The sequence below is a fragment of the Anser anser genome (assembly GCF_964211835.1).
Source record: "Anser anser genome assembly, chromosome: 4".
Taxonomy (NCBI): domain Eukaryota; kingdom Metazoa; phylum Chordata; class Aves; order Anseriformes; family Anatidae; genus Anser; species Anser anser.
This window is the reverse complement of record NC_139724.1, coordinates 44,346,320-44,590,072: the sequence shown is the minus strand read 5'-3', so window position 1 is coordinate 44,590,072 and position 243,753 is coordinate 44,346,320. Positions and strand designations below refer to the sequence as shown.

The 243,753-nt window shown below is 41.3% G+C and overlaps 3 protein-coding genes across 3 annotated transcripts; 2 read left to right on the top strand and 1 right to left on the bottom strand.

Moving 5' to 3' along the window:
- Positions 1-10,356: 10,356 nt before the first annotated feature.
- FGF2 (fibroblast growth factor 2) lies at positions 10,357-43,138 on the top strand. Its single transcript, XM_083833792.1, has 3 exons — positions 10,357-10,739; positions 31,016-31,119; positions 37,982-43,138. Exons 1-3 carry the CDS (start codon positions 10,553-10,555, stop codon positions 38,165-38,167), a joined length of 477 nt encoding a protein of 158 aa, XP_083689918.1. The 5' UTR covers positions 10,357-10,552; the 3' UTR covers positions 38,168-43,138.
- NUDT6 (nudix hydrolase 6) lies at positions 38,266-52,334 on the bottom strand. Its single transcript, XM_083833788.1, has 5 exons — positions 52,072-52,334; positions 51,539-51,742; positions 46,381-46,436; positions 42,507-42,561; positions 38,266-39,049 (listed from the first exon to the last, which is right to left on the bottom strand). The coding sequence occupies exons 1-5, from the start codon at positions 52,328-52,330 to the stop codon at positions 38,661-38,663; spliced, it is 963 nt and encodes a 320-aa protein (XP_083689914.1). The 5' UTR covers positions 52,331-52,334; the 3' UTR covers positions 38,266-38,660.
- On the top strand, positions 52,328-243,520 carry AFG2A (AFG2 AAA ATPase homolog A). The gene is made up of 16 exons (XM_083833773.1): positions 52,328-52,461; positions 53,448-53,605; positions 57,301-57,359; positions 58,404-59,033; positions 61,351-61,480; positions 62,145-62,201; positions 63,075-63,198; positions 64,490-64,745; positions 76,960-77,114; positions 84,015-84,224; positions 95,216-95,269; positions 95,673-95,752; positions 108,879-109,005; positions 206,086-206,250; positions 242,260-242,342; positions 243,084-243,520. The coding sequence occupies exons 1-16, from the start codon at positions 52,381-52,383 to the stop codon at positions 243,193-243,195; spliced, it is 2,481 nt and encodes an 826-aa protein (XP_083689899.1). The 5' UTR covers positions 52,328-52,380; the 3' UTR covers positions 243,196-243,520.
- The last annotated feature ends 233 nt before the right edge of the window (positions 243,521-243,753 follow it).

Sequence of the window (243,753 nt, the reverse complement as noted above, 5' to 3'; positions counted from 1 at the left end):
CTTTCTCCTTTCTTTTATTCAAATCACTCCAGAGCAAATTTTCTTATGTCAGTAGAAATGAGAAGGGATGTTGGCTCTGAAATTTTAAAATGCAACTTAATACCAACACAGTTTGACTAACTGTGTTTGACTAATTGTAGTCTGTGAAACTGACTGCGACCACCCTCAAATTTATTTTCTGGACAAACAAAAGGTTTTCTGTCATTGCGTTTTAAAAAGTTTACCCCCAACAGCTGACAGGCACAAGCACACACTCTGGCAGACTGGAGTTCCTCCAGGGATCCATTTCATCTGCGCAGCTGAATATGGATTGTTGCTGTTTTGTATAAAACTCACCATATGAGAGATTACATCTTCCTTTCTGCAGGCCCACACAGATGGTGTGAGTGACTAACATCCCTCGATTTTGTACAGCCTACACACTGATGTCATAAGAAGAGACTAATACCTCGGAGGTGAGTGTCCTTATTTGTTGGCATTCCAACAACAACAGTATGAAATGCAACAATGGATGAGAAATTAATAAACAAAAAGCCCTACTTCATACTAGGAGAAACTGACATAAAGTATGTGTAACACAATTAAAGGAATCATCAATATTGACTTGGTCTTTCTAAAATAAGTGAATCAGCAGATGACAAAGCCTGTAAATTGATTCATAAACTGCTGTTATTTTAATGTAAAAACTCTGAGATTATCTTTTTGAGAAACTGCAGTTCAATTATGAATGGAAATAACAGTTAAAATCCATCATTCTTCTTGGCCAAGATGCCCAGTAAATTTTACAAAAAAAGACTCGAGTACTCATCTGTATGTATCCTTGCATGTATAATGTATGTATGCAAACATATGAACTAAAAATGCTAGATGACTACCTTGATTTCATTTAATTAATTAATATACTCACTTGAATTTAACTTGTTGGTCTTAACGAAAGGATTTTACCATTATTTGCTTACTGATTTTTGTTGTTGTTTTTACAAGGTACTTGTTGACTACAGTGAAATGACTCAAGGTGTGTGATTAGTCAGAATTAAAGCCCTTCATATTTATGGCAGTAAAGTTAGGCAAATGTGTTTTTGTTATTTTTTCCTTGCAGTGAAGCACTCCTGGATTACACACTAGCTTGTGGTTGGTTGCAGTTGCTGAGGAATTCTGTGCAATAGTATCTTAATTTCTTAAAAGAAGAAAGAGTTTTGTAATAAGAGATGTGTTTTAAAAAATATTTCAGTTTTGTTGCCTTTTTGTCAGACTGGAGTTCAGGCAAACTTGAAACTGAACAGTTAAAATTTCATCTAGTTCCACAAAATTTTAGAGGAAGCCTTTTGACTGATTTTTTTAATTAATATATATATATACACATATATATATATATATTAAACTGGTACAGATGCTTCAGAACAGCCTTGTCTAGAACTGAAGAGTTGGAAAACAGTTGAAAGGGAGATATCAGGCAGGCCAAACCAGCCTCCCTTTTCCTCTGAACCCCTCCTTCACATTCTGGGGACGGCAGGACCCAAAGTGATCTGATGGTGTGGAGTGGTGTCTGGTGCCCAGGGCTGGCTTGTGCTGGGGGAGAAGGGCTGAAGGTGGCCTGAGGAGCAGGGCTCCCAGCAGAGCTGGTTGGAAACTCCAGTGTTACCCAATGTATGTAGGCAGGTACACCAGCATGATGGTGATGTACAATCTGATGGGACTGGAGGCTTCCAACGTGCAAGGAGAGTGAAATGGGGAGTTGGGAGCTACTGGGAGGAGGAAAAGTGCTAGAGGAAAGGAAAGGGAAAAACTCTGTGGAAACAAGTAAGCTATAGAGTTGTGAGGATTGGTTGGAGAGAGAGAAATGGGCTTTGAACTTCAAGAACAGAGGCAGAAATTAAGAAGTGGGGAAAGGAAACCTAGCTGTGGAGCAGATGGCTGGGAGCCATGGTGAGATACAAGTGAAAAGTAATCCAGAGGACAGAGCTTGGCATGAGTTGCTGAGGAAAGATTTAGAAACAGGCTAGAAACCTGCGACTGAAATCAGAGGATGGGAAAGGAACAGGGTGGGGACAAAGGATGAGGAGATGAGACAGGCTGGGGGTGGAGGGTGGATCAAAGAAGAGAAAGGAAGACATGTCTGTGCCTATTTCAGTGTCCTTGTAGTTTTCATTCTTGGGTCCCGGGAGGATTACAGAGCCTTTCCATTCATCTGCTGTCGAAAGACTCTGAAATACACTGCTGACACGCGTATGCTGACCCCCGCTACTGTTGCTCACTACAGCGGGGGACAACCTTTTAATGTCATAGAGTAATCTGTGGCGAAGCCAGCGGGCCTAGCTTTCTCTGCATTATCAGCTGATAACTCACTGAGGGTGTCAGTAGAGAACTTGTGAGTTTAGGTTGAGGCAGATTACCAACATTAACAGACCAGGCTTCAGATAAAAGATTCAGAGTGGTAGTGGCACCTGTAATTCCTACTTTTCACCCCTGAGTCTTTGTTGCATGGAGTTTGCACCTTCAGTGTTCTTTTTAAGGTAAGGCTAGGTTTTCTTGCTTGTATTTACAGCATTACAGAGATCTGCAGCATTTTCCCAAATGCCATCCGAAGTAAGAAATGAATGGAATTCATGGCTGGCAGCTGAACAAGGCAGAGCTGGTAGCTGGCCACAGTAATGTTGGAGCAAACTTCCTGTTTAGCATTCACTGGTGGTTCTTCGAGCAGGTAATACAGCTTCTACAGAGGAAAAACAACATAAAACCAGTAAAGTAGGAGGAGGTCCTTCTCCTGCCACTTCCCAGATTATCTGCTGTGTCTGTAAGTAGCAGAATCTTTACAGGGTATTCAATTAGGCCCTTTGATTTGAAGAAGGACAATCCATTTGCACATCTATTTACTATCACTGGGATAAGAACTATGTAGCAAAGTTTAAACCTCTTTTTTCAGGCTGCTTTCAAAGATAGCCATATTTTCACAAGTTTTCCATCAAGTGTTTGATGGAAGATTGCATTCAGTAAAGCTCAATTCATTCTCTAACATTTCCCGAGGGAAAAATGAATGTAACGTAAATAGTGATTCTCATGTAATACCTATCACTTCTGAATACAAGAGGAGAGATCACTGAGCAATTTAACCTCCCAGATGCTTGGAAGTTAATTATTGTGGGTCAGGTTTGAGATAATAGCCTGGACAGTATTGGGAAAGTCATTTTTTTGGCAGATAACAAATTCTGTTTTGGCATGTGGACAGAAGATTACAGTTTTTTAAGCTGCCACGAAGAAATGCTGTGAGTGTCTCTCCAAGAAACAAACAAGATTTCACAAGAGCCAGTTGGCTTAAGTTGCTCGTACAGTACTTGTAACTTCAGATATTGTAAGAGGTGTAGGTTCATGTGCAGTAGAGGTATGCATACAGATGTATAGGAATGATTTTATAGCAAGGAGAAGGGAGAATTCCAGAAAGCTCTTCACCTAAGATTGCTATTGCATGGCTGGATGAATTGGGGTGTGGTGAAATGGTAATTCTTATGTCCACCCTAGCACTAATGCTTCCTCAAATTCGTTCAGAATAGGTCTCCCTTGCTAGAACTAAAAGCTAATGCAACACAAGAGACTGCATAATTTCTTTGCACTTCTAAGAGTATTTCCAGGGCCTGTCTCTCTTCCCACACGTACTAGTATGCTAGTATTCTGAACTGTATTTGCAATAGTTTTAATGTGTTGACAGTGCTGCTGGAGCTGTGTTTGTGTTCTGCATGTGATGCTTGGTCTGTGACCTGCTGCTACATGGCATTATGCTCTGGGGAGCCCTTCACAGGGGCCTAGGTTTGGGGATCCATGGAAACAGTCCTGAAACAAAGAGAAAACAAACTGGAAAGCTGTTGTGACATTCCTTCTGGAATACTATCAGCTAGTACAGATTGTTACCAAGAGAGAGATTTGGGGTTTTGTTTTCTTTATTCTTGCTATTTTCTACCTGCCAGCTAATAAGTTCTACAGTAATAATGCAGAGCAAGATTTCAGTTGAACAACTGGTAGAAACTAAATCCGTGATACAGTAAAATAACATTTATTATTTTGTAACATATCGCTGATCTCATCTCTCCTTGCCCTCAAATGTGAAATGATGAAAGCTGCATGATGTGGTAACTCCTGTTCCTTGGGAATAGTCTGTCTTTGCTGTATTCCTCCGTTAATTTAGTTTGATTTTCTCCTGTAACATACCAGTGAATGGAAAGAATATTTTCCCCACCTCCACCTATATTTTTATATCCTGTGGATAACTTGGCATTCTGCATAATTAGCCCAGATGGAATTTTTGAATCTTATGAACCTTACAAGACAGGAACCTCAGTTAAAAGGGGAAAAAGAATTTGCAGTAGATTTTCCACTATTTCCTGATCACTTGCTGGGCAGTATGACACTATGAGGTAGACATTGTTTTCTCAGAGTAGTCTATAGTTGGTGTGGAAATCTTTATAGTAAAAACCCTTACAGTGGTCCCAAGTATGATCCAATTGTTGCAACGGGCTCTAGGTGGTCCTGCTTGAGCAGCGTGGTTGGACCAGATGACCTCCAGAGGTCTTTTCCAACCTCAACTGTTCTGTGTTTATGTGAAGATCCACTTCTTAAATGTTTGTATGTTTTATTCAAATGTGTTTCTTAAATGCAGAAACAAGCAAAAGCCCAGACAGTGGCTGTATTTCTGTACTTGCCTTACAAGCACTGATTTTCCCCTGCTATAAAGAAAAAGATCTCCCTATAATGTCTTATGGCTCCAAGCATTTCAGTGCAGCAAGCAGCTTCTCTGCCCTGTAGCGATAGAACGAAGCTAAAACACGTCTGAGTCATAAGCAGAGATAAGTTTCTTTGGGACAACTCGCAGGACTACTAACTTAATGTAAAGGTCTTTAAACTGCCTTGACCCATAGCCCATGCTGGAGCACCACTGTCCTGGAGGTAGGACAGCGGGACCGGAGACCTTTCAGCCACTGACCTTCCAGTGGCATCGGGTTAGGAGTGATACGTAAATGATGATCTTATGGTTGTAATGCAGTCCTGCGAGAAAGAGGTGTTTTTATGATTGTTCCCATTCAGGAGTCTCTCACAGTAATAAATTTGGATTTCCTTGAAATCCAACATTAACTCAAATTCTTTGAGGCCATCATGTTTGATTTCAGGGTATTTTTTAAAACTGTATTTTCTTTCCTATGTAGTTTCAATCTTGACTTTATATTGACATTGTTTATTTTCTTAGTCCAGAGTAATTTTGCTGATTTGTATGTTCTTATGTTGATTGCTATATGTAATGTGGATACAGAGAAAGAGTAAGAATGCACGTGTTTATATGTACATTAGAATGGTGATTGTACTAATTCTGAACTCTAACCTCCATAATATTTCTACTTAGAACATTATTTCTTATTTCTCATAAGTTGAGGTCACTACTATATCTCTTACATCTGCAACAGCTGTCAGTGCTTCTAGACAGTCTAGTTCTTTTTCCAAGTGCAATCATTTTGGACCATAACAAACTTGATTTACTTCCAATTTAAGCCTCATCGGTTTGTTAGTCCTCTTATCTTCAGCCATCCTGGCCTGTCGTGTTTCCAACATCAACCATTTGTAAAGACAGCCCAAAACAAAGCTCTGGCCGTCTGTGGTCATATTTGGAGTAAGCCTATATTCAGAAATCATTACTTTAGAAAGACAAAGTGCCCACTGGTGCTTTATTCTTCTGAAGTACTCTTCTGAACTGGAACAGAGACAGTAAGAGGTTTGTAATAGAAAGGATGTATGAATTCTTTCTGTTGTTTGTATCAGAAAAGAAGATGAAAAGGGAAGATATAAGCCTCTGTTTATAAACAAATATTGATGGATAGTGCCATAAAATCTTCAGAAATGAAAATGAGATACTGAACATACATAGAAGAAAAAAGTGGCTGTGCATGAGGACTTTCTCAGGCAATTAATAATATGCATTAATACTTAAAATACAGTAACTTTTTGTCATAATCTGCACTTACAAAAGTAGGCGAGCAAAAAATGAGGCTGCTTGCTGCTGTAATTAGTGCATAGAAGAAAAATTCAGTCTGTTGTAAAGACACTTGTGGCTATATGCTTCCATCATACAAAGCAGATGAAGCATGCGGTTAAGTTCCTGAGAATGGGGATGTTGACCCAGAAAATAACTATCAGCTGTTGATGGTGAAAGAGTTAAGCACTCTGGGGAATAAGTTGCTACTGAATTCTTAAACACATGCTCAGACTTTGAAGGAAATAATTATATTTAAGAAGTATTTTTTTTCCCCATGTGTGTTACTTTAAGCATGAACAATTCACTAGAAGATGAAGGCAGTTACTGTATTTCTCCTATCCAGGTATCTGTCTGGACTGCCTGAACGAAGCCATTCTCTCACATTAAGGCTATCTTCCGCTTACAGGGAGCACTCCGGTGGATTTACTCAGGGGCCATCCACACCACACATTTTGTCTTTTTTTTTCTAAGCTAGGGGAGACATCGGGAGCAGAGAACTGTAGAGAAGAAGAAGTAGGGTGAGAGTGAGAGGGAGGGAGAGGGAAGGAACAAGAGAGCAAGTGAGGGAGCCTGAGTGCTCTTTCCCCTTTCTGATCTTAACACAACTTTTTTCTTCACACAACACCCAAACTACAAAATGCCGTTCTCTCACTTTGCAAGCTCCTCTTCCCTCAGGGCTATTTGGAGGAAAAAACAGCGTTACTTAATGCTAAGGAATAATGAAGAGAGACTGAATTAAAAGAACTGTGACCAGAGAAATCCAGCTATATCTCATCTGGATGTAAGATTTCTTATCACAGCATTCTTGAGATTCAGGAGAGGGTGTGTTGTGTAGCACTGACGTATATTGATGATTGGAGAGCATGAGGCTCATCCAAACTGAGGCACTGCACAAGCCCAGACAATGTGTAGGCTACCACCTGCTCCGAACAAGACCTGCTGCGGTGTTACTGGGGGTCTGGCAGCTCCTCCAGTCCTATAAACCTAGCGTAACACTGAAGTCGAGGTTGCTTACAGCAGATTTGGCCATGAGTGGCAAGCTCTGGAGGGCTGTTGCCTTTGACAAACGAATGCCTGAGTGGGAGGCATTCAGCTTTGGTAGTGCCAGCAAAGTGAGAGGGAGTTTTTCCACTGCTGGCTGAGTGCTAGACAACACAGGAAAATTTCAAAGGAGACACAGCTTATCTTGCTCCTGTTGGCTAATCGTTACTTGGATGTGTACCAAAGAGAGGGATTGTGAAGCCAAGAAACCCAGAGAGCCGGGAACTGCTGTGATGGACTGACAGCCTGGGGCTGGTGCTCCTTTTCTAATACCTGGAAGCATTTCCTGCCTGCTGTGTTGACACAAACCACCTGATGTTATGTCTTAGTGGGGGGAACATAGATGAGCGGAGGTGTTCATCTGTGCCTTTGCTTTCCAGGAGTTTTAACTCTCTTTTCAAAAATCAGGGTGGGCTTATTTTTAATTATTTTAATTCCACGGTAAATCAGGTCTTCTGCAGGTTAATTTACCGTGCCTTTCAAACACCATCTTGTGTGGGTTTCTGTGGGGACACAGTCCTAGCAGGCTGAAGGACATGTGGCTGAAGCAACTTCCATGAAAGGGGATTGAAATTTCTTAGGGCTGTGGTATGACAGGATCTGCTGGAAAGTCTGGGAAAGTTGTAGACGTGAGTCTTGCACTTTGGATTAAAAATTAAAAACTAGAGCAATAAAACTGATGGAGTTTGTTACCCCCCATTTGAAATACCTCAAAAATTACTCTTCTTTTTTTTTCTGTAACTAGGCTAACAATACAATTTAGTTGTTCTTTCTTTTTTTTCTTTTTAGGTGTTCTGAGTATGATGCTATTGAGGGTCTCAAGAAAATGTAAGCATTGTGTACTGAATAAAGGCAATGTTTGGACATACACATGGCCCTTGGTTATCTACCATCAGAATGGGCTGTCTGTCCCATTTATGAAGTGCCTTGTGTTCCGTATGAGCCAAAACCATGAGGGCAGCACCGGATAAAACAGGTTTGTCTCTCTAAGGGGTAAGCTATTAAAAAATCTAGCTGCATATGAAACAATGCAAGGCAAACACAAAAAGGTAGGTAATTTAGATAAATGGAACGGGTTACAGAATAGGTTTTTAAGATTTATTTTGGAATGTAGAAGGAAGGTAGGGTTCAAGGCATTCTAACATGGAATATATTTTAAGCAGGCCAGGAGAATGAGAATGAATGGGGTTGAAAACAGGGATAATTAATGGCTTGGGTGGAGGGGAAGTAGCTCTATGGGTGTAATTCTGCACAAGATCTGAGTTGAGGAAGGGTGGTGGTGGGGGTAATGTGATCGAGGCCACAAGAAAGGAAAATGCTACTGCCAAAATTGTTTTAGTCAATGTTAAGAGAAATGTTAATGACCATATCGCAAGGTTGGAGTGCAGAAGAAATAAGTATGGAGAAAATAAAAATTGGTATGTTCTCCATTAGAAAGTGCGAAATGAAAAAATATATAAAAGAGAGACAGATCTTGAGGTGAGTGGAAATACCTGAGAGAATATGATCTTCCGTTTAGCTTGTCTTTTATTTTGAGACCCTACAGATAGAAGGTCCAGTGACAAGCTTCCAAAGAGCTCTTAAGCTCTGTAATTTTACTGGTAGCCACTTACAGCTGCACAAATTGTTAAAAGGATAATTTGGTAAGTAATTTGAGCTGATTAAAGAAAATCCATCCTGCCACCACTGGGTTGGGCCCCACCACGGGGACCAGGGCTCGGAAGAATCTGAAAAATATCAGGGCCCTGTCTTGTGAGATGTGCATTTGGGCTTCCAGCCAGCCAAGGCAGCGCTGCTCCAGGGTACAGGGATGTCCCTCTTGCCAAACGAAGGAGTGCTGGCCGATGAGGTGCTGAAATGTGATTTCCCAGGGCAGTGCTCAGAGCTGCGTGAGGGTTATGAAAGGCCTGCTCTGTGTGTAGGTGGAGGCTGAGTGTCAGGAATGGCTAAGTGAATCTAGGAATGTTCAGTCTTTAGAAAAGTGGTTTTGTTGGGTTGGGTTTTTGTTTGGTTGGCTGGTTGTTTGAACTTATTACAGGTTTAAGAATAATGTTTCTTCCCCCTTTCCCTTCACCTGTGTGAACAACTCTCCCTTCTGAGAAAGAGACAAGGACTTGGGAAGAATTTATAGAGCAAGGACACAAAATGTCCTGATTACAGCTTCTCTTGTAAAAGAAGAGCAGGAGGAAACCAGGAGCATCTCTGCAATTGGTTTGACCATCTAAAACTCTCAGGTACAGTGATAACATTTGGATTTCAGGGAGAAATGGCAGAAAGCGTCAGAAGCAGACAGGCAGCAAGAAGCAAGACCTGGAGAACACAAGGAGAGGGGGGATGCCTATGAGCAACGGGGCTGAAATCCCCACGCGTGGACAGAATGAGGGCAGGCGCGTGATGCTTGGCTGTGCCCGCGGTGCTGCGAGGGGCGGCTGGCTGACACAGGGGTGAACCTGCGCCAGCCCCAGGCTGGGACGCGCCGTGCTCTGCACGCTCCATCCATCATGATTAAGCCTCTGGAGTGAGGGTGTGGGAAGCAGCGTAATTGTCACCAATTCTGGTAAAGAATTACGATTTACGGCTTGCGAAGGGTCAGAGTTGGGACAGGAAGCTGACCAGCAACGAAATTACTTTAAATACGTGCTAGCAAAAAAACAACATTACAAATGGCGTGTGCAGGACGGAGGGTGTTGCTTTTGTGTTTGTTTCCCAGTGCAGGTTGCGGTATGTTGGTTCTGTGAAATGAACAGGCTGGTGTAGCTGTCTGGGTTGGCGTTGTCCAGGGCTGCCTGTGCTGCCGTAGAGGTGGGAGAGCGTGCCAAGGTGCAAGCAGGACTGCCCTGCTGCTGGACAGGAGACCGAGGGTGCAAAGCAGGGTCTCGAAACAAAGCTCTGCATCCTCCCAGGTGTGTGCCGTGGTGGTGCCAGCCTCAGGCACAAAACACACACTCGAGGGGTTCGTGCTTTACAGACTAAGTGCTCAGTTGGTGTAGAAACACTGGTCCGGCAGCTGGCGGGCCCGTGCCAGGGTTTTGTCGTGCTGCCCTTTTCGATCCGCTTTCTGCCGGTGAAGGGGCACGGAACCAGCTTCGCCCCGGTAAGTGCCCCCGAGCGGGGCGGCAGCTCCCAGGTGGCTTCCGCGGCTCGGCCCGTGTCCTGTCACGCTGCCATCGAAGCCACCGAGGCCACTGCCTCTCCCAGCGGCCCACCAACCCCTCCCCCGTGCCGGGGGCCCTCAGCGGCCCGGCCCCGGCCCCAGGCCGCCCGCCGCCCCTCCCCGGCCCCGCGACACCCCTCCCCGGGGCGGGGCGGCCGGGGCCGGGCCCGGGGCCGGGGCCGAGGCCGGGGGAAGCCCGGGCCCTCCTCCCTGCCTCCCTGGGCGTCCCGGCCGGCCGGCAGCGGCGTTGCGCAGCTCTCGGGGCGGGCGGCGAGGCGAGGCTGGACGGCCGCGGCAGGGGACGAGGCCGCCCGGGCCGGCGGGGAGCCGCCGGGGCCCGGCGCATGGCGGCGGGGGCGGCCGGGAGCATCACCACGCTGCCGGCGCTGCCCGACGACGGCGGCGGCGGCGCCTTCCCCCCCGGGCACTTCAAGGACCCCAAGCGGCTGTACTGCAAGAACGGCGGCTTCTTCCTCCGCATCAACCCCGACGGCAGGGTGGACGGCGTCCGGGAGAAGAGCGACCCGCACAGTGAGTGCCCGTGCCCGAGCCGCCCCGACCGGGGGGCTGCTGGGGAGCCGGCAGCCGGGAGCCTCCGTGCTTTTGGAGGCTGTGAAGTGGGCACGGGGGTCCCGCCTCCCCCGCCCTGCCGCGGGGAGCGTGCTGGGTGCCTCGGGGTGGGGCGGAGGTGCGGTTCTTCCTGCAGGACCACTCTCGCCGCGCTCCGAGGAGCAGCGGTGTAAGCGTCGCTTCGCACTCGGAGCACCCTTCGGGCTTAAAACACTGCGTGTCGTGACTTTGTTCTTCGCGCCTCCTTCGTAAGGACGCGCAAAACGCAGCTAACCCCCGCGGATTCCGGCAGAAGCACCTCGTCCCCTGGCACCTGGTGTTTGGGGAGGAGGCTCCGAGCAGGGAAGGCAGGCTGCCCGCGGGCTGAGCGGGCGCTGCGGCCGCGGGGCCGTGCCCGGAGCTCGCCTCTGCTTCTGCGCTGCCCGCGGCCCGCTCCCTGGCAGGTGGTCTCGCAGGGAGCACGGGGCAGGTGGCTGTTAGGGAGATGCCTTTTGCAGGCCACAGGGTATCTTGAAAACATTCAGCACGGACTTTTTTTGCTGATGTAACATCAAGTTTTTGAAATGCACGTTGGCTTCAAAGCAGGTGCAAGGGGTTGCTGCTTAGTTGTCTGATTGATTGTCTTAGTGCAGTTCCTGCTTTCAGACAATTTGTTATTTTACAGGGTAGGCACCGTGACCACGCAGTGGCCTGCCCGTGGGCTTTTGGCTTAAAGAGCAGGTGAAATGTCTTACTGTGACTCTTGGTCTGTTTCCAACCTGTTCTCTGAGCAATAGATGCACAGGTGGGGCTAAACTCCAAGAGACGAGGAGGAGAATGATGTGTGGAGGTGGATAAAAAGGCAGCAGAAGTTTCTGAGACTCTTCATATTCCTTTCCAGTTAGAACATTGCGCATCTGAAAAAAAAAGGAAAAAAAAAAGCTTTTTGTACAATTCCAAAGAAGTATTGCAACAGACTGTTCCCGAATAACAGTATTGCTAGGTTGGGCTTCAGTCAGAGGCTATTTTACTTTGTGACTCTTTGGTAAAATTGTTTTACGTAAGATGGGATGGATGAAGATATATATGGAACAGTACATCTAGAGGAAGTTACAATCCCTTGTTAGTCTGACTAATATTCTTAGGAAAAGCTAGGAAACTTTCAGATTTCATCCAGCGTGTTTTGCATTTCTGTCTCTCTCAGGTAGTGGTTTAAAGGGAAGTGTTACTTGATGTTGCATGAACAGTAACAAAATATATCTATTTCCAAAAAAAAAAAAATGCTGTAAACTATTGCACATGGAATTTCCCAATGTTGGTGCCTAAAGCAAGGCATTAATGTACCACATACCAGCCAGTGGTCTGGTCTTCACACGTACCGGTCAGCTACTGCGCAGGATGAAGTCTGTGCCGGAAAGCACACAGTAATATATTCAGCTTGATTTACCTTTTTGTATTTGGGAAATGTGGAAATTCTTAGAGGAAAGAAGTGTGTTTGGTTCATAAAACAGGTCTTCTTACCACAAGAAGTAGCTATGAGAATTTGCTGGAAATTTGACACAAAGCAAGCCGATGACATGGGTACATGCGAGACTGAAGCTAGGTCTCCAGATGCTGTCAGTGCTCCCAGGTGCTTACCTTGTACAGTGCTCTGCTTTTTGTGGTGAAAAAGGCCAGTAGCCCTGCGTGCTGTTCTGTGCTGCCCTGGCTGGGCCAAGCTGCCCTGAATGTTGTTGTCGTTCTTTTTCATCATAAGGCTTGACCGTGATCATCATCCCCCGCCCCCCCCCCCTTTTATTTTTATTGTTCTGCCTGAACAATTCTAGTTTTTTGTTCCTGAGTCTTTCTAATGTGTGTTTTCTTTTCCCATTTAGCCTTATCGATACTAGAGTTTTGAACTGCCTTCTCATGCTGCTTTCCTAGTAGGGAATTATGTTTGAAAATCTTTCTGGTATTGATAATACCTTACTGATTCCATCCTATGCCTTTCCCTTTTAAGTTTCTCTGATTTCCTCTATTTTTTTCCCTGTCATTTCTTTCTGACTCCCATTTTGTATCTCTACCTTTTTCTTCTGTGTTTCTTCACTGTTATCTGCTGATTTGTATTTTTTCCTCTTTCATTGGATGCCTGTCTCTCTTTTTGAAACCCCTTTCTCTTCCTACCCTTTTTCCTGTTTAGTGAATGGTGGCAACAGGTAAAGGAAATCCTGAGTAATTAACAATTGATGTGGCCTCTGCCCTGCTCTGCAGAAAGTCAGCTACTGGGCGCTCTTCAGGTACTCCTTAGTTTTTCACTCTCTGGTCATCTGCAGAAAATGCCTTGTTAAAAAGAACGATTTGTAAGCACGGTACAGCTGGCCACTTCTCCCACCTGGTGGGGCTTGCTTCCAACAGTTGCCTATGTGCACAGGAATGCCACCACACGTGAGCTGCTCCTCTCCTTTTTTCCCTGGCATCAGGCTTTGCAGGGACACTTGCTCGGGGACAGTCCCGCTCCCTCCTCCTTTCCTTGCTATCAGAAAACAGCTTTTTTTTTTTTTTTTTTTCCTGGAAGAAGTCAGTTCTCAGAAGCAGAGAAATTAGTGCTTGGCACGTCAGTGAGGCGTGTTGCTACGACATTACGTTGGTCACATCTCTAGCATCTTGGTTTTAAGTACGTCATTCAATACAAATCTGTACAGTGTTGAACTCTGATCTGGTGAACGCTGCTCTGTGGAAGTCCCTCTGAAATCTTGTGGTATTCCTGGCGGGTCACGTTGGCATGACAGATGGCAAAGAGAAGACGTAAATCTAAGACAATGTGAAAAGACTTTAAAAAAATTAGCAAAGAAAATATACACCTCAAATCATGAAGGCTTTATAGGTTTAAATAAAAGGTTTTATAAGATGATTTTGAAAAAAAAGAAATGTATTGGGTGCCGAGAATTTGGTTTAGAAAACTAGTTAAAGGACAGTTAGGAGAGATTCTTGTGGTAACTGCTATTACAAAGTAATTATACAAAATAGCATTTGATTAGCACGTCCTCATTTTTACTTTTAAAGGGAACCCTTGTTTTAGAAGGTGAATGACTCTACGTTTCAGACCCAAGTCTAATACTGTAAACAAATTTCCATTATCCATGTCCTTTTTTGCCTCCCCCGTTCTGCCGCAAACACTAAGGACAGCTTGTTCGAAGTATATAGTCTGTTTTATGTCTTGGCATCAAGAGTTTTGACTGTTTTACACTCACCCCATTCACTTGGGTTTATTCATGATTGCGTCGTCAGTGAAACGGAGGAATGGAAGTTTATGCCCTGTGTGCTGGAGGAGAGGAGTCATATGATTCACGCAGCGAAAGAGCAGGACAATACATCTGCGATGGTCGATATTGCCACATCAGATGCGTGCTGCACAGTGACATCAGTGAAGTGCCCCTTTGGACACACCCGAGGGATTTCTGTTGAGTTTTTTTCCCCCAAAGAGGTATGTTTCAGACAAACAGAAAACAGAAGGCACTTCCTTAGGGTTTTGTTGTGTAAAGCAAAACAAAGAAACATGTCTTGTTGTTGATCAACAACTTTTGGTTTATATTGTGGAAGAAGTACAAAGAAGCAGTCGTCTTGGAGAGGCTTTCAGAAACTCTCCGGAGGTGTTTGCCTTGAAGAGACTGCAGTGCTGGTGACGGGGGAAAGCAAGGGGAATGGGAAAGGAGCGCTTAGCCATACATTTTATGAAATGTCTCATAGCACAGCTGGTTTCCCTTCAGTTTCCCTCGCTGAGGAATGGTCGGCATTTGTATATTTCCATAATTTCTCAAGCTGCTCTATTTCATGACAAGTATAAAACAAGGCATCCAAGGAATCCTGAGCCATTTTCGTCCACTTGTTAATGAGATGACAAGGCTCCAGTCAGTCACTCACAAGGGATTCAGCAGCGTGAGCTTTATCGACCCTGCAAATGTCCGAAATACCTTCTTTCTGCTCAGTACCTAATTACCTTTCCAAAAATATGTCAAGAAAATGTAAAATAGGGTAATATTGGTCCAGGAAAATTTCTTCTGAAGAAAGTTCTTTTCGTAAGTAGTTGTTAATGTTATGAGTTATTTGCATCATAACATTTAAATGGTTAAGCCCTAAAGGTTTGTAAAATAATATATTGAAGTATATGCTTTTAGAGCATAGCAGCTTAGTGAGGAAGATACAAAACTTACTGGAAAATCATGCAAATGGAAGAAAACGAGCTAAGTGGTTTAGTGTAATGGTTCAGTACCCAATGCTGAGTTTTATATAGCTGCTTAAGTTATTTAGGACTCAGAAGATCTCTCCTGTTTTGGTGTCCATGGATGTGGCCAGAACTATTAACAGGGCATCCTGTTCCAAATCCTATCGGTAGGTGAGAGTTGACTTTTTTTTTTTTTTAAATCTGGCCCTAAATCTAAACATCTGAATATATTGCTTCTACCCAAGTCTCTCTGAAAGCAGACTTATTTTGCATTACCTTTGATCTATTGCACAGACCTTAGCTGTTGTGCCAAACACTAATGCTTTGCGACATATTCAAGACAGAAATTCTTCCCAGCTCTCGGATGTAGTTGGCTCTAGGGAATGAGGTAGCACAGAGCCTGCATGCAGGAAAGTTGGGAGTATGTTTCCTGTGTGTCTTTGGCTTACTTTATTTGTCATTGAAATACTGGCATAATGTTTTCTCCACGGCGCTGCAAGGTAAAATAATTAAATGAGGGACAGACTGCCTACGTTGGCTTGGCACACCGAGGCAAGCATGCTGCCAAGGGATGGGATGGATGTTCCCTCATCTGTCATCACGTCTGCTAATCCTCTTACTCAAAATTGGGCAACTTTTACCTACCCCAGAGGTGTGTGGTTGAGTAGCGGGTGCGCTCTGAAGATGGAGTGTGGCAAATGAGAGATGCCCCCAGGCAGGCAGGGAGTTGTCCTGTCTCCTACCTGTTTTGTGCCTGGGTTGGATAACGCTGGTTGGAGCATGGAAGGTTCCCAGGGCACGGCTGTCCACGGGTACACTAGAGGGCAGGATTTAGCCCTTAAAAGTTCTTACGGGCTTTACAGATTGGGAGTGCTTAAGGTACTTAAATACTCATGTTAACAGAAAAAACAGTCCAACTCATGCGTAGCCATTACGCAGCTATAATGAATGGCAAATGCAGATAATATGTAGGATTCTGACAGAATACACTCAAATTATGGAGGTACTCACAGAAATGCAAGTTTTTGCAAAAGCTATCTTTATGGTCCCCTTCTGTGGATATATTAAGGCTTTTGGTAAAAACTCTGCAGCTACACAAGTATAATATTTGGTGAAGACACAGTGAAGACTTTCGGATGTTTGTCAACTTGATAAAATAGAGCTACATACTCTTGAATTGCTCATCAAGCAAATGAGATCAAGCAGCTGCTAATGTTGTTTGTTTTTTTGGCTAATAGATGCTCAGAATTTTGCAGCTGGTCCTAAAATGTTTATCTTGTGGTGGAGGTATGTTGAAAAACATTTTACAGAAGGTCAAGTATTTTAGTAGTGATTTTTATATGTGATTTCTTTTGATTTACTAGATCAAGAGCAAAAATTGCAGTTATCAAGTTAAAAGCTGTTTGTTTTTTTCTCTTTTTTTTTTCCTAATGCAAGTTTGGCGTATATTACCAAGGATTTTTTAAAAGGTGTTCAAGTTCGTCTTCCGTAATAAAAGCAAGAGGAGTGCCAAGTGCGCAGGCAGTTGAGTGGGCAAGAAGAGATTTAGCATTGGTTTTGGGCAGCTGAATTAACAGTCACAGGAAAAGCCTGGAAAAATGCCCTAGTTTCTTGTTCAGTTTCGACAGAATACGTACACCTATTGTATTTTCTGAAAGGCAGGGACCTGCACCACCCCTGTTTTGGGGGGACAGAATTCTATTTAATTATTCTTCAATTAATTAATCTTTCAATCTGAATTTTAAATCGTCATCTTTTCACTGACATCTTGTTTTGTAAGCTACTCCCAGCTCCCTTAGTTTGCCATCATATGTGGCAAGCAGTTTATAAAAGTAATTATCCAGCGGTTTCAGCACATTTAAGGCTGTTAACGTGCTGAAGTGAAACTTGTAATGAGACAGTTTCTTTGAAAGTTTTTTTTTCCCTGAGCTCAGTATTTTTTCCCTTTTTCTTTGTTTTTATTCCCCAGAAAAATATTTTCTGGTATTTCCTCATTCGTTCAAGCAGTTAGAACTAAATCAGTGAATCTATCCGTAACTTGTGATTTGTGAAATTTGTATTCTGATCATTGCTTTTTTCTTTTAACACTCTTGGGAGCATTCTTCTCCGATCACTGGCTGTGTGTTTCAAAATACTTGGGAAGTGATCAGCTGTACTACTGATGTATAACCCTAGAAATGGGGGAGCTTTTTGACTGTTTGTAGCATCGTGTTTGGCATAATTACCTACTAAAACCAGAATGAGCTATATAACCGTAGTGTAATTGGGGAAAAAAAAAATGAATCCTGAGGATGCTCAAATTATTGTTCCTGAAAAAGCAGATAGTTGCATGAAATCTCTGATTTGGATATTTATACTAAGTGATATTTGAAATATTTATGGCACAACTTTTGAAGCCCAGAAGCTTGTAATGGGATTGCATTTCAAGTCTGATTGGGAGTAAATAACCTTTACTCTTATTACTATCCATTTAAGACGGTGCATTTCAAAATAAAGTAGCTGTCATTATTTATCTTTTTCAGTATCTTGTTTTGTGACAATATGTGGGTAAACTGGAGTTCCTGCCTGCCTCTTCTGCTGCCTCCTGACTTTTCAATAAAAATATCTAAAGGGTGACTGTCCGGAGTGCTGATGCCATTTCAGGATTATTATCTTATGTATTTGTTTTGTTTATGCAGGGTAGGGTCAGATTCTGACTACAGGCTGATATGCTCGTCCGAGTGTATAAATGAGATGATGTCTACAAAGCTGGGTGGAGGTCATTTTACACAAACTACCATGGTACACTTCTGGTTGAGTGATCCTGTATGAAATTATCACTCATGTTTGACTTTTAGAGCTCAAAACCACATTTCTTGAGTCATTCAAAGGGGAAAGATATTAAGGATTGAAGGAGAAGGCAAATTAGGAACTAGACTCTGTAGTCATTTGCAATAACAATATGATGTCGGGTGATGTTCCTGTGTTATGGAGCTTGTAGCTTACCTTTTGTGATGAGACGTGAGCAGGTTTCATAAAACGGTAGTCATCTGGATTCCAGCTGTAATGTGAAAGTCACAAAATCCTGATACTCCTGGCTATAAAATCCTGCATGGTGGTGTGTTTTGTAAAAGCAAGGAGAGCTATCAGCTGCGATACAGCTTGAAATACCTGTAGTCTGTTTCTCAGATCTTTCCTTTCTGCTCTCCAGCTGACCAGTGTGGTGCCCATGATGCTCGGTGCCCCCATGGAAAAGTTTTTGCACCAGTGTGTTTTATTAATACAAGTCCTCTTGCCATCCTGTGTGTGGTGTAGCCCTGGGGTTATTTTTCCTGATAAAGGGTGTCCTTAACACTCTAAATGTACTGGCAAAATAGGTGAGGCTCTGGAAGCAGGCGGCACAGCATCTTGGCCGCTGTGTGGTATGCCTTGTTGGGGGAAATGTCGGTAGCACCTCTTGAGACTGGCACCATTTTTTTTTGGCAGACTCTATCTTTTCTTGGTGATTCTGGATACTGGGGAGTAAGTACTCAAGTCTCCTGGGTATTTCAAATTTCTGCTTTTTGCTTTTATTTTAATCTTTTTTTTCCTTCCTCAGTGTTGTATTTGAACGTCACCTGTTACTCTGTCAGTGCTGACTGACCAGGAGGTCCTCTGGCTAGATACTTTGGCTGACCTAAGGAGTCTCTGCTGCTAAAAGGGGTGGTCTCTTCCCTTTCCCCCTGCCCAGCTTCAGCTGTGCTATAGTTGGCACCACTTCTAGCACCGAGTTTACCAGCAGGCCAGAGGTTGCACCTCTGTTATGTTTCAGGTTAGAATAGTCATTTTAGGACTGTTTTACAGTGAGTGTTTGCATGGGCCCACAGCTCTGGGAAGAGCAGGACTGACTGATATTTCTGGATGTAGATTTCGCACCTGTAGAGTAGTTTTGTGCAATGCTTCCCTAGGACAGTCCTGTTGATATCTATGGGTATCAACACCTAAGAGGGATACCTAAGAGAGAGGGATACAAAAACGAAAGCATACTTTAGTGTGAAGAAGCAGGCAGCAAGGGTCATATAGAAGATGTATGGGGAGAGGCTGTCATCTGTGCTGGCAGGTCTCTTAGGGTAGCCTGCTGCACAGACGTGTCAGGCAGAGCAGTTTCTGGGAAATAGCATGTGGATTCAGTCCATAGGCATTCACTAACTTGAGTGGAGCAATTGGGATGAACAGCTAAACATGCATCTGGCCTTGCCTCTCAATATGTATATGTGAAGGATTCACTTCATGGTTTTACAAGTGGTTACAGGATCCGTATGGACGTTTTACTGACAGAAATGTAGTTTATTTGGGAAAATTGAGGGGAAGAAAAGGCCCACAATGTTCATGTCCTTAGAAGATTAATAAAAGCTGAAGTGGTCTACAGCGCTGTCCCGTGTTTGCAGTTTTAACTTATCACCAAGAAGAAAATGTAGTTGTTTGGAGGGAGAGACATCAGGCCTGCCTGGTGGCTTGGTGTGGCACAAGGTGAGACGGTGCTGTTGGTGGTGCCTGTAGCCATAGGATACATTGGGGACATGCTTTTTGCAGTTAAGTCAGGAGCAGTGTGGAGATTTAAACCAGCAAACAGGGTGAAACCCACACAGTAGTGGTAGTGGGCTGGCTGAAGCAGCAGTGAGCGGAGCAGGCCTGTTCTTACAGGCTGCAGATTGTGAAGTCTCTCTTCTCCCGTCAGGACAGTGCTTGTGTCCCCTCCAGTATGATATGAAGGTGTTCAGAATAAGCAGTGCACACTGGGTTTTTATTTGGAAGAAGTGGAGGACAGGGAAGTGACTTTGTCATGAGTCTTTCTGTGAAGACTCTGGTTCGCTGTTATTTTGGGTTGGCAGTGATTGACAGCTGCTGTCCTTTGTTGGCCTCATGGTGTGCAGCCTGAGGGTGCGTTATTTAAATGCCAGCATAGGGTGGGTACACAGCCTGATGGACGGGGATAAAATAGATGGAGGATGAAGTAAGGCTCTGGGCTCAGCGTTGTCTTTGCATTGTCCCTGCAGCAAACTAGGTGAACAGGCACCAGTGAAATGCCGCGTGCATGTGTGTGGATTTTGATTGCTTTTACTTGACTTCTCACAAATATTTATTGAAGGGTCAGCAGTTGATTCTGGTAAGCCATCTTTTCATCGGTACTGGAGACTGGGGAAGTGCAAAAACCAACATGGTAACTGTCTCTTACCCTTTTGGCTGGATTCAGAGCAAATAGCTCCAAAGGGCAACTTTTCAGCTCCTTATCTATCAGCTTGTTGTTTATTCCTCCTCCCTTCAGCTGTGCTGTGTCCCTGGCACCCTGAATGCATGATGCAGTTCCTCTTTTACCACTGTTTCAGACTCTCCTGAAATCCAGCTGATGATTCTTCTTGGCATTTTTGAAATCCAGCTTTTCCTTTCCATCTGTAACACTTGAAGCTTGTTATATCTATGAGGTACTATCTCATACTGCTGCATATGAGGTATCTGTCTCATACTGCTGCTGTGACAGCCTTTCCCTTTCATCTCATCTGAATCAGTTGTCCACTGCTCTGACATCCCTAAAATACTGTGTGCTGCTGAATACTTACTGTGTGAGCATATGAGCACTGAAAAATACCTTTTAAAAGTGCTGTTTTACCTTCTCTGTCTTCCGAGTGATGTTCTTTGCCTCACCTCATTTTGTCACTGCTTTTATGTGTGTTTGTTTTGCTGCAAGTGAAAGACAGTTCATAGCTGTCATGACTTTAGTGAACACATGATAGGCATAAAGAGCTTAAATTCTACAAGTTCCATATGCATCTGCTGACATTACTCAGTGATGTTACGTGGGCTAGACTGTTACAGCAGCTTTGCTTTAAAGCTGAACGACTGAAAGTGGTTATTTTACCATTTACTTTTGTGAATGCTAAATTCACAGTTTAAAGTTTAAAGAAAGCAGTTTAAAGAAACGTGAAGAATTACCTTGTTCTTGTTAAAAACAGGTCCTTCAGAAAAAGTCCTAAAAAACGTGTGTACGTGCATTCATGGGTTTGATAATGAAACCCTAAAACATTGTTCTCCATCAAGTATTTGGGGTAAAGCCATTGGTACTTAGAGGTCGGGTTTTATTACCAGTACCCAGTAATGGTTCTTTGGTAAAGCTGGCAATTTTTTCTGCTTGGTTTTGACCTCCTGACTTGAAGTGATGCACTCAGTTCATCTGCAGTGACAAGGAGACTGCAAACAGTGGCAGCTAAGTATTTAGAATACCTTTATAAGATGGTGCATTTGCAGTGCTGGCACTTGAAATCCTTATGTAATGCCAAGCGATCGCTGTTTACTTGACTCAGCAGCACAAAATACTCGAATTGTGTTTTGTAAGCAGCACATGGGAACTCCAGAAGTGTCACATTATTCTGAAATTATTCTTCTGCAGGATGACTTTACCATCTGTTACCTGAAGTTTGTAGGGAGCGTTTGAGGATGCTGCGCGTTTGGTAATCGGTGTTTCCTGAGGAGGATTCCCAGTGTGATAGGTTAGGTAGAGTCAGATATTTGTGGGAATTGGAGGTGGGGTGTGAATGAAAATAGATGGAGAACCTGAACAAGGAAATAATTTTCATTGTGCTCAGTATTTGTAATGCTTTGATTAAAGCTCCTAAGGCCTGTGAATGCCCGCTTTGTGTGGTAGGCTGGTTTAAGGGCTTGATACCCAGTTCCACAAGTTGTTATTCCGTTTAAAGCCTTGGATTTACTCTTAAGTGTAACCGGAACTTTTCAGAGTGCTCATAGTTCAGGAGTGTATATTTTTGTTGTGGATGTTTACATTTTAAAGACCTTAGGTCTGTCTGCAAGTGGTTTTATGCCTCTGGCTCGCAAAAAGGAAAAAGATACACTTGGGATGCTGTCATGCGAAAGCGAAGAAATGTGCCTTTGTACGGGAGCGTGACTCACTGTTTCTCGGTGTGACACTTCGTTTGCTCGAGTTTTTTTGGTGGCTGTTCTGCGGTTTTTGTTTTTGAAAAGACCGCCTCTTCTGCCGAGGCTCGCTTGCTGTTTACGCGTGTTTCTCCTGTCTGCCCTGCACACGTGTTTGGGGGTTTAGGCGGCGTCTGCTTCAGCAGCTCTGCCCGTGGCGGGGTTCTTTTACAACCACCCTATGAAAGCGAGCAGAGAATTGCTTTCACGTTTGCAGTCTCCGGACTGGGGATGCCTTGTATGCAAAGCTTGTCGGCCAGCGGAAGGCATTAATATGCCTGTGAGAAAGGCACGTCAGAAAGGGTTGTAGGCTACGTATGGGAGAAATGCAGCCAAAGATGTTTCTAATTCCTAGAAATAAGGTTCAGTGGGCATCACCGGCACGTGGGCTGAGGTTTGGATCTGACCCACAGGGCAGTTTTGCCTGGCTCTGGAAATGCCAAAGTGGGGGGTATTAATCTGTGTGTGTGTGTGTGTGTGTGTGTGTGTACACGTGTGTCTTTGAACCTGCCCTTGGGTTTGGGAGGGTTTAGGATGCTAGGTGTGGAGCAAGCATGCCCGACTGCTCCTCGCTTGAGCACCTGGCTGGGGATAGAAGCTGCGCCAAGCACGAAGGAATCGGCAGCTTCTGCCACCAAGTACGCGGGAGGGCGTTGCATTTAGCAACACATCGTCCACTGCTATTTTGCTCCTTGTTTTCTGAACTTCTTCGCATTTCTGATATTTATTCCCTCCAAAGGTGAACCGCTGCCACAGCAGCGAGGCAGCAGAATCGTCGCTGCTCTGTTCCTTTCTGAGCCGCAGGAGGACAACCGGCGTGGGGCTGGCGCAACAGCTTCACCACGGCGGTGTCGTTCGGGGGCCTCATGGAAGGGTTTTCCTTACAGGGCCTCTGCAAATATGTTGGAGATGGGCCCTGAGCCTTTGGCTTGGATTTAGCTTTTCCGTAGCAGCAGAGGCTGCAGTAATACTAGTCATTGATCCAGGGACGTGCAGCCTGGGGCTTTTTGGGGGGTACAGAAACTCTCCCTTCTTGTAAACCGAGAGCGAGGTGTTTGGCTCATGACCTTTGCAGTTCAAACAAAGCAGCTGTATACTAGTGAAAACAGGGTTGTGGCAGTGTTGGATTCCTCCTCTTTTTCCAGGGTCCCTGAGCTGCTCTGTTACTTGCTGCATCTGGGTACTGTGTGTTTGCTCTCGAGATGTACACTATGTGCACATAAGCTCTTGGAGCATTAGCTGGCCATTGTTTTGGGGCCCAGCTTCCCCTTGGTGAAGCGTTGTCCTTCCGTTGTCCTTCCTCCCAGGGAGCTAGTAGTGATGTAGTCATGAAAAGAGCTTCCCTCTCCTCCTGTGTTGAGAAGGCAGCTCAAGTGAGAGAGAGGCAGAATAAGGAGAGCTGTATGTGTGCAATAACCCTGATGTTCGTGTCTGGGACAGGCAGAGGGCGATGTCTGGGGTCCTCCAGGGAAGGGTGGCCATGCTGGAAGCGGACATCCCAGTTGCCTGGTCCAGCCCTGGGAGCAGCATTTTGGGGTGGGGAGAAAACTCTGCAGAGCATGAAACTACCTTCTGCGTGTGTGTGTGCGGGGGGCACCATGAATTTGTCTTGCAGCAGGACGAGGTGTGACTGCAGGAAATGTCAGTGAGCCCTCATGAGCTCGGGTTTAGCTTGTGTGTTTGGCTGTAGTGGAAACGTGGTGGCAGGGCTTTCACCGTGAAGTGACAGAGGAGGTGGGGGTAGATAAGGTTCTGTCGGACCTGCATTTGGTGCGGTTCTGTGAGGCCACGGGTATGCCTGCACTCAAGTCTGCAGTGATCTCTGCTAGGTTGATTTGTAGTGCAGGAGTAGCTTAGGCTTTAATCACACCTTCATTTGCTGTGCAAGCGTAACCGAAGCCAGGAGCTCCTGGCATACTTTTATTTTAGGGTTGCCCTGGTGTAGTAGGCAGATTTCCCATTTCCTTGTGAAGCAGTAGGAAAAAGGAGATGTTACGAATCCCTGTGGCTAACACATCGCAAATCCCACTTCCTTGAGGTGCAGGGCTTTGCCTCGAGCTGCAGTACTGCACCCTCAGGTACTGCATGCCTACCTGCCCCTTCTCGTTGCTGTTTGCTCTTTACATCTCTCTTTTTTTTTCCTAACATTTTTCTGTTCCTTTCTTTCCCTGCTGTGACCCTTGCTTTCCCTCTTCCTTTGTGATATACTGTGGCATCTTAGCCAGTGCAGCTGCTCTGAGCAAAACAACAGCACACGCCGTGGCGCCCAGTGCGTGCCCCAGGCAAGGAGCTCGGGATGCAGGAGGCTGGCGGCACTGCTCCGCCGCAGCTGCCAGCACACGTCTGACTGGGAGTGCGTGAGAAAGGTGGTACTGGCTCAGCAGCGAGTGACTTCCAGAATGGGCAGCTCCCTCCCTCCTTCTGAACTATTAGGTTGCTAGATTTTGCCAAGACCTTCTAAACAAACAGATTTTCAAGGAGTTTTTTGGATGACCCCTTCATGATGCAGAGTAATGAGACCATTTGGGATCATTTAAGTCAGTGCAGTATTATTTGGTCTGGGCCATTACAGAACCTTTGTGGGGTTGGGAGAAGGAGAAGTCCCGTAAAAGGACTTTAAGAGCTTTCATCTTACACGTAACATTTCAGTTCTGGCACTCAGGACAATAAAAGACCTTTTGGAAAATGTACACAGCTGCTGCATTCTCCACATCTGCAAGCGTCTTTTCTGTCTGCGTTGTGCTACTTTGCCATACAGCTCGTTACTGGACTACACAGAACTGAATTGGAAATTCTTTCTGAGCTCTTTAAGCAAGTGTGGGGAAGATGCAGTTAGTGCAGAGATGTGATGGAAGCCCTGCCAACCACAGGGCTATTGAATACCACTTTTCAGCTTTCGTATTCTTAGAAAAGCTTCTCGTAATTGTGAAATAAATGCCCATTTACAACCCTTTCTCAGATATACTGGCCAGTTTAACCCGCAACTTGTCAATCTGCCCTGACCATGCATCCTTGGTCACATAGGTGCAATTATAATCTTTTGTCCATGGTCTGCTAATAACACAAACACGTGCAGGAGTCTCTGCTTGCTGGTTGCAGGGCAGTAACGTATCACTTGCTATGGGATCTGGGCCTGATCTTGGGGGGTGGGGGGGGGAAATTCTTGACCTTGCTGAAGATGCACATCAGGGAGTGGCCTTGAAGAGGTTTGGTCTCTTTGGATTGCCTTAGAATTAAAAAAAAAAAAAAAAAAAGGCCACTAACTCCTTCTGTCTTTCACATCTTTCAGATGCCAGTGAGAATCCCTTTGCCTGAGTGTCACTAGTTGAAGAGTGCACCTGAACATTTCCTGTGGTAATGGAAAGGAGGCTGGCCAAAACAAACAAACAAACAAAAGTTTATTTTTTTTCTTGTATAATCATTTGTGTATATATACATCAGTGTATACATATTGTCTTCTCACAACACGCAGAGGCTGTGTTAACAACGTCCCACCTCTGTCCTGTTTTAATACTAGTGGAATGCGCTCAAGCCGCATCCAGAGTGATGTGTTTTCCTTGTTAATGGCTGCTTACATAATCTGCTGTATAGAGATGGAGATAGCATGATGAGCAAGGAGTCATATAGCAAAATCAAAATCAGTACTGGCAGCTCTGAGGATGAGGTTACCCGTACAGCTCTAGAAGGCATCACTAAGCCCTTAGTGATGGCTCGGATGTGCATGTCAGACAGCTGGGTGCTGGGTTAGGGCTCCTTTTTCCCAGTCAGACCCGCTGGAAAAATGTCCTGTCAAAAATGAATGTGGTCAGAATTTTCATAGGACCTAGAATTCCTGTGTTTTGGCTCAGCTATTGTTCACGTACGTTTACAACCACTTTCCACAGCACCCTCCTACGTTCTCCATTTGTCTGTTGCATCGAGATGCGGAGGTTGCTGTGGATCCCTGTGGGAGAGCTCAGGCTCAGTTAGCTCTCAGCTCAGCTGCCAATAAAGTGCAGAATTGCTGTACTTTGGAAATGGGATGCACCACCCTGAGCAGCTGGAGAAGGGATTTGAATGCAGTCTGCCTGTGGAAAGCACTTTGCAGCTCCAGAGGATGACAGACTGAGATTTTTTGTTTTTTTGTATGGGAATCCTTTTGCAAAACTTGGGAGATACAAAAATAAAAATAGAGAAATAAATATGAAGACATAAATAGAGAAAATAAAAATAGAGAAATAAAAATTTCTGGACCCATAACTAAAAAAATATCTCCTTTGCATGTTTCCCTGTGATGAACACTTGAAGATCTTTTTAAGATCTTACAGGGGCTTGGCAGTGCTGCTGCTGTCTGGGTGAGGTAACTGCAGAAGGGTTGTGGCCAGTTTGTGGCAGCCTACCTCTGGGTTTACTTTGGCGCATGAGAATTGGAAAACGTGGCTCCAAGGAGAGCAGTGTGAAGGGATCTCCTGATTACCTGTAGGGTGAGCAAGGAGAGATTTGTTCATCGTGTACCTTCTTACAGTTCTTTTCCCTACAGTTGGAAAGTTTATCAACACTGTTTGCTTTGGGCCAGGTATTGCTGTAAGAAACAACTTTCTGGTTAAGGACATGTTTACTGCAGTCTGTCCCAAAGGTAATAAATATCTATCAATTACTTTAATTTTGTCTTTCTGTGGCTAGTTATCTTTCTGTCGTACAATGTCAAGGCTTTATTTATTTATTTGTGCTTTTATCAGTTTGGTTTATCAGAGAGCAGTACTGTGGCTTCTTCTGGGCTTGCCATCTTGTCTTGTGGAAGCATCTTCACTGCAATATTATGGACCGTGTTGTTATATCCACGCATGGCAGTTTGTTAGCCAGTTCATTTGTGTAGGTAAAAGTGTTGAGGTTATGCTAAACGCAGGAACAAGGAAACTGCTCAGAGGAGTTTTATTGAGGATACTTTTATAATCTTGGCTTCAAGTTTAACAAGGTTGTGGCAGAAGGTTTCAAATTCATCTGTTGTAGTGCAGTGCCTTAACTTCATCTTTCTTCCATTCATGTTTTCTAACCCAAAATTTTCTGTATCTTCCCAAAGATACCTCTTGGCATTCCTCGCAAACTAAAGGGCACGCTACGGATGTGAGTAGTCAGATACGTGATGCTGTGCAGGAGGGGGGCCCTCCCAAAGGACTGCAAAAAGAACTGGGAAAACATGCCTTTGGGGCCCCCACTTGGCAGTTCGCTGTTTCACAACACTCAGTGCTACTTCTTTGCATTGCAAATTCCTTAATTGATCTATTTTTTGTCAAGGGGGAAAGAAATCTCCCCTGCCGTGGCAGCTGGTAACTGCAGTTTTAAGGTGTAGGGTGATTGCTGTTGTGTCTCAGCGTTACCCACCATCGTTTCTAAAGGTCTTCATGCAGCTGGTTTCGAGGTTCAGGTATGCTGGAGACAAACGTTGTGACTGGGTCTAAAATGATGGCTCATGTCTGAACCATTGCTGCTGGTGACCTTAGGGCTGTAAGAGGTGCAGACCATCAGTGTCAAGCATTCTGTTGCACTAAGTTGCATTTAGCTGAGCCTAAAAGAGTTGCTTCTGGGGCTGATGGCATGGTCAAAATGTGTTTCATTAGCAAACGTGTATTATGTCTTGGCATCTCCAGATCAACGTAGCACTGCTGCATTAATAAATCCTTAAAATAACGCTGAAACCTGGAAGATTTAAGGTATTACTTTGGCTCAGCTTATTCATGTGTTTTTCAAGTTGGAAAGGGAAATCCAGAGAAACTGGTCTGGGTTTTGGGGCATTTAGTGAGTATTGCAGTGCATTTCTGACTCTATGGGATTTTAATATTTTTTTTTTAAGCGGAACACTTTCTGCTTCTCTGAGCTATGCAAATATTTTTACAGACCGTACAAACTTCTAAAATGTTTGTTTTTACAGAATGTGAACTTCTGGCCCAGTATGAAATTGTAGGAGTTACTGAGCTTTTTTTTTTTTCCTTTTGTCAAGAGAAAGTCACGAAGAGTAATATAGCCATGCTCCAGTAATTAATGCTGCTTTTCAGATATTTCACACAGCTGTTTCTTGTTAAGCCTGCGGTGAAAGCTGTGTGCTTGGGCACATCGCGGAAGTCCATTCCCCCAGTCACTGCCCAAAGCACTTCTCCACCTTCTGGTTCCCCGGCAGGCAGGGAGCTGCACTGACTGCTCTTGAAGCTGTTCACAAGTCTGATCTGGGCCTCGTGATACAGGGAGAGCTGTGTGTTGGATGTGGCGTTCTGGGGTGAAACGAAACATTTCAACCACCTTTTTATGACTGCGGTTTCGGTATTCCCTGGAAGTGTTATTAGTGAATTCTGAGTTTGTTTTGTTTTTTCTTGCAGAAAATGGCAGCAGGCACGTAGCTCATAAGAGACCATTTTATCTTCTTTATAGTGCAGCGTTTGTGTTAGTGTGGCTTCAGTTTTATATAAAAAAATAATGGGCTTACTAGAGACTCCTATGTCTGCCCGTACCTACGGAAAGATCAAATGGAATAATTACAAAGCTTGACAAAGGGGTTGCAGCAGATATCCAGAAGGTTTCATCTTCTGATATTCTTACAGTTGGGATTGCTCCAGTCCTGTCTTTCGCAAAAGCAGAAATAAAACAAGAAGTCTTTCGCTTGGGCCGCAAAAAGCATGTCCCCCCCCAGACCAGAAAGTCAAATAAGCAGCAACCTCCCTCTGACTCTCCAGGAGTTCTTCCAAAATTTACCATCATTTCAAATGTTTACTGCTAGCTTAAAAGGTGAGGCTTTATAATAATGCATCTTCACATAGGAGAACCAGTAACCCTCCCTGAAAGCAGGTAGGCGAATGAAGCTTGTATACCCATGCTGCCCATCAGAATTGCCCTGCTGAGCCACAAAAACAACCTTGCCATGCAGACCAGACCCGCGGGTGAAGCAGACCAGGGGCTGCAGGCTCTCGGCAGCGAGCCCGGGCTGATGCAAGGCTGTGGCTGAGTGCTTCCGAGTGAACGGAGCATAGCTGTCATTTCCTCCCTCTGGGCTTTTATCGTGGTCAGATCTCTGCATTGCATCTCCAAAGATAATTTTTTTCATATTATTAGTATTAATACTAATTCCCAAAATAATTTCTGGAATGAAAACAGAGGAACGAGTAAGTTCCAATCCCGTTGGCTTGGAAACGCCGCCAGCCTCCCTCCAGCTGAGTCACATCCTTCACTCTGACACCTGACGGGGACGCAGCCAGCACCCGCTTGCAACACCCTGGTGCTTCTTTCTTTAGCTGTGGCAGTTCTTTGGCAAAAGTGTCCTTTCTCTTTTCGTGCCCCGAGAAGGTGAGAAGCTGTTCCTCAACTATTCCTCGTTTCGGATGCCTGTGTTGCAATGAGCGTGCTTCCTGCTATGGGAGTACTGTTGCTCTTAAAAATCCCTGTTCAGTGCGTGTGGATGAAAGCACAGCATTGTGCAGAGAAATTGTATTTATCTGGGAGTGCCTCTAGCTGTTAGGAGGATTTGTGGCTCCAGTATGGTCTGGAAGTAGTGGCTGTCCAGAACAGAGGGAAAGCTAGGGAGTTTGGGAAATCCAGTTGTGCTCTGCTGTTTCTGAAATGTTTGTTTCGTAGGAGAAATCTGATTGAATCATGCTGCTTGTGCAAGCTATCTCGATGGACTGGAGCTGCGGGGAACAGGCTTAGCTTTCCTTTGAGGGCAGGGGGCAGGACCACATGTAAAGCTGCAAGCACTCAGAGTACCTGCTGCAGTTGCTGTATGCGCCTTTTCCCCTTTTCAAGAGATGTTTTAAGTAATCAAAGTAAGGTTTTTCAGGGGGAGATGTTCTAAAATGGTTGGAATAGAGCGGTACCTCCTGTGAGGTTTAGGACAATGTGCCCATGGCTTCCTTTCCCTCCGTTCTCTCCCCAGAAAAATGGAAGTTCCAGCACAGCCTTTCGACTGCTTTTGAGCCTCAAGTACCTGAGGCATGTAGAAGATGCTTGGTGTTTTTCTCTGGGGTACTCAGTGTAGTTTCTTGTATTGTTGTATTCTCAGGCCTGTGTAGCTAATGGTTGAAAAATCTGGACTTGGAGCTATGCAGTCACAGACGCGTGTGTCGAAGTGAGGCAGAAATGCAATGTACGTGTGACTTCTGGCTCGCGTTCAGCTCTGCCAGCCACTGACAGGCTTGGTGCGTCTGCTGGTCTGAGGGCAGTGATGTGAGCAGTCAGGGAAGAAGAAGGAGGGAAGAAAGCTTATCGTCACAGCTTGAAACAGGCCACAGGCAAAGGGGAAAGTGTGTGCGTGTCAGTCTAAACTACTGGATTTGCCTCATGACTAAAAAAATCGGTTCAAATTTTGTTCTGATTCATAGGCGCTAGCTAAAAGCTATGGGGGTATCATCCTACAGATTCTCAAGAAATGGCTGGTCAGAGTTTTTTTAAATAACTGATTTAAATGCGTCCACTTCTCACGTTCCTAATTTGTATAACACCAACTATTGTGTCTTTGCTGTCCTCATTTACACCTGCAGTTCTTTGTTTTCTTACCGTAACCACCCGTAGGATGTCATAGTGTAAACTAATTGACACTTTTCTGTCAGGTACTGCTGGAACATTTAGTGAGCTCCCGCGGGGGTGTGGTCCTGAGTGGCCCTAAGCCTTAACCATGGCACATACGGACTTGTGCCTGTAAGCACTGACGGTCCGGCCATACAGAATTCCTACAGCATCCATCCCATCTCTGATGCTGTTCTATAAACACTGAGAAATATCTCCTTAAGAAAAGTAACGTGAAAAGTTCCCGTCTATAAGCAGTTAATGGTGCCATAAGAGGTCCTTTAAGGAATTTTGCGGGGTTTTTCTTAATTGCTTTTATATCAAATGCATTATAAGAGAATAACTTACTGTTGCCAACTTGACAATAACTACTTACTTTGTAATAGGCTTTTCTTTTTTTTTTTTCTTTTTCTGAGAAAATGGGATCAGAAAGCTAGATATAGATAGTTTGCTAACCTTGCTGCAGGATTGCTTGCTACCTTGGGCTTGCTCTGGTTTTAAACTTGAAGTAATAGGTTTCACTGTCAAGTGCTGAAATATCACCGTGGACGTGAAAATTTACTTTGTCCTTTTTTTTTGTTCACAGTCAAACTGCAACTTCAAGCAGAAGAAAGAGGAGTGGTGTCAATCAAAGGTGTAAGTGCAAATCGCTTTCTGGCTATGAAGGAGGATGGCAGATTGCTGGCACTGGTAAGCAGCATTTCTGAATGTATCTCTGTATCCGCATGGTGAGGTCCTCCTCTCTGTGTTGAGTAACCTCTCCTGCAGCAGGACTTGCTGAGCTACTGCGTGTGTGTCATATCAGGAGGATTTAGCTCTGCAAAACTTGTCAATTAATTGAACTATGACCTAGGAAAAGATGGCTGTTTCTGCTGTCACCTACAAGCAGCAGAGCACGCTGCAGGATTTAACTGGAATGGCATTGAGAGAGAAGAATCATAGTGACCACCTGGGGAAGGAAATGAAATGATGAGAACAAAGAATAAAGTCTCTCCCTTTGCTTCCTCCGAAGTAATTTTTTTTATCTTCCACTTACTTTCACATAAAGTGATGATAAAGACTTTTGAAGTAAAGCCAATTTTTAAAAAACTTTGACTTTTGTTGTTTGGTAGTAATCTATATAAATTGTTTTCTCATCTTACTTTTTGTGGAGAATCAAGTTTTTTTGATCACATACCTCCAAACTAGAGAATTGGCAAGAAAATACATTTTTTGCAAAGTATAATTAAAACTAGTCCAATAAGACTAATTTCAGTTTAAACTCCATGCTTTTTTATTGCTATCACATTAATTTTTAACAGTGTTTTAAAGCCAGTGTTTAGCAGAATCTGAATGATAATAAGATCTCCTAGGGCTAGATTTTAAATCGTGCTTTAAGAGCTGCAGTTACAGTCATTTTGCTTACGAGACACAGACGCTGTAAATCTCTTGTCCATGTTCATAGCTTTGAATACAAACAAACTTTAAATGCTTGTGTCCAGTGAAATACCACTGTGGAGCGTCCCACTAGAATTTTAGTTTTAAATTAACCCCGATGCTTTTGTATCTGGAAGATGGCCACGTTTGGGTTCTGAGAGTCCCAGCTGACAACATGAGGAACGGGTGTTAATGATAAAGCCAATTACTAATTCCAGCTGAACTGCAGCTCTCCCTGCAAAGGGCTACAGAAATTACCTCTCAGCTCAGGCACTCCCTAAGTGAAATAAGTTCGAAGGCAAACAAAACATTTCAACAGCTTTATGTGCGCTGGAGCCTTGGTGTGCTGCTCAGCCATGTAGCGCACCGTCTCCTGCTCCTGGAAGCAGATTTTGTTTATGCCTGGGAATACAGTTAAATAACCTGTTTCAAGTTACAGTGTTATTTACTTGGACATTGTGTGACAGCTCAGTTGAAGAAAATGTGAGTACTGCTCCACAGAGCTATTCTTGAATTAAGGATAATTGGGAATTTCCTGTGGCACTGGTGTGCTGGCGTTCGGCTTCCTGTTCAAATCACCCTCCTTAGCCCAAGCAGCAGCGAATGGTCAAAATAGACATTTAGCATCATTTGCAAAATTACAAACAGTCACGCGTGTTTATATTTGGGATTTGCAGCCTCCCACTGCATAGTGGTTCTTGGTTGTGCTGTGTAGAACATGCTTCTGTTACAGCTATATGCAGTGGCTTTTCTGCACACCTTGTGTAAGGTCATGGAGAGTCATGTCGGAGGCTAAGAGAGCCTTTCACTTGGAATTACTCTCTTAAAGTCTCATAAAGTTACCACGTTCTGCTTCTCATTTGAACTTTTTTTTTCTTCATTTTATTTGTTTGCTTTTGGAAACAAATATGACTTGAGCCATATTTGCTGCAAACATTGCTTCCTGCAGCTCTTTGTTTTTGCTATTCGTAGATGAAAACTCTCTACTCTAAGAAGATTTTGTTCTTCATCCAGCCTGTGTTTCACATCTACTGAATACTTCTGCAATTTCATGATTATTCTCTGAAGTGCAGACAATGTTTTCCATGAGGAATTCTGTAATATGCCTTCCAACATTTTGTGGCCAATTGTGCCTCTACTGTTTTCTGCCTATAAACATGTTCATGGAACTGTTAATAATTGCCAGGATTTCTTTTTCAGTTTGTGGAGTGGTGTTTCAGTGAGAGCTTTGTAAGAGCGTATTCTGGAAATCTTTGTGGTGAGGTGATCTCATCAGTGCACATGAGTTTGTATCTGCTGAAATCTTTGGTTATTTCTTTTAAAACAGTATTGACCTTTCACTTCTAAACACCTATTTAGTTCTCCATTCCAGTAGTCGTTCAAGTACTATTCTGTGCTTTTCCATCTGTCATTTTCAGTAGTGTACTTTTAGATTAAGAGAACATTTGAGAGGTACATTTGTTTGTGGAATGAAGAATCCTAAACATTATGAAACCTTCACAAATTTCTGTGATGAAACTGCTGGTCATTTCCTCATTTGTATTTTTTTTTTTCTCATCTGGTAACATTTTTAATCATCAGAACATTAGCCTAAGCCGATGTTTCTTCCTTGTTCAATTTTGTGTTCACATACACTGACATGTTGCAGAGACCTTGCACAACGAACAGTGTGCCGATCTTCGAGGGTCTGTTATTTTGGGATGCTGTGATTAAGAATCTCTTTGGTATTGCGCAGTTGCACACTGACTTGAACATCAGATAAAACAGATAATCTCTTGTCCCAGATACATTTGGCACTTGGATAATAGCAAGCTCTCTTTATCTGTGTTTGCGTGTTGCTTTGTTGTGGAAGCCAGCTTTCCGCTACGTGAAACAAACTTTTTAATACCCAGCAATCAATTATAATTTGGGGTGGGCTTGCTGTTCTTCTGTAAACACTTTTTAATGTCTGTCTTGTTTCTTCTTTTTTATTACTTTCTGGTGTCAAGGATCAATTTGTCTAGTATCCTTGTTTTATAAACATACTGACATCTTCATAAATACTTGAAAAATTATTATTCGGGCTTGTTTTTCTTCTAGTTGGATGGCTTTGTAATTACTGCGTCACGATGTGTCTTCATGGTTTGTTCCTAGTTCGATTTTGCACAATGGTTTATTGCACAGGCAGCATATCACTTCTTGCATGGTGGGTCATGTTCTTGTCTCGAGAGTTGAATGAGACTTTTAATTAAGCTGGTTTGTGGTGTTTGCTAACAGATTCAGTTTTTTAATGAGATTTTTAATGGAAAAATTGCACCATTTCTCTTCTAATGTGGCTACTGTATCTCATTTTGACTTTGCAGTTTCATTAAATTATTCCAATTGAAATATTTTCACTTTCTGGAATCAAACATTTTCAATTATTTCATTTTATGAAGAAACTTATCAATTTCCCATGAAAGGAAGAATTGTCATCTTGACTGACTTCTGTATTTCACAAGTAGCTTGTTGCTTAATTATGCGACCTGTCCAGTCCATCCGTAGTGTTTATGTGGCTGAGCTGTGACCAGGCAGGCTTTGTCAGACTGAAGGGACTCGAAGGGAAGATTTTCTCTTTTGATGCTAGGGATTAAGAATGTGGCACAGGAATATTGTGACAGCAGTGTTCATTTCCTCATCTTTTTATAGTTTTAAAGGGTAAATTTGATCACAGCCTTTCTCTAATCCATCGGCTCTGGTAGTTCCAGGCTACCAGAACCTCCCTCTGGTTTCAGTTTTGAGAAGGAACAAGCGTGAGGAATTTTAATTCCTAATTAGCGTCCGAACCGTCACAACCAGTTAATGCCTACAGTGTTCGATATCGAGGCAGATGCAGTTTGTGCTGAAAACGAACCTGTGTGAAGGAGGGAGGGGGAATCCTGCCGCAGGAAGCGGCCTCCCCTTTGGGCTGCCACGATGTCAGCCGCGGCCGAGTCAGGGCGAGGAGCTCTGCTGCTGGTGAACACTCCTGCGCCCAGGGCTTTATTATTTGCTCGCTCGGCCTTCTTTTGGCTGGAGGCCTTGCTTGGCAGTAGACAAAATATTTACTGGCGGAAGGGGAGGCCCTGCAGTCCTCGCTGGGAGCGCTGCTGCGTGCGGCAGCCCCAGTATTTTCCGTTTGCCTACCCCTGTCATAAAGGGCCGTACAGTTCGGGTGTTTCATGATGAGCTGTGAAACCTTGCTCTGCTGGGCCGGCATGCATTAAAAATGTAAACATGGGTATCCAGCTGCTTGCTAGTGGCCGTGTTTAACAAAGGGGGTGGCTGGCATCCCGGTCCTGCTGGGCAGCGGGCCTCCTGCCTCCCTGTCACCTCTGGTGAGCGCTGAGGGACGCATGGCTCGTGAAGCACGGACCTTCATTTGTCACCTAAACGCTGGCTCTGGTGTCAAAACATTTACAGTGGCGACATACTACAGCAAGGCACTTGTGTCACGTGTGCTTTGTGGAAAAATTAGGACTTTAGTGGCCAGAGTGAACCACGTGGCACCTTGCAAACTATCTTTATGAACCCTAGAAAATATGTTTTTCTTTTTCATTTTCCTTTTTTCTTTTTCTTTCTCACCCTTTTTGGTTCTAACATCTATGAACTGCCTGAATGTGCATTTGGGAAGTTGAATCTATTTTACTTTTTAAACTTGAGAAATATGAAGAAGGTGAAATAAGCATGATGCATTTCTTTGAATTCTGGTTGTGTACTTTGAGGACTTAGTGCGCAGGGGGGGTGTGCAAATTTGCCTTTCGTCTGCACTTGAATCTGCAAAGTGCCTGCTTAAATTCACTGTGGTTTTCCTTGGTAGTGGCAGTTGAAGCTGGGCATGACAGGATATTTATAGGGATTCGGTCTCAGTGCTTCTGAGTATTTATAGGGATTCTGGTCTTGGTGCTTCCAGAAGCACCCCCAGGTTGATGAGGCAAAAACAAGGTGCTCCCCAGCCCTTCTCTTTTTGACTCAAGTTCCAGTTTGGGCAGTTGTACTGAGCTCTGCTCAAAGTTTTGGTTTGGTTTGGTTCTAAGTGCGTCTTTTTCTTACCCAGTTTGAGTCCTCCTAAGGCTGCTATAATCCATTTCAGACTTGGATCACTGTGGCTTGAGATGATTAATGCATCTGTTTTCACACTGGTAGAGCGAAAGGCATTAAAATATAATTTATCTTGAGAAAGATTATTTAAAATAGAAATCATATGAAAATTATTCGATTTCTGCTACTTTAAATGTTAAAATAGTGACTTACAGGCATGAGAAATTATATATATATATATTTTTCTTGCAAGTTCTTTTTCTTAGAGATCAAAATTCATATCTGAAAATGGTTGGAAGAGCTTTATTTCTTTATTGCCAGGACTTACATTTGAAGGCACGTGTTTGGAGACAGATCACTTTATTATGGACTGCATTTGAATGACTTAATTGCTCGTAGCAACAGAAACTTGGCATGCGTAAGGAGTTAACTCTTGCATGTTTTCATGCATTCTCTGTGAAGCCTAGTTCTTCCCAGCTCACTTTTTAGTTCTGGTTGGATACTTGATACATTCATGAATATAAACAGAAGATTGTAGCAAAAAGCAGCCTGTTCATTTTGGGAATTTCCTCACGTTTCCCGTTTTCTCTCCAGGCTTTTACATGCTCTCATTTTTGCAGCTAGCTTTCCTCCTCCTCCTCCAGCCCTCCCAGAATCGTTTTCAAGGCAAAGGAGTACGACTGACTTGATGGGCTGACAGATGGTTTATATGAAAAGAACGTCCTCCCTCGCTCCCCCAATAAGTTACTGCAGTGTTGGGCTTCAGCCATCTTTTTATTTGAGAAAATTTCTCTTGCTTAAAGTGTAGGTTCTGCAGGGAAATTTGGCACTGCTTTCACTGTTAGAGCAATGTTATCCATTGACGAGGTTTTTGCTGTTGTCAGTATGCTATGGGATAACTGCAGTTAAACACTGATTAAACTTCCCTGTTTTATCTTGACTGGGAACAGCCACAAATACTAGCCATAGCTAAACCATTAGGTTTTAAGTCCCCTGGGCTGTTATAACTATCCAAGAATATTTGTGAGTTAAGTTCTTGCAATAGATGGTACTTTTCTTAAATGATCTCACTGATACGAAGGGATCATTTGCCAATTAAGACTCTCTTCAGTATGTTCACTGTTAGGGAGCAGTGGTTTCTGCTGCATGCAGAGATGTGCAGGTATCTCACTGTATTTGTTAATAGGCTTGCTTTTTGAGTGGTTACGTGCAGTTGAGTGTATTCTATCAGATGGTGACCAACTGCAGAGTGGAAGAGAAGGCAAACGTAGCAATTCCCTGTAGCAGCCTCGCAGCCTACAACCAATTTCAGTTTTGGGGCCTTCTGAGCCAGGAATGGTTTCTACGTATTTAGTAAACCTCAGTGAATTACTTTTCCATCAACTTGTTCAAAAGTCACTTGAATCCTTGTAAGCTGGGGGAAACCGTAACATCCCGTAGTAAGGAGCCCGACTGCTCATTTTCTACCCCTTGAGAGAAGAACCACCTTCTTTTATTTTTAAGTGTGAAGGCATGCTAATTTAGCCCAGGTAGAGGAGTTTTTGAAGACCTACTTCCAGCAGTAGAATAATTCTGTAGATGTATTTCTAAACAGGAATGGAGTATGTTTGGTTTCTGTGTGGAATATATACCTGTTTGCCAGGTCTGATCTTTTCTTAAAATTGTTTTTAAAATGTGTTAATCAAGTAAAACTTGGAACAGATGCATGCAGGCTTGCTACTGTTTGTTTCTGAGTGCTGTTAACAAAAATGTGCTAAGCTTGGAATTCAGGATCTGTCAGTAAGTGCCAACGGATAGGGCTCTTCATTTAACTGACCAAATTTCAGACAGGAACAAAGAAGTACACAGTGGAAATAAACTAGAATCTGCTTTGTCTTTATTAAAGACGACGAATGAATCATAGTTTATAAACTCTTTTTGTAGGTGTTTTAAATAATATTGTAACAATAACTGTATCTCAATTTAAACATGAAACAATACAAATTTCTTAAAATCAGATGTGTTGTTAAGTTATTCTCTGGATAAGTTAGTCCCATGAATCAGACCACCTGATTTGTTGCTATGAAATACCAATAATCCTTTTCTTTTTCCCTTTTAGAAATGTGCGACAGAAGAATGTTTCTTTTTTGAGCGCTTGGAATCTAATAACTATAACACTTATCGATCACGGAAGTACTCGGATTGGTATGTGGCACTGAAAAGAACTGGACAGTACAAGCCTGGACCAAAAACCGGACCTGGACAGAAAGCTATCCTTTTTCTTCCAATGTCTGCTAAAAGCTGATTTCCATGGCAGATTCTGAACATACGCCACACTACATTTTGAGGTAGAGTTTCCTGCGCCTCTCCAAGCTAGCAAAAATAGAAGCAATTATTTGCTGATACTAGCTGCTTTTGCAGAAAGATTAAAACATGAATGTTTTATACTGTCTTTATACTGCTCTTTAAACCTATTGTGCCAGTGTGTGTGGAGGTAAAGTTACTTGGAAAATATATTTTCAGGATCAATAACATTTCTGTTTTCTGCTAGAGATCTATATAGAGCTATTTTATTTACCTTACATTCACTTTACAGAGTAAAGGGAAACTAATCTGATGCACGTGTGCAGAAATATTTACCTTTTAAAATAACTTATATCTTTATAGCTTGTTAGAGAATAAATATCGATTTTCATCCTAAAATCAAATGGTCCATGAATAATTTTAATATGGTCTAAATAACTCTTAAAATAAAAATTCTAAATTATTAATATAAGGAAATGTGAAATCTATTGCTATCATGTCATGTTTCTGTAGGACTCGGGCAGCTCCCTGTGGTATAGTTTGTAGAACCGGCCTGTGTAAACAGCTGGAAACTCTCTCATGGTTATATCAATCTTATCGAATCCTTCCCGGTATCCGTAAAGTAACAGCTTAGCTACGTTGCTGGTGATGGCAGTAGCGTGCTTTGTCCTGGCAAGCTCATCGAGGTCCATCCACTCACACCTCAGGCACTCCTGCTGGCAGAAGTTGATGTTGAAGGAGGAGGGCTCCAGGCGGCAGATGATGTACATGTCCGACTTGCCAAAGGCTCCGGGGTGCTGGTGTTGCTGTCTTATGCTTAAGATGGACTTGAACTCTGACTTGATGCCAGTCTCTTCAAAAACCTCTCGAACTGCTGTGTCTCCTGGGTGAAGAGAGCAATTCTTACAATGCACACAAGAATAGCTTAGCACTCTTTAAACCTTTTGATCGCAGAACGTTTCTAACTCAAAGCATCCTCTGTTTTGCTTCATAAGCTTTTCAAAGCATAAAGCCTGTTTGCTTCAACACAAGGATAAGCTAATTTTTTGTCCCTGAACAAAACTAATTGCTACGTGCCTTTCTTGTGTATACCCTACAAAATGATGAAAGAAAAGCTTTCCATAATATTGTACAGGGTATGGTTTTGAAACGGATGGTTGCTGGCTCTGCTGATCTCTTACCCCAGGGCAGCACTGCACCACCTTGTCAGTCCTCTCAGCCTAGCCCGCATCCCTCTCCTTGTATCTGTCCTCTTGCAGGCTCAGACCCTTTGCAGCTGAACACCCACCTGTGTGTGTCAGATCACTCCATCAGATCACGTACTGTCATTCCACATTGCCACAAGGTGGAACAACATGGGGAAAAATAGTGTTTGAAGAAGGTTGGCACCAAGTCCTTTTCAAAATGTATCTCGGTCTAGTGACATTTCAAATAGGCCATAACGCCTGTATAACATGTACCATGTTCCTGCAGAAAACATGGTGCGTGTGTGTACATCTTGTGTACGCCAGCCAAAGCGATGAAAACGTTAACATTTCTCATTACAAAACTAGGCTGTAACTTCAGAGCTTTTAACGGTCTGCATACTGCAATTAAGGCCCCAAATTACCCAGCTATCCAGTACTCTTCAAAAGAGAAGTTTTACTCTTGAATAATAAGTTGAAGAGCCCAAATAAGGTTTTTGATATTCCAGTTATTTCCCAAAATTCTGCTGTTTCACTGTAGTTGTCAAATCCTACTTGCCCGGTGTAGCTACTGGTAGGTAAAACTAACTAGGTCATTTTTTTAATCTAAGTAAACTCATAGTTGTGTCTTGTTTAAGTAATAACTGCATATACAGCTGTTTTGCAGTGTTACCTGCTTCAGTTTGGCTTTGGTAAGACATAAGTGTGTTGGCTAGCTTCAGAAAGCAAAATGCATTTGACAAGACCGCGTAGAGATTATCCTTCCTGTGCAAACCACCATCCTGACTGGTGACGAAAACAGACCTCTCAGGTGCAGTTTCAAATCCTGAAAATGATTTCAGCACATCCAGTAGCTGGCAATAAATATATAAACAAAACGATTTGTCTGACAGAGGCCAAACAACTGATCCTGCACATACTTCTGCACTAGATAAACTTCTATCTTGCAATGGAACAATCTCTATAAAGTTAACATCAAATACACAGAGGTCTTTGTAGGATTTGACACCCATTAATACATGGTGTCTGCAGATTTATGTTTGTGACTTCTGCAGTATTAACTAAAAGGCTACTGCATATGGGGGAAGATACGGATGTACTTGGGGACTGTGTTTTATGTTGCCCAGAGCGGCCCCTTCAGTCCTTTGGTGTAAAAGAGCAGTTACAAAGCAATCTCCCTGTGGCAGGTGGTTTTATTATTAGGCAAAGGACTGTTCTAAACGTAAAGGGTCAAAGAAGGTAGGGATTTCATTTAAGCTTTGAGCTTTTATTTTAGACAAAGTGCCTTTTGCTTTGAGCTTTTATTTAAATGTATATATTTGATTACTTAATGACAGTTAAACTAGAAGAAACACTAGGGCTTGAATTTCAGAAATAGGCAAATGCAAATATCTTCGCTCTTTGCTTAATCTGCATTATGAAGCAATTCAAATTACTTGTGCAAATCAGTTTGTGCTCATTAGAGTAGGCAGTCATATATTTTGTTGCTTTATATAACCACAGGATTTTTCAAGCATTGTAACTGTAATTTGAAATTTAGGCCCTTGAGTGAGTGCAAGTTTGTAAGATTTGATATAAGTGATGGAAAAAGGAAAATTTAGCTCTGTTATATTTTATGCTTCACTAACTTATCTCTTTTTGTAATTGTAAAATGTGATGCAGAGAATGATAACATTTATTATGATACTGTTAAATAGTGGCAGGAGGGGAGATGTAAGAGCTTTGTTGCTCCCAGGTCTTTCTTACTACTTACATCCAGGCTCCATCCATAATCTCACCTGTTTCTTGAGGGATGGCCACTGGTACACTCAGTGACAGTACTCCCCTGGTGAAGCTGTTGCCCATGCTAGTTATTCTCTTCCTGCAGTATAACAATTCCTGTGCTATCTCCTGGCCTAGATCCTTTCTTTCTCTCTCTCTCTCAAGGTGACACAGCTAGACAACAAGCGCAGTATTTGGGATTCTTTGAAGTAGCCATTCCACTACTTTGTGTGTGTTTGCTTTGTTGCGCAAATAATTATGATTTCTGCCACTGTGCTTTACAAAAAGATGTAGTCAAAATGTGACTCAGAAGTTACAGACACTACAACTCAACCCTATCACATTAGCCAGAAACTTCTTCCATGTGTTGAAGTAACGAACAATGTGTGGAGAGTTGGTGTATTCCAGCTAGAGGTTTACTGCTAAGACAGCATGGAGAGATTTCTAAGGTATGGACCAGATTCAGGAATTAGGGTCTCAATACCCAGTTGGCAGAGCTGCTGCATTGCTCTGGGAAATGTTTTTGAGCCATGGTTTATTTATTGGAAGAATATTTTCACATCTGAGTACTGATGTGGGGCTAAATTAATGTGAGCAAATGTAACTTTTGAAAACAAGACCAGCCAAGTAACTGCAGTGTAACTGGAGAATTAACCAGTCTTCGAATCTTAATTTTAAGGGGTGCGATCCAAGGAGAAAGCACAATTTTATTTTTTCATACACTTCTGCTCATTCACCTTTGAACATAACTGCAGCTGCTGTATTCAGCATCACCTGCGCTATGCTAGGTAGAAATGACGGCTTTCCTCAAATCAGCACTGTTTTTAATACAGAAGTGCCTTCTGCCTCTGGTTGGAAGGAGGTGTCCCCACGGGTCAGGACCTGTACTGATGCTGGTCCTGGGCCAAAGAGCTCTTGGTCTAAACAAACAAATGGACAAGGGTGGAACTAAGCAAGTGTATTTATTGCTGTTTTGCACATAAAAATTGAAAGTTGGAAATTTTTGCTCAGTATATCAATGAGCTCACTGCCCTGGATTGCAGTGTGAGCTGAGAGCTTGCTATTTCAGTTTTATTTTTGGTTATATACAGATTATCTTAATCCTCTGTGCTTCTGGCTCTTACTGCAACATACTCAACAAGCCTACAAAACAAAAGTTGGCCTCAAGCCCTCCTTTAAGAGAACTGATGGAAAAGCGTAAATGTTATAAAGCTGCTCTACCCTGAAGGTGATGTTACGCCGTTAACTTTAAGGTCATAGGATCACATCACTGCACCTGTCAGCCATTATTTCAAAGAAGGGAGTCCTCGTAGGAGTGATGTGGGTCACCGTGTTTCAGTGCTGTTAACATCTTTGTAATTCTGTTGATGTCTGACCTGTTATCCTCGGACTTACCAATGTCTTCACCTGGATTAGACAGACCTCCTGGAAATTTCCATGCGTTTACAGTCTGTATTGGAGGAAAAAATGTTAATGTAGTATGCAGCCTATTTTGTACTCTGTAATACGAAGGAGACGATTAACACACAAGTTCTTTGGTGAAGTTGCAGTATTATAGTTACCCTTACAAACGTCAGTAAGGCTTTAGGTAGGAACTACTTTGTTCTTGCTAATGTGATGATCAGAGACACCTACAGTCTGTATGAAATATTGGAACAAAACATCTACTGATTGAAAACAAACTGTCTAACAATCATTAGACAATGTTGCTGCTAGATAACTAGATAGAGTAGTTGAATATTTAAAAAAGCTGCTATAGACTATATAATCTTGTATTTAATCACTGATGTATCCCACTTCCATGGTTTTAGCTTTAAAAAAAAAAGTGTATATATTTAATCTTACAAACAGGTATTATGATTGTAGTACTGTTCTATACTGCACTGGCTTTAAGACGACTTTGTGTGTCTGTAATAACCATTTTGTATAACTTGTCATTTGTTTTTATGGAACAAAACCTGAAGCCTTGTGTGTGATTTGTGTATAGAAGCATTTATTGAATTGCAATAAAGTTTAGTCATTAAAACAATACGACTTGATGCTGTAATTAATATTCATCAAGAAGTCTCAGTTCCTACACCTCCTCACAGATTTGTAGATTTTACCTTTACATCTACATACTAGTTTTTTTATTCCTTTCAATATTAAACATGTTTGCAGGAAGAAGTTAACCTTCAACTAGAAACAAATGCAGAAAAAAAGTACACTCTATAAAAAAAAGTCACTTTTCTTGAACAAGCAGCAAAGAGGGGGAAGTTGTGAGCCTTCCAGTGCTTTGAAACCCCACTGATTACATTGGAAATGTTTTTTTCCTGGGCACTCTTAAAGAGCTTGGATAGGAGTTTAGAGTAATAAGTTAAAAATAGTGCAGATGGAAAATACATATATTTGCTGGCTTTCAGACTTGATTTCAGTTCCTGGAAATCTTGCTGTGTATGCAGTGGAATTGTCCTTTCAAGATAAAACCCAAATAACTCTTGAAGTTCAACTAGCTCGCATTATAAAGCTGCATGTAAACTTAAAACTTCTGAAGCTTGCAGAACATAATCTCTATTAAGAGTCACCATTTCAGGGAAATTGTTCAGTGGGGGGTAGGGAGGACAGGACCATCCTGCACTGAGATATTTGCCCACTGCACAAGAAATGTATGGGTATTCGTACACCTCGATTTTTATACTTAATTCTGTCCACTCAGTAAAAGAGCTGTAAGAAGGGGAGTCAGAAGCAACCACTTTTCTCCTTTCAAGTTGGTCACCAGCTGTGTTCTAGAAAGGTAAGCTGAAGTAAGCTGAGATGGTTCACCTGGAACACACCATCCCCGCTTTCAGACTGAACTGGAGGGGGGAGTCGTGCCACGTCTGGTCCTGCTACGTTTTGGGGCCAGAGGCAAAGGAAGCGATTTCTGATGAGTATGGACTTGGGCCTAGAACCTGAATAGGACATCGGATGTCTCACTGTAAAACTGCACGGAGATATTTGCTCTTAAATGGCTGTGGGTGAGCTTTAACAAAACCTCTGTGTTAGGAAGTTAAATCTGAACGTGCATGTTACCTCACGGGCTTAGGAAGCTGCTATTTCCTTCTAAATCTGCAGAATATGCAATTTCCGTTTTTATTCTTTGAGACCTCTTTATTTAAGGTATTCTCTGAACAGTAAGCATGCCGTTTTTTGGTTTTATCCACACAGAAATTATAGCGAAAAACAAATGCAGTATTTCTGAAGTCCATTGCGTGCTGTTCCGTTCAGAGAGACTCTCCAGAACTAGAACCATTTTTGGAGCTTGTATCTTGCAAGCTGCATTTATGCTTTAATCGGTAATTATTGAATGAAAGCTTGAAGGTCCTGCTAAATACAAGTCATTGAAATTTTACTTTACAGTAAGTAACAATGTAAAAGCGGTAGTTTATTGGGAACAAATGCTTCTCTTCCTCTGAACTCTTGCATTACAAATTGAGTGACTGGACATGCCTTTTCCTTGAAGTTCATTAACTGTGTTGTAGTTACCAAGGAACTGAAGCGTTGGTTAATTTGGTTTCTAAGAAAAATATTTTAGTAGTTATTTCAGGAAAGGCTGTAAAACCACCCAGTGAGATTCTGGTTTAGATACAACCATATGAAATGAAAACGATGCAACCCAGTATACTTCAATTAGCACATACCAGTGTTGATTGTTTCCATGTTGTAATAGCATTTAACCTCGTTGTACCAGAGACACTTAATTCGTTTGTGAATGTTCCTTCATTTACTCAAAGCACAGTGTAAAGCAAGTGTATTTTAATTAGACTAGCACGGACAACTGCAGATGAGCTAGTGAGCTTTGTGCACTTGCTGTGCTAAATTGGGCCAGCTTGATAGAGGCTGGAAGGCGTCAGCCGTGATGGCTTGCTCACCTCAAGCCACATCACACAACCCACCGCCACCACGCTAATACTCGCTGGTTTGGCATCCTCTGGAGCGAGGTCAAGCACTTCAGTTTGTGTAAAATTAATGATCTTTACACCTGCTTTACAAAGGTGGTTTCCAGGTCATGGCCAACCATGGTATTGCTTATTTAAAGCCACAGATATGCCTGGAATTTTAGAAACCAAACAAAACCAGAATCTCCCAAAATCTGCTTCAAGCCACAGGGGTTTTCCAGAGGTCTGCATGGGTCCAAACGCAAGACTAGGGACTCTTGGGTCGGTTACAGGAGAAAAAAGAAAACTTGAAGCAGAAAGGATATTGGGCGATGAAGCCAAGAAACGTACTGTGTTTCTTGGGCTCTGTTCTAACATACGTGGTGTGGAAGAAGGGGAGCAGAGCGGAGCTGTCTTTGTTGGCAGAATGAGCTTGGACATGTACAAAGGCCGTGATTTGATGCATCCTCATGGTATTCTGGGGAACTGCAAACCAAACTCTCATCATCTTCATCAATGAAATTATTTTGAGGAACTAGGTATTCTTTTGTATAGGTGTGCTAGTGCTTTAGAACACTTGAACTGTTTTGTTTTTTTTTTCCTCTAGGACAACGTGAGTATCATGTTAAGAACACTGTGTGACACGCATTCTACTCTTTCTTGCTGTTAAGGGATTACTGCTCAAAACCAACTTTTCTAGAAAAAAGGTTTTAGCATGCTTAAATTCTGCATAGGCTTTTGTGTCCCTTGCAACAGTAATCCGCAACATACAATTTACTCGTTAACCAGAATGACAGCATTCTGAATCACAGCTTTGTCACTGAGCACTTTCTTTTTCCTCTGAATGATCTCTTCTCCTCACTTTATATTTACTGTGGTTGTCTAGTTGATTGGAAGGGAGGAAACTTCATACAAGGGAACTGCTTTATTCTTGGGTCTGCTTCCAAATGAAAACTTGCGTTGAAGCTGCGCTTGCATGGCCCAGTTAACTGTCTGAAATCCACTTGAAAATTTGAAATAATTTTTGAGACATAAATTATTTAAAAATCTGTACATGGATGAAAAGATCTGTTCTGAACATGAAATCATATGCTGAAGTAATTTTTATAGTATGTTTGCTTTTAAAAGAACTAAGATCATCTCTTCTAAAATGATTTTCAAAGTCCATCATTTATTTATGTGGGGTTTTTTGAATCTGAAACGCAAATACAGCAATCTGTTGATGGATGTGTTACAAAAGACCACTTCAAAGAAGTAACTTTTAACTATCACAAATTTGGACTGGAATGAAAATAAAAAGACCTTCATTTTATACTGCAGAGCAGGCTTTTCTAAACGAACTTCTCTATCTTATAATCCTATAGCAAACTTACCTTATTTCTGTCTTGTACAACCAACACCTTTCCAGTGTTTTCATCTAAAACAGCACCTATTAAAAAGAGAAAACACTGAATAAGGTTAAAGTGCTAGATGATTATGTTCAATCCTAAAATGTGTTAATTTAACATGTTTTGATAAAGCATGACAAACCCCTAACGATATTCAGTTTAAAGTTGGCAAGATTTGCCTGGATGATTTGTGGAAGGCAGTTGGTCGGTGGAAAACTGATACACAATAAAATACAAAAAAAAAAAAAAAAAGACTAAATATCCTGTATAAAAATTCAAAGTTAGCAGTACCAAGATAAATACTGCCCACATTTAAGTTCCAGATTACTGCATATGTTAATATTATCAGCAGTAAAGAATGCTAGAATCAAGATGTCCCCAAATAATCTAGCAAAGCTGCTTTCTTCAGCAACGCTGTGCCTATAATCTTGCAAAACCAGAAAATTTTCCAGTGGTTTTGGCCAAATAGACACGATAGGCAAGAACTTTTCTCCAGTGGAATTCATCACAAACCCCCTGCCTACTGCAATGAAGACTTGGGTGTTTTCTGGTTAATAACAACTGTTATTACTTGACTCAGTGGGCTGTGTTGATAATGAAAACATTCAGATAGTTGACTACCTATGAATTCATCATGTACTGCCCATCCGACAACTGATGACAGAAAGTGCACAGTAAGCCTGTTAATTAAAAACCATTGCTCCCGAGTAGAAAAATGCTTTCACTTGATTTAAAAAACTCTACATACCAGCATGTATGACTGAGAAATTCAGCTTTTCACTTTGACCTCATGCTCAGCCCAAGAATTTCTCCTACCGAATATGATTTTCCCCCTTTTTAAAACCCAAGTGCTCATATGTCTAATCATCATGTCACTCTCATTAGTCATACTTGAAAAACGTCTTCCCTTTAAAACAGGCATTTTGTCAGATTTTACGGTTGTGCGCTGTGGCGAGCAGAATGAGCACGGTGGCAGCTTTCCACAACAGTCAGGCATGCGTTTCAAATTAGTAGGTAATGATAAAAAAATGCTTCTATCATTTTATAGCGAAAGGAAGAGCGTATGGATAGGTCTGATGATATACACATTTAAAATGCTATGGAGAAATACTTCCACAGAAGGGAATTATTAAGAAATGAGTGTCCAGCTCAAAAAATCCCGGTTTTTAAATAACAAATGGCAGGCTTATGTGTAGGAGGAATATTTAAAAGATGAAATACCAGTCTTCCTTCAAGATACGCCAGAGGACGTGCTTTAAGAGGGTAGTCACTTATCTGCCTCCCCATTTGTTACTTTTTAATTCCTCCTGTAAATATTTAGCAATGCCCAGGGTCAAGTACTGTACTGATTACAAGAGGGGAGAAAGGGAAGCAGGAGCAGCTTTGATGCATGTTGTGATTACAGGGATTATTTTATAGAAAAGCCATTTTTCAGCCTAATGGTTTGTTGAGAGCAAGGACTGCTGAAGTCAGAAAGCTGCCGTTTGAATCAAACAGAAAGAACCTTTTCTCTCCCTTGTTCCCTAGAAATTGATGCCCATGAATATAACTTTTGGCTGTGAAATTCCCTGAGATATCCAAGAACTCTGCTAGATGCTGCTTAAATTCAAAGCGAGGAGAAAAGCCACTAATGGGATTTGCTCTCTGCTCTCATCTTCCCAAGTCTAACTCAGGAGTCCCCAGCTGAAGCTTGCTGGGCCACACGTGTTTCCTATCAGTGATATCACACTTTGGCTGTGGAATCTGACCCGTGATTTTAAAAGCTTTCAGTCTTGCTACAAACATGGTACCTAGAGCTTTAAATCATCCAGCTCCGGGATGGCTTTCTGGAGAGGTCTGCACTTGTAGCCTAACCAAGTATTCACTATTACAACACTGCTTTGTTTTGACTGTTTGCTCTTTGGAAATAGGTAAGATTCATATTTTTTAAAAAATCCCTTAGACTACTCCAGACAGTAATGGTGGGGAAAAACATCTTCACTCTACCTTTTTATTTACGATCGGTGTGAAAAGATGTTCCTAAAGGAAGAGCACTTGGCAGGCAAGGGCACGTGACAGCTTGCATTATAAACATCACCAGGCAGGAATAACTATTGCTGTGTAAAACAGCTTCAGGCCTTCTTTTTAATCACTTGTGGCTCCTTGGACAGCCTTAACCCCCTAAGGCTATCTTCCCCCAGTCTGACATTTGTGCAGCTCTTGTTTTACCTACTTCCTTAAGCAACAGGGCTGGCCAAGGTCACTGATGGTCATGCACCTGTGTGGAGACCCTTCTCTCACCTCAACAACAAGGACTTCCTTTCAACAACTAGACTAAGGTAGGTAACAATGAAAGTCATATCCATGTTGTAAGGCTTTCACTGCACAGGAGGGAGAAGAGAATGACTTTTAACTTTTCTTCCTTTCATTTTACACTTCTTCCTCAACGTGCCACTGTTAAGGAGCGTATTTACAAATGTGTCACTCCCTGGATGGCAGTGAATTTGGGAAGCGCTTTTCAAAAACATCTTAATCATTTCACCCCATCGGCAGCTTTTCTGTACCTTTACACATTTGGAGAACTCTGCCACCTACAAACGGATGCAGTAACTCAGCTGGAAGACAGATCACACATTCCACTATTTCTAAACAATAATGGCCAAGCCCTATGAGTAACATTTGCTACTCTCTCTTGGCGACTCTGATCTCGTCTGGCAAAATAAGACCTGACCTTGCTTATTCACACCTTTGTCATCCCTTGGCTGGGTGACGACGGAAAGGCAGCAGCCCTGGAGCATTCACCACGCGTTCACCATGCGGGGAAACTCCAGACAGTACAAAAACAGCTGCTGGTCTACTTGGCAGCGCAGGCTGGCTACCTGTCGTCTGGCTTCCTGCAGACCTCTCTGCAAACCTCCCTCAAGGAGGAAACCTCCCTTTCTATTTGTAGCATGCTCAAGGAACTACATACTGTACTGTGACTGGCCACAGCTTAGAGGTGAAGACTCATTGGTAAACTTGCTCCTCTTGATTGCAGAAACTTTCTTAAACATGGAGATTTTTGCACAAGAAATAAAAACGCCTACAGTTTGGCACATGCACGCTTACAATGTGAAGTGTGAACATATTTAAATAATTCAATATTTCAATAAAATGAGTTACAAATAGAATGAAACACTTCCACTACCCAGGCTCTGTCTCCTGAGGTAGAAAGATAATGGAATAAATACATGCCAGATGGTATCCACGCTACCTGGTGTAGTCCTGCTACGTGTTCCATACCCACTGATAGTGCACGAAACCGGAAAATAAAAAGTATTGTAGTCATTATTTCACACAGAGAAATCTGTTTACATGACCAAATGCCTTTCTGAAGTCTTCACCTCTTGGTTAAAAAAATAAATAAATAATCCCAATAATTAATAAAAATGTACAGATTTGAAAAGCAGTAGCACAGTATATAAGCTATCTGTTGTGTAATACTTAAATCTGTGCAAAAAAAATATGAACTCCATATACCTCCATTTATTAAACTTTTCTCAAAGAGTTTTTTCCTGTTTGCACAGACTGTAATCAAAGTTTATCTCAAAAGTACAACAACAAATGGTGTTTTGAAAGTGCATTTTTTTTGGAAAGTGTTTTCAGTTATGATTTTTCTTACAGTACGCCCTTGCTGATAACCATCAGGGCCACAACACTTGTATTAGGATTTTCTTTTAGCACTTTCAGCTGCACACAACCTACTTCAGGAAAATCCCCTTTCAGTTATTCATACTTCCTCAAATATACAAGAAATATAAAGACTAATAGGGTGATTTTTTCTAGGGAAATGCATTACCTTACTCGAGTTTACTGCCACATATTTTAATGGTGAGATTTTCATACCTCAGGAAAACATGCTCTAACATGTCCATTGAAAAAAGCCAAGCCCGCCGTCAGCATCTATGCTGCCCTCTGCCGGTTTTGTACTGAACAATAGTTGTGTAATTGAAGGTATTTTTTGACAGCTTTCTTTCACCTGATCTGCTGCTGCAAAGAATAACCCAGCTCTTAGAGTCCCTTCGAGCTAGATTTTTCAAAGAACTGCTTACAGGACTTAAAACCACTCAGTGAAGAACTAGTGTCCCACACGGTCTGCGTAGCCAAGGCCAAACAAGCTAAGCTTGTAGAGGGCAAGATTTGCTGTGCCTCTGCTGCGCCTTTGCTGCACTCATGAATGCTATATAGCCAGGGTGGCAGGGCCCAAACCAACCTCCAGATTACAGGAAATTGCCAAGTGATGGGACTGGTAGCTGTGTATCTGTGCAAGACTGCTGAGAGAGACGGCAAAAACATGCAAATTTGGTGAGGCTGCATTCAAGCTGACTGTATTTTTGGCTCAGTATTCACTCCTTGTATTGTGCTGTATAAAAAATGGGAAATTGTCTTATCTTGTTCCTTGGGAGTTTCCTTAGTTTTTAGAGCTGCTCCTTTCCAACTCTGGTTGTGGGAGGTCTAGATGGGTAAGAGTATGGTGTCCAGATGTTCGTGAAGTCTACTTGTTACACAGCTAAGAGTTAGTTCAGAGCCTCTTTTGGACTGTTCCAATTTTTGCTAACAGTTGGGCTACCTCCTGAGCAATTCCTCTTGGTTCAAGTTTACCCTATTCACAGGCCTTAAACAAGCATAGTTTAGGCAGATGTATGTAGTAGATGCACCCAGTTATGGGCAGGGAACATTTGAACAGAGGTGAACTTTCTTCTAAAAAGTTTGTAGCTACTTTTTTAAACAGATGGAACCAAGGAATTCAACCTCTCTCACCTGCAAGGTGAAAGCCGAGATGCCTCAGAAGGATGAACGAAAAGCAGTACTCATGAGTCAAAGCTTCAGGGCCACGTTTCCTCACCCTGAGCTGTCCACAATTTGCTCAGACTGGTAGAATTTTGGAAACTGGAACAGTTTGAGAAACTTCCCTCTTCATTGGCCTGTCTACTATTTTCTCAAACTGCAATAGTTTCAGGGACTGGAATAGTTTGTGAAGCCTCTCTCTGGATCGGCCTGTTTCTAGATGGCTGCAGAAGCACGTTTATGACTGAAACACTTGGTGAAGCAACCCAACAGCAGGCAGCCACTTCCCTCATGCCTGCTGATGCTCGGTGCTCGCAGGGCACCCTGTGGGACTCACCTGCGACTCCCAGCTGGTGGGTGGCGTACCCGGGCAGCCTGCTGGGCCCCTCGCCCAGCCACCGCGTCAAGGTGGCCGAGCCTGACTCAGCGTGGTGGAAGGTGAAGCCTTGCGATGCGGCCACCGCTGCCAGCCTGCTCTGGAGGATGGGGACGTGCAGCCAGACGGCGACCCGGCCTTCCTCCTGCCACTGGGCGACCGAGGCTGAAAGACAGACGCGGGGCCACCAAGTCAGGCATGAGATTTGGGGGAACCAGCCCAGGGCGGCCGCCCCTGCCACGTGCTTTCTGGTTTCGAGCTCTATCGCTCACAAAATGGGTTCCCATGTGGCTGGCTGTATTTAGACCCAACGGGTGCAAGAAACGTGTTAGTATTGACGGCAGGCGAGGGAGCATGGCCAGCTCGACCCTTTATGTGGTGTTTACACACAGAAAGCCACCTCATTCCCCTCAGACCAGCCAAACAGCCCCGTGGCCGTGCCCTGAGCCCCGACCCCCCGGGGGCTCCGCTCTCCCCGGGTCCCCTCCACTTGCCCCGCAGCCAGCGCCCGAAGGCGGCCCGCTCCCGGCGGCGGGGTCGGGGCAGCTGGGCCAGCTCCACGCTCACCCCCCCGTACTTGTCGGGCCGCCCCCGCAGCCCTGCCCAGCCGCCCGCCGGCGACCCCCGGCCCCGAGCCCCCCGCAGCGCCCGCAGCAGCCCCGAGCCCGGCCCCGCCATGGCGCAGCGGGAAGCGGCCGCCCCGGGGGCGGTGCCGGCCTCTGCCTCCGGAAGGGCTGGGCGCCGGGCCGGCATGGCTGCTGCCTGTCGCCGCAGGAGCAAGGGGCGGCCGGCCCCGGGCGGCGATGGCGATGGCGGATCCCCGCGGGCAGGCGGCGCCCAGGGCGGGCCGCTGGTGCTCGGCGTCGCCGGGGCGGTGGAGGCAGGTAGGGGCGAGCCGGGGGCTGGCGCCCCGAGAAGCCGCCTGTGCCCGCCAGGCGGGAAGCCACGCCGGGGCGGGCCTGGGCAGGCTGGTTTTTATTTAAAAATTAACAAAATAAAAAGGAAAAGCGGAGGGAACGCGCCGAGCCGTCGCGTGGTGGTGTGGCCCCAGGGGCTGCGGGCAGGGCTCCTGCCTGGGGAGCGCGGTGGTGCGGGGCGTGCTGGGGTGCGGAGCGGTGATGTGTCTTCTCCGGGGGATTTCAGGGGACGACAAGGTGCCGAAGATGTTGCGGGCAGGCCTGGCGCAGCTGTCGCTGAGCAGCATGAAGTCGGCAGGTGCATGCATAGGCCGCCCCGTCCTGCTCAGCGCCGCGGAGGGGAGGCAGGAGGTGAGCCCCGAGCTGCTCGGCCGCGGTCCTTCCCAACAGGCAGCCCCGTATCCCCGCCGGTCAGCTCGGACCTCGATCCACCAAGCGTGTAGAAACACGACCAACGTGCTCTTCCACATCTCTTACGGTGTAGTGCCACGTTTCCTCGCAGTACTGGCAAAAACCCACGCTGCTTATCCTGGCAAGTAGGTTAGAAGTTGTCTGTGCAAAGGTATGTGTTACTTACACCAACACATACATCTTTATTGTGAAAAATGAGCCTAGACCTTCCTCGTTTTTCATCGGTTTGTACCATTTTCTAGCCTGTACAACGTATGCTTTTGTGTCATCTGCAGGATGGCTGTAAAGTTCACATGGAATTTTTGTGTGTCCTTTATAGGCAGAATACAATCGCTTCCCTTTAGAAAGCTATCTTCAGAAAAATAATTAGAAAAGTGCTTACTAGTATCTTATTTCTCCGTGGAACCACATTGCAGCCTAATCCTCGTCCTTCCTCAGCCCATGTTTTTGTTAACAAAACATCACTTACTTTAACTGGAGGACAGAAAACTGGGGGGAAATGTCTCTTAATTGACAGCTGTTTGCTTTGAAACCCTTCTTAGGTCTGCACTGCTTGGCCCACCACAGGCTTTCCAGGCGGCAAGGTTGGACTGAGTGAAACCACGCAGAAGAGCCTGAAAGTAAATCTGGGTGATGCTGTCACCGTGCAGCCTGTGACCGGGGCAGTTATCCAGGCAGAAGAGGTTGATGTGAAGTTGAGGTATGGAACTTGTCACGGCCCACTGATGTACCTACCGTGAGGTATCTGCTTTGCACTGCGGTCTTAAAAGACACCACTTTTCTCTCTTGCTTTGATGGAATTAGTATGCATACAAAGTCAAATATGCCTTAATCCTTCAATCATCTGTGCTGAAGTTTAAAAACTGGGGGCTGATACCTCCTCTGTGGGCTGAAGAGTGGCTCAGCTGCTGTACAAAATCTCAGCTGAGCGGTAGAGATATTGTGAGACTGTAATGCCACCAAGACCACTAGTCTCAAGAGGTTCTTCATTTTATGTTAAATTAACTAATAGTGATGTTAGCCTAGCACCTCCTGAAGTAGAGATCAGGCTTCTGGCAGGTGTGTATAACTGTGTGATCAAGGTAGATTCTTTATACTTGTAAGTCACTTGTAAAGGATGAGGATGATGCCAGGTTAGAAAGGACCAGAAGGAACCTGTGTTGTGGCTGTCGTCATTAGGAAGTGCGCTGCTAACTGCTATCTGAAAAGCTCGTGACGACAAGTCCTGTCACAGTTAAGACAATTTACTGGCTGACAGGTTGGGGAGAGCCCTCAAAATGTCACCACTGTATGTATGTGGTTTCTGTTTACTGGAATGTTTTTTCGGATTGGAAACTCTCACAAAAGTTTCTTGTTCTTTTTTTTTCTTTCCCTTGAAATTTATCAATGATAGGGAGCAGAAGGTGCAAATTAAAGCTGTCTTGAAATCACAAAGGCTCTGAAAAATCAGCGGTTTATTAATCTACTGAGTGACTTCTCATCTTTGTCATTCTCATAACATTCCACATATCAGCGTTTGGGTCAATGCAGAATTTGGTTATAGTTACTTCCTAACTAAAATTACTTTACAATTACTTTTGAAAGTTACTAACACCTCTAATTTCTATAAGTTAACTTCCCTTCCTTTTCAAACCTCCGTTGTTGAATGTGACTGTCCATTTTAAAGGGGAGATGCTGTCTTCCAGTAGGTTGATTCAGAAATGTTGGTGAGGCAGCCTTGTTTTCATTGGTAATATAACCAGCCTATCTTAAATTACGCTTTTACTGGTTAACGTGGCTGCAGATTGTATACTAACTCCCTGTAATCAGCATGCTTTACCTTCCATGCCTCCCTTCTCACCGGAAAATGAAAACAATGTTGTAATTACAGCTTTTTGTTATGGCTAATTTAGTCCTAGAGGAAGTTTGATTATTATTACTTAGTGGTTGAAAATACTTGGGTCATTTAAAAAGAAAAACAAAAAACTAAAATAATAGCTATGTTAAATGACATAATAATACTAATCTAGATATATGTTGCCATGTTAATATGCAAGGCAGCCCTTCTTTAAAGCTGTGACTTTTACATACATGAGCTGGCAGCGTGCCTTGGGGTGCATCTGGCTCAGCGCTGCCAGCGGGGCGAGGTAAGGGATTGTCCCGCTCTGCTCTGTGCAGCCTCACCTCGAGCACTGTGTGTGGTTTTGGGTACCACAATATAAGAAGGACATAAAACTATTTGAGAGTGCCCAAAGGAGGGCTACAAAGATGGTGAAGGGTCTGGAGGGGAAGATGTGTGAGGAGCGGCTGAGGTCCCTTGGTTTGTTCAGCCCCGAGCAGAGCAGGCTGAGGGGAGGCCTCATGGCGGCCTGCAGCTCCCTCACGAGGGGAGCGGAGGGGCAGGCGCTGAGCTCTGCTCTCTGGGGACAGTGACAGGACCCGAGGGAACGGCATGGAGCTGGGACAGGGGAGGGTCAGGCTGGGTGTTAGGAAAAGGTTCTGCACCCAGAGGGTGGTCGGGCACTGGGACAGGCTCTCCAGGGACGTGGGCACAGCACCGAGCCTGCCGGAGTTCAAGAAGCGTTTGGACAACGTTCTCAGACAGAGGGTCTGGTTTTGGGGACGTCTTGCGTGAAGCCAGGAGTTGGATTCAATGATTCTTGTGGGACCCTTCCAACTCAGGATGTTCTATGAATCTGTGATAAGCGAAGGATGAAATCAGAGGAATTGTATGTAACTTCTGAAATATTTATGGTTAGGGTAATTTTTTTGGAAAGTGTTCCAAAACCAGAGTTTTCCTCTCAGGCAGGATTTTGTGTCAAGAGTCAGGCTCCTAGAGCTATTATACGTAGTATACCACCAGGTTAAAAGTCATATGAATGGCTTTTATTTTTCCTTGGTATAATCAAGGAGAGAAAACATTGAAACAGGAAATTGTCTGTTTTAAGCCTGCTAATTTACCTGAAGCTATTGTAGTAGATTATAGTGAACTAATTGTCCTAAGTTAACAGTAAATCAACAAACTTCCTATCAGATAAGAACGTTAATTATTAAAAGAATAAATGGAAATACCCTTATTCCAGTGTTTCCTAATTTTCTAGACACTTTACAGGTGTAATTTATTCTCTGAAAATTACTATCTCTGGGGATTTGCTTGCATGCATAATTTAGCTCTATTTTCCAAGTCAATAATCAACCCCCAACCTCAGACCTTAACAATGTAATTGAGTGTGTGTTTATTTGCCAGGAATGGCTGTGATTTTACTGAGAGCTCTCCTGTAAATTAGCATAATATCCTGCTTTCCCTCAAATCATTAAAGTTGAGAAACTAATGTTTATTTCTAGGTTTAGAGCTCCCTCTTTTGATCATAAGTTTATTTGCAGCTGTTCTAAATGCCTTTGATGATGCTGTTCACCTCTCTGTGCAACACTTCATTACACATATCAAAGAGCTTACAGAGGCTGGAGACTCCCATGTGCAGAATGGGCCTTGTGAAACCTTCATTTTCTTGTGAAACAGAAGGGCTGATGTGTGAGGTGCTTACAAGTTGGCTGACTGGGATAAATGCTAATGAATTATAACGATGGTTTAATGGCTTTAATAAAAGGTAAAGCTTCCGATGAAACAGGATAAAGATTGTATGGACAAACTGTCATGAAAAAGTGATTGTACGACCACATGTGATGTTGCAGCGTATCTGAGGAGCAGGGAGAGTTAATGACATCTGTGCTCTTAGTGAGTCATGTATGTGATGTAAAATGTGTCAATATAAACACCAGTGAAAGCAATTCATATGAGACAGCTTTTACTTTTCATTTGCTTTGGATTAAGAGTACATGTGCTCAGCCATGTGTTAAATCCCAGCGATGAGACTGTGTTTCAGAAAATGCTGTATGCCTGGCCAGGGCTGGCTCGGGAAGGGGCTTAAGATCTCCTGAGTCACTTAGTCTTCATTAAATAGAAGACTAGAAAATGCATTGTGGAGAAAACTTGTGTAGTACTGACAGTGGATGTGCAGTGTTTAAAAGACATGCACAGTATTGCAAATGTTCAAGGTGCCAGTTTAATCAGTAGATGATATGTATGTGTGTTTGCGGGGGTGAAAGAGACCTTTCTGATCTGTAAACGTAGCAGTGGCCATTCTGTGTGCTGAGATAAGAAACGTATAGTCTGTATTAGTAAATATAACTAACTGTATTGATTATTACAGCATTTTGTATGGGGAAAAAATGAAACAAGTTAAATATGTGTGCTTCTTTTTTAGCTGTGTGACTATGATATGAGCCAAAGACTGTAAATAGTATCATGAAAAGTAGGTGGTATTTATCGTCAGGTGCCTCAGTGATATTGACTCTTGTTTTGTTTTTGCAGTAGTTATTATTTTTTTGTTGTTTTTTTTTTCCTTCCAATCACAGGGACAAAGATGCCTGTATTAAAGCTGAGGAAATGTCTGTCTGCCTGCTGAGAAACCTAGGTATAAATTTTTTTGCATTTTGTTTGACTGTTTAAATTTGTAGTGGAAAGTCAGGTTTTGTCTGCTCACACTTCTCTCTGGGATCTGTTGTCTTTTGGCCAAATCATTTTACTATGCTATAAATATCTAACTTGCCTTAATCCTGTTTGTTTATTCATTGTACCTATTGCTGTTTCCAGTTAGTTGTTTAGCTATTGTTGTTGGCCTTCTGGCTGATACTGTGGTGCACTCCAGAATTCACTTGTTTTGTGAAGAACAAGAGTACAATGTTATGCATTAAAAACAAGATAAAGCATCAGTATTAGCACGAAATCCCATACTCTGAATATTTTCTACATTGGTAGTAAATAACCAAAATTTCTCTTCGTTGTGTGGTAGATATGTGTAAGGAAAAAAAATAAAACTAGGTAAGTTTTATTTCACGGTATTGTTACTGAGAGGTGTAGTTTTTCTCCTCAGTGGTAATCTTCTGGTTCAGGAATTAATAACATTGTTGACAAGCTAAGAAACAGTAAACATGAACTGGATTCCAGATTCATGAGTTTGGCTGAAAATAATACATCTTGTGTACATTTTTGCTTTTGGCGTCTGTTTTTTTTTTTTTTGTGCCTGTAGGTTGCATTTAGTAGATCCCATTTCCAAATCTGTCTGTGTCAACACAAAGGCTAAAACCTTCCCCTTTTTAGGGCAAGACTCGGGCTAAACATGCAATATTGTGAACCTATGAGGCACACAGCAAATACAAAATTTTTACTTCTTGCAGCACTAATTCCCTAATCTCAGTTTATATGAAGGTCAAAAATACTCCAAGTAACGATGAGCTTAGTAGAGAGTTTATGTATGATGACAAATGTTTATCCAGTGCAGTCTGCTTGTGTATGGAAGGATCATTTAAATTACCTGAAATTACCTTTAAATTACCTGACCACCTTCTGTTAGGTTAATTTGTAGCACTCTTCAGGCTTACTTAGAAGAAAGCATTCTGATGTCTTAAAGTTCTTGCTGCCAAAATAGATTGAAATTTCTTTTTTTTCTTTATCCTAGATGGGAAAGTGGTTTTACCAGGAAACCTCCTGGCTTTCTCTTTCTATGGCAAACTTTGTAACATCGTGGTGATGAGAGTGAAAGGAACTGATGGCACAGAGCTGACCGCCCCGGCCACCTCCAGCGAAACGCAGGAGCCAGACCTGGAGAAATCTGACCTAGAGGCGAGCGCGCTAGATTTGTCCTTGCAGCTCAGCGGGCTGGACCTGGACGATAACCCCGAGGCTGCGTCCGTGAGCACACCGAGCAGGCGGATGGACCCAGCCTCACCAGTTCCCCCCAGCTCTGCCGTGGCATCCGGCGGGCATGGCCCTGCTGAGGGAGCCCTGACTGGCAGCCCGGGGGTTGGTGCAGACCTGCCCCATGGCTCACAGCCGGCTGGGACAGGAGGCAGGGAGGGACTCCTGCCGCCTGGCAAGGCGGGAGCAGCAAGCAGCACAGACAGTTTTTATTACATTTCTTCGAGAACTAGAATCCAGTTTGTTGAAACCAGGACCGGCGTAGCAGACGACGGTGACTGTGAATCCCGAGTTACCTATGATATGATAGGAGGTTTAAGCAGCCAGCTCAAAACTATTAGAGAAACAGTTGAACTGCCCATGAAGCAAGCCGAACTGTTCAAGAGTTACGGTATGATGCCTACGAGTTGGCTTCCTTCATTTGATCCTTTTTTTTTCTTTAACATGACTTCTTTTTTAACCAAGTTACTCTTCCAGAAATATGCCCTGGATTTTATGTAACACTAATTCAGTACACTCGCGTGTCCAAACAATGTCAAACTTTTTTATTGTTTAAACTGTATGGATGTAATGGAGACGTAATTATTAGCTTTGTGAAAAATAATTCAGTAGGAAAGAAATATGTATCTCCAGGAAAACTCAGGTATGCATAAGCAGAATTTATAGCAAACAGCAAAGAGTTTTGTACTTGGACGTTTGAAAGGTACATATGTTTCTTGTGGCTTCCTAAGACCTTTTTTTTTTTTTTTGGCAGAGTTAACTAATGACGTATTTTTAAAGTTGATAAAAATTAGGACAGATTAATTCTTCTGCTGTCTTTATCCCTGTCTGTTGTAGGGTTCCTGTAAAATATTAAGGAAGTATTCGAGTCTGTTAACCCAAACTGCTCGCTGAGTTTAGTATGGAATTACAGGGTTGAAAAATTAATATGAGTACTGCTGCCATATTTTAAATTATATCTAACATATATATATGAACTGAGAGGACTTTTGTGACAAAGATAAAACTGTACTGTGTATTTATTACAAAAGGATATGCACATAAAGCAGGCACGTCTGCTCACTGTACTTGTCTCGGTGTGCATTGCTGTGAGACAGGGCTCTTGCCTATAAATATTTCTTTCATATCGTGGCTTTGAGGCTTTTTATTTCTCTGCCTCCCCTCTTCCCACACACACCTGTTACAGAGGAGGTGAGTGCAGTGACCACGGAGGCGATGTCCATGAGTCACGAGTGGTTCTTTCAGTGTGCGTGGTGTGGGCATGGCCCGGGGGTGTCAGTGGGGTGGTGCGAGGAGATTTCAGCCCCGCGTCGTCCAGCTCCGTGCTCTGACCTCCAGCCTCCGCACCACCACGTGTTTCTGTGCTGGCAGAAGCCTTGCTTCAGCATCAGCATTCTTCACCCTTTGTCCTAAAGGGGCTTGATCAGATTCTCTGCTAATTACATGAGAGAAGATGATGCTTCCCTGCCAGCTAAGCTTTTGGTAGCCATCCAAGTGCCGTGAGCCCTTGCCTGCCCGCGGGTGAGGTAGCGAGGATGTCGCTGGAGGCAAGACCTTTGGTTCGGCAGCTCCATTTCTTGCCAGCACCAGAAACGCCACACGAGGGAGCAGCACATGCTGTAATGGACTGTTAGGAAGTAACCTGTCTGTACAGACACTTTATTGCTAGCCTCTATCCATTAGCAGATACTGTTGTCCTTTCAAGTAAAGCAGTTCTTAAGATTCAGGCTTCCTGTCCTCACCAGGTGACCTACCCCTGTCACCGCTGTCCTGTAACCTCTCCTGCAAGCATCATTCGATTGCAGCACCCAGCTGATGTTTCTTCTCTGGTCATGCTTCAGCACTGCCTTCCGTGGCAGGGTCAATGCTTTGTCCAAAGTGTGTCTCTTCTTTTTGCTTTTTAATTTTTCGCTTTCTGCTTTTGGCTTTGTGCCCTTTTAATTTGCCACTGCTGGTTTGAAATGCTTTTTCCAGCTGTTGGCCTGGGATCATAATCTTACTTTTCTGCAGTTATCTGTAGTTTCTGTCCAGTTGTAACAATATCCAGGAATGCCTGGTTCTTCCATTGTCCTTTAAGTTCTGTGCATGAATGTTTCTGTCTGTTTTGGCTCTCAACGTTTGCTTGTAAAGAGGCAAATTCATCCTTTTAATGAGCGGATGTGTATTTTTCAACTTTTTTCAAAGTATTTAAGGTGTAGCTAGGTACTTCAATCAAGCCTCACAGTATTTCTGAAACTTTTGGACTGTTGAAAAAAGTGGTTTTCTGTTGGAAATTTTTAATGATGACACTGTAACAGTCACAAGTAACTTTATTAAGTACATTCATGAATATTAGGTGGTTAGTTCAATAATTTTTCAGGAAAAAAAAAGCACAAAACGTGGGGAAAATGATCATATTAAAACTGAAAAAATAAAACAGTTTAAATTGTTGCACTTTAAACAAAATCATTTGGACTTCAGAAGTATAAAACCTAGATGTGTGTCCCATCTAAGTGCCACAAATGTTTTGTGCAGAGGGCTGTTCCCCCTGAAGGCATACCATTTAATCACAATGGTAAGAATAATGTTGGCTAGAGAAGTTAATTCTGAGTTCAAGTTCTAATCAGTAATAACTACGGGGCAGTGTAATGTGCAAATGGAGCTTGTTCAGTCAGGCATTTATCACAAGTAACTTTCTTCTCTGTTTGTGTGTATGTGCTTGTTCAAAGGAATCCCTCCTCCTAGAGGAGTGCTGTTGTATGGCCCTCCAGGTACCGGGAAGACGATGATTGCCAAAGCCATCGCAAATGAGGTTGGAGCTCATGTAACCGTTATTAACGGTCCTGAAATAATAAGCAAGTAAGTCCACCCAATTTATTTTCATTAATTCTACAAATATATTAGCCCTAAATCTGTACTGGCATCTACCCGTTGGCGATCCATCATCCTCTCTGTAGAACTGGCTCTGGGATATCTGTCCAAGAGTCAAAAACAAACGGGAAAAAGGGTTCTCTCAAGTAGAGGTTGTGTTTGTTTTTGCAATCAAAGAGTTTCATTGGATTTGGCTTAGAAATTTGGGTAAGGCATGGACTAAATTAAAAAGAGGGCTAAAACTGCATTCACAGTAATGTGTTAAGTTATTTTTGCAACCAGAGGAGTGACGTGTTAAAGAGTATTTGAAATTCAAAGGCGACAATGCACAGATTGATGACTCCAGCAAAGTATTTTTTTTGTTTCTTTAAAAATACAGATGCAGAATCAGAAGATACAAGATTTTTCCTTAATTTTTTTGCCACCTGGAAAATAGTTGTATCTTTGCCTGAGCCCAGTTGTACCTTAATTTTTGTCCTTGCGGAAATGAAGGTTCTTGTAGATTTGCATGTGCTTCATAAATGTGCTGGAGACTTTGAAAGGGTGTGCTGTGGCTTTTTGGAACAGACAAGAGCAGTAATTTTCCAAGTTGCCTGGAAAATACCAATTAAAAAAAAAAAAGTTTCTTATTAAAATGTTTTAATTATTGTAGGTTTTATGGAGAATCTGAATCAAGATTACGTCAGATATTTGCCGAAGCTTCTCTACGGTATGTTCTTTTCACTAATTGTATTCACGCTGACTTATTTGCGGTGCTGGTTCCAGCGTTCATGTTAACGTTGATGTTTTTTAAAAGAAAAACATTTGCAAGAATCTTTGAATTGTAATTTTTTCCTGCAGTGGTTTTTAAAAGGAAATAAATGTATTTATATAGTACTTAACTGAAAGGAAAGCAGTGAAATTCTAGTATGGCTGTTAAATGCTTTTGGACACTGCCCTGGTTCAGGGACTGTTACAGATGGTGCCGGATTGCTCGGTCTGTATCATTAGTGCATTGTACACTTATTTCGGCAGATGGAAGCACAAGCCAGAGTTTCACCCGGATCCAAATTTTTCTGTCTAGTTTTATTTTTGGAGAGCAGAGCAGTGCCGAGCTGAGACACGGTAGCTGGCTCTAAATGAGCTAGTGTTAGTCCTGGGTATAGCGTGCCTCTGACTTAGGGTGGCGTTCTGCCCAAAATTATTAGACCTGATCAAGGCAGACTTCAGACTTCCAGGTGGTGGTTGTTCACAATACATTAGTAGAATGCTATCACATCCTGCATTTGTGGAGATGGCAAACAAAATGCTGACTTTTTACTTATGAAAACAGTATTTTTAGTGTTGAGTCTTTGGGGGAGAGGCATAGAAACGCAGGCTGGTCAGCGTTAAGGTGTTGTCTAATTTCTTACTTACTGTAGTTATCTCTTAGAGTAGTGCCACGTTCAAGGCTGAAACTTTCAGTTGCCTAAGGGAGTGGAGTGCTTGTTAATTTTCATTGGGCCTGGGTGTTTTCCTTAAACTGCTTTGCATGTCTCGGTCTTGATGTTTTAAGTCCTTGTGAGCTACTGAAGTTTTTGTTTGTTTGTTTTGTTTTTCCCAGTCGCCCCTCCATTATATTTATAGATGAGTTGGATGCACTCTGTCCAAAGAGAGAAGGGGCTCAGAATGAAGTTGAAAAGAGAGTTGTTGCTTCCTTGCTGACATTAATGGATGGCATTGGCTCGGTAAGTAGACTTACTGAGACAATTAATGCATATGGGGACTAACTGAGCAAAATAATTTTGCTTCTATACTGCAGCCAATTTTAGATGCATCATCTAGGGAAAAGAAAATAGCCTTAGGTGAAACTTTATATAGTAATCTAATGGTTTTTGGATGCTATGCATAGGAAGGGAATGTTGCCTGATAACTGTGAAATTAAAAAAAAAGAAGTGAATTTTCCATTCACTGCCTTTCATTTGCCTTCTCCAACTTCTGTAGTTTTAGAGATAAAACTGAAATTTTAGTGATAGCCTACCATTGAACTAAGCCAGAGACTTTCATTGCTCTGAAATCAGAGAAGTCAAGACACTTCTGATGATAGGCAGTCTGCATTACTGAAGGAAACGATGATTTTACGATTGCCATAGTGAAATCTAGGATATAAACAAAAGCCTACTGAAGAAACAATAGATTTAATTGACATTTGTGCGTTATGAATTAAGGCCATAAAGTTTGCCAATCTCTCATTTATTATTTTCTGATTATTAGCACGAAAGATTAAAGAACTCTGTCCACAGTGTGAAAAAGTGGTCTCTGCTGTTTATTTAATCTGCAAACTTCTTGCTGTTTTCCTGCATACTTGTTTTTGCTGACCAGTCTGGGATTGTTCAGTCAGAAGATATTTTCGGATGGCCAAGACTGGTGGGCGTCCTCCGTGGAGAAGTACTTCATTCTCAAAACCGGAATGGCTCTGCAAGCCACCTACCTGATTTTGCCTCACTTTAACAGTGAAAAAGCAGAGCTTGAGAAATTGATTAGGATTTTTGACCTTGCTTTTCCTGCTGAGCCTACAGGAGGTTTTACAACCTGCTGTCTGTGATGGTTTTTATACCTTAAATGATGTGCTTCCCAGCCTTGCTTGTTCAAGGCCTGTTGATACCCTTCTGATCTTGTGCCAGCACTGCCTTTTTGCTCAAACACTTAATTTGTTTTTCTTCAGTGCTTACTCTCCTGATACAGGAAAGCAAGTTCTTGGGAATTAGAGTGGGATACACTGGGATGAGGGGATCTTGGGGTAAAGTATCTTTTGTGTTATTTGTATGTACGTAAAACCTAAGGTAGCGCTGCATTGCGGGCACAGGTTGGGTGGGATCACTTGTGGGGTGTATATTAGGAAATGTTTGCTTTGTTCCTTGAGACCTAGCATCAGGATTTAATGTGTGTAGTAGTTGTGAAAAGTAAGCAGGAAATATGCTTATAAGCTACATGACTATTAATTTAGTTTAATTATTTTGTGTTATTTGACGTGTTCAGGAGGGCAGCGAAGGGCAGCTTGTGGTACTTGGGGCCACCAATCGTCCCCATGCTCTGGATGCAGCGCTGCGCAGACCCGGCCGTTTTGATAAAGAAATAGAAATTGGGATTCCTAATGCCCAAGACCGTCTGGACATACTCCAAAAGCTTCTGAAGAAAGTTCCCCATTCGCTCACAGCTGCAGAGCTGATGCAACTGGCTGATAGCGCGCATGGCTACGTGGGTGCAGACTTAGCAGCCTTGTGCAAGGAAGCAGGTAAGGGGCTGTATATCTTATTCAGAATCTTACTTCATTGTTAGTCTTTTTCTTTTGTTTAAGAAAATAAAAATCCGCAGTCTAGTAATGGCTTTTAAAGGGATGAGACCTGATAATTTTTGTGTTGAAGGAAACATAGCCAAGCATAGAGCATGAAGAAAACCAGCTGCTCCTGGGCAGACCAAGAAAACACTTCTAAGTATTCATCAATTTTAAAAGTAAATGTTAATAAGACTAGGGATTCCCATGTGTCATCCCTAGCACACCAGATAGCTAGCTGTGTCTCAGTTTACCAAAGGTTTAGCGAGTTAACTGACTGACCCCTAAAAGTTTTTCTGCTTGTACTCCAGCCTCCCCCTTCTGTATGAAAATCCCAAGCGTCTCAGGCTGGACTGCTTGTCCTGCAGGTCCTGATCACCAGGATGCAGAAGCGATGAGCCTGCGTGGTTGCTTCTGTATTTTGTGTCATTTGTCTACAGACAAGGAACTTGTGAGCGGTGCCGTGGGACCCCGTGCACTGGGTGAGGTTGGGCAGCGGAGCTGGGGCGTGCAGCCCGAGCTGGGGGCTGGAAAGCCTCCCGTGGCCTCCGGTGCAGGCACAGCTCCGGAGAGTTGTCCACGCGTCACGCAGCAAGGGTTCGCTATGTTCCAGGCAACACTTAAACACGAGTTCACTTCTGTTTTCATTGGATGAAATACTAAAAGTGCGCTCTATCAATTCTTATATTTTGCTAGAATGCGTCGGCGCGGTTTAAGTGACCTTAAATCTGCCCATGAGCAGCTGCTTAAAGCAGTCTAGTCAAAATATGACTCTTCAGTTCTGCTTACGCATATTTGCTCCCTTGTAGTTGGCAAATATGTATTTGCTGTATGTGCTGGTTACTTTTATTTCCTTTGGCACCCAGACAGCTTCCTCTGGCAGTGGCACAATGCTCAGTTAATTCTTGCATCAGAATTAACTATTAAGCTGATGGAAGTTTTATTAGGGCTGATGGCACCTGGAACGGCAAGGCTTTTGCTTGCCAGTTTCCAGAATTTTTAAGGGATAGTTCTCAAATATGAATTTTTGGCCTTTTGTATGGATCAAGAGGAAAAAAATTGTATGGACTGAGAGCATTATTTTTATAGCATTCTTCTGCTGCTTAGGGTTGTGTTTTAAGCTCTGCTTTAAGATACCAAACATTCTTTTAAAAACAAATGTATACAAACAACAACAGAGCAGACCCCTTTTTGTTTTCCTACCTCTGTGTTTGGGAGTCTGTCAGTCCACCTGTGTCACAGTTCTGACATAGTAAACCCTTAGCTCATGTAATGTAAAATTTTGAGTGAAAATGTTGTGGCTTGAATTCCAAACACAATCCAGCCTAGGCGCTGCTCATGCATGCACACATTGATTTCATCTGGCTGCAAATAGGTGATATTTACCCACTTCATGAGGGCTTTTTAGACAATAAATTCTGAATGTTGTGTAAATTGAATGTTACGTGTTTTCTGAGCTGTGTGTAGATCCAAAAGCTCTGGCATCTAGTGGTGTCTGACTGCAGGACACGCTGTCATCTGGGAGCTTTGCATCCAAAGTCAGTGCTCGGAATGAGGTTCGTCGCCTTTTTATTAGTCTTCCTTGAAGCTGGAGTCTGTGCTGTTACATTTCCTTGTCATTTGCTAACTTGGAGTGACCTCTGCTGGGGAAAACACAGTCTAGCTGCTTTAATTCTTTGCAGCCGACGTATTTTTTCCTTTTCAAAAAACTGCATAAGCATGATTTGGAAGCATTACGCACACTGAATTTAAATTGCTTTGTGGTTAAGGAATGTTCTTAGTAGGGTTTTTTCTTCGCCATTTAAGCTCTCGAAATCTATTTTTTTTTATATTAAATTTTCAACACCTTGTAAAATATTACTACTTTCACTGGAGTTAAACGTAGAAAAGACTAGCTTTTATGAAGCAATATTTCTCCTTAGCAGCGCAGGGTTATTCCATATGGCAAGTTTTCCAGTGTTTTGTCTAGTCTTGTTTGTTGTTGTGAGCAATGGGCTTCTATTGCTTCACTAACTGTGCCGTGGGCCAAGATGGCTTGCTGTCCAGGAATGTTCTCTGATATTCATCCTAAGTTTTTCTTGTTTACTTTTATCCCATTATTTCTATTTGCATCCTTGTATAACGCGTCCAGCCCCCCTCCGCAGTGTTTACACCCTTACGATATCTGTGGGCTGTTGTCATGTCCCCTACCTCCTCATTCATTACTTCGCCAAACTATAAATATTTAGCTCGTTTAATCTTTCCTCATAAATAAGTCCTTCCTGCCTTCTGAGAACTTCTGTTGATTTTCTCTGAACTCCCTCCAGTTTGTCAATAACCTTTTGGTAATGTGGTGCTCAGAATTGAACGTAATATTCGTGTATATTAAAATATAAAACCTGATATAAACATATAGTTAGGACTGCTGATGCGTGCTTCTGAGTAACCAAGATGTTTGATATTCAGGCAGTATCTGAGTTGGGTACCTTCACAAGTTTTTCAAGTTAAATGTAACTTTCACTCATGATGTGCGTGTAAGTACAGGTAAAACATGGAAATTAATTTAGAAGCATGAATTCTGAGCTCAGAAATACCCGTTCAGTTTTTAGCACAAGATTATTGTGCTTGCCAGTTGTATTGCAGCATTGGTCGTTGGGAGACTCTGGAGTCCCAGTTACCCCATTTGCATCTTTAGTTAATTTCTTTGTGGCTGGAACGCCTGAAAGTTTACAAGCTAAATATGTTTATATTCTTAATACAAAGTTTAGATAATTTTTAAAGGACTCATCCTTCCTTATCTTTATACTTCAACTCTGTTTTTTTTATACGCAATATTATATATATTGTGTATATACTGCTTATATAAACCAAGGCTGTAGAAATTAATATGACATGGTAAATGGAGTAATTGTAGGGCTACGGCAGCCAAAACTTTCACTTTGGCGTCACTAGTTAGGTTTCCGAAGATACTTCGTTATAAAAGCTTTTGTTTGTCTTCTATACAATTCTGAAGAACATGGATTAATGAAAAGTAAATAGCTCTTGTAGCGTTAACCATATTCCAACTGTTTTCTTGGCAGGACTTGTTTTTTCTTCCATGCAAGGAGTGCTTAGCGATACTTCTGGGGTCAGACAGGCCAGTTGTCTGTTCTGTTCAGCAGCTCAGTGCATTTTCATGGAAGTGATTAAGGAGTTTAAGGAGCTTTTAAAGTTCAGCTTGCACTGAACGCTTCTCAGCTCCTGCGTGTATGGTGCATACGGAACTGCAGTGCTGTCTGTGCTGGAATGGGCAACGGGAGGAAAGGAGGTCAAGAAAACTGAGAATCAGTGCATTGTGCACTGGATTTTTCCAAACAGGTTACTGTGACCAGGCACCTGTGAAATACTGAAGTACAGATGGTCATAATCATCGGTTAAGCACTCACTGTTTTGATTATTTCAAGTGTTTGTGGATTTTTCTTTCAATACCTTCTTTGCTGCTACAGAAGATAGAGTTTTAGCATTTTATAAAATGAAATGACAAATTTACATGAATGTATGAAAAAATTATGAAGAATTATGAAGCTTATGGTATCGTTGCAAGAGCTGACAGCAGGGTGACCGGCATCAGCTCTGTCTGTATGTGTATCCCAGCCCGAGACGTTGCACAAGGTACATGTGTCTCTCTATCATATGTTAAGTAAGATACTGTTTGTTGGATTTACAAATAACTGAGCAGTTACGATCAGTCTGTCAAAGCTAAAAGCAAAAAAAATATTTCTGACATGGCAAGTGTCACTGGTTTTGATGAAAGACTTTTCAGAATTAACGTGCCTCATCTCTGTTCAAGGTTACATTATCTACAATGACTACCTTGGAGAAATTGTGATTTGTTGAGTTTCTCTACTGCCTGGCAATTTGCTTGTGGTTTCCACCATTAGCTGCACGTTGCTTCCTCCTGTAACCTTTCAGAAAGGTTAACAGCATAATATGGAAAACCTGCAAATCCCTTCTCAGGCGCTGGTCCATATCCTGTGGACATCAGCATGCGATGAGTTGACTCTTGAGGGCTTGAGTGCCCTCTGAGGGATTGACATGCACAGAATTCTTGCCAAGAAAAGGGCTTGCTTATGTGTGCAGCTGGGAGAGTCATGTTCTCAAGGCTGGAAGAGGTTTCCCGTGTCCTAAATTGGTTAGTAGGCTACCTTTTAGTGTGAACAGCTGCATTCTGAATTGTTTTATCTCAAGCAGAGGCAGTGTTCAGGAGATAGACTCTGCCCTATCCCTGCATGTAATGTCAGCATTTGTATGCCCGTGAGATCTCATTGCTTCTGCTTTAATTAATTGGCCACACAGCCTTTTATTAATTCCCTAAAAAAATTATAATGGTTTTAATTCAACAACAAAGATAAGCACTCCACTTTTTTTCAAAAACATATGAAATGTTAATTATGTAGCAGGGACATGAATGGTATAAACTGTACTGAATGTTAGAAGATGCTTAGCAACAAAGGTTTCCAAATATAGCAATTTATTATAAACTTATCCTTCTATGGCTGCCTGTAGCATTTCAAGAGAGTGAATATAAATATAGCTTGATTTCTTCAAGAAGTGGGTTCAGTCATATTGTTTACAGAGAGAGGAAGTATTTGCTTTGTAACTCTTAGAATTTATCTTGAACATCCTTGTTCGCTACACATAATTTCAGTGTGCTGATATAAAACACTTGGACTGTGATAAGATAGCATCATGAGGAGAGGAAGAACAAATGTCTTTGTTTAAATTGTGGTTGCTCTTGCAATAACATCAGTTTGGTTCCAGTAAGGATGCTGCATTGCGACCAGTGTAACTTTCAGACTTCTGTGAAAACAGCAGTCATCCTTCTGCTTTACCTCAAAGCTTTGGAAGTTGCCCGATTGCAATACAGGTAGAGGCATCACCTTGCTTCGCCTTCAGGTTTATAACACTTCACTGACATGAGCTGGCTGTTACCAAAATGTTACAGAAAGAAGAAATCGAGCTGCGTTTTTGACCAGTGTAAGTCAGCATTCCTGCTGAATTGGGGAAGCCATGCAGCTCACATGGACCTATGGCATAGTCTGCTGTCTTAAGGTCATGATGTTGAGTCCTCTTGTTTCGAGGTACTGCTGTCCTAGATATTCACTTGGCCCTTTTATTGCCCCTGCATTCTGATAAGTAATATGGCTAGGATGAAAAGCCATTATGCTCTTTAATCTGTACCTCTGAATATTGGTTATATATAGCTACTAGATCTTTAAAAATAGAAGTCATTCAGTAGGGTGCTGTATTTGTACTTTTGCTGGCTCTGAGACACTTTTTGCTGCATCGTTTATGAACCAAAAAAAATGTCTCCAACCCACCCTGAAGACCTGTTCTTACACCTTAGCCCTCTGGCATTACAAAGAAAAAGGAATTGAAGGGCTCCTAGGTTTTTTGTTCTTCACCGTAATCGATGGGGAGGCAAATTCCCCTGAAATCAAGGACCATCTTTGTTAATCAATGGTGTTTTTCTGCAGTTTAGGTAAACGGGCCATCTGCAGGAAGCATGAGCTGCTTGGGCTAATGCGATTGAAGTGCGTCTCTGCATGCCCGGAGGCCCAGCCGCTGGCTGCCCCCTCTGTCTGACAAACTTTGCATTCACTCCATGGCTTCTTGGCCTCGTAAGGCAAAGCTGAGCCCTTCATTCAGCTCAGCATGGTCTCAGTGAAGTGGCCTGGTGTGAGGGAAGCACGAAGCTGTATCCTTTCTTTAAGCCTTGAAGTTCGTGGTTCAGCTTGAGCCTTTCCCAAGACAATTTGGGTAAGAGTTCTGCCGGGGGTGTGCAATAAATGTAAATATTTTTCTTGGATTATATTCCTAAGCGTAGGAATTTGGACCCAAGATGCTGTTGAAAATGAAGACTTTGATAAAGGCACTGGATGGCCAAGGCAATGGGATTGTTTGTTTTGCAGGGCATATTTGGGGTTGTTTTGAAATTAACTGGTCACAGTTTCAGATTATGAAGGGAAAGCACTGCCTGACATGCTATAGTTTATTCCTTTATGGAAAGTGACTGAAAACAGCATGTCTACTTTGTTTTTTGGAAGCGTGGAAAAAGGTTGAGATTGAGCTGTTGCAAACTACCTACTACTGCATTCTCTGACTGAATCCTGATTCCCATGGGCCATTCAAAATGATGTGGGGAAGGGCCTCTTGCTCTTTGGTATAAAGAAACATGGTTTTCATGGTTTTTCTTTAGAAAACATGGTTTTCTAAACTCAAGGGGATATTAATAATACTTACATTTTTGATAAGCCATCTCTTTGCATTCTTAGGAACCGGAGAGATTTTTGCAGAAGTGGCAGAACACTGGACTTTAAAATGCGAAAAACCCAGGCTGGGAAAACTGGGAAAAACCCAGGAGTGATATAGATGTAACACTGCAATAGATATTTAGACTGAAACGTTTGAGTTTTCTCACACCATGTTCCATCCCACTGATTTGCAGCGTAACAAGACCAAGACAGTCAATCCCCATCTTCAGCACTCGCGAGCTTTAAGCCAGACATGGCCAGCAGGAGCGCGTGGAGCCCAGGTGGGGTGTGCCCACCTCATTCCTGCCCCTGGGGTTTCTCATTGCTCACATACAGCATTGTCTCTGTGAAGCAACTAGTATGCATCTTTTTTCCTTTCTACTTTTGTGTTGAGTCTGGTTTTATATGTAACAGTGATGGTAGTGGATTTGGTCTCAAATACTTTTTGACCCTGCCCGTACTAAAATCAGTGGGGGTTTGTTTTCATTGCAGTACATGGGGAGGGACCGAGCGGTTTGTCTCGCTCCATCTTCCTTGCACCTGGAAGGTGCCAACTGATCTGTTCGGAGTCGATGCTCATTGTCAGGTTGCAAAGGTGTGGGTTTTCTCAGTATCTGCGTCAAGAATGATGTTTCCCATAGCTGGTGCCAATTCAGGCAGAGAAAGAAGCATCCTGTGTTTCAAGCATGGCTATAGCTAGAGAATGTGTCTGTGTAAAAATGGTGCAGTAGCAGAAAAGGTCAAGGCTTTCTCACTCCCTCTCAGGCTCCCGATAAAATGGTTTCTAGGAATATATAATGGCAAACTTAGGGTTTGAGAGCAGTCTTAGTTCTTTTTGTAGTTAATAAAGTTCACAAAAGATTCTCTGGTAAAATGAACTCAAGTTGTAGGTCTCTGTTAGTCCTGCAGGAGTAAAACCAACGACCAGTAGGTATCTGTGTGTTGAATGGATGCTGCTCTTGGGATGCAGAACTTGAATATTTTTAAGGGCAGCTTTCACTGGTTTCCCCTCTCTAACTCCCAGCTGTATCCTGGCCTGAGAGTGATCCTAGTTACAACTGGACCAGCATTTATGTGCTCTCTGTGGCGTCTTGCTGTTCAGGTAGGCGGGCAGGCCTTGTTTTCCTTCTTGCACACGTGGGTCTCACCTTAGCTTAGGTGCGCTGCACGTGAGAGCGGGCTACAAACACGGGCAGTCTGGGATTCGTTACTTCCCTGCGCTGTCATTCCCTTAGGATAAATGATGTGTGCGTATCTGATCTGTGAATAAACTGTTTCCTGTATGAAAGGAGTTTTGAAAATATAGTTCCTCCTTCCTTCCTTTCCCTCCCCTGCTGCACCTCCCAGCGACTTGCAGGCAGCTCCACAGACATGTTCCAGCAAACGCCGGAGCTCCTCACAAAGGGCTATAAATCGCGTATGCAATCCCTACAGTAGATCAGTGCTCAGGTTAGCTGAGGGAATTTGCAATGTTATGGTTACAAGGGATTTAAGGGCATTATCTTTCCTGTGCAAACAGTATATGAAGTTCTTTGGGGATTTTACCATACAGCACTGGCAGCTGAAGACAAATTGCAGTATGTGATTACAAGAGAGCGAAAAAAAAAAAGCTCAGGGTTTCTGCTCTCTGAAAAATTTCTACATGGGCATGCATTTTTATGTAGAGAATAAAATCACAAGAAATAAGTTTTAAAAACATATTTATAGTAGCCTTATCTTCAGGTATTTTTTTGTTCCTCAATAAATTTATTGCTGTGTTTGAAACAAACAAAATAAAACAATCACCAAACAAAAGAAAACATTCCTAAATTATAGAAGTTTCTTAGGATGCAAATGGCAGAACACACCTCAGCTACCCATGGTGAGTGGTGGTTCCTGCAACAAGATACGTGTGGTTTTTTTCTTGTAATTGACCATCCGATATCATAGTAAAGGACTATAAACTCCATTTATTTATGAGGTTACATGTTCAAGAATACATGCGATTTGTCGTCAGTGATACATGAAGTTCTGTAAAAGATTTCCTAGCATAATTTGTCAAATAATAAAGGAGAAGAGATCCTTATCTTAAAATTATCAAGCACTGGAATAACTTTTGTATCCATTGCTTGTGAAGTCAGGTATACCCCTGTTAGGGTTTCTAAAGTTCAGATTCTAAGTTATATGAATCGTTCATTTCTATGCATAAAACTGTTAAATTTTGAAGTGCGGTGTCTAAAGGCCTAGAAGTAGAGGAAGATGCCCCATGCAGTGCCGTTAGGGAGCTGAAATCTCTCTTGTTTGCTGTTGAGCATTCCTCTTACAGCCAGGCAGGAGAGCACGGTGGTGGATCTGAAAGCTGTCACAGCAAGGAATGGTATGTGTCTCCAGGGCTTGGCCAGAGTAATTTGGGAGGGAAATGCTGGATTAGCAGGGAAAGAAGAAACATTTCCTCTTGTAAACAAGGTTGCATGAAAATTACCATTTTTGTGAAGCCGCTTACAAATGCTGGTGTTATGCCTCTGGTAGAGTAAGTCCAGGCAAGACGGGTTTGTGGAAGAAGTGGCTGATGGGCAGTGAAAGAAGCGTGATTAATGATTTTGTTTGGTTTGGTTGATTTCCTCGTGTGTTGTGTTATTTGGTTTAGAAACCTAAAGTATGAATGTTCATTGTCTTGGGTGGATGCTTTCTATTATTTACAGTAGGGTGTAATTATACACAGACTGACAAATGCAGCAGCGTGGTGGAGTCTATTTTTAGACCCAGGCATTTGCGATTATGATCTAATGTGCCAACACTTAGCCAAGCTATGAGCAGGAAAATCTTGCAGGGGAACAATGCTATCTACCTCACACTCAGCCCGGTACCAAAGGAGGACCAGCTGTACCAGGACAAGGCGTTCTGCTGGTCTTTTCCCCTTCTGTCCACTTAATTTCCTCTGTTCTAGACAGGCAGGATGAGTTAGTGAGGTAGGGCGCACAGTTGCCGGACTAGAACAGATTGTTTATTTTCCATTGCTGGTAATCATGCATGACTTATTATGCTTGTTTCTTTCCTTTTTTTTTTTTTTTTGTAAACTGGGATTTTCCATTTATACTCTGCTGAGCATCAGCGCTGCTCACGGTTGCAGATGCTGCTTTCCGAGTGGCGTTTCAGTGACAGAGGCTGCTGGCATTCAGCGATCCCTTCAGGTCAGCTGGGTCTCAAAAGGAGCAAGCGAAGCTGAACCGTGCCGTGCTCAGAGCCAGTTTGCAGCGGTGCACGTGCTCCGGACAGCACATCCCCATGCCAAAGGAGCCAGATGGCCAAGCCGAGCCGCTCCGTGTGTTGTGGGGCAGATCAACTTGTGTTCGCTCTGGTGGTTCACCTCCCTTGCCCGTGCGCTGCTTCTAGCGGCGTATTTTGCACCGTGCCCCGCATTACCTTACATTACACGTATCTTTCAGTGTCTCTAGACAAGGATGTGTTTTCTTTCCCCTCAGGCAAGCCACTGGCTGTATCCTTCTCCTGTTAATAAGACTTTCTTCCCCCTCTGGGTAGAGGTCAGTCTGAAGTGCAGGAAAGAATGATTATGATAACAGGAGGAAACAGGAAGAATCATGCTTTCTTTTCCAATCTGTTTTTTATTATTGTTTTAATGTAAAACATTGTTTCAATTAAATGCTGACCTGTGCAATGGCGTGTGCGTGCACATGCTGAAATTAATTCAGGCTTTGTTTGGAAAGCTGTGACCTCTTTATTCCTGTTCTGGATCAGGGCTGCTGCATTTCAAACCCGCTGCTGATGGCTGAAACTTCACTCGGGTGCTCCTGGCAGCACTGGCAGCACAATGCTCAAGAGTGATCTTCTCTTTGTGCCTTTTTACCTGTTTTTTTTTTCTCAATTTTTTGAAATAAACTTGTTCATGTTAGGAATTCCTCATGTAATGAGAAGAAGATAACCATGAGGCGATTAAAATTCATCAGACGGGCCTTGTGCTAAACTAGTACTTGATGGAACAGTTAGGTACAGAAATGAGGAACAGTGATCAGTTACTTGCTTTCTCTATGCCTTAACTTCATGCTATGCTATTTATTCTTTCATTTTTTCAGATGCGAGTGCCAAATGAATTGACTTCACCAAAACCAAACCGTAGGACTTGGCCCCCAGTACCTGCCTCCCCTCCATGGCATTGCTGCTCTGGCTCTAGAATAACCTGCCCGCTTTGTTATCTGCTTGGATGCAAATTTTAAATCTATGGAGATGAATCTGTGTCTTCTCACTTTTGTTGGCTTAAAATGAACTGTTTTGGAGGAAGGAAGAAGTGGGGGAGGAAGAACCATGAAAATTGTCTGGGTTGTTAAAATGAGTTGTATTTTATGCATGTCCTCTGGTGACCAGATTTTCATTTTCTACTTGGCCTCATGGAATGTTTTTATTTATATATCTTATTAGTTCTGGATGTTCTGCACAAGGGGAAACCTGAATTGCAAACTTTTTTTTTCATTATTGTATTAAGAGCCTGGGTATTGAATGCAGGTGCTCTGACTCTGTCATAATTGGCAGTTTATGGAGAGACACCAGCTGTACCGGTGCACAGGGGAGATATTATATCTCTTCACACGCTGTATATATTGTAGGAAATGCAGAATTCCTGTCATTGTCAGAAACTTTGTATGTCCCCATCTACCAGTGCCTCTGCAGAAAAAAGACAATAATCTGCTGCAAGTTAGAACCACGTCTATTTTCAGAAACAGCTTATCCCTTTTATTGTGCTTTCATGTAGCACTAATTGATGTTTGCTCTGGTTAAATAGAGAAAAGATTTAGCAAATGTTTGTCTTTTTATGGTCATGCAAGGCAAACTGGTGCCGTACTAACTGCCCCAGTTTTTTGTAACACACGTCAGGCTGTGTACTACATGTCTGCGTGTGTACATGTCTGCATGCCTGCATATAGGATTATACTCATCACACATTAATATATCACACATTTCACAGCTCCAAGTCATAGGGCTGGGTTGGAAATAGCAGCAATACAACTCCAAATTGTATTAGACCCTAAAAGGCGTAATTATACAGTGGGAAAAGCATGGTGCTTCTGGGCGTCTTGCACAGCGGGGGCTGTGGTTGCTTGGTCTGAATGCACGGGGCTTGCAGGTGGCACTGCTGGGGCTGCTGTGGGGTGAGTGGGGGCCACCTCTGCAGAGTGTGAAGGACTGGATTTTAGGGAGAAGCTAGGAATTGGCGTTAAGATTCATAAATGGTGTGTGTCAGTGGTTTGGCCAAATGAAAGAGAAGGTCAAAGCTATGCCTGCGTACATCTGGAAAGTGCACTGATGGCTGGAAAGGAAAGAAGAGCCATTCAGAATTGCAGAGGTGTAGAAAAGAGGGAGTGTTTGTTGCATATCAAGAAAAATAATGGTATTTGGCATCCTACCAGGTAGCAAAACAGGATCCCAATGAAAGTAACAGAAATCACATCAGTTGCATTATTTTTTTAAGAGCAGCAAATGGAGGGGAAAACAAAGTCCTAATAAATAGAGGAATGGACACGTTTACGGGTATCTTGCAAGTGTTAAATCAGTACTTGTCTCAAATACTCATTATCCTTCTTCCCAATTTGTCATTTAAAAACGTTTGGATCAGTGTATGGCCATGTGCAGGTTTTGTCCTGTTAGCTTCATCTCAGGAACACAGGGATAGGGCTGTTTTGTTCTGTCTTTTGGAACTGATTTAGTTTATATTCTGTCTGTGGTCATAAGATCCCCTTTTTCTTCCTCTCTCATCAGAAGTGTCTTGCATGTTCCTTGACCTAGTTAAGGCCCGGCGCTGGGACATGCTTTTGACTATCATTTCCTTTCCAACGCTGCTGTGTGTTGTGCACTTTGTGTTTGTGAGAAACAGGATGAAGTCTACATGTTTTTATGGGTTTTGTTTTTAATAGGTTTGTACGCGCTGCGGAGAGCTCTGGGGAAGCGAGCTAACCCCTCAGACAACGAGGTGGCTGGGTCAGTGATGATTGCTTTCAATGACTTCCTGCAAGGGATGAATGATGTCAGGCCCAGCGCCATGAGGGAGGTGGCAGTTGATGTGCCAAAAGTAAGTTATTTTTTGCAGTACACTAGCAACATTGTTAGAGTCACAGTTACGCATTGAAATGTCCTACCAAAAGAGAGTCGTTTTGTAGAGTGGAAGTCTCAAGTTGCCAATAAATGTTGTGCATCATCCTTTTGTTTACATATTTATTTAGTTTGAATTTTGAAAACCCGTTTACAAAAACTTGAGTTTTTAACGCTCTAGAAAGAGTTGGTAGTGCAGAAGCATATGTCCTGATCCATAGTTTTATGTGCTGAGGGGGCAAGCAGTAAAAAGCTTAGGATGTCTGCTCTGAGCAGATCCTGAATAGCTGTATGAGGTGGAGCCTTTTGCAAAGCAGACACAAATTTAAGTAGAAACCAAATGTTAGCATTTGTAATCAAAGTGTATTGAAACGATGCTATGAAGAGTGATTGCTCTGATTTGTGTAAAGCAGTTGAGTAATTTTATGTGCAGTTCCTACTGCTGTGACCTCAACGTCTTCAGTGAGATCACAAGGTTTTAACTGAGGGCAGAGCTGGATGCTGTGGGTAGGTGATCGCTGCCAAGCAGTTACCCATCAGGGACTGTCATTACATGAACATTCATTACATTCTGGCAGTGCCATCTTCAGTCATCATTGCCCCACTGACAACTCTTTCGGTTATGTTATAGTAATTCAGTAACAGACACAACATAAATAGAACTGGGGAGCTGATCTGGTTTAAGAAGACTCTGAACTGGTTTAAGAAGATTGAGCAAAAGAAAATGTTGTATTTGCTCTTACTGGCTCTTGACTCTGCAAGCAGCTGTGCTGGTGTTTCTCAGCAGCTCCCCAACCCCTTGAAGAAAACATTTCTGTCTTACTGCATGATGATGAGTCATCTGGGAATTGGGCTGCACAGCTACAGACCCTCACTCCCAAACTATAGGAATGGGAAATGAAATCTGTGAACAGGATGCTGCACGCAGCCAGCTCGGATGTCACACTTGGCTTGTTAAGAGTCCGTGCTGTGCAGCGAAGTGTTGGGTGGAAATGCCTGTGTCGGCCCCAGACAGCTTTTCCTGGAAATGGTGTAGTGCCATCAGCATCTGCAAGGGTTGGTTAGTTCTGCTGAGAACCAGAGCTACTAATCTCTTGTTGCTTAATTTGCTGCTGTCTCTCGAGCTCATGTCATTATCACTGTGCTGTGCCTTCTGGCCATATCAACCCATTTGGAGCAGGATGGAGTGCTGCTAAACAGGGCAATGATGACATACATAAGTCAGGTCTCAAGGAAATCTATTCTGAATCCAGGTCAACCTGCTATGACAGTTCGCCACTAAACTATCCTGCCAGTGGCTTCCTCAAATGTCATTTACTTTTATTTGTTAAACATCAGCTGAGTCACTGGAATACTACTGAGACTCATTGTTTTGTTGAAGGGAAGGTAACAACATAGTGCAGATTCCTTCTGTGCTTACAGGACAAGTGTTGTAGCAGAGAATGTAGTGCGGTTTCTGTTTCCTTGGATACATTTTTAAGAAGAGTAAGCAAAATTTTATGTTGCATGCTTCTAGTAATGATTCCTAGGTATGTCTTAATCTAATTTTGTAGACTCAGTTTTGCTTCACTAGTCAAGGTTACATGCCTAACTGCTCTGGCTGAAGCCACGTGTTTGACTGATTGCTCTGACACTTGTTAATTGGATATTGAAGTACTTGGTTTCAGTAGAAATCAAGCCTCTAACAGCTAACTGGATGCAGTTGCAGGGCCACTAATTAGTCACAGCATCGCATGTTGGTGGTGCTATGTCCTAGAACACTTCGCTGTTTTGTGTTGTTCACTTGAATGTCTGCAACACGCGCTGGGAAACCTCAGTATTGCTCACTTGCTGTGGAACTGTTGCTTATAGTCCTAATTTCCATAATAAATTCCTCTCTACTAATTTACCTCTCTTTCCACTTATCCACCCAACACTTTCCTAGCTGGCTGTTAACCTGCTGTACTGTGCTATGTTGCGTAGGTGCTCTGCAGTAATTTACACCCACAGGGCTCCCTTATGTAGCCAATCTGTTGTGTTCTTAGCAAACTTTTAAAAATATGATGGGGGGTTGAAGCAAAAGAAAGCATGAATGAGATAGGAGTCCAGCTTTCTTCAAGAAACATGTATGTATATGTATCTGTTTAATGGATCTGCTTGCATAGTATTTTGTGAAGTCATCCTGTATTGATTAACCTTCAGATTTTTTCTTTCCATAAGGATAGGTTTTTATTTGCCTGCGCTCCTTGTCCCAGAACTATCCAGCTAGACGGTTGTATGGGTGGATTTGTTAGAAAATCAGGGATTGCATTCCTTCATCTTTTGAAGTTTGACCTTAATGTTGTTTGTCATCTAAAAAATTTGATCTGAAAATATTTTCAGTCATGAAATAACTGATCAGCTATGGGATTTTTCCCAAATAGCAGACAGAAGTCTGATCTACGTTAATAATATCCTCTGTTTTTTTTTCCATTTGTTATATATACATGATTCACTTGTCAGCCCCCTTGGTGGCTTTTAGGCTATGCAGTTGGTGACAAGTAAATCCACTGATGCGCATGCTGAATTAAGCTGAGACTTCTATGATTTTTAAGTTTCTATTCTTGAGAAGCTGTTATTTTTTCCATTTTTAACTGATTTGAAGTAGCCATATGCAAACTGAATAAGAAGAGTGCAAAGTCACTTAAAGCTACAGGTAAAGGCATTTTGTACAAGTGCTCCATCCCATATTGTCTTGACACCTTTGCCATTTATGTTTTTTGAGGCTGGTGTCACCTGATACTGAATGAAAATAATTACTTGTTTTAATCATGAACTCCAAATTGTTTAGACAACGCAGAGCTTGTTCTCTGAAATCTGCAGAATTTTAAGTAGGCTGTAAAGAAAATGTAATTTTTGAATCAGTCTTCACTTCTTAGGTCCTAGAGTAGAGCGTTAACTGCTTGACTGTTTAGGAGGCTGCTGAGCTAAATCTCCCTCTTGCAGTCTTTTGTTTAAGACCTGGAAAAACCTCTGTTATACATATACTTGGGGTAGTAGCTAAAGAACAAGGATATGTGATAGAAGCGAGTGGTTTGGGTGGCCTTGTGCAAGTCACTTTACTTCTTGGTTTTGGAGGATATGTGCTAACCTTTACAGAACGCTCTGCTGTCTGCTTCTGAAAGGTGCTCTATGGCAAGCTAGTTAGGAATTTTTTGTTACTAACTCACACTTTAGGTGATTCACAACCTGTCGTGTTGCCCTTTGATTGTAAGACCAGTGTTGTTCACACGTTATATGGATAATGAAAGAACTGTCATTGACACATCTTGAGCTCTTTTTTTATTCCAAGGATATTCAAAGTTATGGATGGGGAAAGCAGCCACAAGTGAGTTTGGGGTGGCAGATAAAGCGCAGCTGTGTGCTGGAGGAAGAGGAGCTGCTGAGGTGGAGGTGTCACTGTGTGCTTCTCCCTGTGCTTTCCCTTTCAACATTCCCCTGTCCTTCTGCTTACGTCCAGACTGCCGTGCGCATTGCTGGTGACCAAGACACGTGCAAAACCCTTGTCTGCCCGGTTCCATGTGGGATCTCGTTTTCTGTTTTTACAGAACCTTTCTTGAACTTTGCTATGTGTTACAACCTTTTTAGAAGGCTGCTTTTTTGCAGCAGGGATTTAGGAGAAAGGGGATGCACATTATAAATCAGAAGTTAATATTTCATCGGTTTGGAGAGTTGCGCTGTAGTTGTTCCTCCCTCTCCTATGGGTCTTTCTGAAATTTTTGTAGAGTGCTATGGGTTTTGCTTGCCCGCTTCGTTCCCTTTACTGTAATTCAACACTCAGATTTGTGTCTTTGCAGCCAAAAGGTTCTGGATGAGACATCCTTTGCACGTCTGCTTTATTTCTTTACTGCTGCTGGTGAACAACCTCCAGGGAGTTGCTGTTCTGCATCATATTCTGAGCTCTGTTGACCTAGGGAGAGCTAAAGATTATGGCAGTAATGAAATCTTGGTGTCTTACAGACTGTAGCAGAGCACTGTCTCCGTGTGTGTAAGCTCAGCCCTAAGGCTAGTCTTTGCAACCATTTCCACAGTGACAGAATATCACACTTCATTGCTGTGCTGCGAGACCTTTCCTTTCAGTCGTGTGCAGGTGAAGATGCGTAGCTGGCCGTTCCAGCGTGTGCACCGTAATTTGGGTTAATTGCGGTCAGCAAGTTCCTCAGGATGGTATGCAAAAACAATCCACCTAGTTCTGTCGAGCATATACTGCCTTGTGTGAATCCAACTGAATTCTTCCTTCAGAGTGCATTGTTGGTGGGGGACTGTGGTGTTTTTCCCTACTTTTCTATATCCTTTTAAAATGAGGAGACGAGTACTTTGTTTAGGACTTGACCAGAATGTGAACGTAGTGTGTTATTAGCTATTTTTGCTTTTAATACCACTGCTTTTTTGAACTCTACCCTGCATTATAGAAATTCAAAGTAAGTTGACTGAATTTTTGCCTGGTGAACTATTTTCTTTTATAACTTGTACCTTGCAAGCTCACATTTAGTCGTCCTGTTTGTATGGCCACTTCTGTCACTCTTGTTGATGCTAAATGACATGTAGGGGGTCCTAAAAGTCATTTGAGTAGCACCTCAGAAGGCTTGTGTGATAGTCTGCATATTTGAAATGGGGTGAAAGCAACATGTAGGTGTTTTCTCCCTGGCTTTTTTGTGTGCAAAGTACCACTAATGGATTTTGCCACTGTTGCTGAAAGTTGTAGGAAATTCCTGGTGTCTTAATTCATTTTAAGAAGTTTTTCCTTTGTGTTTGCCAAAATCTCTATGTCTAGATAGAAAGACATTATGATAGGAATGACTATCTCTTATTTTCTATTTATTATCTCTTTTGCATTTATTACCTCTTATTGTGAAAATTTAGGCAGAAAGGGAGGGTTCTTTGCAACTTCAGGCACCTAACTGAGGTGCCTGAGTTAGACATCTCATCATGATGTTTGTTCCCACTGAAGGAAAGAGGGAGAAGCTGGGTGAGGGATGACCACGTATGGGACTTCTGAAAGGCAGCTGATAATCGGGCTGAGTTGCTCTGTGAAGCTCTGTCTCTCTCTCACTCTCAACTGTGTTGGAACCCCAAGGCACTGAGGTCAATTTTAGGTGATATGAATTTGTGCTTCTCTTTTCCTCTTCCCTTCCTCACTGTTGTGGAGTTTCTCACTTAACTGTTTTTGATGAATTCAGACAAATGCTTTTATTTCAAAACTAGAGACTTGTGTGCAGCCCGTTTTCATTCTATTCCTTTAATCTGATTTGCGCAGCTAGTCTTGCTGGTATTACGGAACAGCAACAGAAGGGTGTTGTGTTTGCGTTTTTTTCCCCACAATACTACTTTGACACAGCAATTCAAAAAGCAATATTGGCAGGTTGCAAAAGTTGGCTTTGGGAACTAGCCTGCCACTTTGATAATGCCCCCACTAAAAATCCTAAAATCCTGTCCGCCCTTCTGCTACTGGGTTACTCTGCTGTATCTGATTCAGTCTTCTCTTTGCTCTGACCTTACTGAATTTATTTCATTTCTATTTTAGTGTTGTCCCATTCCCCCCACCCCCCCCACCCCCCAATAAAGGAATTCAACCCTTGGCATAACCCTCTGCACTCAGATCGTTCTCAGTGGGCAGTGGCTATCAGCTCTACATATTTCTTACTTCCTCAGGCTTATAAGGTAATTATTTATTTAAGAACCAAAGAACCAGAAGCTGTTAGTCACTAAGAAGAAATACAAGGATTGTTTCTAGAGTTCCTGTAGCATGTTCCCAGTATGAGAGACAACATGTTCTGCTGGCAGCAGATCAGCAGCTCCTCACCTTCCAGCTAGCCTTTAATCTCAGAGTACTTCTGAGGGGTTGACCCTTATGTGTTGATTTTCTGTGTTTACTCTCCCTTATCTTTGTAATTTTCTTCTATGTCAAAGACTGACAATTGAAGAGAAGTTTTATTTGGTTTGCAGTTTGCTTGTACTTACACAAAAGTGCTTGCACCACTCACAAATGTTCTTTTTCTTCCTCTTCAGTAGTAGACTGAATTGCCTGGTTCAGGGACTTTCCAGTTTGAGTTTCCAGTTTGTTATGGTATTAGGCAAATAGCAATTGGGACGTGCCAGGAGTGATGGCAATTTTCAGAGTCAGGCGAGAGGTGATGCATTGTGTCTTGGTTATACTCTGCCAGCCTTGCAAGTTTAGCTGTCTTTCTGTAGTTGAAGGGTGACTTACATCTTACAAATTTTTGGAAGAGTGTTTTAAGACACCAGATCATTTGATTTAGGTCCATCTTGATATGTTTACTGTTTGAGGTGGACAGGAATAGATGGTGACAGAACAAAGAAAGGGCTGGGGTAAGTTCTTAGGCTTGTGTAGAGATAGAGAAGTGTAGCAGGTTTTAGATCCATCTGCTGTTTTGGATAGAATGCATTGGTGGTTTCCCAATGTGTCACTGATGAGCCTGTCTTGTGTCTTCAGCAGTGCAAATTTAAATGCAGTTGTGTTTGAATGTTATTTATTTCTGTAGATAGTTGTCTGTTTGGTGGCTTGTTTATTTTCAAGCTTCTAGTCAAATCTGTAGTCATATATAAGAGAGGTGATGTTGGCAAGTGGAAGAATTGCCAAAAGTTCAGCTTAGTGGGGTCACGCAGCTGGGACCAGGGCTTTACTCTGCAGCACTAGGTAAAACCTTCTGGGGTTCATTAAGTCTTTGAGGAAGACAACAAAGTAATTTAGAAATTACTGAGAGAGAGAAAACTGAGTCGTGACTCACTAACGATCACAGAAAGTGTTGTTGCCTATATGATCATGCTGTCATTTTATTATTTTTAATTTTTATTAATTTTGTTCCATTGTGTGAGTTCAACAAAATGGTCTGCTTTGCAGGTATCTTGGTCAGACATAGGAGGACTAGAAGATATCAAGCTGAAATTGAAGCAGGCAGTTGAATGGCCGCTCAAACATCCTGAAGCCTTCATCCGAATGGGGATTCAGCCTCCAAAAGGCGTACTGCTTTATGGACCTCCTGGATGCTCAAAAACAATGATAGCAAAAGCTTTGGCTCATGAAAGTGGCCTCAACTTCTTGGCAGTGAAGGTAGGCCATTTAATCTTATGGTTTCTTAACTCTGAGATAACAGTTGACAGTTTACCAATTTTCAGTGCTAGAATCCAGTGGCTCCTGGCATTTCTGATAATTACCTCTGCTAGAGAAAAATCCCTTGTAAATATCAAATGAGGTTTGTGTTTTCTTGTGAAGAGGACTACTTTCTTCCTGTACACTTGTTTTTTTATTTTTATTATTTTTTTTAATGAGAGGGGTAAGCCATACAGAGGCATTTAAATGCTTCTCTTATTCTGGTGAAAAATATTAATTATTAGCATTATTTTAAAAGCTTTTTTTTAATGGAAACAAATTCTTAAAACAATGGTAGCAAAATGCAACTTTGGATAGTGGATAGATATTCTTGCTACAATAATTGCTGGCATGGAAATAATACCATCTCAACTCTTACATTCCTTTTTATTCCTTAAGAATAGTTGCTTTCTTTGTCTTACTACTCGTGTTATATTATAGATTTTTCTTGCCCTATTAGTCTTTTTTCAGGGGAAATCATTCTATTCCATTATTTCTTAGAAAGTTTGCAAAATCAGTTATATCTGGAGTACTCTTGGATAAGTGGTATGTTCTCTCAGCATTAAGAAACACAGAGAAATTGCCTATGAAATTGATTGCTGCGGGTCATATGGAAAATACATGAATGGAAGTTATTAAATAATACTGTGGAGCTTCAGCGCATAGGAGGGAAAAAAGATAGTAGAGCGATTCCACATGGGGTAGTCTTGCAGCTGTGTCAGAATGTTAATGAAGTGCAAGAAAAAACATTTGTTTAAGTATTTTTCTTTTAAAAGTATCTCCTCCTCAACAGTGCGATCACGTACTCTTTTCTGTTGACCATCTCTTCCCTCACAAAGCTCTCTGTGTTGCTAGTTCCTGCGCGGCTTCCTCCTCTGCCTGTCCTTTCAGTTGCATTGTGAATGTAGCTCTGGAAGCAGAGGCGGTTGCGCTGACCCTGCAGCCAGCAGCCCTGCGCTGCCTCTGCCTCCTGGTGCTGCAGACAGGCCTCTGGGTCATGGTCACACCAACAAGAGCAGCCTTGGAAACCTCAGCCTTTAAGAAACGCTAGCTTTCCTGCCTCTTCCCTGAAGACAAAGTCGGTCTTTGTACTCCAGTTACTGGTAAACAAGGTAACCTTTTCCTCCTGCACCGCTTAAGGAAACATTCTTTCTTTGTTTTGCCCAAAGCACTGAGGGCTGAAAGGGGAGGAAATAAAAGTCTTGATCTGAAAAACAAAAACCAAAACCAAACAAAATAAACAACAACAAAAAAAAAAAACACCACCAAAAAAAACAGTTACAACTAAGTGTTGGCACTATGTTGGCACTATTCATCAGTCTAACTTAATCGCTGAAAATAGCTGATGCAGCTGTATCATCCATACATAAAAGATTGGGAAGGTGCACTGATATGAAATACTTTTATACAGCAATGCAGCGTTTCTTTAGGGTGCAAACCCCCATCCCTGATGAGCTGCATCAGAAAGGGCTGGCTCGGGGAAAGTGCCTTTTATTCCCTGTCGGCTTAAATCCCTAGGCCTGGAGCTGGTCGAATATTCAATGTACAGATGTTCTAAGAGGCACATCTCTGGAGTGTATCCAGCCTTGGATATGTTGACTCCAGGAAGGGAACACAGCCCACTTTCCCTAACTTCACGTTTGCTTCCTGGACAGAAAAGGGAACATTCATCATGTACTAAATGTGTTAAACATCATTGTCTGTAGCACTTCTTAAAGCACAACAGGCATGAATTCATTTCCACTGCATGTATTCCTGCAATAAATCCAAAATAGATGAATATGATTTTGAGAGAGAGAGAGAATTTTTCTTCCTAGCTAGCGGTTCTGTTAATTTTCCCTTTCTCTGCATTGTGTCTCAAATATCCATCTCTGGAACTGATATCAGGCTCTTTGAAATGGAAGCCTGTTTGTGATAATTTACTTTTCAGACCTGCATTTTCCTTCCAGTCGGTCCTGCCCTAAATAAGCAATCCTGATGAAAAGTGTCTGCCATACAGCCAGTAGGACATGTGTGCTCTCGCAGTATAGCTCAGGGGGCCCAGGTTCTTGGTCCGTGGCAGGGACACGATGTGGGCAGGAGGCTTTGCTCTGGCGATGGGTCTGAGTCCATGGCTGGATGCCACCTCTCTCCCCTGTGTCTGAAACCTGAGAGGGAACTGCTTACTTGGTTCAGTGATTTTTTTGGAAGGTGGCCCCACTATGCACACCACGTTTAAGCTATGTGGACACAGTAAGTCCGTCCCTTTCCAGAAGGGGTGACAGCGCTCACCTCGACTGGTTGTGCCACTGGGGTGCAGCTGGCATCCCCCTGGCTCCGGGAGGGCTTTGCGCTCCTTGTCCAGATGTGTCTGTGCAATGTCTCTCCAGCTTGGCCAGCTGCCCCTGTTAAATAAGGTACTTTGTCTGGCATGTCTGTAATCTCCTAAAACGTGATGTTTCCATATGTCTTAGGAGCAGATGGCTGTCACAATGCCATATGAGACGTGGTCAAACAGCGTGCGTCTGACTTCTCTCTAACCCAGTCTGGGAGATAGGCAAAGTCTAGATGTAATTTCTGGGCAGAGGAGACGAAGAAAATAATGTGATAACAGATGTTTGACGTTGCATCCTGTTCTCTCCTAAAATCTATTGTGAAGTTTGAATGGTTAGTATTACAATGAACGTGCCCTTTTGTAAACATGCTCTTTGATATCTGGCCAAAACCTTTTTATAGCTGTATTTTCATCAAGATCGGTGACCTTTCGCTTTTCCAGAGAAAAGCGGTTGTTTTGCTTGTTTGTTTTTACAAAGCAATCTTGCATATAATTCCTAAGGGGAATCATGTATTTTTATTCCTTTACTGGACTGTCGTTCTTTGTCTCCCTTACAGCATATCTGCTAAATTTATTGGGAGGGAGGTTTTCAACTGCTTTGCAGGAGATGGCTCATTCTGTTCCTTCCTATCACCCCTTTGTCTATATCTCTCATAGCACTGAGGCTTTTCCAGGGGTTTAGTGATCATCTTGATACTTTTTTCCCCAAAATCTGTTATCAAAAGACAGCTGAATTGTTCTCAACTTCTTGGGAGTTTGTGGTGTTTTGCAGTCATGGAGATAAGCAAATAGGAGACTGGATGAAGGAGTGAACTAAGATAATTTTTTCATTCTTTGGTGGTTGAACATCACTCTTAACTTATTGACAATTTCTGATCTGACTGAATTCTTATTCATATCAGCTGTCCATGCACTCTTGTCCTTCTTCATGCTCCTCTTGTGCAGGCCCAAAAGCTTGTAATTTTCCTCAGAGATGTAGTTTGTGTCTTTCACCAACGGGAAAATAAAATTGTACGCAGATATTAGACCAATAAATATTAATAGGATGGGGGATGTGATTTTCAACTTCTGCCAGGCTGATGACACCTCTTTGTTATATATAACTACATGTGACATTTTTGCTTTAGATGTGATCTAATTTTCTGAAATTGAATATTACTGCATTGCTTCTCTGATTTTTCTGCTTCATTTCACTGTTTACTTGGTGATTCTCTCTCTGTACTTTTTGACAGTTCCTGCACTTAGGGTCAGCTATAGCTGGCTGCTTTTTAGAGAAGTATGTTGATTAGATCTGGGATTTTAAGGTGACACTGTAAGAGTATTTTGGGGAGGAAACTTCCATATCTTGCTGTATTCCATAGATTGGGAAACAATGATGATAATTTTATCAGCATTTGTCTTGCATCTTTGTTTGTTTAGATTTTGCTATGGCTGACCTCTTGGATTTTTTTATTTTTAGGAAATCCTATATCATTATGTTGTGATAAGAATCTAATGAATATTACATTTCTTCATGGATTTTCTGTAAGCCTTCTGGGAGACAACTTGCAGAGAGACAATTTCTGATTATTTTTTTTTTCTCTCCGTTGTTATGATATTTATGTGATTAACTTTACTAACAACAATGCCATTGTACTTTTTTGTATTAACCTGAAGCTTGCTCTTATATTGTAAGGCTGATGAGGCACCGCTGCAGCACCTACCCAGATAAATTCCATCAGCCAGGTACAAGCTGTTCTTTGGCTGCCAGTCCCAAAAGGGCCATGGGGATTGGAAAATCCTTTTGCCCCTTTTGTTGCCCAAGATGCAGTGTACTAGAAGGGATATTTGTTGGTGATGGTATCCGGCATTACCTTGTACTTAGTCAGAGGGAGACTTTCTGCTAATATCAGGAGGCTTTTGCTCAGGGTTGTATCAACAAAGGATTTTGAGTTCTGCTTTCTGTCCAACAAGCAGATTACCCGAGTTTACAAAATAAATACCAAGAAAAATTATGCAACTTGTATATGTTTGTAATGGTTTTAGGAGCATCATTTTTCCTCTTGCTGCTCAGTGCTTCTTAATATTTTGCTCTTTCAAGACAAAACTAAAGCAAAAACTCATTTAGTGATACTGACAGAAAAACAGCTTAGACATACAGAAAATTAAGATTTCCAAAAGTTAAATCTCTTGGAATTCAGCTCTATAAGTGAGGCACAATAATTGTTGTAAACATGAAAGCAATATTTAAAAAAAACAACAACAAAACAAAACATGGTGGTAAGTAACATTTAAGGATGTTAACAGCAAGCAAGTGATATGTACTGTACTGCTCTAAAGTATTAGTTGTGTTTGTTAGGAGCTCCAACTGTGATAGACAAAAATAAAAAGGTTAGAAATTATTCCCAGCATTTTACTTTCCGTTACTTAAGAGTTTGGGCCGAAGGCATCTTTTCTTTTCTTCAATTAGCAGTAATTACAAAAATATACACTCTTCTCGGAGCTCTGACTTCACCTTGGCTTGATTTAACTTCCTGTATCACCCTGCAGATGCTTTTGTACCACTCCCCGTGCTTGACATGTGCTTAAGTTTAGTTTGTCATCTGGGTCAATTACGTCAAAATATTTTCCAATTGAAGTTTCCTCTGCTTCTCCCTTCAGCTCTTGGCTGGGGCAGTTAAAACAGATTAATGAGGCTTGGAAAGGCTGCCTGCTTTGCTTTGTGAAGAACTGTCACTGAATTTTGGGAAGATAGTTTAGCCTTCTGACAGGGATTTCTGCGAGCAGAAGCATGAAATAAGAAAGCTGGGTGGTTGTGACTGGCTGAGAGATGTGTATAAGATTAAAAAGGAAGAAGCGTTGTGGTTTTATGGGAAACTGGCAAACGTTCGATAACATTTGCAAATTTTATTTGCATATATTTATATTTGTGTAGTAACACATTTACAGCAACATGCTAGTTAATTAGCACACAATGAGACAACATATTTTGAAAATGCTCTAATATTTAACATTTTTCACAAGGGAGAGCGATTGGAGATACTTTATGAACACTGTTGATGCTCAGGCTATCTGCATGTTTTACTCAGCTGAAAATAAGGCGTTCCTCCATTCTTACCCTAAGCTTTCCAACAGTGAACGTGCAGACAGAAAATGATTTGGAAATAATCTCCCATCTCAGTTTCCTTCTCCCTTCTCAATTACCTTGCAAGATTAATGAATGTAGCTTCCCCCTCTTGAAGTTGCCTGGTTTGTCAGCAGTCGGGATGTGGCAAAATGGCAGTCATGGGATCGGGCGCTGCTGGAGCAGTGAAGTATGGCTCTGGGTATGTTTTGCAGCACGGACGGCTGATTTCCTGCCTTTTTTTCACTGTATTGCTGTTGATCCCACGTGGATGGTGCCCTCCTGGTAACAAGCCTGGTCCTAAACAGAGTAGTGGATGGCGGCCTTTGGGCCTGAGGGCTGGCGCTGTAGGAAAATGCGGTGCTGAATAGGAAGGGGCGCTGAAAATCTGTGTTGGACATGAGTGACTTGCAAAGGGGCCTTTGGGGTGGGTGGGATGGGGTGCTGTTGGGTCTGTTTCAACTCTGCCGCGACACAATTTCTCCTCTGACTTGATACCGCGGTGCCGGTGCCCACGCCGAGTCCTGACAAATCATCATGGCGGCTGTGCCCAACAGGGCCCTCTCCAAATGTGCCATGAATTTTATTCAGTGTTTCCTGTCAGTTCACTGCACACTACAAATCCTGGCTTTGCTGTTACATGAAGAAGCCCAGACAGGTTGTTGCTAAAGTTTGCTGGTCAAGACAGAAGGCAAACAAGTCGATAAAGGAAAGTGCCTTAGGAGTTTGATGGCGCTGCTGTTAGAAACTTAATTGCAAGGACCACAGTTCACAATTTTTTGCCAGCCTATTCCCAGAGATATTTTGAGCCCACAAGCACCTGTCTAATTTGAAGTTTTTAAAACACAGACAGGTGCCAACAAGTTTTTTTAAGGTCCTTTGGTATGCAGGGCAGAGGGAGAGGAAGTGATTAAAACGGTGAGTGCGCTGAGCCTGGGGTTTACAGGCTGCTGAGAGTCTGAGCGATGCAGTTTAAGTCATTAAACAGCATTAAAGAGAAGAAGGAGGCTTTATTCTTAGCAAGCAAATATACTGCATTTTATTACTAAATGTTTGTCTAAAATGCAGCTTAACCAAGATAACTAATTTCTGAATTCTTCCAAATGAGTTGCTGATGTGACAGTAGGTCATCTCACTTGCATCATCATGAAACTGGGGAGGGGGAAGCTGCAATGTTGCATCTAACTCCATGAAGGCTGTACTGCTGGTGGCTGGGATCACGCTTTGCTCATCTGAGCTGGCTGTCGGCGCTACTCTGGCAGGCTGAGAAATTAGCACATCAGAGTGATGTGGATCGCATCTGCAAGGTAGATGTCTGTCTGTCCAAATCAGTTAGTGTGAATGTCTAACTCAGATGCAGATGTCTGCATGTGGGCAAATAAACCTTGCCCTAGGTGTGCATTTTAAGCAGTTGAGAACTGCTTTGACATGAAGCTTTATTTTTTTTTGAGGTTCACTGTGCAGAGCTCTGTTTCTATATACTTAATTTGAAATTAAACATAAATTATTCAACTGATATTTTAATGTCTGTTTAATAATTTCTACAAGCATAACTACATAACTTACCTGATTGTCACAACAGGTTAAAAAAAAACAGAGAGGAAAGTCACTGATTAAGTTTCTTATCAGTTGAAAGGCATTACCCTAGTATTTTCAGGTGGAAAAAATCCCCAAGTGGCTTTAAGCACTGATTAGAAAAATTACTGATACTCTCTGATACTCTTTAACTTCAGGGATACCAGATGTTGCCCTTGCAGTTTAAAAATACTGAGAACTTCTGTCATAACAGTGTGTACATAAGCTTATCTCGTGTTGCAGCCTGTGTGCAGAGGTTTTATCTTTTGAGCAGTTAGTCTTTCAAGAGTGTATTCTGATCATATTTAAAATGTAAGGATGTTTTTCTTTTATATATATAAATATATATTTATATATTATAATATATAAAAAGGGTTACCAATTTATATATATAAAAAGGGTTACCAATATAAGAGAAAAATCAACACCCAGTCCAGAAGATAAACACGTGGGAGGTGTCATGACAGAAGGGGAATGCATCTTATAAAGGAGGATGGGATAGTCTTTCAACAGAGCATGCATGGAAACTACTCTCTCTATTTTGAGGCTGAATAAACAAAACTCAGCAGTATGCAGCGTGCCTGAATTGGCAGATTTTATACTATTTCTCTGGGTTGTAGCTCACAAATGGTATGCTTATATGCATGGCTAAGCTACAGCTACTTCTGCCAATTTCCTCCTCCAAATCTTTTGCTGGTTTTGGAGTCACTGTGCAAATGACCAGAAGGAACAGGTTTTATTTCTTCACATCCTTTCATACGGAGGATTCCTTCTTGCAGAAGAGAGCAGAGCTATGCATCATTAAACTGTACCATTTGTTAGTAGCACCTCTAGGTCAGTATATCAACAGCTGTAAACAGCTTTTAAAGGAATCATTATGGTCACCTCCAGGCCAAAAATGATGTTTCACCAACTGTCAATTTGCTGAATAAGTGCGGTTCATGTCATTTGATTTTTTTAAAGCAATAGAAAAGCATTGAAAAATAATAATAATAAAAAATCTCCTGGCATTTCTTGAATGGTCTCCAACTTCTAAACGAGTTTCCTGAAAAGAGAAGGTGAACTTTCAGAAAATTGGAAGCAGTGCTTAGCTGTCAGCCAGCAGCTTGGTGATGGCAACTGGGCTGCTTGGTGTACAGACTGATCTCTGGGAAGAGCGGCCAGCAATCTCAGCTAAAGGACAACCTGTTTTCACACAGGGTAAGGCAGACGTTCAGCTTGGCTTGGACCAGAGCTAACCCAGTTCAGTTCCTACATCCAGCTTCTTTGAACGTTTCTAGTTTTTGTGTTGTGGTTTTAAGTGTTTGCATTTGATGAAACGTATACCAATTCCTCTTCTTTGGTGTGCTCTTTCTTTCACTTTGGAGTCTTTTCCTTTTATTGCCGTGTATAATAGGAGTTCCAAGCTGCTTGTAATAAAAGACATGTTTCTGAACGACAGTTCTGGTATTGTTGGTGAGTGGTAAACTATGAGACCTTCTTCAAATCAACTTTGATGAAAATTCTCCATAGGGAGGCACAGGTCATTAATACATAGTGGTCTTTCACCCGGAGTTGCTGCTTAATGAAGAGAAAAATAGAGAAAAACTTCATGTTAAAGCTTACAGCAAAACCATGCATTCAAAATAATTCTCTTTGGAAACATTTTAAACAGTACGTATTGCTTTGATGTTGCCTTGATCATATTTTAATGCGTAATTAAAAATAAAACTCCATGCATCTGAAATTATATTGTACCTTAAAGCACAAAGGGAGTAGTTTTGGTTTTAAGTATTTTTTGCTCAGACAAAAGAAGAGAAAATGTCAGACTATTTGATGTTGTTTGTCATACTAGAGGAGTACACTGTTGGCTCTGATGTATATGATGTTGGCTTCCATGAGAATACTGATGTGGATGAAGACAGTTTGTGGGAATAAGGGCATGAGAGAGAAGCTCCAAGAAAAAGGTAGTAGGAGAAATCTGTAATCATGGGTAGAATCTGCAGAGGTTTGACAAAAAGCTAGACAGAAAGTGAAAGCTGCTGTCTTGTTACTTCGGCAGTTGCTGGGCCCACTCTATCACATTTCTCATCTGCAATGAACATGATGAATGGCAAGGGCCCAGGGCAGCTGGATGCTGTCTATTCGAGGCTACAAGCCTGTTCTGCACAAACGGCTGCTTGCTCCTCATCTTTGATGTTCACGGTGAATATAAGAAAAGGCCTTGCATTACTCTCTCACCTTCTTACCTTGTTTTTTTCCTTTTCTTCTTCTTTCCTGAGTTATGTATCTGAACAGTTCTGTTTCTATGCAGGCGTCCAGTAGACTTTGAAGTTGTTGAAAGCCTACTGGTGACATTTTAACTTTAGCTACTGCAGCAGTTGTTTTAAGGATGGATGTGGAAGGTAGCAGCACTTGTATCATTTCTGTTTCCTACTGGCAAGGCATACGGTACTCTTCTTCAGCCCTTACACAGTTGGCTTTACCTGTATGGTATGCTACAGCTGGCTGCTGCTGTATCTCACCTGGCCCTATGGTAACGGCCAACACTAAAAAATAAAATAAAATAAAAAATAATAATGTGGCCTAGCCAGTATGCTTTGCTGATACCACATAACTTATGCTTTTCTTATTACAGTATATATCTATTCCCAAACATTTGCAGAGGTGCCTTCCAGTGGTGCCAGTGTCAGGATAAAGTCAGTGCGCCAACTTACTGCAAGGTTGAAAATGAGAGTGGAGAGGGGAGGCTGCAAAAAAACCAGTGTGCTACATTTTCGGAGTAAAGAATCTGTGTTCTGCCCACCTGGGTACAAAGACCAGGTGGTCCTGCTGGAAGAGGGGTTGCGCCAGAAGCTCTGTCACTGCTGGTATATGTCTGCCACACATTCCTGGTTCCAGCATAACTGCTGTTTGACGCTGCCTTACTGCTCAGAGCAGAGCATTGCCCGAAGGTGCTCATAGCACTGAAGCACAGGAAGGTTGTGCAGTTTTCCAGCTGTGAAGGATGTTGTTTCTGCTGGTGAAATTATGAGGGCACCTGTTCCCTGGAAAACAGACCAAAGCCACTGGCTCGTTTTGTTCAGGGCAGTGGATAATCATCACTGGTCATGGCTGTAGGTCAATGTTGATGCAAACCAGGCTGAAGTCAATGAGTCATTACCAATCCCATGAGAATCTTAGCCTCATTAAGAAGCGTTATTTTAGCAGCCTGTCCTACGGGATACAGCAAAACAGAAAATGCTCTGAGAATTCTCCATTGTTTTGCTTTTTGTAATTGTAAGTACTTGCTCAAGACTTCAGCACTGACCCTGTGGTCTCCGGTCTTTTCCTGGTGGACAGGGCTGTGAGTATAAACAGGCACCGCAGCAGCTGGCACTAATAATTGTGCTTGGCAGAGAGGAGGAGGAATGCAAATCAGTGAAGACACTGAACAGCTTTCTCGCTGGGAATGGAGTGCCTCATAGATGGGTTTCAGGTGTGCAGCTATGGCAGCTGCTCCTCTCTGGACCTGCAGGCTGTCTGATTCAAAAAAGTGCTGTTAAACGTGGTTTTAAGTCACTGCTTCAGTGCTTGGCTAGGTAGGATGCATGTTGAGTGTACAAGTAAATGCTTTTCTGTAAATCATCTTTTTGGCTGACTTGCAGCCCCCTTGTTGCTGTTGCTGATCCAACAACTCCTGAGAACCCCCAAGTGTTTATTTTTTTGATTAATGCTGTTTCTCATTAAAGTACTAGGTAAGCATTATAGTAAGAGGATTAACCTACAGGCATAGTTACTTGCATGTGCTGTGCTATAAATGGAAGAAAACTTGGTATAGGTGGAAGGTAAGCTGAAAAATGCACAAGTAAGACTTTTGCAAGTGGCAAATTGTCAAAATTCCTTGTAAGTTTATCAGTAAGGTGACACTAGCAGATTTTGACAGTCATTTGGGATGTAAATATAATATGTATTTAAAACGTTTTTTTCTTTATTTTACAGGGACCTGAGCTGATGAATAAATATGTTGGTGAGTCTGAACGAGCAGTGAGAGAGGTGAGAAAGTGCAAGCTATACATGATGTTCACTTTTCTTGGCGTTCAAATTCTTCTGTGCTTATAAGGTTATCTTTAAATTTTGCAAAAAAATCTTTTGATTTAAGTTTTTTAAATGACCAAACAATAACCAGAAGGGATCTTTGTGCTGTTTAACTTAATGCTGCACTGGCCTAGTGATGCCCATCAAATTAGGGATCCTGTAGCAATTTTCACTATAAGCCTGTGTTATGCAGGATCAGGAATAGCTAATAAAAGATCTGTTTTTAAAACAAATGACCACAAAGCTTATGTCTGTTCTTTGTTGTTCTGTAGCTTTTGAGGTGTGCAGGGGGTGATAGCAGTATGTAAAAAAAAAAAAATTCAGCGCCTTAAAACTGAGTGCTTCATTGTTGTTTTTCTAGATCTTTAGGAAAGCCAGAGCGGTGTCTCCTTCAATTCTTTTCTTTGATGAAATAGATGCGTTGGCAGTTGAAAGGGGAAGGTAAGTAATCCTGCTACAAAAATCACAGACATTATTCTCTGATAATTTACTTGTACATTGTGCAATCACAAGTATATTGTCTTTCTAGAATTATTTTATTAAATAAATTCATTCCACATGCAGAAGAGTAACATTTGTGACTTAAGTATAAGCATATTTCACTTGGCATAAACAGGTAAGTTGGTGGAGTTCATCCTTTCTCATGTCATTAGCAGGAAGGATTCTACTGGTTCTCATGCCCTTTGGCTCTTTTTTGTGGTTTTAACTTGCGTTTCTTTCCAGTAACTAACTCCTTTCTTTTCCCAGGGTTGTTGCACTGTCCTAATATAGTGCCTCCATCAAGCAAAGCAAATGATCATATGCTATATAACTCTGGGATTTCCAAAGAGACTACTCGTATGCTTAAATTTAAACTTACATTGAAGCATTTTGCTAGACAGGGAAAAACTTCATGAAAAAAATTAGGAGCGCTTATGTCCTTTTATGTGTTACCTTAAAATGGGATTCTTGTGCAAGCAGCTAACAGTCTTCTTACAATATCCTGCTTTTTGTTGATTATGAGAGGTGTTAAGCTTTTGTCTGAGGCAGTATTATAGCAGGTTTTATTTGCTGCTGTGGCATTTAAGATTTGACAAGCTATGGAAGTAGTCTTTCTTGGGGGACACTTTTTTCATAAAATACTTTTTCTGGTGAACAACTACGTATTTTTTTCTGTTTTGTTTGATTTGCATGAAGAACTATGACATACATGCATGTAGAAAGTATTTATCTAGTTTAAAGGAGCATCAGTTTTCCATCATGTTTCTGGAAAAGAAGCTACCTTGGCATCCACACAGATCCGTTTGTATTGTGAAGGGGCCATTTGTATCTGCAAAAATGGGTTAAAGACATCAGTCATTCTGATGGTTCAGCAACTAGAATTGTTTACTTAAAAGGAGATGTCGTCTTGTGTAGCATAGAGCTGCCCTGTGAAACTACTAAGAAAATGAAAACATTCTCTGTCGAAACTGCAAAAGCTGATATAAGACGTCCCCATCAGCATCCTTCTCATATGCAGTGTATGCAACTGTGACATTGGTAAACTTCCTAGAAACGCTAGCCACCCTGTGGTATTCACTGAAACACCTGCCTGCTTTTCACAATAGAGAAGTTGCAAAAATGTGTGCTGGAATCAAGCCAATAGGAAAAAAAATTCCCTCTGCTGCAATGCTCATGTGTTTAGTTTTCAGAAACACTGCTTCATCAAGATAAAACCTTCTGGAAGAATTAAGACATAGTATGTTTTAATCAGCCTTTTCACCCCATGCCCTAAAGGCATTGAGCTTGTTTATTTGTTTTATTCTTTTAGGGGGTAAATAACCCAATTTTACCTTACCTGGAACTGTCTGTGGGGGGTAGTAGGCCTGGCACAGCTTGCTGAAGAATGTGGTATGACCTGCTGCAGTCATGTTGCACTGGAGACATCTGGTTTTGGAGCTTTAAAAAGAACAGGGTGGGACACACAAATATTTCATTGTCAAATCTGAACCAGATGGGAGGTAAAATATGTAGCAGAGTTCTCATAAAATTCATCTGAAATTAAATGGTGTAGGAAACCAGACAAGGCACTTATTAGAAATGGCCTTTTTTTACAGGCTGACTTTGCACAGTAGGAATTTGCAAATGCATTAGAGATGCTAACGATTTGTGGCCTCTGGAGATCCATTTCCTGTACTATTACTAACCATACTGAAGTTTTCAAGGAAACACCTGTTTATATTGTCTCCCTGTTCCCTCTGTTGGTTGAATTGGTTTTCTCCATCTTGGCAGTGAAAAACTGGGATACAACTTTGGAAAAGTATTACCTCTTAGTTTAAATCCTACTTAGGATTCTGTGGGCTGTGGGTCTTGTGCAGAAAATGCACTGCATCCCAGAACTTCCTGGGTAGGTACCCTCTCCTGATCCTCACAGGATGTGTCCAGAGATACAGAAAAGCATAAACTGTTAAGCTGTGGGAGTAGTTGTATGCACGGTTCAGATCTGATATACAGATGTGGAATAACATTGAGTAATTGCTTATACTCTTCAGAGCACTTTGCCAAATATTCATTAACCCATTATTACTTGTTTAGATTTGACTAAAGCTTGTGGGTTTAAAACATAAACGTTTTGCTCCCAACCCTCTATAGAGATCACTAAACAATTCCATCTCATCAGCAGATGCAAATTAATATCAGGTAGATCAAGAAAGCTGAGGAATCTTCTTGTTTGCACCATGATGTGCAATGTCTCTTTTGCATCATGTGGCAGAGTCTCTGTCACTGCACAAGCCATTGCAAACACTGTAGGTGCATTCAGATCTGCCACAGTGTCTTACTTGTTTTTCAGTCCCAAGCCATAATTCCTTAATTTTAATACAACATCTAACACTCTACCTAATATATCCAAGACCTCTCGGAAGATTTTTCACTCTGGTTTACGTAGAGGTATTAGAGGAAGCTTAAAGAGAATGGACCAACAGTGAGGAAAAAGGAAGACATTTACTGTAACTGATTCTAAAGAAGAAATGATAAACCTACTGATGAAAAAATGGGGAGAAAGTAGAGGTACGCAATGAATTTAGAGTAGGAAAAATGATTACATTAAGACAGGAAAAACCTCTGAAAATTAGGAAGAGTTCAGATGGTGAATTCTCTTTCACTGTGAATTGGTCCTATGGGAGAAGCTCAGCAACCTACCACTTGACATGCTTCAAACAAAACTGACGTTTCATGGGTTAACGTGCGGCGAGGAGCAGTCTTGTGCTGGGAGAGGTGAGCTACATGATGCACGAAATCTTTTCCACTGTCCTGTAAATTTTTCCTGTGGCTGTAACTAGTGATAGGTTCCATGAGCTGGTGACGACTTTTTTTTTCCTTACTTTTGCAAGCTGATGTTACAACTCTTTGGAGGAGAGACTGTGCTGAAGGGAGACTCGCAGGGCTGGTCCAGATACAGCAGCACACGGGGAGGAATGTTTGCCTCTCAGTAATCCCTTCCCCGCTCAGAGCTCGAGACTCTTAACAAATTGCACAGCTGCGAAGAATTATGGGTATTTGTTATTCCTTGCTATCCTGACCATGTAAAACCTAATTCTTCTGGCCATTAGAGGTTGCCAAGAGGGAAATGGCTTGGTAATTAGACTTGAAAGTGATGAATGAACATGGCTCTGTGTAAATGCAGCACAGACAGTCTGTTTGCTGAGCTTAAGAAATCTATGTGCTTTGGAAATGGGACATTGTTTATACAAGTAGGATTTTTAGGATTTTTGGGCAATGGACGTGTTTGTTCCTTTTCTTGTTTTTCAGAAGCAAAAAAAAAAAATTCCTCTTTAACTGCAAATCTTTGTAATGTAAGATGGGAAATGTAGGCAGATGTGATACTGCTAAATACAGTTTTCCAAGGTGGAAAATAAAGGACAAGGGACAAAGATCAGTACCTTGCATTTGATTAGTGAAGGCCAAAACAAGTTGGTAGATGAACAATACTAACCTTTTTTGGAGTGAAGGTAGAAATGACAAAGTCAGAGGGCTTTGGTACCAACCCACTGAAACTACAATATGGTGATGCTCTTCCAGGGATGTCTGTTATCATGTATGATGGGGTACAGTGGAGTGGGGGCATGGCTACATTCCGAAGCCACAAATTAAAATGCTCAAAATGTCTGAAAGAGGTACTGTTTTCACTTCAGGTGTTAAAATATTTGCCATCTGAATTTTTGAGGCACACAGGCTTCTAGGTGAAGCTATAAAGAATGGCAGCTTCTCTTCTGTAGTATGGCAACTGTACTTCTAACAGGGACTGTGATAAATTTTCGGATTTTAAACCGAGATGTTTGTCTTTCTGGAGTATTATAGCACATATTTACACTGTACGCTTGAACATACAGTCACACTTTTGTATCTATGCAAATTTTCTTGTGTAATTGGCAGCCTCCCTCATGGGAGAGGTGAAGTCTATGGGCTGGACTCTGCAGGGATACAGCAAAATGGTATTAGATAGGCTACAGGTTCTCAGCAGAAAACCGCTTGTGCATTTGATAAATCACCAGCAGAAGAGCTGAAGGAGGTATTGTCACCCTGACATTACGTATGCAAAGGCCAAAGGATATGAGCAAAGAGTAGATGGAAGAAATGCAGTTTTCCTGTGCCGTACTTGAGTTGTGATGGACCTGATGCTAGCAACTGGCTATGTCAGGCAGGGAGCTTGATCTTCTGACTTACGTTGGCACTGGTTGTCCCTGAATCAGGGACCACCAGCTGATTCCTGGCAATACCACCTTTGTTTGGATATGATGGAGAGTTGAGGCACTGGAAAATTTGTGATTGTGGTCTGAGTTCTATAAGGTACTTGGTATCCAAAAAAAAATATTGTCTGGGGAAAAAAGCTGTAAAAAAGCTACTTTAGGCCTTCACAAATGGTGAAGAAGTAAAGTTTTGAAATAACTGAATTGCACAGTAAAGCTTGTGATTTGTTTTGGAATAGCAGTTTTAACAGATACCATTACCCATATGTTATGTATATGTGATAAATATCTGCACCCCTTTATTGTTGAAGCAAACTCATGAAGATTCTTGTCCAGCAAAAAAAAATAATCCTTTATCACAATGTGTTTTAAATCCGTGTTTCTTTCTGTGTGTAATATATATATATATATTTGTAATTTTGCCAGCCTTTGTTGTAATTTTGACATTTGAAGCTTTGTGCCCAGTTAAGTCAGTAAGACTTGCATTGGCATCAGTGGAAGCAGGACTGGATCTACAAATCTTTTTCTTGCAATCATTCAGATGCATGGATAATATTTACAGGATTTAGAGGAACTAATCAAGTCCATTAAGTAGGTAAGCGTGTTCTGCAGTGCCCAGAAGGGCTGTGGCAAGGCTGACCTGCAGCAAGGTGCTTCAACCAAAGACATGAATTTGAGCCTTTTGTCTGGATTCCTGACAGAGGCTCAGTTGAAATAGATACCAGGACTAAAGGGATCAGAAGTGGCCATAAGCGGTGGCCACTTCGCTTCCTGGTGTGGTGTTGGCTGTGGCTATGTTCAGCTTGCCCATGCAATGGGCCCAGCAAGCAGGCTACAACTGCTGGCAGGGTTAGGACTATAATTATTGAATGCCTTTTTAAATGAAATCAAAGGAGAACATAATTGTCATTAAAACTTATAAATGAAACTTATTCCAGGTGAATGTAAGCCTCTCATATTTAAATACTGTTATAATGAAACGAAATCCAGTCTAGTTACTTACTTCTAGGTCTGTAACGCTTCCAATTTAAACTGTTCTAGCTTCCCTGGTAGACGTGATTGATTACAGTTTTCAACTTGATTAACTTCCAGGAATGCACAGAAGAGAAATGTTGAGGGAAACGGAAAGAAAGAAAATGGGAAATATACTGTGTATCAGGTGCATGTTTTTTTTTAAGGTGGCGACTGTTAAAAGAATAAGAGAGCTCTAGATGTCAGCATCGTCCTGTTTCAGCTGGATGGTGCCGGTGCCAGATGAAGGCAAGGCCCCGTGTCCATCTTTCATAGACGTGTGTCTGGTTGCAGGCAGATGGGAACGGGCCATGGATCGCCGTCTAGTACTTAAGGATTTGGTAATGTGCTTAAGGAAAGCCCTCTGGAAGACAGCCTGTCGCTTCCAAATCCATCGCAGACTGGCTCCTCTTCTCCTTTAATTGTGTTGCCTTTTTCTGGACCTACTTCACAAACTTCTGGAAGCTGCAGTAATAAGAAATTTGGGCAAAAGAGGCTGCTTGTATGAACATGGAGATTAATTAGGATGTAGCTAAAGCAGTCTGGCCACTTGTTATAAAGTCACCTCCTGACAGCTGAGCACTATTTCCAGTTTTCACAAAGCTCATGTTCTCTTTTCAGGAAGCTTGTGTAGACATTGCAGGTCAGTCAAGGAATAAGAATTCTTTTATATTTCAGTGCTTTTCTAAAGCTTTAACGACCAAATGACATGAAGCACACCATTTTGAGGCTGGAGGTAACCATAAAGTTAAATGTTCTACCCAGTTTCAGAATTTCAGTGACTTCCCCCATTATTCCTCTGAAGATGTCCTTTCTGTAGGGCTTGAATCTAGGTCTTGATGAAAAAGGGAAGATGCAGAACAATATAGTGGTTAAAATCTGATAGAGGTGCATGTAACATATGACTACATCTAATTGTAGGGTGCTGATGGAGGGAAGGGTTTAGAATTATCTTCTTCCAGGGTTTTTCTGATGATACAGGCAGGAAAATTCCCTGCTATGGGGAGTGGGTTTTTGTTTTAGCACTTAATAGTTGTTCTTTATTATTATTATTATTATTTTATGAATAGCCAGTATATTGGAGAAGACTGAGAGGGGACCTTTTCAACATATACAAATGTTTGAAGGGCGAGTGTCAAGAGGATGGGGCTAAACTCTTTTTAGTGGTGCCCAGCGACAGGACAAGAGGCAGTGGGCACAAACTGAAGCACAGGGATTTCTGGCTGAATATGAGGACCCTTTAATTTGCTGTAAGGGTGACAGAGTACTGGAATAGGTTGCACAGAGAGGTTGTGGAGTCTCCCCTCTCTGGAGATACTCAAAAACCCGCCTGGATGCCATCCTGTGAGACGTGAGCTAGGTGACCCTGCTTGGCAGGGAGGTTTGACCAGATGATCGCCAGAGGTCCCTTCCAACCTCAACCATTCTGTGATTCTGTGATTTAACTGATAATACTATGCACAGAATTTGCATGCTGTGTCTCTTTCCCAGATTTTTAATAACATCCAAGCCTCTAGCATCTGTAGCAGTCTGAATTAATAATATGCATGGGAGTTGTACTGTACATGTGCCAGATGTGAATTTGGCCCAGTGTTTTCATAATGATTACTCCTGCCTAAGTATGCTTGCTATGCCTTTTTGTTTTATGAAATACCTCATTTGCTGTGTGTGTATGTGTGTAGAAGAATCAATTAGTAATTCTGGAGGATGGTTTTGCAGCTTGTTGGACCTGGTGCTTAGAGACATGGTTTAGTGACATTGGTAGTAGGGTGATGGTTGGACAAGATGATCTTGAAGGTCTTTTCCAACCTTAATAATTCTATGATTCTATGATAGATAAGCAGAAATAAGTATATGATGTTAAAGGTGTTCTGATTTTCGGGGGGGGGGGGGGGGGGGAGGCAGAAAGCTGTTATATAGGAAAAATAGTGATATTGCACTGCTTATGTAAACATGCGTATCTCTGTAAACCCAGTATATTTAATAAGGTTTCAGTTTTGAAGCCCCAGTAGCATTCAGGGGAAACAAAGTTCACAGCTAAAATACACCCTGTCTGGACTGATAAGAATATTCCGACTGAATTACTATTTCAGCGAGGGATATTTGCGTGGAGGAGCCTGCTTTTTCTAATTGGCACGGCAGTGTCCGTTCAGCTGGACAGAATGCCCTACTGATAATTTTTGACTGAAATTTGCTATCAGGCAAGATGCTGCCATTATCGTTCTTTTTCTGGTATTGCTATTGGAGTAGATATTTTATTTTCTAATGCTGTGGAAAACCTTGAACTGCCAAAGCTGTATTTCACTGGGTTTTGTGAGGGAAGGAAATAAAACAGCGTGACAGTTAATTACGGCCGTGGCAGTTGGACTGAGAGGACCGCCTTGGCAGGTGCTCCTTGCTGACAGTTTACCCCTGCAAAGCCCTGACAGAAACGTCAGACTCAATAAAACCCTGCAGATGGTACGGGTGAGGCGAGGCTGGTGTGGCAGCATGATGGCAAGGGGCTTCGGTTCGTCAGGACCGTCTTGCCTCCCTCGTCTGTGGGGAGGCCGAGAGCCCTGCCAGAAAGCTCAGCTTCAACCCGTGCTCATTTTTTGATACCAGCCGTTCTGTCGTGTCAATGAGTTTTGCATTTGTTTTGATATGAAATTATTTCCAGAGATTCCAGGGAAGGAATTATTTGAGATGATATCATGTCCAAGAGTACTTTTAAAACCAGTAAATTTTGATTGTTATTGCAATTCTTTTGTTAGAGAGAAAAATAAGAAAGGCAGCTTTTATTTGTGTGTAAATCTTGCCTGAGAGGACGTTTTGGAAAAGAGGGTGGGCTGCACTCCCTTCTCACAAAGCCTGTGTTACAGATTTCAGCTGTGTGGAGATTAATCCCCCTGCAGTAATTTATCCTGGCTGCATCTCCTGAGGCCTGCCCCTTCGGCCCCTCAGGTCTGCCTGAGGTGGGGTCATCTGGGCAGCGCTGGGCTCCTCGGGATGGGGCCTCCCACACTTCCTTCTGGTTTCCCAGCTTCACAGTTGCTGTGAATTTAAAAGTGCTCAGAAGGTTGCGGTGTGAATAGTTCCTGCATTTTCACGCCTACAGTTTAACAACGTAACTGAACTAAGGTCCTGATTCTGTACCGAAGGTGTTCAGATGGGCTTCAGCGTCGCTGAAGTCAATAGCAGACGGAGAGTCGCTGGTTCTCCTTGACAGGATTTAATTGGAGGTCTGGATTTAAATATATTTTCCAATGAAAATAACATCTGCTGTTCTGAAAAAAACATTCATTGTCTTGGCTTTGGAAGTGTTCTAGGTTTTCAGCCGATGTAAATGTACATTTGCATCGGCTTGCAGTGCCATTTCATCATGAGGTGAAATAGTAAGCACTGCTTTCTTCTACTTCCAAATACGAAAATAATCTGTTAGATAAAGGGGAGAAAAGAAGAAAAGGGTGCTAAACAAGTAAAAATGTACAAAACAAGAAAGCTGTTTCAGTCAGCAAACTACCTGTAACAAGAAAGGTAGCACTGAGATCTGAGGATTGCATACATGTAGTTGTGTCTGGAAGCAGTTTCCTTGTGGATATGCTGATGAGCTGTAGGTACGTACTCCTTGATGCAGTGGTAGAATCAGGTCGCAGTTGCTTTTATATTCACGGGAAGAAGTATGAGTGGCTTAAGGTGTTCACGTGGGAGGGACAGTGCCTGTTGACGTCTGAATCCGGTGGTTAGATGGGCGTTGGATGAGGCCGGAGATGAGAAGAAAGGGCACTGTGGGTGGCCCTCACCTGCTCTATGCAATTTGGAGCTGGGATCCGGGTCTCTCAGTTCCAGCAGACAAGGCCAAAATTAATTCAGGTTAACGGTGACGCTTTGGTATGCTGTAGCAGGTGTGTTTTCTTCTGCCAGAATGCACACTGGAAGTGCCTTCAGCTAAAATAAAATACTGAGGAGAGGTTTCATTTTCCCTATTCCCCGTGAAGAGCCTGTCTTAATCCGTGGGCAGTCTTGGCTGGTGGGCTCGGCAGTTCGGGAAGTTTCTCTGCTGGTCGAGGGCAGCGCGTGCAGGAGCGCAGGCGTGCTCAGCCTGGGGCTCTTGGGGTACTTGCAGCATTAGCTGGAACCTCGTGTAGGGGAGGATATCTGGCTCTGGCTGATGCGGTAAACTAGTACAAATGAATACCTTTTTTTTTTTTTTGCCTTTAAAACTACTTCATCGAGGATTTAGGAGTTGGCAAAAAGATTAAAAGAGCACGTAGCCCACAGACTGATGGATTTTGTTACGTGATTACTTCAAATTCTCAGGCCTGCGTGAAGCAGCCAGGCTCCTCTTTCCTCACACGTTTTCATTTTGAAGTTCAAGGTATTTCTGGTCGGGGCACGGCTCTTGCATGCACACGCCCGTGCACACATGGCCCTGCGTGGATTATGTAAGGTTCCTGATGCCGACCGCCGGGATTTGTAGGCGGCGTGTTGACAGGAAATTAGTTTGTACCCATACGTGCCTTTTGCGAGCTATTTCCATGCGGTTGTGATGATGACATCGAGGCACGGAGGTCAGGTAGAGAGAAGGGGGGCAAAGACGCCGCTCGGCTGGAAGTTGGTTTTGGCAGCGCCTGCCTGGGACTGGAGGGTTAATCATCATTTGTGGCTCTGACTGCTGTTTGCGTCAAAAGTCCAGGCAGCCTTAATGAACATTGCCTGTGTTAATTCGAAACCCTTGCTGGGAAATCATGGGAAAATGGAAAAATGCATACTTGCGTGTCACCCTTCAGATTAACGGCTTAGGCAGCGCGAGAGCTCTCGGCGCGCGGTGCTGCGCTGCTCCAGCTCTGAGCGGCTGGTAAAGAGATCTGGCTCGGTAAACGCGTGCCTGCCCCTGATTTCATGGGGTATCCTCCTAAGCCAAAAGCTAATTTGCTCTAGACTCTGTGCTAAATATGGTGCATCGTATGACGGCTTAGTGAACTATGTAAATAAAATCACTAAAATTGAAAACTTCTGGTCACAGATCCAGACGTGTCTTCATTTGGTACTGCTGTTATTATTGGTATTTTTGGCTTGTGTGGTTTTAAAATCTTCTTACTCCTTTTAACAGCCCCTAGTAAAAGCCCCTAGTATTACCCTTGTAAAAGCCCCTAGTATTGTGCTGGTATCTCCCCTTAATTGTTTATTGGGTATTATGCCATCAATTATTGCTTAACTGCAATTTTCTGATTATACCCTAATTGTGTGAAAGCCTTTGCAATATACGTTCCCCTGTAACAGCAGGGGTTTTCTTTAGAGTAAATATTTTTTTTCCTTTTAGTCCGATACTTGTAAGAGAAACGTTTATATTGGGGAAAGATGTAATATCCGTTCTAGCCACCTCTCTTTATAAACAAGCATTTCTCCTTTGTTTCCTTTAAAAAAAAAAAAAAGTTTAGCATTCCCCCCCCCCAAGCCTTCTAGCTTCAGATCATCTCATGTAATTTTAATATTTTGGTCCCAGCCTTAATACTTTTTTTCCCTTTGCTTAGCTTTTTCTTGTGTGTGATCCACGGGGTATAAAGTTGAGTGAATGTGAAACTTGTGCAGGATGGGAGGCCTGAATCCCTCCTGAGACTAGCTTATGTTACAAAGTTGATTTTAATTTCCTTTAAGTTCAGTGTACTTCGAAAAGCATTTACTATCCTTGCACAACACCTGAAGTGTTTTATCACATGCAGCCCCCTGCAAGTCAATGGGGCTGTGACCCAGGGGTATGTTAGAAATGCTCTGATCCCGCTCGGGAGCTTCTAACCTGGCTGCAGCAAACCAGAAAGCTGACAACGAGCTAACCCAAGTCCCTTCTCTAATATTTCTTAGCAACCTAAATATTCTGTTAGCCAACATTTATTATAACCCCTCAAAGATATTTTCCAGGCTAGGTCTGATAGGTTAACTGTTTTGCTCTGGAAAATTACAGAACCAGTTGTAGAACGGGAAAGTTGGAGAGATTATTAGGAGAAAATCTATTGCTTCGCCTCCGAGGTGTTTGGGAAGCTGCAGCAGCTCTGTGGCTAAGTGGGTGCCTCCGGTGCCACATCCACTGGGAAAGCTCTGAACGCTTATTTCAGAATGAATGTTGCTTTTCAGAAATCAGGAGACTTATTTTGTTAAATTGTACTGGAAAATGTCCGTTTGAGGGTGGAAAAAGTGAAGTTGCCCAGCACGCAGAGAGAGAAGCGACGCCAGCAGCCCCTTCCCAAGGGCAAAGGGAGAAGCGTGGCCGTGGGCTTTTTCCCCCCCAAATGGCACAGGTGTGTGGAGGCAGCTGATGGCTGAGCAGTGCCAGGAGCCCTACCTGTGGCTGCCGACAGTGGGGGGCAAAAGCCAGGCTCACGGGGGTTTCACTTCCAGCCCCCGGGCGCCAGGAGGAGCTTTGGGGATGCTGGCCCACAGCCTGGCACCACAGCAGGCACACATCCTGCTCCTTCTGAGCATGGTCCTGGTGGTGGGTCAGCTTTTCTCAGCTTTTCTTGCTTTGTTTCTCTCATTTCCTCTTTTTTTTGTTTGTCCTTCCCTCCTCCACCACCTCTCTGACTAGGGGAGAACTGACACCTGTTTACATTATTCCTATAGCTAATGCAGGCTGTAATACACTTCTTCCATAAATACATAGTGAAACACACAGTTTCATCTGTATGTACCTAGAGCTTGGCGCTGAAAGGAACACCCATACATCGTTGGTGTAGTGCGTCTGTATCTGAGCATATACAGTTATCCGTGTGCAGTCCCAGTGTCTCCTAGGCACAGCACCTTTTCAAAAGTAAAACATGAGATGACGTGCAGTCACCTATTTTTATAATATTTCAGAAATAAAGCCTCTTTATGGAGAATGAGGAAGATGGGATAGTGTAAAGAACACAGCTGTTCATAAGATTTATTACTTATTGCAACATAGGTCCTTGGTCTCTTGGTGTGATTTATGCAACGTCTTCTGCATCCTTCATTATTCATGTGAATATACGTACGCACATGTGCATATATATGTGCACGCATACATGATAAATGTCTAGGAAGAAGGTGGTACATCACTTATTCTTTTTAAGATGTTAGAAGATTTAATGAAAGTGAGTTTATTTCTGTAATGTGTTTTGCTACATATATTTAAGTAATTCAAGCAATTTGCTGTGAACATTGACATTACCAGAGTTAATTCCAGACTAAAATAAATAAATAAAGCTTAAAATAGTTTATGTCTGGCCTGTTTAGGTTTTTCACATATTGGTGATTTCAAAACTGGAACTTTCTGTTTCTCAGGTTTTTTTTTCCTGGTATCTGGAAAATCAACTGACCTAAGGACTGACAATGCCATTATGAAGGAGTTGGTCAACACTCAATTTTTACTCGTTTGATGGGGAGAATACAAAAACGTAGACCAACTCTGCAAAATACATAACTACCTAATTTTTATACTTCATGGGTTGGTGTAAGCACTGACTTGGATGGTGCTGAAAACTAAAGTTTGTTTGACTAGTAAAAAAATCTGCATGGATTCAGTTGTTATAAAAATGTTTATTCCAGACATCCACATTGTGTTAAATCTTTACAGCCTATACAGCAGGGTAGAAAGTAGCAAACCTCAGTTGCTTTTGAAAGATGGCTTGTTATTGAGAAAGGACTAATTCTCTAATTTGCATTTTCTCACTTCATATGACTGATTATTTTGCCTTCAGCTGTTTAAGATGAAAATAAACATCAGAATTAAAATAAAGAGAAACTAAGTTTCTGTTGAAACACTTCTGAAAATTGAAAAGAAAAATGTATTCTTCCTTTTCTCCAAATTTCTGGGAAGGGCAAACTAATGCTAATACTAATTGTTTTTCAATCAGCTCTTCAGGTGCTGGAAATGTAGCAGACCGTGTCTTGGCTCAGTTGCTAACGGAAATGGATGGGATAGAGCAGCTGAAGGACGTGACAATTTTGGCAGCTACAAACAGACCGGACATGATAGACAAGGTACAAATAGATGCAGGGTGGTATATACTGTTCTCTTGAGAAGACCAGTTTCTGGAATAATTCAATTCTCTTTGTTTACTCTCCAAACTGTTGTCTAATAAATTAATGGTTAAGAGTAGATGTTGGGAAATGGTGACAAGGCAAAGGAAAGGTTCATGTCCCTGCCTTTTTTTCTCCCTCTTACAAAATTTTAACAGAAACAAAATCTTCTGTGAATATCCGTATTCTAAGTATCCGTTTCCTAGAAGAAATTATTCCTAAATCAAGCTCATTGAACTTGTGCAACAACATTTCTGTCAAACTGCTTTTGTGGGTTTTGCTTCTGTTGTGTTTGTTTATGCAAGGGTTTGCTGGACTGTCGGTTTCATTAGTTTCTTCCTTTCAAAAGATTAAGCATCTCCTTGGTGCCACTCGCCTGCTGCCAGCAGTAGGGTTTCCAACTGCAGACAGCGCAGTTTCTCCTTAGGTCTCACAGCAGCTCTGCTGGAGCGCAAGTTTGTAAAAACGAAAGGGTTGTAACACAGCAGAAGGCCTCCAAACACAAAATCAACCCAGCAGCCCTCTAGAAAATCCACTTTAAAACAGTCTGTCACTGCTGGGTCTTCTCACAGCTAAGTGCAGCAGACGGACCGGTCTGGAGTGATTTCCTTTGAGATATGTTTTGTAGCATTGTTAAGGTTCTTTATTTTACAGCTTTTCACCTTCACAACATTCATAATTTGATGACAAGCTAATGATTTTTTTTCCCAATCTTTAATAGTGTTTCTTTAAAGTTTTATACATATTTTCCATGTTCCATTTTAAGATATTTCTGGAATAGTGTTTTTTCCGCTGGTCTTGGAGCATTCAGGCATAAAATAGGTACAAATGCATGCTTTTAAGGTAAGGTTCATTTACACATGAAGTTTTGAGGAAAAATAAAATTGTATTTTGGCTCCTGAACACCGTCTCTTTCCTTTTGAACTGAAGGAAGCCACCCAGCTGTCAGCGTCCTGATAAACGTTCACTTTTGTTAGAATTTTCTATGTATATGTCAACTGTATTTCCATCACTGATGCAAACTCAGATCTCTTAAAGACGTGGCTGAAAGTTTTTATTTTCATCTGATGGTAAAAACTTGACTTCTGTGCATCTGAATGTGGTGGCGTTGATGAAGAGAGCTGTTGCTTCTGAAAAGACCTGTTGATACATCCAGTTTTCTAGGAATACTTTGTTTTAACTAAAAGCCAGGAGATGGGGAGGGATAGCATATCACAGAATAGGTGGCCCAGTCAGGGGAGAGATGGGCTTACACAGGGATGAGCTAGGTCCTGCAGTGTCACTGAATCAAGGCACCAGTGATACTTGCAGCCAGAAAGGATGAACAGATAACATGTTGTGGAAACCGCTCTGTCAACTCCACCTTCTTTCCTTTCTTGAGTTTATCATCAACATCTGAAAGCTCTGTGGGTAACAAGCTATAGTAGCCACCACAGGGAAGATTTTTAGGCATTGTGGAGGCTGAGAGGAAGAATATTATACATATGTGTCCCTGCAGAGTGTTAAGGAACTCCCATGGTACAGGGCTGGAAGAAAGGAAACGTAGAACAAACAGCACGCTTGTGTTCGTATGGCAGTGTTAGGCTGGTAGATTCTAACCCCAATAAAGCTGTTAGTCCTGACCCTAAATGTAAAGAAAAAGTCCATGCTGCGTGAGACAGTGCCCCTCAGAGTAGCAAGTTGTGTGATTATAGAAATTGTATTAGCGAAAAACCATAAACGGGTATTTAAGATATTTTTTATACTATTTTTGCTAAGATATAAAGGAAAAAAAGTTCTGATAACTTTGCAGAAAGAGTTCACTTACAGAATAACAGAGCAAAATTTCACCAATCCGGAGAAGGGGTTTACACTGATGTTTAAAGGGAGCGGAGAATTACATTTGTGTTGGTATAATGCTCATCATGCTTCATCCAGGCCACACAGGCTACACCAGTGCAATAGTTGCACATTTTCTTCCCCAGAAAAAAAAAAAAGACCGACACCAGAAAGCATTTGTATTATGAACTTCACTTAATGGGCAGTCTTTCAGTTTGGGTTTATAGTGATGCCCTTGAATGTGTAAAATTTTATTAAATCAATTAAATTTTGTATTGAATAGTAGTTCAACAATGTAGTACAATAAATAAATGTCCTCTTTGCATAGATGTATTGTGACTGTACGGTAATTTTTAATGTATGAACTTTACATGTTGTATAAAGGCACAAGGCAATCCATAGTCTTTACTTCCAGGTACTGAGAATATGTTGGGTATAGTTTTTTGTGACTATGTTTTAGATTTTTGAAACCAAGAAATGTTTGAGGAGTGCATGCTTTGTAAGTTTTAAATACTTACAAAATTGGTAATAATTGATTCAATCTTCATTTATGTCTGCTTCTTAATTGATAAATATGTGATGATTGATCTTATGCACTTTTGAGAAAAGCACATGGGAATATCACATGTAAGGGTATTCCCCTGAGCCTAGTGCAGGCATCGTCATCTCTGCAAACACTACATTGTGTTGCTTTTGCATGGTGAGTAGTTTTGAGTCAGCCTTTATAGAGTTGTGTTTAATTTTAAACTTGTTTTGACTTGTTACAAATGTCTGTTAATAAGAAAATTTCTCTAAGATGTCATGATTTAATTGAAATATTATTTCAACCTCAAGTTGTGTCCTGTGTTTGTAGCACTTAGCTACTTTGCATCCCATTCATGCGATGCTGAAAATACTTGGGGATAGTTTTCTTTATTTTTGTAAGAAAACAAAACCAGCACATACTGTTTTCATCCCGTGTATGATGCAGGAAGAGCAGTTTCTACCAGAAGAGAGAGATTCTGGAACAAGATGTTCTGAACACTCTTTGAAAGTGATACAGAAACAAAACACTCTGAGTCAGTAATAATAGTAAAACTTCCCTTCTATTCTTGATTTATTTATTTATTTTACTCTAGACGTAGAATTGATGAGCAATAGTAGGAAAAATATTTTTATTTTTGGTGACTTCTACGTTCAAGAGTGATTTTTCATGCCTAAAAAAAATTTGCAATAGTTTTATGGAGCTGCTTGTTATTCAGAGCTTTTCTCTATTCAGATATCAGTTGGCCTAACAAGAGATTTCACTTATGGCTACAAACATCACATAAAATATTTTGAGCACCATGTATATTTAGATTAGCTTGAATTAAACGTCTTATGCAGACATACATGGATGAACTTTCTGGTGTAGTCCAAGAGATTTCCATGGAAGAAAACCTACGCCAGTTCAACAGGATTTTGTGGCCTTTTTTTCTCTTGTAATGGTACCTCTGTTTTGCAAGACTTTTAATATCAGGCTTAATTCTTGGGTGAGAAGGGTGAATTGCTATCGTTATCTGCCCATGCAGATATCTTTCTCCTCTTCAGCAGAATTTCGATCTCCCTTAGCCAGGGTATGTAATGAAGGGAGGGAGGCTGTCAGATCCTCGGGGACCTTGGTGAATGTTTCAGCAGAGGAAGCAAGATGCGTGCTGCTGCAGCATCAGATAGTTTTACCTCCTGCTGGGTCAAATTTGAATGTCAAACACATTAGCTGAGATGTAAAACACGAGGCGCTGAGTGAAGTGATGGCCTGTGGTATAGGATGACATCCTGGTGCTCCTGACAGCTTCACTTCTCCTCGTCATGGGGTGCAGAAAAGATGTATCCTCAAATATTCTATTTGCATAAGAATGACAGGATGTGATAGGACAAACGAAGATTAACGAGATGCTGTGCTGTCAGTGTTGCCCATTGTCTCTAGATTGATGATGGTCTGGATTTCATCGGTGTTCGTGGGCTCAAATCAGAAACTGTAGTGGTACAGTGAATACCGAAGAACTGGATCTTTAAAAATGCTGGTTTAGTGCAGGGGAACTTGGCTTCTCATCTTTAAGTATCCTGCGTGCTAGTATAAGAGCATGTGCTCTGTGGTTTGTGCCAGCACAGAGGATTTTTGCTGCCTCCTTTTGCACTTTTATTTTGCTTTCAAAAACTTTGTACTCCCCAGCCTTCCTCCTTACTTTCTTTCTCTACCTTCAGCCCCAAGGCTTCGGTCCATGCTGTTCTGCAGAGAAGCACTAGAGAAGCCCTGTTGGCTTCAATGTATTAGTCACTGGGGTTGAATTCAGCTTATTTAGTTTAAGAATTGTGTGGATACTGAGTTGTCTGTTCTGCTTATGTGAACAGAATAAAAGTGCAGCCTGTATTCTTCCTAGCAACTGCCAAGTATGGGGAAAGAGAATAAAAGTCTCTTCCCCTGTGGTTCATTTGGGTTTTGGATGAGTTCTTTTGGTCAGAAAAGTCAAACAGAGGTTCAACAAGTTGATCTGACCCTTAAAATGTTGATTACTGTGTAGCTTTGGGACAACCTTAACTTAAAGTGGCTTGTTTTGATGAAAATAAAAAAAATGCGTGATAGAGCCATTTGGCAGAATCAGTAAAGAAATTATAATTTCTTGCCTGCAGCAAAAGTAAATAATCTTTCCTCTTTAAAAACATCAAAGTTCTGTCTTTCTGAAGGCTTATGGAAGAAATTCAAATATTTAGGTTTGCCGTTTTACAAGTTAAAAGAAATAGGAAAGAATCTTGCATATTTATTCCTTATTGTCTGGCAATGTGTGTGTGCTGTTATAAAGCAGGTGACACTGCAAGTATGCTTAGCAGTCAGATGCAGTGGCACTAACTCAGCTCACTGCCGTGTTCTGTATTCTTATATTGACATGTTTACCTACCTGTGATACCCGTTTTGGTCAGATATGTTTTACGAAAGGGCCTTCCTATGTTACAGCCTGACTTGGTAGGATTTCAGTCTTCCCAGATACGGTGTGGGACTGTGGAGTTAGGAGCCGCGTTACCCACCAGCTGTGTGCTGTGTTCCTCTCTGTAACCCCCTGCCCGGAAGATTGGTCCAAGATCATAGCTCCAGGTTGGAAGGGGCCCTGGGGGTCTTCTGGTCCAACCTCCTGCTTGGGCAGGGCCAACTTCAGTGTTGCTCAGGGCTCGTCCAGGAGACCTCTGAGTTTCTCCAAGGATGGCGATTTCACAGCCTCTCTGGGCACCTGCTCCATGTTTGACCATCCTCACCATGAAGAGTTTCTTTCTTTTCCTTCTATCTAGCAGTGTAGCTTGCTGCAACCTGTGCCTCTCGCCCTGGTGTGTACCTCTGAGAAGAGGCTGGTGCTACCAGCTCTACAAACCATCCTACCTCTCCCTGCTGCTTTAGGTACTTCAACATGGGTAGAATTGTACGTAGAATTGTGAAGGAGAACTGCTAAATGGCTTTAGGACTCTAGAGAGGGAAATTTAAGTATTTCTGCCTGTTCATTGTGCTCTGCATTGGGTTTGGTTTGAGGAGAAGCAGTCAGGTGAGCTGAGTCCTACCTGGGGAGCTGGAATATGCCTCTGGCTGCCACTTCTCAGTATTGCCTCTATGCCAATTTCATCCAGGTTTGGAAGACCAGTGGCACAAGAGTTGGGTGCCTTTTAGAAGGAGACAGCGTTGGGATACTTAAGGGTTGGCAAAATATTTCATGATAGTTGGATAAACTAGTACCAAGTAAACACCAGTTAGTTAGAGTGAAATCTTGTTATTTATTTGATTTGGTACTGCTAGGTTACTAGAGTTGAAGTCCATTCTGGGGACCACTGGGGATAACTAACAAGTAATTTTTTAAACTACATGCCTTGCCTGTTATCATGTTACTGAAATCAGTCTTCATTTGTATATGGGCTTTGTAGTCATCACTAGAATAGGACAGGTGGGAATGTATTTCAGAATAGCAATCAAAGCATGTAAATGCAATCACCATGCCTCTCCATACTGCTGAAGCATTATTTTTTTTCTTTTTTTAAATATATATATATATATATTTATTTTTTTTTACTTTAAACACTGAAATGCCTCTCTGCTCGTCAAAGGGCACTCCTCATATTATTCTAAAGCCCTGGGATTAAAAATAGAGGAGAGAGATTTTGTGTCTTGTGACTTTTTAGTCAGCCAGCACCTAGAGTGCTTACATCATTTTGCCCAGGTGCAAGCATGGTTCTTTGAAATAACAGAAGATGTGGGATTTCTTTTGAAGACAAGATTGTTCTGGAGCATATAATAAATTTTCAGAAAATGAAGCTTTAGGGAAAAATGATATCGAACTACATGCCATTGAAAAAAGGATCTGATATTCTGAAATCGTTTCACAATCTTGGCACCATCACATTTTCCTTCAATTGGTTTTCTCTGGTATGTGTTTGGGTTTTACCCTTAATGCTGTTAAACTTGCAATTCTGACCAGGGCCAAGAGGTGCTCTGGAAAGTAGCTGTTTCTCAGAGTCTAATCTTGCCACTATTAATATAAGTTGTTTACATTTTAGGGTGATTAAGAGCTTTATAAGTTTGTTTAAAAGAAGAAAGGCAAAAGAGTAAGTGAAATGATTTTAAAATTGTCACAAATTCTTTTCACCTGCCAAACTGAAAAGTCTAAATAGACACAGATGATGGGCACTGCTGTTTACTGGCCAAGACCTCTAAGTTGATGATTTGAGGCTGGATTGCAGAGCGAACCGAGAATCCCTAAAGAGCTTTACCACCCTGTTTGAATGCTGAGGCAGTTTCTGTGTTCGTGGGCATATTTATGAAGTTTCTCTTTAAGTCAAGAACTGGGTTTTAAGATTCACCTGAAGCTCTCTCCTCCCCACCCCCTTCGCTGATGAAAACTTTGTTTTCTCACCAGTACAGCAAATAAAATATTTCCAGGTGTGCAAAACTGATTTTTGTTTCCAGCATCGATTGTCAGAGTGTGGAGCACTGAGTAGTAAATCAGCCTTAAGGCTGCTCTGGTTTTAAAAAACAAAATCTTAGTGGTGACAGCTGAAGAGCACAGTGACTTTTTCACTCAAGATTTATTACTTGCCTGAAAAGAAGGGTTGGAGGGAAAACTTGCTGGGCTGCATATTTTCTCCTTTAACAGATATAGTATAGGGCCAGGATAAATTGGCTTTATTTTGTCTGTGAAAACATACAACCAAACAGTGTATGTAAAAATATAATAGTTTTACTTCAAATAGAACAGAAAAGTAAATATGCCTGCTCTTATTCTTTATAACGGAAAGCATTCCTTACATTGACAAAGTCGTGTATTTTAGCATCACTAATAACTTCCGTAAACTTCTCTGCAACACGTGCCAGAAAACTGATTTGAAGGTATCAAGGCGTATTTATTTCATTTGGAAAAGTAAAAAAAAAATAAAAAATAAATAAATAAAGGGAAGGTAAGGGCCATGGGCCAAAGTTTGTTCTTATTCGTACCTCCCAGCCTCACAAAGTCCAGATGAGGAGCACAACAGGTCAGAAAGCGTCCAAATTATTAACAAAGCAGGAAATTTGAAAGGTTCTCAGGCTGGTATGTGTGTGAATACCATCCTCAGTTCAATGAGTCTGTAACGGTGATACCAGATTGTTATGTGGTTTTGTGTTTCTTTCAATTGTATCTTGAAAATGATGCTAAGAGAACATGAGAACATATGTTTTGGGGTTAACATGAATCATACCTCTAAAAACGAAGTGGATTTGAGCAGTACCTATAAATGAGGTATAAAATCCTAAACATTGCGTTAGGTCATCTGTATTCTTCATGTGCGTTTAGTGCGAAACAAAGCACCTTTATCTAGAGAAGCAATACCAATTTTATGGTGAAGTTTCATGTACCTGTACAGTGAGTTTTAACCCCTGAAAGTTGTGCAACTGCTTTTAAAGGCACAGGTTTTAGCTTCCTATGTGAATTACTTGAGAACAGCCCACGGGATGCTAACTTCTTCCTGCTAAATCCTTCCAATGTGCTCGTGTCAAGTGTTGGGGTCGCATGGAGGAGGGTGCAGCTGGGGTGCTGGGCTTGGCTCGGTTCCTGAGGAAGCATCCTCAGGAGCTGTCGAGGCCTCGGTGACGTGTGGCTGGGGATCAGTGCTCCATGGCAGATGAGCAAAGCGCAGCGAGGCGTATTTCACAGTCAGTGTGTTGGACGGCATTAGTCTCTTTATATTTAATAAGCTTCATTAGGGTAGCGATAACAGTTAAGGAAGAGATGTTCCAAGAGGACTTGCTTTTTAAATATTTGTGGAATGACTCTGGAAAGGATGTTAGTGTGGTCCTTTGAGCTACAGAGCTAGAGCAATGGCCGCAATTAGCGTACTTGGGCTGTGGCCACAGACCCATTTAGGGCTTGGTTTGCACTTGGTCTTCTGCCCAGCCTTCCTCTTTGTGGATGAAGCGTGCAGTATGCATGTAGTTTTTTGTGTATGCTATATTAAAATCGCATTACAGAGCATGTTGTGCTTGTTGAGCACTTGTGAATTCAGAACTGCCATAGGTGAGGTTGCGTGTACAACCTCCGTTCACTCTTCGTTGTGCATGTGCATCATCATGCCATCTTTAATTACCTTAATTAAAGTGTTATTCATTGTGCATGATTAATTAAATTGCATTAATTTAGAAAATTATTTTTACAAGTCATTATGATGGCCTCTGCTTTAATTGCCCTACTACTTAAATTTCCTTACTTTTAAGAGCTTTGATTTACACTGTTTCAAATCAGGTGAACAATTACTAGTTTCTGGAGTGAGCATCCAGAGCCCCTGGTGTAGTATCCTGTTGGTATCTTCATGGTTATCAGCAGTACAGGACCCTCTAGGTCTGCAATAGAAAACTTGTTTGCTTGAAATAATTGGTAAATCGACAACAGTATTCAACTCCTTTGCTGGTCTTTGTGGTGCCTACTAGGCAAGAATGGGACTTTCACCTACTATCCAAGATGTTTTCTGAGAATATAGGAATAGGTAGATAAATGACTTTTTCAGTAGTAATGTTTCTTCTAATGTTCCATAGCCGTAACTCTTTCCTCATATTCTTTCCTTGTGTCATCTCCATATTCAGTTTGCCTTCTCTCTCTTTATCCAGTATCTTCTTGGTTTGTTTTTCCTTTATCTCCTGACCTCTTCACCTTCAGCAAACTATCATCTATCCTCAGTATGATTCTTGCTCCTAGTTTTTTTACTCCATTGATGTCAACTTTTTCGCCTGTTCTTGCGTGCGTTTTGTTTTTCACAGTCTTTCTCCCAAAATGTGTAGTTCTTCTCAGTCATCTGAATAATCTCCCCAGGCTTCTATCTCATCTTTATCTGTCTGCCCTGCCAGGATTCTCCAATTCTGTTTCCTTCTGGGTTCCCATATTTAGTCCTTTCTTAATGAGCCTCGGTTTTGCCCCAGTGTTCAAACTCTTGGTTTCAGTGTTTTCATTCCTCATATCTATCTCTTGTTCCTTTCAGTGTCAGCTCTGGTATCCTCTTTCTCCTCCTCCTGCTTGACTAGATTCAGGCAACTCGAATGAGAGGAGAGGTCATTTTCCTGCTGTAATTTTGGGAGCCTGGATGCAACATGGCCTGCAGACTCCTTGAGTCTTGGTAGTTTCAGTCTTTCAGTGGTCAAAACTTGGAAAATGTATCTGCTAAATGTCAAGAAACCTCACAAAGCTTTTTCAAACTAAGATGTTTCAAATCCTTCTAACGTGGTCAGTTCTCAAGTCCTCCCTCCAAAGGTTAGGGTGAAGTCATTTTATTAAGTTTTTAAAATTATAAACAAAGCGACATATTTTTCCTGGTCTCCTTCTCATGCAACAGCTGAAATGTTTTGACTGGAACATTACAAAACAAATCAGTTGAAGGCAGTCAGCCAGTTTGGAAAGGACAAGAAGGTCAAAGCTCATAATAGCATAAACTACTAAATGTGTGACCTTATAGAAGTCACCCATCATTTTACATAATATTAAGTGCTGATACTTCTCTCTCCCCTAATAGAGTGAAAGATGTTTTAGTAAAAATGGAAGCCATGGTGAAGCAAAAGGCTTAGCATTGTCCGTACCCCTGGTTTTGTATTCATGTCCCTTGAGTACAGCTTGGGACTATGCTGGGAGAAAGGAGCAGGAGGTGGCTGGTGTACAGTTTCACTGTTTGCTTGTACACGTTAAGGTGGTGACCTCTTATGTTTTAGTTTTAGGCTTAGAAAATCTCTGAACCTCAGAGCTTTATAATGAGCAAGTTGGAACATGATCAAACTTTCTACATTAGCAAGGGACTCCGAAGAGCTGTTGAATGTAGGGATTAGTTGATATGCACTTGCTTCTCGGTAAGGATATTGGTAAGCTTTTGGTTAAGGTTCTTTATGGATATTGAATGTTATCATTAGCCCATTCAGTTGATGAGTAGTATCTTTTTTGTGAAATTTCTACGGGGAGAAAGAAAAATAGGACTTCATAGGCAGTTTCCACTAGCTGTTTTTTTTTTCATGTTGAAAGAGCTCCAACTTTACATTTTATTTGCTCCAGCAGTGATAAAAGCTGATGTCTTGCACATCTAACATGTACTGCTTAGGCACAAGTAGAAATACCATTCGTGTGCAGTAAGTATAACAACAAAAGAGAATGGGTTTGTATAAGAAAAACGTGTTCTTTCTATAAGATCTTAGTTATTAAAAAAAGACTTAACATCAAACTAAATGAATGCAGTACTGTAATAATATAGTATTAAAGAAAAAAGGAACAATCTGAGTCATTGATTCATAGTATATCATTTTCATAAGGTATGTGGAAGGTTTGTTATGCATATGTGCAGGAGCATAAAGCTAGGGCTCTGTTCTCATCCAAATGAGACATTAACATCTCTTGTGATCAGTGCAAGCTTGGTGGATGACTTTGTAGGTCACCAGAGTACCTCAGGGTTGCATATGCCAATGTAGTTTAATAACAAAAGCTTATTTGAAGCTCCATATATTTGATGTATTTACAACTGTAGAAACTGTCTCAGAATCACAAGTGTTTCCTAAATTTCTGAAATAGCTTAGAAAATCATGTAAACTACAAGGTCTTTGAAGCTGCTTGAGACAGAAGTGTCTAAAAGTCAAATGAGTATTTTGATTCAGTGGTGCCAAGCAACGGTTGATATGAGTCCACTCTTCAGTTCTGAAAATCTGAAGTGAATGCTCCTTTTGGGGCTTGAGTCTGTTACACGTTCTTACTTAGCTGAAGAATTTAATTAAACAGGGTGTAGTTACTTCTTTTGTTGTAATTGCAAGTGCACACCATCCATGGTGAATTAAGCTTTGTGTTACAGAGAAGCATGTTTATGCCAGGCATACAAAAAAGAGTTTAAAACAGCTCTTGCTACTTCAGATAGGATGCATAGTTCATTTTCCCATTAATATCTTCATTCTAAATTATTATTCCAACATAACAATTATATTATAAAAAGATATTTTGGGGAAGAGAAAAATCTGTTATGAAATTAATTGTATGCATTAAATTCACACTGCTATCTACTGGTATCTTTTCCCTGTAAACTCATATCAACACCTGTAACTTTGTAAAACAAGTCTTTTTCATTCCTATGCCCCTCCAGTTCTTTTTTTCCCCACATCTGCTTTGTTTTTTCCTGCACAGGGAGTTTTGCTTTGGAAACTGTGTTTGGAAACTGGGTTGGCAAGATGATAGAAAAGGATGACAGAACTTGTACCAATGCCACCAGAGGGTTTTTTTTAGGTGAAGACAAAGAGACAGAGAACTAATGAAGTATGATGATAAATAGAGGTAAATAAACCTGTTGAAACATTGGGCTGTTTCTTCAGAGGGTTGCAGCCATTGCTGGCTTAGACATTATGGCATGTGTATACGAATATGCTTCTGTGTCGCTTGCCAGAATACCTTCCAGAACCCTGCTAAGAGAGGGGAAGGCAAAGTAAGTACCTATCACTTCACAGATGGAAGAGATAAAGTGAAACATCACTGCAGTGCTCTTGTTGATGTTTCATTGACAAGTCAAAAAAAAAAACCACAAAAAAAAAACCTGACAAAAACCAAAACCACCACCAATAAACAACAACAAAACAGCTCTGTGGGTATTTTAGAGCGTGTTTCCAAACAGAGCTGATGATAATTTTTCTTATTTACTCACAGAAGACACAGGATTTATGCTTTTCATTCCAAACTATGCCTCTGTTTCCCAGTTCTATATTTCTCTGTGCTCTGTTTCTAGCAAAGCAGCTGGCTCTCAAAGTAGCTGATATACAAATCTGAAACTTTACCTTTCACTTGTGCACACCCTTCCACCTTGCTATGAAGTTATGTAATCCTTTCATTAAAATAAGTCAACTTCTGAAAAACTGGAATAGGTGAGCAAGGTGGCTCTATGCAAAATGAGAGGAAAGCCAACTGTTCCTTATACCAAAGCTTTTTTATGTCTTCGGTCATCCTTGCTGCCATTTCCTGAACCTTTTCCAGATTTGCTATATCCTTTTTGAGAGAAATGCATACATTTGAGTGACTGCATACATTATCCAAGGATTGGGTGAAACATGGATTTGTATGGGTGCGTAGTGGTGCTTTCTGTTTTCGTTCTTTACTCTGTTATTAGCAGTATGCAATTTTGAACACTTGATTTGCTTGTTTGACTGCAGCCAAGCATCAGGCTGAAGTTTTCATGACTGTTTGTTAAAACTAGGAAGTCTGTCTCTTAAGCGGTAATGGTTCGTCTGAGAGCCTGTCCTTTTACACGTGAACGGAAGACTGAATTTCTCATCTTCATCACTTCACATTTACTTTTACTGAATATTGTTCGGCTGCGAAGTCTCCTGAGGTTGTTGGAGGGTTCTTCACCCTCAGTCTTCCTCCTTGTTACTTTGAATAACTGTTTCATCAAAAGTCATGGCTCCTGTATTATATCATTTCTTTGGTATTAACCTTGATAAATGAGATGTAAATTTTATACAGGAAAAATAGATGAGACAAAAGGATCTGTATTGTGTCTCTATAGAGAGGTAACATAGGAAAGGCCTCTACCCTGCCAGTGCATGCTGTTGTCTGAAGACAGTTCCTGAGAAGCACAGCTGGACTTGCTGAAAACAGAGTGAGAGAGAAAGCATCGCACAGTATAATGAACTTAGAGAATTTGAATTCCTTCACACTGTTGTACAAGGATTCCGAAAAGGAAGGGAAGAAAAACAATAAGCATGGCAATGTGTTTTCTTTTTACTCTGTCTTATTGTCAGAAATGACCACGTGAGGTGCATGTTCTGGTGTTTATATCTCTGGAGTTAAGTCTTTTGACTGAAAAAAAAAATCATGGATTGGCTTCCAGCAGGCTGAGAAATCTATTGTTTTCTACAAAGCATGCTTTTCTGTTAGAGCAATTGCACACTAGTCAGCATTTATTCAAAATAAGCATGCTATTTCAAGTAGAAGAAAAACAAAACAAGAAAAAAAGATATGTTTTCTTAAAGGGGAAAAATATTCTTGAAGGAGGCTGTCTTCATACCACAGTCTACCTTGTTGTTGTGTGGAGAACATGAGCGTGCCCATCTTTTCGTGAAGGTGGAAGTAGTGAAACAGCCAGCCAGTGGGGGCAACTAGCTGGTGTGGGAAAAAGGTATTTGTAAGAAAAACCATGTCTCTATGGTGGGCTCCAGTGCATGCAGAAAAATGCTGAATGCCAGCCCAGTCTGGGGGGAAAAAGCACACCTGACAATGGCACAGCAGATGGAGGCTAGCACAGAATTGGGTCTTGTAGACGGAGAGAGTATATTTAAGATTGTAAATAGCTTAACTCTGCTCCAGAAGTTGTTTTTCTTAGCCGTGAATATTTTCTGCAGAAGTCACTGAGCGAGAAGAGGCAGCGTTAGCCAGTTTGCGAGGCAAGTCTTATTCCATTACTTAACAGGGAGGCACGTGAGATATGTAAGCAAGAACACACGCCAGGGTGTGTGTGTTCATCAGTCAACATATGAGGTGTGTGTAATTGGCAAACGCACACCTTGGAACATGTTACTGCACTTATAAAATGGCCATTTATTTTAGTTTTATTAAGGAATGCAAGTACTCTGTGCTAGCTTACAAAATTCTCTCTTTTAAATTGGAGCACATTCTTTCATACATTAAACATTGAAGCGTGTTAAAGTCTTTAAATACTTGGTTTAGTGTTTAAGTACTATTTTGATCTGATATCTGAGCTTCTGTATTGTCTTCATGCACTAATGATGCCGTTAGAGTGGGTGTGAGGAAATGTAACGGGCTTCGTCCTAAATTTCCCCACTGGTTCCTCTTTGTGCGTCTCTGAACTTCCTTGCCTACGGTTAGAAGCAATATAGTCCCCGGGAGAGCTAGAGTGCAGATCACATTCTTCACCCAGAAACATTGTCTTCACAGGATTTTACTCTTAATGGCTTGGTTTCGTGCAGCAGAATTCAAGACGAACAGTTGATTTCTTAACTGAAACGTCTGTCTTGGCTAGTTTCAGCAGCGCTGGCGTATGCTAAATAATGCACTTGTTTGTTGTTTAGAAAATAACTAGTATATTGGGTTTTTTTGGTCATGCTTGTGCGTGCATTTTACTATCAGAATGCAGACTCGCACATGAACAGGGAGGTATTTTATGTTATTGCTTCAACTGCCTGCTCTCCTAGAAGCATTGTCGAGGGCAGGAACAAGGGGTAGGTGTGAAGAGGAAATCGGCTGTGCTCCTTGCTACAATTACGGCTAGCAGCAGCTGTAGAAGAATGACACCTTCTTATTGAAGATCTCTGTATCCTTTGTGCATCCTAGATAAGAGTGATCACAATCGTGATGAAAGCAAGGCAAAATAACTGTAACTGCTGTAGAGACTGTAACTGAGACATTAGGTGCTGTTCTGTGACTGCTTCTCAAGAATATTGCTGGTTAACATTCACAAAAAACAAAATCCTTCCCTTTTCTATGACTGTGCAGTCCCACTATGTCTGAGGAGATTTCAGAGTCATGACTGAAGGGGAATCCTCTTGCTTTCAAGTATGCTCTTTTTTGGGTTACTATTATGCATAGTGGACAGAGAATGAAAAGCAAAGAACCCTCCCTGCCCAACATCGAAGCCTTGTTTGCACGTTTGGTACTAGATCATTTGCAGGTTTTACAGAGAACAGGAATCTGTTTCATCATTGTTTTGAACATGAAAACAGAATATGTTTCACACAAGATGTCATTTCACAAATAAAGTAATTGTTTAAGCAGACACATTCCCATAAAACGCTGTGTGTTTTTATGTGATCTACCAGCAATGCTGTGACAACACAAGTAATTTAAGTTCTTAGAAAAGACAAAATTTGAATTGGACCATTAATGTTTTGAGACACTGAATACATTTTAAATGAAATTATTTTAATTAGTACTGTTCTAAGAGAATAAGAGTTGTGGTTTCATTCAGAATCACCAGCATTTGTGTACCCGGCGTGCCACCTGAAGTTCTGGGCTTGTAGAAAAATCTAAACTCCTTATGCAAATATCAGCCTGTTTTTTTTTTTTTTTTTTTGTGGTGAGATTTCCATGAGTTTACTTTTTATTCAGATGGATCTTATAGAAATACTGTTACAGACTATCTCAACCTGGAACTTTGGTAAACTTGTTGGAACTCCTTCAGTCCACACTCAAACCTTTGTAACTGTTTTCTTTTCCTATAAGTCAAAGATCGCATTTTTTTTTTTTTTACAATGCAGGAATCATTTATGCATATGTTTTACTTTAAAGCTAAGCAGATATTTAAATGTTTGCAGAACTGGAATTTTGGGAACTAGAAAAAGGTGACTAGGGTTAGTATCAGATCAGGCAAAAATATACCATGGATACAGACTGGGTTGAAACAGCCATTGTTTTTGGCAATTTTGAACCCCTTTGGTTTTAACGCTGTCTACTTGGATACATATGCTCACTTGATTTTTCTACTTCCTGACACTTATAGAAGCTAAAGTTGTGTAGCCAAGACAGCCATTCCTACATGGAACAGGAGAATAAATATTTTACTACTTCAGTTTCATCCTTGAGCACTAGTAATATGAACATAATAGTGTGTTATACTGTTAAAAATAGTTTTGGTTAGAAAAATCCTTTGAAGTCCTGTCCTCATCCATGGTATGGTCACTTCCAAATGGGCTGGTGGGTTTGATTGTATTCTCATCTTGTATTGTCTCAGACTGTATTCTCATCATTTCAGGATCAGCAACCTGTTCAGCTCTTCAAGAAGTATAAGCTGTTTTGAAGGAACGAAAACAGCAAAATGAGAGAGTCCTGAAAGTGAATTTGTATTTTGTGTGTGAGATTGTTTTGTTTTGTTTTTTCATTTGAATGCAATGAAACTAGGACTTTATATAATATCAAATATTTTTGTGGCCAAATAGATTGTTGTGATTTTCACCCTTGCAGAGGAGTATGAAGGTAGTCTATTACTATTTTATGTTTTCATTATTTTTTTAATAGTTGCTACAGTTAGGTTTTTCTTTAAGAAGCAGCTCTTGTACCTGATTCTCTGTTTCATGGTCATGATGGACTTGTTAGATGCTTTTGTTTCTGTAGTCATTGTATTCGTGCACACGGTTATTAAGGTTTTGTTTGTTGTTTGTCTGAAAATTAACAAAAGCATAACAGATATCAGGACAGTTGGTCTACTTTGTCTTTAAACATAAATACCTTCTACCTCTAATTCTCCATTTTTTTTGTAACCAAGATCTGGAAGGAGAAAACATTGAACATTTTGAAAGCTTTGTGCACATTTTCAAATGACGTCTCAGGTTCACAAAACATGGGATCAGCAGATGGCAGTCAAACCAAAGTTCAATCTGTTAGCTTGCATGAAGATTTCAAAATACTGTGCACGTAAAAGACAGTAGAGAAAGGCAGACTGTGTGACTGAGTTGTGGCAGAAGAGATGTTCTTACGCATTGGTAAACACATATAGGTTTGTCAGACCTTAGTAAAAGAGGAGCCTTGATTTCTGCCCATCTGGGATTTGCATGTGGTTTTATTTCACGTCTTTGTACTTAGGAAGCTCTTGATTATTTTTTTCACTGCAGCTGTGGCTGTTTTGCAAAGAACAAACTGGTGATTGGGTTGCCTTACTTGTATTCTAGAAGTCTGTCTATTTAAGAATATTTTGTTATTCCACATGTGTGGGGAAAGAGCTTTACTTTTATGCCTGGAGTGTCTGCCTCAGAATGGGGTAATATGTTTTTTATTAATTAGTTGGTTTTTTTTATATAAAAAATATGTTTCTCTAACCCAGTGCTTAATGCTTATAGAAAATATATTTTTATTCATTTTTAACTTTTTAATCATGCTGTTTTGTAGGATACTAGTTAAGTGGCTGAAGAATGTTCACTATTATATGTTATTTTTATTTGCATCCTTTTGTAAATAGTTGTGACACTTTTATAGTACTATAATTTTACTGTATTTTCATGCTTTTTTCCCCCACTTCAACCCTTGCTTTTTCTCATTTAGAAAATTAGTCGTCGTCTTGGATTGCAAATTCTGGCCTCTGTGTTCTCCTATTAGGATGGGAAGGAAGAAAAAAAAAACAAGCCAGTGAAACAAAAAACCTTGTGGGAAAACTACTCAAAGGTTTTATCATGAGTCAGTATTTTCAGTTCACACTTCACATCTCCCTTTCCCCTAAAGGGGTTAACACTACTTATTAATTGAAGAGCACAGTTTATATACTAAGCATTATTTAACATACACTGGTGGTATTACTGTACTTCCTGTTTTGTATTCACAATAATAGGTTTCTGAAGAGTTGCCTTTGTATAAATACCTCGCTGACATTTTAGGCAAGTATATTCATGTCTTGGAGTAAGCACGAAAGAGTAATGTGTTGGAACACTGCTAAAGAAGGAAATCTCTTTGTGTTTCATAAATGATACCCCTAAAGCCTTTTAAGAATATATGTTTTTAAATGACAGTTTGCATTTGTTTTGTTTCTTTACTTTTTATTATTCTGGCTTGGATTGGCTTTAATAAGCCATCAGGGGAAAGTCGTAGCTTCGGCAAGGAGACTTCTCTGTGTGGTGCTTTGCCACTGAATCTGAAGTATTGTCATACGGAAAAACAAATCTGCAGAATGCAGCTGTGTTAAAAGGAATTGAAAGGTCAGGATGAACTTGTGCTTGTTGCAAGTACTAATTTCCTTGTAAATCTATTCTTCCTGTTCAAAATCACTTGCAAAAAATAGGGAGGCGGGGGGGTGGACACAAGGAGTAAGGGTTTTCACCAAACTTTTTGTCCCGGTTTTGTCTGTAGCAGTCATGGAACTGCAGAGTTCTTACGATGGCCAAGGCTGATAAAAGGCAACGGAGATCAAGTCAGAACTAATTAAGATTGTATTATCAAAGGCCCATTTCTGATGCATACTGACAGTTTGGTTATTCTTGAAATTTATTTTGTCTCTAAAGAAGAGAAAGATTATAAATAGAGGCAATGGAGACTTTTTTTTTAATTGACTTTGAAATTATTGAAATTAGTTAGAAATATTTAACCTTTGTTTAAGGGGCTGAAATTCTTTTGATAATAGTTTTCATTTGATACTTCTTCAGAACAACAAACTTTGCGTCTTCGCTGAAGTGTCTTAAAGAGTAATTTTGGAAATGACTCTTTGTGTAGGCCCCTAGCTGTTCCTTGCACGTGCTGTTTGCACCATCCGCACTCCTATGCTCCTCAGCGCTGCACAGCTGCTGTGGTCCGGAGGGAAAGGCAGCGAGGGAGATGCCTCTCCTTCCTTCTAGCAGTCCTCCCGCACTGTTAGAGAAGTGTGGTGCAGCTTTTGTGCCCTAGTTGGCTAGGAAGATGAAGTTCTTACGGATTTTTATGGGCCTGTTTTGGTTTTTGAAAGTAAAACTCAAAAGTGTGGGCCCTCTGGGCACGATCCCTGCGTTTTCTCCTTGAAGAAAGGCAAGATGTATGCAAGGCTGCTGGGAAACCATGCTCATAATGGCCACTTGCACTTGTCTTGAAAAGGACTTGCATCTCTATCTCCTAGCACTAACTTCCAAGCAGTACTGGTGTTAAGATGGAAAGGTTACACCTTGCCTCATTTTAAGTCACTGGTGATTATTGCAAGTGCTGCTTGCTGTGGTAGCAAGTGGTTACCCTCCATTCCCCTCTCTGCCTGCTCTCCATCAGGCTCTTATTGAGGAGCACTGCAGGATTTTCGCCAGCATGCCCTGGCTGCCCGTTATTCCTCATACATTTGTGTATGAGCAGCAAGAATCCTGTCTAAGCAGATATCCTGTCTAAACAGATACTTGAATGGTAAGTCCCTGTTGTATAGTGATGGCAAAGGGGGAAAAGAACGAATAGGAGAAAACATTTATTTATTTATTTTCTCAGTAGGAAGATGGTGTTGCCGTTATGGCTACGTTTTGAAGTACTGCACTTCTCTCTGCAGTAAACGTGCTTTATACAATGAGACAACAGGTGGTATCCAAATGCTTGTTGGTGACAGGAGAAAGCAAAGAAAGAAGTGTGGGAAATAAAAGAGAAAGTAAGTTGTGTAAGAGTTAATAGCACAATAATACTGCTGTTGTCTGACATGACACTGTTTAGGCTGGGCCATATCACTGGTTCTTCTTTCTTTACCCTTTCATTAGTTTTTACCGTATGATATAGGCAAAAGACTGTTCTCCAGAACACATGAAGTGGTTGCTCTTTTTCCAAAATACGTGGAAAACGTAAACCAATTTTCAGGAAGATGGATTTTTCTCCTTCAAATTGAGGTTGCTAACTGCAGCTTTACATATTCGTCAGTTAAAATCTCTGATGAAAATACTGTGAAGAACCGTCTCTTGTCTTTGTGCTCTCAGTCGCACTTCAGTTTTCATCTGGTCTGTAAATGACACCCTAAAGATACAGTGTGTTTAATCTTGAAATCATCTTCATCCTGTTTTATGGTCTGAGAGGAAAAACAATGTGGGGAATTTCCTTTTAAGATACCCTTGTTTCCTTCTTTCTCTTTAATCTCTGTACAAGATATGCTTCCTAGAGAAATGTCAGCTGGCAAAAGACTAGCAGTAGCAATGTTGTATGTGAAAAGAAATTCAAACTAATGTTGCTCTTTCGTGCAAGTTAATGCAAATTACACAACTTGAATTAATGGAAATTTAAGTGACTTAGAAATAAAGCTCTGCAGTGCACTGATTTCCATCCATCAGTCCAAAATCAGGCTTGGATCTTGTTTGCTGTCGAGGTTTGCACAGCTGTAAGCATGCTGGAGCAGTCGGATGGGTCTGGTGCCGCTGGTGTGGCTGCAGCTGAGGTTGTCCGTGAGCTCTGTTTCCATTGCTAAGCTGGCAGAGGAGGAGATTTTCTGCTGATGTAGCTGTATCTTTTCCCTGAGTGATGCAAGCCAAGCCCCAAAAACAAACAAGATAAAATTTGTAAAGGTAAAATAGGCAAGAAAGAAATCCAAAAGCCTCAGTTCTCTTTCTTTGACTGCTGTGGTACCAAAACCTGTAGATACTGCTAGGAAATAATGTCACGTGTTAATCACTAAATGAAATATTCTGTGCTTGTGCTTTGTTTCTGTAAGTTTTCACGACAGTGTTGTAGCTGATTCTGAGAATTCAAAAGGAAAAAAAAAAAAAAGGAATAATTTGTCAAGATTAAATCAAGTCTGTGAAAAACTCCAGGCTCTTCATCTTTGGAGCATTGGTGATGGTCCAAACAGGAGAATTGCTTTCCCTGGGAGGATTCACCTAGATTTGGCTGTGGAAAATGTATTGGCTCAGCAAATTTAATGAGCTTATCAGAAAATTCTCCAAACATCTTCTCTGTATTTTGGGTAGTCTGGACAACATACTGCTTTCTGTGTGCTAACTGCAGAGTCTCGTTTTCCATGATGTCTTTCGTCTGCAAAGCACAGAGCTAGACTTTGGGTTTGGGGAGAGGAAAGAGGCGAGATTACAGCAGCACCCCCACTGTCCTTGGCGGTAAAGGAAAGGGCAAAGTATCTGGGGAAAAAAATAAATAATAATAAAAAAAAAGCAACTTGCATATTAATCTCTTGAGTGAATGTTAATTCCCTGCGTTTTATGGCCGCTGTGGAACAGTATCTCAGACAGAAGGCAGGCAGGGAGCGCTCACCCTATTTGTAAATGACATGATTGAGATGTTGCTTGTGGTCATATTAGATACTTGTGGAGAAGCAGGGGTCTAATTGTAACTGCACTAGAGCTCTTAAATATCATCCATTTAGTCACCCAGCCTTTCAGAGAGATCTGTGTTTGGTTGTGATGCTGGTAACCACTGGACCACATTCCTCCTTAGGGGCCAGAGGAAGAAGCCAAGTCTTGAAAGAAATCATTTCTCCGTTGCCTTGCAAACAGCAGTGCAATCCGCAGGCTGTGCGGCTGTGGTGGGGCTTTCGGGTGGCTGGTCCGTGTACGGAGCAACATCCTCCTGCTACCACAAATTGTTCTCCTCATCCAGATGGAAAGTGTCTGGTCTGTGGATTGGCTCCTTCCCCCAGTGTGTACAGGAAGGCTGCTGCGAGCCCGGGTCACAGACCAGGACCCTACTGGGTCGGGCACCATGCAAAATGCAGAAGAAAAACCCTGTCCCTGCCCACCGTAAGAGGCAGTGACCCCGTGTTCCTGTTCTGTCAGCGGTGTGCCACGTGACAGGCTTTCTGCTTTTCCTCGCAGAGGAGTCTTCTTTTAAGCTTTAAAAAACACATAGAATCTGATAAAAGCCAATTTAAGGTTGTAAAGGCAGATGCTGGGAGTTTACCAGAACCGCATGGGCAGCTGCAGCCTTATTTTGTTCTCCTGTGTGTGTATGTTAAGAGGGTCCCGTCTGCGATTTCATGAGCACAGTGTATTTGTTTGAGGGATTACTTATGGATGGCCCAATGCCAGTGAAAATATCTGCTCTGAGTGTAGCAACAATCAAAAAACAAACAAAGTGCCGAGATATACGCCGAGTAGTATAGAGATGATATAAAAATAGGTCAGCTCTGTGCTCGCACATGGAGCGATGTGGTCAGCGCTGATGCGATGTTGTGGAGGAGGTTCAGAGATCAGCAATCTCAATCGTGTGGGGAGTACAGCAACTTTCCGATAAGGGAACGGGTCTTTTATTGTTATGATTGTAATCTTGGCTGAATGTGGAGAAAACAGCATCAGAGAGCTATCACAGCAGTCACTGCCATAGAGCATCACCGAGGTGAGCATCTTAGCCAGATTACAAAATGGATTTTCTATTTATCCAGATAACAAAACTGTCCAGATTTTCAGAAGAAATATTATATAAATGTGTTTTGTCACATCTACATTTTAAAATGAATGCAAGTCCTTGTAGCAGAGATATTCATCTGCTTCCTGCAGCTTGCAGGGTCCTCACAAAGAGAAAACCAAAAGCTTTGGTACACAAACAACAGCAGAGGTGGTCAGCTGTGCTGTGGAAGCTGTTCCATGGCATGGCACATCCGTCTGTGTGTGCTGTGGTAAACGTGTGGTAACTTACCCGTCTTGATGTGAGTCATGGACTGCCTCAAGTTTTGCTTGCATCTGCCTTGCCACATATGAAACGTAAAAGCAATGCAACCTCTTATCATCACATAAGCCATGGCAGTTCCAGGTCTGTAAGTACATCCTCAGGTTGAAGGATGAAAGTACACAGGTAAAGTTTAACTGATGACGACCTCTCTTTCGAAGATATGTGTGAAGTAAGATCTTAAAATAAGATGGGTACCACTGCTGTGAAAAAATGACTGCTGACTTTCTGTTTAGAACGGTTTCTTACTTTATATGATACTCTGTGAGACAATATGTTGTTCTGAGCTTTTCTTTTATTATTTATTTTATTATGTTGGTTGCAGAAGTATTGCCAAATCCTTCATGGTGAGCTGTGGCAAAAAGTGCATATAATTAACCAAGATGCTAAATAATATAAACTATTTCACTTTTGTTTGGTAGGAATCCCACGTGTGCATGCCTATTAGTTGTGTTCAAGCAAACATATCTACTCACCAGAGTAGATATCCTATTATTGCATTTTTAACCTTTTCTAACTTTTTTTCTGTGTCCAACTCATACAGTGAAAGGAAACAATTTTTGTTGATAAGTTACTTCTCTAACCCCCCCCCAAACAACCAAACCAAAACAGCAACAACAAAAAATAATAAAAAACAGACCTTGAGGTAAACGACTTTCTCCTGTTTTGTTTCCTCCTCCTTCCTCTGCCTCCTCCTTCCATTTGCTTTGAAATATTGAATATTTTTCCAAGAACCTTCTCCCCTTTGCCGTGTTAGTGGCTTTCGGATCCCTTTCCTGCAATACCCCACCTGTGATTAATGGGCAAAACTAAAAACTGCTTCTATACAGTGTGAATAGGCAAGCTGAAAAGCAGCGCAGAACTGTTTCCCTCTTCACCCCGTGTGCAGCAGGTGAATGTTAACACACGTTTGTTTTAGCTTCAAATACCTCCATACAGTATAGGCACGTACAACTTACGTTTATACAAGCCCAGATCTATCTGATGGCTTCTGAAGATATGGGAAATGGTGCAATAAGGAGCTGTACTCCAGACTTGTGAGATTACAGGCAGGATGTTTTAACGTCTGTGTGACTTGGACAGGTTCATACACAGTAGAGGATCAGTATCTTTTGTAAATAAAATAATGAAATAAATGATGAGCAGTTAGTGAATTGAAATTGTCCAACCCAGACAGCTTTATAATGGACAGTCATATGGCACATCATACAGTATCTTCAAATATTTTTTTTTAAGAATTAAAGGAAAATATTTTCTCCCAAGCAACATTTTTAATAAAGTGGATTGACTTTTCAAGAAAGCTCAGTTACACGTATAGAAAACCTGGTAATTTGCTGAGTTACCTCCTGGTTTTGCTGGCATGAATCTGCTGTGGCTGCATTACTCAAATTCTGTGGATGTAAGGAGGTTTTTCTAAATGTGTCAATAGAGTATTTAAACTGCACCACACAAAACAAATCATGTAGTGCCATTTTCTTGTGTCTATGCCATATTTTTGGAAACAACTTTGTTGAAGGAAGCTTTATTAGTCGTCTTTATGGCTGTTTCTGGTTTATAGTAAGGTGTACTCCTCCCAGTGCTTGGAAGAAGGGATGATATTTAACTAAGATGTAATAAGAACTAAATCCAAAATCTCTTTTCTGCTTATCAGGGTGCTTTGCAACCTTGCCAGCTTAGGAAGAAAAACAGAAATGCAGGTTCCTCAGTGAAATGCTCAGGTTCCCCAGTGAAGTCACCCACATTTGGCTGTGGTGGTTTGCAAACTGATGGTCCTTCAGCTTAAATCATTGGCCCAGTATTGAACATCGCAATTTCTGAAATTCTGGCCCCTGAAAAGGGGAGGGATGGTATGCATGTGCAGCAGGGAGGCAGAGTGAGGATTTTGCCTTTTTTTTTTTATTTTTTTTGCGTTTCAGCAATGGCTGTCTGGAATAGGAGACAAAGTTCTTGAGAAGGGGACGGGGCGACGAGATGGTGTGAGACAAAGGTGACACATCCCTTCCTCTTTAAGTCTACCTATGTGGTTCTGGAAAACTCATTTGCAAGTGGCAGTAGACGCCAAATGTAGATAGTGATTAAGTTCTAATTACCCACATTTGAATAATGCAATTCCTCATATTTTAGTAGGTACCTGTGATTTTTTTACTTGAGTTCTAAGACTATCTGCTTGCCCTTTATCTCAGCTGTTTCCTTTTAGCACGTCAAGGAAGAGGAAGAAAAGAGACTGCAAATGTGTAGGGACAGTCTTGTGCCTGTGGAGCAGATTACCTCCGGGATATACAGCTGAAATGTTTGAAACGCCTTTGAGTTTGGCAGCTTTCCGTTTGCTTTCCCTTTTCCTTCCTTTTTTTAGTCCTCCAGTAATAGCTCCCTTGTTCCAAAGAACAAAACCAGCACTTAGTGGTCATTGAGAAAGATTCATTAAAAACAGGAATGGAGTAATTGTAAACAGGCACCCCCTCCTATCTTCCCCCCTTCCATTCTAGCCCAGGGCACAGCAGTCTTATGTTGTCTGGCTCCAGACAATTTTTTGGGAGAAAAAAGGAACAATAGCCTTTGGAGGTTAAAATAACCTTTCCTTATTCAGCTCTTACAGTACTTTCTTAGAAAACTGAGAAAATAACCCCAATTTTAATTTTCTAGAACACACACTTCATCAGTTGATAAATATTCTTTTGTAGCAAAATCATAGTATGACTCTTACAGCAAAAAGAAGTAGTAATCGCTAAAATTTTATTACAAAAGGTAAGAAAGGTTAGAAACAGCAATGGGAAAGCTAATTGTGATGGTTTTCTTATAGACTGGGGTAATGGGTGGCTCATAAAGCTATGATTCACTTGTAGCTTGTCATTTTTACGAGAAATATTCAATAAGTATTGCAGGTTTGCTAACCTTTGTGCTTACCAAGAATTATTGGCAGTGGTGCACGCCGTGAGGAGCAGCAGGAATCCGCTGGGTGGCTGACATTCGTGGAAAATACTTGGTTGCCATTTCTGTGTTGCAGAGCTACGGAAGGGGCTGAAGACCTGCTTGGGGTTTCCCTCTCCCTCCGGATGCGGCCGAGGAGATGCTGCGGGCGGCGGGGTGCCTCCTGCCTTCCCGCTGGTCTGCAGCAGTGCCCAGGGCTCCAACTGGGGCTGCTCCAGCACCGGAGTTTTGGGTGCAACCATCGCCTCGTGCCTGGGCTGAAGGCGCAGCCCTCTTTCTGTTATTGCCTGTCATTTGTTACAGAGGGTCTGCTTTCTTGTGGTCTTATCGCCTTGTTTTGTCAGAAGCTAAACCCAGCTTATGGCTCAGCTCTGCCTGGCTCTTAAATGCTTCTCCCTCCTGTAAATGCACAAGGCTACGAGGGATAAACACATGCAGAAGTGTTTTAACACTTGCAACTGCCCTGCTGTAAGATAGAACTTATTACTGGCAGCAGTTGGCGTGCACTGAATAACAGGTAGATATTTTTTATTTTAAAAATTACAGCATTTGCCAGAGACAAATGGGTTGGCAGCACTTCTTGTGTAAGCTGTTTTGGTGTCTGTACCAGTCTGAGAAGCGCTCTTCAGGTGGAGAACCAGATGATTTCAAAGCAGAGCGAGGAAGGTGTCTGACCTGCCACGGTCAGACTGATCTGAGAGAGCTAGAGCAGGGAGCGCTGCAGCTGCAACAACAGCAGCCTTGCTGTTCGCATGGCGTTGTGGAGAAACAGGTTTTTAGTTAGTCTGAGGGTTGCATTAATCAAACTGCGTGACTGGTGCCTGAATTAACTTGTTCTGAATTACCCTGGGTATCTTTGCATGACCCAGTATTTTGCCACAGGGGTGTAAGCGGAGTTGCTGTGCGAGGACTGTGCTGAAAGATTCAGGTGCAAAAGCTGCTAAGTCCCAGTTACAGCAGTGTTGGTGCTGTCACAACTGGTAGGGTAACCACTTACAACTAGTACCTTTAGAAGCAACCTAAATTTGTCTGATTTATGTACTCTTCTAGCCAAGTGACTGGGAAGAAATTAAATAGTTAGCATGCTGATGAAACTTCTCTGTTAGCTAGGATCCATTCCATTTATTTAGCAGCTTCTGAGTGTCTTTTTTATTCCTTTTTTTTTTTTTCCTTTTTGCTGATGCAGAAGAAGCCAGAGCAGGAGCACGTGGGGAGGGAGGACAGCACGTATAGGGTCTGTGCATATAACAAATGCAAGGAGACAGGTTTTGTGTGCATGCTGCCAGATTGATAGGATGTGGCATGGCTTCTTTCACCTCCAGCCTAACCTCGTGGCAGAAGACAATATAAGTGGTCCCGTAAGTGATGGGTGTGTAATGGGAAGTCGTGCGTGGCTGGTGAGTCAAAGCTCCACACCTGTTCTGTGTTACAACAGCTTCCTTTGCGCATGGCGGAGCGGCGCAGGGGAAGCCGCGTGCCCTACTTTCTCGCAGCATTGCCGGAGGCATGATGTCTCTGAGTCGGTAAAAGCTCCCCAGTTAAGCAGTGGCGCTGAAGAAATCAGCTTGCAGCTTTACAGCTTACACTTCGCGTGCTTGAGAAATGGCTTCATAACTGCTATTTCTTACAGCATGGCTTTTTTTTTTTACCACGTTTTATCATACAATCCTATCTGAAGCGCCTCGTCTTTTTGCAAAAATTGCTGTCAATTGAAAAATATACTAAGGGTGTTTTTTTAACAATTAATTTAAGTTGGATAACCAGGTCCTGAGCTCTTTCTTCTTTTTGTGGAATCGGAACAGTTTTCTGTTCTGTCAGCAGAGCTTTGACATAACTCTTCGGCTTGTCCTTGTGAGCTTCCTTATAACCATGTGAATGTCTGCAAAGACCATTATTATAAAGGCTTCTGAAATCATATTGCAATGAAGGATAATAATTACTTTTTGCACAGCTTTTTTGTTTTCTTTTGCCTTCTTTCAACTTCACTAAGCAAGCAAAAAGTTCTCAGGAGAAAGGTTTTTGTTTGTCTGTTTTTAATAATGGGGGTTAACTTAGTGCTGTTAGGTAACTGGACTCCTGTGCTTCAGGGAATGGATGTCTTAATTGATGAATTATCATAGTGTACACCAGTCCTAGACTTGGCTTTCAGTGATGTTGTCCCGTTTTGCCCACGTTTAGTTCTGGAGTTGACCTGATTCGTCTGTGCCTGGGCGGTGTTTTCAATCAGACTGAAACAGCATCAGAACTTGGAGGCATCCTCACACTCATACACAGCCATGTTTTTCAGCGTTATTATTATTATTATTATTAATATTAATTTATTAATCTCAATCTTTCATTGGTTCATTCCTTGTTAAGCAAGTGGTTCCACTACATCTTCTGAGAGCAGCATCAGAGCACTGCAGGTACTTGTTAGGGAGGATGGAATTTCTCTCCGAATGTGTACAAATCACATGAAAAGTGAGCAGGAATAGTGTATTATCATCGTCTTACTAACATTAGTTTGGGTGAGTGTTGTGCACCATAAAGCTGTTATGTCATAAAGCTAATCGGTCATAAATCCATATGTGGCCAGGGCATGATACACTTTTCCTTGTGAAGACTTGGAGAGTGGTACTCAGGAGGTTTCTTTTATAATAGTGCAAATGTTAAGCTTTTTTTGGTACAAATATCTTAAAGCTTAGGTTACAGTAGTATTATGTATCTGCATAGCTCACACTCATCTCTCTCTGCCTTCAGCTAGATCTACTTTTTGTTTTCTGTTGTGCGTGGTAGAAGAGACTTATGGTAGGAGTGACCAGGCTGGGATTCAGTGATTAGGACTATCTTGGGGCTGCAGGTACCATTTATACAGATGAACCCAGCTATTTCTGTCTGGTTCAATACAAAGCTGCTAACTGCTGAGCAGCTCTGCTTTTTAGTGCTGTGATACCATTTATAGTGCTTGTAGTTACAGACTGTCAAAATATAAAGGCTTTGGGGCCTTGGTTCTTCGTCAGAATTGTCTTGAACATAGCACAAATGAGATGTTGCAGAGATCATCTGATTTGTGGATGTGAGGACCTACTGAAAGTTAAGGCACATGGCATATGGAGTACGAGCATATATGGAAACACGATCACTGGGCCCAGAAAATCCAAAGCAGAAACTTCTACAACCTGACATCTGCTTGAAGTATAAGATTTTTGAGAAAGTTAACCTTAAATTTTTAGAGTCTATCAGAATTTCTGAATGTGTTATTAAGAGAGGAAAATGTGTTTTAAAAAAATAGTCATTGCACATTATTGCTAAGACTTTGTGATAGTCCCATAACATAAAGCGCATGGTCTTCTTTTCATAGAAATTGCTTTCAGTAAAAATTCCTTTCAAATATGAAGACGTATATGGCATATTTTGGCTTTCTGTATTTAGGACCCATGTTTTCAGTTTTGACTTCCACTGTTGACATCTAGCTAAATAGCTTCTGTAACATGTAAATACATAGAGTCCAGTAAAAGGGCTGAGGGGAGGTCATAGGCTCACATAGAGAAGATAATACGAGATTTTAAGGGGAAAAATAAAAATAAAAAGCACAAAGGCAATGTAAATTATACTGACACAGTTACTTTTGAAGTGGTAAGTGCTGTAGTATTACCAAAGTTGCTCTTCCTTGCCTTTGTTCTGTCATTACCTAAGAAAAGATTGTTGTTTGATAAACAACGAGCAGCATTGGATGCCAGATGAAAGCATAGCCAGGAGATTAGATTACATTATCAAGGGAGAGAGGAAGGAAGATGCATTGAGAACGGGTCTGTTACAAGTCACCAGGTAATTATCAAGCTCCGTAATTATAAAGGGGTAGCCTCTCCTTTCTAATGTCTGTTTTAAATGTTAGTAGTGATTAAAAGCAGATCATCTGGGGGGAGAGGAGTGGGGAAGAAGGAGAGTGCTTTGGTTTTCCTCCAGGTTGGAGTTGAAACAAAGAAAAGCTGCAAAAGTGCAAAAAGTCCTCTAATGGTGTGCATATACGTGCATGTTTGGAGAGCAAAGACGAAGGGGGTTGTGAGAGCTCTACATTATACTTTGTCTTGCCACTTGTGGCAGAGCCATAGATGTTGATAAAAATATTAACTCCTGGGTTCTCAGACCTAAACTTCTGAAGCACAGTCTATCCAGCATGTATCTTCTGCACTGTGAAGGGCTGAGCTCTGCTTCGTGTTTTCTTGGGCACTACCTGGAGATAACAGCAAGGAAACTCTTCAGTCATCAGTCATTTGTGGGTTTGTACCATAACACTGGGTTGTGCCCTTCTGTATGAGAATTTGCAGAGCCAGGAGGATTTGGAAGAGAGGCTGCTGAAGTGAAAAGCTGTCTGCTTGATGCAATTGCAAGCTAAAGTTCCTGGGGCGTGAGAGGTGATAAGCCACGAGTTCTTCTTAGCTTCCCCTCTTGCACAATTGGCCTAGAACTTGGAGCATGATGTCTGAGTTCTGGGTTACTGGCTCCCTTTGCCTGCCAGTCACAGGAGCAGAAGTTGCTGACAGCACGGTGAAATGTCTTTATAGGTTTTCAACTTAAAAAGTAAGGAGTAGCCAGTATTTTATGAAAGAAATTTCAAGGCAACCTGCTGAGCTCTGAGGCTGTTGGGCTGTGTAAATATTCACTCAGAGGGATCTGTATCGTTATTTTTTATGTAGGATGTTCAGAATTTAGGTGATTTTTTTTTTAAGGAGTTACTTGCTGTATGGAAATTCCAAGTTGATTATTGTATATTGCCTGTATAAAAAAAATTAAGAAGAAAAATCAAGAAAATAGTAACTTCCTTGTCAGTGGTAATTCTTTCCAATAGCATCTCTTTCGACTGGAGTTTCTTGCATTTTCTGTTGTGGTTACTCAGCTTTAATTATCCATGCCCTTTCGGTATGCACCTGACTTCTCATGTAATGTTACCCACAGGAAGGAAATCACTCCTGTGATTGTGCGGGTTGTTCTGCAGTTTAAAAGGTGAGACTGTAGTATTGCAATTCTACCAGGTATATAAAACTGCTAATATTAAAAGAACAGGGTGGCTCTTCCCTCTTTAAAATCTCTGTGTGTGTAACTTGAATGGAAGTAATTTTTCAGGCTCATTAGCTGGTCTGTTACCATGTTTGCTCTGAGGAATACTATAAAATGAAAAAGGTTTCCAGCCCTGTAAAACTGTCTAGAATCCCACAAGTAATGCTCTGGAAATGCCTGCATCACAACCACTCTTCTGAATGCACTGTGTCATCTTAGATTTTGGATCACAATTTAATTTTTTTAAGTGCTAAGTTTTTATTCGTTATACCTTAAATATGAACGTTTTCAACTACTTTTTTTTTTTGTGAATTATAAACATGAAGTATAAAGTCTAATGGTGAACACTCAGATGTTGACAACTAAATAGTTGCTTACTTGTTCCAATTTTGCTTAGAAGCATTAAGCTAATGTACTTTGGATTGAAAATCTGTAGGCAATAATTTGCATTTTTTTAAGGGAGCATTTCTGTTGTAAAGATTAAGTGGATGACCAAATTCCCAAATTTGTATCCATTTCTATTGCTGGCCAAAAATGAAGAAGAATATATCCACTCCTTTCCAAATCTCAGATTCTCACTGGTGATCTGTGATGATTATGGGAGAGAAAACAACTTCAAAATTATGTCCAATTCTCCTCCAAAAATTTTGTTTTTTATCATGACAGTTTAGGGAACTCCCTCTTAAATCTTCAGTATTTGTAACGCATGCTGTGAAGATTGCCAGGTTGATGGGAATGCAGTGGCTTTCAGATGGATGGCTAGAATTCTTTCTTTTCATTTGTGTTCACTAACCTTTTCAGTAATTTTTGCCTGTTCGTCCCCAGTGGTGAGTCTGTGGTCTCTGTGGTAGCAATCTGTCCAGAGACGGGAGGCACACTTGGTGTACAAGGCTTGTCACTCTGAAAAGGCTCGCCAACACTTTTCCATGGGTCCTAGAGATCCAACAAAAGGCAAGGCTGTGGCTAGAAGCTTATTTTAATAGGAACAACGTAAAGGTGCTGTAGCTGGAAAAAAAAAAATGTAGCTTTCAGAAAGGGGGAGGCCTTCTGATTTGGGCTCAGATCTGTCATGCCTTAAATCCAAGGCTATTTCCTCAGTTACGCTCAATTGCGAAAGAGAGCGGGCACCTATGGAAACGTAAGAGAAATATTGGTGAAGTTGCATTAGATGGTTCTTCCATTCCCAGCAAACAGTGTTGTTAAAAAAGGGCAATGGGGGTACTATTTTGATGAGATTCTAAACCACGACTGGAATAGCTTGGCTTACAACACTAAATTTTGCTTTGGCGAGGGTCTGCGAAAGGTACTGAAACTGTAGTGCCAGTACTATTGTGAGACTAAAACACCTTTGCTGTGAGATTTCACATGCTCTTTTTCTGGTGGCACGTGAATGAAGAGCCCTGTCGTGAATGAAGAGCCCTGTCGTAGCTGGAATAACAGGGAGCAAATTGGCTTGCCTAGTGCCACTGACTTCAAGTAGGGTGCGAATTGCTGCGAACTCACCAGCACTGCTATTTGTTTGCGTGGTCTGCTGTTTTTAGCCTGTTACTAAGAAAGAGCTTTGAAATACTCCAATTTAAAGTCCTGTGTGAGACAAAATCCTCTTTGAATTACTTAACAAATTACAATACAGGATGTTTTTTGACATTTACTATCTATCCCATACTGTGGACTTGTCCGTGGGAAGCAGCCTGCCTTGATTAAGTAGTACTTAGGTCCCAGCCTTACTGAAAGGCTTCTCCTCCTCCCCAAACTCTTTTCCTTTCTCTTCCTTTTTTTAAAGTAGGTTTTGTGGAAGTTCAGTATTCCTATGGTATTTCAGAGCAAACTGTGCAGTTCTTAGAGGGGAAAAAAAAGCGGGGGATAGAGGGATGGAGGTAGAGAAAAGCTCCACATGACAAACCATTGTCTCTGGGAATTAAACACGCCCACCAGCTATTTTTCCATCGGAAACGATTGAATTAGTCCTCAGCATCCTGATCAGAGAGAGAGATTGTAAAAGTGGGACGCTTGCAGTGAATAGACTGGTTTTTGTCAATAGCTTTGAAACTGCCTGACAGAGCTCACATGCTTTTGTGTGGTAATTTGTTTATCATTACTTCCTTCCTATGAAAACAGAATCAAAGGAGTGACAAACAAAATACACATTTGAATGAGATTTAGCAGTGTGAAGACTGAATTGTCTCGTAAGAATAATTTGATGGTTTGTGTTTGTTCCCTCCTGCAGTGGGGACCTGGAGGGAAATAGCTGCTAGGGTGTGCTCTTGGAAAAGCAGCAGGATGTCCCTTCTCTACAGGGGACACAATCACTACTGAAACAGGAGAGAGAGAGAGAAGCAGGTTGCCTTGAAATTGTTCCTGAAATACTTGCACATGACGCAGAAAAAAAGGTGTTTGGCAGCACAGATCAGCTGCTGCCCATGACTACTGCAGTATGGTACTGTACGCAATAAAAGTATGGATTGGCATCACAAGCCATGAAGTTATCAGGGTGCATGACTTTCCTACCAAGAGCTTGAAGTTGCTGCGGAGATAAAATAAATGAATCATGAGTGGGTTCTCCTGTGCCAAAGCAAGCGTCGTGGTTTGCACCGTGAGGGTGGTTTAACTGAATTCACTTTACTTGACGTTAATTGCAGTGGGTTAGGAGTGATGAGGTCGGTCGTGGTGTATCAGGGGAAGGGCAGTAATTGCACTGAGATTCAGCGACTCCATTGCTTTTTGTTGTTTCTGCTTTCGTCGGGTGGTTTGACCTAGACCGACCTGCTTGAGTCTTGCTGCCAGTGAGAAGCATTTCTGGGGCCTACACAGGAACGTGCCATTGATCTCATTGTCCCTTTTGGGGGAAAAGAAATCTTTATACCAAACTTAATTTAAATTTTGAAAAAGGAAAACAAACCAACAGAGAAAAAAAATAAACCTTATCTTATCTCTCTGCCTTCCTCCCTCAACTCTGCCAGCGAGTCTTAAAATGAACTTGAGGAGACTGCTTCCTACAACATACAATTTTAGGTGTCAAACAAATGGGAAAGTTTGCCTTTATAATCCCCTGTATTTAGATTATCATTCTGGCATAAGGCTACTTGTTTAATTTTATCTATTTTTTTGGCCTAGCTGAACTGCCTTTGCCAGGAATAGAAGTTAAACACAAAAATGCTGATTGTTAACTGGAATATGTCTCTGTGGGCAGTGTTAAGTTTAGGATTCAAGTCTAGGACCTGAGTGTTTATTAATGGAAGCATAAATTTTAACTGGGATCAGAATTAGGATGTGAAATGTGAATTTAGGTGGATAGTGATATCTTCAGGCGGAAGCTTTGGTCTCCCTCTTCTTTATCCCTATGTTTACGTGAGGAATCCCTCAGCTCATTGATGACGGGTAGTATGAATGAATTCATCCCTGCTGGTGAGCTGGAGCCAGCACATTTAACCAAGCAGCTACGAGGTGATGGCTACAGCTTCAGATTGCTCTTGACTGTAGGCAAGAATAAGCTAGTGACCCTCAACATTCAGCGTTCCCTATCCCATCTCTGAGTTGCCTTGTCTTTGGAGGGATAGCTGTGTTCATGTATTATTTTTTAACATTCACAAGAGAAGCCATCATTTCAGCAAGTTCATCTTTACAAAATAACTTTTTTACAAGCAAGTGCAGTACAGACTTCATTAAAAAGGCTGATAAGCCCTATTTTTTGTAAGTATTTATTACCCATTCATTTCAATTCAGATAGCATGTATTGATCTTTATTTTTTCCTATGTAGGCTTGATGTAGTCAATAAAAAGCAAATAGTGAAGCCATAAACCAAAGAAAAAATCATTGTCCTGGAATGTAGGTGGTTTTTCACTGCATATTGATGGAGAGGGAGAGGAAGGGCCGTGGCTACCCCATGCACGCGTTCTGTGCGTGGCGTCAGAGGGAGGTGTTTGCCTGGTGGTGCTGAGACCATCGCAGCCTCACAGCTCAGCACCAGCACTGTGAAGGGAGCCTGGCAAGTGCGATGCGTTTTCCGTAGCGAGTCGTGGGTGATTTGCAGTTGGCAATGAGCTGATACGAAACGATAATGCAAGAGTGGCTGTGGTAATTGTTGTGTTGTCTGTGTCTCAGGAAGAGGTGTGGCTGCCTCTTGCCTGCAGTAAAATTGATGACATGGTCTGATAGACAAGTGCTACATAAAGACTGAGAGGAATTTATAGGCACCTGAAGGCAGTACATGCCGATGATGAAAGGCGTTCTCAATGTTAAACACTAATTCATAGTGAAGTGAAATCCTCACAAGGGCTCTGAGTCTGCTGTACAGCTTGCCAGGATGAAAGCCCACCTAAATGGCAGCAGGTTGTAATTCAAACATGATTTGGTGCCATACTGAAGTTCACAAGAAAAAAAAAGTGGAAGTATTAATTAGACCTTAGCTGCAAACGTTACTGCAGCTCTTTCATAAGCATCTCCTTCTGGCTGGCACTGTACTTTCTACTCTTTGTTTATTTTGCTATGTGTCTTGCTTTTTTTCCTTTTGGTTTTCATAAAGATATGTATTCAATACACTAATATGAGGAAATAGTTCTGAGCTAGCATAAAAGATATATATGAACTAATTAGAACTGGTTAGAATTTTACAATTACCTCTTTTGTAGGTAACTAAACGTCTTGTTCTGTGGAATAATGCATGTTTTCTCACTCTTCTCCTCTGCCTCCAAAGCCTGATTTCTTTATGTAGTTCATTAGATTTCTGTGAAATGGGAGTCAAGTGAAACACTCAAAAGATTCAGCAGTGTTTCAGAGCCATTTCATTTCTTAAAATGTTGATCATGATGTAAGGACTACTATAAACTACTACAAGTTTTTGTTGTTGTTGTATTTTGTTGTTGTTTTTTAGGAAAATACCATTTTCCAGTGATCAGCCAACAACCTGTTATAATCCCAAACACAGAATAAATGACTAGGGCAATTTATGGGAGCAGATTAATTACTGATAGGTAATCGCATTCTTATTAGCATCATGGTCTAGCTCTGTAAGAAAGGCAAGGCTTGCAGAGAAATACATTAAAGAAATGGAAGAGCTTTCAGGCATGTGTTCTCTTGACCTAGAGAGTGGTATGTATGCCAGGAACCTTATCTTTTTTTTCCTGTGTCAGCTGATTCATAAGAGACAGTACTTTTCCTGTATCCTGTTGAAGGGAGAGTTACAAAGTGCATTTTGGATGGTTGCATCAATCCTAGCATTAAGTAGTGAAGATTGATGTCTGTATTGCATCGTCCTTTCAGAAACGTCAGATCAGGCTTTCAGTTCACTGGTGAAAGGACACATTCTTGAATTTCTCAGACAGTAGCTGCTGAATTTGCACCCTAATTCTGAGACTGAACTCTCACAAAATTATAAATGTAAGGGCATTGTGTAATTGCCTTTGTGCTCACTTTTTTCCTCATGTGTTCAAAATCTATTTGCTTTCCTGCTTATGGTCTGTATCAGTAGATTTGCTTGCAAAGCAAAAAGCAGTGGAGTGCTATTTCAGAAACATCAAAATTGCAGACAGTTAGGGTGATGATACAGAGTTCACATGTTTGTTGTGCTTTTTTGTTGTTGTTTTTTTTTTTTAATTTCAAAATGCATTTATTTCAGAGTCTTTCTTTACACTTCATCTTCCTTAAGTCAGAAAGACGTTTTGACAAAGTCATGCCCTGTGAAAGGGCACCAAGTTGTACTTTGATGCCTGAAGTTCTCTGAGACCCTTCTCAAATATGCCAAACAAGTTCTCCATTACCAAGGTCAAAATCAACTAGATTTCTGCATCTCCGGAATACTTTTTTTTTTTCTTCCCTGAGCCATGTTGTTGTTCTCTGGTTGGTATCTCCTGTACGCTCTTTCAGTTCAATCACTTCAGTTAATCTTTACCAAACTGTGTTTTGTGTGTTTTTTGTTGTTTTTTTTTTCCCTCCAGATCTTTCTCAGTTGTTTCCCTCTGAACCACATCTTGCCCTTTTCCACCACTAATGATGCTTTTCCTTCTGACTTGCTCCTTTTGTGAACACTGGTCTATTCAACAGCTGAAATTCTCTGTTGCTCTCAGCTTGACCTTTCTTCATTCTCTTGACTTCATGGTTTCAAACTTTAGTCTGCTTTTCCTCCCTCTCTTTTTGTACTCCTCCTCTTGTCTTTTCCTTGGCACTGTATTTCTCCATCTTAGTGTGTCCCTCCCTTCCTGTTCACATTAGCTACCTCTCATTTTGTCACATCTGATAAAATCAAACATCTTTGAGGAAGCTTGCAATCATAATGTATTTTCTTTTTTCTTTTTTTGCTTTTTATATGTCTTCCCTGATTCTGCTCCTGTTTCAGCAATCATTTGCTATCTGAGGTTTTACAAATTAATGTTTTGTGATGAGGGAGGTACTGAGTCAAAATAGTTATCCTAAAAAAGTGAAAATAAATGATAAATTTAAAAAAGGCATTTTGAAAATAATTCATGGCAACAGAATCAACTTCCACACCAGCGTCCTTTCCTCCTAGAGCTAAATCTGGCAATTCCACAAGCAACTACAACTAATGAAGCTTCTGATGGATTTATTTGTATCTTGGTTGGCCGACCTTTTCCTCTGAATTTCTGGAAGGCTGCAACTGAACTTATGGTGTATTAAACAGCATGGGAAACCCATGCAGGAAAAAAGCATTATGCCCTGCCAGTGGGGGGGAAAAAAACTTTAACTGGAGTTAGGGCCAGTCTAGACACTAGGTAGTTGACGTGATAGAGCAACTGGCTTTGGATCCTGTTCAGGTATATCCAGTTTGAGAGAGGACTCTTGATCACCTCTTTGCTGCTAGTATCAGAAAAGCCTTTGCCTCAGGAAGTCTCAGACAGGTGGTGAAAGGTGGGAGGGTGCTCCACAGCCTACCTTGCCATGATGCTGGTGGTTTCACTCTCTTCTGTCCACTCGTCTTCAATCATAGCACAAGCAGGAACGTTGTGGCTTTGCTCCTGTAATGGATATGTGTAACGTAGGCGAGCAGTAGGGACAATATGTGTGCTTAGTTATCGTTGGATGTGGTGCGATGACATAAACCTAATGGCCTGATGAAACCAGACCAAAACACGTCAGTGGGCTCAGGACAAGTGTCGCTGTAAAACACATCTCAGGAAGCTAAAGACTCGTATGTTGGGTTTTTGTTTGTTTTTAAAGTGGTTTGTTCCAAATTTCAAGGCTTTGGATATTTTCTAAGTTGTGTTTTCTCTGATTCCTTTTACCCACTCCCCAAATTTTCTTCAGTTGTATTTTTTTTTTTTTTTTGCTCTGTTATCCTTCTCCCCCTGCACTTCCTTCCCAGATTTCCCTTTCCTGGTGTTTCTTGTTTTCAACTGGCAGTTGCTGTGTTATATCATCAAATCTTTCTTCTTTTCTTTTCTGAAATGTTTTTCTACCTTTGTTTCTTATCCTTTTATTTCTGTTCTTTGTGACTTCCTTACTTCTGCCTCTTAAAGCAGTCATTGTGCTTTAAATGCGCATTATCACTGTCTCCTGACTGTTCGGATCCTTTTCTGAAGTGGGTAATGGGTTCCTGTGATAACAAAAGCAGTGATGCCATCCTGTTCTCCTTACCCCTCGCTGCAACACCTAGTGAATTAAAGTTAGAGGGAGAAATGGAAAGGAACTTGTGGTGGCACAAGTGGGCAGCAGTCTTACTTCGCTTTCCATAGAAGCTCAGTTGCCCATTTTGGCACGGAACGTGCACGTATCCAGAGAGGTAACTCATGACATCAGTTAAAATACACTGTGGGTTCCCTGCAAGTTGGCAGTGGACTTGCAGCATTATTTTTGGCTAGCTGTTTTTTTATCCACTCTCATAACCTTCCTGGTTGAGCTGCTTGCCAAAGGCTTTCTGTATCCAGTCACTCCTTTCCAGTCAGCCTCAGCCCTGAGGGAAAAATTCGCTGTTTAATTCCCCAAGTGCTCATGGACAATGCACATTACAGCAATAGGTAGAAAACTGTTGTACTTGCTCTGCAGTGTTGATGCAACTAGTGTATTTATCAAGGGGAGAAATAGAGCTATCCCTGTGGAGAAAGCAAGCACAGTGACTTGAACTGGATGGGGAAGGTCATAAGAAAAAGTATGTATTAGGAAAAGAGCATTATTAAGTCGATTCCCTCCTGGCCTGTAGGATATATATACCTGAAGAATAAAATGACAATTTTAATTTTATATTACCACTTTTAAATGACAGCTAAAGCTTTGCATGAAAGATAAATCGCAGAATGGAAATAACTTTGTTTTTATGATGCCTTGTAAAAATTCCATTTACTATTTACTGTATTCCATTTACTATTTACGGTATTGCTATATTACTTCTTATTTACTGCAACTGTAGCATTTGCAGAATTTCCCATACTTGAGATATTAAGCTCATTAAGAACCTTGTAGGAATATACTGGAGACGTCTCTCATGGTAGAGATGGTGACTTAATTTGTTGGGTCAACTGCTGAAATACATTCTTGTGTTGATTTGGACGTTTGATCCTGTTTACAGATGTATCTGAAGGTATATGTTTTTCAGAATGTGATTTTTTTTCTCTTCATAGCAGTATAACTCATATAGATATTTAACTGTATTTCATTTATTTGTGCTTTTGAATCTCATTATTTTTGCCAACAGAGGGAACCTTAGGAAACAATTATGGATATGATCATAACATAATGATATTAAAGTAAGCATCGATTTTTTTTAATCTAATCTTCTCAGTAAGTGATGTAAATGGAAAGAGCATTTTTACTTTGTAAATACTTTTTTTTTTAACTTCTGTGCTGACAAATTAGACTATTAAATACAACAATATTTTTCTTTATAGCCCCGTATTTTCTGATCAAATGGACAGCATTTGCTACAGTTCATTAGAAAAGGAAGATTGGATCTCAGCTGTCTGCTACTGTTGCTTGTGGCTACCAGAAATAAATAAGTTAAAACTCAGGCTGAATGGTTGAAGAAAACAGGAGATTAGCCATAGCACACTACTCGTTCTTTGGTGTCAGCCTAAAGTTCCTGGTAAGGAACACCAACGTAGAGTCTTTGTGTAGATCTACTATGAGAGCTAGATAAATAAGGCTGCTTTGAAATTACACGCATTTTTAAACTGTGAGAGTGCTTCCCATGAAAATAGCTAATTTTTCTCCTTTACTTTGTACCCATTGCACCAAATAAAGCTTCCCCTCTATTAACTATTACTTTTTGCAGTTGCTAAAGGAGACACTTTTATGTGTCTCATTTCTTGTAGCTATTGGCAGGGGGCAACAGGGACTAAACATGTTTTGAGTCTAATTGCAAATGATTGGTTTTTCATTTTTCCTTACATGTCATTGTTTAAATTCTGCTCCTTTGACATGTTTTGTCCTAAAGCACTGCCTGTTTACAATTCCATACTTCTATTAGCTTAAGACCCAGCTAAGCAAATCCTGTTCTGCGTTAGTAAATGTCTTACTTCTTGACAGATGTTGCAGGAGAAATCTGATGGATCTGACAATCTACGGTGTTACAGCTGCAGTGATGAGAAGGAATCTCTATCTTGTCAGATCATGGTGGAATCAGACCTCTCTTTTAGTGGAAGGAAACAGTAGCTGTTTCCCACTTTAAGTAACAGATACGTTTTAATTTTTCTAGTTTAGTCAATAAAAAGCAAGTCTCTCCCACAATCTGAGTTTGGAAAATAAGTTGTAATTAAAAAAAATTATCTTGAGTGTTAGGGTACATAAGCATGTAGAGATAAACATTAGTATTTCTGAGGCTCAGGAGGCTAACTTCTAGACTTTGTTTTATCCACCCAGATGTTTTGGATTTACTGGGTCTACACTGAAAACTGTGGGCGAATTTGGCCCAGAAACTACATGACCTAATCATAAAAAGTTGTTATCTTATGAGAAAGAAAATTTTCACGATAGATGTAATAGTCCCTGAGCTGTCCAACGGTTCCCAAACTAGCAGTCAGGAGAACTGCTGCACTTAGCTTTTCTTTTCACTTCAAGTTAACAGGAAAGGAACAAATGAGCAGCAGAGATAAAGACTTTATCCTCCAAGGAAGCTCTTTGATGCAGTTATCCTGTGGTGGCTGTCCCAGTGCAACTCCTCACAGGGACACTTGCAGGTCAGGAGGAAGATTCCCTTCTCTTCTGTTTTTGCTGTGTACAAAGTACGAGCAGAACAGGGTAAGGAGCATTAATCCTGGAATACAAGTGTCCCAGCAGGATTAGTGAAGCCATTAATGTCTCTGTAGACAAGCTGGAGAAGAGGGGGGAGAGTTAAAGCAGTCTGTATTCTCTGTCCTTTATCCTTAACGTTCTTGTAAAAGTTCAAAACACTCATTATCATGCCCGAGGCAAAGTTCAGAGTTGAGGGATACTTTTTTGTGGTCGTTTTTCCATCCAAGCCATCGTCCCTCCCCTGTGGGGATCAGGAGGAGGTTCACGTGTATCCGGAGAGGCAAGGAGCTGTCTGCTGAAACGTGCACTTTGCTATAAAGTGATGTAAAAAGCTGTTCGCTGCTTCAAACACACCAGTGTGGGAGGGGGGCAGGCTGCGTTGAGCCAGGGGGAAAGGCTCTGGGGCCTCCCTCTGATACATATCCCACCCAAAATCTGCAGCAGGCTGTCCACCTGCTACGATGGCAGACTTTGGTGCTAGGGAGAGGTTGCTGTGAGGTGAAGTAACACGAATACATGCCATCTTCCTACCGGAGCTTGGGAATATTTAGCATGTACAGTCATTCTCAGCTTTCTTTCTTTCATTTCTCTCATAGTGAGGACGTGTTCTTAAGGACAGAAATCACAGTGGCCTGAATAAGAAGGGAGCTGCTGACAGCTTTACTATTCTTTTTAATTGCTGTTATTCTCTGCTAGCTGTAGGACAGGACTGCTCCAGAATGCTGCTTTTCCAAAAGTGTGTCTGCAGGCTGAAGTATTCTGAAAATCACACCCCAAGAGTTTAAAAGGGGCTGTATTTTCTTGGTAAATATTTCTTGCTACTTTTATTTCAAAAGTTACGCTAATGCAGAAGCTTCCATTTGCATTTTTGAGCATACACTACCCCGAAATAGCACCGAGCCTGCTTTATAGTTGACATTTGGATTTGTGCGCCGCTCCTGGTTCGGCAGGAATATTAGATCCCCAGCAGTAACTGCTCGAATTCTGAAATATTCTTCCAACCACATGTACAGGCAAAACAATATTCTTGCTTTATAAAGAAATGGCAAAATAAATCATGATTGCCAATCACGGGAGCATTCGTAAAACTTGCGTGACAAATTCAGTTATACTGAGGGCATGAATTTTTTCAAGGTTTTCATGTTTTAAGAAAGAAATCTTCTGAAGCTGATTACATTTGTAATGTATACCATGTGTGGAACATTGTCCTTTATTCTTAATTATACTCTGCAGGTTGCTGATTACATGTACCTTTTGAGTATATCCTTTGGCATCCACAGGCATAAACAAAGCTGCAGAGACTGCGTTTTCCTCTGCCAGCAACGTGACGTGTTTGTGAATTAACCAAGTAGCCTTGGGTTCTGCGTGGATTTCCCCATCACTGGAAAAGGAACGTAGTCCTTTAATAATAGTGAAGATTAAGAACTGAATTAAAGAGAAAACGTGGGTTCATATAAAAGCCTGTTAACAAATAAGGAAAATTACTGGTCTTTTCAGTTGGAGGTTTTGAAGGGACAGTTTTAATAGCTTATGAGCTGTTTGCTTTCTTTTGGCAGTTGGGAGTAATTGTTTTCTTATGATTATAATCTCTAAGGATTACAGTGCTCTTGGTTTTTGGTAACTGAGAAACCAATGAGCTAAAAAAGAAAGCAGCTCCAGAAGGGGCAACGTGTGATTTAGGAAAGATCACATGAAGATCGTATGGTTTAGAAAAGATCAAGCCACGGGGAGGAGAAACCACTGCTTTTTCTAGAGCGGTGTCGAAAGATTTGCAGCAGGAGGGATGTTCTGCAGCCTTACCCTGTTGCTGAGGGAGCCTCTTTGGCCAGCCAAGTTAGGTGTATCGCTGCACGATGCCTCAGGCACAGCTCCCAGATGCATTCTAGAAATGGTCAGATGTTGGTTAGTGGATCGTACTTCTGGCTCCCTCCTGTCTACTGTGCTTATCCTTTGCCACTTGGTGTTTCTGCACATCCTGAAGGGAATTCTGTCTCGCAGCTGGGGCACGGCGCTTACCCCTCCTGGCAGCTGGGGGTATGTGCGCCTTTCCCCCTCCCTCTTCCCCACATCTCCCTGCTTGAGAGAAGGACCACTCAGAGCTAGCTGCTCTTGCCAGGTTGTACCTGGCAACAGAGGAGAAAACTATTTGAGGCTGTGTGTAGGAAGGGAAAGGGACCCTCTAGAGACTTTGGTTTGTGTTTAATAGGCACGGCTGGCAGGAGGGAGCCCGAGGTGTGTGGGCAAGAGGCTGCCCCATGGAGCAGGCAGGGGAAGCCAGGAGGCTCCTGGGGTGTCTGGGACCAGTTAGGCATGCCCGTGGATTTTTCTCCTTTCTGTTTGGAGGTGGTGCAGGTCTCCTTTGTAGTTGCAGAGGAAGTTGCTGGCTGGAGATAAGGTTGCTGAAGATCCGGACCAGATCAGACTGCGTGTCTGGCACTCGGCTCTAACTGCACAAGGAAGTCTTTCAGCATCAGAGTGAAATGAAACGCAGGTCAGAGACTATGGGGTCAGAAGACAAAAATTGCAAAGCTAGCTTGAAATTCCAGGTCAGGAGTTTTTCCTCCTTTCATTAAACAGAGCAAAAGACATTTGTGATTATCAGTGATGCTGATAATGCAGTAGTATCTAGAGACCAGGATCCTTTTGTACTCAGCCTTGCACTGACCGCCTGGGCCATGAAGAATGCTCTTGGAACTCTCAGCAGTGCGTGAAAACATCTCTACTTTTATCATGTTTTTGTGCAAGTAACCTGTGACTTAATCTTCCGAAAAAAAAAATAGCACTGAAAACCTTCATATCCAAATTCTTTGACACTTTGTTTAAATTATTCTAATATACATAATAAAAAACTTGATCATGTGCAGGGTAAACAAAAACATGTGTGTTCCAGAGGCCACTGTCTCATAACCACATCCATCCTGGAAAGGAGACGGGGGATAATTCCTTTGTGACCATTCTGTCTCCTTCCCTGCTTCGATCTTGCAATTTGTCTCCCTGTCGATGGCTTTTCTTCTTTTTTGCCTCATCCTCCTGTCCCCTCCTTGCTCCTGGAGCTGCCCACATGTGGGGCTGTGAGCATTTGCCCTTATTGGAGATTCAGTCTTTTTGGTCTTTTAACCATCCTTCCTCCCCCAAAGTGGATTTGAGTTTGTCTCTGCAACACACCAGATTTTGTTTGCTGTTTGACTGGTTTGATTTGCTGTCTTCAAAGATCTGAATGATTAACTTTCCAAATCATTTAGCAGACATATCCTCCTTATTTTTTTTAATTTTTTAAGTAGTTTTAAACCATAAATAATAGTAGTATCATGTATTTGCAATAAAGATACAGCGTATTAATATCTTGATGCCTTCTTCCCCGTCCCCCATTGCCTCTTGTTGGGTACAACAGTGTATTTTCTTCAACGTTGTGACCCGAGTGCTTTCCTCCCATCTGATTTAAACCTGTGGGACTGTTTCCTTTCTCAGGTAGTGGAGGCTTTCTGCACATTGTGCAGCCACACATGTTGGTTTGTCGTTTTGAATTTACCCTTTGTTACCTGTCTGTGTCTGTCTGTGAAGTAACACACTTGATGAGACAGCAATTCGGTGGCAGCTTGCCACATATTCTTAGTTTTTCTTGGAACATTTAGTTTAGGAAGTGGACTAATTAGCGCGTAAACATTGTTTAGCAGAAGAACTCCAATTAGCACTGTTTGGCCTGGCTTCAGTGATAAACAAAGTTAGATGCACGTCAGTGTTTGTCCTAACAGTTTATAAAGACTATTTTGTGGTCCTAGGGGACAGCACACACCAGATACGTTAAATAGTCATTGCTGTCAAGGCCATGAGAAAAAGCTTACTGTGTCAAGCTTAATAGGCTGTGCATGATACATTAGCGGGCTCGTTTGGAAGCCTTCCATCAATCTTAATTACTCTGAAATACCAGCTACATCTTTCCAAACTGTGTCTTTTTCTTACTATTGTTTCTCTGCTACCATGTGAAAAACATGACAAATGTACTCTGCAATTACTGTAAAATAATGGAATTTAGGTTTTCAGTGTGTATTTTACTATCATCATTGTATTTTGCTCATTTTGTTAGGTCCTAAAACAAGCTAGATTCTTACCAGCACAAGTATAGGCAAGCTTCTTGCTACAAGAAAATCACTGTCCTCATTTTGGCCTGACAAAATTAATACCAATTAAAAGGTGGGATAAGGTCGGACTACCCTTATGTAGTAAGTACCCTTAAATTGTGAGCAGCCAAATGTAGTATCGTAGGCACGCTTTTTAAGGGAGAGGTGTTTGTTCAGCTACGGGGAACTTAACTATAAGAAACTGGAAATTAAAAAGGTGATTGAATTGTGAAATAACCATTCCTCCTTTCCTGCTCCAAGTTTTTTAGCCGCACTTTTTGTTGTCCTGCCAATTCCAGTTCTGTAGCCTGTAACGGAGCACAGCAATTCAAGAGGATGGGTACATTTTTGCTCCATTCCTTTGTGTTGTGACTTCTAATAAATGTCAGGCAAACTGCAGCTGTGGTTGAGATTCGTAGTGGTATCTCTGGATTTTTTTCAGTATTTGATAACCAAAGTAAATCTAAAATATTTTGTGTGTACTGAAACTACTTAAGCTAATTGAATTAATCCTAACGCTGCCTGGAAGAAGGAAGCAGGGAAGAAGCTCTTAAAGCTTTGCTGGATCAGCTGTATTTGTATTTCAGAAGTTGCTACAACTAAGGGAACCAAACAAAACAGGTCTGTTCTTAACTGTACACTGGTTTGGAAAAGGTAATTTGCATTACCTTCCTCCTTTAGACAACGAGGCCAATCCAAAACTTAGAGACGCTCAGGATGTTTATTCTTCACGTTCAAACTCTAGATTGCATGTATGTTGCTTGTCTTTAGACAGTGTAAGAGGTAGAGCTGTCTCTTTACTCAGCCCCCTGTGGTTAACAGAGAGTGAAACTGTGCCAGCAGCAGGGAGGAGGGAAGGCAATCTAATGATTAACTATTTATTGCACTTGATTGTCACCCGGGCTCCGATGTGCTGGTTTCCTTGTGTCTGAAATCAGGTCTCTGCGGCTGATGTTCTTGCTACTCCAGCTGCAGAAGGATAATATGTTCCTCAAATGAAGCTTTTTACAAGTATTTTATAGCAGTTGGAGAAAACCCTTCCTCCAGAAATAAACACAGGAATTTACTGCTGAAACCACACTGTTGCTGAAGAGGATGGGGCATAATTGGTGCCTCCTGGGACAGGATTTAAGTTACTTGCTATGTTTAACGAAACACATTCATGTTTTCTAACACTTATTTTTTCTTTTTTGAACACTTTACCGCAGTTTAATATATTCTAAGTCACTGAGTCGCTGTCTGCTCATTCTCTTCTATTCTTTCATTGTCTCCCTCTTTCCCTTTCTCCTCCTCTCGCTGCTCCCCTCGCAAGCTCCTAATAGTTAACGTGTGGTAACTGGCCAGATCCCAGTTAACAGAGGCTTATGTCTGATGCTTTACTCAAACACTTGAGGAATTAGCAAGTGGATGATGCTCAGGTCATATGGAAAGTATTGCTCCTCAGATGTTTTTTGTCTCCTAAAAGCAGATAAAATAAATTAGATGATGATTTCATTAACTGGAAATAATAGCCTCTTCCTACCCGCCATTATGTGAGAATACTTCAGGGGAAAAGCCATGTAAGATGTAAATGCTTTATTTGGCTGACAGTAATGAGAGAATCCATGAGTTTAGCAACAGCACATCTAAAACCAAGTCTTTCAATATATGCCATGTTAATAGATGCACAAAAATTAATTCAATTTTAGATGTCCAGATTTCCTAACTATTCACTTTTGCAAATTTAGCTCTCGTATGCAGAGAATTAATAAACGTTCTCTCATTCATTTCCAGTTTGGTCAGAATTTTTTGTTTCATTTTTTTGCTTGTTTTTTTTTGAATTAAAAGGGAACGCCCTTGGGAAATACCCCAAAGACTAGGTTCACAAAGAACTGTGATAATAAAATTCCCATATGAGATGGGAACTGATTGATGGCAAGGTAAGTTCATAAACACTGGTCCCAGAGTACTGACTGCTTGACTTTTTTAAAGGTCTGCTTGCTTTTCCCTGTGTCCTTGGAAACTTTGCTGGGGTTCCAACACCAAATCCATGCCTGGTTTCACTCCAGCATGTGCCAACGTACGGTGTTGTGTACTTGTGGAAGTTTTAGAGAGATTGCAGGTGTTCTTTATGAGGGACAAGCTCTTGCAGCCTTAATTGTCAGGCAGCTGCTGTGTGACTATGTTCATGGAACCTTCCTTTACAAAAATAAATCTAAGTAGCAGAAAAGACACAAACAACGAGTGGAAGGCATGTGAGTGGATGTAAGGAGGGCACCTACAGATGTACATGGTACTCTCCATCAGAATATTTGTGGGGATTGCAGTTTCTGTGATGGCTAAAGTCCATTAACAGGTGAAACTGTGAGCAGCTGTGGTAGGGTAGGTAAAATGCATCTGCTCAAAACCATATGGGAAACTAAAAGCAACCTAAGAATTAGATCTGAGTTTCTTTAAGTCCAGTTACCGATTTTGCTTGGTTACTCTTTCATGCCTTTTTCCCCCTCATTGATTTTTTTTTGTTGTTTTTAAAGTGAGCTATAGAACAGGGCTCTAGTGAATTGAGCAGCAACTCATTTCCTTTGCGATCGCCAGGAAATACACTGAGCAATTAAGGATGGCTGGATGGGAAAAGGTCTTTCATTTCACTGAGATACAAAGGTTCCCAGGCCTTCCTGGCTTTTCAGCAGCCTACCAGGTGGTCCGACTTGGAGCTCAGTTCCCTGTCTTCCTACGTCCAGCGTAGCAGCAAACTTGAGGAAACGGGAATGAAGGCCTGAAGGATTTTTTAAAAATGTTTCATCACTTAACAGTTCTTTCGCAATTCTCAGTTTCTGTTTCCTGTCTGCTTCTGTATTATCTAGATCAAGAACAGAGAAAAGCACTGCCACCAACAGCACATAGCTGATGCACGGAGTATTCCGTATTAAGAAGAAATATCTCAGCAATCCTTGCACTCTCAATGCATGTAAGGATTAGTAAGTACAATGGAAGTTTTAAAGGAGGCAAAGGGAAGGTGACTACCCATCGAATCCATGTGTATTGCACAGAGATGCTTAACAGCTGTTTTTCTTTCAAATGTTGACCTAAAAATGTAGCATGTCCCCAGCAATGCAAGCTCCATTTGGCAGCAAGCTGCAGCTTGTTGCAATGCAGCATGCCCACTAGTGCAAAATGAGACTATTAGTATTTCATGTGGAAACATGACTTTTGGCTTGAAACTGATAAGAGATCTACGAGATAAAAACAACTAAAAACTCCAACAAGTCCTAACAAAATACTTTTTAAATAATGCAGACTGAATAAATATTGTTCTTTATTGAAAACCTGTTCACTATTAGCGGCTATCTTTTGCCATTTACTTCTATAATATCTGAATAGCAATGCCAATAGTATTTATTAGGAGAAAAACAAAAGTTTTTTATTCCCAAAAGAATTAGGATCTCTTTATTCATTGCTGATTTATCAGTCCTGAAAGAAAGTGAATATAGACATATTCATATCTGCAGACATTCATATCTAAAACGTAATTTGACTTGAACTTCTGGTTCCTTTCCTCCAGTGTGGAGAACTCACTATCTCTTTTAAAAGAGACCTCAAGGTCATAACAGCTGGTAAATGTATTGAACTGTTTTATTCATTTCTTGATAGTGCTATGGATTTATTTATTGTTCCTTTGTGTGTGTGCACGCGTGGGTGGATTATCTCAGTTTTGTCTCTCCTTTCCTTCTTGTTTCCCTTCCTTATTTTACTGTTCACGCTGTGGCAGTGCCTTCACCGTGGTTTTGAACTCTGATGTTCATAGCCAAATAATGCTATTCTAAATTTTAAATATTTTCTGAACAGTAACATAGCTTGTGTCCTTTACCTCCATGGCTTTAAGTGCCCTGTGATCTATCTGTGAGAGCGATCACAGGATTAAGGCAAGCAAGAAGTGCTCGGCTGGGCTTTGCCCCTTCCTGGCTCTGTAAGTTTTGTTAGTCTACGCATCTCCTGCCTCCAAAGGGAGAAAGCTGACTTGAGTGTCTCAACAAAGTGATGTGGGAATTAATTAATCGCATATACACATTGTTACAGGAATGCAAAGAATGTTTTGGCAAGATTGTCAGATGGTATAAATTGGTACAGCTCAGCTGAATGGAGCAGCAGCTCAAACATACATGGCAAATATTTTGGTATATGTTGTTACAGTTCTTCTTTTGCTTTGAACTGTTGGATATGTCATCATTGACTGGCATTTTCATGCTTGAGATATGTAATTGTTTGAAAGAAATATATCTGAATTCTTTTAGCTCTGTAAAATGCACAGGAACAATTTCTAGAGTATCTCACTGTCACAGTACGTACCAAGTTTCACAGTTTGCCTCCACTTGTATTGGCATCTAAGAGGATTTTCTTTCTAAAGGGAGGAGTACAGTACGTTACCTGTAATTGTAGAAGTCTTGTATTCATTTGAAAAGATCCCAGCTCCTCATAAAGAATGCTGTCTTGTTATCTATGGGGACAATCTTTTGTCAGCCTTCACAAATGACAGCAGGAAATTTCGAATGCGGTTCCCAGGAAGCCTCCGCAGCCTGGAACATCAGAATGCTGTGCTGTGGGAGCTCTGCTGCAGTCTGCTAGAGTTTTTGGCCTAGAAAAATGTTTATGTATGTTAATTTGCAGCATTGGTTTGCAGAATATAATCTGGTATACTATAATATTACTCTTCAGTTGGAGCAAAGAGCAGGAAAATAGGAAAGATATGTGATCCCGTATAGTTATTGCGGAGGCTTGATAGCATAGGCACAGATAAAGCTGTACTCCCAGAGTTGTGTTAATGTCATTGGAACACCTGATTTTTGTATAATCTCATATTTTAGAGAGCAAAAGAGACAGAGGGCTCTATGTACATGTGCACATAATAAATGTCAGTCTGGTTTATTCTTTTAGAATTAATGTATGTGGAATGAGAGCTTCTGTGAAAAACATTAGCCTGGGTGAATATTCTTGCCAGTACAGCATTTGCATGATTGATGAATGATGTCTTGGTCATGGAAGCCCTTGAGGAACAGAATACAAATAGCCTTTTTTTTTTTTTAATACTTTTTCAGAGATTTTACAGGTAAATTGTTGAATTAAGTGGAATTTTAAAAATGTTGTCTTTTGACCACAGTGGTAAAGGGTGCTACATTTCCTTCTCATGAGTTCCTGTTTGGGACAGACAAAGCAGATGTTTGGCTTGGAAGCAGGCTTTATTTGGCATAGTGGCAGGAAGTACTGAGAGATTTGCTATTGACATTTAATCCCTGATGTTTCTGTAGACTGTAAGACTTTTTTTTTTCTTTTTCTCTTTTTTTTTTTGCTTGCTTGAATCTATGTAAAATGAACTGAAGTCATAATACGTATTTGGCAAGAGAGCTGGAAATACTGTGTTCTGTTTCTTATACTCTTGACAGTCTTACTCATAAATCCCAGTCCCCTGATTCCTCTGATCAGACTCAGATTTTTTTTTTTATGCAGGTGTTTAAAACGTGAAATTAGATGTTTCCCCCCAAAGCTGTACGTCTGATCTCCATCAGCACAGCAATTGAACTAAAGGGCCTGTCCTCCCAGTCATTCTGGCTTAAGGAATTTTCCTTCTGCATCTGGTCCAAAATAAATAAATAAACAAAAGCAGCTGAGACGATAACTGGTCCGAGAAGGCAATCAAGCTGAACTGCTTGGGCACACTGAAATGAATTACTGTTCTAATAAACTCCTGTGGCTTGTCTGTAAAACCTCCATGAGGGGAGTTTTCATGCACAAAGTTAGTTTGCAGAGATTTCTGCTGCAAAAATCTTAAGTGTAAAAAAAAACTTGACCTGTTTCCCTACATTTGCATCTTCAGCTAATAGTCTATCAAGGTACTATGGGTCTTGTTAATGTGGATTTAAAATTAATTATTATGGTTTTAAAGCAATGCAGTATTGCAGAATACTTGGTAACTTGTTTCTTTCCTATGTGAGCGTTACTGTCCCTTCTGGGTGATAATCGTGATCTATTACCTAGATAATACAGGAGTCTGATACCCTGGGCCATGCTGAAAAGGGCTCTTCTGTGCAACAAAGTAATGTCATCATAAACATTTTATATGCAGTAGATTTGAATCCTACTGAAGTAAAGTTATGGGGGGGGAGCAGAGTGACAAAAGAATTCAGCTCATGAACTTCATTTTGCATTGACACCTGAAGTACCTCGTTTTTAGTGGACTGGATTCAGATAGTTTCAATGCTGTATAGTGCTTTGAAAAAAAAAATGCTTTGCAGGCAGGAGGGAGCCAAACTGAACCTCGCTTTTTGCTTCGTTGCTTTTGTTGACTGTGTTGGGAGGAGGTGCAAAGGGAATGTGAAGTTTAGGAAAGGAAGAGAAAATGGTAGGGCTGTACCTCACCTACGTGATAACTGCACACGCTGCTTGGGCCTTGAGCTGAACACCTAAGGGTGATAGGTACAGTGCTACTGCATTAAGTGCAGGACTGCCACTTCCAAGGACGCTGCTTACTGCAGGAGAACCCAGCTGCTTCGGGGGCGGAACAGGGCTGTAGGACTGCTGCAGCTTGAACTTTGTCTCGCGTGGGATATGTAAAAGCTTTTTATGTTGTACAACGAGTGCTCTGGAACCAGAATATACCTCCTGCTATTAGGCAGTCAATAGGAATTTAAAATGCTTTTTGTTCTTAGGGGTAGTTTTTATAAAATCTAAACAACCAGTGGTTTCCCGTTTAATTTGAAGCTAGCTTAATTTACGAGCCTTTCCTTTCAAGATGGTCCTGGATTTACCACCTGAGCCACAACTTCCTTAATGTCATGCCAGAATAGTTTTAAGGGTAGCATATATTCAAATCATGTGGAAAGTGTGTCCAAGAGAATGCGTGTGATAGCTCGCAGGTTGTGGTGTGCGACAGTCTGCGGGACGTGACAGGTATTATTAGCCATTAACACTTTGCAGGAAGGAGTCCTATGGAAATAGTTATCAACAAGAAGGAAGACTAAAACAAAATAAGGCTAATTGCCAGTTTTTGCTCACTAGCTCTTTTTTCCTGCTGATTCCTAGAATGTAGGAACTCTGTTTCTCAAACCAGGTTACCTGTATAATTATGCAATTCTGTTATTACATAATAAACGTGTGGTTACAACAGTTGTGTCACCTGTAGCTGTTCCTGGGTGGCACTGAAAAAGTCAGTGTTATTCAAAAGCCGTTTGAACCAGAAGAGATAGTGAACCACCTAGCACACAGGTGAGGAGTACTGGGCATGTGAAAAGCTCTTCTTCTTTGGAGCAGAAGGCTTCAAGCAGCACATCGTGCAATGTGAGTAATTAAAACATTATAAAGGCTTCATCTGAAGCACAGTGCTCCTCCAGCCCTCCCACAACTGGAGTGGTTTTCATTCTGTATTTTAGTTGCAGGTCTTGTTTTTGTTTAGGTAATCTTTATATCAGCTTTCAGGGTACGTTCCTGCGCATAGTCTTTCCTCGTTCTGACAGCCAGAAATGGTTTCCAGTCCATTGTTTCTAAAACTTTGCTAGGATATCTATGAATGAAATGAAACTGCCTCAGGTCCAATAAACGTATGCATTAATGGCGTCAGAATTGGGGTTTGGAGCACTTTGAATTTCCGCTATTCCCACTGTAGTCTCCAGTCTATCATCAGGCCTTTCTGTGCAGGAAGAGCCGTCAAAAAATGAGGATAGGAAAGAATTTTATGACTCAGGTTGTAGTCACATTTTTCACAGGCACGTTGCAGAAGCCAGCCTGCTGATGGCACGGCCATCCCCCAGGTCAGGGCGAGGACTGGCAGGAGAGGGGGCTCCAGCTCGCCTTTTGCGTAAGACTTTGTTGTTTCCTTTTTAAAGCTGCTTTTGAGGTTGACTTTTTCCACAAAGTTAAAAATAGATAAGTGACATAATCATGTCTTCTGCCTGCTTGAGGAGCTGGAGCACGTCAAGAGCTTGCTTTGCAGACCTCCCCTGGTGTTTGACTTGTGTCCCCCAGGCTTTTTGCTCCCTGGTCCACCAGCCTCACTAGCTGGAGAGCAGCAGGATTGCTGCTTCCCAAGCTCCCCCTTTGCTCCTAGCTTCTGACATCTCTTTGCTCCCTGAGAAAAACAATCCTCAAGGCAGAAATGAGGTTCTCCATTGTTCCTGCCACTGCTGCTCAGCTGTGCCCGGCCTGCCCGCGGGCCCTGGTTGTTTGCCCATGACTGGTGTGATGGGAGGGGATCTCAGCAGCTATGGCAACCCTGTTCTCTCAGCAAAGAATACATATTTCTCGGCACGGGCACATGGCTGTTGAAGGCTTTGGAGCCCTCAGGTGTCCAAAGTCCAGTGCTGGCTAATTTGGTGACTTAAGTATCTAAAGGTAAGTGAGCTTAAGTGAGGAAAGAGATCACCATCTCCTGAAAGAGGAAAAGTGCAGCCTGCTCTGCTGTCCTACAGCCTGTTGCCTGTGCTCCTGAGCTCACTGGCAACTAAAGCAGATCATAAATGTCAGAAGCTTTTTAGGTGGGGCTGCACTGCCATCATCTAATTTGCTCTGGGAGACTTCACAGTTGTGATACCTGAGGAGAAGGGGTAGAAATTTATGATTTTCTCCTGCTCCTATTACTTTTGATCGGAAGCTTTTTGTGTCTGGGAGCTAGCGGATGACAAGAATAAGTTTAAAATCTTTTAGCGCAGTTTTTATTTTCATTTCCTTTTTTTTTTTTTCCTGGTAAGACAAGTTAGCTCTCTGATACTTTTATCTGCAGTGTTAACACGACCACCGATCATTTCCAATCCCTGTAATTATTATTTTGTGGTCTTTTGGGAGCCTGCTGAACTGAAGCATTCTCTTCCCGTTGCTTTGGCACCTGGGAATTCAGGCTCCAATGATATTTTCCAGCAGATGTGACTATCGGTGCTTGTTTATTTTTAGCTGGGGATTGTGCACCTTGATCTCGGTGGGAAGCTTCCTGTCCTCATTGTCTTTTACAGCCGCTTGTAAAGGCAAGTGGCTTATAATGACCTACCCTTACTTCCCCTGGCTGCTTCCAAAAGACACAGGAATGTCATCATCAAATGTTATAATTTACTCAGGGACTTTCCGATGAGGACCTCACAGGTTTAACCTTTCCAAACACTGTGTTTATTCAAGAGGGTAATAGCGTTGGTGGCTTGGATGTCGAGGCCAGGAAGTTACCAGATCATAGCTGAGAAGTTCATTGATTTTTGTCCACTGAACAGTTTTTATTTTTGTGGAAGTGAACCTGTGTTTTGCAGTGAGGTGCATATTTTAATCACCCCATTCCATTATCACCAAATTTCAGAAGAAAACAATTTTTATTTTTAATGTTACACATGAAAGTAGGTGAAGTTTTCACTTTCCTTAAAATGATTTTAAATAATGGAGAAGCGTAAAACTTCAGAAATGTGTGGGTTTTTTTTCCATCATAAGTGGTAGAAGCCACATTTTCTGAAAATGTATTTAAGAACATTGTAAAATTTTAACGCTTGTGTACGTGTGCCTGTGTTTGTTTGTGTGCATGCTACTGCACATAGCTGCTTGTGTGTAATTTGTGAGCTTCTTTATGCTTGTGTGACTCAACTGCATGAAAGTCTTGTGTACCGGGTTGTAATGGAAAGTTTCTGTCTTTAGTTTATATGCACCTTAACAAAATCTGGCATAATACAGATGTACACCAGGCTGTGCATTGTTACTGAAAGTGCCACGATTTCAACCTTTGTTAAAGCAAAAAGCATTCAGCAGGGAAAAGTTCTGATTTCAAGATCAGTACTTTTCTCCTGCCTCTGTGAATGCTGCTGCAATGCTATTTTGTCTGTTTCCTGTTACATGAAAAACAGTTTAAGAAGCAGATTTCCATCTATTATATTCTTTAGAAAACAGGCACGATGATCCAGCTAATGGTTGGGTTTAATATATAGGGGTTTTGGAATAAAGCCCAAGCTCACGAATCATTTCATCTTGCTCACATAACTTGTTTTGTCATTAGAGGGGAAAGAATGTTTGTTTCCTAAATACTCCATGTGGTAGATAGCGGAAACTACATGCACACTACCTTTCCCCCAGGAAATTTTTTTCACTAACGATATACAGATTATATTTTTGGCAACTATTTTCAATTTTGGAAGAGTGACATGATACAAGGAACCCTTTTTAGTATTCAGTTGTTATGAAAAAGGAAAACAAACGGCTTTTTCTTTGCAAAGTAAGCAATTAATGTGAGTGATATTGCTGTTGATGCTTGCCATGTGATACTTATTATTGAGTAACATTGTGGGTAGAAATCACCCAGCTAATTCTTCAGGACTTTTGTGGAATGCTTTTTGAGGACCACGTGAGACTAGTGTGCTCCGCCATAAAGCACAGCTCCAGGTTACATCGGAGGAACCTTTCCACAAGAGGCTGAGAGCTTGCCTAGTGTTTGCTTTGCAGGCAACAGGTATGATTTCTGGTTGTTTTGGTACTTGTTTTGCCTCAGTGTTGGATTGCAAGCTGATAATCTTATTAGTTGCATTTTGGGGAAAGGGCTCAGAGACCTTACATTCCCCTCAGTATTCTTAAAGGAAAAAGAAGCTGTAGTTTCAAACACCTGTCCCAGTAGTACCTCCAGTGAGCTGTAGTATGATTCTCAATGTACATTTGATCTCTTGGCATTTCCTGCAAAACTCTGATGTTTTCGTAATTGTTGTTTTGTAAAATCACCAAATGGGAAAGAAGCAAGTGACCTCATCAAAACGTCTAAAATGTTTTTGTTTTTTTTTTTTGTTTTTTTTTTTTTTAGAGCAGCAGACTATACAGAAACTTCTCTTTTCACCAGGTGATTCTCAGTTAGGCCATCCTTTTCATCCCTGACAAGGGGACGTGATGCCTAAACTGCATCCTGTTGTCAGTGTGGATGTTGCAGAGCTTTTGGTTATATAAAATTAGACCATCTCTTCTATCACAGAAAAAACTGATTGATATTTTCCAGTGTTGTAACCTCTTAGAGGCAGATTTGTTATTTTGCAGCTATTCCAAGAGTCACTTTCTTAAAATTTTGTCAGGTAAGGACATTAAGGACAAAAATGATGATTTCAGTGATGTATCCTACTCCTTGAATTCTGTTTGCTTTAGCCACACGGCAAGGATTGAATTCTGTGTAACCATGGGATGACGTATCAGTCCTGCTATTTTGCTGACTATTTCCTGCTGCGAGAAACTAACTCAAATACATACTTGGGGACAAGCGTCTTGCCCTCAGATGTTCACAGTAGCATCCTAGGCGTGTGGTAATACTGCCTCTTTCATCCTCAGCTACTGCTGTTCTCATCGGACTCTGTAGGTGCTTGCTCCTTTAGCTGAAGAAGGCAAGCCAGGTTACGGAGTAGGGTAAGCACCCTAACTCCCTCTTGGGTATAGGGAAGCTGATGGGAGACTTGCCCAAAAATTGGTCAAGAAAAAAACTCAATTCAGCTGTATAACTGAGATTCCTCTGAGGTTGTTGTTCCTCTGTCTAAAATAGTATTGCTGGTGAATGGAGATAAGGGACTTTTTTCTTCTTTTCCTTGGGATCTCTTGTGGCTAACATTTGTCAAAACAAGGACAAAAAGCAAGCAGAAGGGAAAAATCTTTGTGTAAAAGCAATAAAATGGTCTTTGATGACCTGGTAGGCTGGTACAGATTGCTCCCTGTTTTGTTCTTAAACCATTTGTGTGCACTCCTGGTACAGATGCTGGGGAAAAAAAACAACACCCTCCCAACATGTACCTACAAAGCTCTGTTGAATGGCACATCCTGACATGTGAAAGGAGAAATGGTGAGGCTGAGCTACCTGAAAGAATGGCTTGGAATTCCTGTGGCTGAGAGGAACTGCTTTTGAGGAAAGAAAGAAGGTGGGGAGGAGCCTGGGCAGTGATGAGTGTGCATGGGGGGCTGCAGGGAGCTGGGCTGGATCTAAAAGACCACATCCGTGTTTTTCCAGGTGTCCCTTTTGTAATCATTCATTTTTGAGAAGAAAAGAGGCAGCAAATCCAGTCATTCAGAAAAATAAGTGACAACAAAAGAGAGAAACCAGACTTGTGCTGTGCTTTCGTTAACTGTTTTACTGCAGTTATTGCAATTGGTACCTTGGTTTATAATGCTTTCTCAAGTACAGTGTGTCTCCTACGCGCTCATTGCCCCCTCATTTATTCCCCATTACTTTATTGCTTTGTTTAATCCCTTATAATGTGTCTAACCCAACGTTAAGGCTGCCTGCAAAGTTCAGGCTGCTGTTGAGAGATTTTTGCTTGAAACAAATTAAACAGTTCCAAGTCATAGGGGTTTTTAGCGTGACAAAAAGATCTTTTAAGGCCTCAGGTTGTGCCAGAAATGAATGACTTCTCCACGGAGCAAGCAGGACCTCCAGAATCCGCGCTCGCGTTCTACCCAAGGAGATTCGGGAGGCCCCCTCCGTACTTGAAACATATATAAATGATGAAAACAATTAAATGTGTACATACTTTACAAGATTTAACTTGACAAGCCTGAATAAACTAGCTTCTGCCCTGCACCTTTGTTCTTGCCCTAGGTCTTTCTGTGTACTTGCGATAGACTTTCAACTCAGTCAGAAAAATTCTTCCTAACCAAAAGGCTTGGCATCAGAATTAAAACAACTGTTTAAAGAATTGCTCATACCTCTCCCATTGCTGTGGCAATATGACTATTACAGGTAGAAAAATCAAGCCACAAAATTCTTCAGAGCCCCTCTTGGTACAGTTTTTCTGTGTATGTATTTTCACAAAAGGATGTCCTGCAAAACAGCTTGCTGAAGAGGAAAAAAAAAAAAAAAAAGCTGCGTGTGTGGTTCCTTAAAGGTCTGTGTGTTTTTCAGGTTAAGTTTACATCTTTACTTTGCGTTGTTTCAAGGTGAGTTTCAGTTATAAATAGTAAATCTGTCTGGAAGTCTGCACTGGTATGTCTTGCAGGGTAGGTGTAGCTGTTGGCTAGAACTCTCATTTTGGTATCTCGCCAAATTTATTTTCATTTTGATTTTATATGATTGCTGATTAAACAGAAACTATTTATATGTGGATGTTTAAGTTCAAAATATTGCAGTCAATAATTGCAGAAAGGCAAATACTGGGCTGAGAATGTTTATTCAAGCTTTCTCAAATGGGACTAACTTTACAGTGCCTGGCTTTGCGGAAGTGTCTTTTTTTTTGTTTTTCTAGACATGAAATCTATTTCCATGTTGCTGGCCTTTTGATTTGGGATTTTCAATGTGTAGTTCCAATAGTTTGTTTTTTTTCCTCCAATTGTGTTGCTCGTGAACTTGTTCAAGATGTCCTGCTCATTAGTGCAGATTAATACATTGGTGCAACATTGTGAACTGGTACAAAAGAGAAGCCTAGCGACGCTCAGTGATAGATGAGATGTTTACATTTGAGTTAACAGGTATTTCAGCTTTCTGAGATGGCTCTACTGGTTGCCTGTCAAGAAGAGAATCGCCTTCAAAATGGCTTATGTTGAATTTATTACCAACTTTACCTTCCAGCAGTAATAATGGTGAAAAGCCCTTTCTGATTGCAAAATAATGGCTGGATTACACTACAATAAAATAGAGACGGTGAAGTATCGTGTTTCTGCGCTAATTTGCATCCTTCCTGTTTATGTTAAACAGGCAGTATAAAGGAAGGGATTTTGAGTGGTCCCTTTCTTTCCCAGCTGAAAGAATGCCCTTTATTGGATTAGCAGGGTGCTTTAACGATACCCTCGTTCGCTTGTGGAAAAATTGGTGTGTGCTTGGTGTGAAGCTCACAGGGACTGTTCTGTTGCGGCCCAACTGACTCGTGTTCTTGGATGGGCACATAACAAATCAGTCCAGCAAAACCACAGGATCATACCATTATTCCCCCAAGTTTTCCCATTAAATATAGTAACTGTAGTGGCTGTAAAACAGAATTTCCATCTATATGTAACTCTCTAAGTATCAAAACTATGCAGGTATATGTACATACAAAAAACTCAAATAATGTATAGGTGAGGAAGAAGGTGTTTGTTTTTATTTGTAAGTGATGCTGTAGGCTTCCCCAAGAGTTATGGCTCCTTTCTGTTTGTAATGGTTTAACAGCTTCTGGAAAGGTAAAGTGACCCCGCTGCCAGAGTAAAGGTGTATCAGGTATGAAGGATGTTACCTTTTAGCATAAAATGAGAAATAACAATACTTGCTTTGTAATTCAGTAGTGCAATATGATATATAGAAATGCTATTTGTTGGTACACAGCATGGCCAAGAAATACTTCTTGCACGAATATACTTACTCAGAATTTAAAATCAGCTAATGCAAAGTGTTGTTTGTTTTCATGGAATACCCAATGGCAGGGAAATGAACGTTTAGGGGGGACTGAAGGAAAATCTTACGCTGGAATTGCTGGTAGGCCAAGATTTCTCCCATCTCCCCCTCATCCCCCGTCTTCCTTTCTTTTAACTCAGATATCTGTTTCTGTAGCAAGAATTTGTTGTGTGTTTTTTTTTTAAATATGTTTTTTAAAAGATACTCATTCAAAAATTGTCATGTGCCTCTTTATCTCATTAACCTGCAGCGCACGATCTGACAGAACCATCTAGGTAAAAGTGTATTAAAGGATTCCTTTCTGACTTCTTATACATGTATTGTGTTCTGTATTATTTGATGACAGACTAGGAGATACCCAATGATTTAAAAGATGTAATAATTTGGAGGAAAACTTGTCTTAAAAAAAACACTTGCTGTTATGATTGTAAAGAAACCCAAGACATAAAACCGTATAGGTTGCAAATAGTATTGAGCTCAGTTTACAGCATATTTGTGTGCAAAGCTTCTGTCTCTCATATGGCTGTAAATTAGTATTACCTGTCAACAGGTTATTATTCTGTCTATTTTGCCTGTAACTATTATGGAGGGGAAAAAAAAAAAAAAACTGCTTTGGTCCGGACCCAAAATCTGATGAAGATAGTAGAAAAAAATTCATTGACTTTATTGCGCTTGAGGTCAGATCCTTGGAGGTTTGAAAAAGCCTGGAAAGAACAAAACCAAAGTTTTGAAAGAGGAGATTTTTCCATAATTTATTTGGTTTCTGTGTCAAATCATAGCTTAATTCAGAGCAAGTGTTTTAACCATGAGTCAGGAGAAAGTTTTGACGTTTCCTCATAAAAAAAAAACCTTAGTTAAATCATGGTAATATGAAAGTTTCAGTATTTACAATCTAATCTTACCGGGATGGCAATCATGTTTTTATTAAAATAAGCACTTGTTTAAAAGGAACTGAGCATGCACCAAGAGCTTACAACTGCACGTTGAGTAGTGGTCCGTTGCTGCCTCCTGCTCTGCAGGAGCACGTGTATTTGCATGCCTTCCTGGTGGTGTGTGGCGAGGAATCGGACCCGAAGAGCAGCAGCTAGCAGCGTTAGCCTGAGCCCCCGTTTCCCCCGGCGTGGTGCACACGAGTGCTTGGGGCAGCACGGAGCAGGGGGATGTAGGGTGGGAGCAGACACCGAGGAGAGGAGCATCAGCATCGGTTCCACAGCTGGTGGAGCAGCCACCAAACTGTGCTGGGCACAGCCCTTTGACCAATTTGTCGGATTATTTTCAAATTTTGGGAGTGTAAGAGTAGCCAGGCTAGTGATTCATCTAAGGCCATTTCCAGTCCCTCACAGCTGCCAAAGAGTAGAGTCTGAAAGAGTAGAAGAATTACTTAAATTCTTAAGTTGCTCTTTGGCGGTACAGAGCACTAACGTGCTTATCAGGAATATCATCTGCACTGTTTTTTCTCTGTTGTGCATTGCAGGAATTGCTGCAATACCATAACCAAACAGTATACTTACCAAGAGAACTGCCAAAATAGGAAAAAAATACAAAAAGCAATGGTAATGGAGCTTTCCGCTAAGACTTAAAAATGTCATCATACTGCACTGATAGAGTTTTAGCGTTCACCTCTAAAAATCCTCTGACACAACTGTTAGCTATTGTTTTAAAACCGTGCCTGTTTTTTCATTACAGCCATTGTCTTTTGCAATTTTGTTTTCAGGTATTTTCAGATCCGCTCTTTTAATAAAGGTGCCTTTGGGATATTTGCAGCTAGTTAGGTGGTGTTCTGGGTACCAATCCAGCACTAAATAAGAAACTATTTGTTACTTTTTTGTATGCAGCAGTAACAAGTTTTAACATTAAAGTATTACGGTATCTGATTGCCTACAGGAAAGGGATATAATATTCACTTAGCAGCCAATGAATGAATGATTAAAATCTTAAAAGCATTTAATAAGATTGAAACACAGAGCAGGGCTGTTCTCTGGTGTAAAGTTACAGAAGAGGTTCACTGGGTCAGAGAAGGAGTACTGGAGATTGATTTATTTTTTTTTTTAATTTTTTTTTTTAAAGCAGTGTTACTTCCATCAAGTCAAGACAGCTCTGAGGGGAAAACCATACAAGAGTGGTGGCATGTTAAAAACAGCACAAAGCAAAAGAAAGAAATTGGTTCCACACATGTAATAGGTCAAAAAGTAAAAAAAAGGTCATTATTATTAGAAAAAAGTGTGTGCATGCAGTTTCTATCCTGACCATTAGATGAAAATTCTCCTGCCTGCCTCACACCCATATACCCCTATTACCAAAGGCTCAGAAGGCTTTGTAATTCCAAAGAAAGCCGCGTGGTTTGGAAACTGGTGTCCCAAGTGCATGACAGCAGGGCAAGACTATTCCCCCAGACTCTTCTTCTACACCTTACGGTCCTGGTGTGAGACTGTAACTATTCCGCTCTCATTAAAGACACCATACGTTCTGTCTCAGGAAGTCTGTGCTCTGGCAGTGACAGTTACGGTAATGTAAATAGAATCTGAATTTAAGGAAAGTACTCAGACAAAACTGTCCTTCAACGAGTTACTTAGGGACAGGGGCAGCCTTGCTGCCTGTGACAAGCCACACAGTGTGTGAGGGCTGCATCTTGCTTGCTTTCCTGTTCTCTGTTCAATACAACGCATTTCTGAACCGTTGCTGCACTTAGTGGAGAAAACTCTTGAAGGAATGCAGTAGCCTGCATTTCCACACATCTTTTGTCTAGATTCAGCAAGAGACTCAGGAAGGTGACACCTAGTCAGATAAGCAGAGGGAGAGCATCGTAACAGCTGTTGGGTGCAGGCTTCTTGGCACTGCTTGAATTTTGTAAATAATCGTTGAAGGATAGATGGTCTCAAAGAGCTGTTAAAAGAACATCAGCTACATAACAATAATAGTGAACCATAAAGCTAAGGAGTAGGTTTACATTGCATGAGAAAAAATATAAGGTCGCACGTGTTCAGCATTTTACAGGGGTCTTCACACACCCACCCCTTTTGAATGAACTTGAAAAATGACAGGCTGGTTGTAAATGACACGTGAAAAGTTGAATACATCAGAACATTGAAAATGTCTTGTGATATTCTGTGCATTTGGGTTTGTGATACCAAGTTACATTACTCTTGAAGATTAGAGGTTGTAGTTGATTCTGTGAGGGCCTTCAGTTTGCCAAAGATTCCTGCTAAACAATTTCTTGGGAGCAAGGAGAGAACCTGATGTGCCCAGCCGCCATCTGTGCCAGCCGCTATCCATGCCGGCCGCTGTCTGGAATCGCCAGGGTGAGGAGCAGAGAGAGACACTGCAGAGGAAACTGGGAGGAGATGGGATGTGGAGAGGTAGGAATGATCACCGGTTAATCCTCCATCATTTGAAGAAACTTTGTGCCTGCTGAGTAGGTTATGTGGGAAGCCTGACCCTAACTGAAAGTATAGAGGGATGTATCTCTCAATGGGAAATTATTTTCCAGGGAATATTCCTTCTTCCATTCAAGCTAATTCTTAGAGGTAGAGATGTCAGGGCTGTGCAGTTTGAAGTCAAAAGGTTCCCAGTAACACCAAAAAGCGTTTGAATGCCATGGTCTTCATCTGCAAGTGCTATTAGAATGAATTACATAGTAGGTTGTTTCATTTCTGAGGTTAGAAAACTACTTCATTTTTTCCTCCATTTCAATCTTCCTGTCATACTAAACCTGCATTTTGAGTAGAGAAGTTGGATTTGAGTGGAATGGGAGCTTCTGTTCATTCAGTAGTTCTTTAAATTACACAATCACAGCTCAAAACCGTCAGACCAGGAGAGCACGTGTGCGTGCCATATCCCTGGTGGAAATGCCAGCCTGAAGTCGGCAGCCTGCACTCAGCACACATGAACAAGCCCATGCTTTCCAGACCATTTCTCCTCCCCAGGTTCCATAACAAATGTAGATTTTCAACTTGAAGAAAATAGCTCAGCTGAGATAAGGATCTTAATCCTGTCGATAAAATAACAGCAGCAGCGCACGGCTGGGCTAACAGGTTTCTCTAACTCAGGAGCCTGAGAGGTATCAGAAACATGATTTTGCTTCTCTCTGTCAGGCCGGCCCTCGCCCACCGCAAGGCGAGTGTCGTGGCTCTCCCTGTCCCTGTCAGCATCCGAGGCGGCAGCCAGTCTGACCTGGAAGGGAGCTGAGGCTCCAGACGTCTCTTTCCAAACCCGGAAATGTCAGTAATTCCCTCCCTTGTCCAGCGCTGTTTATTTAGGGCACCAAGTGCTTGTTTCACCTGATGGCGTTGTCAGGAGGCAGCCGGAGGCTTTCGCGTAGCAGTGCCTGCGGCCGGGTGCAGCTCGCTTTTGGTGTGCGCTCGGGTGCTGCGTCAGGAAGGGGAAACTTCAAGAGTCTTCCTTAAGGCACAGCGCAGCTTTGTCTTTGCTTTTACAAGTCGGTGGGAGGTGCCCAGAGCATCCCCAGCAGTCAGGCTGAGCTCTCTTTGTCCCCCCGGTCCCTGTTCTCATGAGCTTAATTTAAGTTTTTGCCAGTTTTGAGTGGCAGATCTGTGCTGAAAGGTGACTACATGAAATTCAGTAACACAGGGAGGTGACTTGTTTTGCTTGAAAGTCTTAATTTATGTTACCTATGCAAAATAATCCTATTAACATAGGTTCTGGCCTGGAGACGGCTGATACAGTACCATAGACGGTGACGCAGTGCCTCATGCTTTAGGAGCCCTCAGTATGAAATGGGCTAATAACTTTAACTAAAACTAAGTAGTTTGTCTTGCTAATATTCATTGGATAAGAAGCTGATCAGAATCAGCACATCAAGACGGTATTTTTTCATCCATCTGGTTGCTCAGTCTAAGTGAAGAGATGAGACTCTTAGGCTTTGTTGTTCTTCAGTTGCCTTGCTCACAAAACATTCTGCCCCTTTGCTCATTGTAGAAATGTTTTCTGTTTTCCTATTACACTATTTAGGATTTCCTGCTTAAGTTGTTGGGTAAAGCCTATCTGCATCGAAGACCAAATGAAGAGACATCACATGGGGTTATATTTGAAAGACTGTTGTTCAGTTTGTGTGGTTTTGCTGGTAGAAACTAACTGAGTTTTCTACCTTGCATTACTCCATCCATAAAATGGAGGTTCTGATGTTTTTGTAAATACTTGTGCTTCTTGAAAACGTTCTTAGGCTTACATAATGTTCTTGAAGACGTCTTGAAAATGTTCTATGCTTAGAGAACTGTATTTGTTTGCTTTTAATTAGCGTGAAGCACTAACCAAGTGGCATACTTGCTTTGTTTTTATATTTATGCCAGTAGGAAAAAGAGGCATAACACAGGTATTAAAGGGCTGCAGAAATTTCAGAAATGCAGATTCTGGTTAGGCTTTTGGTAAGCTAGTGCACAGGAGAGAACTACACATTAATTCATTTTGAAATATTGTAGCTGGGCCGAAACTGTAGTTTTTCTTTATCTACCAAATGGCAATCAGTGCCTTTGGACTTCATTTGAGGACCTGGGCCCATAGCTCAGAGACAGAGCACCAATACGGTTTCTGACCAGAAGAACTGATAATCTCAGTACAGAGCTTGAGACAACAAATGGCTACAGGCAGAAAGGTGAAAACAGAAGAAATAACAACAACGTCACGGACTGGCCTCAGCATGTCAACAGACCAAGTTTTGTAAGGACTGTGGGGTTTGATGTGGGTGTGTGTATTTCATAGCCATGAAGAATCCAAAGAATTATTTGGAGGACATGCAGGATAAAATTATTGGCAAAAAGCACTCCCAAGTCCAACTCTTGGAGGGCATGTAACATGTTTTAGATTTTGATCTGTGTGTGTGCTTGGTTTTAAGTACACCAAGCATCTAATGAGTCAGTGATGGAGGGCTGCAATATGGGTTGAGGTGTGAAGCAGGCATTGGTATTTTGATAAAGAATAGATCTATTCTAGAAATATTTTGCAGAAAGAACTTGCAAAGTTTATATTTCACATTAGTATGAAGAACTCAGGAAATGGGCCAAGTCAGAAGTGCTCCTGTTATAACGTTGACTGACAGGGTAATTTTTTGGCTCACACTGAGTGGGAAAGTGATGGAGGTAAATCAGTGCCGTCTCTGTGTCACTCCTGAGCTGATGGTGGTGCTCTGCAAGGGTTTTTTTGAAGTGCTGCTCAAGATTTTGGCTTGATGAAGAGAGTGAAAAGACTGAAGCAGAGAAAAATTTATGAGTAGTCGGTGTGAGAATAGTAGTTGTGTTTATGTTTGCAGCTCAGTGTACTAAAGACAGTTTGCAAGGGGAGAAGAGAGAGAAAACAAAGAGAGTGAGCAGCAAGACTGCTGCGGGAAGTGAAAATGTAAGAAATTGGTGGAAGGGATACCTGCAGCCAAGCCTTGAGGAGACAAACATGCACACCTGTATTGATGTCAGATGACGTCAGCGGAAGATAGGGAAAGATAGTTTGAATATTGGTGAGGAAGATGCTATCAGACAATGCATGTAAAAGATTGTGGTGGAAAAAGTCAGTTAGAGACAGCCGGGGATTAGGACTGGAGGAATGGAAAGTTGGTAAAAAGGAGTTTAGGATTTTGGAAATGGTTTTCACTGAAGTTGGAGAAGCAGAGCTGCCTTTGCTAGGAATATGGAAAAACTATAAGGGAGAATGAACTTGCAGCGGAGGACATCAGCCAGATCTCAAGATTTACAGCAAAGATGATCCATAGCACAAGAACAAGCGCAGAGGAAATGGGTGTTGGTCCGGCTGGGAACACGCAGGTTGCATGCCAGATGTGTGGTTATCAGTTTGTCAGTGAATATAGATAGTGTTTCTTAATTTACTGTTTGAAAAAATGTTGCTCTGAAAAAGCCTCAACCATGCTGTCCTCTTACAAAAAATTATTCCTGTCCTAACATGCTGTAAGTTGGCAGGAGAAAGTGTGACTGTTCCTGCACTGTCTGGAATTTGGACAGTTTTTGGCTGTAACCTCTCAAATAAAGGTAACAATAACAAGAAGTCATTGCTTTTTTTTTTTTTTTTAAACTATAAATTACAGACTTTGGTTTGTAGTGTCAGGAATTTAGAGCTGGAAGCTAGTTTCTGCCACCTTGTTCCATTTATGCTTTGAATCTTATTTGATGAGTAATAGAAAGAACAGGCATTCAGAATGAAGCAGAATTGAGGATTGTTAGATTTCTAGAAATTGCAGTAAGGCCGTGCTAAGGCAAGCAGAAAAGCAGATTAAGATACTTCAGGGAGTTGTATTGAGAAGCTCACAGCTACATAAACGAACAAAATTAAGAAATTTAGGTCTGGGAGTGGTAGACCATCCTTAGCTTGCTGATTGCTGGCTGGTAGGAATAACAGTAGTTTTCTTCCTCTCCCATTTCTAGTCTACTAGAAACTTGGAATTTAGTCTACTTAAAGGCAATGAAAGAAATAAAATGATACTAGGTATTACACACATCCATGAAAAGTGTCTGTGCGTATATGCAGATGTATTATTTGTTAACACTCAGTAACTGTTTTGGACCTAGTGGGACTATCAAATACTTTGAGATTGTTTTAAGTGAGAGAAAAATGAGGCTTACTGGGAACATATATATGAAAATCTTTCTGATGGTCATCAAACCAAGACTACCCATACAAGTTGCTTCTGTTTCTTGGAGAGTTTCCTTTTCTAATGGAAAGTGGGTTTTTGAGAACAGTGCTCAGGCACACTGGGTGACCTATTTCCATGGCTTGTCAAGTTTTAAATAGGTGTGCTTGAGTCTTCAAGTGTTCTGGCTGTGCTCTTTCTCTGCCTGGTTTATCCATGCAGAAGACACAGAGTGACTATTGGCCTTTTCGTCTTCAGTCAGTGTCTCGGTGGATAAGAATGGTTCTCTGTAGTTAGTTCAAGAGAGGGAGCAGCTTGTGCTTTTAACATAGCATCTGCGGTCATGAGCAGCAGCATGACCTGCACTGAGGCTTAAGGTCAAGTTTGCAGAGATGCTTTGCCCAAGCTGCTCTGGCTTGCAGTGGAGCTTGTGTGTCCCCATCTCTGCCTGGATTTCCTTGGTTCAGTCTAGAGGCAAAGTGCAAACTCACCTGTCTGAACTGGATGGTACCTGGGGCCAGGGTGTATACAGCTAGCCTTCAAGATGTTTTTTCTGCAATACAGGTCTGCCTTTTTTCTGTGATACGAGTCAAAGCTGACCTGCAGTACTGTGCTATTATCCAACCTGCTCACCAGCAGCTCATTACTAAGCCAGCCACTGCCTCTTGCTTTTCCACTTCAGTGCTTTATCATAGAGCTGGAGTTGCTGCTGATTACTCTGTGGCAGTCATTTAGAAGTCTGTAAGAACTTAGAAAATGATTGAGGTGTAGGAGGGTTAAAAGGCTGCACACGTATGAGACTAGAAGCAAAAAATGGATGCTAATTCTCATTTGACCAGACTCCCTAGGATGCTTCTGACAAAGCACTAAAAGACTGTGCTGCACAATTTTCACACTTGTAAAACTGCCTTAGTTTGTAGAGATGCTATGAATGTAAACTGTTGCTGTTAATATTACAGTATTTTGAAAATGTGGATATATAAATTATTAGTCTGATTGTCTGATACTGTCTTGCACCATCCCTCTAACAGCATTTTATACCTAATGCCAGCACTTGTAGCTAAGGATAATAGGATTAACAGAAATACCACAGAAAAGGATTTAGTCCTGACTGTAAGTTTTATATCTTCTGATTTTGTTTCATTTATGGAGTAGTTTGCCCAACAGAACATCAATTGCAGTTTGAGACTGGGATCCAAGCGCAAGTCTTTGCCAGGTCTTTGAAGCAGTGATCTGCCTAGGTGCTGGATTTGGGGAATGGCACAAGAAAGCAGAGCACTAAGAGGTTGTCAAATAGCTCCAGAGGGGCAAATATTGGGGGGGCTGCCTTTGTACCTCCCTGCTCCTCCCCTCAAACAGCGCTCTCTTAAGTGAATCATTTTCTGCTCATTTTCTTTCCTGGCAATACCGTGTTTCTTTGTGTTTGGTGTGAAGTTACAAATGAAAGTGAATTTTTTTTAATGTTGGTCATCTGGCTTTAACTCTCCCTCCCTCCATTTAGCAATTTCAAGCTGCTCGAGCCTGCACTCTGTCTGCTGCCTATCTGATTCATTTTGCTTCCTCCAGATACGTGTTTATATAACCTTTTAATACTGAGGACCTGGGTGACCTTGGCATGACACCATGAATCATATATGGGAAATGTAGAGTTAGGAAGAAGAAATGAAGTAAGTGTATTTACGGTCAGAAAAGTAATTGTAAAAATCTCGTCTTACGCAGCAGATATGCTTCCTGTGTATGTTTAGAGTTGTATTCGCTGACTTTTTTGACAAAAATAAACCCACAAAGAACTTAATTGGCTTTCAAAACCCAAGCTGATCTTGCAGGCTGATAATTAGCATGTTTCTTTATATACATGTTGAAAATAAACCTAAAATATTTAATTTAGATAGTATTGAGAGACACAAGACAGGGACATCCCGCAGTGTGACTTCATTTCTATTTATTTATATAGATTTATAAAACTCATTAAGCATGCATTCTGGGCTCTGGGCTCCTGACACATAAATCTCCATGTAGAACAGTAATTTATTATTACTTTATATATAGCCTGCTCAGCACATCTTAAATCAGAGCTGGGCACCAGCAAACAGTAAAACCAACAACAGACTATAGCCACATAAATCTCTCCAGCCTCTGTCCATCTCCTTTCTGAAGTTCAACTGCACTTTAAACCCAAGATCATTTGTGGCATATTGCTGGATTGCACGCAATCAGGAATGAGTTATCCTCAAAATGAGTTTTAAAAATTGATTTTCCTGTAAGGATTCTTCTTTTACTCTCTCCCCCTCGTCATCCACCTGGTGAAACTTTATTAGCAACTTGTACTGTGTTGAAGGTGTCCCAGAAAATTGCCTGAGCTCTATCCATTTCTTTAAAGATATTTTATACTGGATTATTAATTCAGTATGATACAACCTCCCTGAAGGTGAAAATTCAATAAAATAAAACACTTTGCTCAAACTCTTTCAGAGTGGAGGGCTTGCTGCGTCAGGTATTTGGGACTCATACTCCTAAGGCACCTTGAAAAAATTTTAAATGTGGTGTGAAATTTAGGTATAACTTACCTATCTGATTTTTATCTACTCACAGTTTTGAAATTTATTGTAGTTAAGCAAACTATGATAATGATTCAAAAGATATTTGACTTTTCTGTACCCATTGCCTTTAACTCCCTTCAGATAAGAATTTCCTTTTGCTTGACAATGCCATGTGGAACACTTCCTGCATGCTGTATCCAATAGTCAGTTGAATTTAAATTACTAATAATTATTTTAATATGTAAACAGAATTTAAGAAAAGCAGAAAATAGTAGAAGCACTAACATCTGTGGGGTCAGTAAAGGACTGCAGAGCCAAATTCATGGGAAGGGCAAATGCCACACCAGTGCATCCCCACTTACTGATAGACATCTCCAAATTTGGCCATTGAAATGCAGAGACACAAACAATCCTCTCAGGTGATGCCAGCCACCTCCCGGCTAGTGCACAACTGCTCTCTGTAGCTGAAGGAAATCGCAGGATAGTGTTGTCTGTGCTTAATGCAGAAACTTCCCTTACTTCTGACAGCGTGTTAGAGATTTAGCCTGGCTGGGGTTGGCATCTCTTCAGAGGAATGACATGCAACAGGTACACATAATTGTTCGAAGTCACACCTTGCTGGAAGCAAATTTCGGTTAACAGGTACGTTGCAGCTTCATGCTCATGTCCTTTTATTTTGGAATGAAAAACCTTTTAGGCTTGACATTTCTAGAGAAATACAAACACTTGTATAAAACCTGTGAATTGTGAATGCAGGCATACACCAAATTATGGGCTATGAATAACTCAGCCTACGTACGAGAACAAAGTTATCATTATCATGTGCCCAGCTTTCTGTTCTCCAGACTTTCCCTATACTTTTTAAGCTTTGCCAAAACCTGACCAATTATTTTTGAATTTTTCATATGCTTTGCCAAAGTATTATTTTAAAAGTGCCAAAGTATTACTTAAAAAGTGAGGAAGGGTGTGTACAAAAATAGAAGGTGCATATGGAAGGAAGGCTTTTTGTTTTGGGGAAAGGGGTTATATTATGTCTAAGAAATACTTGGAGACTCCAAATATATTTTTTCCCAATGACTGCTTTCTTTCAGTTAGGCAGCTTGGATTGAAAAGCCTACTTAAATTTCTTGTCTGTCCTCACACACTGTGGATTAATTTTACCCATGCCTGATACTATGCACATAGGCAAGATTACCAGTGTTCTGTACAAACATCAGTTAGGACTATCTTGTCTACACAGAGGAAGTTGCAGAGCAAAACAAAGTGAGACTGTTAGCATTGCCAAATAGTCTTTTTCTCATAATTTTAAACCTCAAGTCCATGGGGTTTGCCTGAGCAAACTGCTTTTACTTTTTCTTCTTTTTCCAAGGTGATACATGCAAGTGCATAGATGGATTTAGAGGCAATTGTACTTGATTTTGAATGGAGAACATTTTTTCAAGCAATTGATTGATGTGCTGAAGTTATCATAATTAACTGTTTTATTGATTAGTAGGGATAGAGACCCATTGCTTAATTTGAAGCAAGTGGCTACATCTCTGATTCAGATGCATGTGAAAACCATTTGCTTTTCATAGCCTGTTGAAGTCTCTTCTTCCTTGCTTGTGGATTCTGCTATTGGTTGTTTTTATTTCATTTGTTTTCTATTTTGAGACAGAGTTTTAAACCAGGCAGAGCAAGAGAAAGAGTTTACAACTGCCAAAACCTCCATGTTGAATTGCACATCCAGATCTTTCATTTCTATTAACTCAATATAAAATTAGATGGCAGCATTCTAGGCACTGGGAAATCAATCTAAAACATTTTAACAGACTTAATAGGTGGCTAGTAGTGTTCTAGACTTGTAGGTACACCGAAAGCCTTTAGGTTCTTTGTAAGACCACATTATAACCATTGAAGTAAAGGCTGTGTATGACCATACTGTACTTAATATATCTGCTAATCACTTATTACAGCTACCATCAGGTCTATATTAACAAGATAATTGGTAGATTTTGCTATTTGTGCAGCTCAGCCATTTTGCTATTGCATCTGCTCCTTTCAGACAGCTAGAGTTACCTCCCGTGTGGCAACCTTCTGTGTTCTTATATGGTGCCTGCTATGCTTTTTTTTTTTTACACAATTTTGAATTTTTTAAGTTAGAACTCCCCCACGTCATTCCTGAGACATTTATTCTCAAATAGATGATCCAGTGAGAGCTTAGAGCACTAGCAGATTTGCTGTAGAGGCTTGAGGAAGAGAAACAAGATTCTCAAAATGGCGATCTTAAACCTCTCCTTAGACCATGGTTGGTCTTAAGTGTTTTAAGTCCTTTATGTTAAATAGGGTCTTTCACTGGCTTTTAAACACTTTCCTGAATGACAGTTTGACATCCTTAATTTTAACCTTCCCTGAGCTCTGAGTGGTCTTCCAGGGTGCTGATATATTTTGGAAACCAGACTGGTTATGCTGGAACCCAGCAGCAAGTCTTGCCCACTGCTGGCAATCCAAAGATTTTAGGGAAAAGAGCGTGGATTTTGGTGTCTGACACGTAAAAGTAGGACACAGTTGTGCAACTCTTTAAGGTCGCTTCCAACCCGAGCCATTCTGTGAACAAAGATTAAATTGTAGAAATGAAAAACCTGGGTGCAAAGGTACAGATTGAACAGCTGTTAATTGTGTTTACAAAGTAGAACTTGTTCTCTGTCCTCTGTAATCTGCATAATATTTAAAGCAGAGCCAAATGGTTTGCCAGACTTTTGTGGCTTCCAGGCACCGTAAGATGTTCCCTGGTACACAGAGGAAGGTGATTACTGAGGTTCATCATAGTGCACAAAAAAGGAGAAGCAGTTGCCATGTTTTGTGTGGTGATGTGATAGGCCATCGATAATCCACAAAAACACTTTATCTCAGTCATTCGCCATGCTGCTGCTGTGTTTCCGAAGGGGGTAAAAACACCCAAATGGGTTTGTAAGTCAGGGAGTAAATACATTTACATGGCCATACACCATTTTGTCAAAGGCTGTATGTATATCGTTGTGTTACTGGAAAGACTAAGAGCACCCATAAACCTACTTCAAAAATCTTCTGTTTCAGTAGAAGGCAGAGGGAAATATCAAGCAATGTGGTAAACAATGTAATAATTTATTCTGTAGAAAACTCCTTTTCATTCATATTTGTGTGTTGATAATCCTGTATATGTGAAGATATTCAGAAAACAGCTATAGCTCATTATATTTCTCCAGTTATTCTCCTGACTGCTTCCCTCTGCCATCCCTCTACTTTTTAGTCTGAAGAGGAGAAAACCTTCCAGATTTTTTTCTGTACACATTTCTTCTGCCGTGGAGATGTATTTACATCTGCTTCTTTGTAAATATCTGTACTGCCTTAATTGTTTATTTTTCCACTTAATTTATGCACAATTTTATAGCCAGAAACCATTCTTTAAAATGGTTAAGAAATAGTTTTGAAATGTTTGATGTGTGTGACTCTTCCAATTTATGTTACAAAGCATAAAATGTTTTGTTTAGATTTTTTTCTACCTCTTTCTTGGAGGGAAGCAGCATGACTATTTTGTCCAGTGTTTCTAGTTATCTTGGAGGAAAGAGCACAAAAAGGGTCTCGCTCCTGCATTCCTGCAGTGCCCTGTGGTCCTTCTGGAGGTGACTGGGATGGGAGTAGGCAGTAAGATGGGATGGGATGCCCTAAGAAGCCAGTCCTCATTTCACTGATAGCACGTGCTCCTAAGAGCAATGGAGGTAATTCATGTTTTACTCTCCTCTGAATGAAGCCCAGAGTTTTAACTACCCCCAGAAGACTGTAGTTTCTAGTTATTGCTGTGTGAGTGCCTTAACTCCTCAAAGAGAATGAAATGTTCTGTGGTGGCCTATACAAGAATAAATTTCTTAATGTTGTATTGTACTGTATTCACATCCATTTATTTTCATGTCCAAGTTGGTATGTTTTCATCTCATAATCATCCCTTACTATCTAGGCATTGCTGCAGGAGGAACCTCTTATTTCTGACAAATATTCAAAGCCAGTTGGCAACTAAGGCATACCAATGTAGTTAACAGAGAAAGATCTGGCCTCACTTAGCCAACAGTGTGCGAGCATACGTGTAACTGGAAACATTTGTTTTCCCTCTGTTTGTGAAATGGGGGAAAGCTTATTGCCAAGAGGGGAGCATCAAACAATGTTATAATGTCTTTTGATGTTTCTTTCTTGGTCTTAAATCATGCTCTCATGTTAATTGGTTTTGTGGGGTGTTTTTTTTAATCATTTAATGACTCAAGTATATAAAATAATCTTTTTTGCCTACACCAAAATATTGCAGACTAGTGAGATGCTACTTGAGGTTAGAGAGGTTAAAAAAAAAAAAAGCCAGGGTCTTAAATGAAAAGTCAGTCAGTAACAAAACAAATATCGCTACAAATCCTTTAGCAGCGTTAGGCTCTACAATGCCAAGTGTCGATAGGAGCTGAAAAGTGCTTTCAGTAGATCCTAGACAATCAGAAATCATCCAAGGCAAAAGGCTAAAAGGTGTCACAAGGTTCGTAAAGCCCTAGCAGCTAATATCTGTGCTTGATGACTTGTTTTTATTCTGAACTTTTCCAGTATTTCTTTCTTTACTCAAATTTTCCTCCATCATTACGGCCCCCCTTGTGTTCAGTAAAACTTTCTTAAATGAGCCACTGTACAGAATGAGCTTTAAACCAAGGAGAATTATAATTCAGGGGAACTGGCCACTAAAACAAGATCAAATGAGAAAAAGCCCTATGACAGAACTATATATGTTTATTTTTTGACCACACAAAATAAAATTATATTCGTCTGGACTTTCTTCATCTATATCACACCACTAGTCAAGCCTTTTAGAGATTTAAGGGTGTTAATCACTTTCTCTATTTAGGTGTTTTTTTCATGGAAAAAAGAAAAAAAAAACAATTGCACCTCAAACTCCCCTGAATATCAGTGGTGCACAGGGTGATTAGCTGGAATCTATAATTAGTCAGAAGAACCCTATTTCACAGGGATTCATAATTTGACACTTAAGATGTTTATGGTCATGACACAATACTTAAAGACCCTCTTAAATAAGAAAAAAAAATCACTGGAATATTCAAAAGAAAAGGTTTCTTTGGGCCTTGGACTTGCATGTTGATACCATTGCTTCTCTCTCAATATAAACAAAGCCCTGAAATATTTTGAAGAAAACTTTCATCAAAGTGAGCACATTCCTGAAAAAATACTTTGGGTTTAGCAAAATTATCAGTTTTACTTATGTGGCCATCCATCAGGAAAAACTGTTATTATTGTTAATCAATAGTTTATAGTTTATATATAAATATTATATATATATACACACTATATATAATACTTATATTTTATTTCTATATTTATTTATATCTATAGTTTTTATATGTATATAATATTGTAGTTTAATAATCAGTTTAAGGTACTGTGTTTATAGATGCTCAGTTTTGTAGCAATGATATCTTGCCAGAACAGGGCAATTATGAATTTTAAGTATTCCCTTCTTAAAGTCTTCAAAAGCTTTTGCCTGTATAACAGCGTTCTGAGCTATCGGAAGAAAAATGCTTTAAGTGTACCTAATTATTTACTTTCTTCATCAAAGATAAGCAATACTTAATGTGGATACATGATTCAGTATACTTACCCATATCTGTTACCTTTTCCTCTGCTTACTATAATCTTTTAAATATCTTAAATAGAGCGGAATGTGAACATACTTCCGGAGCTATCAGCTGGAATGTCAGTGTGCTGGAAAAATAAATAAATCTTAAAATAATCCCAACACCCCAAAACACTTTGGATGCAAACTGTTGAATCAATTGCATGTAATTTATAGCAGTGCACAGAAGGTGGGTATCTACCCATGACGTTGTTAACGTGCATTAGCTACAGTCTGACCATTGTAAGACCCACTGGCATTTCTAGAGGCTGTGTTTTTTCTATGAATGTTTGGTAATAAGGAAGGTACAAACTGGGGAATGATGTGTTCCCCTTCACACACTCTGGGTTTTTGACTGTTGTTGAGGCAACAAGTGTTTGTATAGCACCAGGGCTGAAAAGAAGTGGGGCATGACTCTTGGAAGTGATTTGCAGCAGGTGCTTACGTTCAATGAAAAAATAAATTTCCAACTTGCCTGCTATTTTCTCTTCAAAAAGATGCTTCAAGCTTTCTTAAACTCAGCAAAAATACCACATTTATATTTGGGACAAAGCTAACAGGGGAATGAGCTCTTCCCTCAAGTGCTTAGTTTTGCCCGTACTGATATTGGTCTCTTTTCAATACTGGGGTTTGATTGCGGAACTTTGTCACCCCTCGTACACTGGAGAAGAGATTTCAGACTTTTGTCATCTAGGTGCCTTTTGTTATCTTTGTGAAATACCTGTCTGGATTTGGTCAGGTGTGACTTCTAGTAATCCTCGATTTCTCCATGTACACTAGAGGCTTAATGAAGTTTGGTAGCTAACCAGTAGTCATTGGATGTGATCTATTTTGACATTGCTGACGTTTTGGTTTTCCTACCCATATCACCCGAAGGACTAAAAGGTGAGAGTAGGGCACTCAGCAATGTGGAGTGGAGAGCAATGGCATCCATGGAGCTGGGTGTCAAGTGGCTAAGCAAATTGGAATGAACTGATGTAGAAGGCGATATTGGTAAAATCACGCAGATGGATCTTGTAACTGGTACATTAAATGTCTCGTAGAATCTAGGTTTCTCTGCATACTTCTGAAATGAAAACAGAACCGTGAAACCCAAAGGCGCAATATATACTTCATTTTCCTCTGGTGAGTGGCCCATGTAATTGACTGCTACTGTTTTATTAGCTCCAGTCGTAGATGTCTACTGATATTTCACATAAAAATCTGTATTATTCCATGTGGTGGAGGTTTATTCTACTGTGCTTCCTTTTCTGAAAACTCAAATGAGAAAAATTCCTGTAAATTTTGTACTGTCTTCCCCAAAACAAGAGTAATAGTGGGAAGAGTTTTCCTTTCGCATAAGTTTAGACATGTTGGGCAATTCTGGAAAATGTTGACCTAGTTCTTTTAGGTTAAAAAAAGGAAAAAGGAAAAGCCCAGAAACGAACAATCTGTTTAATTCCATATGGACCTCCTTTTGCATTTTTATAGATAAAATAGCCTTATGGGTAATAGTAAATAGAATTTTAATGTGCGAGGGATTTAGCCTCAGGTGTTTGGCTACCTTCCCAAGTCCTGCTTTTAATGCTGTGGCAAACTATACAAGGATAACCTGTCATTGTATGTTATGTGTAGAAGATAGTAGGGGCTGAACGGTAACATGTTTAGACGGTAGAGAAGGTTGGGCTTATTCCCCGGAGGAGTTCTAGGATGTGCTTATCAAAGGAATTTGAAGAATAGGCATTGTTACACCATTCATCTTTCAGATTAATTTTTCTTTATGTTTATATAGATCAGGTCTTATATACTAGACTGCTGTGCTTTCTTTTATGAACTTCTGTGCTAAGAGGTAAGCCATGTTGATGTGGAATAATTTGGAACAATTTTGCTATCAGTAAAATATGAGCAAATAGTTTCCATAGACCAAAAAATATCAAGAATAATTTCTAAAATGATCTGACCTTAGCTAGCCTGGATAGCAAAAGCTAGACATTTTTACCATTCCTGTTGCTAGAAAACCATCTGCTAATTGAGTTAATAGTTCCCTTTAGCATGGAGAGGACCTGATAGTGTCTTATCATACCTAAGGTTGTTTAAGAATAGTTGAGATGTACAGAGCCGTATGACTGAAGAAAAACAGGTTTCCTTTTCCTCTTATGGCAGAGAACTTTTTGAAGTTGCTCCTTCAAGAGCAACTCTTTGTGGTAAAAGAGTAAGATCTCATTCAGTGAATGAATGATCAACATGTGAATAATCAACATTTCTGATCAGTTTTTTGCTTCATTTTGTTTTAATAGAAAAACTAGGAGTGTTTTGACTAACCAAAGTGTCGTTTACATAAAATACCTACTTCACTGGGAGAAGTACTTTGGTTTGAAAACAGTTACCATATGGTGCTAGGTGCTGTAGCTCTGGTGCTTCACCTCTCTGCTCAGGGCCAGTGCTGGGTGTCCCCACACTTGGGGGCTGTGCTGCTGTCTCTTGTCCCTACGGCACTGTGTGGGGTTGCACAGCAGCCGGGACAGCCACATGCGTCCCGAGGGACCTAGCTTGGCCAGGAAGCTTGCATGGTTTATGGTCTCCAAGCAGGAACTGCAGGGAGGCACCATATAAACATTTCGGAGTCTTTTGCTTGCTTTTCTGACCCCAGAGTTCTTAGCCTAAAGTCTTTTTGAGGAAATGAAGGGAAACAAAAATCTGGCCAGTTCTAACTGCTTGTGTTCATTTTCATTCACTGTCAAGCTGCAATGCTAATTATGGCAGATCCTTTCAAGAACTGCTTGTGTGTGTGAATCTTATTGACATCTTTGGCTCTTTTGACAGATCTTAATGGAAAATACTCTATTTTCTTCTTTTTGGCTTTTTTTTTGTTCTCTTTGTGCTCTTTTGTTTTACTGCTTTTCTCTTGTTCGCTCCTCCATGGTCTGGCTCCAACTCCAAGCTCTTTTCTTCTGTGGTAGAAATAGTTAGTGCCGGTTTCCATTTTGGTTGGGATTCCTCGGTAAGGAAGCTCTTTGACCTGGACTTTAATTTCCCTGGGTGGAATAGACCTGTCCTTAATTCTTGTGGATTGATCAAGGTTTGTTAAAGATCATTCCCTAGTTTCGGAATTTTCTGGTGGCTGAGTGAGTCAGTGATGGACTTATCAGTAAGATTCAACTGCCCAAATTGTGTTATTTTGAGGTTATATAAATTTTGCTGACTCATATCACAGAGAAACTACTGGCCACTGCTTAATTTTTGGAACTAGCCTCTCTGCTGCCCTAAATATTATTAAAGTGCAAGGAAAAGCCAGTGGAGCTATGCTGGCTTGCTACAGCAGGCTGTGGCTCTTCTTAACAAGTGTGGGTGTACATAGTTACAGCGATTCCCCCTTCAATAGGCTCTGCACTGTGGAATTTGGGGACGTAGTGGAAGCTCACTATGAATAATAATCAAAAGCAAGCTCTACAAAAAAAAGTATCTCTGTAGTCTAATTCACAAAACTGAGCAATCATGACTCTAGTTGAGGTCAACACACATGAACATGGTATTACACATGCGAGTAATATATAACCTGTGTGTATTATTAAATCTCATTTTAAAATGATGACTGCTATAGAAGAGGAGGTTTTTGTCTTCAGAAAAGCATGTGCATGATCCAGATTCCTCCTGGAAGAGTGAAAATCATAGAGATTAACAGCTACTCTTTTACTTTATACATTTGTTAATGTTACCTGAGTGATATTCTCCCATCAGTTATAAATGGTAGATGAATAGCTTTCTTCTGAACTAATTCTCAGGTTTTTAGAGAGCACTGTTAAATCAAACCATTGTTTGGAGAGAGTTTTAAAAAGTGAAGTGGGTATTTTAAGAGCATTAGAAAATGGGATTTGGAAATCTGGTCAGCTCTTCAACTCCATGGTTTTCTCTAAATATTTTAGAGCTGTTTGTAGCCTCTTGTAAATGATTTTCATTAGTTTTACTGCATCAGTCCATTCCTGCCAAGTTCAAGGCTGATGTCGACTTCAGCATATGCAGGATGGATTTGGCACATGCAGCTAGTCTGTGTGAGAGCTCTGTCACGTGCCCGGTGTAGGTCCAGTTCCTGCCTATTGTTCCTGGTGGGACCGCTCATTAAACTTCCTAGGAGCACTGTGGAATAAGCTGCATCTACATTACCTTTCAAATAATGTATTGTAATTAATGTAAAATGACTCACACAGAATAATTTTCTTTGATAATCATACCATTATTTAACAATAATTCCTGTGGGTTTACTTTTAAGTAACTTCATGTGAGGACTGTATGTGCCCACAGGTACTGTTTAAAACCTAGTTGGGTAATTAAACATTTTTGCTGTAATTGTTACTTCTTAAAGCTGCTACACTGAAATTCACAAGAATGAAAACCTGATGAGAAAAGAGCAGGAAATATGTAATTGGGGGGAAAAAAAAAAAAAAAGGAAAGAAAGAAAAAACTCTTCTGGGATATTCAAATAGCCTGTTTTAATTTAAAAAAAAAAAAAAAAAGGTGGAGGAAGTTAAAGGAATTATTTCTGATACAACTTACAATGTGTCAAGTTTCATTTCGTCAGTATAAATAGTGACATCATCTGCATTATGACAGTTTAGTGTCCGTCACATATATAGTAGATAAAAATTCAAAGGACACTTTTTATTTCATTCCTTATTTATCAATTCACATTCAAAAATATGTGAGCAATAGTCCTTCATTTGATGAATTCGATATAGTTTTGTGGTGAGTATTGTAATGAATATGAGAAGTTGTTTCATACTGTTTTATTTTGAATTAGGTAGGTTTGGGTTAATGGATCTGAATGATTTCTGCTTACTTTGTCTATTACTATCTGCATGGATCTCTAAGCAGTAAGTAGTGTTTATATTACATTTTAACAATAACAAATTCAAATTCAGTTCTTAGAAAATGGTTTTATTTGTGTGCATTTATAGTTTCAGCTCAAGAAAGGAAGGTGAATAATTGAGAGAAGCTGTCTTTTCATAGATTTCCATAGGTTGAGATAGTCAATGTGGTCCTTCATAAAATGGAAGTATTTTCACTTTGAAATCACTGGTAAAATCTGTTTTTCTGGGCATATGCTATTTTCTTCTAATATGTATTTTAACTGAAACTTACCTTCTTTGTGAAGGAAACGTCAGATGTGATACCAAAATCTTAACTAAACAAACAATTGGAAAAAATTTTGGGACTTGGTAATTAGCCCTTCTGTTCCTGTGCTCAGTAAATGCTTTGAAGTCCCATTTAGATTGATTTACGAGGATGTACGAGGGCGTAGTTGCAATTAACAGTACCTCTCTGATCCCTGTGCCTAGCCGCCTCCTCCATCTTCTTTGTTAAAAATATTTTTGTTTATAATAAATATTCATAAATAATAAGCAATAAATGAATGTATAGATTAGTGTTTTTCTATAGCGTAGATCTGTGCAGACAGAGGACGGTGGGTTCAGTCTCTCATTGTGCAGGTGTGGTCTGGCTGTGCCATGCACCATGCAGAGGCCTTTTTGTCACAGTGGCACAGGCTGGGAGGACAGCCTTTTCCATGCAGTCTGGCTAAGCAGATTTATGGATAGGAAATTGAGTAGAGATGCTGGTAGGCAGGAGGATGGAAATAACGTTTTGGGGCTGCAGACAAAGCAAGGTGTGGTACAACAGTTGTGCATGGCTGGGGCACGCTGCCAACATCGTGGCATATGGTGCCTGCCCCCTCTACACACAGCCTGGCCTGCGCTCGGGCTCTTGTGCACCTGTGTTTTACCACTGATCCTCTTAAATGGGTGGTTAATAGTGAAATCCCAGCAAGTTAAAAGCAGGTGTAGCCTGGTGTTTGAGAGGACACTGCAGAAGGCCCCAGAGCTTCTGCTGGGTTACCATGAGGTGCAGTGATGAGACCCAGGGCTGCTCGCCACGCAGGGCCCTGCAGCTGTGTGCAGCTGTAGCTGAGCGGGCTTTTGTCAGTCTCCGGGCTGAACTGATATGTGAGGAAATAAAATGTGAAGTACTGTGCCACAGGGGCGGGCTCTGCCTTGTGTACAAGGCCTTAGAGGTTTTTTCTGGAAGCGTTTCCTATCTGCAGAGTGGAATAAAAAACAATGTTAACTTGGAGATTCGTTGCCCCCCATCATCTTTGTAGGGTGGATGTGTGTGGTTTTGGAGAGGCTGATGGCTGTCACATTCGCCAATAAATCTTCCAGGAAGTCCGAAGCCCTGCAAGTTATGAAACGCTCTAGTTGGTTTCTGTGCAGGTGTACCACAAACAAGTATGGAATCTGTGGAGATCTCAAGTACTGCTGCAGCTCGAGGCTCTGTGTGGCAGAGGAAATTCTCCGGTGCGGCCACTAACACCCATCTTGGTAGGTTACTGTAGAGAGGCATTTCTTCTTTTGCTTACTTTCCAGTGCTAGCTGTTTGATAGCTGCATTTAGGAATGGAAGGCTTCTGAGTTTTGAAACTATGTTCTCTGTTTTGTGCAAATACTGTTTTTAAAATATCAGCCTTCAAAAAGAGATATTGAGCCAAGTGTTTTTTACAAAGGAAAATTTAAATCACGCATCATCAACAACTGAATTTTAACTTACCTTGGGCAGATGAGAAGTTGTAGTTGCATCAAAATCTGACATTCATAATCCCAAACTCTGTCTTGAGAGCAACTTATTTTGGCTTATATTTTAGTTATCTTCATTTTTATGTTTAAAAACAGGTTTTTTTGATTCATTGTCAGCACCCTTTGTGGCAGAAATTACAGCGCAAAGAAATCTCTTAAGTAATGCCTGTTGAAAAGCAAACTGTTTCCTGTTTTCTGCATTGGAAAAAATATGGAAGTGCAGATATAGATTAAAAGAGTAACTGCTGGGAAATGCCATCATGTGCTGTGCATATATATAGGAACATTCTGTGCAGAAATCTTTTTAATAGGTTGTTCAGTCTTGAAGTTTCAAGAACTGGAGCTTCTGCCGCTGTGTGTGCAAAGGTGTTCCATAGCCAAGTGCATTTTGCTGCCTGGAAGTCTACAGTAAAATGGTGTCATTACCTAGCCCCCATCCTCTACATGCTGTTAGGGTACTAAATGGTTGTGCATGTCCTGACTACTGTATACCAGGACCCCTGTCTCCATTAAGTGGAGTTCCTCATGGGTCAATGGCGTCTTGTGACAACAATGTGGTTTGTGTCAAAAACTAAATTTAGACCAACTTAATTCCCCCCGATGGTATCTGGTGTGTGATAAATTCAAAATGGGGTCGCTTTCGTAGGTGGCAGTGGCCAACAAAGGACTTTCTTCTTCTGTTTGGGTCCACTGTTGTCCCCTTAAGTCCCTGGAGGGTACTTCTTTTGCGGATGTGTGCACTTTAGAGTACTGTTTACACAGAGCCTGTGACTGTGGCAATTCTTCATTGGGATTTATTATGTGCCAAATCTGGATTTTGTGGAAATGTGCAAGCCTTCAGGGAACATGCATGCAGTTCTCCCCACTTCTGTCATTGTTCTAGTTCTGGTGCTCATCATAAGAGGAGCTGAGTTCCCTGACGTGGACTTCCCATAAACTAATTTCTTCATGTATATGCTGTTGAAACAAATAACGTTATATCTTTGCATCCCCAGAAAGAATCTGAAATTCTGATTTTTCTATCTGAGCAGCTTGACTAAAACGAAATGTTTGATCCTGCATATTCTGGCCTTCAGCCAAAGCACAGCTTTGTGGATTCAGAAACTTGAAGAATGAATATGAGGATAATATTAAAAATTAAAAATATGTGGAAGGAAATCTCAATAGTTTTGAAGCACTCTGTTAGAGATGTAGTTACTAATATGAAGTAGTTTTTTTTCTTACATTCCTTTGCTAACATTAGAGTTCAAGAGTTGTCCGTATCCAGAGGGTAATCATGCAGATTTTCTCTTCATTAGCGGTCAGCTTTGAGTATTGATGTCTGATACAGATGTCTGTTGATACAGTTCCTACAATTTGCAAATGCTTTGGGAAATCCAGATCAATAGAAAATAAAGATAGATGTCTCCTTACAAGCCATGTTGCCTTTGGGCAACATCAAACTCAGGGCATGTTATTCCTAACTGTATCCCGAACTGTGCTGTTGTTTGTATTAAATGATACGTTGCATGCCTACATGGCACCTTCTGAGTATAACTACAGAAAGACGAATGAAGTAATCAAACGGTTATGTTAAACTGACTACAGCTCAAATCTATTTCTAAACAATGATTAGAGCCCAAATAAATCTCGTCGTTCAAAGTGACTCCTAAGCAAGTCACTTAATAAGCTTTCAGATCAAATGCCATCAGGTTCAGGGAAGATCTTAGCTAGGAACACTGAAGGTATTTTTATTTCCCATTTCCACTTTGCAAATGAGCAATCACTCACTCATTAGGTTTGATAGGGAGAACACAGAGCTTCTTTTAGATGATGGTGTCATCCAGTATTTTTTTCTGCTTGGCTAATAGATTACAGTTCCTCAGTGCTGTGGAGTGGGATTCTGTGACACTGGCAGCAGGATACAACCAAAATGGCTTCTCATTGTATGATTTGGAAAAAACAATAAACAAACAAAACCATACAGATTGGGTATGGCAAAAACTTATAAACATGTATATTTGGGTATTAATGGAGGCTTCCAAAATTTGCATTCCATAAGGAGTGTAGGCTTGTTCATTTAGAAAGCTTCCACCTATTTGAACACCTGTAAACTAAATAAGAGTAATACTCTCTCAACACTTAACTAGAAAGCCTCTCTGAAGAGCCAAAATTCACCTCAGGAGTTCAGTTTTGGTCCTTTCTGCGTGGCGGTTTTATAGCTTGCATAGTAAATACAGCTTTCCAGACATCCAAGCATTAAGACATCACAGTAGGTTTGTAAATGTAAAAGTTGAGAAAATTGTGCAAATTAAATGTTTAGAAATATCCTTCAGAAATTGAAAAAAAAAAAAAAAAAAAAACCTGTAAGTTAGATAATCTTAAAAATTTTATAAATGATTCACGAGTAAATGCATTACAAGAAGAGATACATAGGTGACCTTATCAGAGAAGCGTAAATGAGCATTAAGAAGGTGATTGGGAAGTCCTTTACCAGCATATGTTTATATCCTTCAAGAGGCCTACTAGGGAAAAAACAAATCTTAATAACAAAAAGGGATGAAAATAAGCAATGGTAATACTAAACAGCTGAGCAGTGCAGTAATCTATCAGTCTTATCAAATAAAGTATCTGTAAGTAGATATTAAGCTCACAGCATGAAGGGAAAGACTTGATACAAAAGCTAAAAACGGGGAAAGCTATAAATGTAGACAGTCTCCAGAAGATGTTGAAAAAAAATATTGATAAAAGTAATTGAATTTTTTTAAGTATTGAGTCAGTAGAAAAAGTGTTTTTTTCCATTGGTAGAAAAGACTTTTCCTGTGCTGTCTCAGGCAGAAAAAAAGGCAGTTCAAGTTCAGTAGAACAGAGATCATTTGCTGATTGGATTTAATCCATACCATAACTCAGGAAAAAACTAATCTAAAACACCCCTCCCCCCCACACACTGTTTTATAACCTAGATTATATTCCTAGATTTAAAGATAATATTTGACTTTGTCCATCAGGATTGACTCTGTAACATCTTGGAATGACAGGATATGTTAAGAGAAGTAATTGCCTCATCAAGGCTTTAGATCAAGGAGCAGCTTACTTGCTTGAAGTATGTATTGACAGGATGAATACTGCTTCATGCAGACAATGGTGTCAAGCAGAGGTGCAGTCTTTCACCTCTGCTGTTTGGAGACACTGTTCTTTTAACTGGGAAAAAAGAGTGCGAGAGAAAAGGTTGACTCAGGTAGATCATGCATTATGTTACTTAACAGAAACCACAGCTAGGTTATTTTCCAGGCAACCCAGATCCAGCAGACCAACAGACACTCATGCACAAAGGAGGGAAAAAAAAAGTTAAAAACCAAATAGACATAATGAGAACCACAGTAATTTTCAACTCCAATAATGTGATACAAAAACAGAAAAACAAGCCATACTCAGAACAGGCATCTTCACGTTGCGTGGCATTAAGTGTGAACTAACAGAATGTCTGGAAAGAAATAATAATATATATCAGTAAGAGAGCAGCTGCATTTACCAGCATAAAGAAGATTCAGGTTTTGAGCATCTACAGTTTAAAACTGATCTATGAGTCTTCCCCTGAAATTTTGTTTCCACCTTAACAGATGGATTTGAAAGCTGGAAATCCACCAAAGGTACAGACAGACGTCTAAAAGCTTTTGAAAGTAAATGCCTCAGGGAAATACTAGGCATTAAATGAAATGAATTTATAACAAATACTGAGATTCGTCAGGGAGCTGAACAAGACTTAATCTCTTAAATTATCCAGAAATGAAGATGGAAATATCTAGGATATGTGGTAAGAATGAAGCCAGATCTGATGCCAGACTGTCTGTCATGGCAGGAATGCCTTCCGGCTGACTGTAGATGATGTAAAGGGGGCTGACCAAAATAATTCCTCCATTGAAAAGTGCTTGGAGATGGAAGCATTACAGGTGACTTAAAAAGTAGGGGACAGTCAGGAGAAAGTCAGTGGTCAGCAATCTCGCGTATGTTTGAGGGAACTCCTGCCAATATAGGGCAAAATCTTGAGTTGGTTGGCACCAAAATTTTTCATCCAATATTTCACATCTATTAGGGTCTATAAACACTTGGCAGACCTGTAAAATGATTTCGGGACTTGTATCAGCAGTGCTCCAGGCCTAATGACTAGGAAGTACATATTTTAATCCCAGAGTCCAAGCTGTATCTGTCACTTGCGACTGACAACTACAGTAAGCACTGTAATTTATGTAATCGCAGCACCACCCACCAGTTTCTAAGATCAACACACAAAGTGGTTTCTGCCTGTTTGAGGGAGAAAACCACCAGGTTGTCTTCCTGCATCCGGGTGGAGGAAGTCAGTGATTGTCTGCTTGCAATAATAAGAGAAGGCATGTCTGCCGAGGCCTTTTCTTGAAGCAGAGTATCTTGGCTTCTGACCCAGCCAGCACTCTGCTGTTCTTAATTAGGCCGTGTCTTGACTATGTTAATATCCTGGCATGTTGCTATCTGGGGTTTTGTAGTCGAGCGTGCAGTTCTTTTGCACGCCCCGCACTTTCTCAGCCTCTGGAGCCATGTCACCTGCGCTGTGAGGGCAGCGGCATCCTCAATGACCACAGCTGGCTGTTCCCAAAGGGCCCGTCTTCCTTGAGGTGCTCCTCCAGCCCCAGCAAGGCTCCTCAGCTGCGTGGCCGTGTTTGAAGACTCACGTTGCATGTCTGCTGCCAGACACCCTGCAGCAAGCAGTGCATTACCATGTGCCTGCCTCTTTGCGGATGCTGGTTAGCGGCTTCTTTCTGATTGTATATACCGATCTGTTTCTTTTTTCTCCTCAGGTTATAACTAAAAATTAGTTAAGAGTGCATTTTCTGAAAGGGGGAGGGGGCTTTATTGGTGTTCAGACATCTGGACTATCAGGTAATGAGTTAAAAACCTAGTGTGTTTTCTGATTGTTCCTATACCAAAAGCATAAGTGGGACTGGGTGGCCTGAACGCAAGCATCTGGAGCTATTTGTTATGCTCAGCGAGCTCCTGGCTAGCAAACAGCTATCCCCTTTGGCAGAGAGGAGGCCTTATTGTAATACCTGCTGGCTTTGTGGAGATATCTTGGATGCCTTAGGTGGTCCCAAATGGCAGTAGGCAGCTGGATTGTACCTAATATGTGTGTGTTAGTAAAGGGCCGGTGGGCTGCACCTCCCCAAGAAAGAGGTTTAAACCAAGATTTGTTTGTTTTGCTCCTTGTCTTGTTGGAAAATAAGTTTTGAGAAAGATTTTAAAGAGATCACCTTGGTTTCCAATTGCAAGAATAAATGAGTGATTTTTCTTCTTCTTTCGTGACTTTGTTCTCTCTACAAGTTGAATGACTTTTCCATGAGCTTACAGTTATTGTGACCAGTACCTACTTCGTTGCTTCAAATGGTCTTCCATGATAGTAAAATGACATCTTTCAAATAATGAAAACCATAAACTATTTTTTTTCTGCCATAGTGTTGGCTTTAATGATGGAAAGTTATTGATTTCCTTTTGAAACTTCTTCTGAATTGTTTCACTGATGTTGCTTCCATCCCTGCTGATCTGTTTTTTAGAAGCAGCTTGTTTCGCATACCTATGTTGGTCTGTGAACATTTCTTGTACATTTTATTTATCTGTAGTTTGTTAGACAGGTTTGTAAAATTTGGTCACAAGCCAGGGAAAGTCATCAAGATTTTTGTGGTAGGATAGTCACCAAAGTAACCAGGTGTAAGCAGTACAGAAACCGATATGACAAAAGGTTATGTAAAGTGGATCGTGCAACTTCACAAATATATCTTCTCAGTGTGCAATGGATTTTTAGTGCTGTTTGTCACGCACTGAAGTGTTCAATCCTGAGAAGTGTTTAGAGCGAATTCTGTTTATGAATCCTATGAAAACAGAACACAGAATAGGAAAAGGTGCTGCTAGGCAGGTCCTGATGCAGCTGACCTGCTGTGTGATTTGTCATTTCAGGAGAAGTTGTTCTTCTGAACAGAATCTCCTCCAGTGCTGATAGTTTACCCAGTCGGTGCAATGGTAATATGGCATAGGTTTTTTGTGGAAAATACTGTATTATGTGGTAGATCATTGTTATGGCTTTCAAAAGCTTCTGAGGAGAACTGTAATATTTTGGCAGGAGTTCAAAAATCTCTTTCCTACAAGGAACAGGTTTTGTTTTTTTTCGCTAACATGTCATTTTGAGGTTATATGGTAACATCTGTCAGAGCTATGCTAACCTCTGTCATCCAGCTGTTATAACTGTGGTATTTTCCTTCCTTTTCCTTCCCTTTCCTCTCCATTCTGCTTTCCCTTTCTCCTCCCTCAGAAAAAAGAAAAAAAGAAAAAAGAAAAAGAAAAGAAAAAAACCACCTCCTTTTATGCTGAAACTTCAGGTGGAATGAAGTGGTTATAAAAGCATCTGTCAACACAGGAATAGTTTGCCAAGCCAAGTATTTGGGTTGGAAGTCATGCCTTCCCAACTGCTTGAAAACAGGAAGTATCTCTGTTAAGTGATGGATAGCTCTACTTTGCTGAGAGGAAGAAAAGGCTTCTTTCTTTCTTTCTTTCTTTCTTTCTTTCTTTCTTTCTTTCTTTCTTTCTTTCTTTCTTTCTTTCTTTCTTTCTTTCTGCCTCTGGGCTAATGAATGAGTTCTGCAGTTGTTCCACATACATGTATGTAGAGAGAGAATTCTGTATAAATGTGCGTACGGGTGCACACGTTTGTGTGTGTGTGTGTATGAAAGTACAGACTGAAAAAAAAACCCAAACCAACAATCCACTTTGTACATGATCGGTCCCTGTCAGGAGCCAGCCCAGGCACATCTTATCCCAGTGATTCCTGTAAAGCTCTCAAAATCTGTCAGAAACAGCCTGCAGGATTGCAACGGCTCCTGGGTGATTAATTGCCAAAAGAGTCTGGTTCCAGGTTCCATTACATGTAATTGTTATCTTTTCTAAAGGGGTTCTTTTATTAAACCCCCACCCCAAAAAAGAGGGAAAAGAAAAAAAAAGAGCTGACATTCCTGAGGTTTTGCACCTCTTAGACGGGAGCATGGAGGACTCCCTTATGTAAACATACACTGAAGAGGGTGTGTTACATTGTTTATTAGCTGATGATAGATTTTTTTTTTTCTTCAGTTAACTTTACTAAAAATCATTTTGTTAGAAACCAGGGAGGAAGCGCTGCAGAGCATTTAGAGGAGAGGAAGGAGAGCTGCGATTCCTCGTCCATATACAAACCTCTCCGTGCAACCCAGCAAGTGGCAAAATCCTAGGTCGCTCCTGCTTCTTACTAACATTGCGGGACAGCAGCCAAAACTTGGGACATCCTCTCTCCTCATGCCACTGCAGTGAGGCTGCTTAGATTTGCCATGTGGCAAGAACAACAGCTTGTGTCTGAAGTTCGCCTTGCAAATGAAGCCAGAGCCTCAGCCCTGAGCTGAGATTCTGCCGCCCTGCGCGGGCACAAGGAAGGGACGGGAGCTGCAGCCTGGGCAAGAAGAAGCAGCAAAGCCAAGCACCTTTTTTTGCAAAGAGTTCATGGCTTGAACACTTGTATTAGGTTGTCCTGAAAGTATGGGCTGATTGTGGAGAATGTGCTAAATTGCCTCAGTTTTTCTAAGACCGTATTGACAACGTAGAGCAGAGGAGAGCCTGATTCTGCTGTCAGAGCTTGCCATGTCTCTGAATACACTCAAGAAGCTTGATTTTTGAGCTGAATTTCTGTTGTGGCGAACTGGAGTATCTGGAATCATATCAGTAGGGTTGCTTGGATTTGCACTGCTTTTATTGCATTGAAAATGTGGTGTGTTACTGACAGGTTTAGACTTTTATAGATGGAGGCCTGGGCAAAGCTTGGCTCCCAATGAGCACTGCAGTAAGTCGTGCCAACTGGCCAATTTAACTGTTTGAAATATCAGGGAAAAAAAGCATGGAGATACTAGTTCTGCAGCTGCAGAGTATCTGCCTGCAGATGTTTCTGCCAAGAGAAGTGATTGAAACGCCGTTTCTTGAGATATTTTAATCCTATCTGAACAAAAACACATAAAAACGTGCTCTGGTATTGTCTGCATAGGCCAAGGAGCACATTGTTCCTTGCAGTTGTGTTTACATGGTCTCATTGCTGCAAGGAAACAAGTCTCCTCAAGCCCTCTTTCTCTGCGATTCCCCTTGAATTAGCTATCTTTATCAAACTCTGCGGCAGGACTGGGATGCACGGCGGTTGGGATGATGTTGTTACTCTGATCAAAAAAGATTGGGATATTTTGGTGCGTCCAACTTTGTGCAGGCGTGGAAATGCAAGGCTCGTGGGTGGTTTTCTTTGTTTGTTTGCTTTTGCACGGTTTTTCTGCTGTTTTCATTGTCAGCAAGCAGTTTGGATAGATGGCGGAGAGGCCTTAGCCCTGCCACCCGTCCCCCTTGCACAGGAGGGGCTGTGGGAGATGAGCTCAGGAGGCGGCAGGAGGGAGCAGGAGCCTCTTTCCTGAGCTGTATAGGCAAGATAAGGCAGCTGAATAATCCCTGGCGCTGCATGCCTGGTGCCATATCCCCAAAGGCAGAGGCACAGCTACTTCCCAGCTGGAGCAGCCCGAAACCCCAGCATTTGACAGCCTGGTGAGGGCTGCAGAGCAGACAGCAGGCTCCTGGCAGCATTGCTGGGTGCCAGGGCATTTTGGGTTGGCTGCCTGGTGGGAGCGTGGCTGCGGTGGTCGGGCACCCAGCCCGCAGCGGGACCTCGTCCGTGCCTGACAGCAGGTGTGGGGGAGAGAAGATAGCTCCAAATCACAAGCAGCTCTGAATGCTTTGGCTGTGTGTAGGCTCAAAATGCTTTCACTTTTAGCAATGCCTATTAAAACCTAGTCATTTAAGTAACACTCTTACCTGTTTCAACTCACCACCGTTAGTGGGAATGGCTGATTTGCTGGATAAGTTGCAGAAGCCAGGTATGTCATTCAAACAAGGGACACCAGTGGTTTCTGTTGAGTTGCAGAAGTTCTTTTGCCAAGTTTCGTTTCATAGGAAAAGATGAATTTTTAATTTTTCTGCTTACTAGAACTGTAGGGTAAGCTCAGTTTTGCTGTAACAAGTTAAGGGAACAATCTGTAATGACAGCTGAAGGTGTTGTTTCCTGTCAGTAGCTAGCAAAGAGAGCAATTTCAGAGTATGCTGTGAATTACACGGAGAAGGTTCCCTCTGCTGATGACATGAACTGCAAACGGGTAAAAATCAGTGGTTGAAGTAAAAAGATAAACTACTGGTTTTACACCTGGAGGATAAGAAAAGCAAGTAGACAAATCCTACGCAAGCAGGGGCATTTGCTTAACAGTCAAGGACAGGTTACATACTTACTTTTCAGATGGTTAACTCCCTGTATCGCTTCATCTGGGTTTTGACTCGAACAGGGAAACAGTTTATATCATCCGAGTTGTTTTACTATTTGTCGGCATATCAAACCGTATATTTGTTCTCTGCCTTTAATTAGTACTTATGGTTTATGCCTGAGTAAAATGTTCATGCTGTGCTCACTGCCACTTGATAGTGCACATTCTTCCTGAACACCTGCTGTCAAACTTATCATGTCTTTTCTTGTCAACTTGCACAATGCTCCAGGTCTTGAGCAAGACTGACATGACAGAAGGGTTGTATAGCCTGATTTTTAGAAATCTATGCAGAAGGTGAAGTCTTTGTATAGGGACTGATAATAGGAAAATGCAGCATTTTGCAGGACTTAGTCTTCAGTAATATCCAACAAAAATCTGTTCGCAAATGAAGTTTTTTAAATAGTGGATATACCGTAAGTTAAAGACACAAACTACTCCACCCCAAGTGCAATTGTAGATGTTGTGTAACGAGAACAGAGAATAATCTGCACAAATCTTGGGAGAAGTACAAGGGTGGTGACCAACAAACAAGTCATCAAAGAGGGGAACTGGTTAGAGATGTTGGCATGTGCTGAAGGTGGTGACAGCCTTTGGCACGGAAGGAGGAAAGTGGGGAGGAGGAAGAGTGTGGGGAAAGGGGCTCTTAGCAAGAAAAAAGCAGTATCGCTTGACTCAGGAGGCTGTAATTACAAGACTCCATCCTTGTGACACAGCACATAAGTGTGTCACCTGAAACAGAGGACCTCAAGGTTGCCTCCTGAAGAAGCTTGTGCTAGATGGAGGGGAAAGAAAAACCTTGTAGAACAATAAAATTTGGCTCTCCAGTGGGCTATAGTTTTTAATAGTGATACTCAAACATTTTTGCTTGCCTGTCTTTTCCCCTCAGCACCTTCTAACCTTACTTAGTTAATCCATAGTTGCAAAGAGATTCCAGCAGCATGTCTAATGAACAGCATGGATGAGCTTCCCTTACCTGAAACTTTTGATGATCCTGAAGTGCTAAGCGCTTCCTGGCTTGTTGCACTGGGATCTTGACCTGCCCTGGCACAGAGTAAGAACGAAAATATTAGGCACGAAGGTGAGCTTTGAAACGGTAGGAGAAACACCATCATGGGAGCTGACTCCAATCCTGCAAGAGATGAATATGATGGTGCAGGAAGGCCCTTTCATCGTTATTAACAAATTCACTTCCTTAGTCTCTCCTGTCTCAATACTTTCCCCACTTGCAATACATCTGTCCTAACATGTGGGCAGGAACACTGAAAGGATCTCACAAACAGTTATGGCTTGTGCAGGCTACAGGAACTTACTTCTAAATGCTTTACATATGTTCAAGTAGTGTAATGATGAAAGTCAAAAGATTTGCATTACTAAATTAGATTACAAGTTATAAAGTACCTCTCATAATCAGGAGTTTGTGTAAATAGGGACCACAACCAGGGTTCATAAACAGCAATTGTTAATTCAAGTTGGAAGGATTTAGTTACAAAGGAAACAGATTGCTCTGTTATTTCCAGTTTTCTCATTTTCATCTGTAGCCTAATCCCAATGGACTGTAAGGGCAGGATTAAACTTTTAGTTGCATTTTGTAGGTCCCGTATTTAAAAAAAAAAAAAAAAAGCATGTACTTGAAAGGAAAAGCCTTGAATTTAATATAAAAATCTGTTCTTACTTGTGGAGATTGATTGCAGCAGAGAACAACACGCAGTAACATTAATTTTCCAGGTGAACTTCCGTTACCTGCTGAACTTACTTGCTCTCTTACACACCTCAGTCTGCAGTTTCCTCTGCAGCGTATGCTTTGCTATGCAAGTTACATTTTGCTATTGAAAATTGTGTCAGTTTGCTATGTTTTTGTAATTGTATTTAATCTATGTAGTTTTGTTATAAGATCCAATCAAGAAAATTTTGGTGAGTGTAGACGTGGCTGAAGAAGTGTGTCAGTAAGAAAGCGTTTTTGTCCATCCCAGACAAAGCTCATCATCTGTGCATGCTTCTGTCAGTGTTACAATTCTGCATTGTTTGACAATGTAGTTCTTGAAATGGGTAAGCGTTCTTTGAAAAAACTGCGTGTGGAAAAAAAAAAAAGAGGAAAAGGAAAAGAAGAAAAAAATTAGCAAAGCCCTGAAGTTAATTCTAGTCCATTCTTACCAGGAACCACAAATATTTCCTTGGCTTTACATATTTAAGTTTTCTTTCCTGAAATAATTAACTTCATAATTGCACACAAAATACACATTTTTGAATCGGCTATCTTTTCCAATGCTGTATTTGGAAGTAATGCTCTCTTTTAATTACTAAAGAATTTAATCATTTCTTTTTGAAAGGGCAGTATTTTCTTCTTAATTAAAGTGTGTTTTTACTATTGATGATACCACGTATTACTTGATGGTTATCTCACTTTCCTGAACCCTGTTGCTCCCCTGAAGAATATTGTGTATGTTTACTACTAGTAATCTTTCCATGTGTGGGCACTCAGACCCCTTTCATAACTGTTGTGGTAACAACAAAAAAATTACATAAACTTGCAAAAGAATTGCTTAATGGTATGAAGCGTTCTGGTTTCTACCAAAACCCCAACTACTTAATTTTGTGCCCTTTCCTGGCCTACATAAATTATGCAACCCTCACATCTCAACATCAGTGAATTATGTAGCTCTGCGCACACATCAATTAATTTTGGCCCCATCAACTTCCCACCTTCTGTGTGCTCCTAGCCTCAAATCAGTTTTGCATCTCCCAGCCGCAAGCAGTTAATTTTGTACTCCCAGCAGCTCATATCTGCCCGAACCTGCAGCCCCGCTTCAACTCTTCACCCTCCCCCAGCTGCCTCTCCTCTCCTCTCCTCTTGCACAGACAGCCAAGCCTCGCTCCTGCTGCTGCTGCTGCCACCTTATCTTGCCAAATTTCTCCTCCTCCAGCTCAGCAGCGAAGGTCAATTGCAGGTGGCTTCACCTCCAGCCTGTGGTCAGTGGTGGGTTCCCATGCCACCGTGCCTGCTGCACCCTGAGGGCTGTGGGGCGGTCCTGAGGTGACCTGGGTGTGCTTGTTGCTCCCTGTGCCGTTTCCAATGAGCAAGCTGCAAGGTGGGAAGTCCGTCTTCCTGAACGGCCTGTCAGTCACAGCACTTGGAGCAGCCACCTCCAAACACCTTCTTTATTTCTGCAGATAAAGTGGCGCTGAGGAAGAAGGTGCCACCATCCATAAAGGCCTCAGTGTTAAAGGTACTGCAGATGTCTGCACCAAATCCTACAATAGGCTTCGCTAAGCAACCTAGAGAGAACTCATTTTCCTCCAGGAGAAACTTCAACAGTGTGCAAAAACATCAAGAAAGATCTTATTCCCTTAGTGCCAACCTCTATGTGCAGCTCAGTTCTGATTTCTGAGTTATTTAGGCCAAGAAAGAAAAATAAGTCTGTGAGCAGTACACAGAGACCAAAGGCCTCAACATCTAGCCCAAGAGGATGAGATGATGGCCTGCAAACAAGAATGGCCTCGGCTTGACATTGCTCTGTGCGCTTTCAGACCAGCGGGCAGCACACCAGCTCTGCAGCCCACCTGTGGCCTCTTCCTCTGCTCTTAGCTCCTTTGGAGCTTGCCCAAGGGAAAAGCAATGCAACAGCGAAGCGAGGAGCAGTTGGGCAGTGCCCAGGGTCTTCCAGGTTTCCCCATCTGCCTGTCCTGTCATGAGGGCTGGTGGAGACCATTTCTCGGCAGAATCTGTTTTTCTGTTTGGAAGTAAGAGGAAATTTGACTCTTCTCTCAAGTCAGGTTACCGAATGTTTTCTCTCCTCTCCTTTTTGTCTATGTCTATTTAAGCAGGAAGTGCTACAGAGGCTGACTTGTGCTTTTTTTGTAGGGTTCCCAGCACATCTGGCTGTCTTGGATAAGGTCCCTAGGCCTGACTGTAACAAAAAGTAATGATAGCATGTTTTAAACTCGGGCCTCCAACTAAGACCGTATATAGAAAACACAAAGCATTTGGGACAAACTGGAGGAAACCCAATTTTAAATAACTGAGAAAAAAAAATATTAATTTTTTGACATCTGTAATTGTGCTTTGTAAGATCGGGTGCTGCATCCTGTTAAGAGACTGTATCTCAGCAGAAAGCTGCTAGCTCCAGCTCTCGGTCCCAGCTGATCAGACTTTCTTTCCACCAAACACTTCTCTGTCCCACTTGTGCAGCCTTGGTCATTCATTAGTGTGAGCTAAGCTGTCTCTAGAAAATGTTCTAATTATCTAGGCTTCCTGATTAAACCTGCTTTGACTTAAAAGAGGTGCACCACTGTATTCTTGTGAGCATTTCATGTTTCTTCTAAATAACAGAATTTGCTATGGGCATTTCCTTAAGAGCATGCAGAATGCAATTGCAGTATAATTCCGCTCCCTCCAAGCCTAGTCTTGAAACATGTAAATTTCTCTTTCAAGTGTGTTGGCAAAAAATGGCAACATCCCGATAAATGCATGGCCTAGACACCAAATTACACACTGGTTGCGCTACCATTAGTGTGTCGAGTTCTTCAGTGGCTAAGAGTGCTGTGGCAGGTAGCACCGTCTGATAAGGAAATATGGGTGGATGGCTGGCTTCTCACTCTTTTTTTTTTTTTGAAGGGATCCAGCATTGGCCATTGCCAGAGATGGGGTACTGGGCTAGATACGGGCCTTTAGTCTTCCCTGTGGAGCCTTGCTCTGTTCCTGCGTAGCTCAATGAAACAGAGCCGTGCACTTTCTGCTGAACGTTTTCACATTCTGTTTTAAAAATAACAAGACATCTCTTAACATTCAGGATACATTTTTCCACTCTGAAGCACCACAACAGTCTTTTTAAAGAAACTCTAGGAAGGGTGTTAACTTGATCAATGCTGTGCAGGAAGGAAAGCTCTTTCCTACTATTTTTTCAGCATGACTTTCACTGACATGATCAGGCTGGGAAAAGACTTATTGGCTGACAGCCCAGGACAGCCATGCAATATCTCTAGTCATCTGGAACTCAAACTACTCTGCCCAAGGGAGAACCATAACATAAAAACAATTTAGGTTACATGCTGAATCTTATAAACATTGTTTAGTTTTTAAAAATACTTTTTAAATACTATTTATGCACATTTGCAATGCACATTTTTTTCTCAAATGTCAAGTAGGAAAGGCTGGGAGGATTTTTTTTATTTTTTTTACTGTAGACAGTTTTTTTTAAAATCTTGGAGATTTTTAGAAATACAGGGACACGAGCTTCCTCTCATCTCATAAATCTAAGAGCTTGGCTTCTCCTACATATCAGATATAATTGTTTTATATATAGATAGCGTTTACTTTTTGAGCTAGTCCAGAAACCATGGAATCACAGACAGGTTGGTTGAAGGGAGCTTCCAGAGGCCTTGCAGCCCCCCCACTCACCCAGCACGGGACCAACACAGGCCAGGGAGGGCTTGGCTTCATCTAGCCAAGCCTCAAAAACCTCAAGGACAGAGTTTCTGCAGCCTCCCCAGTGACCTGCCCCAAGGCCACACTTCTCCCCTAGAGAAGAGATTTTTCCTCCAGACCAGTCTGAACCCTTTAAAGCTGCCCTTTGTGGTCATTGTCCCATATACACACATGAGGCTGCAAAGTAGGGGCCTTACCTTGTAACTATTAATTTGTTGAATTTTCAACTCTCTTGTGGCACAGGAGAAAGGTTCTTCTGACAGTCCAAAGCTGATGCTAAAAGGTGTTAAACTACAGTGCTTTTGCATGTCTGTGGTGGTTTTTTTTGGTTTGTTTTTTTTCTTTCCCTTTTTGAAACATCTCTGACCTCTGTCTATCATTACCTTACTGCGTGTGAAAGCCTAACAGAGTAATTTGCTCTTCTGTATACAGCACTAATAATGTGGGATAAATCAACATGAATACAGAATGTAAGCTTTACTTCAATGTCTTTTTCCTCTGCTTGTTGTCTTGACTGAAGATCTGAGCTTGGGATATGTCCATTGCCACCTGTCCTTTTGCCAAGTCCTAACATTCCAGCACACCTTGCAACAAGCCTAAAATTATTATTTTAGGAAAATGACTATAGTTCCTTTATGATGCCTTTTTTCCATAAACTGATATTTCACAAGCTGAATAGCATTACTGTCTTTTCAGTGACTGATTCATTTTTGCATAAGGGAACAACCCCTTTGTGCACATAAGCTTGATTGTTCTTGTGCAGTTCTTTGCTTCTGCTGAAATTGTTGGTTATTTGTTTGGGGTTTTTTGTTATTGTTTTTAATCGACTTATGTTTTTTTACTTTATTGATGTGATGTGTCATTTGTTATAACTTTTCCTGTGACATTTTCATTGCAGGCCTTGCTAAGACCAGGAAGAATAGACAGAATTATCTATGTGCCGTTGCCAGATGCAGCCACTCGTGAGGAAATCTTCAGACTTCAGTTTCGGTCTATGCCAGTCAGTGAGGAAGTCTGCTTGGTGGAACTCGTTCAGCAAACACACAAATATTCAGGAGCAGAGGTAAAACTTTCTGTATGGTCATGGCCACAGAGTCAATGCACAAAATGGTATTTTTAAAATTGAAATAGAGCATCATCCAGGTATTATTCCTTGAGTCTACTCTAAGTGGCGGGGAGAATTATAAGAAAGACTTTGACAGATATATACTGTGATATGTATACTGTGATTTCTGTGTTTCTGCTCAGAAACCAGACTACAATGTGTTTGTTTTTGTTTTTTTCTCTCAAGATCTCCATCAGAGTACTGCTGCCAGGGAAAGGGTGAGCCATAGTAAGGTGGCTCTATTAAGGGTGTGGTGCCAGGTTGAGTGCAAGGAGATGGGGGCAAGTGTTCCCAGATGTCCACACAGTTCAACTGGGCCTCCCCGCATCCCCAGGGAGGGACCCTGTTGCATTCTATGATTTAGGATTGTGGCAAACAGACTGAGATTGAGGAAGGAGAGACAATTCTCAGACAGCATAAGGGAATTGCAAAGGAGTCACCGGTCACTTTGAGGCTCATATTTTCCTGTTCCATATAATCAAGAGCTCACAGCAGCACTTGCTGTTATAGCTCATTACTGTCAGTTAGTCAGCTTCTGACAATGGCTGTCAGGCTATGATGTCCTGTCCTGGGTAGGGGGCGAAACTTCTTCAGATGCTGCTGCCTGGTAATTATAGTTAGTGGTCAGCACAGTGGTCCCTGAATATTATTCATGGCAGTGCCTCATGAAAGAATATTTCATGTTTTCTTCATTTTGATTAATTGAAAGTAATTGTATTACTTCAAAAATTCAGAAAATGTCATTAAGGTTGCCAATTCGACCTCTTAAAAGGTATGAAATACTGGAGTTAAAGTTTCCACCTTACTGTAGCCAGTCCTAGCGAATGCATTATCGTACCATCTCTAATTACATAGTCACCTTTTACTTTTTCCATAGCAGAGTGGAAAATGTGATTTGCTTTCCTTAGCTTCCTCCATCTTTCTGTATGCTGTTTACAAGGGCAAAGCTAAATCTTTGGCTTGGTTCAAAAGAGAGGGTGACTCTGAAGCGTTTGCGTGACTCCTATGGCACTGATGGCCCTTCTCAACCGACTGGCCGTTGGATATGCTGTATGTCTTCCAGGGAAGACGTTGCTCATTTAGCTACCACGTAAATGCTGCTATGTTTTATGATGCAGCACTGCCCACAAGTAACCTCTGGCTGGTGAGGACACTGCTGTGAATACTTCTCCAAGTCAAAGGAATGGGGTCAGACCTTGCCATGTGCAGCTGTGGTGTCCAGACAAGCCTCCAGGCTTGTTCCAGGAAGCTGTGTAAGGGCAGGGACCAAAGTCAAATCCACTACAGCCTTCCTCCTCCGCAGCACAGGACAAACTGTGCTCTGGGGACAAATGAATGGGGTCAACGCAGTGAGCAAAGCTGTTCTATGTAGGACTTCAAAGGCAAAGCAGTGAGCAAAACTTTTTTGTGTAGGACTTCTATTTGCAACAGAATGTGGGATCTTATAATGAAAAAAAAGAAAGCAGCAATCAACTTCTTATTGCAGGCTTAAAAGTTGGTCTAGGGAACTGTTGCAGCTGTACCGCCTATGTGCTGAAGAGTAGTGACTTGAACCATTACTAGGTTTTTACCCCGATGTCAGTGATAAGAGTTTTGCTGTCCTGGGAAAATTTGTCTGCTTCTGTCCAAGTTATAAGCCTCCAAAAACATAAATGTAAACATATCCTCCGTTGTGTATGGAAACTGTTTTCTTACCAGGCAACAACTGTAATGCTTGTATTTCAGAAATTCCAAGCATATGGGGATTTCCTTTGGATTTGGGTCAGCCGAGGCTCTAGTGGTGAATTCCTGTGCTTAGCTTAGATAATGAGTCGCAAATGTCTTGGTGCTGGCTTTCTACAGAACCAAAAATAAGTTAATGGGTCATTGAGTACAAGTACAGACTAGTTGCAGGGGAAAAAAGCCTGCCTGTTTCTAATATGGCATTTCTCATGAATTTTGTTCTTTGGCATCATTCAAAGAGTTATAATAATTGGGATGTAAAGAGTAAACACAGAAAAAGCCTCAGTCAGTGTTCCTTGGAAGAATATATAAAAAGTCTTGACAGTTGGCACGCACAGTGGCCAGTTTCATTAAAGCCTTTTCTTCCTAGTGTCTCCAGCTTCCCAGCTTTAGAAATAGTTTCCGCTGTTGAATGGCAAGTTCCCATTCCACCGTTATACCCTTTGTTTGGAAAAGGAATGGAAAATGCTTAGTTTTGTGACTAGAAGATGCTGTATAAATAGGGAGTTTCATGTAGAGATATGTTGAATCCTCCTACCATGAGCTGAATAAACTGCAAGTAAAGTGGATAGTTTAGTACGCATCTGGCTTCCAACTTGGCAATTTTTCAGATCAGATATGTGTATATTTTTGCCTGTCATCACTTATGACCAGTTATCTCTATTCACCTGCTGGATGTATGTTTATCTTAATGAGTACGTTAAAGATATATCGAGATAGCAAAATAGGGTGTTTACTTCCCACTGTTTCATTTGAGAGAAGATGGAAGATAATTTATGAGGGTAAATTAGAATTCCCTTCTCTCAAGTGCAGGTGAAGTCTAATGTTTAAAAAAAAAAAAAAGTGTATTAGGGGAGCAACATCTATACAGTTAGCTTTTATTATACCAAGCGGATAGGTCAAACAAAGCTTCAGCTTTCTAGAAATATTTGGATTTGCACTTGATCTTTATTTCTAGGCCCTTCTGAAATGCATGCTGGCATCTTGATAGCTCTGCTTTGCAGTGGTGCTTGAGGCTCGTCTTCATGGATACCTGAAATCTGTAAATCAGGACGGTGAGAAATAGCTTTCAGAAGTTTCTGAATAGCGAGGTTTGGCCTTGGAGCTGATATTGACACCAAGAAGCATGCCATCCACCCACTCTGGCAACTTCTTTGGCTGCATCCGTGCCCTGAAGGCATCTGCCTTTTCCCAGGACTGCCTCAACCTCTTGTTAGCGCAACGGGAGCCTTGCACAGGGGTAGGTCTGTTTGCTGTACGGACGGGTCTGCAGTAACCGTACAGCCTGTTAGCTCTCACATGCTGGCCAGTGGGTTTCTCCGGTGTGGTGGTGGAACAGTCAGAGCTGGTCTTGCCCCTGTTTTTTTTCTAGGAAATTTCCACTGAAGGCCATGCCCAGGCAGCTGCCGCCTGGCACGGTTCAGCTAGAGGCTGTGCTGTGCCATGCCATCGGCTTCATTCTCCTCTCCTGACGCGGTGGCATTAGCAAGGAGCTCTGGTAGGCATGGAGGAGAAATCTCTAGTCCTTGAGAGTAATGAAAATGGTTAAAGCAGCAAATGTCTTGCTGCCTCAAAACTTTAATAAGATTAATTCTAGTGTTTCTGCATTTTATTTTGAGCAAAATTGCACCATTATATAACTGAAGATTATTTTTAATAGTTTTGAGATGTCTTCATCCAGAGATTGTTCAGTCAGATGATAGCTAAATGATCTAGAGCGTTTTCACTGCTATAATTCACGTTGAGGAGTTTTATCTGGTTTATTTCTTATCATGTTTCTGTAAAGTATGATTAAAGATACAAGCACAGGAGCATTTAGAAACGAAGTGCAAGTAAAGTGAGTTGTTTGGGTCTGATTAGTTTCCTGTCACGATGTCACTACAGCTAGCTTGCATTACACAAGATGGGCCTTCTAAAAACTAAGGGGCTCTAGCTTTTTCATTTGGGGATCGGTTTAGGTTTTTCATGCTTATTGGCTGCTCTCTGTTACAATAGAAAATGCCAATAGTCTCAGTATGCCTCAGAGGCATACGAGGAGTGGCTGAGGGAACTGGGGGTGTTAGTCTGGAGAAAAGGAGGCTGAGGGGAGCCTCATCGCTCTCTAGGACTACGTGAAGGGAGGTTGCCATGAGGTATGCGTCAGTCTCTTTTCTCAGGTGACAAGTGATAGGACGTGAGACAACAGCCTCATGTTGCACCAGGGGAGGTTTAGATTGGATATCAGGAAGAATTTCTTCACAGAGAGGGTGGTCAGGCATTGGAACGGGCAGCCCAGAGGTGGTGGGGTCCCCATCCCTGGAGGTATTTAAGAGCTGTGTGGACATTGTGCTTAGGGATGTGGTTTAGTGGTGGACTTGGTAGTGTCAGGTGGTGGCTGAACTTGATCTCAAGGGTCTTTTCCAACATAAATGATTCTGTGATTCTAAAGCACTTCTTGTGTAAAAAAGAACACAATCACATGGACAGAATCTGATAGGAAATTGCTTGTCATGTGATTTTTAAATTATACATTATCTCAAATTTTTTAAAAAGGTTAGAAAAAAGGTTGAAGTTGGAACATGTTTTGGCCTAGAAGAAGGACACCAACCTTTATATATGCAAAGACTGATGTCTTCATTAGATTTGTGTTGTGAAGAGAAAAAAAAAAGGATATAATTACAAATGAAATGGAAGGGGTATTCCTTACCTCAAATCCTTGGAGTTTACTTTGTGAAAAGGGATGAGCAAGGGAGTTAGACTCTGTTTCACCACTGTAGAAATATTTTATTCTAGTAAGTAGATGGTAAATAAAAAGGAAAATAAACCCAGTAGAGTGAGGGACCTTCTTTTATTATGTCAGCCTCTGTCAGATTATGTTTTTGTTCCAGGAGAGAAGGCAGTACAGAGAGGGAGGTTTTAGGTAGAAACTGAAACCAAGTGTTGAGTTGTTTTGAGTTTAAAGTTGGTTAGAAATAATAAAACATTAAATATTCTGGATATCATTGTAATATTCTTAAGTGTGGTTGTAAAAATAAGCTAATGGGACTGACTGTTTTTAAATTGGTGGAAAGCAGGTCATGGTGAAAGCAGAGGCTGACATTGTTTCTATAGTATTATCAGTTTCCATGCTTACAGGAAACAATAGTAAAGCGGGAACCTGGGAACCTGTAAATCTTTCACTGGTTCTTAGTCGAAATAGAATAGTTAATGTAAAAAATATCTTTCTCACTTTGCAATAACTCTCAATGGGAACACAGAGAGGAAAAAAAAAGCTAACGAACGTTTGCTCTGGCTCAAATGAGTGCGCGTTTGATGCCAAAAAAGTATCTTTGCAGCAGCACACTAGCTCTAATCAACTGAAGCCTCTGACTATTAAAATATTTATTTCAAAACATACATGTACTTGTTTACCAGATACTGACATATTTAAACTATAAGTTTAGAAGAAACCAAACACCCAAACCAACGACAACCTTCCAAAGCTCCTCTCTTTCTCACACAGGAAGACACCAACTGCAAAAGAAGTGAGGATGTATTCCATTATAGGTGTGTGGGATGGTAAACAAGGTTTTAAGAGATCGGGAAGAAAACAGTCTCTCTTTCCTAAAGTGCATCTTAAATAAAGGTGAGGGAGGGCTTAGATATAGGGAAAACAAGACATCCGGCAAATTACAATGTGTTTTCTTTATATCTAGCTTGCCATGAAGGAAAAGATCTTCCAAACTTAAGGGAAAAGCTTTCTAGTTAACATTTTTAAGGGCAATGGATCTAGTCCTATATAGCAGCCTACAAAGACAGACTTCAGGGGGAAAAAAAAGGCAAGAGTAAAGGTTCTGTGACTCTGGAAATCATATCCTAGCTAAAGCTCGTGGTTTTCATTTTTAAGCATGAGGATGTTTGTTCCTTTTATGCTTAATTATGCTAGATGCAGAGCATGTTCAATTCCCATAGACTTCAACAGATGTTGAAAGTGCTTAAGATGTCAAGCTTGGGACTGGACCCTCAAATTTTGACCTTCTAAGATACATATATATACACACACACACAAAAATAAAAAAAAATCTTGTATCTTATCAGAAATGTGTAATTTGAAAATATGCTTTGGTGTTTAAAGCATCTGTGGCTGAAGTGACTCTTGCTGGACACTTCTGGATGGCCTTGCCATCTGAAGGAGTCCTGCTTATCCTCACACTAGGGTACAGTGTTATCCTGAAATGCAATTTTCAAAATGAAGGACACCATCAAATTGAAACGCAGCAAGATTAAGGCCTCAGATGAACCTCCGAAGCTTCTCTTGGATTGATGCATAGGATCTATTAATTTATATCACTCATTGAAAAGTGAACATTTTTGTGTGGGTGGGTGTGGAAAAGAGGCTCAGCCTTCATCCAGTGTGGGTAATCAGGGATCACCACCTTCCTACACACGTTTATCAGCACCAAGGATGTGTTTGGCACAGGTGGCTGGAAGGTGAGGAAATACCTGGCATTCAAAATGTTTTCCGAGTGTCAGTGTTTGGTATAAACGGGATGAATCACTTGAAAGGAAATAACTAACTACACAGGACTTCCCATGGGATTTTGCTTACTGCCGGTCTCGCAAGAACCTCGTACGTGCAGAATGTGCTTGGACAGACTGGGAACGAGGGCAGTGTGAGTGCCTGGGTAATCACTCATCAGCACAAGGGTGTCGTGGCATTGCGCCGCATCTCCCCGTTCTCCTCTGTAGCCGCTGCAGAAAGATCTGGTTCCGTTCCCGCGTTTTGCAGAGATGGGGCTGGGGGTTGTTCGCCCTAAGCGGGCTGATTTTCATCACGTCTTGTCTCAGCCGAGACCCAAAAAAGATCTGTGTTCCTCCTGTATGCTTTCATCACATGGATATATAAAACGGGGTCGCAAATTGGCATGTTTATGTAAAACGTAGGGCTTGGTATACAGAAGAGTGTTTGCACTGAAATTTATGCATGGCTTGCTCATCTGGGAAAGAACATTTTATCCTTCAGTGAGATAATGATTTGCTAATAGTTTAATCAAGCAGAGGAGATTTAATGCATCTGGCTGAAGGGACGTTAGCGTTTCTGAAAAGGTCAGACCCATTAACAGCTCAGGAGGATACCATCGACACTGCTTCCTAAACAGCTCAAAGAACAGCCATCCTTAGAGGAACTTGGGGAAAATGCCAGAGGGAATTTAAATGAGCCCCTGAGTGTGCACCGAGCAACATTTTGGTATAAAATTTAGCCTGCTTCTCAAACCTGGGATTTGAGTCCAAAGAGCTGAACGTTTGGATTCTGTAATTGCCGAACCCCTTGGGGTGCAGGGACCTTTAGAGCTAATTTCAGTCTTAGTTAACTATTTTAATGGTGTTGTCCGCCCAGATTCTGTACACGGGTACTTGGATTTGCATTTATGCTTGCCGTGCCTTTGAAGGGTTGATTTGTGTTGCACGCCCGTCTGGAGGGAGAGCCTGCAACACGGGCACCTGTGGTGCACGGGGCAAGCAATCCTCAGTCGGCGGAGCTGCTCACTTGTGATGAGCTTTTAGGGAGCTACTGCTAAATGTGGTAATTTCACCAAAAAGGCCAAGGCTGCAGGGGACAGCCGCTGCTGAGCGTGGCCTGCTGGCTACACCGTTTGCCTCCTCCTCTTTCCTTTTCCCTCACTTTTCCAGGGCACCTTTTATGCAGCAGAGTTACCAGGAGCTCCTCTTTGCTGAGGATAGCGAGGGAAGTGTGTTGCCAGCACAGTGGGGGGCTGTTCAGCTGTCACTACAGCAGAGGCTTATAAAAGAGGGACCTCGACTGATACTCTGTCAGCCAGCTTCACTTGCCCTCTACTCTTGCCTGTGGCTTTGCTGCTTTATTGTCTTGTTTTTGGCTGTGATTCCAGTAATGGAAAAACATGTTGCTCTTTAAAAGCAGATGGGAATTCATTCCTGAAGGAAAAAATGTCTCTTTAGGCTACTGCTATTGTTTTCTTTTAGTTTTATTTTTTGCGTATGAGTTATTTCTAGCAACTTCTAATTTAATTCATTCTTCTTCTTCTTTTTTTTTTTTTTCTTTTCAATCAGACAGCAGGGATTATTCTTCAGTGGCTTATATCACACACTTTCCGTACACCAATAATCATAAATGTGGGTATGTAATGTTCAGAGTCAAAACAGCATGTGCAGTCATCGGGAAGGAATTGAAAACATTGATTTATTTATACCTTTTGAAGTATTTTCATTTACATAATATAAAGGCTCATATCAGTGCAGAGTGCTAGAATTTGCCTTTATGTTTAAAAATAAAAAAGGAAGAAAAATAAATCCAACACATTTTCTCCCAGTGATCTGTTTTTCTGATTTAAGCCTGTAGTGTTGACACTTGATCTTGTAAGTTATGATGTGTAGTCGAGTATGGAGCTAGAAAGGAGCTTGCTGCTTTGAGTTTGACTCAACTCAAGTCCTAAAGTATAAGACAAGGCATACAAGTTAGAGAAAGTCAGCAAAAAGTCATTACATTTCTTAGACAGTGAAATCTTTACCCTTGACTCTTATGCCCCAACTTCAGGGCCAGATTCTTAATGTATACGAGTTGTTGTAAATACTGAATGTGTCTTAGTACATTAGCAAAAGATCTGTCCAAAGTTTTTTATATCATTTTCTGTGAAACAACTGTTTTGTATTCATCTTTTTCATAAACGGGGGGGGGGAAAAGTAAATATTCTTACATCTCTATTGTTATTTCCCATATCCTGAGATTAAAGCGTGCCTGGCTGGCTGAAATCTCTGTTATGATTACTTTTAATAGTATGTAATGTCTGACTGTCAGCGTTCAGTTTAGCTTTTTCTACATGTATGTACGTTTCCCTCGTTGGATATGGTGAGGATTGCAAGGGGCTTTCCCACAGAGACAGCACCGAGGCATCATCTCAGGCATCAGCTTGGCCAGGAGAGCTGCAGAGGGCTCCCTGCTTCTCTGGTAAAATTGCCTTGTCAGTCTTAACAGAATCCGTCCTCTGTAAACAAGGGTAGTTCTTGGACAATAATATCCAGCAGAGTTCTCATTATTATTTTAGTTGGCACTAGGAATATTTAAATGCACTACCTGAAGGCTAACTCAGGTAGGATGTTTATAAACTGTGAAACTATACAGAGGAACACCTTGTGCTGACCTACTTGTGTTTCTGGTGCTGTGCCAGCTAAATTGCCGTCAAGGTGGAAGAAATGTTAATGAATGGCAGAGGAATAATAGAGCCCAGGAATAAAAGCTTATTAATCTAGCTGAGTATTGTTCCTGTGAATGAAGAACGTGTGTTTTAATAACAACGCTAACTGTTTACACTTCACTGAACTGCAAAGATTGGAGAGGTGTGTGTGTGTGAACTGAAATATTTGAATATATAGTGGTATCTTTGTGTAAACATAAAATTAGATGTTGGCCTTTTGCAGTCATCAGTGAAGTAATTGTTTCTTCTGAAAATTTGGAACCTCGTAATAAACAAATAATAGAAAAATAATAAAATCAGTAAGTCTGCCTAAATTAGACTGTGAATATCTTGAACATTAGATATACTGAATTTCAGACTTAAAACCTGTCATTATTAAAGCTACATTTGTACAGAACATGCACCAACTATTCTGCTTCCATTGCTTTGTCATATAATAGAAGCAAAATTTCACTGCAATAAAGTAAGTGTTGAGTTTATTTTGGGAGAGATGATCGCTAACACTACAGTGACTGGAAAGCTTGTTTGTTTGTTCGTTTTTAACATTTTAACTGTGGTATTTTTAATCGTTCCCATCCAAATAAATGGGTATCAACCATGAGCTTGCACACTTGCTGTCATCCCATTTCTTTCAGAGGGGTTTTGATTAGGCATGATTTTATTTTATTTTATTTTATTTTTTTTCTTTTCAGGGGGAAGGAATATTTGAAATATCAGGCTTCGTTCTGCTTTTCCTTTTTTGGAATTTCAAGTTCTTTGGTGAGATTAAGCTGTTCAGCAGTAATTCTGAAATTATTTGAGAAGTTGTTAGCAGTTAAGATAGTCATGATGCAGAATGCAGGAAGAGGGAAGCAGCCTTCAAGTATTTGCAGCCATACCTACATCGTCAAACAGGAAAATTTTCCCTTTTTTCATGTAACTTCTGTTTTGACAGTGTGCCTGAACCCTGGGTTTTCTTGAGAATGAGAGTTGCAGCCCTGTTGAGGAAGGCACTTTAGGGGGAGCTATCTGTAGCTGGCTTTGTGTTTTGTACTTGGATCCTAACAAGGATTTTGCATTTGCACAAAACTTTGGTCTTAGCATTCAAGCCATTGCCTGGAGTAGAAGCTGTCAAGTAGTTTCTTAGCACTGCTGGAATGCTGATGGCTGTGTGTGCTACTCTAGCTCAAATTTTTGTATATCAAAAATTGGAAATTGTTGTTTCCAAATTATCTTTTATGGCTTCCCTAAAATACATATGGAAATACATTAAGGTTTAGATTGCCTTTGGCAGAAGGATTAAATGGTTATTGGCAGATGGAAACAGCACAGTAATAGCTCTGCAGCAAATTATTAGCCATGGTAGATGCAGACCTGTGGACCATGTTGCTTTTTAATTAAACTGGTTCAAACTATTACCTAGTTCTCAGTCTAAGCTTTTGTCTCCTTGCTTTGAGTAATGAAGACATCAAGGATACTCAGGTAGAAAACAACTCTGAGGTCTTAGTCTTCTTTGTTTATGACACCGCGTGTAGAGAAATGAGCCATGGGAGCTGGGTTGACCACTTGCAGTGGAAGAAAACAGAACAAAACCCCAGATGACTGCAGTAGTTAATTGGTCTTGACATCCCCATTGTTGGGGAGGAGAACTAAGAGCATTTTGCTCAGTTTAAAAAGGCTGCTCTGGATTTTGTTTGATGGGTTTTTCTTGGTGGTGGGTTGTTGGTTTTTCATTTTTTAGGGAAGGGGGTTAGTTATGATTTACAGAGGTTGGCTTCATACTTCATTTCCTAGCAAACAAAATTAATTTGTCATAAAAGTAGGCTATAACTATTTTACTTACATTGCACAGTGAAGCATAGCATTGGAGGGAAAGGGGTGGGAGAGTAGCGATCTGTCTTCTGTTTTGTCTCGTCTGTTTTTGTCTTTCTTTGTGTTTTACTGGGATAAACCAGCTTTGTCTTTTTCCGGAACTGTTCCCAGTGAGCACCCGTTTGATGAAAAACTGATGAAGAGGGGGGAAAAATAATGTAGCCAGCTCCTAGGCTAGATTCTGGGTATATGCACTGCATGTTTCCAAGTGTTTGTGAGTCCGTGTCAGGAAAACTTGATCCCTCTCCAGCAGCCACTGTCACTTGCCAGGACTGGTTTTCTTCGCTCAGCTGAGAAGGAAGGAAGGACTAAACAGAAGAAGTCAGGAGTCAGGTTGTTGGGGATTTTTTCTCAATACAGGTGCAAAGCATTTTCCCTCGCAGAGCTGCAGCATCAGGTTCTGCTTTGCAAAACAAAAGTCATGCACCTAATGGGGGTGCCCAGAGCACGTGGGAGTGAGCCTGGCCCGTGGGGGCTTGGGGCTCACATCGTGCACTGCATGACTGCATGACTCTCTTTTGCTGAGAGGAAGCAAAAGGGGAGAAAAAAAAAAAAAAACAACACCTCAAAACCAAAAAACTCAAACCCATATAGTGCTTGCATTCTTGATTAGGTCAGTGGTTGCAGACGTGGCTGTTTACATGAAGAGAGGTGTCTGGGGGAGTTTCCTTGTCGGGGGGCGTACAGCATATCTGTGGGGATGCAGGCACACTGCAGACTTGTGCGAGCAGACGTGTTATCGCTCTATAGGATCTTGCCATTTCTGTGGTCATTTTTGCTTATTTACATGATATGTGATCTGGGGGGGGAGAAGCAAACCGCACTCCTTTATTAGCGAAACAGAATTTGCAGGCAAAAAAATGCATTCAGTAATTTGGTATAAACAAGAGTGAACAAAACCTTTCCTGATTATGACTTCTCTAGTTTGAGGCCTGAGGACTTCCAAAGAAGAACGGGAAGTCTTGTTTTAATATTCATACAGTAAGCATTCCTCATAATAAAAAGTCAGTTCTCTTCAGAAGAAAGTGTTACAGTGGTTATGATCCACAATGGAATATAATCAAAATGTTCAAAACTGAAAACTTACTTTTCATTCCTGACATTCACTGTTACTAAATTTGCAAAAGTATTTGTGAATCCAGTGAAGAAAACTCAAGGACGAAAAACTGAGACTTTTTTGGATCAGTCAGATTTTTAAATCATCTTTTATTTTTTCTTTTCCTCTTCTTTTCTATATACTGTTTTTGCATTCTTGTGATCTAAAAAAAATCATCTTTTGAAACTTATTGGTTTCTTTATATTGAAAAAAAATCTGTATTTTGCATTCATTAACCTCTGTTTATTAACAACAATATTTATGTAAGACCAGGTGGAGAAGAAAAAAAGCATGAAATCAATTTATCATCTGTCAATGCTTGGAAGTTGGAGGAAGAAAGTGAACTTGAGAATTCAGACACTATCTTACCCTAGGCTAATTGTTTATCATTAAAAAGAGAGCTTGCATGCAGGAGGGAGTGTTATGTTTTGGACTTACTTCCTTGTAACTCATAAATCTTGGCTGTGTAAATGTTCAGTCATTAATTAAGGGTTTCAAATTAATCTGCTTCCTGACTGGACTTGGCTGTTTTTGCATAGAGCAATGCTCTTGCCCAACTTGACAGTTTAGGAACACTTTCAGATGTGTGATATGGAAGTACAATGTTTATTGCAGAGAGTTAATGAACAGTGTGCATGGCGGTGGGACAGGCGTTTCGTTACTGACACGGACAGGAAATAGCGTGGTGGTATCAGAATGCTTCTGCGTACTTTAATTACTTCCCTTACTTCAAACAATGGCAAAAATGTCTATTTTGGATCGATAAACGTCAGTGCTGAGCAAAATATTTTTCTTTTCATTATCCTGAGATAATGTTCCGTATTTGCAATTCAACCGGTTTACTCAGGAGGATCTATAACAACAGCCAAAAAGTTGCTCTTACGTTATGGAAAAAGATTTCAACTTTTGTTAGAGGCTTTTTAAAGATTAATTGGCCCTATTATCATGAGGGCATTATCATTGCATTCATTTGAGCTGCTCATATAATAACAGTGTTCATTTGGATTTTGTGTCCTCCTTGTGTTACCCTTTAGAAATTCGTGTGTATATATATATATTTGTGTCTCCTTTCTTACTTATGAAGGCATAGTAGGGGCTTCTACCACGGGTTTAATTCTTTCACTAAGATTTAGGATTTTTCAGAAATTCATGTTTGGATGACAATGTGTTTGACATTATATATTGTACTGTAAATGTCTTAGCACTTAGTTACATGCAGGTCTGTCTTTGCAGCGTTGAAGGTGAGTCTACTGGCTCTTCCTCTTAAGTGAACATCGCTTAGCTCATGCAATGAATTTGCTATTAAAGGTGGAGGAACAAAATCTGCAAATGAAGCATCCAGCCAGGTAGTCCTGGAGATGTACTACATTTTGTAGCTATTTCGAACCAAAAAATGTTTTCATTATATGCGTTCCAGCTGACTGGATATGTACTGCAACAGTCAGCTTCCTCCAATTCTGTATGTGCAACAGATTTCATAAATAACTCATCAGGTTTCTGTTCCAAGATATCTGGTTTGTACATGAAACCTAGAGAAGAAAGAATTAATCATAAACATGAACTAAAAAGATCTCTAGTTAGCTATTTGAAGCCATACTGTTCCATTTTGGAAAGCATGTTGCTGCTCTTGTTTTCTTTGTCTCAGAAGTGCAAAGGGATGCCACAGCTCCACCAGGAAATTCACATACTGTCTTGTGAACCTGCCTTTCTTTCATACGTGTTGCACCGGGGAAGAGATTTGCTGCATAATTGCTAACTGCTAATTGGAAATTGGTCTGACCCAGTTTCAAAGCTTTGAGGGGGGGTTGAAATCTGCATTTAACTCTTCAGCTGAATTTCATCACCTTCATCACTTCAGCCAAAGCCAGACTTTTAATACCAGCTCATTTCTGGCCTAGTCAAAGTTGAGGTTGTTACCCTACAGCATTTCTGAGATCTCCATGTGCATAAAAATTCCCCTGTAACCAATGGAATTATTTAATGCACTGAAAATCAAGTTCATGTTTAAGCTTGCTAAATCCAAGGATTATTTATTTAATTCCTAAAGATTAAAATGTCTTCTAATTTAATGTATATTATTAACTAGACAGCAGGAATAACAGAGGATGTATCAAGGTAAGGTGCATTTTTGAAGGCATGTTCCATTGCTGCCATTTACTTGCCCATCACTTCCTAGCAGTTCATTTCTGTCAATCCGGCTGATCATGAACTACCCAACACACTCTGTGCCATTAGGCTGTGATACAGCAAAGTGATGTCTCCATGATCAAGAAAACTCCTCATGTTCTAACTGGATCAAAGGGTTGACATGTTCCCCGTTTCATTTAGTCCCAAGCGAAGTCATTGTAAATGCACTGCAAGTTCCAAGTCTTTCAGGACTGCTTTTTGCAGATTTCTAATATGAGCCGTGACTATGTGTGTTTGTGAGAGACAGTGGTGAGGTGAATAGCTCTTCTTTTAACCAGCGTTTTGGAATTGAGCACAGCTCAGCTTAGCCTTGATGCTACTGTAGGCACGCTCGAGGACAGCTTTACTATTAACAAACCTGCCACTCTTTTCACATCCTTCTGAAGCAGCAAACTCTTTTTAGTTGCCTCTGTGGGATTCCTGCCATCCAAGACCTTCTTTCAAAACCAGTTTCACGTGCAGGAATCACCTCCAAGGTTGTGTAGGTTGGGAATAAGCCACCGGCTCAGGCCAGAAGTGTAAATTCAGGTGAGCTGCCAGGTGCATGCCGTGCCAGTGCCATGGATGGGGTCGTTTCAGTTACAGCTTTGGTGTAGGTGCACCCTGGTGAGTGCTGACCTTCACAGGAAATGCCAAGCCTGCAGCCTGCCTCGAGTCTTCTTTTTCTTTTTTTTTTTTTTTACGAAGCATCACAGGAAATAAGCAGTAGTGTTTAGCACTGTGTCGTGATGACGAGTGTGTTTAACTTTTTAGATTACTTTTGACTATTTGTTAAACTGATAGCTTTTAACTTGTTAAAAGCACCATGTGGAACATGATAGGAAGGCTTGCTGAAGTATGAAATATAGAATTAAGAAACTGTGGCAATAAATCTCTCTTCTGCCAATCCTGCATTTCACTGGAAACAGCCCTGGACTTGCAGGGAGATGGTTGGATCATATAAGAGGTTTCTTCTTTCTTGTGAATTTCATAATTCGACACATCATATTCGGTAAGAGGTAAGCTGTATTTCAAAGCCTGAAACGGTGCTGGTATTCAGATTTATCATTTGAAATCTGTTGTTACACAAGGATCGGAAGGCATTCAGCATTGTATGTGGTAGCATCTATGGGCCACCGACGTAACAGGAAAAACACTTGTGTTGTGATGCCTAGTTCCAAATACAGCCCGGTGCTGGGGCTGGTCTTCCCTGTAGAGGGGCTCTCGAAGAAATTGCTGGCCAGTTATACTTGAGAGAAGTCTAAGCAGAGGACAGCAATGACAAAGATGATGATCCAGTCCTCTTCCTATACATGAGGTATTTTAGTTCAGAGTTGTGGTTTTGAGCCCCTTGCGTTATGAGGTATCATCACCTGTAAGAACTGAGGATAATTTTCTAGTCCGTTTGCCTTATTTCTTCTTGTATACTAGGTTGGACTGTTTTTGCAATGTGCAGACTCAAAATCAGGATCTACATTCAAAATACCGTTGGGGCATTATTGTAAATTGTGTCTTTGGCAGGACACTCATCTGTTTCAGCACCTGCCTCCTGTGGGATGTTCCCAGTAAGTTCCCCATCAAAACCAGTGTAGATTGGGCTGGTACTGGTTTCACTGCCATTTTGACACCATGTCATTGAAAGAGAGACTTGGACAACATAGCAAGGAAGCTTTGAAAGTTGCTAAATTAAAAAAATAAAATATTTAAATGGGGGGGGGGGGAGAAGGCAGACTTACCATGCATTAAACAAGGAGTCTGTTTTAATAAAGCAGAGGGTACTGAAGAAATTCATGTGGATTAAAGCAAAACAAAAACAAAGAGACAGAAAATAAGGAAAAGAGTAGCAAGGTTAATATGGGAGAAGCTGAGGGATTATTAGTACCAAGCATGCATTTTCCAGGAAATTGTAATCAATATAAAGAAACATTCATAGCAAAGAAAATGGCTGGAAATTCAGAGTGAACATGAATAAATAAATAAATGAGGAGGGGGGGAAGAGTAATGCAGCAGTTGAGCCTATAAAAAAGTGCTTAAAACTGCTGTCTGTGCGAAGGTAAATAAAGAGGGCAAGTTACGGTAGATGCCAGGGCCAGTGGCAGCACCGGGGACTACAGGAGCTGCTCTGCTCATCTCACGGTGCCAGGGCTCCCGAGGCTTTTCCTGCCGAGCCAGTGCAGATCCTTGCCGTATCCCCTGGTGAGCGTCACTCGTGCTGTGGTTTCTCAAGGTGAACAAAACAACGTTGCTGGTGTTAAAATGATAAACCTAGTCCAGTCCTAGTCCAGTCAGGATCCACGCAGAACAGGTTGTTCCCTGCAAGTCGGAACAACGCTGATAACATTTGGCAGGAATAGCAAATACGCATTAATATTTGCACTACGATAACAGAGGGATTCTATTTTGAGGCTTATATTTGATAGTAATAATTCATCCCTGTTTCTGATATGATTCCTGAAAGAAAGTGTCTCTCTCCTACTGTGAAGGGGCTTTCTCGAAAGTCTCCCCTTTTTACAACAGAGCTTTTAGTCACTTTATTTTTACCATTGAAAAGCCAGCAGTTTTATTGTACTAATGCTTAGCCTGCCAGGCCTTTTAACACCAGATTTTTTTGATTTGAAAATAGTGAGGGTTTTTTGTTGTTTGTTTCTTCTTAATTCATATACAGCATTTAAGGAAAGCTTAATTAATCCCAGCATGCAGGGAGAGGGAGAGGAAACAGTGTTTCAGCAATTGAGAATATAATTAGCTACATTTATACAGAAGTGATTGTATTACCTAAATCGTTTTATTATTATTATTTATTTTTTCTTCATGAGTTTGGGACTAGGGATGGAGGGCAGGCACAGGCTCTGTAAGAAAGCAGGGGTAGTAAAAATACTTTCATGGAAAAAAAGAAGTCTGACGAGCTATCTCTATTCTTCTGCAGAGCTGAAAAACTGTACTTACTCTTTGTTCTTACTCTTTACTTACTCTTACTCTCTGTTTACTTACTCTTACTCTCTGTTCTTACTCTTTTTCTACTCTTTGACAGAGGTGGAATTTAAATTTAGGCTTAGGAAGTTTGCAAAGCTTGGAAAAGCCACACGAGCTGAATCCTGTTCTTAAGGTGTAAACATAGGATGATAGGGCGGGTATTGGGTATGAAGGCCAGACTTTTTACTGTTTTTTATTAAAATATTTTGTTACTTCTGCTGCAAATTAGCATTGGTTTGAACATTTTCTCTCTTAAGTATTGTTCAGTCTTCCTCATTAAAAAAACATTTCCTCAATAATAATAGATTCCATATGTAGATGTACTATGTAAAATGATACATATTAATGTAAGTAATCATACATGAAAATGTTTTTTTGCTTTTCACCAAGTAATGACTCTTCTCATTTCAGTCTTCTGTCCCCCAAACAGACAGAACAGCAAGCAAACCTGTTGAAGGGAAATTGTTGTTTCAAATAATTTTCCAGATACCACATTTTCTCAGTTCAGATGGAGCTGGCGAAGGAGCCGGCCAGCAGAGATCGACCAGTTACTCTTCCAAGAACAACTTGACTCTTTCAGCAGCATGGTCAGTACCACGCATCCATGTGTGCCTGACAACTAACTTACTGAGAGGCCTCAGTTCAGGAAAGCTGTTACCCATGTGCTTGGCTTAAAAAGAGAGGGCAAGTCCCTTCTGGTTCAGAAACCTTTGCACTGACTGGGAGTAAATGGACTCCTTAGTGTGCTTACAGCTGAGCATTTGCTTAAGTATTTTGCTGAACTGCACTGTTGTGGTGAGACAGAAAGACTTTAGAGTGCCTCGCACATTGTCTCAGAAACATATGGGGAAAGAATTTCTTAAAAAGAAGGAAAACAAAATCCTTTCCTTTTTAAAGGTTTACTACAGTATTCCAACATTTGCCTGTAGAAATAATGCTCACCCTCAAATTCATACAAAAAAGAGCTCTAAAAGCAGAGTTCCGTTATGAAATCTCTCTATTTTTTCATCTTTTGTGCATGATTGTGAGAAAAGGAATATGTTCGTGTGTTTTGGTTAAGCCTTATAGCACGATGGAATCAAGCAGTTTGGCTGATGAGATGTTCTCCAGCTCTCCTGTAGCAGATGAGCTTCTGGCTTCTGTGTGGTGGATGGCGTGGGGAGAGCAACAGGCGCTCTTACTGCTGGCAGCTGCGTGTGCAGCAACACTTAAAAGATTATCAGGACTGTTTCCCAAAACAAAAGAGATACATCAGATTTTTCTTCAGCCCAAAGGTGGATGATGATAATAATTAAAAAAAAAAAATCCTGAATAAACTAAAGTAGTATAGGCCATTGCTGTCTCATTGCTTATGTAGAAAAAAAAAAAAAAAGCAGTTATGATTTTCGTTTTTTTGTCATTGATTTTTTTTTTAACCTTAGAAGAAGATTTCAGAATATTTTGACTTAAAAAGATCTTAAGTATTTCAATTCAAAATTACCTTTTCAAGATTTCCTTTCAATTCTGCTGCTAAGTGTAATGGGTGAGGTTGAATTCAAACTGCTGTTTGTTTGCTTTCGGATTAAATGACATATTCTGCTAGGGAAATATTCTGTTCTCTGTTCAGCAGAAAATGTTTGCAATTCTGCTTTTGGATGAACCTGAAATGAGAGGGAGTTTGGTTTTCTGAAATGGGAAGAGAATCAAAAAAGAAAAAAAAAAAGGTTACTTTGCACATGTTGATAAATGGCACTTTTACTTCAGCACGAGCATCAATTTTCAGTCTTTATGTACTCTACTTCTTCATTGTTCTTTCGTTAAGAAAACGGAGACGACTGGGTAGCACGAATACTTTCACATTTATTTCTATTTTTGCACAGTACTTTTGAGGGCGAACTCAACTCTTGGAAGATAACGCTTTCTCAGGTGGAAATAGTAAAGTTGTACGAAATAGGTGTTAGAGAGTCTATAGAGGAATATTTAGTTGATCTGTATCTTAAAACGTACTCTGTTTTGAAAACGTATTTAAATGATTGTATGATTATACATAGTTGTGGGTGACTAATCTAGTCTATTGCTGCAGGTCATGAGAATAGTCATAAAAAGTATTTATTCTGAACATGAACCCGGATGCATGCTTTCCCTGCATGTTTCCCATATGTTCCACAAGTAAACAGTAAATCAGATAGAGAGGAATTGAGGAAAGAGACATAGTGGGTGAGTGAGGAGTCTGCAGCACTGAAGCTGCAGCCTGACGTGGTTGGAAGTTGTAACTTGTTTCTCTGAGAAGAAAAGAAAAGAAGGAATTAATCTAAGGGGAATGAACGTGCTTCACAGACCTAGGAACCCACAAAAAAAAAATGATTAAAATCTTTATCAGAAAAGGATTGATGGGGAGGTGCAGAGAAAACTGGCAGTCTCTATGCCATTTGCTCACGGGTACTTAGTGCTGCAGCAGAGGCTGGCACTTCTCTGCAGACTTCAGCCTTCATTGTCCTCTTCTGAAACCAAAGTATTTAGGGAATTGCTGGTTCAGTTTGACACCTTCCTGTTCCTGTCACTATCGACCTTGCCCGGTTGTACGCCCCAGGGTATATCTGCCTGCTGTGATGTCCTGTCGGAGAGGTGCTTTGGTCCTCACTGCCTCTATCAGGAAACCTGAGCCTCTTTGCTGACTTGTCCTGGGGAGACAGGAAGAGGGCAGATGAGCTCTGTGGGATATGGTTAGCGGTTTGACCTGCAAGGAAAGCAAAAATGCATTTTCTAATATAGTTCAGGAGTACTTGAGAACTCCTGAGTTACAAATTTTGTACACCAGCTGTAGGAGTGGAAGGGTGGTAGTTCTGTGTGGCAGAAGAAACCATGTTTTGACATTTTCACTTTAATATACATGAAAAGCTTCAATCTCTACTTTTTTTTTTTTTTTTTTTTTCCTCCGAGTTTATCAGTGTTACCTGGCTTACCTTTAATTCCAGCCAGGGACCAGTCCTGAGGCTCTGCAGCTTTGTTTCTCAGTACCTGTAGCCTACACTGGTTTTCTCTTCACCACCCCAGTAGTTTCTCAGTCACCGAATGAGGCCATTTTGTAGCTCCGGTGTCTTGGGCTGAGAAATCTGCTCTTGGAGGCAACTCACACAGGCTTTCCATGCCCTGCAATCCCTCTGATTTTCCTAACGTCCTTGCCTTCTTTCCTGGGCTGGAGAAAGTACATACTTTCTGTGGGAAATGATTGGGAGATTAGAGAGAAAAAGTTGGTGTCGTTCCAAAGGGTGGTGATATATATATTAGCACCGTTCATAAGATAAAGCCAGATCTCTATTCTCTGTTACCTCGTGAGACTTCAGCCTAGGGCTAAATGCAGCCACAGACGAATGCTCTTTCTTGTACTTCTAAGGGCATGTCAACGTGAGGAAGTTATCCTGGAATGAGATAGGGCGTGAATTTAAATGTGGTCGCAGTTCCAGAATAACATCCTGTGTAGACAAGGCCTTGCCGAAGTGACTCAAAGCCATGGAATGGCTTCGGTGGGAGCTGAGGACAGCGAGGCCTAGCCCCACGACACGAGGGCCGCCCGGGCACCGCACCCCCGCACTGCCTTCGGTGGGGCCACCGGGCACCGGCTGCTCTTCCCCTCCATTTCTCTGTGGAAAACGTGATTTCCTGCTTATGCGATCACTTGTCAGTAAAATGCGGAGGGTGACAACCTGCGGTGTTACTTTCCAGATGCCAACCATCGTTTAATGCCCAACGTGTGAGTGATGGGGACTGTTTTAGCTCTGCCATCACTTACTAGTTTTTGAGATTGCTACAGATTATAATGTAGGCTTTCGTCGTCTCTGTTCTGTTGCTCCTGAAACAGTACAAAAGGAAAACTTCTGCAAGAGGAAAATGCATACTTACACTTCTCTTTTAGAAAAAAAATAAACATTAATGTACTGTTTGCAGTGTCAGAGGGGTACCTGAGTGCACACCCTCTCAGAATGGTACTGTGGGAGTTAAAAATCACCTCCTTTGGTGCTTGTAAGATTGCTACAATAGCTTTTAGTCCTTATACTATGTGATTCAGTTGTTACCTATTTTTACAGTCTGCTGAAAATTAGTGTTTATTTTGAAAGTGCCTTTCTTGAGATTAAGTAGAGCATTAATTAGTCGGTGTGAGGAACAGAGTGCATTTTTCTACCACAGCTTTCCATCATGTCAAAAGCTCCTTGCCAGATGTAGAGATCATAAACAAACACACATGGCTGCTGCATGTAAATCATCTGCAGGATAAATTACTGCTGATCTCTTCTGATTAGATCATTATGTCTTCCAGCTCATTAATACACTTTCAACCATGCAGAGGATCTAGGTACTAATAACTCACAAAGCAATATACAGGAGAACGTTAACTTCCCATGCCACTAGAAATACAATTTGGTACAAGTGTATAATGTAGTTTGCTGCTGCTGCTGCGAAGCTGATGCTTCAACGTAGGCCTCTGCGTAGTTGAGGCTGCCGGTACAAAGGCTATGCTCCATTTCTGGGAGATCTCTACTTCAGTGAGTCACATGTTATTGTCAAATAAATGCACATGCAGCAAACTATGTTGTAGGCTGCAACCTCACACTTGCAGCAAATTGTATTTCTAGTGAGAGCTACGCTGCTTCTTGCCTGTTTCAAGTATGCATTAACATTTTTCAGCTTCGGGTCAGGCTGCCTTTGCTCTTCAGCCCACAAGAAGAGACGTGAGAGGCAATGTCCCGTGCTTAAATAATGAACGGTCATGCAGACAGTAACAACCTCAAAGTCACTGCAGGTCATGGTAAGCCTTGTTATTTCCAGTAGGCAGACAGTCGATTTTTAAAGAGTAAGTACCTGTATAAAGACAATTACCATAGCACAGACATTAACCATACAGGATCTAATGAAATGGAGCAAAATTGTCCAGCTGGCATCAGTGGCAAAGCGTAGCCTTCTACTAGACCTTCACATTTCTTCATATTTTCCTTTTACCATAGACATCGGTATTTAAATAATAGGTGGAAATCCTCACTGGTTAACTCCATTTTAATGAATGGAAGAGTGCGTGGTGAGGTGGCACTTATCATTGCCTGTGTCCTGCATGCATTGCAGCTCTCATGCAAGCCACAGGCCTCTTGAGTCTGGTATTTAGCATGTGTAGATGTGAAATGCAAATGGTTTGCGCCTTGGGAACAGAGGATTCGGGTGACCAGGAAAATGAAGGACGGTAATTTGTAGAAGATCTTTGCATACCACATCAGAGATTGGGAACCCAGGATGCAGCTACTGCTGGTAGGTGCTTTGCATGCAGTAATCTAGCTGTAACTACTTTAACTAAAGTTAATGCTGTGTTTAAGATGTAAAGCACCAAAGAAATGTGACACACTGGTGTTAATCATGATTTGTTTCTGTTACCGGTGCAAATGTCTTAGCATTCTTAAATTTATTAATTGAATGAGTCTTGTGTTAGAAACTGTCTCTTGTTCTAATAATGGATACTAATGAGTGTAAGATTTTGCAGAACCAGTAAGTACCATCACCTTAAAGATGAAAAGTGTCTTGTTTGTTGATTCAATATGTTCTGTCACTGATTTATAGCTTCCACTTAGCTTCCAATTATACAGAGCAGATAAGTGTTTTGGAATGTATTTAAGCATGTGCTTTACTTCAGTCGTGTTTACTGACGTCAGTGAAGCCCGAAGCATATGCTTGTATGCTTTAAGGGATGCTTCTTGAAACAAGGAGAGAGGAAGAGAGAGAGAAGTCTCTCCTTCCCTTGCTGGCTCTCCTCTTCTCATGCGTGAGTAACATACTGTGCGTCTGGTTTTGTTTAAATTCAAGGATGGCAAACAACCACATTCTGTGAAAACTTCCTATTCTTCCCATCCTTCTTAAAGTTGTTTTTTTTTTTAACTTCTTGTTATTGATATTTGGTAACCTGCAGAGACAAAGTGATGAGAAACTCGGAGGTCTTTACAGAGGCGTTTATTCTAGAAGTGTTTGTATAAAGCCCTGTGGTCCCACTAAAGCCCCAGTTCCTTTGCTTGCTTTGCTCTTTCAAACACAGCCTTGGCACGGGCTAACTCTTCATTAGCACAGGCTCTGTTGAGAGAGAGGTAGTGCGGGAGAGAGAGGTAGTGTGGGAGATGGATGGGTGAATCTCGCAGCTCATGGCAGTTGATTGAATTGCCTCTGTGTTAAAATAGTGCTCCTGAAGCCTGGCCTAATCTTTTACAGTGATCATAAAATATATGGATACTTGTTCGTAAATTATACGTCTTTGAACCCAGTAAACCTCTTGGTTCTTCTGAATCACGTGTGCTTAATGTTCAGATGAGTTTGTGTTCTGACATTTAAAATGCAGTAGTACTCATTATGTACTTCAAATCTAAAACAAATCTACAAAATAAGTGTGTTTACAGACACTACTTTTTAAAAGGGAAAAACAAAAAGAGTGGTTTTTTGTGAGGATTTACTTTTTTTTTTTTTTAAGCTGTGAAGCATTTCCTGACATGTTTGTAACAGCTAAGCAGGATGTTTGTTGAATTCATATGTATATGTAACTGTTATGTGGCTATCCCTGTTTTGCCAGCTGCCCAATTACTGTTGTGACAGACCAAACAACTGCTAAATGACAGCGCTGAAAATAATTTTGCTGGTTTCTCAGGAAAGCATAAGTATTAGACTATTTTAAGGGCCATTTGCATGACATTTAAAATATTCTGTAGCCTTTGATGGTAAGGAGAGGAAGATTTTGTAAACAGCCAAGAACGTATGTAGTTATAGCATTAACAGCTAAATGTCACATCTTTTTCTCTCCATCAAAGTCTGGGTTATGCGAATAGGGTTATGCTGACCCTAATTATGAAGTCCAGGGCTGATCTCGGACTTCAAAACCACTCTTCTGTGTGCAAAAATGTCAGTGTAAACTCTTGTTGGAACCATGTAAACTTGATCAGGATCTTCTTTTAATAGAGAAATCATATTACGAAATACATCTGTTCCCAATAGTTTTATGAAATGCCTTGTGGCAATTATAGCAATCTCTTGCTTAGTAAATAATACCGGGAAAATATCTAGCACATTTTTACTGTTTTTCCCCCTTCTAGATATATACTGTGTTAAAGAGAAGGATCAGCAGTCCATCACTAGTACATAAATTAAGAAGTCCCTTGGTGGCTGCCTTAATAGCCCTAGTAGTATGTATTTAGTGAAAGAAGAGCTGGAAAGCGGCATGCACATTTACTGCATAGCTGACTTGCTGTAAAGTTGTCAGGCAGTACTTATTTATGAATCTTGCAACCTGAAAAAAATGATAAGATTACCATGACATGACAAACACGGGCTATAAATAGATTTCCCCTTCCTGCTCATCTCCTCTTCCTCCTGCCCTTCATGCTCCACTGCAGCGTAACAAGCTGCCGGGGCCGCACAGCTCCCCCAGGTGAAGGTCAGCTCCTGATGGGTTTTTGATCACCATGTAAAGTTCTCCTGTTAGTATGTGGTCCCAGTTTTAACCTCTTTGCAGATTCCCTCGATTATCCCAAATCACTTTCACATGGAGCTGAGGTTAAGCTTTATTTCTCTTGGCTTGTCCCTTCTGTAGCAGACACTTCCTCTTCACTTTGAAAGGACAAAGCGATGTTCAGCTGCCTGGGCCTGCGCCCAGCATTTGATTTATACATTATTTAATTTCCTTTAGAAAATTGGAAGCAGAACTTTAGGAGTGGAAGTCAGTCCTTTCCATTTGTTTAAGGATCTTTTAGAGCTAATATAATCATCGATAGTAGATGTCAGCATGATTAGGGTGACTTAAGGTAAAGCAAAGAGAACTGAATACCAGGGGAAATTCTTCCGTAATGAAGAGGGTGCCAAGATTTATAGCCACTCACAGCATCTCTGGGTTTGGAACTGTGGCATTAAAACATGAAAATGGAAAATCATCAGATTTTTGAGCGGTGTGTTTAAGACACCTGTTTCCCCTTACTGCATGGCAGACTGTGGCAAGAAATGTTTGTGCCCTTTACCTTATATTTGCAATTGGTTTTTTGGACGGCAATGCTTTCTGGAACTTAATTTAACCAACCAACTAATTTTGCAGAAATTCTTCAGTTAGTCCGGAGGTTTGCATTTGGGCTGACACTGCATTCACTTCTGCAATTAGGTCTGCACATGCTGTCAAGTGACTGCCAAGGCAATTTGAAAATTTCTCATGCAGTAGAGTCAGGAAATTAAAAATTAACTCTGGAAAGGACATCATATAATATTTGGCAGCACGGTTTGAATACTGTGTCCACTGAGGGTGGAAGGTCCTCATTAAAAAAAAAAAGAGTATGAATGCTGAAATATTTCTTCTGTGGGGTTTTGAATGATCCACAGCTGAGTGAAATATCGAAAGAGGTGAAACCTGTAGCATACATGGGATTACGGATACGATACGAGTTATTCGTGGGCTTTAGTTTAGTGGAATAGCATTTAACGAAGGACAATGAGAGTCCTGCGCTGTCCTAGGGCTCTGTGGTGCTATGGCTGCTCTTCCCTGCTTGGGTCTGTGGGGAGAGAAGATGACTTCAGTGCTGGAGAGGGTCGCTGTGACTCCACATCCACACCACATCTTGCAGGGTTAGGGATTTGGTTTGTAAGTCGTTACCATGCTTGGTAAGTCGCAGATGCACAAGCACAACTTTGTGCATTACAGCTGCACTGTACAGCCAGCACTTCCTGATACAGCCTGCAAACAAGCAGGTTAGGCACTTCGTATCGCTGCTTTTGCCTAAAACAAGCGTCTTCACCAGTCTGGGCTGGTGAGGTAGTTGTGTGGCATTACATGAGAAAAAGGGGTCAACGAAATCCGACTTCCCCGTGACACTTCACATCTTTACGACTATCTCATACCAGACAAAGCAGATCATTAGTATTACAAAGTCTTCCAGATATCATGAAATGTGTTACATTTATTATCAATTAGGAAATCCTAAGAGCGTATCCTGATCTTTAGAATACTGAATAATTTCAAAGAGTAGAGCAAATAGCGTTTTGTTTTTTGTTTAGTATGCAAACCAGTGCTTCTGTGCTAGCATCCTGTATGTGCTGTTTTCTTTCTTTTGATCATCTTTTACTGTATTCAGACAGGAGTTAAAACACTCTCTCTTTTAGAGGGAAAGGGAGAAAACCCAAGAGACCAGGGAGGTTTTTGTAATAACATGGCACAAACTGAGGAGGATTTTGTGAATGAGTATGAAGGAGAAGAAATGAAGTAATTTGCTAAGTCAGATCTGTTATCTTAGGAGTAGCAGATCTGGTTACCCAGAATACTGAAGTGACTTTCAGACATGACATGGATTCAGTTTTTTCAGCCGCAGGAGAGCACTCAGATGACATGTTTTAATGTTAACAATGCAAAAGCAGATGCCATTTTGATCCAGTCACTCATACCTTTTCACTGAAGGTAAGTGGCAGCTACAGGTTCTTACAGATGAGCATTTTATCTCATGTTGCCTCACTCAGTCCTTTGGCTTGTTCCCAGCGTGTGAGGTGCCCACCACACTACGGACAAGCTGTGCCACTTGGGAGAGAGCTCCTGCTTTTGGATGGCGTTACGAATCCCTCACCACACTTGCTCAGTGATTCAGTCGACACAGCAATGATATACCTGAGATAAATTGCTCAAATTTTTTATTGAAACTAGAAGTAGTTAGCAAATGCACTGTTCTTGCCAACAGAATTGTATTAAATGGTTTATGTCTGAATAACTCAAAATATCTTTCCTCCCTTGCTATTCTTGTTTCGCTTATTTATGTCGTTGTTTTTTCTTGCTAATTACTACTTCGCTTTTCTTGCACAAGCAAAACTTGACTTAAAACTTACTTTAAGTTCTTTACCAGCCTTTCTGCTTCTTCCTTAAGGAGTAATAACCTTGCAGGGAGGGAACTAGCTTTGGCTGAGAGCATTGCTTCCTAGGTCTAACTGCACTCCCGGTCATATTCTGCCTCCCTAGAAAACAGGCATGTAGTCCTCCAGTTTTCTTGGGAAACATGAGCAGCTGGGTACCATGGGAAGCTCCAAGAGGTAAACTTAGAAACAGTCTGAAATTCCTTTAGCACTCTGCCGAGGAAATAGATACTCCACGTGAGACATCTCGCACCTTTCAGGAACTAAGACCCAATAAATGAAAAAGCAAGGGAGCGTCCATTAAGGACATTATTCATCTTGCAGTCTAAAAGCCCTACACAACAAATGTCTTTCCCCACTCCCTGCCTCCACTCAGGATGTGTATGCACGTCTAAGTAGCCATACAGAAAAAAAAATAAGTATTACATTCTCTTTTATTCTCATTATCATATGATTTTTGTGTTTTCTATCCAACTGATAGAAACAGTGAGACTCAGAAGATTTCCTAGAGTTTCTGGCCATTATTTTTAGATGAGTTTGATTGCATTTACTGTATTGTAGTACGATATCTCATACATAAGTAACTACGAGCACAATTGCTGTTAACCTGCTAGACAAAGACAATATTTGTCACAGTGGAAGGTCTAAAAACAGGATGAAAGGGAGAGTTTAAAAACCCACAAATAAGATTTTTTTTTCTTTTCTTTTTGCTCAGTGGTTTTAGAAGTTTAGGGCTCTAGCCGTCATTTAATGGTGGCATAATGTAATAGAAATGCTGCTGGAGCTGAAATGAGTTGAAAGACAGTTTTAGACTGGCTGGGTTCTACTGATGAGAAAAATATTTTTAGGGAAGGGAGCACACTGCTCCCAATTCCCTTTGCAGAACTGCATTTATTTGCTTTGATAGCTCCTATCTAAGGCCTCTCCACTCTCCCAGGTTAAACCTGAGAAAGGAATTGCTGGCTTGAGAAGCAAAAGCTTGAATTATTTTTCAGTGCAAGAAATCTGGAATATGCTGAATGTATCTGCTCTTATCTGTGTAACTCAACATCTGAAAAGAGGGCAAGCAAACAAAACAACTAATTAATACCCATACTGTGATAGGTTTCATAAGGTAGAAGCTGCCAAATCTGTTTTGTTGTTTTTCTTTTGTTTTGCTTTTCTAGAGAGAAACCTATGACATGTACAGCTAATGGTCTCTTCCAACTCTTTTAGTTTTTAAAATTTTAGTTGCATAATTCAATGTCTTGCTAGCGGCATTCAGCAAAATAGCATTGACTGTATGTACAGGTCCTCTGTAGTAACAGCGTACTCTGAGTGAGAACACAGTATCCTGTTAATTACTTTTAATTAAAATGAACACACACGCACACACATATGTATTTGTACATATAGAAAGACTCTGTTTTTCTAGTGGCTTGGCTTCCTTTTCCTCATTGAAGGGAAGAAGTTAAACTTTCTCATTAAATGTTTATATAAAAATGAAATAATTCTGAGGTTAACCAGAAATGCAGCTTAATCTTGTATAGAAACATGTGTGTGATTTTTTTTTTTCAGTTGCACAAATATAGCTGAAACTTGAAGTTGGCAGAGAGTGCTGTTTAAAAATATTTAGTCCCAGCATGTAAAAACTCGTTTTGTTACGGAATTCCTTTGTGAAAGGTGTAGCTATGCCATGTCTCTGCCAAAGTGATGGGATCCATATCGACATAGTACGTTTTGGAAACTCGCTGCATTTTGGGCTTGTAGTTACAAAAGTTAAATTGGAATTTACATGTTTTATATATTGCTTGGAAGGATACCACATCTAGTAATATTTTTAAGAGAGTGGAAAGAAGAAAAAAGAAAGCTTACAGATGGATTCGAAGTTTTGCTCTGTTAGAACATGTCGGGATGAGTAGAGGTATGTATGATGACACTTAGCATGTACCACTGAAGACTCCAGTTTATTCTCTCTAGCTGTCATCATGTGCTATAGTTATGATACATATGCTTAATTTTGGCTACATACCTCATCTCTTCCTTCTCTTCTCTGGGCGTGTTTAAGCTTTATAGAATAATAAGAGCTACTGATACACGTGATAATGTCTGCTGCCCAGGCACAGCCCCTGCTGAGCTTTTGGTCCTGTGAGAGCAGTTACATGCAGCGTTTTGTGGCCATTAATTGCATCCCACAAGAGCAAAGGGCCAGTTGCCTGGCTCAGTCCCCCACCAACGTGCCAAGCTCTGTGACAGCAGGTAGATGAGGCGAACCTGAAGCCTGGACCTCCTGGCCGAGACCAAGAGGAGGACACGGTCTCTGTTGCAGCCTCCCAAGGGAGTTGTGGCCACCACAGGAAGATCTGAGCAGGACCCATCGTCCTGGTCAGGTTGGGTGTATTCAGGTGGCATGGCCACTTAGTGTCCCTGTGCAGCACCTCAGGTAGGTTCTGGGCACACACATGCATGGTCACAAATGCATCGATCAATCTGTGAAATTACATAAATAAGCAAACTGTAGATTAAATACTAAATGAAGACTTGAGCCTGTCTGTTCTAAACTAAGGTCACCTACAGATGTCATTAAAGGAGCTGGTTTTGTTCAATTACATTTCCTTAACAACCTCTCATGAAAGAAATCAGGAATAGCAGAGATTGTTTGCTCAGTTTGTTGGATCAAAGACACAAGATACACATAATACCTGTCCTCTTTATTTAAGAATTGCAAAGGTGCTTGCTTCTTCATTACTACAGACCTGTTTTAAAGTAGATTATCCAATATCAGCTCATATTGAATGTCTCTTTAATAAACAGGGAAGAAGGAAGTCTGTCTTTTTAGAAAAAAAAAGTTTACAGTATTTTGTTGCACAGGATGGTTTCAATACAAATAGGAACTCATCTGTTCCAAGGCAGTGTTCGTGAATACAGAACCAGACTAGAAGTATATGCTTTAACTTCAGGAAAAGCAATAATGTTTTAAAACAAAGCTGCTTTGAAATCAAAGAAGCACCTATCTCACTGAGGCACTTACATGGCCTGTGAGTGCCTTGCACACTTGTGTTTGTTTTTTTTAGCATTGCTGTTGCAAGCCATGTAAAGTGACAATCGGATATTCAGTAAATTGCCTCCAAAATTCCAGTGATAGGGGCAGCACGTGAGTCTGAGGAATGAATGGGTACTGTATGAAAAGCTAATATACTATGATTGTCTTCTGTTTAGAAGAGATTGTTTTCCATTTGCAGGATGGCCAAACATAGAATCCATTTGAGTTAATTCTGCAGATCACAGATGTGGGTGGAAGGAAGAGGTATATATATAGGGTCAATTTTATGTTGTTCAAAGATTAGATGAAAATTTATAGCCGAGTAATCGATTATTTCCTAGTATTGGAAACTTTTTCTCCTAGGCAGAACGAGATTTGTAGTAGCCATAAGACTTTCTTTTCTCAGAGAAGAGAACAAAGGCACGTTATCATGTATTTGCATATTTTTTTAAATATATACAACAGGAAAATTGATTCATGAGAGAAATACTAAATTGAAGCCTTTTTGAAATGCTTCAAAAAGTCCACCTCTCATGACTTAAGATCCTCTCAATTTAAGTCTGTTTTCACGAAGAAAATGGTAATTGTGCTATCTCCAAAGAGTATTTTTATCTCCAAAAGCAGTACCACGTACAAAAGCATTATCTGCAGTGCATCTCCCTCGCGCAGCCAGCGCTGTGCTGCAGTACCGGCAGCAGGCTGCCTTGCCTGTTGGAAGCGGGGTGGTGGTGCTGAACCAGAGCGAAGCTCAGTAATATAGTGGTGAGCTGGTGTTGGTTTTTCTGGTTTGGTTTTCCGATGGTCTGGTGATTTGACCCAGATCGGGGAAGGGCCAGCCTTGTGCCAGCGCAGGCACAACAGAGGGGTGCAAGCCGGCAGTGGGTTGCATCCACACAACGGGGAAGGGGCAGACAGGGGACACCATGTCCCAGGGGTCACTCCCCACCACGGAGAGACCTGCTGGGGCTGGCGATAGCCTCGTGGAAGCACACACAGGGGTAGGTGCCGTCCGTGCCCAGCACTGCCCGGAGCCCTGTGTCAATCCCGTGCAGAGGCTGTGAGCTGCTGGCATGGCGCCGAGCCGAGGTACTTCAGGCAGCTTTAGAGTAGGGACAGCAATCTTCCCCTACTGCTCCCTTTTAGTTTCTGCCTGGTTGATTTCCTGCTCTTGCTTTGGAAAGGCTTCCATGGCTATCTCTTTTCCAAATCAGGTCCTAAATCCCTGGGCCCTAAGAGCCCCCAGACACCCCCATTTTGGTGTGGGACAAGGCCGTTGCTCCCAGCGGCTTCGAGCTCAGGCTAAGCAGGATGTCTGACCCGGGCGGGAATTTGCCCGAGTGAGAAGCAGATGTCCTGACCCGGGAGCCATTCATGTCTTGTTAAAAGGCCGTGCAGGACCCCTTTCTCTCCCCGGAGCAGAGGGGAGAGCTAACCCGCTCAGCCTCGCCGGCACGCACCCCACCGGCACGCAGGCTCGCAGGTAGCTTGCAGCCAGGAAGCACCACAATTCGCGCTATTCACAAACCACAGGGTACTATTCTGTTTGCAGGCTCCTAATCCCTCTTACACACAACCCCTTACAACTTTAACTGGCGGGGTGGAGGAGCGAGTTAAAAAGGAAGGAAAAAGGAAAATGAAACACAATGTACAGCCAGGCAGTGTCTGCCAGTGACTGCACACACAATCGACACCAGCTGCAGCCCAATTAAAGCCGACATTCACAGGTGTTCCCCACAGACCCTGCACGAACAAAACCACTTTCTTGAAAATACCTAAGGTTTTAACACAGAAGCTCATTTCTTTTTTTTTCTTTTTCTTTCTTTCTTTCTTTTTTTTTTTTTTTTTTTTTTAAGATTCTTTAAAGCTATTTAGAGCACTTTAAACACAAAGAAGCTGAAAAGGACTTTCAGTCCCCTAGAAACAGTTGGTGCTTAATGCCAGGAGGGGGGAGAGTCAGCCTGGCTGAATCAGGCAGCAGGAGAAAGATGGGTTATGCTGAATGCTGCTTATTCAGGGAGCTGTAGCTGGCACTGGGCATTTTATTGTTGCCAGGGGTGAAATGGGGAGGAGAGAATAACTCGGTGTAAATCCATTTCTTTTTGGTACTCAATTTTATTTGGACCATAGCTGTGAGCTTGTGTGGGGCTTTGCTGGTTGCTGATGGGGGTGAGCGGTTCGGATGGCGTGCTGGAGCTCTCCCTTCCTCCCAGGATAACTTGACACAGTTCCCTTTTTGACTCTGAAGTAGGACTCTACTTGAGCTGTTTAGTTTCTGATCTTGGAAGCGCTCAATCAGATGACAGATTATTCCTTATGTTTAGCTCCTGTTGTTAACCAAAAAACCCTGATGATCTGCTTTTTAAACGTGCATTGCAAATTATTTCCATGCTAAGAGAGGATTCCAGATAGCAGACTAATGCATAGGTCAGTAATTTGCTCTCATGGCGCCGAAAATGAGAATCGCGTTTGTTAAATTTTCATTGGTAATAATATTAACAATCAAAATAGAGTATATTATGGTATTCAGAGATTCAACAGTATTCAGCCACACCTGGCTGCCTATTCATCTCTGCAATTACACCCCACACCTCGGTAGTTATTGCTTAATTACCTGCTGCCTGGCCTGTTGCTGTTTAATCAGTGTTGTTTCTGACATTCACTTAATGTCTTCATTACTGCTCTAACAGCCAGCGCTGAAAGCCACTCTATATTCAGATGCAGTCAAGAATATCTATTCTGTCCTTCAGGGGTCTGAGGTACAATTTTTCATGTGGAACAGCACTAGGACGTCATTTCTATCCTTTACAGCACCCTGAGGTCTGAAAGTCTTTTTATACTAAAAAGGTAAAAATGGTGGTCCTTTGGATTTGAAAATAATTAAGAATTATCTTAAAACTGGCAGGTAGGTAATGGTGCTTCCCAGCGTGCACTTACAGAGGCAGGCAGATGCTAGTCATGCCGATAAGTGCTGTGAAGAGAAAAAGTCAGCTAGGCTTCGAATTCACAAGTATAAGATCTAAATTAGACATCGTTGCTCAGTAAAAAATACTGGAGGCGTTGTGGACAGTTTTTCTGAAAAAATCATCTTGGCGCAACCCAGAAGCCCTGCGGCACGGCTCCTTCTAGCCACAAAGGGCTAGGGCAGAGCCAGAGGAGCCGTGGCAGCTGGTCTGAGGCATGGACGGGCTCTGCAGGGACTGAATCACCCAGGGCTCCTCAGCCTGCAAAGACTTGACTGAGAGGGGATGAGATAAAAGGCTATAAAACTATCGATGATATGGGGAAGGTGAGCAGGGAACAGCAGATGAATCACTGTTCTCAGAGGACAGGAACTAGGAGGTACTTGTTGAAATTACCTGCTTCTAGACAAACAAAAGTGCTTTTTCATACAGTGCATGATTAGACCGTGGCACTTATTACAGGATGTTGTGGAGGCCAAAAGGAGCAGTGATTTAAGAAAGTAATTGGATGAATTCACTGAGGATAAATCTATTGCGAGGTTTTAAAACTGGTGATCTAGGTGGAACGCTTGGTTTTGGAGTGACGCTAAGCCTGGAAAGGACACATCCTGCTGCACAGCCGTGGGTCAGTCCCAGCCAGTACCTTCTGCTACCTTTCCTCTTTATCTCACTTGACCCGGCTTACATTGTGTTTTAATCCAGGCAGAAATGAGAGTTTAAAACCCTTCTCTTGCTTGTTCTGGTATGAAATGTCTTGATGTGACTGTGACAAAAAATGTCTATTAAAAACTGTGGGCCTCAGCCCAGTCATAGAGCAAATTTCACCAGGTGAATTCAGTCCCATTTCCATTTGGCTAGACAAAGGCAAACTTGTGTTTGCTTCCCACAGGTGATTTAGCTTTACTAGCTAGTGAAAACACTTGTGAGGACTTTTTTTTTCTTTTTAGAGTTTGCATATTTGAATGAAGAAAAATAATTAAACCTGCTTTGTTCAATCTCTTACCTAAGAAACCTCATCTCCTCGGTTAGCAAAGGAATGGAAACAGTGCCATGGGACTGCTGTGACCAGGCGTAAGGGCCCAAATTTCAAACATTGTGCCATATTGCCTGCCTTTTATTACTGAATAATATATGAAAGATGTAGTCCACAAAAATTCTGAGTGCAGCCAGGAAAAGAGAGAATGATAACTGATGCCTTAAAATTCTTCCTCTTCCCTTAAATACTACTGAATAACAAAGAAAAGAATATCATTTTTCTGGTGTTTTCTTGTGTCTAGTCATCTTCAGTTATCACAGAACTTGTGTTTCAGACTTTAAGAATACAATTAAAAGAAAAAAATCCTGTGGAGGTTAATTATGGTCACGGTTGCTGATACTCTTGGCAGAGCACGGAGGAAACATCCAATCATCCTCAGCAGTATTGGCTTATGTGCAAATTCCTCCTAAGAGTATCATTGTACAAATGGAACAGGAAGAGATAGGACTGGCTGGTGTTCCTTCTTTTTTGGATCTGCTGGCCTGACAGTCTTTCCTTCTGCTTCTCCTTCCGTGAAATATATCAGCACCCACCAACTGAACGTCTTGTGCTGCGGTAATACCCTGCACCATCATTTTGGTGCTGCAGATAGTTGGTGGTCTCTGTGAGCAGGCATAATGGACAAAACCTGCTGTGCTGTGTTCTGGGCTTTTTCAATATTGCGTGTGAAAACCCACAGAAGGTCCTCTTCATACTGTGGAAAACGTGCCCTTAGTGCTGTATTTGTGGAGGGAAAACGGACCCCTCCTTCAAGGATCAGCACAGCTTTGCAGTCCAGGATGTTTGGGATCTGTTTTTCTATCACCACTCGTCTCCCTTCTGAAAGATTTCTGGGTTTGGTTTTAAACTGGGATGGGAGGGCTGATCTTCTTTGTGTGTGTGTGTGCACGCTTTGTTTTGGTTTTTCTTTTTTCCTTTTTTTTTTTCATTTTTTCCTTCCTCAAGTAGCTTTGTATTTGTGTTAGCAAGTAGGAAATAGTCACACCGTCTACTTTCTGAAAAACCCGAACAGAAGGACCAAAGCACCTGCATTATTTGTAGAAGGATGCGTTGCCTCTCTCTGTAAGAAGCTGGTGCACTAAGTCCCAGCTCTGCTTCCACCTTTATCTGTCTCTAAAGTCCTGAAAAGCATTAAAATGCATAACAGGAGTGTTTAGCTTCACTGCTCATTAGAGCAGCACGGAACTAAAAGTAATATTGTTGTAGCTTGACAAAGCCATCTAAATCCATGCATGTTTTCTTGTGAAAGCTTCCTAAACATGCTGCTAAATCCTCTAAAAAGCTACTAAACGGCTTTGGCAACCATTAGCACAGCATAAGCAGGGGAACTCTTTTCAGTAAGTGAACAAACAGAGAAAATATGCTGAATAGCTGGACAAATGTGTTTCAGCTGGCTCTTTCATTTACAGATATAAGGGAGCAGTCAATATCAATCACTGTTTTCCCTGTTGCACTGGAAATCACAATATCTCTTTTCATTCCACAAGGTCTTTTCACCACAGTAATGTGTCTTTAGAATGACACTGGCATCAGTCTGTTTCCGCTGTCTGAAGTCCGGAGAGTTTAAAAACACATTTCAGGGTATGAGACCTTAACCCTCCTCCCCTTCCACGCACCCCTCTCCTTCGAGCCTTCCTTGCTGAATTAATTGTTTTTACTTCTTTCCCAGCTTTAAGTTTAAAAGGAAAAGTGCCCACAGAGCCTGGGAATATCTGCTCTTGTGCTTTGGGTACAGAAAAATGTATTGCTGCTAGTTGGGGTTTTAATTTATCAGGTGTTGCAATGAGTTTAAGGCAAGGTAATACGATTATTGAGTTAAAGTAATTTGCAGTGTCCTCTTCTATGAAATGTAACGTTACTGTGGTTTGAATTTGGAGCTTTATCACGTTTCTGGAAAGTGCTAATCACCCACAGCTTCATTTACTTAAAAAAAAAAAAAAAAAAAAAAGTATTGGAGAAATTCTGTCCTTGTAAGTATCTGGCATTTAGAGCATGTTGATATTCTTGTGCTTGCCTTCTTCATTTCAACTTAGACATTTTATAATAATACGGTGCAATTTTTGTTTGTTTCTTTGCAGATAACAGCAGTCTGTAGAGAAGCAGCCCTGCTAGCTCTTCAGGAAGACATAAATGCCAAATTTATCATGGGACGGCATTTTCGGTATGCACTGACAGTCGTGACACCAAGAATTCCCGATTCCTTAATCCAGTTTTATGCAGATTATCAGCAGCAAAGTGGACTGCACGCACTTTGAAAGGCAAATTAATACATATGCCTGCTCATAGTGTGAATAGCAAATTTCCTTTGTAAAGCTGTCAAGAGCTAAAGAATTTTGTATTGTACATGGAGTGTCCAAAGTTGACTCAAATGCGGAATCATCATAATAAATGCCCTTTTGGATTTTTTGAGTGTAACAGAAATTGTGTAACCTTTGTGTGTTTTACAATTCAAATGGTATAATCTGCATTTTAGAAATAGTAAGAGTGCTGGTGTAATTCAGTGTTTCTGAGTGTACAACCACGTGTCAAAAAATAATTACCAAATTCTGAGGTTTTGGTGGATTCTCGGCCCTAAAAAGAGTAGAAGCGAATGTCATGACTGCCTTCGTTTGTTCATGCCTTAACCTCAGTTTAATCCCAGGGACCATCCCAGCGAGGCAGAGACCTGGGGAGTGGCCTCACTACAAAAATGCTGAAAATTATTCTGAATCTTTTGATTTATGATCTCCAGAAAAGCTGCCAAACAGGCTTGCCAACCATAGAGCTTTCCAAGAGAAAGCGGAGGTATCCTGATTGATTTCGGTGAAACGTTTATCTTCGGTATTAAGCAACTCCTTTTTACACATACTGTAGAGCAGGCACGTTAAAAATTGTACATCACGAGGCTTCCTTTGCATTTCAGAAAAGTGAATTGCATCCAACTCTTGGCTAACCTGAAACCACTTCGAGGCATCAACAGAAGACTTTTGTTGTTGTTTGTTTCTCTCAAAATAAATACGGGTGGTGATTGGTAATTTCAAGCCGGCCAATGGAAATCCCGATGACTCCTAATGAATAAGAAAACCTCCTTGCAGAAAGTGTTATAAATGACCACAAAATAGTTTAGGGACAGATAAAAACTTTTCGACTTATTTCTTGTTATATCACCTGCTGAAACAGCGACAGATCCCTATGGGCTCCCTACTCCTGCATTCGATGTGAGATTTAATGAAGCAAACTTATTTTCAGCATTTTTCCCCGCAGTGGAAAGGCAGCTTTTCTATTCTAGACATGAAAACTAGAGGGAAAAGTAAAGCAAAACCAATAAGAACTTTAATAAAAACAAAAAAGGTGACTAAACCTTGCATTTCAGTGGGTAAATCTCTGTTTCCCTGGTGTTTTGCAGGTAAGTAAAAGAATTTGTAAGTCAAAATTTTAGCCTAATCCTGCTTTTACTTGTCAGAGTGAAAAAGAAAGATCATTTCATCATCTCAGGCCTTACCAAGTGTAAGATTGTTTTTGGGTCTGTTTATTGATGGTTGTGAAGACTTTTCTTTCTTGCAGTCATTATATATCTGTTTGCAAATGAGATA

Excerpts from the sequence above, each read along its gene's own strand:
- AFG2A (XM_083833773.1), top strand. The coding sequence starts at position 52,381 with ATGGCGATGGCGGATCCCCGCGGGCAGGCGGCGCCCAGGGCGGGCCGC. Across the intron at positions 95,753-108,878 it reads TTGGCAGTTGAAAGGGGAAG|CTCTTCAGGTGCTGGAAATG; the intron begins GTAAGTAATCCT and ends TTTTTCAATCAG. Across the intron at positions 242,343-243,083 it reads ATCATGGGACGGCATTTTCG|AAAAGTGAATTGCATCCAAC; the intron begins GTATGCACTGAC and ends TTTGCATTTCAG.
- NUDT6 (XM_083833788.1), bottom strand. The coding sequence starts at position 52,330 with ATGCCGGCCCGGCGCCCAGCCCTTCCGGAGGCAGAGGCCGGCACCGCC. Across the intron at positions 51,743-52,071 it reads CTTCGGGCGCTGGCTGCGGG|CCTCGGTCGCCCAGTGGCAG; the intron begins GCAAGTGGAGGG and ends TCTGTCTTTCAG. Across the intron at positions 46,437-51,538 it reads CCACCAGCTGGGAGTCGCAG|GTGCTGTTTTAGATGAAAAC; the intron begins GTGAGTCCCACA and ends TCTTTTTAATAG.
- FGF2 (XM_083833792.1), top strand. The coding sequence starts at position 10,553 with ATGGCGGCGGGGGCGGCCGGGAGCATCACCACGCTGCCGGCGCTGCCC. Across the intron at positions 10,740-31,015 it reads GGAGAAGAGCGACCCGCACA|TCAAACTGCAACTTCAAGCA; the intron begins GTGAGTGCCCGT and ends TTTTGTTCACAG. Across the intron at positions 31,120-37,981 it reads ATGGCAGATTGCTGGCACTG|AAATGTGCGACAGAAGAATG; the intron begins GTAAGCAGCATT and ends TTTCCCTTTTAG.